The sequence below is a fragment of the Limanda limanda genome, chromosome 5 (genome assembly GCF_963576545.1).
Source record: "Limanda limanda chromosome 5, fLimLim1.1, whole genome shotgun sequence".
Classification (NCBI taxonomy): Eukaryota; Metazoa; Chordata; class Actinopteri; order Pleuronectiformes; family Pleuronectidae; genus Limanda; species Limanda limanda.
Window position 1 is genome coordinate 2,000,761 of NC_083640.1, and position 245,235 is coordinate 2,245,995.

Here is a 245,235-nt window from a genome sequence, read left to right on the forward strand (position 1 = left end):
TGGCTTTGCAGATCGAAATGGATCTAATGATTTTTTTTATATTGCTGTAAAAGCCACAGTTTTTTTTGGCCCTTGAAACAATCACATGTGGATTAATCATTTGCTGATTGGAGCTTCAACACTGTTTGCATAAATATTTGAACTAATTTCGACTGTGTGCATTTTTTAAGATCTGTGAGGGTTATGATGAAGGAGATACTGCACAGATAAATGTGTTTTTTGAGCTATGGAATAAAATTTTAATGTATCTATGTGTCGTTTGATGTTCATTTACAATCTTTTGAGGCCTGGCATGTCATTGATTAGCAACATTGATTTTTACGAATTATTATTTTTAGTGTACTGTCACATATAAAAACACTACCCTCTGTACCTTCTAGCCCTATTACTGATTTAGTATGCTTCAAATATTAATAATTGGTTTCACTTTTAATTATTTTATTTTATTTAAAATATCAGTCCTCATCATAAATATCAAATAATTGTTAATTTTCATAATTTTATCCCCCGGGACGAGGATCTGAACCACTGATACGACTGGAGGAGAAAGTCTCCCCAGTCGTATCAGTGGGTTCGTCCTCTGGGACCATGAACACCACAAACTGGGTCATTTATGTCTTTATGAGTCACCGTGGCAACAGGTGGAGATGACCAAAATATGTTGAATTTTGTTTTCTGTTTAAGTCCCACCCCTTGATCACAATATACAAACCTATTGAGATACACCACAGCCTGCACAGTGAACTATATGAAATACTGAATGAAATATGTTTGGTATTTTTGCAATGAATCAAACAGGAAGTAAGGAGCTCTGGGTTTGACAGTTGAGTCTCACACCAAAGACAAAATCAACCCACTCCGTCTCACATAGATGTTCCAAAGGCAACATGTCATATAAAAAACTGTTGACAGTGAAATGGACAGCTGCGTTTCTAAACCGTTGTTTATGTTATGCATCTGAACATATTTATGTTATTCATCTGAGCATAACACAAACACCTGTAGAGGAAGGAAACCAAGTTCTGCAACTGACGTCTTCAGTGGCTGGTGACTTCCTGCAGCCGTCTGATTCAAGATCGTTTATACTTACAAAACCTGGAACTTTGCCTTTTGATTTATTACAAAACATTTAATGAAACTAAAACGTTGTCAAAGGCCTGATACCACTAACGCTCGTTGGATAATATATTTTGATAACATGAATTTAAATCTGGATTTGTGATGTCAGCCCCTAAATGAACTGTATACATAAATACAATACGCCAACCCTCCAAACTGAAATCTTAATCTTAATTGTTGCTTAATTGTTGCTTGTAAAAATCCACTCAGTGACTTTGGCAGTTCAGGTTTTTATTTATTTACATTTTGTAAATAAACTTTACACAAGTATTTCAAAACTTTCCTAAAACACCTACCACCTACTGTAGATCAGCTGTGGATGTATTTCATTGCATGCATTCATTTATGAGAATAACTTTAAAATTAATTCAATCAAATAAAAAAAACAGCAACCCAAACAGTTGCTCACTTTGCCAGTTTGGTAGAAAGTTACATTGTTTTGATGTAAAATACGATACATCTGTCTTTGTGACTCAGAAAGTGCGTCTGTATTCACCCAGTAAACAATAAGGATATGAAGGTTATGTGTGTTTTATCTGAAGTCCAACAACAAAACGTTATTATTAGGAAATATTGTGCCTTTGATCTTTCTGTGTGAACTCTGAAATCTCATTAATTTGTTGATTGTGATGAACATGAAGTTCAAAATAACTCACTTCCTGTCACTGAATAGAAAACCAAGATGTAAAGATAAAGCGAATATTCCACCTGCTGCGGCACAAGAGCCCCCCCCGCCCCTCGAGACAGCAGCAGGCATGTGGGGGGGGGGAGGGGGGGAATTATGCTTCTTATAAATTAGACGCAGAACTGAGAGTTTCTCACAGCAAAGAAGAAGAAAGACAGAGATCATCATCATCATCCTCTTCATCATCATCATCATCATCATCTTCATCATGAAGACTCCTTGCTTCACCCTGGGTCTGCTGCTGCTGCTCACTGTCTGCTGCTGCGACGCCATGCGTGAGTGATTCTATCTGTTGCTCATTAACTTCAGAGTTTGCTCAGAGACGTGTTTGTACTGAAATCATCTGGTTTCTTTCCAACAGCTCAAGAAGTGCCTGACAGCGGAGGACCTTACACCTGCTGCCATTCGTTCTACGAAAAACCTTTACCATTAAGGTTTGTGACCAGTATAACTAAGACCGACCCCCGCTGTCCGGAGCAGGGATTCATGTGAGTCTGTCCGTCAAATCTTTTGCTGATGATGAGATGAATAGACAAATGGATATCCGAGTACATCTGAATAATAATCAAATGTTCCCTCTGTCATTTTTGCAGACTCCAAACAGTTAAGAATCAGATCTGCTTCAGCCAGACTTCCCCGTGGGCTCTGGACGTCTACAAAAGCATAAATACTTGAACTAATTTTCGACCGTGTGCATTTTTTAAGATCTGTGAGGTTTATGATGAAGGAGAAACTGCACAGATAAATGTGTTTTTTGAGCTGTGGAATAAAATTTGAACGGTTCTATGTGTCGTTTGACTTTATTTACAATCTTTTTAGGCCAGAAGATGTGTTATGGTTTCATGAGGCATCCATTTGTTATGGCACCTTTTACTACGCCCCAGCATTTTGAGCCATATAACCAAGATTATTCTAGATTTATGGAATGAACATGGCTCATAATGCCAGTGAAAAGTTAAAATCCACTAATCAAGGGCTAATACTTAAAAAGGTGATTCAATATTTTCAATACACTACATGGTAATGAGATTATTTTGGGGGGATTAACACAGCCTGGCATAAGTCATTGATTAGCAACATTGATTTTTACGAATTATAATTTTTTAGTGTACTTTCACATAAAAACCCTCTGTACCTTTGAGCCCTATAACTACTGCAATATGCTGGAAATATTAATAATTGGTTTCACTTTTAATAATGTTATTTTATTTACAATATCAGTCCTCATCATGAATATCAAATAATCGTTAATTTTCATTATTTTAACCATATAAAATTCCTGTTTGTTTAACAACCCCAGTTTTTCTATAATAAAAGATATTTGTCACGGATAAGTTACAAAATACATATTTTTTAGATTATCTCAGCCGTGGATATGTCAATACACACACACACACACACACACACACACACACACACACACACACACACACACACACACACACACACACACACACACACACACACACACACACACACACACACACACACACACACACACACACACACACACACACACAAACACACACACACACACACTGAAAGGTTACCATGCTGTATCATGCACAAAGATCAAAGCAAAATAAAGGTTTAAGTAATTATATTAAATCTTGTTTTTTAATGTACAAAGGCAGAGACTAACATCAAGAGTATTAAATGTATTCAAACCTTTGAGATTTCTTCCATAAGAATGTGAAGAATAAACTTCTCAGTTGCCGTAGTTACGGATCACAGCAGTTTTTCAACTCACAGTATTTTAATACATTTTTCATCCAAACTGAACACAGCCTGGAACGAGTGAATCTGGGCCGAAGGGAAAGTTTGATGATCACATTTATTTAAACCTTTTTAGAGAGTAAACAATTAAATGAATAATCAGAAACTAAGATTATTTAATACGCAGACGAGATAAGAAGGAACTGAACTGATCAGAATCACATGTTCCTCTCGTGAGTCCGTGTGTTTTTAACGTGCACAGTGAGCGTGGTCACGTGACCGACCACAGGAACGGCCTCTCAGCCTCTCAGCCCCCCCCGCTCCGAGCTGCAGGAAACCAAACCTCCGGCAGGAGACGGGTGAACCACACCGGCGCCGTGCGGCAGCAGCACGCTGAGCACAATGAGCCGAGTGTCCAGACTCCTGTGGACCAGAGGGAGGGTCTCCCTGTCGCTGGCGTCCACCGGGAGCCCTGTGGCGGTGGAGGGTTGTGACCTTTCACACGCGAGGATCTGAACCTCGCCCCTCCCCCGGATCGAGGATCCAGCAGCTTCACGCCTCAGATGGTGAAACTCACTTCCACGTTGGGTTGCAAAATTCCGGGAATATTAAAACTTGGAAACTTTCCATGGGAATTAACGGGAATTAACGGGAATTAACGGGAATTAACGGGAATTAACGGGAATATACGGTAATATACGGGAATTAACGGGTAAACTGGAAATGTTGTGGGTAATTTATACTAACTGTATTTACCTTGTCATATACAGACATAAATATAAACATTTTGTTGTGTCATAGGCTGATTTGAGCCCTGAGGAAACTTTGGGCACTTGACTATATGCTTCTGCATCGTTGTGTCATTCTTAACATAGGTCTTTGCACAGTATTTGCAAATGTACACAGCCTTTCCTTCTACATTGGATGGGGTGAAATGTCTCCACACATGAGAGAGTGCACGTGGCATTGTTCTGTAGAATAAGATGAGAAAAAAGTTTGTAAAAAAACACTAATGCAATGCCAGAGATATAAATAGTTAGCCAAACAATTGGAATAGTCTGTAAACATATTTTACAATTGATGGATAAATGAATGGAAATAGGCTAGATGAACAGATGAACAATCCTCAATCAGCATGCTGATATATTTTCCCCAGTAATATCATGGAAACTTACCTGACTAGTCCTGCACTCTACAGCAGGCCTCAATAGCCCTGCTGTAGAGTGAAGCATGCTGGGAGTTATCTGTGCATGTGATGGAAGAATGCTCAGTGGAGGGTTGAAACTCAACGTTCCATACATCTTTAAAATAGAGTTTTGAATGATGTTTTTATTGCTCAATGTTTAATCTGCTTTTTTTTTTTTTTTTTAAATTCCCAAAATTCCCGAGCTTAACTTCCCATGGAAAGTTTCCGGAAAGTTCCCGGAAATTTCCCGGAAACTTTCCACCCCTTTGCAACCCTACTTCCACGTAACCACGGCTCCTTCTCCACACGTCTCGGAGCGGCGTTCCCCTCGGTGTGTTGACTCTCAGTCAACACACCGGCGTCCGGACAGCTGGAGGTTTAGTTGCATGGCCGAGCAATAACACTCTGGCCTTTGGAAAAACAGCGTCCTCTAATTTGTGAAACGCATCACGCCGTGAAGAGCCGCCTCCATCGATTCCACTCGGATCAGGCTTTTCTTTCTGAGAACCGTTTACCGGACAATCCATTTCACCGCAATCTCACCTGGAGAGGCTTTCGTCTCGGGCCCATTCCAACATGTATTATTGGCATTATTATCATTTGATTGAATTTGGACTAAAGTCTTTTGCAGAAGGCGAGTATCAATCTGTGCCGGGTGTTGTTCATCTTTGTCCCGGTTATTGAAAATCCTGCTCCCCCGACACGTCCCCCCCCCCGCCTTTAGCTCTGGATCTTTTTCTTTCTGCCTCCAGTCTTTGATTTTCTCCTTTTGAAGGAATTCATATCAGAGTTAATGTTGGATCGATCCCAGACGTGTCCAACCGGATCCTTTTAGAAACAGGGAACACCCGTATCGCAAATCAGCAAAGTATTAAAACTGATGCTGAGAGGAAACTTCACTGCAGACGATGTGTTGTTATCCAGCTCTGATGTAACGGGTGAGTGTGGTTGTGTGTTTGTGTGTGTGTGTGAGCGTGGTTGTGTGTTTGTTCTGATTCTCTGGCAGCGATGAAGACAAGCTGTCGCCTCATTGTTCTGAACTCAGCAGAACATTTATTCACATGTCGAATCAACACTGAGAAGAAGTGAGGGCGAGTTTCACTGAACTCTGGATGAAGCTGTGGGAATTCACACAATAGGTTTCTGACTGTGTTCCAGAGGCTTTGTGTTGAGTTGTGTGTTCAATCGTGTAAAACTTTGTTGCTGTGTTCCGACATGAGCGGGGGAAGGAACATTTTCTGCAGGTTTGAAGAGCATAATTAATGATGTTTAAAATCTTTGTCAGGTAGGACAGTTATGAAGGAATAGAAGGGAGATATAATCTGTCCATTGTACATAGAAGAGAACAGATTGGAGATTGCTGTCGTTGGAGTCTGACCTTAGTTCTCAGGCTGTACTAATTTTTATGTATTATATATAACCAAATTTATAAAAGAATTCTAGTTTTATGGAATGAGTGTTTCAAACCATCTTGACCTTTCAGGACCGATGCTCACGGAGAGTCAAGAGTTTGGGACGTTTCTCCATCATCACATAAGTTTATGAAGTATTTGAAAAGTTAAAACCCACTAATCAAGGGTTAATACCTAAAAAGTTGATTCAATATTTTCAATACACTACATGGTAATGACATTATTTTTGGAGGTTTATTACAGCCTGGCATATGTCATTGATAAGCAACATTGATTTTTACAAATTATTATTTTTAGTGTACTGTCACATATAAAAACACTACCCTCTGTACCTTCGAGCCCTAAAACTGCTGCAGTATGCTACAAATATTAATAATTGGTTTCACTTTTAACAATTTTATTTTATTAACAATATCTGTCCTCAACATGAATATCAAATAATCGTTAATTTTCATTATTTTAACCCTATAAAATTCCAGTTTGTTTAATGACGTCCCCAGTTTTTCTATAAAAAAAGATATATGTCACGGATAAGTTACAAAAAACATATTTTTGAGGTTATCACAGCCTCAATACACACACACACACACACACACACACACACACACACACACACACACACACACACACACACACACACTGAACGCTTAGCATGCTGTAACTCATGTGCAAAAATGAAGGAAAGTTTTCTGCAAGTTTAAAGAGCATAATTAATGATATTTAAAAAAAATTTCAGGTACGACAGTTATGAAGGAATAGAAGGGAGATATATATTCTGTCTTTTTAAAAAAAAGGAATCTTCAACCGAGTCCACATGCACCTCCACAATCCCTCAAACAGCAGATTGCACCGAGCACCACACGTCGGACATTTATTTTGTAATATTTGGGCAACGGGTATTTTACAAGTGGCCTCTTGAGGCTCTGATCCATTTTGTCCAGGCCTCACCAGAAACAGAAGAGCTGCACTATCGCCTGAAGAGGCTCGTATCTGTATGTGTTCCCTCAAGGACGCTCTTCAGGCTGAAGGTCAACCTTCTGAAGGACACGTGTCCTCCAGGACGTCCAGAGGGAGGCGGAGTGAAGTGATGACTTCAGCTGGAGCAGAAACATCGTGAGCACCGGTGAAAGGTTTCATCTGCATATTCATCAACTGTCCTCAGTGTGAAAGCAGCTCGATTATGTACACACACACACACACACACACACACACACACACACACAGACACACACACACACACACACACACACACACACACAGAGCTGCTGAACAATCAGACGACAACGCAGGCACACAAAGGAACAGGAGAGAACACAGCGAGTGAATCAACAGTTCACGTCCTTCCTTTGTTTCAAATCCCTGTTCTGAGCCGACATGACACCATGATGATTTAACACACACACACACACACACACACACACACACACACACACAAACACACACACACAGTTTCCCACGCGCAGCTGCAACACACACATTGTGTGGTTCCGTTAAATCAGGTCCTGAACAACTGATCGCTTCGTGTTTCTCACACAATCAAATGTGGTTTGTTCTGAAAAGAAAGAGTGTATCTCTCACTTCACTTCTATAGATTCTATAGTTTTGCTCACTGTCATTATTTTATGCAGCATAAAAGAAAAGAGGAAAAAGCAACAGCAGCATCCTGAGTTTCTTTTTGTAACTGAGGAGGAAAGTGTTGTTGTTGATGAATTAATAACCTGATCTGACTGGTTATTAATATGAATAACTTTGTGTAGCACTAATCGAAACCAGGTTACAAAGAGATTCCCACATTCATCAGATCTCATGGTTTTCACTGTAAAGAGACATGAATGTTCAGGTCACATGACAAAGTACCTGGTTTCTCACCCTTATTTCTCTTTTTCTAATTTTTAACACAAATCTTTTCAAAACAGGTTTGAGGCATTTAAGGAGAAATTTTTCTCTATAGATCATTTCACATCTATAGATTCTATAGATATGAAATGAGAGGACTTTTTTTCTAATATGATGTTTCCTTCAGGCTTCATCCACAAACACATAAAGAAAAAAGTTCTACTTCATGTGAACATAAAGTATCAGTAGTACTTTTCAATATCTATACATAAAGTTTCCCTGACTCACGACTGTTTCAGTACGAGGATGAATAAAGTGAGACGCACCTTTCACTGAACTCATGATGAAACCTGAGAGTGGATTTTTATCTCCTGAAATTTTAAAGCATTTTTCCAGCATAAAAAATTCAAAAAGACTTCAGAGAGAAGTTCGAGTTTCTGCAGACGAATTTTTTTTTGTATTTCACATTTATTCAGAAATATGTATTCTTTGACACTGGCCACTGACTCATATATGATTGATTTTCAATAGAATTTGTGAAAAGAAAGGAAACCATAACGTCCTGCATCGTTACAACATGTCCTGAATGTTGATCCGAGGAAAGAAGAAGAAGAAGGAGAAGAAGGAAGTTAGAACCTGAGCTGAACTGCAGCTGGAACATGACTTTGCACTGAAAGCTGATGAAGTGAATCATGAGATATCAGAACTCAGCAGTTTTCCTTTTGCTTCTTGTTTCCTTGAGTGTGTCTCACGCATGTTGACGTCCAGACTCCAGGAGAGAGAATATAATAACACAGAATAAAGCTTTTCCCTCACATCTAGTTTTCTTTTAAACCCTTCTCTGCACTTCTCTGCAGTTTCGGCTTCAGACGCTGAATCTACACAGGTAGAAATCACTGTCACCGCCTGAAAAACTGTTTTCACAAACAAACTGAGGTGGAGCGAGTTTCCTCTTCAGTCCTCCAGCGAAGACGCTTCCTCGACTCCAACGTAGAAACTTAAAATAAGACGGCATCTTCTGGAACCATCGGAGCAGTGAGCGTGTTGTGGGAGGAATCTTTTAAACTGCATCACAGCTCAGGTTCCTTCACTCTGACTCACTGGCTTCTTGTGTTTCCAATCCAAAGACTGACAGTTTCATTATCTCCAGAATAACATTGTTGTTTGTATTCGCCAGGAAATTTGTTTTTAAAAAACCGACACAAGAAAAGCATGATTCTGAATATGACTTTTTGGAGCAGCTGCATCCGGGAGGAGAGGGCGAGGACTAGGGTTGCAAAATTCCGGGAATATTCAAAGTTGGAAACTTTCCATGGGAATTAACGGGAACAGACGGGAATAAACGGGAATAAACTGGAAATGTTGTGGGTAATTTATACTAACTGTATTTACCTTGTCATATACAGACATAAATATAAACATTTTGTTGTGTCATAGGCTGATTTGAGCCCTGAGGAAACTTTGGGCACTTGACTATATGCTTCTGCATCGTTGTGTCATTCTTAACATAGGTCTTTGCACAGTATTTGCAAATGTACACAGCCTTTCCTTCTACATTGGATGGGGTGAAATGTCTCCACACATGAGAGAGTGCACGTGGCATTGTTCTGTAGAATAAGATGAGAACAAAGTTTGTAAAAAAACACTAATGCAATGCCAGAGATATAAATAGTTAGCAGGCAGCAGGACTCAGTAGCCCTGCTGTAGAGTGAAGCATGCTGGGAGTTATCTGTGCATGTGATGGAAGAATGCACAGTGGAGGCTTGAAACTCAGCGTTCCATACATCTTTAAAATAGAGTTTTGAATGATGTTTTTATTGCACAGTGTTGTTTAATTTGCATAGTTTTTTTTTTTTCAAAATTCCCGAGCTTAACTTCCCATGGAAAGTTTCCAGAAAGTTTCCGGAAATTTACCGGAAACTTTCCGCCCCTTTGCGACCCTAGCGAGGACCGAGTGTGATTCAGCTCTCACTTGTTAATTGGCCTGGTTTTTTCCCCACATTTGCATTTCAAAGGTTCCCAGCAGCTCCTGATACCTGCTGGATAAGCTGTGGAATCACCTGGATTTCAGCCCATTACACCCGAGCACCACTCTCTCCAGCTTTGAAGTTCATATCTGGCTCTGGATTCCTATAATTACGTGGGATGCAAGGATGCATATAAACAACCTGTAGCAGCGTATCCTCATATATATCAATTGTTCTGTGGAACTGATTGTACTGCTGCCAGTTCTGTAATGCAGGAAAACAAACGCATTCTCCGAGACGTATGCTTTTCATTTCACCATATTTCCTTTTGACGTATTGAAGGTCGTCCACTGAGGAAACAGGATTTGCAGTCGGTGTGATTTCCCTCTGGTACGTGAGTCTGTGCGACAGCTAATGCAAACTGAACCCTACAGGAAAAGAACCTGTCTCTCCTTCTCAAGGTGAAAAACCCCCAATCAAGCAGTGAGACTATTTCTGTTCTCAGAGTCTGGTGAAGACTTTATCTCCACACACAAGTAACAAAGATTAATACATCGAATTCCTCTGAGCTCAATCGTCCAAAACCATTTCTTTTATATCATGATAAAAGCCACAGTCGCAGATACACTGTCCTGATGCCAGAAATACTGACTGTACTATCCAACGTGTATTAATCTGCTGCCAGACAAGTCTTTTTAAAAAAATGAAACTGCACAAACAGTATTTGTGAGCTGGTTTCTAACATTGACATCTTCAAAGAGCCGAGATCCACACAGAAGGCAGCAGAATCTTTTTTATTTCAATTATGAGCAACGTTCCAAATAGTTTCCTGTTCATTCTGCAGGATTTGGAGACAAGTGGAGTCTGATGATAATTTATCAGTGGAAATCCATTCAGATAATTAGTTGTGATAGCAAATCCCTGCCTCATTCATTGTAGTATTAATGTGTTTGAATAAGTCATTCAGATAATTAGTTGTTGTTGTTCTCTGTTAAGCTTTTAATTTTCAGAAATGAAATGTTTGAGGAGGAGACGTCTGGACCAGTCAGGTGATTTCATGACATCTGCAGTTTGAGTGAAAACAGTCCTTTATCATCTATTTGTTTCATAATTTATTAAATAGTTTGGCACATAAACACAATAACTGATATGTTGTCTCGTCCCTGAGGCCTCCAGCCGCTTCCTGCTCCTTCCTCTGCCTCATGTTCACCAGTCATCTGATCGGGGGGGCCTCTTCTCGACCACCACACAAGCCGAGACTTCAAATACACTTCTACAACAATCTATCATCTGGCGCCACACAGGTCTGAGTGGGTGTGTGTGTGTGTGTGTGGTACAGCACGATGCACACAACGTTTGTCTTATCGGCTTCACACTCGGGATCTGTATGGTGAACGTCCCCATCTCACAATCTGGCCTATCAGATTGGGAGATGCTAACGTTTGGTCCGCCCATTGTTTTGCATTGGCGTGTTTTCACGTCACGTGACTCCCGAGTTCCCGTCTACGGAAAGGAAAACATGGCGGACATTCCTTGTTTTTTCAGATAAAAATCTAATTTTGTAACTTAGTCTGGGCATAAAAATACATTCTGACACCATTTCTAGCGAGAAATGTGGTCTTTGCTTCCACAGTCTTCAGCCAGTTCGTGCTTATGATATATATTTTAATAGTTATCACGAATGTTTTTATCGTTGCTATGATGGTTGCTATGACGCTGCCATGCCACACCAAGTCGTAGCGTGCTGTTTAAATCACCGTCCCTGCGTGGTGTCGTTCAGTGATCGTGAATGTTATTCATGTTATATAATATTAATATTTGAGGCTAGATTACACCTCTAATGCGGAGGATCCTGCGAGTCTGTTCATACCGAGGCGGACACGTTTTTTTTGTAAACATCCGGTCCATTTAACACGAACCTGCGTCCTAAACACGGAGCATTTGGAAGACAACGATGTCATCTTCCTTCTGTCAGGTAAGTAGTTTATTGTTTTTAAAGATCGTTACGATCTAGGTTCACAGTCCGAGTGCTGAGACAGCGGATGCGGAGTCCGTCGATAAACACAATGGATGCTTGTGTTATCCACATGCTTCAGCCCACGGTAGCATGTGATTACCTGGGAGGTGAAAACATGGTTGTTGAAACCAGTTCAAGACGCTTATATCATCATTGAGGGACGCTACAATATAAATATAAACATGAATTTGATTTATGAATGCTTTAGATTAATAAGGAGTGTATTTCTCGACCATTACTCCACAATAACAGATCAATTTGGTTTAATGTATAGTATGCAATATGACAATAATGTTTTCATGTTATGGAGTTGCGATTCATTTTATAAATCAATTGCTATCTTCTGTTTTTTAATCAAGGAGGATCCAAGTGAAGCTACAGGAGTTTCATTAACGTCAATAACTTGGACCGAACAGTTTGTTTTGCTTGATGAAGAGGAGGAAGGGCAGCCTGGAGAGAAAGAGGAGCCGGGTTGAGGTCACTACTCTCATCCACGTACCACAAGGAAGATGAGGGAGAGAAATTATCCTACCATTAAAGAGGTACTTTTAAGTTACATACCAGAAACACCATTTTATATAATGTGCCAAATATAAATTTTTATTAAATCCCCAAAGTACGCTGGCTGAAATACAAGTTAATATCACACTGAAAGAGTTTTGATCAATCATGCTTCCCTGCTGTGATTGTTAAACTGGGAAAACAACTTTTTCCACAGGAAGGCAAGTAAATATAAGGAATGCATGTGCAAAGTTTTCCTCTGTTATGTATAATGATGACCCCCATCAGACATTATGTTAGCAATATTTACACCTTTTCATTTATACTGTTTATTTCTGTCTACATGTGTGAATTTGCCTTCATTAGTTTCAGAAAAGAGCGATGATGTATCGGTCAGTGGGCGGCAGCACGAGACTCCGCAAACTAGTCTGTAAGGAAAGTAGATGAAGGCATTGAGGTTGCGGTTTGCCATCATTATTATTTTGCTTAAGGGACTGAATATGTTTCATGCAGAAATATTAGCATTTCCCTTATATCTACCAAAACTGCTTGTTTCACAGACTGCAGTTTTGTTTTGATCCGATGTGGTGTGCAAATACCAACTGTATCTGCAATGGGTTGTTGGGCATTAATATTTGTAACTCTAATTTTGTTTTGACAGACTGTGCAAAGAATGTTGAGAACATCACCACTCTACAGGAATACACAGTCCAGTAATGTGTGTCAGAAGTTCAGTAGTGAACGACAGGTACTGTGGAAAAATGTGTGTCATTGTTGTACAATGTCCTTTGACTCTGTTTACACAAGGTCAACACAAAAAGGTTTGATTGTAAACTGATATTGGTATGAATTCATGTTATACTCCTCTTCACAAGAAACAAACAATTTACAAAAAAACGACACTAGAATTACCGCACTGCGTTGTATGACTCCGCTAACCAGTGCAGTGTCCGTCTACATATTTCTACATATTTTCTCTCATATAAATGTCACTGTAACCTCTCGACAACTGAAACCATAACATGAGGTCAGTGTGGCCTTGACCTTTTGACTTTAAGACAAATACACAGTTAGACAACTCGAAAACATGCAGTAATGCCTCCGGCGACTCGCTATTGCAGAGGCATTAAAATGTTAGTGTAGTAGACTGGATTTTATTGGTGTTACATTGGACATCTTGTATTGGTACACAAAAAATATATTTGGTTTCACATTTTAGATGGCATAAGCAGAGACATCAACTCAGGAAAAAGATTTCTGCAGAACAGAAAGCCTTGTATGTGTGTATATATACAAACAAACGCACTTTTAAAACGTTTTGTTTTTTATCATGTATTCTCAGGTAGTACTGACGCATTTACGGAGATGGGACATGAGGGCCTTGTCTGCGTGCTCAAGAGAAGATTCCACAGAGTTCAAGCTGAGCAGGCTGCAGCAGGTTTGGAGGAATCCTCCTCTGAAGAGGAAACATGGCGAGGTACTTCTCCACTGATGAAGAAATGTGAGCGCTGTGATTAAGTAAACTCTGCTGCCATGCTACTGTTGCTCCTGGGCCCTGCTATTAGCTTGGTGTTTGGTAGCTGTTAGCTTTAGCATATTTAGTTTTAGCGGCCTGTCTGACGTTTATGTTTTAAAAAAAAAAATCAGAGGGAACCATCTTCATAATTTAACATTATGGTTTGTTTGTGTCCTTCAGTTCTTCTCAAGAGAAGCTGCCTCAGCTCCACGGTCCCTCCTGCAGCCTCCACTCCTGATGCTAACCCCCGGTCTCCATCACACCATCCGGGCAAACCTGGAGTCACAGAACTTTGTCCAGAGCTGCTGTCTCCCTCTGAAACCCCCCCTCTCCAAAACACTATTTGTGTAGTTTTTAAAGTCTTTTTTGCATGAGAATTGTTGATCATATCATTTCCAGCAGATGCCTTAATGTAATGTTTGTGCACAATAAATGACATTGATCATAACATATTGGTATTTCCTTGCAGTCATACACCATGATATTGGCAGATAAGATGTTGATTACATTAAAGCAGTGAATGCTCTGCTTTAAGCAACATAAACACACAATGATCCAATGGATTTGAAGTAGAATGGGCACGTTACATTCTGTAGAGAGTACCTCAGTAACGGAAGTCAGAAAATTACTTTCTTTATCTGAGGTTCAGTCAGTTATAGTCACAGCAAAGCACACGGGTCTTGTTGTCTAAGTGGCAACCATATCATATTGTTTAAGATGTGTAACATCAAGCTTGTGTATCAGTGGTAAATACATCCAGTCATAAGTAAGTTCACCCTCTTGTTAACACTAAAAGTAGGTGACCCAGATGTTTCACAATGCAATCTGATAAGGTCGTATGAGAAACATTCTTAACATTAAAGAAATGAACACAGAGGATAGCAATAGATGTTTCACTTTAAATCAGTAGCTGGTAATCGGCAGACTGACTTATTCAAACACATTAATACTACAATGAATGAGGCAGGTGCTTCCTATCAGAAATCAACTATATCGTCACATTAGGTTTCTCTTGAGCTCATGGAAATGACCTTCACCTTCCACTTACTGTCACCTGAACCATACTGTTGTTTCTGTATCTACAGTGACTTAGGAAAACATATACTAGAGGGCAATGTATAAACAATAATACATCTTATTTATTTAGAGCTTTTCAAGAATTGCAAGTACTTCCCTGAGGGACAGCTAATACAAACAATATATATATCTTAAATCCATGAGATTGGACAGCCTCTCACTTGGATGTAAACCAATTTTAGAACACATTTGCTTATACTGGAGATCTTTTAAATTAATGTCCCAGAAATGATTACTGATAGCAAACCCCTGCCTCATTCATTGTAGTATTAATGTGTTTGAATAAGTCATTCAGATAATTAGTTGTTGTTGTTCTCTGTTGAGCTTTTAATTTTCAGAAATGAAATGTTTGAGGAGGAGACGTCTGGACCAGTCAGGTGATTTCATGACATCTGCAGTTTGAGTGAGAACAGTCCTTTATCATATATTTGTTTCATAATTTATTAAATAGTTTTGCACATAAACACAATAACTGATATGTTGTCTCTTCCCTGAGGCCTCCAGCCGCTTCCTGCTCCTTCCTCTGCCTCATGGTCACCGGTCATCTGATCGGGGGGGCCTCTTCTCGACCACCACACAAGCCGAGACTTCAAATACACTTCTACAATAATCTAGCATCTGGCGCCAGACAGGTCTGTGTGTGTGTGTGTGTCTGTGGTAAAGCACGATGCACACAACGTTCATCTTATCGGCTTCACACTCGGGATCTGTATGGTGAACATCCCGGGGGGTGCAGAGTGGAATTTGAGGTTACACAATACATTCAATATTAATACAAATTTAATAAACAGGCGACAAGGCTTTATATCGAGCTGAATTACACAGCTTTTATTTTGAAAAGTTGTGAACTCGGCTCTGACGATTGTGTGACCTCGAAAGACTCGACATGTGATGTATAAAAAACAATAGTAATTTATTAAATAATTCAAACCTATATATAAACCACACACGTGAACTTTGATAAAGAAAATTCAGTTTCATTGGATGATGATATAAAATCTCCAGTGCAGATGAACCAGGTAGGATGAACACAAAGCTTTATAAAAAGCTCTGAACACAAACTATGAGAAGTGACAGAATATTGAAGAAGAGTTTGAGGACGACTCACTAACGAGGAAGAATAATAATAATTATGATAATAATTCTGAAGTTTCGACACAAGACGAGAGAAACACAACATTCCACCGAGGTTTGAAATCAGGGACTGAACTCAGATTTATGATTCTCTGGTTTCACAATGAGATCGAGTCCCTGAGTCACGCAACACTTTGCAACGACTGGAAATAAAACCTCCTTCCGGTGTGTGTGTGTGTGTGTGTGTGTGTGTGTGTGTGTGTGTGTGTACTTTCACTGTGTGAGACTGAAAACATTTGTAAATCAACCAGCTCTCAGGAACTTGTGCTGAAGGGGTTTGAGTCGATCCGCTGCCTGGGGAAAGACTGCTGAACTCCTGATGTGACGCAGTGTCTGTGTTTGTGTGTCTGTGTGTGTGTAGGGGGGGGGGACTGGAGTCAGTGTGATTAGCATCCGATCTGCACAGTCATCTACAGACAAACACCCGGCACGTAAAAGAAAAAAAACTTCAGACTTCCTTATTGTCTTTTAGACAAATTCCAATGATTGCGTTGCATCGACCTTTAAATCACTTTCCCCAAACAATCAACACAACTTCTGTTTTGTCAAAAAGCAGAAAACTAATCTCCGGGGACCAGACATCCAGCAGCAGCAGAGAACTGCGACTAAATCAATGCTTTGATCCAATGCTTTAATAAAAATAAAAGTATTTGCAAAAAGGCCTTGAATAGTTTGATTTAAAGCTTTTGGTTTAAAAGCAGCAAACACAGATTATTTTCACATGCAGAGATGTAGATTCTCCTGTTTTTAGTCGTCTTGCAATTTCATAAAGAGGATTTTTTTTTAAACAATACACAACACTGATTATAGGATGTATGACACATTATATAAGATGAATCCGACGTTTGCAGCTCGTCTTTCAGTCTCAGTTTCTGTCTTTCAGCTCTTGATCGTCCTCGTCCATCAGTGAGAGAGGATCTGGAGCCTGGAGTGTTTCTGCCGTTAGAGTCTGGAGGTGCTGTGGATTTTATTTATTCACTTCATTTCCCATCAAAAGGAATAACAGTTTAACGTCAGTCTTTTAATATGATATCATATGTGTAGTTACCAATTATCTTTATTACTCTTGTATGTGGTTCTGTGCAGTCATTGCAAATTATGTTTTTTAACCAACTTTAAATTTAATTATTTATCATCTGGACACAAATGATTCAACCAGCGACGGTCGACTTTTCAGCCACTTCAATAAATATTTAAATCTCTGCATGTTTCCTGCTCCTGATCTTGAAAATTATATTTTATTCACATATTATTATCAAAACGGACAGAAGATCGATCAACTCAGAACTAAAAATAATTTGAAATAATTAAAAGAAACTTATTTTATACGATTAGAAGCAGGATATCACTAAAATGCTTTTGACTCAAATGTTAATATTATTTGGAGTGTTGAGATACAGTTGGAGAAAAGGTTTCACAACTCTACACACGCACACAGGGAGAAAGTAACACTTCAATATTGGCCCAATAGATTCACTGGATTTGTTGGAGGCAAATTTTATTATTAATTTAGTCCAACTACATTTCTGGAGGGAGAACGAGCGGAGCATCGAGTTGACGGTAACAAATGTGAACAGGAAGCAAAGACCACACATTTGAGAACCTGGAGTCTGAACCCACCTTGGGGGGTGTGGACGTGGGTGTGTGATGCAGGGGGGAGTGTGCGGTGAGCTGACCCCCCCCCCTCCCCCTCCCCCAGGCCTCTGCACAGCAACAGCAGCTCCGTCATGTTCGACACGAACGCCTCACAGAATGTCACACAACTCAAAAGTCCTCAGCTTCTCAATCCAAGTTGCGATGTGGCTTCTGGCTCGTTTCCCGTAATAGTTTCCCGTATAAAGACGTCAGAATCGTTCTTTTCTAATAATTATAATAGTATTAAAGAATAATACATTTTATATTATCTGCGCCTTTCACAGCACTCGGTCATCTGCAAGGCACAGATGGAAACAATGAAACTCTGAGTCATTGCACTCCATTAAAAGAAAGGTGATTGCATTGCTCCACAGGGAGACTGAAACTGCAGCCGCCCTGCTGGTCGTCCACAGGTAGTGATACAAGCCTTATATCTACAGTATATTTGTAAGTTAATTATCATTCACCCAACTACCGCAGAGTCATTCAAATTGTGTATTTAAATACCTTTCACAGTTGTGAATGTATGTAATAATGATAACCTGTCAAATATTAAACGCCTCCCTCTACTCTGCAGTCATTTATTCCTCGAGGTAAAAACCGAATCTATAGAAACCACAACGCAGGGACAACACTTCAGAGCAGTAGGAGACCTGGAGGTAAGTGCTAGCTAGGCATGTGTGTGTGTGTGTGTGTGTGTGTGTGTGTATTGACATATCCAAGACTGTGATAATCTCAAAAATATGTATTTTCGTAACTTATCCGTGACATATATCTTATTTTATAGAAAAACTGGGGGTGTCATTAAACAAACTGGAATTTTATAGGGTTAAAATAATGAAAATTAACGATTATTTGATATTTATTCCTTTATTACTGTCCTACCTGACAAAGATTTTAAATATGATTAATTATGCTCTTTAAACTTGCAGAAAACGTTCCTTCATTTTTGCACATGAGTTACAGCATGCTAAGCGTTCAGAGTGTGTGTGTGTGTGTGTGTGTGTGTGTGTGTGTGTGTGTGTGTGTGTGTGTGTGTGTGTGTGTGTGTGTGTGTGTGTGTGTGTGTGTGTGTGTGTGTATTGAGGCTGTGATAATCTCAAAAATATGTTTTTTGTAACTTATCCGTGACATATATCTTTTTTTATAGAAAAACTGGGGACGTCATTTAACAAACTGGAATTTTATAGGGTTAAAATAATGAAAATTAACGATTATTTGATATTCATGATGAGGACTGATATTTTAAATAAAATGAAATAATTAGAAGTGAAACCAATTTGTAATATTTGTAGCATACTTAATCAATAATAGGGCTCGAAGGTACAGAGGGTAGTGTTTTTATATGTGACAGTACACTAAAAATAATAATTCATAAAAATCAAAGTGTGTGTGTGTGTGTGTGTGTGTGTCTGTGTGTTGTTGTGTGTGTGGGTCGAGTGGAACGCCCTGTGATTGCCTCGTGTGCAGGGACGCCAGATGTTCCTCGGTCGCATGAAGAGACTGAGAAGACGGTGAAATGGAGTTTGTCTCCGTGGGCAAACATTAGGTTCTTGACTTTGTTTCCAGCGGCGACGAGCAGGAGGTCAACGAGCGGGGGGGAGGGGGAGGGACCACCGAGCTCTGGAAGGTTTCAGCAGACGAGGTGGCAGATAACCACGCTCATTACCCAGAGCTGGGGGGGGGGCATAATGAGCTATTGAGCAACTGTGCTGCAGAAATTGATCAGTCGGAATGACACGGAGCTCAGTGTGAGAGCAGAGCGGTGGAAGGTGGCGTTCCCTCACCCGTGACGCTGGGTGTCCTGTGGGGGGGGTGACAGGTGTAGCTGGGTGTCATCTGCTTAGCACTGATATGAGAACACGTGCAAGCAGAAACTTGGACCCCAGGAAGAAGGAGGCAGGGTCTATCACATTGAAGGAATGGCTGCTGAGACAGGATTCACATCTGGAACGCACTGTGTCGAACTCATAATGTGAAGAACAGATGTGACCAGATGTGGAGCTGCTCTTCAATCCAAACTGATTTGAATCCTAACCCTAACCCTAACCCTTCGCACAGCACGTGCCCATAACTCTGTTACTCTGTTACTGTATATATGTATATACTTTATTTTATTCTATTTTATTTTATTCTATTTCTTATATATTGTTGTTTTTTATATTGTTGTTTTATGTTCAAAAGTAGTGCACCAATGACACCAAGGCAATTTCCTGTATGTGCAAACATACCTGGCAAATAAAAGAATTCTGATTGTGAATTCTGATTCTGAGGGGATTCCTGTGAGCAGTTTGAAAGGTAGAGTTGTGAAACCTTTTCTCAAACTGTATCTCAAACACTCCAAATAATATTAACATTTACGTCAAAGCATTTGAGTGATATCCTGCTTCTAATCGTACAAAATAAGTTTCTTTAAATTATTTCAAATTATTTTTAGTTCTGAGTTGATTGATCTTCTGTCCGTTTTGATAATAACATGTTAATAATTTTCAAGATCAGGAGCAGGAAACATGCAGAGATTTAAATATTCATTCAAATGGCTGAAAAGTCTCCAGATGAATCATTTGTATCCAGATGATAAATAAATAGCTTAAAAAAACATCATCTCCAATGACTCCACAGAACCACACAAGAGTAATAAAGATAATTGGTAACTACACATATGATATTATATTAAAAGACAGGAGGAGGTGGTCTTTATGAAGTGAAAGGAGACAGGTCTGTTCTCGAGAGGTTTTCTGTGAGGTCGGACACAACAAGCTGGTTTTATTGCTGTTGCTCTTTTTGGAATGTGTAGCATTGGCCGTTCAGTTGAGCAGAGACATGAAACCCAAGCATCGGACGTGTCATCACATCGTTTCCCCTTTTCATAAATGATTAATCAATGAAGTGCAATGAATCCTGGGAGAGGTTGGGCCACACACAAGGAAGTTTAAAACAATAAAAACACCATAGAGAGAAAACGTCTGCAGCTCAAACTGTCCTTAAAGACCTTGGAGTCTCCAGGGAATATAAAAGTCCATTGATTCTAAAATGAACAACCTGTCAGCTGTGGAAAGAAGGAAACAGTGGATCAGACTCTGATAGGTCGAGTTCAAACTCTGTCTGAGAATAAACCCTGAAAAGACTCAGATTAATAAAAAGCTGCCAAACGATTTATTCAACAGGAAACAGGAAATATGATTCAACTGAATGATGAAGTCTCTAAATGTTAAGGAGACTTTGTTTCTATCGGGATGAAAAGACAGATTTATCTCCCGCTGTGATCAAAGGCAGTCCTCTAAAGGACGCGGCCCCTGGACGGAGACACACTCGTGGTCGGGTGGCGCCCGGGCATGGTCACATGTGACCTGAGGGGCGGAGCAATGTCACAGCACCGTTCCATGATTTGCCTTTTGAGCCTGGCCCTCAGCTGGAGGGTCTGAGTGAAGGAGCTGGTGAGTCAGGTGGTGTTTGACTCGCTGGTGCTCGGCTCCCGGTGAGAGACGACCATGGAAGCTGATTTGACCTTAACCGCGGGGGGGGGGGGGGGTCTCTGAGTGGGTCACAGAATCGGCCACAGATGGCGTCCACTTATTTCAGAAAGGAGACGACAGAGATATCATCTCAGAGGTCTGATGGACGAGGGAGAGGAATCAGAGACGCTTTGAAAACAGAAAATCATTTCTGTCTCTCAGCCCAGGAGAGGCCGAAGCAGTTTCAAAGAAAAATGGGAGCAAGCGATGACCCTTAATCATCTTCTCTCCCAGTAACGACCAGGATAAGATGGAGAAATATCTCAGAGAATAGATTTGGAGGAATGGCGGAATAAAATCATACAGAAATGTACAATACAGATACTTATATGGAGGAGAAAAGAGTGAAAATCTAGGAAAAAAACAACTCGAAAGCTCAAGAAATGATTAATTTGTAATCGAACTTGCTCGGCCGAAACAACCAGAAGCCCGGTGGTTCTTCCAGTGAGGATCTACATTTTGAATGAGGATCTACATTTTGAATGACCTGTAGGTGAAGATCGATCGACTCCCACATGGAGAGAAAGTTCATATTTGACCACACGAGGAAAGAAAAGGTCTCGAGGTCAGAAAACGATTTGTTGACTCTACTGAGATCTCAGCTTCCACGAGAACCTGCCACCTCCAGGTCCCGCCTCCATTTGGACGATTCTTAAATATGTCAAAACAAAAAGTTGTCTGTGCCGTGGGTTCGAGTCCCGTGGCTTCACCAAACCACCGCTGCTTTCTTTCCTTTTGCTCAAACCTCAGGAAGCTGCCGGGCTCAACACACTTCATCTGCTATAGTGTCAAATCACATCATGAATTATCTCAACAGAGGAAAAACCTCGGGATACAGCGACGAGCACGGGGCGACGGTGGAGAGGAGCAGCTCCCGGGGGGGTGTTGTGTTGTGTTGTGTTGTGTTGTGTTGTGTTGTGTTGTGTTGAAGCTGGTTTGGTTGTGTGTTCTCGCTGCTGCTGTCTGATGGTGTGAAGTTGGATTAAACCTGAATAAACCAAAAACAAACGCCTGCAGCTAAAGAACATCTCTCAACTCGAGACTCACGGAACCATCCGGCTTAAAAAGTCAAAATAGTAAATATTGAAATCTGAGTAAATCAGCAGAATGTGTTTTCCTGCCACTCGTACTTATGGCCGGTCTCCACTCTATGAATATTTCTCTCAATATGCGCCTGAGTTTTAATAAGAGCGAAACCGAGTGTGACCTCGATCCTCCAGAAATGCAACGAGGAAAATTGAATGTCAGTGACGGAAGATCCACATCTGAAATGTTTTTTATTTCGGAGACGTCCCGACTGCATCATCCAGGCGTCTGTCTGCAGGAGTGACATTTCATTTCCCGAGCAGCATCACAGGGTAAAAAAGGTTTTGTGGCCACAAGAGGAGAATCTGAATTTTCTCAGGAGACGAGAGGAGAGAAATGAGAGTTGATGTTCGTGACGCAAGCGTTTCTGTGTTTGTTGTTGATATTAAAAGTTTTCTTACTGCGACTTGTCTCTGGGCGCTGGACGCTGACTGGTGCTGAGGAAAGTTTCCTGTGGTTCAAGATGAGAATCACACATACACGCCCTGGATCAGGAGTTTTAATTGGAAAGTTAATGTGATATAACTTATTAAGCAAAGAGCATATTTGTTCGGTGACTCTCTGCTGCTCAGACGCTCCTGGTGGTCGTCAGGTCGTTTATTTGATCAAACAGAACACGAGGATTATAATACAGGAAATAATCAACGAGACAAATTGATGATTACAGGACTTCAGTTTGTAAAAGGTTATAATTGGACGTTGACAGTAGTGGTGGGGGAAAAATCGATTCTGTTCAGTATCGCGATATTTTAAAAGATATAAAAGAGATATATTAAAAGATACCTAGTGTGTATGCGGAAAGGATGTTCTCCACTGCAGGAGATATAGTAACGTTCCAGAGGAACTTTAACATCTGAGCATGTTGACCAAATGATTTTTCTGAACAAAAATGCCAATATTCCCAAATGAATTTAACATTTTGGGTCATGACCTTGCAGGTTTCAATTTGATTGAAGCTCTAGGTTCCTCTTATTCATATGATTGAGCTCAGTGTTCATGTGAGAGGTCTCCTATTCAGAAGATAATTACAAAGGTCCTGTGTCCTGAATGTTCAAGGACAAAGTTTTTGCACTTCAGTAAATGTGTAGAAGACAATGTTGTTCACAGAATTAAATGTGACATTTGAAGTGAGTTGAGCAGTCTTATTTTCCTCATTTTTTGTAATGCCTTTGAATAATATGGGGGACATGAACCGCAATAAATCGCAGAATCGAATCGCAATACTTGCAGTATCACAATATATCGCAGAATCGCAATACTATTGAATCGTGGCCCAAATATTGCAATACTTTTGAATCGTCACATTTTTGCCAATTCCCACCTCTAATTGACAGTGAGGGAAAGCTGAGAGAACAGAAACACATCGAGCAGCAGCCTTCCATCTTCACGTCTCAGATCTTTTGACACTTTTCAGACACTTTGCACTGAGCCGCCTTCGCTCTCACCAGGTAGAAATCACTGTGATTCTCCAGCTGCGGCGTAACGCCTGTCACCGGCCCCGGCACACAGCCTTCCTGTTACCATGGTGACCTTTATCAGCCATTGAATTGGAATGAAAAGGTTGTTGGTGTCTAGACCACGACCTCTGCTCGACACCCACATGCAGCTTAATGACCGGGGTGGTGACAGGTTTCACATCTAATGACTGACAAACTTAATCCTGAACATTTACTGCAGGAATTCAATTCATTTAAATAATCAAAATTTGCGTCCAGTTGTGTTTTTTCTCCACTTCAGCAGCCGGACACACAGGGGGCGCTGTTGCTCAGTAAAAGTAACACAGTGTTGCTTTAATGATCTCTTCAGATTCAGATTTGATCTTTTTAGAAGAAACTTACACACAATTCTATCGTGAATTCATCTGATCGGACGATTTAACTGAAAATAAGTGGACTTGTGTCTGATATTTTCTTTTTTCTTTTTGTCGTAAATCAAAGTGTTTGAACAAAACTCCAGCAGAGCTACGATTAATTGTATCAACAACGTCTTAAACATACAAAACAATCAACTACATTCATGCAAACACAGTGGAAAGTGGTTTGTTTGTCGGACATGTTTTCATGTTTCAAACGGTGGAATTAGTGGTATTGTACATGTGACGGATTCCTCAAGTGGTTTCTCACAATCCCACAGACAAAGGGCTGGAGACAGGAGGAGGCTGTGCAGCTCTGTGTGAGTCTGTGTGCGTCTTTGTGAGTCTGTGTGCGTCTGTCAGGTGGAGACTGTGCAGCTCTGAAGAATCAAGTGTTTTGTTTCCTCGAGCTAAATCTGAAATAAAGTCAAATCTCTTATTCTTCAATCATACCCTCAACAAGAAGCACTTCTTTCAGTCAGTTAACCCTTCGGAGTCCTGGGTATCTTACCACTGTTTCCTATCTTAACACAACGTTGGCGACACAACCAGACAATGAACGGGTTCGATTTCGGCCCTTCGCTGCGTGGCGTTCCTCTTTCCCTTTCACATCATCGACACGCAACGTGATTTCACTGCACGTCAACTACATTTCTAATCAAATCCACTGAGAAAAGAAACTCCACCTCTCTCAGTTCTGCACCGTTTCACTTTACCTGCTTCAAATCATGTTCATGTTTTCTACAAACACACGCTGATAAAGATCAAGCTCCTCTTCTGCACAGTGGCCGAGCTCCAGGAGAGGAATCAAACTCTTTCTGCTAAATACTTTAACAAGTGTACACGTGAGTCGACTCCTCGGGGAGTTTCCTCAGCTTCGGGGATCCACATGTCTATTAAAAAGTTTTGTCCGTCTCCCTTTGGGTCACCGGGACATTAACGATCCCAAACTCTCCTCAGGTGTGAAAGGACATAATCCTGATGGAGGCTGGAGGGAAACCTCCAACTGCGTCTGTTCCTCAATCGTCCCCAAAAGTTTCACTTCCAGATTCAAACGGCAGCAAATTCATTCAGAGGGAAAATGAGTCAACGAGACAGTTTGTCGAACAAATGATTATTGTTTTAGAAACTGAAAAAGTGTGACCGTATAAAAATGATTATCCTTCTTTCCAAACAGACTCAGCTAAGTTGTTTTTCCATCTAGGAATCAAATCGTGATATTCTGATTCATCCTCCGGCATCAGACTGAGGAGAAGCTTCTCTCCTCGAGCTGTGAGTTTCACACCTGCACAAACCAAACAGTGTTAACACAACTTCAGAGGCTGTGGACACACACAACACACATCCAGGACTGTGACTAACACACACACACAACCTGCACACACTCCATCCTCAGGGACGGAAATAACCACAACGTTCTCTCACCATTTTGCACTTTTTATAAATACGCCTTATTCAACTTCTGCATAGTTATTGGCTGCTGTTTTTATTGTTATGTGAATATATTCCTCAATATTTTTTACAATTTTAAATATATATAACATTATGTTTATTTCTGTATCTGTGCTCTTTTGCTTTCTGGTCGTCAAATGTCTTTTTCATTGTGTTTTATTGTTCAACTGTTTCCTTTTGTTTCAACGTGTAAATCCCCTTGTTACTGTGTTATTAAAGATTCTTTATTAATAAAGTCCAACAAAGGAACATTTGAATCTTTGAAACTTCTTGCTGCTCTTGTAAGGAGACACAAACATTGTCGACAGCACAGTGTGCAGAGACATACAACTTGCTCACACAAGGTTAATCATATTGATTTGGATATTGTCCTCATGAAATAAACGTTTTGGAAAACAAAATTTCCTTTATCAGTATATTTCCATTCGTATTCTCAGATTCCTGCGACTCAGACATTTCTCAGTGTTTTGATTCTGTTCCTTTGGGCAAGATTTCATTATTTAAAAACCTGTGGAGCAACAACACAGATTCCTGCAGCTCCAGCAGCTGTCGGATCCGAAACGAATAGAAACACATTTTCTGCAGGAGACTCTGAGCGCGGACCTCCCTCCATCTCTCACCCGATTCTGGTGGAATTATAATGTTTGAAAAAGTTTCTAGTTAGATGGTGCACGTGCTTGAAAAACAGAAGTTGTTGTTATCTGGAGCTTCAGTGGGGAACAGTTCTGCTTTGCAGCTCACAGAAGCTCAGAGGGGGAAACTTCCACCGGTCGTTGCCAAGCACAACCAACGCAAAACCTCCAATAACAATGGGAAACTGTGTTTGTTTGGTTTAATTGATCACGGCAGGAATTCTGTTATTTTGAACAAATTCTACCTTCATGAATGAAGCCAAACTTCTCCAGGACTTAATAACTGCTGTTGATTCCTGGAACGAGAAGAAAGTATAATTACTGTGTTTATGTAGACGACTGTGACTTTCCAATTTTTACTATGTTTTAATTAATTGGCTTTTTGTTACTTTTAATTATCAGATTTGATTTTAATTATACGTGCATTCTGTATTTTTACCAAACTTGTCTCTAGTTTCATTTATTTTACTTTCTCCGTTTCTTGTATTCAAGCATTTAGAGTCTATTTCTCTGATAAACTAACGTCCACCAGATCATTTTAATAATTTGATCCTTTCACCGTGTGGGACTGAGACAGACACAACATTCATACAATCACTTCCTCTTTAGCACGTTATCTTCAAAGCAAAAGCACAATGTCTGTGTTGGGGCTGCAGTGCTTTTTAATCAAGCTTTTACTTTGAAAAGTTTAGAACTTGGGTCTGAAGATTGTGTCGTTTCTTTAACAGATGTATGAATACATAATATCTAACTTCTATATAAACCACACAAGTGAACTGTAGTCAAGAAAATTCAGTTTTATTAGATGAAAAACATGGACTGTAGAATCTTCAGGCTTCCAGGGACTCGGACCTCAGCTCAGGCAAAAGGCTTCTCACACAAAAGGAAGTTTAAAAACATAAAAACACCATAGAGAGAAAAGTTGGCAGCTCAAACTGTCCTTAAAGACCTTGGAGTCTCCGGGGATGAATTAAAAAGTCCATTGATTCTAACATGAATAACCTTGTCAGCAGTGGGAAGAAGGAAACAGTGGATCAGACCTCGAAAAGGTCGAGTTCAAACTCTGTCTGAGAATAAACCCTGAAAAGACTCAGATTAATAAAAAGCTGCCAAACGATTTATTCAACAGGAAACAGGAAATATGATTCAACTGAATGATAAAGTCTCTAAATGTTAAGGGAAAGAAATCTTTGACACATTATATTCTAACCAAACTTTTGTTGCTTGATTCTGCGAGATGTGAATCTCCCTGGCTCCGAGTTTGAACTACAACTTTCACTATCTGGACTTTTTAGTTAATTTAGTTTCCACCTTTCTCCTCCATGGAATCAGTGTTTATCCTCCGAGCATTGAATTATGTATTAAAAGGTTGAGGGCTGCGGCTTATCCCATTCGGGAGTTTAAATGTTGATTTTCTTTCTTAAATAATTAAATGCAGGCCTTGGGCCGCGTTCCACTCGGTCTGCTTCCCCCCCCGCTGCAGCTCCCCTGTGGTCATGGTCAGTGTCTTCAGGTCTCAAACCACCGGGAAGCCTTCAGAATGAAAGAAAATGTTTGTTTATTCCAAACACTTATTATTTAATCGTTTGTTTTTTTGGATTAAACTTTTACTTAATTAGCCCCACTGGAAATGTTGGAAGGACAAATTAAAGTTTTAACAAGAGGACTCTGGGCGAGACGTCCAACCTGACAGCGACTTCGCTGAAGCAGCAGCAGCCAACTCGACGTGCAGCAAACTTCGTGTGTTAGCATCCAGCCTGCGGCCGTTTCATTATCAGCTCTCTGCACATTTGCCTCCTTCAAACCTGACACCTCCCGTCCACGAGTCTCAGAGCGAGTTGTGTAAACACGGTGACAGCTGCAGCAGCTTCCAGAGCTTTGTGCACAAACAGCATTCATCCAGAAATCTGCCCTGTGATTAAAACTCTTTTCCTTAGAGGCATCGCTTCAAATTCCACTGATCCAGGTCAGAGAGCGAGAACATGATCCATCAAAGTTTTATCTACTACAAATTAGGAACCTCCTCCGATTCACACGATAAACAAACAGTTTCTCATTTGCTGCAGATCCTACTTTGACTTAACGAATTCAGTTCCTGTTGTAAACGTGTGTGTTCTCTTATTATATTATAATATACAGTAAACGTGTGTGTTTGTGTAATGTTTTGTTTCTCTCGTCCTGTGTCGATACTTTACAATTTGTCCTCGTCATTAGTGAGTCATCCTCAAACTCTTCTACAATATTCTGTCACTTCTTATAGTTTATGTGCAGAGTGATGTTAGAAAACTTTGTGTTCATCCTACCTGGTTCATCTGCACTGGAGATATAATATATATATCTTATACTCAATGTTTATCATCGAATAAAACAGAATTTTCTTTATTACCGTTCACGTGTGTGGTTCATATATAAGTTAGAAAGATTCACTGAACTGTTAAACAATCAGAATCCGAAACAATCTTCAGACCCAAGCTCACAACTTTTCAAAATAAAAAATGTGTGATTCATCATATCGATATAAAACTATGTGGAAACAAAGTGAGTGTTGTGATTTTACTTTGAAGACAAATTGCCAGAGGCAGTGATTCTGTGAATGTTGTTGCCATGATGGAGATCTGCACCCGTCGCATAATAATAAATAAAATGAAAAGAATCAAATTATCTAAATGTTTGACCAGTTGCTGTCCTGTTTATTTCATTCTTAACTAATAACAAATCACACCAAACTCGATTCTCAGGCAATTTACAACAGAGTTTGAAGCCGATGAGATGGATGATGTTTATGATATGAGTTCCACAGACTGACAGAGAGACGTGTGTGTAATTAGCAGGTTGTTTAAATAATCTTCAGCTTGTTGTGATGATTGTCAGGATCACAAATACTGCAGAGAATCATTTCAAATTGGCTTTAATTGAATTTCTCGTTCTTAGCTTAATTGAGCTGGTAATTTCTCCGGTAATGAATCTGTGGAAACGGCAGTTGGATGTGATTGATTCAGCAGATTGAGATTCAGACTCAGATGTGTGTGTGTGTGTGTGTGTGTGTGTGTGTGTGTGTGTGCGTGTGTGTGTGTCAGAGGGAAGTGATCTCTCCTGCTCCGGGCTGGTTTGACTCGGACTCTGGTTCCATGGCCTCGATGCTCCATCATCTCAGACCTTCACATGATCAGCCTCCTTCATCTCTGACTCTTGACATTTCAGCGGCAGCAGCTGGAGGATATCCAGGGGTGAGAGAGAGAGAGAGAGAGAGAGAGGGAGAGAGAGAGGGGGTGTCTCTCATCCCTCCCCCTTCTCCCTCGACGTCACGCGTCCTTTACGCACGGATCCGCTGTGGATCGTCCACTTGCGCTCGGAGCGGCCGGCGGAGCGCGTCCTGTGCCACAAGGAGACAGACACACAACAGCAGGAGGACGGATACACAACGGATACACAACAGCAGGAGGACAGGGGGACACTCGAGAGGACGGACACACAACAGCAGCAGCAGGAGGACAGGGGGACACTCGAGCCTCTCCATCTCCCTCATGCTCCTGGTTCCTCCGCATGTCCCCCCCGGACAGAGTGGACTTTTTACTGGACCTGTCTGTCCCTCCCGTCGTCAGGCTGATCTGAAACACACCGAGGTAAGAGACAGATTCCACCGGGCTCATGTGATATGTGGGGGGTGCGGTGACATGTCCTCTGGATGGAGTTGGTGAAGTTGGAGTAGATGCGTCTGGAGCTCAGTGGCTGAACGAGGCGCAGCGGGGGGTCCGTGCGTTCCGGGGCGCAGGAGACACTCTGATAATAATCATAATTATAATATCGGATCCTGTATCGCGTTGGCATCTGATAATGGTTTTGGACCAGGACCGAGGTGGCAGCTGAAGATGGATCCTAACTGGAAGCAGTGGACAGTGACTGTGGACTATAGTGGATCTGGTCTTGATGCTGGACCATGATCTTGCTGCTGACCAGAGACTATGATGCAGCAGGACTGCTTGACATATAGTATTGAAGTTATCCTTCAAAAATGTTTCCCCTCATCAATGCTGCTAAAACCTTTCTCCTGATGATGTTCTCCTCTACACATCTGTGTCACTTGTGTCCGTCCTGGGAGACGGATCCTCACATGTGTCTCTCTGAGGTTTCTACGTGTCTTCACCTGTTAAAAGGGTTTTTAGTAGTTTGTCCTGACTCTTGTTGAGGGTTAAGAACAGAGGATGTCTCACCATGTTAAAGCCCTATGAGACAAACTGTGATTTGTGAATATGGGCTATACAAATAGAATTTGATTGATTGATTAATTGATTGATTGATTTGATGCGTCGTGTCCCGGACCACAGGGACCACCGGGACCACAGGGACCTCTTTGTCCGGCTCTGCTCAGCCATGCGTGCTCCTGAGCTCCGGGTCCATTTCCGACTGGACGCGCGCTTTGTATCATCAAAATGATCCGGGCACGAGAGTTCTCTGATCCACATCCACCCGGGTTAGCGTGTGTTCCGCTTTGGTTCAGCTGAATAGGAATCAGGGGCGAAGTGACTGTGAAGCTGGAGAGTCTCAGAGAGACGAGTCCAATAATGAGTGAGATTCTATTACACGTAATGTGATGTCCTGTGAAGTCCACCTCGGAGAAGCTGCTCCTCTGGAACATGGGAATCAGCTGCAGCTCTGCTTTATTTCTGATATGCACTGAAATGATTCTTAAAATTTTTGCACAAAATTCTGGGATTTTCCTGCTGTTCCTTCGCTTTAAAAAAGGAAATGGGTTAAAATACATTGTTCCTCAGTTCTTGAAGAAAGCAAATATTTGTGGTGACACTGAATTATTCTGAATTCAGGATGAAATGAAAATGATGCATTTAGCTCAGCCTCACTGAGCAGATGTGATCAATCACTTGTTACAGTGATTAATCAAATGTTCATTGTGAAGTAAAAAATGCTCCGATGTGAATATTTGCTTGTGTGCAGGATTTTTAATCTGTGAAGGACAGGGTTATTGATTAATGGGCTGAATGAGCAGTGAAGGCACCAGGTCGTGTTTCATCGTCTGCACAGTGTTCACTAGGATCCTGTCGTACGAAGTGAAACCAGTGAGTGTACTGGGAGAGAACGTGACGTGAGAAGAGTGAGGTTCACAGACAGAAATCCTCTGTCCTGCTGTCCTGGTGACTGGGTAATGAGCTCTGAATGATGAGGTTATAATTAGTTCAATTCCCTGCAGGCTTCCTTCAGCCCAGGTGAACGTTTATCATAAAAGATACATTTCAATCTGCAAATTCTAACATAAATAATGTCATATTTAAGCACGGTCCTATTATGCATGGTGACCTGAAGCATTATATATAAATATTACTGTAATCTGACATCCACATCACATCATCCTGCAGCTAATCCCTAATCCAGATCATATGTGGATCAATTCTCAGTGAAACCACATGTAGCAGAGGTCATGATGCAGATCTCCAGCATCATGAGATTAACGAGTCTCTGATAGAAACAGACCCACGTGTGTGAACCTCTACTGGAAACTAATGACTTTCATTAAATCTCCAGAATCACTGTGGATTTAACTGCACATTTGACCCAAATCACACAGAGACTGAGATTCTGTGAGAATCCAACACCATCATTATTCCTCTCTGGTTAAACAACGGCTCTACAGATTCCCTGCAGCCGGGGGTGAGAGGGGGGGGAGGGGGGCGGTCATATCTGCTGTGGACTGTGGAAGCATTTATGAATAAAAAATGAATGAGGAGAAGGAAGCAATTAAATGTCTTTACCATTCATGACGTATAATCAATGCAAAGACAGATTGTGCAGATTGTTCTCTCTGGTATTATTTCCGTTTAGTCTCATTCATGTAGAAACTAGTAGAAACTCAGTGAGACCCTGGATGACTTGCTAATCCCCCCCCCCCTCTCCAATCTGCTGCTGTTTACTGGGCTTCTTATAATCGTGGAAAGAGCAGCTGAATCCTCCAGAGAGACCGACGGCCGCAGCTCGGATTTAAAACCTCAGGAAACAACAAGAGTTTATGCTGTGAGGACTTTGAAGGAATTTAATAGAATGAATGATGTTTATTTATCTCATCGACTGGTTGTTGATTTGTTTGTTTGTGAGCAAAAACTACTTTACCAATTTCCATGGAACTTGGTGGTAGGATGTTGAAGGTGTCAGGGAAGAACTCTGTGGATTTTGGTTTGGATCAGGGGACGGATACAGGATGTTTTTAGCATTTTTAGAACATTGTGACGTTTCTCAATATTTTCTCAGAGAATGATTCAGGGATGTTGATAAAAAAAAGGAGGACTGATATTAGTTTGTGTGTAATTTGGTGCAGATTAAACAAAAAAATCTGGATTTGCTGAATTTAAATGTGGTTTCATGAGAGAAAGGGCGTCATGCATTCAGCCAAGTCTGGTTTTTGATTTGTTTGTTTGTGAGCAAAAACTACTGAACGAATTTCCATGGAACTTGGTGGTAGGATGTGGAAAGTATCAGGGAAGTTCTCTGTGGACATTTTCTCATAGAATAAATCAAGGATGTTGGAGGACTGACATTAGTTTGTGTGTAATTTGGTGCAGATTAAACAAAAAATCTGGATTTGATGAATTTAAATGTGGTTTCATGAGAGAAAGCTCCAGCCTTGGTGGAGGTTCTAGTTTTCTCAATGAGTTTGTGAGGTCTCTTTCAAATTGAGCTTTGACATTTCATCATTTAATTCTCAGAAGGTCAAATCTGAGTCATTGAGAAGGTTTTTGCAAAGTTTGAAGACATTTCTTTGAGGCGTTTCTCAGATATCACAAGAACTGGACCAACAGAAAACACACGACTCCTTTCACAGCTGCTGTCGGCTGTGAGGAATAAAACTGTGGCGTGAAGGAAAACTGCAGCTCCACCACGTCCTCGGGCAATGCACAAATCACACAAACCACATTTTGAGTCGACAGTGGTTTTATATTTTTCTGTCCGAGGTGATGGACGCTCCATCTCTCCATCAAACTCTGCACCTGTAGTTTCCTTCATCATATTTGTCTTCAGGCAATTCATTCAGAGGAAAGTAAGAAGCATTCGGACAATTAGTGATGAGGCAGTTCACCATGGACACTTTTACTCTCAGGCCTTTTTCTAATAAGTATCTTTGATCATATTAGATTTTATATGGAAGGATCCAGGGCCGGCCCTGCCAATGTTGGCGCCCTAGGCGAGATTTCAGAACGGCGCCCCCCCCCCCAACATACACACGCAAATTGTCATGCATCCCCAAGAACTTTTGGACTGTATACAGATGCACACACAGGCAGACAAAATTCTAAGCTATAAAAAATAATAAAAATATATGATAAAAATATAAAAAGTCTGAAATCAGCTGTACTGACAGCATATCATGTCATGTCGACAAAAATAAACATCAATGATGTCCGCAATCGGGGTGATTCTACCTCTATATTGTTCTCCCCCCACACACACACACAAGAGAGTATATGCTTGTGTGTTTCTGTCTGTTTAGACACAACTGACAAATGTGTGGATTTAGCAGTGTTTGGCAATTTACTGAAAATTAGTAATTAGTTACAGTTACTAGTCACTTCTTTTAAAAGTAATGGAATCACCTCACCAGTTACTGTATATCAAAAGTAATTAGTTACTAGGGAAAGTAACTTTTAAGTTACTTTTATGTCTGCTTTTTAAATCTAATGAATATGAACAGTAGGAACAGTCAAACACAATAAAGATATTTTTTAGACCTATTTATTGTAATCAACAGGGCAACAGGCCCATTTGTGGGTCATTTGGTGCCGGGCCGCACAGAAAGAATAAACATTTTACATGTTTTCTGTTTTTTATCTAATATCCGGTAATTTTTCAAAATAAAACCGTTTTATTTTGAAAAATTACCGGATCCTCTGCGTTATGACTCATCCTTTATGCATGTCAAGACGCTTGTCTCGGTCATGTCACTTTTTCGCTAAACTATATTGTATGTATATGTATGTGTATTCAATCATGTATTTAATATATCACTTATATCGTTTAAAATATATAAATTTTCAGTGTGTTTTCCGGCCCGATTTGCTCGCGGCGAGCGAAAAAAATAGAACAGACCCCGAAACCATCGCTGCAGATCGCGAGCCGGCCGCGGCGCTGCCCGCAGCTTCCCGGCACGGCGCTGCCGGTGCGAACAGCCCGATTATTTAACATGGGCGCGGAAAGTAGGCGGACAGCTTTCGTGGCGCTTCTATCTCCGGTGCGTCCCCGGGTTTAGAAGATGATGTTGTGATGTGAATGTTTTGGTTTATATTGCATGTGTCAAGTCATGATAAATCAGTCCCTTGTGCCGCCCTCTCGGCATTTTGCGCCCTAGGCAACCGCCTACTTCGCCTATGCCAGGAGCCGCCCCTGGAAGGATCAGAGACAAAGACAGTGATTAGAATCTGAAAGGGACTGAGGCTGAACTACCTGATAACGAGCAGCTTCATTTATTACTCACTATCCTCTGCTAGACCCTCAGAACACACCTACATCTCCTCATTCATGTTTTATTCACAGTTATTCATTATTAAGCTCATTCACAGAGAGAAAGCGCCTGTGGAGTCGAGGTTAGCAGCTTCAGAATGTTTCAGCCTCGGTGACTCGGAGCGATCGGAACTCAGGGATCGTTAAGGGAAGTCAATATCTCAAAGTGCAATCATCAGCAAATCACAGCTCGACATTAAAGCCACAACCTTCGTTTCTCTTCTGTCCTGAAGCAACGCTCGATATGATCAAACCCAGTTCCATAAGTGATGAGACATAATCAGCCCCAGTGAAAACACTTCAAACTGGTGACCTGGTCCCATTCCCTCCCAATCACCATGTAGAATCCCAGCTAGTGTTCGAGTGGAGCATCGAACAACAGATCATTATGTGAAATAACCAAGTCAAATGAAATTGAATTTACACAGATAAAGGATAAAGATAATCATTCATCATCAATAAATCAATACTGGTTATTATCTTTAAAGGAGCCTCGGGGGCCGGAGCCGATTCCAGCTGAGATCGGGAGAAAGACACAGAAAGAACGAATCGGGTTTCAAATCAGATTTTACTCGTACAGCTTATAAAATCTGTACAAGGTTAGAGATGCTCTGTTGTTAACCTTCGACAAGACTGAGGAAAAACTACAAGAATGAAAATAAAAACCCCACAGAATCCTGAGAGTGTGATAAGGGAGGGATCCTGAGGCGTCATTACAAACCACTTTACCACCGTGCCACCCAGGACACAGGACAGCCATAACCCAACCATCCAGCAAAAATAGTTTTAAAAGATCAGAACTCAAGCTGTGAAAACAAGTGTTGGTTCCAGCCCTCGTCGAAGTAAACATGAGGTTGTGGTGTCAGAGCGTCGGAATCAAAGAGGCAGGATATCTATCTACCCCCCCGCCCATCCCCCACCCCTCTGCATCATCGCTGAATAATGAAACAAAGTGAAATCAATCAGAGAAAGAGGCGGAGAGACGCTGGTTCCTCTTTGGACCGAGACGCACGGCAGCGTTGATCTTTTTCCAGCACGTTGTTGTCGACTCGTTCTTTTGTGATTTCACTTTGCTCTCGAGGGGAGAAACAGAACAACCTGGCTCGGCTGGTTTCCTCCTCCTCCTCCGTCTCCACTCGCACGTCTGCAGCGAGGAGCGGCGCTCGATGAAAGGCCTTTGAGGAACTTAAGAGAAACACTAGCTCAGGGTAGAAGTGGGTGAGTGGGGGGGGGGGGGGGGCGGAGCAGCAGTGACACTTCAGAGTCTTAATGAGATGCAGGGAAAAGCACAAATAGCACAGGATGGTGAGGAGAGATTTCTGCTGAACCGATATAGCACAAAGGTTGAAGCTTGTCCTCGTGTTTCTCTTCAGGTTAAGTCTTCGTGGACGTGCTCTCTTCTCTGTTAACTCTCCATCACGTCTCACGGCTCTTTACACATCGGAGAGAAGAAGATGTGGGATGTTAATCGATGTTTTGAATGAATCGCTCAGCGTTTGGCGTGCAGTTGTTAATGTTTTCATACATCCAGCACTCAGAGACCCATTAGTCTCCTTTTGACACCAGGTTGTTAAATTTACTACAACTGGACAGACACATAAATATCTGTCTCCTCACGCGTGATTTATTTTCATGGACAAAAAGGTTTTTCACAGATCTACGGTAAAACTTAACGGAAGCTTTTCTGATTCTGACTCTCTGTGATTTTGAGTGATCCTGTAACCAAACAGACACCGGGGGGATAACATAACCTCCTGCTGGGTGTAGAACTGCACTGAGGCCGACTCATTCCCACTCGAGAGCAGCGGACCAAGGTCATTATGATGAATTATGCACACCGGAGATATAAATGGAAACCATAAGACTACATCATGCATGTACCACAGTAGAAAAAAACCCACGTCAAGGTCTAACTCGAGCAAAAGGTCACTTGGCAACGTGTAGCAGGAAAAGCTCACTAGTGGCGTTGTAGCTCTAAAAGAACGAGAACGGAGCTGAAAAGAGTTCAAACATCCACCAAAGCCAAACAGCTCCTTGTAGCTACACACAGATATCATATAAGATATTTAAATTAAATCGGTTCAGTAGTTTTTGCGTAATCCTGCAAACAGTTGAAATCGTGCAATAAGAGGATATAATTCACATCTATGCACTAGAACAGAGGTCTTCAACAGGGGGTCCGCGACCCCTAGGGGGTCCGCGGAGGTACTGCAGGGGGGTCGCGAAATCTTTGGTTGATTACACAGTTTTTTAATTTTTTATAATTTTTTAATTTTTTATATATTTAAATGTCTTTCAATATACATTAACATGCATCCAACATATTGTGAGGCTGATTTGACCCTCTGCCTGACAACCTCCATCCATCCAAGATGAGATAAGTTGTGTGCTACCCATCAGGGTCCGACATCTCACTAATGTGGGAGTATGTGTGCCATCCACAGACAGCTTGAGGATTCACTGTCTCTTCTACATGTATGTTTAAAATAAAAACATGAATCTGTGTATTACTGTTATAGCTCAGTGTTGTATGCAAGATGTACAGTGGGTACAGAAAGTATTCAGACCCCTTTAAATATTTCACTCTTTGTTTCATTCCAGCAATTTGCAAAAATCAAAAAAGTTCATTTTATTCTCAGAAGCCCATTTTGACAGAAAAAAAACAGAAATGTAGAAATTTTTGTAAATTTATTAAAAAAGAAAAACTGAAATATCACATGGTCATAAGTATTCAGACCCTTTGGGTGCTTCTACTCAATACTGAGCTTTACACAGAGTTCAGGGTCCTGCTGACCTCGGTCCATGTGCACAATGAGTTTCTGTTCTGTGCCGTCACAGACAAAGTTCTGGTTCAACAAACCGTTCACTTTCTTCTCTGGGCCATTAAATACACACTAGAAAGAACTGAAAGTTCAATCCAACACTTTAAACTCTTCTCTATTCTGTGAAACTTTACTAGAAAGCAGACGATTCAACCTGAGGTCACCTCCTCCTCTTCTTTCATTCCTCAGGTTCAAAATGAACGAAGGACCCGAGACCAACTTGACTCGACTCTACGACAACTGGACATTTTACAACAGCTCGGTGGAGTCGGTGGTCCGCAGGAACAACATCACCTACGTTGGATTTTACCTGCACCAGCCGTCCATCGCTGCCATCTTCATCGTGTCCTACCTGCTCATCTTCCTCGTGTGCATGGTGGGGAACGGAGTGGTGTGCTTCATCGTGCTGAGGAGCAGGAACATGCGGACTGTCACCAACTTGTTCATTCTGAACCTGGCTGTGAGTGACCTGCTGGTGGGGATCTTCTGCATGCCCACCACTCTCCTGGACAACATCATTACAGGTGAGAAGCCGTCAATCAAGCTTTCAATGTGTGGGAGGACTGGGACTGGGACTGGGACTGGGACTGGGACTGGGACTGGGACTGGGACTGGGACTGGGACTGGGACTGGGACTGGGACTGGGACTGGGACTGGGACTGGGATTAGATGGGGAACTTGTAGGTGTGTGGTCGTTCAACACTGGACTGAAATATCTCAACAACTAGAGGATGAACCGCCAGGAAAACATGTGAATACTTCCTTCAAGTCAAGTTTAAGATATTATCTTATCTGAGGGGTTTTATCATAAACACAGGAGTAAAAACTTAAATACTGGACATGGACACAAACACAGCACAAGACAGGATCACTGGGTGAGGAGGAGTCGAGTTCAGTGTGCAAGAGAGACGCCTCATTTGTGCAAATTCAGCACATTAATTGTTATATACAGAGAAAGGAGAGTTGACATTCCTCTCAGTCCTGTATGAACTCTGGACACACACTGTACACAAAGAGGTCAGTCAAATATCACCTGCACCTTCCCAGATAAATCTCCGACTGAAATTCAACAAATATCACTTGAAAACACACAAAGTAAAACCTGTCTACCCATGTTGCATCTTTTGTTTAGTGCCACCAAGTCTCCTAACAAGAATCACAGTGTTTCCTGTAAACATCTCTAACTAGTCACTCAGCAGAGCTCAAAGTTCCCGTTAAATTCAATCAGGCCACCAAATTGCAGATAAAGATACAATTTCATTAATAAGCCTCAAGATCCGTATCCTATTCCCTTGGAAACGTCAGCAGCCAAACTCTAATGGGTTGTTTCTTGGCCCAGGTCCCATCGTTCCCACTGAGTTCAGTGGAAATCCGCTCAGTAATCCTGCTGATGAATAAACAAACCAACCGAGCAGCAAACATCAGCAGTGACTTAGAATTTAATTCACTAGAGACACAAATCAACCAATTAAAACTCAACTTGCCTGAAACAGCAGTTTGACAAGTAAAAGATCGATATCTCTCATTTTCTTTGGTAAATATGAAGAGATCTGCGAGATGTGATGATTTTAGTGTTAATCTCAAAGACGTCTATAATCTAATCCTGTGATATTCTATCTCCATATAACACTGACAGGATGGATTCATGCTGCAAACAGCAGAGGTTCTGCACAGTCACACATTACCTGAAGCAAAGTTATCTGTTATTGCAATCGTTGGCCAAAGGTAACACAACAAAGAAGTGTGTGTGTCAGGCAGTGGTGGAGGAAGTGCTGAAGTTTAATACTTAAGAAAAAGTACCCAGGAAAATATATACTTAAGTAAAAGTAAAAGTACTACATCAACAATCCTAGTTAAGTAAAAGTAAAAAGTACTTACTTTTAAATTTACTTTAAGTATTAAAAGTAAAAGTACTCACGCAATGGGTTGTCTCTCAATGTCTAGGCTGTGCCATTTTGATAAAGAATGCAGATATAGCTACTGGTCATACTCGTGCCTCTACAGATGTCACTACTAGTAATAATTATAAGCAACAACATTTGTTTATTGGAAAGGTTGGTGTACTTATTGTGCTGACCCTCTGTAATACTGTTCACACTCTTTCTTACAATTCTGCGGATGACAAGTTATCTACCAGGGTCGGGTCAGAAACACATTTTCCACTTGCTGTTTCCTGCTTGTTGAAGCTGAGCGTGTTCATATCAAGCTCCCGGTGGAACTCTGCTGCTGATCTGGATCCTGGGTCACTGGTCTATGCAGCGCTGCCCGTGTTCTTCAGTTCAAACTCAGTCTTCCTACGTGAACTCAGTCCAGATCACAACATGACCGATTGATTTCTCAACTCAAGCCTGTGGTGTCACAAGTGAGGAACGGCTCAGAGGCTCGATAGAGATTCATCAGAGAGGCGAGAGTCCTCCCACCATGCATGAAGACGACCGGGGCTTTTCACGCGTTGAGCTGATGGGACTTGACAGTTTCCTCTCGATGACACAAACATCACATGAGCGGATCTTAAGGCGAGTGATAGCGGCTGAGAGTGCACATCCTCCACGGAGGCTGCAGACGCTCGCTGCTTTGAAACCAGATATTATAATAATAATAATAACAAGAAGACAAAATTAGGGTCGTTCCGCATTTTCCTCTCGAAAATATATTCCTGAGGCTTTTCGAGACGTCTTTGATTTGGGTCGAGAGTCATAACGAAAACAAAGCCTGTAATCGTGCCTCGTAGTTAATAAGAATATCACTGGAACAACAATAATTTGCAGGGATTGAAAATGGTCTCATTCACCTCCAGGGATGATTTTAGATTGGTTACTAATACTCAATAGTTGATTGCACCAATTATCCATCTACTGCCTCGTCACATGAGCAGATTTTATCCGTTCTGAAACAGCTTAAGAAGAATTATTGTGTTTGTCAGGCACACGGCGCCTGAGGGAATCCGGCTGCCTTTTAAATCCCTGCAGAAATGATATTATTCATAATTAAAAACTAAAATGTGAAGCTTCTATGCCTCACAACTCACTGTGCCTCCTCGTGTGGAAGCGTTGGGTCTTTTTCAATCAATCACTCAATAAGGTTATATTTGTATAGATCTTAACATCCTCTGACCATTAATATGGTAATGAGCCCAGGTCCTGACCTACTCTATATGAAAAATGCCTTCAGATAATATTTATCGCTGTGTAAAAGCAAACTGACTGCACATGGAAGTTGTCAGAGAAAACCACAGGAGGTTTGAAAAAGCTTCACACAAGCAATCGTGTGAAGCGTCAGGGGTCAGAGGTCAGAGGTCAGAGGTCGACGAGGGTAGAAAACGTTTTCACAACAGGAACTAAACTAAAGTGTTTTATCAGAATAGGCTATGGCACGTATGGTGTTTCCTTCTGAAGCTTTCTACATTATGTGCTTCTGCAGTTTCAATACAGAACGGAGCAAATTAAGACAGTTTTCAAGAGACTAGCAGAGTAGTTCTATATGGTTTTAATACCTGTAAGTATTAAAACTATATTAGCTTTGACTATCTGCAGAGCCGGAGCCGTCCCACCACCCGTCAGCAGAGAGCTGAGAACTTCCTCTTGAGCACCGGGGTTGTTCCTCAGCACTAAAGACTTTATCACACAGACGTGTACATTTTTAATTAGTCTTGATCCGCTGTGAGATGTTGAATTATAGAGCTATAAGCTGCATGCTGGTTGCCAGTATCACGCTGTTTTAATTACTCTATCTCTTGTTTACCAAGCTCGACAGATAAGCTAATGAGAAACAGTTTATTTCGACAGTTCCACGGCTGCCAAGCAACAAGGGACCACATCGTTAATACCAACGCAAATCATTCAGATTAAAGTTTGTGTTTCCCTAATGCAAAACAACGGGAATGCTCTTAAAACAAATGAAAGGAAACGTTCAATTTGAAGATGAGCACAGGTTTCCAGATTCAAACTGGCTGGTGGCTGCTCACCTATAATCACAGGGTGTAAACCTACATACACATAAAGATCATGAGGTCGAGACCCAGCTGTCGACTCGACAGAAGCGTTGACCCCGTGAGGTGCAAGAGCACGAGCTTGTGTCGTGAGCAAAGTTGAAAATATCTGATTTTCAAACCAATATTTAAGTATTTGATCGAATAATGATGTGATATAATTCAGGTTTCAGCTCAAACAACTCACTCACATATGCAGCAGAGAACAGGCTTTTAGTTTCTCATCGGAGTTCAAGATTTAATGAAATCTGGCTCCTGTTTCATGCACTTATTCTAAGTTGCTAAGGACAAAAGCAATTCTCTTCATGCGGCAAATTGCATCTCATCACGTCACATTCATTTTGCAGAAGGGGAGGAAAGTAGGAAAAGTTTCTCTGTGCTCCCAAGAGAAGTTTTTCAGAGCATCACGATGTGAATCACATCTGCATAATGCAGCGGACACAAGTGTGATGTGGAAATTACATCCAGCACGCACCTCCCTCTGAGTCACGAACATTAGTAAAACCTACAATGTTCTGCTGCTGCAGAGACGATAACAGAGAGTTTAGTGAAGTCAACAAATACAAAAGGAATCTTCAGCACTGATGCAATCATTTTTAACCACGTGACGGCCTCTCCCTCGAGCCAGGGTTCAGTTTGACCTTTCTGTGCCACTGTGAAAACATGGAGGGAACAACATGACAGCACTGACATTCCACATCATGGGAATAAGACTACCCTGCCTCTGATTGGTTAACACTGATATTCTTCCCTAAGCCATCATCACAAAAGGTTCATTCCAGTTAATCTAATCTGATTATACCAGTCCCAGGTGAATATACACCAATGAAAACCTAAATCAGATTATTATATTGTATTTATGGCATTTGATGGACACTGGTGCTTTAACTGTGAGCGCCCAGCACCACAGCCACAGCAGCACTCTACTCTCTCTACTTGGAGCTGAGTAGAGAGACCGGTGATTGGATGCCAGTCAAAGGGACACGTGTTCATTACTGGTTTCCAGTGTCTGGAAGAAAAGGTGATTTAACTGAGGGTTATAATGCAGCAACGGTTCTCCATTGAAGAACACGTACAGTGCAGTGTAGCTGAACAATCAGCAATCAGTGAGATGATGGTGAAGTAGAGCAACCCGTGCTCAGCCATGGCTGCATCCCATTACCACCATCTCTGTTGGCTGGCAGGTTTGGTCAGAACACCCACTTACGTCTTTTTTCCTCCGATGGGAACAGACACAATAATCGGTTGCTCCCGGTTTAAATGACTCGCTTGTTATCAGCTCTGATCGGCAGTAATGGACATGGCGCCCGGCGGAGAGAGACAATCTCTGTCGGCAGCCACGAAGCTGATGCGACAGCTTCACCGGAGTCGAGACGCACATTTAACTGTCGGGCGTGAGTGTGTAAGAAGACATGACTGTTTGTGCACTTAGGAAAAGAGTTTAACAAGCAAGACAGCAAGACAGCGAGGTGACAGAGCTTCTCAGACCAGGGGAAAAAACAACAGAAAGGAAAACTCCTCTACTGGCAACGGGAAAATTAGTCCATCACCTTTTATTAGGGAGTTTTAAAACCTGCTCAGGTTGGTGTAGAGGAGGTTTAAGGGTCTTTGGTGGAGGTGTGCACTCTACTGAACTCTATTCTAGTGTCTTATTGTCCAGCGTGACGGAAGGAGTCGGCCTGATTCACTCGGATAGTCACCGCAGCCCCGAGCAACACAGATGGAGAAGATGGCAGCTCCGCTAATGACGGACAGCTCGTCCCCGATAATGAGAAACCCACATGCAGCTCTGAGTCGATGTGTCCGAGCGGCTGCGGAGACACGAGTCTCTCGTCTGTGTGGACGACCGGAATCGAACACGACCTCAGAGGAAGCCTTCATCTCCTCTCAGTCAACAAGGCTTTAGATGAGGGAGCTTTCCCTCATTATCGGGCGCTGGTAGTTTGTGATGCACCACAACAAGAGATGAAAGTGTCATCAAACCATTTTGTTTGCATCTGTTTAACATTGTTTACTATCGAGATAATGTCGCTAACAGCAGCTACACAACATCATTATTATCATTATTATAGTAATTAGTGTGGTCTGGCCCTTATGAAGATATTTCTCACGGTCCCTCTTCTCTTTTTGTTGGTTTCGGTTTTTAACAAAGCTGTTTTCTTTCCAACACCGATGCACATAAAGAAGAGAAGTGTCTACTTGACAGGAAATGAAATGTTAGAAGAGAAAGTTTGAATGAAAGGTTTTAAAACCTTTCATGTCACGTTCACGTTGCTTTTGTGAAGTGCATTCGTTATTTCCACTCATTAGAACCAAGATCACTGTTTTTTTTACAACCTTCACGAGGCTTCACTTGATGAATTCTTCCTTCTGAAGGTCACAGTTTCAACAGCTGAGTGAAATCAGGACAAAAAATCAATACCACACAGATCCCCTGAAGTCCCAAGAGAGGATATATCTTTTAATCCCTCAGATGAACACAGATTTGTTCCATAGTATTATTCTCACAATGTCTCAACATGAAATTCTTGTTGCTCTGGTAGCCAAATAAAGAAATACGCTCTATTCTTCACCTAAGAACAGAACAAATCGATTTACCTATCTACTTATTGTGGTTCATTTGCCTTTATTAGGAGGACAGTGCAAGTATGAAATAGGGAGAGTTGGGGGGGGGGGACAAACCAGCAAATGGCCCTATCTGTATATGAGCTTTTCTCAAGTCGATGAGTCAAAGCTCCGACATCGTGAACATGCGTCCGCTGGCTGGAAAAGAGCTTTTATGTGAAGTGCTTTTTTTTTTCATAAACCTTCATAAGCAGCAGCTGGGTCCAGGGACAGTGAATTCTTGTGGCGTCCTTCCGTCCTTGTTTCATGAAAGCCGTCTTTGGAATGTCTCTGTAACTCGGCGGCTGAGAAGTGATGAGTCATGTTCTGTGCTCTGGCGTTAGCTGTCCTTGCAACTTTGACATTTTCATTATAAAGACAAACCTTCATAGTTCCGAGTCACCTCATTGGCCCTTCGGATCGGCCCTTATAGAGACTTGTAGAACAGATGATGTCTGATCTGAGGCCAGTAGATGGAGACCAGATTATTAACTGAAAGGAAAATGTCTTCACATGCAGGAGCTCTGCACACATGCAAACTAGGTTTTAACTTCAATTAGTTTACTAGAAATTAATTTGAGGTAACCATCTTTCTTTTGTGTTGCTTCAGGTCATCGACCAAAATATTACATCACCACAAAATGGCAGAAACATGGAAAATGTTTACGCTTGACAGGATAAACAGTGTAGAGAACGGATGAATGGATTTTAACGTTAACAAAACTTGATGACGTAAAAGAATCCAGCAGAAAGAACTTGTTTCTGCTGGAGCGTCCCAGATGTTTAACTTATTACAGGGTTGTTTACCCCAGTTACTTTTATGACCTTTAAAAAGTCCGTTGTTCACACGCTGAGACAAACTCTGAGGGACAATTAAAACTCTCAGCTTGGAACTCCAGAGAGCTTCTCCCTGTCGATCAACCTTCACTCTAAAGGCTACGACAATTAAGCAGAAGTACAGATGGTGGAAGCCGGGGGTTCAGACCGACGACCGCCTGCAGACAGTGATTATTTCAACCATCCACAATGTGACACCTACGCTGTGAAGTGTGTTTGCTGCTGGCGCCCTGCAGCCATGATGAAGCTCTGCTAAAGAAGGATTATTCCCTTTTAAGACACTCGGATATGACACGATTGCAAATCCCCTTTGGCTGTGCCGCTGCACTGATCTGTCGCACGCAGAGATATCAAATCCATCTTGTTTATACTGTGTGTTTATCATGCTGTCTGTCTGTCTGAATTGTCTATGTCGTAAATCAGCTGAATGCTTCTCCCCTGTCCAACAGGATGGCCGTTCGGAAGCCTGGTCTGCAAGATGAGTGGCATGGTGCAGGGGATCTCCGTGTCAGCGTCTGTCTTCACCCTGGTGGCCATCGCTGTGGACAGGTACAGTGGCTGCATGTCACCATCACTGCTGCTTTACATGTAGGGTTGCAAAATTCCGGGAATATTCAAAGTTGGAAACTTTCCATGGGAATGAACGGGAATTCTACGGGAATATACGGGAATTAACAGGAATTAACGGGAATAAACTGGAAATGTTGTGGGTAACTTATACTAACTGTATTTACCTTGTCATATACAGACATAAATATAAACATTTTGTTTTGTCATAGGCTGATTTGAGCCCTGAGGAAACTTTGGGCACTTGACTATATGCTTCTGCATCGTTGTGTCATTCTTAACATAGGTCTTTGCACAGTATTTGCAAATGTACACAGCCTTTCCTTCTACATTGGATTGGGTGAAATGTCTCCACAAATGAGATAGTGCACGTGGCATTGTTCTGTAGAATAAGATGAGAAAGTTTGTAAAAAAACAGAGATATAAATAGTTCCAAACAATTGGAATCATCTGTAAAAATATTTTACTATTGATTTGCAACCCTAATTACATGTGTTATGTCCTTTTCCTTGAGCTGCACCTAAAAGAACATAAAAATCAATAGTTTTCTATTAGTTCATGTGATAAAAGGTTCAGTTTCTGCCCTTTGCTCAGAGCTCTCCTCCTTCAGCAGCTGTCAAGATCTAACAACCTTTGTTCGTATTAATAGAAATATGAAACTCATACCCTCGTCCTATGATGTTAATCGTCAGTGACCCGGGAGTGAACCCGTTTTCTGTCTGATCACCAGCCGGAGGCGACGCCACTCGTTTCAGATTTAGACGTCTGTGAGAAAAGTGCTTCTCCCTTGATTTATCACGAGTTTATGTCTCAATCTCTTGTTCCAAGATTTCTTCAATACAGCTGATTTAGGGTCGGATTTGGACATATTGAAATGATATTCAGCCAAGCCAGCGTCTCCTGACCTGAGCCTGACCGGGTTTTACTGCTTCATTTACACTACACGTTCTTGTAATAGGTGAAACATCAGGCTCCAGTCGGGTTCTGTGACAGAAAGCTCCTGCAAATACATCTGGCTTCAGAAAACCAAGATAAACTGGAGGCTTCAGAACAACACTTTGACTTGAATGAGTCCAATACAACTGTCCTGAAGTAAATCCTCTCTTAATGATGGTTCTGATGTTCACTTTCTGGGGTGCGATCACCTGTGAGATGGGCTGATGGGTTTAATTACACAAAGAGGAGTTTGTTATTCAGTCTCCCTTCTCTGGTGGAGGCCTGCGGAGGACAGGAGGGAGGACAGGAGGGGAGGAGATGAGGGTGGGACAGGAGGGAGGAAAGGAGGGGAGGACAGGAGGGAGGACAGGAGGCGAGGACAGGAGAGAAGGAGCAGCTCTTCAAGCAGTAAAACTGACAGAGCTGATATTTTATCAGCGGCCCTCGACGCTCGGTGACGTCACCGTTTGGAAATCACCGCAGGGCGTCTGTGACTCTGTGAAGGACGGATGGAGTTTGAGATGCTTTGACATCAGAAAGTCAGCTCACTGATCTACCAGCCTCTCGATGAGAATCAGTGTGGAATGGGAGAGGAGATGGAGAGCTCTGTGTCCCAGTGTGAGCCTGATGCTATCACAGCAGGATCCATTAGAACCAGTCAGAACGTGCTGGTGAGATTCAGGAGTAAATTATTTTCCTCTGCAGTGAAACTAAGTGAGAGTTTGAATCGACCTCCTGTTGTCTGAGCTGTGATGACGTCCGTTAGTTCTCTCCAGCGTTTCTGCTAATTTACATCACGCCACTTAGATGGAGATGGAGATCTGGAGTTTTCTCAGAGACGATAATCACATTTCAAAAAGATTTAGCTTGAATCCTCGAGGTGGATCCACTGGTTTTACTTCAGTGTTTCATAAAATGTCTGCCTCTCTATCATGTGTGGAATCACGTGCAGGTGAACACGCTCAAGTCTTACTCATGCACACAGTCTCCTTTACGCTAAATCAGAACAACAAGACCTATCTCTTCATCTGTTTATTAGGTTTAATCTCTTCATCTGTTTATTAGGTTTAATCTCTTCATCTGTTTATTAGGTTTAATCTCTTCATCTGTTTATATTGGAAAACAGAGAAAAAACAATATAGATGTTTTGGGGCTGATACTGATATTAGAAGGTATTTCATATTTGGTACTTGTATATAATAACTGGTACATGATTCCTAGGATGTTGGTGGAAAACCTTTACAACAAAGAAATGCCACTAAGATTTAACCATAAATATATAGAGCTTTAATTAAGAAAATAAAAGCAGCTTTGTGCACAGTTTGGTGTGAACTTTAAATCTTTTACAACTTACCATCCGTGGTCATTAATCACAATGAATGTAGCTGGTTTAATTGGCTCTATTGTACATGTTGCTCTGTACAGCTGAGAAAGAGCAATGTTCAGACACATAACACTTCAATGTCTCTTTATGGATTTGACCTTTTGTAAATTGCATTGACTCCAATTATATTATGTGCCATTTAAAATGAAACGTTCTAAATTAAATCAGGCTACATTCAAAACCCTCACTCCGTCTTTTTGGATCCTTCCCACAGGTTCAGATGCATCGTCTACCCGTTCAAGCAGAAGCTCACCATCCCCACGGCCACCTTGATCATCGTGGTCATCTGGGTTCTGGCCGTGTCCATCATGTGTCCGAGTGGCGTGATGCTCCAGGTGACCAGGGAGCAAACCATCCGGGTGCTGCTGGGCTACGACAACAAGACCAGTCCCTTCTACTGGTGCCGAGAGAACTGGCCCAACCAGGAGATGAGGAAGATCTACACCACCGTCCTGTTTGCAAACATCTACCTGGCTCCTCTCTCGCTCATCGTGATCATGTACGCCCGGATCGGCATCACGCTCTTCAAATCGGCGGTGACCTCGGAGGGGAAGCCGGGTCACAACAACCGCCACACCGTGTCCAAGAAGAAGCAGCGGGTGATCAAAATGCTTCTGATCGTGGCGTTGCTCTTCATCCTCTCCTGGCTGCCGCTGTGGACCCTCATGATGCTCAGCGACTACGCCAGCCTGACCGAGCAGCAGTACAGGATCATCAACATTTACGTTTACCCCTTCGCCCACTGGCTGGCCTTCTTCAACAGCAGCGTCAACCCCATCATCTACGGCTTCTTCAACGAGAACTTCCGCAGCGGGTTCCGAGCCGTGTTCAAGTTCAGCCTGTGCGCGGCGGACGGCCAGCTGAGGAAGACCTACTCGCACCGGCTGCAGGGGAACTCCGTGCTGCCGGCCAACCACGCACAGTCCTCCCTGGAGCCCATCTCCCTCAACAGCCTGGACAAGAGCACGTCCAGGCGGCTCAACCACATCAACGAGCAGGACCTGGTCATGGAGGATCTGGAGAAGGCGTCTTGCAGCAGCGGGGGGGTGACTGCTGTGTCCATTTGAACTAGACTGTCTTATAAGGTGAGAAGCAAAGTGAGTGGACTGCAGGTTTCCACTCGGAAGGTTTTTAGAAACACACGTTTACATGTGACTTGTGCAATGGCTGTTTTAATACTGTGGAGAAAAGCAGGAAGAACAGGAGAGAAAAAACACTCACGTCTAATTATTTGAACCGTTCTGCACCAGTTAGTGAATTAACACAGCAGTGTTTGTCCCTGAAAGACAGACAAAACGTTTATATCTGAAAGAAAACACTGTATGATTTTGTTTGAGGAACAAAATGTGCACAACTTTCAAAGCTCTGGTTGTTCAGAACACGATCGGTGAGACTGGTGGACACTTGAGAAGCTACTGTCGGGCTCTTTGAAAACTGTTTGTATAAATGTATAAAGACGCATCACACACACACACGTATTCACTGAGATGTTCACAGAGCAGTTTTCAAAAGTAAAGTAACTCCTGTAATATCTTCTATAGATTAATTTCCTTGTATATTCGCACAATTGATGGAACAATAAAAAAAAGAAGAACATATTTTTAAACAAGGCTAAAAGTCAAAAGGGCTCAAACATCAAATCACAGCAGGAAATTGAGGTGAAACAAACCTTCAGGTAACTTATATCAAGGCCGTTCAGAACAATCACTTCCATCTGAAACTTTATTTCAAGAGATAAAACTTTAGGAGGATGATGAACCAATCAAGTCTTTTGTTTTGGTTTCACATCTTTGTTGTTCTCCCTGATTCCAGAGGAGCAGCCTCCGAACACAATGGAGTCTGATTCTCTCACTGAACTCTGTTTCCTCTTCATTACTTCAGTTTGACCTTGGGTTTATGTTTACGGCTCCGTGGTTAACGGAGGGGATTCATTTGTTTTGATGATCAGTGAATAGAGACGAATCTGTCCAGAGATATGAGCAGTTAACTTCACATTTGTGATGTCGCTTGAAGAAATGAGAGTTATTAGCAGATATTTCTACGAGTTCTACGACAGCAAGGTGATATTTCGATAACAAGTAATACACAACTCAGATTCGCTCAACTGGGATTCAACCAATATCAGTCCTCTGCACTTCAAATGCAGGAAAACATCCTTTATTAAAATATTTGAGAATTGTTTTATCCCGTATCAAAACTTAATCCACAACAACCATTAAATGACTAAAATCCTTTGAGTGCTTTCAGCGTACTCTTGATTAAAAACCATGAAAACATTAGATTTAATTTCAAAACTGTTGCTTAGTAACCTAGAGTCAATTAGTTTTTCTCTGTCAGTTAAAATACTTGACTTTAAAGCTGCAGATACTTAATAATCAGCGCAGAAACCACATGGAGTTCTACTCATTAGGATGTTTTTGTCTTTTTGAATAGAGGGGAAGAGAGGAGACAGTGATTGAATGTGAATCTTTTTATCCAGGCTTTTATTCTGAAATCTGCCCTGTAAACCCGAGGTGTAACGACGCAGGAGTAAACTTTGTCTGTTGGTGAACATCTCATGAGCCTGCTGTGAATGTGCCACCTGCATCTCAGATGTTTGTGTTATCTTGTGTTTCTCTCTCTGAACCGTCGGGTGCAGTTGACCTCTGACCCCGGGTCTGTGATCGTCTGCTGTAAATATGTTACTACTGAGTCTCAAGCTGAGATTACAAGTGATGATGTGAATCTTTGTGTCTGTGTAACTATTTGGTAAATTCTGCCTTCTGTTGAAAAGAGTTTTACAAACTTTAAGTCTCTGCTGTTGGCGGCGTCTTGCTTTTTATTTTGTTTTTCTTCAAAAGGTGCACATGTTAAAAAACGTGTGTCGAAAAGACGCAAGAAAAAAGATCTGGAAACCTTTGGACTCTGGACCTGTGTTAGTGTTTGATTCATATTTAGGTTGATATCAATCTGCTCCGTGAGGAAAAGGCCTTATATTATGAAAATGAGTTTCACAGATTGAGGTCGTGAACACATTCAAAGTGACAGGAAGCCACAGGGTGATGACTTCAGTTGGAAGCTGATCAGAAAAGAGCAAACCGATCGGGGATTGCAAGAATATGAAAAATGTATATCAACACACAAACAGATTTGTGTCATATTTTGTTTTGTTAATTTATGATCAGATGTGTTTGCCAAACTGTGGGTGTGCTAAATAATTTGTCATGCATCATAAATAAGCCCCATACAATCCAGTTGGAAGTTGACTGCTGCCATATGTTTGATGTACGGTTATCACATATTAATCTCAGTTCCATTTTACCACAAGTCAGGATTCTTCACTTCGACACTGGGCCAAACTACCAAGCGTTTATTTTAAAAGTGGCGTTCTGGTAAAATAAAGGCAGTGAAGCCTTTTCTGCACCACTGGATATTTCTGAAACCAACAATTAAAAATATATCTCGATATCAAAAGAACGACAACAATATGTGAAACAGGCCAGAAGGTCGATCCCAGAACATCAGGGATGCTTCATGGAGCTCGAACCGAACCTGGAGAAACTGATATGTTCTCCTGGTAGGAACCGATCAGATGTTAGAGAAACCCAGTGAAGCGTTTGTGGTCCAGCAGCAGATTGTGTCTGTGTGAGTTGCTGAGAGAAGTTCTGCACTGAACTCACAGGCCAAGTCTGAGAAAACAACACAACCAGCAGATGTGTCCCGAGCAGGTTCATCACACAAGGTGTCTCCAGGTCAGTGGACACAGCTGCACCTGGTTTGTCAAATCACGTGGACTTAAAAACAATTTCCCCACTTTTCCAAATGGCCACTTCCTTTCCTGCTGAGGTCACGTTCTCTTAAACGAGTCACATGACAATAGTCTGAATTCAAAACCCCTCACGGATCACACACAATACGTTTCTATCCAGGGACCTCCAGGATGTTTAGAGTTTCCCCGACTCAGCACTTTACCCACAGCCTTGTTCTTTGTGCTCTGAACTCATTCTGCTATTCAACGCTTCTCCCGGAGACGAGGGGTCGCCCCCCCCCCCCCGATTGGAGTGCAGCTCTGTGACGTGTTAACACTTTCAGCAGCGACTCTGATTTGATCCCTTGATCTGCAGAGTTCACGTCCTCTGAATACCTCGGCTCACTCGGGCTCCGGGTGTTCGCGTCTATTATTCCGGGAGAATTTACCATCCTGTGAGTTTCTGGTTCACTGACCATCTGGAGACCTTGTTTTCATATCCAGTTATAATTGGATTTAATTCCCCTTCATGCCACCGAACACACCGGGTTCATCTGAGGGTTGTGACGTCAGGCTGCAGAGCTGTGGGCGGCGGCTTAGCGCTCGGGGTTTGATGGCATCTGAAATCTGCATCGCTTCTGAATATTATTTCTAATGATGGCACCAACAGGCTCCTGATGAGAAGACAATTAAATCCCCTGGATCTGGACTTTTGTCTGGATCTGCACCAAATTACACACAATTATAAAAATCACTCACACAGTAAATACGCCTCATATTTGGCATCAGTGGACATGAATTATGTAAATCTGTTGTGTAGCTTTTGTGTAATCCTGCAAACAAACAAACAACCAACTGGAGTAGATGGATTAATCTACCGGTGGCGTAAAAACATCTGGTTATTTTACCAACTTCCTCATTTCATCAAATATGTCAAACTGCCTCATTCAGTCTTTTAGTCTCAAAGCAACACAATGCAACTTTTACTGAGATTAAGTGGTTTTTATGTTGATGTGTTGACCTCCGACTGAACTGGAACACTACTGAACGCTGGAAATTACCCATGATCCTCTGCTTCCTGAACCAAACAACCAAACAAATCCACCAAACTCTGTTCAGAATTCTGCATATTTGAAAGTTTCCTGCTGAGTATTGGAGATAAAATCTGGTTTTTAATAACGTCTGAGTCTTTTGAACTGATCCAGAGTTCAGCTTCAGCTTCCGGCCTCGACGTTCAGGATGAGGAGCGGGAAAGAAAGAGGAAACATTCTTCACATTCACAGTCACTCAACCATCAAACTCTTTTTAATCAAGCTGCTGTTTCAGGTCAAAAAGTTGCATCGTGTTGCTTTAACGTCTAATCTCAAAGGTTCAGGTCTGAGCTCCTCTCCCGACATCAGCATTTCCTACAACACAACTTCTAAAGCAAAGAGTTATAAAAGTGACGATAAGCAAATGTTATTTTTCATGAGAAGCTTCACTCGTGTTCTCTCCGTTCTCCCACCGGACTCTCACCTCCTCACCAGAGACGTTTAGCACAAACCCGATGTTAGCTGTGACACTTTCAGTATTGAATGTAATGAATTTGTACTTTTTGTGCCTGTGGTGAAAAAACAAACACTTTTTGCTCATATATATATTTGATTTATTTTTGGAAGTATGACTGATGTGCTGTGAACTTTACTTTCCGGACCTGGAGACTCTCGGTACCTTTGTATCGTCTGCATGTGAATAGCTCGTGTACTCGCATGTCTGGTTGTGGTGTCTGCACCTATATGTTCTTAAATGATGTGAAATAACTATAAGTTCAAAGATTTTATTTGCTGGGACACAGATTACGATAGTTTTTTATGGAAAATAATGACGTTAGCGGTGTCCTATTTTAATTGTGAAGGGCTATTCATCACATTAAATATATTACCTCTGTGATTGTCTGCACAAAATACATCTGCAAAGGTTAATAGAAAAGGATCCGAGCTTCAACACAAGGCTCGTTGATGCCACTGCTCTGTGGCGTTACTGGTAGAAAGACTTTCCTGTGCACATGATGTCAAGTCATTCATCTGTACAGAAAGATGAGACTTTAATTAGATTTTAAAATGATGAAAGCTGAGCCTCCTTTTTATGAAATCATTTTTCAAAAAGCTTTTGCACCAAATCTCTGATACACTGTGGAAAACACATTTTGCCTGATGGAAATAATTGGTACATGAATTATAATATTATATTCACCTGATAGGGGCAACACATCTCATTGGAGAAAGCAGCCTTCTTTATAACGTATTCAATTTAATATAATATGTGAAATTATAATAACATTCATAATTTTTAAGGCCAAAAAACTTTGCAATACAAACAAGATTTAATAACGTTAATTAGCTGTTTTTCCCTTTTTACTCTGAACACAAGGCTCACAGCAGAACCCGGCTTTCATCTGTCAAAGGAATCGAACCAGTGATGTGTAACAACAGTTTGTCGACCCGGTGTTGTGTTGAAGCATTAAAGTGCGTCGACACACTCGCTCCACAAATTAATAAGTGGGCTGCGTTTGTCTCATAGGACTGTAAATAAAAGATGGAGGACGTGGTCGCTGCCGTCTCAGGCGATAGCGTCCCAATACACGAGCTTAACCAATGTGAACGTTTCACGATGTTTCATAATGATATCTGTGTTTCCGTCCGCTTTGACTTCTTAGTTTGTCCCGTCCACTAACATGGAGGAGGTGGGACTGTTTCCATTGAGGAGCTGCCACGTCGTCCATCTCGATTTACAGTCTATTTTTTTCTACACATTCAGAACGTGGCCTTGCTGTGTTTACTGACCTAAAATTAAAATTAAAAAACCATAAAAAAAAAAAGGTGCAGAGAACATTTGGAGGAAATCGTGACTTTATAACACGCAGCGACGTGTTTTTATTCACATGTAATAAAATAAAACTGAGTCGAGTGTTAGTGTGTTAGTGCTCTCGTTTATAATGGTGTTGCCATTTAGATTAATAATATAATTACTTACTCGTGGCCTTGTCAGATTAATGTTTCCTGGAAACTGATTTAAAACTTAAAGCTTAATATACCAATTTCTATTAAAAATATAAATAGGAAACTAACCACACACGAGTTTCTTCCACGGTCACAGTAATAATACTTTTAAAATCATGAACACTGGAATGTTAATGGAAGGATTAGAAAACAGCTTCGCATAAATGTTTTATTAAGAATAAAGGTCACCGCTCCGATAATCACAGTCCATCTTAATGTCAGTGAATAATTCACCTGGGTCACGTGGAGGCGGAATAAAACATAATGTGCCCGGAGGAAACGCATCCAAGACAAATCCTCTGTCGACCAAGTAGGAGGACGACCCTGGAAATGGAGAATCTATGAATAACTGGTGGATGAGCAACTCTATGAAAATGTATATTCTTCCTTGAAATGTCCTTCAGCTCTTTGTGACGTTCAAGACGACGACAGACGTGTTGTTCGGTGATGATGTGGAAGGTGACTCTTGTCGGGTCTGTGCACCGGCTCCATGCTGACGTGCGACTTCCTTTCCTAAAAGTTATTTCTCTGAAGAGCTGTGAACCACTGAACTCCAGCTTGTTTGTTTTAAACTAACACAGGGTTATTCTGAGCCACCTTTCTGAATATTTTACGGATGAGAAAAGATGCAAGTTTGTCATTTACCTCCACAGGGAGCAGAGGTAACAACGAGGCTGCATCGGATTCACCACCAGTCCAATAAAAAACATTTCAAACTCCAGTGTTCAACCATGCACTGGGAATAACCTTATCTTATTTACAGTAAATCGATTTTTTTCTTATCAAATCACAAACTGCCAAAACAGAACCAGAGGAGCAGGACAACCAAGAAATGTGTTCATTTTGTTTCATGGATTTACTGAGATTTACTCTGCAGGAGCAAAACTGCCCAAATCAACCAATCCAGCTACACGGCAATGAACAGGCTTACCTTCCTAATGTAAAATATATATAAATAAATGTAGAAATACAGAAGTGAATAAATAAAGGACAGAAATGTAGAAATACATAAATGTAGGAATAAAATAAAAGAATGAATGTAGAAATACATAAATATGTCGAAACCAGAGATAGAAGGCGACTCACAAAATAAAGTATCAATGCAAAGTTGTCAGCAATGCAATTAAAAGAAAAAAAAACAAAATCAAGAAAAGCCCTTTTATCACCATTCAAGTCTTTTATTCAGATATTTACTTATGGATTTCTGTATCCATTAATGTATTTTATTGAGTGGATGATGAAACACTTTGGCAGCTTCGGTCCTCGTCCTGCTCAGCCTGACCTGTAGGAATCTGTAGTTTCTGACTCCATGTTTCTGTTCTTTGACTTCCTAACTGCTTTATTCTCTGTTTAACTGCGAAAGCTCGACGCCTTGTGTGTGTCTGCTCCGTGAACATTCAGTGACCAGAGGAGAAGAGCCAGACTCTGCTCAGTGTCACATTGAACCAACTTGATTTGATTTGATTTGATTTGAACTCTGACCCTCACAGACCTGCATCAAGGTTCCTGGAGCATCCTCTGGTAAACCTGGAGGATTTGATGGTGCATGGTGCGGAGGTATCTGAATCTCACAGCAGCAAACCACTTGATTCTTTTACATAAAAAATTGCAAGTTAAAATAACAGCTGGATGTGTTAAAGCCGAATGCTTTCTCTGTGCCAGTTTGTTCGTGTGTATTTCTATGTTTCTGTTCCGAGGGGCCTTGGCGCCAGATTCCAAAAGAGGCTTTGTGGAAGTCTTTCATTCGTTCGGTGAACCACTCGTCCTCTGAGGCTGGAACATTTATTCATGAAGTCGCACAATTCTAATGTGAAATTCACTCTGGCACCGCTGGGCATTGTGGGTATTAAAGTCACGCTCTGGCACATCCATCTACCAGCTGCTCTCTGACTCACACTTCATATATTCAGCTGCCACTGGTTGAGTTTGTTTCTGTGGTGGAGCCGAGGCTGAGGATCTCCTGGTCACTGAGTGTACTCGTTCTGAAAAATACCTTTTGTTTGGATATTGTGCAGAAAACATCGAAAAGCTGTGGTTGTGTTTATGCTTTTTTGAAAACTGTCGAGCTCATTTCTGTCTGGATATTTCCATGTGCCCAAACTGTGAGGGGGGGTGCGTTTGTGTCATTGTGAACAGCAAAATGTCCGACTGGTCATTAATAAAGATATGAGTCTTAACTCATTAACAATAAAGTACAAAAATCTGTCTGTGGCCCAGTTATTGATTGAGAGAGAATGATTCCCCCAAAAAAACATAATCCACGAACAGGTTGAACTCGGTGAAAAGCAGTTTCACGATGAACCTTCGGCTGCTGATGAAATCTGCAGATGAATCTTCGTTAAGCTCTTAAGTCCTGGAGTGTTCCCAGCGTTCGGCTCGGGGGGGATTTACTGCAAACCTGCCAATCACCAAGAAGACTGTTCAGCCTGTGTACATGCATGGGGGGGTTCTTTTTTAAATTACAACATATATCTTTTAATGACATGACTTTCATATATTTTATTAATTACCAAATCTCTCTCACAGAACATCTAACGGCAACATGAGAGACAATGAGAGATGTGAAGGACCACGGTTGATCCAGGACCCCCCACTGCTCGGAACGCCTGTGAACCTGGGGTTAATTGCTCAATTTACATATAACAGTAAAGTTCTGTCGCCATCATTAATACTTGCGAATGTTTCAACCCAGAGTTGCAGTGAAATCAAAGCAGTTGTGAGCTCACGTGAGTCGTGTCGTGTTTGAAGCAGTTGACTGTGAAAAGCCTCCAGCTTGGTTTCAGCTTCTCTGTTAATGAAGTAAGAGCCGAGGTGTGGACAGCGTACTATATAGGTGCTATATAGGGACCCCCTACTATATATATTAGTTTAGTTTAAAAAATTGTGTTTTATATTAAACTGGGCCTAGTGCCATGTATACACATAGCTACCCTGTTATTGTGCATTCAATACTAAGCTATTCAAATAATACACAGGTTCATATATTCATGTTTTTATTATTGTGTGTTTCTGAATGAAAGATAACGTCTTCTGCTTCCATTTATCCGTTCGCTACAGTATGCTGGATTGATTTTAATGTGTATTTGAACACATTTAAATTTGTTGAAACCAAAATTTAAATTTTAAAAATATAAAAAGTAGGGCTGGGCAAGTTAACTCGTTTTAACTCAAGTGATGAGTTAACTCGATTAATTATTTTATCTCGCATTAACTCAGGTTTGATTATTTATTGTTTTATTGTGAAAGTCAGGCTTTTATTTTGTGAAAGTCTGTTGCTGACTGCTGCGGAACAGGAAAAAAGAAAATAATTGGCGGATAAACAACCATGGATAAGGGTACGGAGCTTTTACATGGCCATTTTCATTTTAAAGTCCTTCCAGACGGCAGAGTCGACTGAACCAAAGTAATTTGTAGCCACTGCCGAGGTGAATTTTCTTATCACCGGAGTTCTTCCAGTCTAAAATATCACCTGAATGCAAAACACACAGTTGATATCAGCAAATCATTCAACGAAACAGCGAGTGGAGCGAGGCTTCGGCAGACTACGTTAGACGCAGGGAGGAGGATACATGTTTCATAACGAAGAGGATAACATTAATGCCCTGGCAGTGGCATTGAGCTTTAACTTTGTATTTGCTTTGATAACATTGTTAAGTTGAGATTTACAATGAATATTTTATTTAACTGCTACTGTATTAAATGCTGATGTTAAAAGTGTTCGCACAACAAATGTTATGGCACTTTCGTTCATATGGCAGAACATTGAAAATAAAATTGCGCTATACACTACTTTTTAATTCATTATTGGATTTTGCGTATACAAATGCGATTAATCGTGATTAATCGGGGAAATCATGTGATTAATCGCGATTAAAACTTTTAATCGTTGCCCAGCCCTAATAAAAAGTTGGCTAATCAACCAAAGATTGGTCGCGGACCCCCTGTTGAAGACCTCTGGTATAGCCCATATTCACAAATAACAGTTTGTTTCACAGGGCTTTAACATGGTGTGACATCCTCTGTTCTTAACCATCAACAAGAGTCAGGACAAACTACTAAAAACCTTTTTAACAGGTAAAACTACGTAGAAACCTCATAGAGACACATGTGAGGATCCGTCTCCCAGGACGGACACAAGTGACAGAGATGTCAAGTGTAAGAAAACATCATCAGGATTAAAGTTTTTAGCAGCATTGATGAGGGTTAACATTTTGAAGGATAACTTCAATATTATATGTCAAGCAGTCCTGCTGCATCATAGTCTCTGGTCAGCAGCCAGCAAGATCAGGATCCATAATCAAGACCGGATCCACTATAGTCCACAGTCATTGTCCACTGGTGCCAGTTAGGATCCATCATCAGCTGCCACCTCAGTCCTGGTCCTGGTCCTGGTCCACCACCGTTACCTGATGCCAACGCGATAAAGGATCCGCCCACAAACTCAAACTCACATCAGCCTCATTTAACCAGAGCAGGATCAGCTCAGACGACCAGAGTTCCTCACAGAACTGGTTCCGTCTGTGGCTGGACCTCAGGTGCACGTCCATGCGCATCAGAATCTGAACGACAGGTCCACAGATGTGAGAGAACTGCTGAAACTACCCCCCCCCCCCCCGACGATACCACAAAACTTTAAAGTAGAAATCTCTTATTCTGTGAGTTTCTTTGGTTCGTTAGGAAACAGCTGATCCGTGACTGAAACCTTGATTTGAACTGAAATCGCTCGGAGACAAAACCTGAAAATGGAGTTGACAGAAAGTGTGAGATGTTGCACAGATCATGTGTGACGATGGGATGGGTTTAAATTACTGTTAAATTGAGTGAATACAAAGAGGATCCTATATCCTATGTGTCATATAACTGAACGATCCTCTGAGTCATGCTGTGATTCATTTCATTCATCAAGGTTTTTCTTTGTTAATTTCAATATTAATTATTCCCCATTAAGACCACTTACACAATCTCCCTGAGGACGTTTTCTTTTTAAACTGTGCTGAAAATTAAAGGTCGTACAGAAATGAGGGTTTTTGCATTTGTAAGCAGCAGTTTCCTTTTCTCCTCCAATAAAAGACGCTGTAATAAGGTTTTTAGGCGAAAACTGGTTTTGCATAAAAGACCATTTCAATGTAGACAGGAAGGATTCTGCAGAAATACCGAAATGTTTTGTTGTCAGAGAGAGTTTTATATAATATGATTAAGGTCATAGTGAGGAAGCTCAACCAGTGAGGTATGATGAAAATGTTCAAGAGCAGAGAGAAGAGAGAAGGCTTTATGTGATTTCAATACGTCTAATGTTTAAATCTGCAACTCATCATTTACCGGATTTCAACGACTGCATTTATGTTGCCAAAGAAGCTTTTGTCCACGTCGTGTGGGAAGCCGTGAAAACAGATTCCTAATTTCCACTTTATAATTTATTTACTTAAAGAAAAAGCATCTCTGCAACGTCTAAAAAAACCCAAAATGAATCCCAACGGTCAATAAAAGCTAACTGCAAAATAAGAAAACATGCTCACAGATAACGGAGCTTTAACACACTCATAGATTTCAGATTCTATCATTTTCAGGACCAGTGTGAGGCATTTAATGGATTATTATGTTTTCATTATGTTTTCATAAGTGGAAAAGCACCTGGGAATAGAATCATTGGCTTTTAGAGATGAGTAAATGGGCTGAGAGGACGAGTCCAGCTGGTTGCAATCTGCAGCCTGGCCCCTAGAGGCCACTACAACCTGCACACTGGTCACTTGATCCCATAAGAGGCATCAACTTCAGTGAACTAGTGTATCACTTAGCTCATTAATCAATACACTGTTTATATTAGACAATATGTGTTGTTAATAATCATGTGAACCTTCTCTGTCAGTCGTCAGTCCATTCCCACAGTCCAGAGCGATGCTAGCGGCTGTAGCGTGAAACGTCTTCATGCTAACGTGCTCAAAACGACGACGCTAACATGCTGATGCGAAACAGCTTTTTACCACATTATCGATCTTAATAAAGCATCAGTGTAATTAGACCGAAACACCCAATAGATCTGGTGCTAACGAGGATATCCTTCCACATGAGGAAGGAGCTGTTTGGTTATTTCAGTCTGGATCGAAGTCCCTGTTGCCATGGAGATATACATAGAGTAATTGACAACTCCAGCTTTTAAATGCGAGCGTTTTAAATCACGAGGTGCTGACATCAATCTGAGTTTGTGTATCGTAGAGAAAGATGCAGATATCTCACAGGTGCTCATCACCATTCGTCAGGAGCATCGAAGGGAAATCAATTTCAATCTGTCTCGGGTTAAACCGTCCGTAAGAGTTAGAGAAATGAACTGTGACGGTGAACTGTGCCGAGCGTTCACTGGTCTGGATTTTTGATCTCAAACTCTTGGAAGCTTTAAAGGAAATTAGGCTTTTTCAGCAAATCTTGCCTTTGGTGTGTTAGAGTTTTTTTGTAAATATATAATGTCTGCAAGTTTAAAAACTCCAAACTCTGCACAGGCGTGATGACATCATGATGCCCCACCCATAGCTACTGGTCTGACATTCACTCTGCAATATTCGTTTTGCATTGACACATAAAACCAGGTGTCATAGGTTTACATAAGTTATATTGTACACAAAAGTTTGGAGCGTGATGACAAGAATAAAAGCGATGAGGCAAACTACAGAGGAAAGGATGCTGCTCAAACCAAAGAAATAAATATCACAAAAAGAGAAGTTAACTAGGTTTAGAGGAACAAGAGGAATATATGATGTTGAATCCAGTGGTGGGAAGTAACGAAGTAGAAATACTTTGTTACTGTACTTAAGTAGATTTTTCACATATCTGTACTTTACTTGAGTATTTCTTTTCCTGACGACTTTTTACTTTTACTTGTTACATTTGAACAAAAATATGTGTACTTTCTACTTCTTACATTCTCAAACTGGCTCGTTACTTGAGCAGCGGAGGTTGGCGCTGCTCTCTCTCTCTCTCTCTCTCTCTCATCTAGGGTTAAAAATTTGTAAAATTATACATTATATACATTATATTCATAATGTTGTTATAATTTTTCAGTCAGTTGAGATAAATCTTGAGGAGAAACATGTTGGGTTGTTTTGTGTCTGTATAGGCCTACTATAAATAGCACTTTGCATTTTTAATTTTGGTACTTGTACTTTTACTTTTGATACTTAAGTATATTTCAACACCAGAAACTTTTGATACTTAAGTACTTTTAATATGAGCTACTTTAAGACTTTTACTCAAGTCATTTTCTGACGGGTGACTTTTACTTTTACCGAAGTCACTTTCAGGTCAGATATCTGTACTTTTACTCAAGTATGGCTTTCAAGTACTTTATACACCACTGGTTGAATCACACAGTGACACAGTGACACAGCAGAAACAGTCAGGATTTATCCTTTGATAATAAATGTCTAGACTCATTATCGTGACTCTGCCGCTCGCAGCCACTTCTCTTGGTTGTTTTTTAATTAGTTTAGTTTTGTGCTTTGTGTGACTTCCGGCCTGAATAGTCTAAATAACAACACTTTAATTAATATACTTGATGACAACTCCGGCAGCTAAACGCACAACGCGACTTTGCATTTTCAAAAGGCAGCACAGCAACAAATCTAAGCACCAGTTCTTAAGGCTGAAGTTGAAGAGGCTGCGAGTTCAGATGCAAGCTGAGGAGTGTGAAGGGAATTTTGTTTTGTTGGATCCACATCTCCTCTTCAGTCTCTCTTGTGACGAGACCGAGGCTCAGACGACCTTCACAGCCTCTGAGGTCACGGGTCACATGACAGCTTCAGAGGATGCATCTGCACGGAGCCTCACAAGACAACTGCCAGGAGATCTTTCAGACAGATTTGGCCAGTCAGCCGTTCTGGGGAGAGAAAGCTGCTGCCTCGAGCCGAGCAGGTTCCCGGGGGAGGGATGTCGGGACGGGGGGGGGGGGGGAAACCACCGACGCTGCACTGAGATGCCACAACACATGGAATCATGCACAACCACGGCACATCGAGCACAGAAATAATTATTTTACTCCGGCATCAGGGTTTCTGAAAGATTTTTTCTGCAGAAATAACAACAAGGAATTGATTTAAAAAAAACCTGAGCTGGGATAAGAAAGCAAAATATGTTCTTCTTTCTAAAGTTTGATTTAAGGCTTTTCACAACTCGGATCTAAACTGACAACTCTCACAATTACCTGCAAGAAATTCTGAGTAATTTTCCGCAAATTACAAAGTGGAGTTAAAAATAGTGTTTCCTGTTAACACCTTGTTTAAAAAATCTGACTGTTTGCAGCAGATACAAAACGGAGAGTGGAAAACTGACTTTGTCGGTCACACAAATGAATGCAAAGTAAGTATTGCAGGATAAAATTCCACTCTGAACTCCACTCGAAGCCAGGCTGTGATCTGCTTCACCACAGGAAACGTGATGTTTGATCGGCGAATCAAATCATCAGTGTGTGACCAGAGCGTTGATCCATTTCGCCGGCTCCTCATCCCTCTGAGCCTGTGAGGAGATAAACTGGGTTAGAGTTTGCTCTGGTTCCAAGAGGCTGGTTATAAGACCACTGGTTCCCTTCAGGCGCTCAGGAAGCATGAGTGTTAGCCGTGGAATCCCACCGACCTTCTGAAGACCACCCTGGAGCAGCAGGTTCACCATCATCCCACCTCAGAGACCAGGGGGCTTCCTCAGAGAGGAAAGGAGATTTCCAGTAAGAGGCTGCAACTCGTCCCTGGTCTGGTCTCGATACAGAAGCGCCACAGAAAGCTTCTTCACCATTTGCATAATATCCGAAAGTGGCTTTGACCTTTATTATTCAAATGTTAGCATTTACATTCAATAAATACTATAAACAGACTGTGACTATCTAGCAAAGGAAGGTTTAAATGTTTTGTTTTATAATTTGAAAATTACAATAGGAAGCTTTGCCTCCGCTGGACTGAAGGACCCTTCAACCCGGCTCCAGTCAGACGCAGGCAACGCACAGAGCAGCACAATTAAAGAGGAGCGCTGCCATGCTTCACGGGAAAATACTGAAATTAACATTTCATGGAAGTGGAAGAGCGCGCGTGTTTCCATTCTGCTGCATCTAATCGGTATAAACAGGTTCTAATGGGAATATATAAACTCTGCAGGAGAGGGACAAGGTATAATGTCTGGAATCAGGGCTGAGAAATATGACTTTAAATCAATATCACAATGTGTGAAATGATCAGTATCATGCGAGACACTGTTCACTGAACCCTGAAGCTCCATTTCTCTCAGCTGCCGTATCTGAGAAGCTGTGAACTCAATCAAGGGTTTAATCTGAACAATATGCTTCTATATATATATGAATATTAACGATCTCTATTCTAATAGATCAAATTACAGTTTGGTAGCTTCACAGGTTGTAAGTAAAATCGTTATTCTATCCATCACAGCACGGCTTACCTCTGGAGGGGTCCCCTGCCGATGGGTGGTCCTGCCATGATGCATTATGGGTCCAAACACATAAGCAAAACCAATTTTCACCTAATCTCTCACCTGTGAAGGACATGGACTCTCGGAGGGATTTATTGAGAACACAACACCGACACTGGGAAGGTCGTGTGTTCACTTTGAAACCGGCCTCGGCTCCTCAAGGAGACTTTATATAAAGACGGACGACGTGACAGCTCCTCACAAGTGATGATCGCCCCCTGTAGGCCATAAAACCCACATCATCCATGTTAGCAGATGGACCAAACCAAAAAGTCAAAGTACATTTTAAACAACTGTGCTCACAGATAGATTCTGTCGTTTTAGGTCGTTCTTATCTCACTGATTTTTGTTCAAGTGTTTCTGATCAGTTTGTTTTTAATTAGCTGAGTCTTCATAATTGACAGACAGGACTGACTCCTGATTGGTCGAGCATGTGAACCGGTGGGAACTCGCCAACGCAGCTTCACGATCACTGCTGCACAGACTCAGGCTCCGAATAGAGGGAGGTGAAGAAACATCCCTCATGGTTCCTCACAGGCAAAGACTCCACAAGCTGTGAACTCTCTGTGGAGATTCGGCTCCGTGTTGAATGTGGTTGCATCACGTCCTCTCTGCAGATGTGTCTTTCCTCACCTGAGAGACATTTCCACAGAACTGCTGCTCACTGGGTGTTTTTTTTGCATCATTCTGAATAAACCCTGACATCATCAGCAGCTTCAGATCAAGCAGGAGTTGTTTTTGCAGAGCGCTGCTGCCACACGGGCCGATGACTGGATAACTGCACCAATAAGCATCTGCTCAGGGGTTGATAATAAAGAGCTCGGTGAGTGCACATTAACAATTCACCTCGTTGATTGTCACAAGGAGCCGCACTGAACTGACTGTGAAAACCAATTTCACAGCAGAGAAATTAGATATTTTCCCCTCTTGTTATGTATTTCTTTCTTTTTATTGTATCCTCAGCGTGGTCTTTCCATTTTAGAGCAAGCGTTATTGATTAAACCTTCAGATTTTGTAATATTACTTTAACTCATAACCCATCGCCTGTCTGCACTCAGATCCCCCGACCAATAGAACGCCAGCGTAATGAGGACAAGTGAAATGGTCCCGCCCTCGTTCTGTGGACACTGTTCATTTAAAATACAGGAGAAACTGGGCTGCTCTCCTTGCAGGTGTTGTTTGTCGGGGAGCAGGTGTAATAATAAAGTTTATGGGTCGGTCACAAACATAAAAATAACCCACTCAGAACAAGGGCAGGACAATTTGGCTTGTCATCACTACACCTGGCTTTCTATTGGTCGAGGAATCCCAACAAACTTGATGCACATAAAAAAAAGCAGAATCTGAGAATTCAAGAGCTGAGGAGAAATCTGTGAACAGATGTTTGACGTAGAGAAGAGCTGAAGATCTGGGAATCAAAGCACAAGCAGAGTCTATGTGAGAGCAAGCACCGGGTTTGAGTGAAAGCATTAAAAGATCTGAACGTTTAAACCAGTAAATCCTGTAAAACCACTTCCTGAAATGAGGTGGAGACGGCAGTGAATTCAGCAGAGAAGAGAATTAGAGACGGTGAAACTACTTCAACCTTAAATAAGATTCATTCTTCAACCTAGAAACACACCAGGGGTTTCTACTCCTGCTGTGATGAGCTTATAATCTCAGCTCCGTCAGGATGATGTATCACACGACCACGTAGAAGCTGCAGTTAGAGGTAATTAGCTCCAGTTTGAACCAGATCTTCTCTTCACTGGAACCTGTGAAGCTCCAGAGCCGGTGACCTGTCGTCTTCTCTCCTTCGCTGCATAAATCTTCTCTCTCCTGTTTGTCAGATGTGTTTTTTTTATCCACTTTGTATTTCACATTTGTATTCATCCGCAGCCTCAGTCCCCCCTCCACGCATTATTGAATTCCGTGCTATGAGTGTGATGAATTATAAAAGGATTGCTCTCCTAATAGATGCCATTCTGAACGCTCCGATTTGCATCTACTTAGCAGTGACCTCCGGAAGAGCAAAACAACACGAGACCCACTTCCTGCAGAGTTTTACAACAAATGATGAAAGCTTGAGAGACGGAGCCGGAATAGACGACGTCCCGATCGCCCCGAGACATCAACTAACCTCATTCCTTAAAGTTGTTTTGCAATATTAATGTAATTTTTGTCGTGTTTCATGTTTCATTTCATAGTTCTGCATTAGCGACTGTGTTAAGGAAAATACAGTTTGTTAATGATCAGGCCTCTTCCAGGAGAAATACACAAACCAAACCTACACACTCACTGGAAGTTACACAACTAACCCTCCTATCCACAGGACTTCTATTGTGCAAACTTTTCATCAGATTTACTTTGTCTTCCTTCAGATTCAAGTCCTCTTGATTCACAAAGAGAGGCTGTAGAATGAAGGCATCAGAATGTTCTCAGAGCAGAGAAGAGATTTCACGAAAGACCATAAGGAAATTTAAATGAGGAAGCTACACACTTTGTGGGAAGAGACCTTTGACGACCGGAATCTGAAAAGTTCATCCTTCAGTCAGAGAAATGCTCTGAAGTCTACAGAACAAGAAGAGGACAGAAAAACAGTTTGGGCAATTTCGTACAATTTGGAAACGCCACTCACACAATTTGTTTGTTTTTCTCTATTCACCAAGTACATGATTATTCCATCCATCACATAATAACAAAACCCGAGAGTAAACCTCTTCTCCCACTCAATGTTTGTCGAGCAAACTCCTCAACGTGGATTAGTAGAAACAATATAACAGGATCCAGTTTTCACCTGTACAATGACATTTAAACAGGTTTGTAAACGAATGTGCCTCCAAAAATAAAATGACATAGATGCAAAATGAGTGGAAATTAAATGGAGCAATTAAGAAGAGCTTCAAATCCACTGCAGATGTGTCAAACTACATCGACTGACACCATCTATAACGTGAGAAATCTGCACCCAGCTTCACCACAGACCCAAGTCAGCAAGGCAGGTTTAGAGCAGACACTGAACTATAGTGTCTGGAATTCACCAAACCTCCAGAACCCACACAGACTCACGAGCATCAGTCCCGGTGACAGACGTCATCAGTCCCAGTGACAGACGTCATCGTGCAGGAGCAGAGTTACTTCTCCTCCTGGTGTCAGTGTCAACTCAGTGAGAACCACTGACAGTGAGTGCTCTAGTTCCAAATGACGTCTGAATACATTTCACACTGAATAAACCTTCAGTCACTGATGTTTCCCTCAAACTCAACCTACATTTATTCAAACCTCATGGAAGGATCTGTCTTTAGTCGACTTCTGGAGTTGCAGAGGAACCGGATCAGCTCAGAGGAGCGAACGTTCACCTGCAAACACACAACTAGTCAGTCTGAGAACACACATCACAACCTGTGGACGCACACGTGTCTGTACAAAGCTCCTGATGAGGGGAGACAAGCAGCCGGGCTAACGAGCTGCTAACGAGCCAGCGGGAGGAGGAGCATATTCCCTGAAGTGAGACACGATTCTTTCTTCTTCTTCTTCTTCTTCTGTCACCAGTTCTGTGTTCTGACACGTTCACGGGAATCGTTTTCTTTTCAAGGACAAGACAGGAAACAAGAACCAGAGGGAACGGTTTGTTGAAAGTTCAGAGAAGGTTCAATCGATCTGGATTAAGTTTCAGGAATAAAAGTCACAGAGTGAATAATGGGACGAGTCTGAACTTCGTTTGCTGTTGACTATTGAAAAGTAAAACCATCCTTTATCATCTTTTTGTTTTTACATTAAAACCTTTTGTAAAACCTTTTACTCGTTGAGTTTTATTTTGTTTTCCTGACGCTGTAAGCTGGAGACAGGTTATATAAACTACTACTACTAACTTATTTAATATGTCTCAATATACATACCTACTCAAATAAAATAAATATGAATACATTTACATATACATCATATAAAATCATAAACCATGAACCAGAATCTGAACTTACCAGTGATGAACCAGGGTCAGTGAAGGCATCTCCTCCATGTTGTGTGAATCAGGACATCTTATATTTCTATTTTCTTCTCTGGTTAACTTTTATTTTGTTGAAGGACTTTATATCCATGGCCTTGAAACTATTTAAGAAAATCTGTAAATATAGTTTTCTGATATATGTAAAGAAGTATAAAGTAGAACATCTCTCTCTCTCTCTTAAAGTTGTAAAAAGTCACATAAAGTACAAGTGAGTAAAACTGTCAACTCTCTCACTTGAACCTTCTAATCATGAAGTCAAGTAGAATTTGGGGGCAATTTTCTCAAGTATAATAAATCATACACTTCTTAATCCTTCCGCATTTATTTGACAGCTTCACTTACGAGTTACAGTTTCTCTGAGTCTCCTTCAATCAAACGATGAATTCATAAATAATAATAAGAGCTTTTCATCAGAGGAGTAGAGTTCGACTCTCGCTGCAGATCCTGGTTCCAACAGAAGAAGAACGTCTGCAGAACCGAGTTGTTTCCACAGCGAGTGATCGTCACAACACTCAGTGATCAGTGGCTCCCTGCAGCTGGTCTAATAAGGCAGATTGAAGAGGAGGGGGGGGGGGGGGGCGAGGCAGAATTAATCAACTCAGTGAATAAGCACCAGCTCCAGTGGTGTGGAGTCAGAGACACACACAGACTCCTCAGAACCACAGCTGGTCCTCCAGAACATAGACTGTGTCCTTCAGGCCCAAAGGAGCTGGGAATGGAACCAGAGAGGAATGGAACCAGAGAGGAATGGAACCAGAGAGGAATGGAACCAGAGAGGAATGGAACCAGAGAGGAATGGAACCAAGAGGAATGGAACCAGAGAGAAATGGAACCAGAGAGGAATGGAACCAGAAAGATGGAAACAGGTAGAAATGGAACCAGAGAGAAATGGAACCAGAGAGGAATGGAACCAGATTCCGTTCCAGGTTCCGTTCCAGAGACTGTGTCCTTCAGGCCCAAAGGAGCTGGGAATGGAACCAGAGAGAAATGGAACCAGAGAGGAATGGAACCAGAGAGAAATGGAACCAGAGAGAGATGGAACAAGAGAGAAATGGAACCAGAGAGGAATGAAACAAGAGAGGAACGGAACCAGAATGAAATGGAACCAGTCACACGTCCTGATTCACACAACATGGAGGAGATGCCTTCACTGACCCGGGTTCATCACTGGTAAGTTCAGCTTCTGGTTCATGGTTCATTATTATGATTTTATATGATGTATATGTACATTTATTAATATTTATTTTATTAGAGTAGGTATGTATATTGACAAATCTTAAATAAGTTAGAGACAGATGGAACCAGAGAGAAATGGAACCAGAGAGAAATGGAACCAGAGAGGAATGGAATCAGACAGAAATGGAACCAGAGAGAAATGGAACCAGAGAGAAATGGAACCAGAGAGGAATGAAACAAGAGAGGAATGGAATCAGACAGAAATGGAACCAGGGGGAAATGGAACCAGAGAGAATTTGAACCAGAGAGAAATGGAACCAGAGAGAAATGGAACCAGGGAGAAATGGAACAAGGGAGGAATGGAACCAGAGAGAATTTGAACCAGAGAGAAATGGAACCAGAGAGAGATGGAACCAGAGAGGAATGGAACCAGTAAGGAATGGAACCAGAGAGGAATGGAACCAGAGAGAGATGGAACCAGAGAGGAATGGAACCAGTGAGGAATGGAACCAGGGGGAATGGAACCAGAGAGGAATGGAACCAGAGAGGAATGGAACCAGAGAGAAATGGAACCAGAGAGAGATGGAACCAGAGAGGAATGGAACCAGAGAGGAATGGAACCAGAGAGGAATGGAACCAGAGAGAAATGGAACCAGAGAGAGATGGAACCAGAGAGGAATGGAACCAGTGAGGAATGGAACCAGAGAGAAATGGAACCAGAGAGAAATGGAACCAGAGAGAAATGGAACCAGGGGGAAATGGAACCAGAGAGAAATGGAACCAGGGGGAAATGGAACGAGAGAGAAATGGAACCAGAGACGAATGGAACCAGAGACGAATGGAACCAGAGAGAAATGGAACCAGAGAGAAATGGAACCAGAGAGAAATGGAACCAGAAAGAAATGGAACCAGAGAGAAATGGAACCAGAGAGAAATGGAACCAGAAAGAAATGGAACCAGAGAGGAATGGTTGTTTCCAAACAGGATAATGTTGATTGTGTTTCCAGGTGTAAAGAATCTTTTTCACATCTCTTTTATTTCCAACCAAACCAAGTCAGATTTGAACCAGGTCTTCAGAATCTCACCAAGTGATTTCTCTCTCTGTTGTTGAGGAGAAAAGACGGATTCATTCGGACGAGGCTCCTGGAGACGGTTTGTAGAAATAACGACGACCTGCAGAGAAACGACATCAAAACCCGACACTCTGTGCTGAATCACCTAAATCAAACAAAATCATGAACACATTTCTGAAAGAAAATGTTGATAATCGTCCCAGGTCTCACTGCGGTCATGGCTGTGTTCCCCACTTCCTGTGTCGGCCACTGAAGCCAGCGATAATCCAGTAGTTAAGCAATCATTTAAGATATGGTTACAATTCAGGAAACATTTTGGCTTGCAAGGTCCCTCTATTCATGCCCCAGTATCCCATAATCACAGTTTTAAACCATCCATTATGGACTCGGAAAAGGAATATCTCCCGTATTTTTAATGCAATGGACGCTGTCAGGGACCGAGCAGGAAAGACTAGAGAGCCACAGGGTTTCTTGAAAAAAAGGTTTGTTTTTTAATTTGTTTTTTCTTAACAAAGTGCCAAAAAGATAAATTTCACAAATCGTCAATTTCTTATACTAGCCTCCTGTAACTGCTGGAGACCAGGTAACAGCATCACAAAAAAGAAAGACCCCACTCAACTGAGATGGGGGAACATATATGGTGGCGGGTCAAGCCACTCAAAATCAAAGAGGGGGATAAACTTAAACATACTAACATTGAAAACAAACTACAGCCACAACATAACCCCCAGTACAAGACCATATAATATTAACTAAGGGAAATTAACTAAATATAAATATCAAACAATAATCAAGGATTTAACAACTACAAATCAAGATAATGAAATGATGTCCTTCCCCATGACAACACGACACATGGTGCAGTCCAATTAGTATGCAACCCCATTTAAGGTTGCCTGCTGCAGCTGGGCCTCCTTTCGCTGAATGGCCAGATGACTCCAGCCACAACCCCCAGGAACTGGTAACTCAAAGAAAATGTAATTAATTATCACAGAAAGAAAATATTTAATGAATAAAAGTATGTTGTATGAAATCAAAATGTGTCCAGTTATTTAATAAATGAAGGGTGGGTGCATGTGTAAAAAGAACTAAGCAAATTAGGAAGTTACCACCATGTTAGTGAGTCTCAGCATGTGTGGTTGCTGGTGCGGCCATCACAGACGCCATCACTTCAGTTTTCCCACAGCACACAAAACATCTGTGGGAGCAGGATTTGGGACTCAATTTTAAAGAAGATCGATGGGGCAGGATCCTTGAGCTGGTCCACAGCTCCTCCGTCTGTGCCCGACACGGGCTGATTCAATGTAAACTCTTACACAGGACTTACTACACCAATCATAGACTGTCTAAATTCTATCCCAATGTAGCTGACACCTGCAATAGATGCAGCCAGTCCCCTGCCGACCTCATACACATGTTTTGGTCATGTCCAAAACTTACTGTCTTCTGGTCCAAAATATTTGATACCCTTCAAATTGCTTACCATTTTGTGGCCGACCCCCATCCTCTCTCTGCCCTCTTTGGTATCCCACACAACAAAATCTTAACGGCTGAGGCACGACATTCTATGAGTCAAACCAGAGAAGACAAAGTAGAGGAGACAAAGTAGAGGAGACAGAGTAGAGGAGACAGAGTAGAGGAGACAAAGTAGAGGAGACAAAGTAGAAGAGACAAACCTAAGGAGAGAAAGTAGAGGAGACAGAGTAGAGGAGACAAAGCACTTATAACATAGGTGTGATCCAATCACATTGGTGCATGTGAAATTCTTGGGACCTGGCAGGCAGCATCTACACAGTAGACGGGTTTTACAAAAATTGAAAAATGAAATACCGTATAACATATAACATATAATGTAGAACATAGTAAAATTAAGCAGCAGTTTACAGGATGAAGGAGTGGGGTATATTAAAATAAATTATATGAATATATGTGAAGTAAGTACCTATTAAGTGTGACCTGTGATCTTGTGACCTGGCAGGCAATATCTACTTAGTAGACGGGCTTTACAAAATAAAAAAAGACATACCATATAACATTCCATGACCTTTTGCACTCTGTTGGCTAGGCGCTTAATTTTGCTGAACTGGAAGCACAACTTGCCCCCATCCTACACTCGATGGGTTAAGGAAGTTCTTCACAACTTAAGGTTGGAGAGATTGAGGTTCTCCCTCAAGGGCTCTCTGAGGAAATTTGACAAAATCTGGAACCCCTTGTTGTCCATTATAGACTCTTTAGATATTACACCTGAGGAGTCAGATATCTGAGCTCTGCTGACGTACCACTAAGAGTTACATTCTCAAATAATTAGTTTTTCTTAAATTTACTGGCTTTTTTTTTTCTTTTCTTTTCTCTTGTTTTGTTTTGTTTTGATTTGTTTTCTTTTTTTTTCTTTTTGTTTCTTTTTCTCTTTTTCTCTTTTTTCTTTTCCCTTCACCTAGAGACAGGCAGGGTTGGGTTCTCTAAAGGGAAGGGATGTGTGGGTGGGTGTGGGGGTGGGGGGTCACTGTAAATTGTAAAATTTGGAAAAATGTGAGCATTGTACAGTATCTCTTTAATGTCCTCATTTTGTATCAACGTTGCTCAATAAACATACTAGACAAAGCAGAGGAGACGAACCAGAGGAGACAGAGTAGAGGAGACAGAGTAGAGGAGACAAAGCAGAGGAGACAGAGTAGAGGAGACAAGAGGAGACAAAGTAGAGGAGATAAAGTAGAGGAGACAAACCAGAGGACACAACGTAGAGGAGACAAGAGGAGAAAAGAGGAGACAAGGAGAGGAGACAAAGTAGAGGAGACAAAGCAGAGGAGATGAAGCAGAGGAGACAGAGTCGAGGAGACGAAGCAGAGGAGACAGAGTAGAGGAGACGAAGTAGAGGAGACAAGAGGAGACAAAGCAGAGGAGACAGAATAGAGGAAACAAAGTAGAGGAGACAAAGTAGAGGAGACAAGAGGAGACAAAGTAGAGGGGACGAAGCAGAGGAGACAAAATAGAGGAAACAAAGTAGAGGAGACAAAGTAGAGGAGACAAGAGGAGACAAACCAGAGGAGACATAGTAGAGGAGACAACGTGGAGGAGACAACGTAGACGAGACAAGAGGAGACAAGAGGAGACAAGGAGAGGAGACAAACCAGAGGAGACAAAGTAGAGGAGACGAAGCAGAGGAGACAGAGTAGAGGAGACGAAGTAGAGGAGACAAGAGGAGACAAAGCAGAGGAGACAGAATAGAGGGTGGGGTTCTCTAAAGGGAAGGGATGTGTGGGTGGGTGTTGGGGTGGGGGGTCACTGTAAATTGTAAAATTTGGAAAAATGTGAGCATTGTACAGTATCTCTTTAATGTCCTCATTTTGTATCAACGTTGCTCAATAAACATACTATAAAAAAAAATGTTGATAAATTCAGTGATAAAATGGATTTTAGTTTTGTCTTTTCACTTCTCGTGCTCACGTTTCCCACAGAGCAGGAATGTGGACGCATCAGTCCTCGGTTCTCTTCTCACTGAACACTCATCACATTGAGTCACACAGTCTGAAAGTCAACAAACTGTGTGCGACCATTTCCTGAAACTTTCCCACACAGACAATTTAACAATCCTCACACAGTCAGTTGTGTTACTTTAACACACAACATCATGCAACACTGTGACGCCTGAGGAGAGACTGTCTCCACATTAGGATGATTCACAGAGCTGAGACTACAAAGACGTGCCGGGTGAATAAATCATATTAATAACAAATAATTAATGAGACACAACGTGTTTTTATGGCATCCGAGCGTTTTGCAATAAAACTAGTTTCACTTTGGAGGATTTGCTCCTGATTTAATTAGCTACTGTCAGAAACTCTTATCAACTTAATATTAAAGTTAGAATCTTCATGTTGTTTTTTGTCCCCGGTCAGTTTTTTTAAGGTCTTGAAATGTCCTTTAATTGTCTTTTAAGTGGAAGAGATTGGATGAAGTGAGGTGAAGATACTCTTCAGATGATTAACTCTGGTTGCTGATTGGTTGGCAGCAGTGGAGAATTGTTTACTTGTAACAGCTACACAAGGGTTTAAAGAGTCCTGATGCCGTTTGCTTTCAAATCCTGAAGATAAACTGTGGCTCCTGTGATTTAGTCGGATGTTCATCTGTGCATAATCCTCCTCCTGCTCCTGCTCGGCTCTGTCTCTCTGGAGGGAGGGAGGGAGGATGAGAGAGAATTGGCAGGTTATCCAGGCGCGGGGGGGGGGGGATTATTTAGTTTAAATAGGACAGCATCCACACTACATATCATCCACTAGAGTGAGTGTCTACAAACACAGTGAGATGTTTGAGACAATAGATCCAAACCAGCAACCCACAGAGGAACCAGAGCAGAGAATCCAGGTCACAGAGGATCTGAAGGAGCCGAGAGTCACAGAGGAGACAACGTAGAGGAGACAAGAGGAGACAGAGTAGAGGAGACAAAGCAGAGGAGACAGAGTAGAGGAGACAAAGTAGAGGAGACAAAGTAGAGGAGACAAAGCAGAGGAGACAGAGTAGAGGAGACAACGTAGAGGAGACAAGAGGAGACACAGTAGAGGAGACAAAGCAGAGGAGACAACGTAGAGGAGACAAGAGGAGACAAAGTAGAGGAGACAACGTAGAGGAGACAAGAGGAGACACAGTAGAGGAGACAAAGTAGAGGAGACAAAGCAGAGGAGACAAAGCAGAGGAGACAAAGCAGAGGAGACAAAGCAGAGGAGACGAAGCAGAGGAGACAAGAGGAGACACAGTAGAGGAGACAGAGTAGAGGAGACAACGTAGAGGAGACAAGAGGAGACACAGTAGAGGAGACAAAGTAGAGGAGACAAAGCAGAGGAGACAAGAGGAGACAAAGTAGAGGAGACAACGTAGAGGAGACAACGTAGAGGAGACAAGAGGAGACAAGAGGAGACAAGGAGAGGAGACAAACCAGAGGAGACAAGGTAGAGGAGACGAAGCAGAAGAGACAAACCAGAGGAGACGAAGCAGAGGAGACAGAGTAGAGGAGACGAAGTAGAGGAGACAAGAGGAGACAAAGCAGAGGAGACAGAATAGAGGAAACAAAGTAGAGGAGACAAAGTAGAGGAGACAACGTAGAGGAGACAAGAGGAGACAAGGAGAGGAGACAAACCAGAGGAGACAAAGTAGAGGAGACGAAGCAGAGGAGACAGAGTAGAGGAGACGAAGAAGAGGAGACATAGTAGAGGAGACAAAGCAGAGGAGACAACGTAGAGGAGACAAGAGGAGACACAGTAGAGGAGACAAAGTAGAGGAGACAAAGCAGAGGAGACAAAGCAGAGGAGACAAAGCAGAGGAAACAAAGTAGAGGAGACAAACCAGAGGAGACAGAGTAGAGGAGACAAACCAGAGGAGACACAGTAGAGGAGACAAAGTAGAGGAGACAAAGCAGAGGAGATAACGCAGAGGAGACAAAGTAGAGGAGACAAAGTAGAGGAGACAAAGCAGAGGAGACAAAGTAGAGGAGACAAAGCAGAGGAGACAAAGCAGAGGAGACAAAGTAGAGAAGACAAAGTAGAGAAGACATAGTAGAGGAGACAAAGCAGAGGAGACAAAGTAGAGGAGACAAAGTAGAGGAGACAAAGTAGAGGAGACAAAGTAGGTGAGACAAAGTAGGTGAGACAAAGTAGAGGAGACAGAGTAGAGGAGACAAAGTAGAGGAGACGAAGTACAGGAGACAAAGTAGAGGAGACAAAGTAGAGGAGACAAAGTAGAGGAGACAAAGTAGAGGAGACAAAGCAGAGAAGACAAAGTAGAGGAGACAAAGTAGAGGAGACAAAGTAGAGGAGACAAAGCAGAGGAGACAAAGCAGAGAAGACAAAGTAGAGGAGACAAAGCAGAGCAGCAGATTCAACACTTGCACGAGCGTTTGACTGAATCCACAGAACAAGAAGGCCGAGCAGGGACGGGAGTGAACCATAGACTGTATATATATATATATATATAAGGGAGGAAACGTGCTGGAGCAGGTGATTGGTCGATCTGAGGAGTAATTTGCAGCTCACACTCTGGTCCTCACTCATCCTCATCATGATTCCACCACAGTCACCGATTTCCCTTCCAGCTGAACGGAGGATATGACTTGTTATTGACCGGTGAGGTGCGTGCAGCTGCAGCCGGGCCGCGGTGAATTGTTGCTCCGCTGGGACGAGAGATTCAAACGGCTGCAGGGGAGATTCCTCTCTGTGAGACGGCTGGAAATGCAAAGTGGCTGCAAAGTGGTTTACTGAAGCCATCAGAGCCACGGTGGGACACACAGAAATTCATTTTCAGCTTCTATGAAATATCTTTTATTGGCATCCCGAACATGTCCTGTGGCGTGTGGGGAGGATCACAGATTGAATCCAGAGCTGGGAGACGATTCCTTTAGTGCGGCGAGGCAGAGAGAGCTGGAAACCTTTTAAAATGTTTTCTAAAGTTGAATGGTCAAAGTTCTGTGAATTTAAAAGAAGTTCAGGAGAGTAAACACATAAAAAAAAGAAAAACTGTCAATTTGTTTAGACGCAGTACAAACCTCCTGTCACTGCTCTTTCAGGAGACAAAGAAGAAACAAATAACCAGAGTTTCACCTCAGTTCAAACCATCGCATGTCGTCCCAGTCGATCATCAGGAACATCTGTGACGAACTGGTTCAGATGAACTCTCACAGTGGAAGACACCGTCCTGCAGAGGCTCACTGGGACTGAGTCCGTCCCTCAGCAGCCGGCCACTGGGACGGATTCCTGCTTCGGCTGAACAGGCGGCAAATTCTGTCAAAATAACCAGTCGATGATTCCACCCGACTGGAAACAGAGTCGCCACGTCGATGAAATATGAAATCAGCCATAAACGCTTTATTTTCTTTGTCAGGAGATGGCTCCTGTGTCGTGTTGCTGAATCCAGATCTTCATTTATGTATCAAATCAAATCAAATAAAATCAAAGTTTATTGTCCTTCTTCTCCTTAGCACTTATAACATAGGTGTGATCCAATCACATTGGTGCATGTGAAATTCTTGGGACCTGGTAGGCAGCATCTACAACGTATAACATAGTAAAATGAAGCAGCAGTTTACAGGATGAAGGAGTGGGAAATATTAAAATAAATAATATGAATATATGTGAAGTAAGTACCTATTAAGTGTGACCTGTGATCTTGTGACCTGGCAGGCAATATCTACTTAGTAGACGGGCTTTACAAAATAAAAAAAGACATACCATATAACATATAACATAAAACATATAACATAGCAAAATGAAGCAGCAGTTTACCGGGTGAAGGAGTCGGGGATATTAAATTAAAAAATATGAATATATATGTAGTAAGTACGCAGTGAGTGGGACCTGTCATCTTGTGACCTGGCAGGCAAGGGCTTTACAAAATAATTTAAAAAAATAACATACCATATAACATATAACCTTTAACATATAACATATAACATATAACATATAACATATAACATATAACATATAACATATAACATATAACATCTAACATATAACATATAACATATAACATATAACATATAACCTCTAACATATAACATATAACATATAACATATAACATATAACATATAACCTCTAACATATAACCTCTAACATATAACATATAACATATAACATATAACATATAACATATAACATATAACATATAACATATAACATATAACCTCTAACATATAACATATAACATATAACATATAACATATAACATATAACATATAACATATAACATATAACATATAACATATAACCTCTAACATATAACATATAACATATAACATAGAAAAATGAAGCAGCATTATTCATAAAAAGCTTTAATATGTATTTTGATCTGTTAGGTCAGGACAGGTCAAACGTTCAGGACAGAGTGGATCAGTGGTGAGTTCAGGGTCGAGTCCTGGATCTCCTCCCTGGTGGATGAACCCAGTAAACCTCCAGTTGAAGATGGGAAAGGTCTCAGAGTCCATCTGGCAAATAAACCCTCTTCTGAAAATCCTTCAGTCCCAGTCAGCAGGAACTCTCTGAGCAGTTCAACCCTGTGTTGCTGCCTGCTGTTGGATTTATAGTGTTTTATGCTGTAGCTTGTTTTTGTCATCTTCTCTTTTCATTGTGTATTTTCCATTCTTCCTCTTTACTCTACTGGTTGTTTGTCTCTGTGTGTCGGGCCCTGTGATATGAATGGATCATATTCTTTTAAAGTGTAATATTTAGAGTGGTGTATAAATATAAATTGGCTGAAACGAGAATCACTCAGGTAAAGAGGGAGCTCTTCAAACCGGCACTTGATGGGAGTAAATGTGTTTCTCTCTCGTCTCTGGACACAGAGTCGTTCTTCTTCCTCACCAGCTCTGTGATGGTTAATGACCCTGAACTCCAGCACCAGTAGATAAGTCAGGTGTGGTTCTGCAGCAGGTGGATGTTCACACTTATGTTCTGAGACCTGGGATCTATCGGTCCAGGAGGGTGAGAAACCTGTCAAGATGCCAGGAAAGTCAAACCTCAGCTCCCGTCACGTTTCTGCTGCTTCGCTGGAAGCTGCCACCCGAGTGCAGAGCAAGTCCACGGTTTGTCAGCTCGCAGGAGAAAAGCTCATCAGTCACAGCGGCTTGTGGCTCCGAGCGGCGTGAGCAGCACGATGAGACCGATCTGAACCGTGGCTCTGACGTCAAGCTGCTGCTCCTCGTGTTCGGCTCCTCAGGAACCACATGGAGCAGGAGGAGACATCGGGAAACAGGCTCAGTTTATCTCGGTCAAGCTGCCGTCAGATCAATTAACGTCCACGTGGCTCTAATGAGACTGGACCACGTCTGTCACTTCCTGGTTCGCTCACAGAGACTGTGTGGAGACTCCACTGTCTCCTGACATCTCCCAGAACGAGTCCGAGGCTCACAGGAGCTGAAGCCTGCAGCCGTGGGACTTTCTCCGAGACGTTCTAATGATCTGTGGAGAAGTTGCTGCTCTCGTCTCCTCGGTGAAGAGAAGCCGCGGGCGGGAATCAGAATCATTTCTGGAACAAAGTCGGCTTATGGCACAAATATTTGGGATTTTCTTTCCCTTCACAATCGTCTCCCGGAGGAAATCCATTCTCCATCTAATCCCATTGAACTGAGAGAAAAGAGACCGCAGCAATAAAAAGGAAGAATTAAATGTCAGTGGCACATAATCTGGATCCTTAGTGAGGTTAGAGAAGCAAAGCAGACTAATCCACTATGAACTATTGTTGTAGATTGATATAATATTTATGAACTGTCGTTAACACCACTGGGATTTTCTCAGTCACAGAATCCTGTGACAGACAGGAACATGCAGGGGTGGACTGGCCATCTGGCATACCGGGCATCGTCCCGGTGGGCCGTTGACCCAATGTGGGCCGGTCTGGTCCGCTATGTTGTTGTTTTTTTTTTTCTCTCTTCTTCCTCTCTAAATTCCCTCCAATTGGGCCGGCCAATTGGCTACAGAGGGCTAGCAGTGTGTTGCCAGCATCGACACATATTATTGGTCTATTGTTTGTCATTGTCAATCAATCATGGGCTGACAGGCTCAGAGAGCACCTGACAGTGCTGTCAATCACAACACAAACCAGGGGGGGGCGGGACCTCATGGCATTGGCGGGGGGAGTCGCGGGACGGGCTGCTGCTGAGACAGAAACTTAAAATGGATAATAAGAGTAAAAAACGCATCGGGAAAAAGCGCGAGAGGTTGGTCTATCCCTCCGCAGGTTCACCTTCAGAAATCTTGTTACGACTTTTACTTCCTCTAGAATAGGATAAGAGACAGTGTCTTATTTTGTGTGCCTAGATCTGGTTTCCCTTTGCTGAGTTATCATAAGGGGCATTGTGTATCACTCATGCTACTGATGAGAGGTCCATGTTTAGTGATATTTACAGAATGTTTTAGTGGTTATACTGCGGTTTATTAATGTTCTTGGGCAGACACAAGAGGCACTTGTTTATAGTTAATTCTTTGTTGTCTCTAGATGCACTGGTCCATTACTATTTGAACCTCAGCATCTAGGGTTCAAAATTGGTAAAATTATACATTATATGCATATTGTTGTTGTAATTTTTCAGTCAGTTGAGATAAATCTTGAGGAGAAACATTTTGGGTTGTTTTGTGTCTGTATAGGCCTACTATAAAAAGCACTTTGCATTTTTAATTTTAGTACTTGTACTTTTACTTTTGATACTTAAGTACATTTCAACACCAGATACTTTTGATACTTAAGTACATTTCAACACCAGATACTTTTGATACTTAAGTACTTTTAATATGAGCTACTTTAAGACTTTTACTCAAGTCACCCTGGGCCTGCCCTTTTGGGCTGGGCTTCAGCTGCAGATCTAAAGGCTGCTTCCAGGGGCATGGGGCCCTCAGCCTTTGTTTTCCTTTGCTTCTGCACCTTACAACATACATCACACCATATTTTCACACATCCAAACACTGTTAACACCACTGACGCGTAACATATTTTACACATCCCACTACATAGTTAGAGCTATCTTGATTTGGAGTTAAATAAATTTACTTTTGGCTTGAGAGGTTTGTGTGTGGCCTCCCTTCTTGTTGCCATCTTTGAGCTAGGTGGTAACAGTAGTATGCATGAGAGAAGACGCCGCGAGATTTATGGACTTCTATGTGGTGTCCGCTGATAATGTAGTGGGCTGGTCTGGACAGACAATGCCAGGGCTGAATTTTTGTCCCAGTCCACCCCTGGGAACATGTGATCAGTCTCCACATGTCAGAGTTTTGTTGATTTTCTCACTCGACCTGTGTTAACTTTGTGTTTGTTGTGAGACTTCATTGATGTTTGTCACTCATCAGTTTTTCTCGCCACTCGGTCGACTTTCCAACAGGAAGTGTTGTTGATGCTGTTTGTCCGAACTGTTCAAACGTTACTGAGGAAGAGATCTTCCTCTTCATCGTCACCATCTCCAGCCGACATTGAGGTATCACATCCGGCCCGGGTGTTCGATTCCCTCCCTGGTGTGTTGGACCTGAGCCTCATTATTGTTCCTGTTTCCAGTTTGTCTCGAACTCTTGTGACCAGCGTTCTTCCCTCGTGTTGTTTTTTTGTGGAAGAAGCTTCTCTTGACCTGAGGTTAAATCCCCCGTCAGGTTCCAACCCTCTGGCCCGGCGGCTCGATGCCGGACCACATCCGCACGCTTCTGTTTGACCTGTTAATGGCAGCGAGTGGATTAGAATTCAGAGTCAAATTCCATTTCTGGATGATTAAGAAAAAAATAAGAGACTTTATTGAAGTGATTAGTTTAAATGTTGCTACTATTTGAAGAGGCTGCAGAGATTCACTCCCACAAAAACCACTGAGTGTCTCATCAGGAAGAATCACTGACGTAACCTCGTGTCTCCGATTCCTCTCGTCATCCATCTGCCTCTCATTCATCCTGACGAGTACATGTTACTGTGTCTTATTGTGTTTCCTGTATTCTGATGTATATTTGTACAGGGGTTTAACTCGAGCTATAATTAGTCTCATTGTTGTGTGCGACTGTGTGAGCAGCTGCATTTTCATTCACTGCAGTTTCGATTGGAACAGGAAGAACAGCTTTGAATCCATAAAGCCTGTAAATAACACGTAATAATGTGCGTGTGATCCACAGAGAATCAAACCGTGCGTCACAGTCCAGATTTTAATAAACGTGACTGAAGGTTTTTAATCGAAGATGTGATTATTTCAGAAGAACCTCATTTATGCAATTATGTGTAATATCTCAGGTTTCATTATTGTAATTAAATAACTTACACTACAAACGTAAAACCCACCGTATGGATTATTATAAATCAATACGGCATCAAGACCGACGCAGCAGCTGTTAAATAGATCACACACGGCTTCCACTGTAATAACACGGTGCTAAAGTGGATTAGAGATAATATCTACAAAACTCGACTGTTACTCATTACAGCTAAAAGGTCAGTCCACTTAGATTCATAACAGATTTCACACACTCATAGATGCAAATACCTGAAATAAACCTGATTTTCTCACCGAGGAAATGAAGAAAATTCTCCTTGTTTTGGATTAAATATCATTTTTCCTCCTCCCACTCGGTTCCATGTAAACAACACATTTTTGTGTAATGAAAAACAAAACCCACAGACAAACAGACGGGGTGAAAACATAACCTCCTGGGTGGAGGTAATACTGAAAACAATTGTTCAGATGGTCTCTGTTTATTTTGTGGACTTTTTGTAATAACTTTCCTCCCAGATCAACATTTTAAAATTCGTTTATAACAACAACAAACAGGGTTCGACCCTCATTTCCTCTCCCTGAAGCTGTGATATGAGATATGAGATATGAGATATGAGATATGAGTGTTTCTTACAGACGGAGACACGTGAGGACAAGATGAGGGACGTCTTTTACCTCTCATGTGTCCCGGACGTCCTTCACTCAGCTGACGACCTCTGACCTGCTTCAGCTTCACAATAAAACAAAACCCTGTGTGTGAAGTACTTTCATTGTGAAGCTCCACACATGAATTCACTCAGCTCCTCCTCCTGCTCCGTCTCGTCACGACAGACTCGTGAACTCAGCCTGAAAACGACATAATTCATCCTTTATAAACACAAATGAGGTTTGTTTGTGCAATGAGCAGGAAACAGAGACATGCAAACACAAGTGGTCACTTCCAGGACATCCAGGACATCCAGGACACTTCCAGGACACTTCCAGGACATCCAGGACACTTCCAGGACACCACACATTGTGCATTGGCTTGGTTTGGTTTGATGTCCAATCAGCAGCGAAGTGTATAAATGGTTTTTAAAGTTCTCTACAGATGTGCTCCTCCAGTTTGGTGTGTGTGCAGCTGAAGATTTTGGAAGCAGCTGTTTCCTTTAAATATAAGGTGTTTAAACTTGTGTTTTTTCACTAAAATCACCAAATTTATTTCCGGTTCAACACAAATCTGTTGCAGACTTTATACACAAACACAAAAACCCGTCGACACAGCCTCACGTCTCCTTTGAGGCCTCAGCTCTGGGCCTCACAGACGCTGCAGATGAAATCAGAAACACAACTCTGGGTAGTTGATCATATCTTTTATTGCTATGTGCTCCCCATTACAACAAACAGTATCAGTAGTGTACACTTCGATCTACACAAATACATGGAAAAGCAGATAGAGCAGAGAGTGTGTGACGGTCAGGTCACATGGGTAGTACGGGGGGGGGGGTCGGGGGTCGGTACAGTACATGGAGGATCCTGTGCAGTAATATCTGTCTGAGGCTCAGGGATTGTCAACGAAACACCTAGGACGTGTAACAGGGGGGGGGGGATGTCCAACGGGTAGGAAAACTACACACAGCATCAAAAACAACGTTACTGCTTCTACACTAGTTATGTTTTACTGGTTATAATAAAGCACTGGTCTCAGTACGCGTTGGCTTCTTCCTACGAAACAGCTGCGAGAAAAAAAACAGCTTTCTGACAAAAACATCTCAACGTGGAGCTTGTAAATTTACATCTAAATTCTTTGCAGAAAAAAACAATGTCATCATCTAGTCTATCGCGTGTTTTTATTTAAAAAACAGAAATCCAGTTCAAATGAGAAAATGTGGATGAAAAACAAGTCGATCAGGTTTCAATGGTTTATCGGCTGCAGCTTATTGATCAGGTCCTCACATGCTGTCGGAACAAAGAAGGACCTTTTCACTTTCAATAAATATTCATGTACTCAATGCTATATACATGTACTATACATCGGCACACAGGAGTGAGTGTGAGTAGTTGCGAAACTATTTCTGAAAACACCAATCTGTGTTTTTTTTTGCTATTGCAGTCAGATGCATGGTGGTTGTGAGGAAATCCTTTAAATAAATAGCTTTTCTCTTCGGAACCTTTCACCATTAAAAAGCCATTCGGTAAATAACAACGTTCCACATACAGTAAAAAGTCTTGAAAGTCCAGCTTCTTGTTCCCGGAAAACACAAAACGTACAACAGAGCCTGGAACGGGCCCGAAGCTCCATTAAGCAGATTTTTGATCTATAAATTATATTTAAATAAGTGTGTGATGTGAAGATGTCTGAACCCGGAGTGAAACGTCCGCCTCTGCAGTTCCACACGGCGTCTAACATTAGAACATAGAGCAGGTAACCGGAGAAGATGGTGGAAAACATCAAGCAGCTGATGAGCCACAGATTTTTCCCGAGCAGCTGGTGGAGACCAACTCCGGAGCTAAAAGTGAAACAAGTATCTGACAGAGATGAGAAATAGTGGGAGGTGCTGTTTCCTCTGAGCAGGAAACAAGCAGATGCTTTCAGGTCTGTTTCCTTAGTGGTCAAAAATTGCTTAATGCAGCTTTATTGTGTGTTTGAATGTGTCGCTGTAGAAACTCCATCATTCCAGGGTATTTCAGGGATGTTTGTGTGTTTCCAGTTCATGTGAAAGAGAAGCACACGTTGGATGAATGGTAATTTCTCAGCTGAACAAGAGTCTACTGTAAGAAACATATAGCATTGAGAACAGTTCCCTACGTAGTTCCCTTCTTTAACTCGAAGCTCGATGCTTCTAAAAGGAAAAGTTCCCCTCGTGTTAATATTCTGAATGTGAAGCTACAATCTTTGGTGTTTTTACTCATAAGTAAAACAAGAGATATCAAACTTCCGTCCTCCAGCTGTTTCTTTATGCTGATCTCGTCTTTAGCTTCATATTTAGTTTGCACCCACGAGTGGATTCAATCTTCTGCTTTGACTCATCGTTAGTTATGGGAGAATATTTCCCAAAATGTTTTAAATATTCAGTCAAACAGCAGAATTGATTCATCCATCGTTTTGCTGCTGAAACATTCAGAGGAATTTCCGTTATTCTTGATTTTATTAAAACGGGTGTTTGAAAGTATCCTTAGCTTTTCTTTAAAATTTTATAATACTGATATTTTCATGTACAGTATTTACAGGAACCTTTATAAATACCCATTTCCATAACACATAAGGAGTGCCACTCAACAGACATCGCTGGATATAAAAACAACTATACAACTAAAGCCATCGTGCTCATGGTCTTCACTGGAGCATTCTGACTCTGGCTCTGGATGAGCAGCGACCACACGACTGCATTTGTATATTTTGGCAAGAAAATGGCTGTAACATTAAAGTGAAAAGGGATTTTCAGCTGTATCAGACGATTTGTTCTGTATCTCTGAAAAGAGGAATCTCACTGTGAGATCCACGAACAAGACGCAGAGGGATTCATTAGTTTAGACAAAGTGTGCAGGGTTATTAAAAACATCTAAATGTGGGATTTAGTTTAGGAAACTGGCCAATGTGAGAATTAATGTTGTGTTTGGATTCTTTTTTTACAAGAAGACAAAAAGACAACACTTCACACTCTGGTTCAAGACCAGAGATGAGGCCAATCAGAGAGGAGATGACAGTACAGGTGTCGTGAAGGAGATCTTCATCCCTCTTTGACTGGAATTAAGATTTTCATTATGATATAAACGTGTGAGGGAGTTTGTAGCAGATTCAGGCGTCTTTATGAATATTAAACTGTCCTTTGGTTCTTTTGTTTCCTCAGTTTTTCATTTGACACAGCGGAAAATCCCCGTCAGTCCTCGTGGCCCTTCACCTGAAAGGATCTGAACATCTAGCGTTGAGGTGAAGGGTCACACCAGCTTTGGGGTGGAGCCTGACGGAGCTCAGGAGTTCTGGGGCAGAAATGGAAAACGTGAACAAAGTGAACCAGCACTTTTCTCGGGGGTGTTTTTTTGGGCTGAAGCCTCAGGAAGGAGCCGGATGAGCTTCTGTGCATTAGGAGTCCTGAGGGGAAGCGTTCACTTTCATCTCTCCACCTCGGAGTACGCTGTCGGCCACCGGCGATCTGTGGAGCTGCTCGACCTCTGACCCTCGCCGGGATCTGCCGGGGGAGACGGCGCCATGGCGGGCAGCTTCCTGCCGGGGAGGGCCATGTGTCTCGGGGCCCGTCTGAGCGCCGCGGTGATCTTCGACGGGGGGGGTTTCCTGAGCGGAGCGGGGGTGCTGGTGTGTTTCCCGGCTGACGTGACGGATCCTTGTTTCCCGCCGCGGGTGGCGTTGGCTGCGACCGACGCTGTGAGCGTCTCCAGCAGCTGGGAGGCGGAGCCGAAGCGGACGTGCTCCTCCGTCTCGGCCGCCTCGGAGAACATGGTGAGGGAGCCGGTGCGCCGGCTGCAGGAGTCGCAGCACAGCTTGTTGTAGCCCGGGATCGAACAGTACCGGGCCAGGACCTCCATCTGGCAGAAGATGGATTTGTCCCCGTTACACGGCTCGTCTGAAAGGTGAAGAGCAAACAGGGTGAGAAGCTGCCGTGGACCTGGAAGGAGATCAGAGCAGATTTCACCCGGAGCTCATTCATCTGCTGCTGGACTCGTGTGAACCTGGTGAATTCACGTCGCTGCAGTCTGAGCCTCTCATGCAGGTCGGACTCCACAGTGAGAGTTTGTTCTCCTACAGCTGCTCTCACAACACTCTGATAATAAAATGTGTTCAGGCTGCTTCAGAATCTTAGAACAGCAGCTGCTGCTCTCCAACTGATTTTTTTTTTTTTTTTTTTTTTTGACCTTTATTTAACCAGGAAAGTCCCATTGAGATTAAAAACCTCTTTTTCGAGGGAGTCCTGGCCAAAAGGCAGCAACAAATAACATATGTACACTCACAATATTACACTCACAACATATAAACAGAAATTAAAATGATAAAAAACAGTTACAAATAAATTAAAATTCATAAAAAACATCTGCAAGTAAAAGAAGTGGTCTGAAATGATCTCATCGTAGATTTAAAAGCGTTCAAAGAAATCATTTCGGTTAATTTAAAATCTTTTTGCAGCCAGTTCCATGTGGTGGGAGCAGAGTGGACGAATGCCCTTTTTCCTGATTCAGTGCGGGCCAATGGAACTAACAAAAGCATCTGATTGTTTGAGCGCAGACTGTAAGAAGCAACACTTTTCTGTGTGATTAAATTACAAATATATGATGGCAGTAGCCCAAGCATGGCCTTATAAATAAAAGTGCACCAATGTCCCAGCCTCCTGGTGGACAAAGAGGGCCAACCCACTCGAGAATACAATTCACAGTGATGGGTCAGGGCTCTACAGTTAGTGATAAACCTCAGAGAAGCATGGTAAACAGCATCAATCTTATGCTTTCAACTCCATTGTAATGCTACAGATCTTTTGTTAGTAGACTGGGTCTGAAACTGTCAGACTTTAAAGGAGACATATTATGCCCATCTTACCACAGTTGATATGGTTCCTTGGGGTCTTAATGAAATGTCTGAAACATATTTTGGTCAAAATACCACAAGGATCATTTAAAACAGCAGCCTTTTTACCCTGTCTAAAACAGCCCTCCTCTGATTGACCTGTTTTGAGTTTTTGGGACGGTAGACAAGCCAGATACCCAAATTAACGTGTAGAAGCACTACAAAAGTGGAATTTTCATAAAATGCCTCCTTTAAATAATGAATACGACCTCACGTTGTGTCGCTTTAACGTCGTTAATAGTGTTTTCTGAGCAGGTTTGATTTGTTGTTTGAGCCCTCAGAGCCACCGTCCTTACACACGTCTTCAAAATGCCCTTTGAGGACATGGACTGGTCTCAGTGTGAAGACATCACGGCTGCAGAGTGTTTAACTGACGTCAACTGAAATAGACTCGGGAGCGATCAGGACAATTTCACAGCTCCTTTGATTTTCTGTTTTTAAAGAAGTGTGACGACAAACGAACTCGTCCTCACGTCTTCTCTCTCCTGCTGCCAAGCTTCAGATCGCACAGAATAATAAAACGCATCAGACTCAGGTTGGAAGGAAAGATGTAAACACTAAACAGTGACCACTGACACATGAGAGGCTCAGACTGGGAGCAGATCTGAATGTCTGGCTCGGTCTCAGAGGGACTGAGTCCAGCTTCACTCAGGCAGTGTTCCAACCCTCAGACACTTTGGTATCAAAGCCGTGGACATCAGAGAGAGACGTCTCCACGAGTCCAACCCGCTGCAGAGACAGTGTTCAGAACAAATCCCTTCAGAGATCTGCTGTTTGTCCTTTGAGGGAAACTTACGAACAAACATAAATTGATTTATTTCTCTTTGATAAGTTTCAAGGCTGATCCAAGACAACACTAATGCACTTCTGAGTGCCGTCCTTTTAGCACAAGTGCTTTTACTCTGGAGGAGAAAAGAAAGTGGAGAATGCTTTTCTCCTGACGTCCTCACCGTGACAGGCTCCGGGTCGGCAGGATCTCACGTTCTCAGGTTTCTCTCCGGTGCACTGGTCTCCGATCCGGCAGGTGACCAGACGCCGCTCCATCCCCTCGCCACAGGTCACGGAGCACTGAGGACGACAGGGGACAGACAGAGTCACTCAGGAGCAGATCATCAGGACACAGGGAGGACACAGAGGACATGATGCAGGCAGGACACATTGTCACTTTCTAACAATACGTCTGGAACTCTGGAGAAACTCTTTGTTTGCTGCATCTTGTCCAAACTTTTCTGGACATTATCCACATTCTGTCTTTCAGGCTTTTGGCCGAACTTCTCCCCAATTTTCAACCAATTATAATCAGAGTTTCTACTATAATAAAATCAACTTTTCACATGGATTTGTAAACTATATCCATCAGTTTTCGGACGTTTTTAATCAATAACGTCCACTTTGTGCTGAGCAGGTTTGTGGAAGAGAAAAAGTTTTTCCTTATTAACGGGACTTCTGTTTTTCTTTTGGGCACAAACATCTTCTAGTTCTTGTTTAATTGCATCTCTCCGTGACAGCAGCCTTTTCAAGTGTGAGCCTCTGATAACAGGTGCAGCAGGAATGTTTCTCTCCTCCAGACGTGATAGGACACTTTACACAAACTAGTCTGAAACAAGCTCCACCTGGCCTCATTTAGAAATAGAAAAAGATTAAATAAAACTTTGAACCATGGGTGTTTGGGATGTGCAAACCCTGCAGCAACAATCACAGGATGGATGCAGTCGAAGCAGCTAATAAGCAATTCATCTTAGCTGGAGCTGAGTGTTTTTAGAGTCTGTTCCCGGTGAATATGAATGTGGAGCGAAATCTCCTCTGAAAATCTGTTTCCTCCTTGAACCTGAATCCGAGCACAAGAGTTGAAATTAAATATGATATAATATATATTTGGGTACTGAACCTCCGACCAGGCGCCGCTCCTCCACTGCGCCGGACACGGGACCCGGTTGCACGGCCTCCGGCTCTCGGGCTTCTCTCCGCTGCAGTACTTGCTGTGCACCGAGCGGTTGGAGCTGTCGTGGAGCAGCTGGACGCAGCGCACCGTCCGGATCTGGAAACCCAGGCTGCTGCAGGTTTTGGTGCAATACTCCCAATCGTCTGAGATCCACCTGCAGAAACATGAGGAAGATCACTGAGGAGCCACAGGAAGTGATGCAGAGTATGAATATTGTTATTGAGACCATAGATTTATATATAAAGGCTAGATGTCTCGTCTGCGTTGCCGGCCAACGGAAACGAACGTTCGCACATGGCGGCCATCTTGCTAGGGGGCATCTCCCTCCATAGGTATAAACACTAGACGACTTGGCCGCGTTGCCGGCCAACGGAGCCGGACGTCACCACATGGCGGCCATCTTGCATCGGGAAGCTCGCTCACCCATAACATTTTGTTGGTAGTGGTAAATAACCATCCGATTTTTAAACGGTCTGGTTTGTTATAAATGTCAGAGATGTAGTTATGACACTGCATAAATTGTAAATTTTTTTTTAGAAAATAACATAATTATTCATAAGTATGCAGTGTCATATCTACATATCTGATGTTTATAACAAACCAAATTGTTTAAAAATCGGTTGAAAATTGAGCAAGTTATGGTTATTTACCACTACCAACACAATGTTATGGGTGAGAGAGCTGCCCGGAACCAAGATGGCCGCCATGTGCGGACGTTCGTCTCCGTTGGCCGGCAACGCAGACGAGACATCTAGTCTTTATATATAAATCTATGATTGAGACGAGTGGAAAGAGAGGAAATACTCGAGAAGAAAGAACCAACAAAACCAAAATGAAGGCTACAGGAAGTTTTTTAAAGATTTGACTTTCAAACAATCGCTCTTCTCTGGCTGACGTCATCTGTCGTGAACATTTGAAGAGACTGGTGTCGACCAATCAGAGTCCAGTATTGTGATGACGACAGGACGTGCGTATGTCAGACAAACTTCTTTAAACCCTAAATTACAAAGTGGAACCAAAACTAACAGATCAAATGAAAGTAGGGAACAAACAGCTGCTGAGTTCATCTCTTCAGTTCCAGTCTGTTCTTGTTTCTTGCTCCTGATGTTTTTCCTACATTCTGTTGCCTGAACTCTGAGTTTGGACTCTTCTTCATGCCCGTCCACCTGGGCTCCATCAGTCTGTTGGATTAACTTCTCCGTGTTCTGTATTCCAGGTTCTGTGGAACACGCCCCCAGCACCGAGGTCTAATCTCTGAAGTTGGCCGCTCGCCTCCTGCACATTTGAGATTTCTGAACTTCCCTCTCATCTTCGCTGGTTTTATATCCTCCACCGCTAATCAGCTTATATTCATCCATCTCCATTCCCCCCCCCCCCCCCCGCAGGCCTCTTCCTGTCATGACCCTGCACTCAGGCTCCATCACCTCCGCCCACACGCTGATCTCATCACAACTTCCTCTTCACACTCTCACCTTCCCACAGTTTGCAGGATCCCCGACAAGCAGCCGAGGTGTGACTCTCACTGTGTTTCTCTCCCGCGTGATCTCCTCTCTTTATTTAATCACTCGGTTGAATATCAAACCGATGAATCCCTGAACTCCCCCCCGACCTGCAGTGCAGACAGAACGTATTGATGAAACTGGACCTGTCCTCCGTGCAGGAGATTTCAGGCTTAACAGAGTAAAAACCCTCCCGTGTGTGAGCCTCTTGTTATCGACCTGCTCTCGGCCTCTGGAGCTTCGAGTCTCCTTCACAAGCTAATGAAGCGTAGCAGCAAGAATTAGAGACGAAGAGGAATCAGCTGCTGAGTTTGAGCTTTTTCTACGTTTGGTTTGACAGCTGCGTGTCCGAGGGGAAGCTGAAACCGAACAACACTCAACCAGAGCAGAAACAGGATTCAGCTGAATTCATGTCTGACAATAAGATGTGTGTCTTTGTTTTCTGATGCTAATATCAGAGCTCACACACTCTGCAGTGTAAGTAAATTGCCTCCTTAACAGTAGAGAGCTTGCTATTTATATCAAGATATCCTGTTTCCTGCTGCTTCAATCCTCCCACCACCCCCTTCAATTAATCCTTGAACACACACACGCACACACGCACACACATCATAGGCGTGTACAGATCCAGGCTGACGCTGATGTTGAGCTTTTGTTGATCACAAAGCAGATTTGGGGCCGCTAGCTGTTTGTCTGTTTTCCATTTGGACTCAACAGTGAAAAAGATGATCATCTACATTCTGCTCCTGCTGAGAGACGAGACTTCACCAGTTTGTCCTGATAGACTGAAGCTTAGTCCCAGTGGGAATCTGCTCAGAGCGCTGGCTCTACTCACTGCGGCTGGGTGCAGTCCTGCAGGTTACACATGCGGCGGATGGGCTTTGGCTTCTTGTTGGCGTCGCAGTATCCTCGATGGACCATCTTGGTGTCGCCCTTCTTTCGACAGCCGTACTTGGTGTACTGAAAGCCTGTGAGGGCCGGGGACACGTTTACATCAAACAATATAATACAATGATGAAAGAGACATTCAGCTAAATCAAGATCAAAAGCATCAGATTTGTAATATTTCGAGTTATTCTTTGATTATTGTTGATTCTAACTGTGGTGGAAACGAAATTGGCCACTTTTCAGACTTGTGTTTGTTCACATCAGAGAAGTTTGGATTGATTTGGTAATGAAAAAATAGTTTTAGTTTAAATATTTCTACTTCCTAGACTCCTGCCCAGAGTTCCCTGTGTGTGGTGATACCAACGTTTGAAAGAACATCATTTCAATCAAGATTCCTCAGTTCTGTTTTGTATTAATTCTGAAAAATGACTAAAATGAAAACTGCTGGATGTTTCTGTGACAGAATGTTTTCATCACCTTATTAAAAGTTACAGAAAATGCTTTATTGTCCTGCTGTGAGGGAAAGAATCATTTCACTGGACGTTGGACTCGTGGTTGAAGCTGCGTGAACGTTTCGTGCAACACATGGAAACATCATCCATCAAGAATCTGCAGCAGCCACTGAATTCAGTTTAATTAAAAGATAACACACGACTGTATCATTGTGTATTCACAACATGATCCCATTAACACAGCTCATTGAAAGGTAATTCATTTCCACACATCTGATTAAGCCCTGTGCAGGACCTCAATCCAGTTAAATGCACTGATAAAATAACAAAAACAAATGTAAGAATTATTCTATTTATAAAATGCAATACTATTTTATCTATATTGGTATTAATTAACCATATTTGCTTACTTCCATTAAATTTCCATTGGATATAAAAGGATTAGAGCTAAAGCGCAGGTAGCTTGCTTATCGCACATTAACCGAGTCCACGTTTTTATTTAAAGCTTTAAATCATCTACTGCTTGAAAAACACAAACTGGAATAAATGAATAATAAATGAATTTAAACGGGAAAAGTCTCAGCTTGAGGATGTTTGGCAATGGAATAAAAACAAGGACATTTGTACAACAGGAGGTTTAAAGTACAGATAAATGAATTTGGTGATGAAAAAATGAATTATTCCTTTCCACTGTCCCGATGCTAATGCGTCCATTACCTCCGGCGCAGGGCTTGGAGCACGGAGACCAGCTCTTCAGAGCCCACTCGTACGTCTCCTCCTGGATCACGTTGTTGGTGTTAACGGGAACCGAGTCCTCGTGGATGATGTACTTGTACATGAGCGTGGAGCGCGTTTCATTGTCCCTCGGTATTATCTGCAAACCACAGGAAGAAAGAGAGCAAATCAAATCCCACTCCCATTATAGCATCGAGCGACGTGGTTCTGTGAAAGGACTCAAAGTGCAAATTTGTGCAAATTAAAAGCACAGTGTTTAATTCCAAGAGGCAGCGCTGACAAACAGAGAGAATTTGTCACAAGGGATAAGACTGAAGGTGTCAACACAGAGACAACAAGTGGACAGAGGTAGAGAGGACATCAGGGACATTCTCTCCCTCGTCTCCTCTCTCTCTCTCTCTCTCTGAGACACAGCTGGAATATTTCTCAGGTATAAACTCGCTGGGTGGATTAGGGAATTCAATTTGAAACGGAAGCTGCAGGCGGAAAAAACAAGGGAACCACAAATAAAAGAAGCACCGGGAGAAGCTGTGGGTTTTATAGGTTTGGGGGATTAACGCGGGATTAGACAGACACAGATTACTTCAGTTGCATAACGGAATATTCCACATGTAAGAGGAGTAAACGTCTTAATGTTCGTTTCATTCCAATTCAAGATATCATTTCATGGCGTGTGAGATTATATAATAAGGAATCAGAAAGTCTCCTTTATGACTCAGCGGCCGGGGGAGTGAGTGAGTGACGGGAGCCGAAGGAACAAAGAGGAAAGTTGATGCCAAGCCGAGTGTGAATTCTGATCGTGATTCTACCAAGAAGATTAAAACGTCCCATTTAAGAGTTCTGTCTTCTGGAGCTCGATTATAACTCTGTGGTTCTCAAACTGCGAGAAAATCACGAGCAGCTTCTCTCCTGCTTCATCAGATTCTTTTATCCACTGGGGGGAGAAAGTGGAAATTAACTTCTGTCGGATCCCGAGTTCTCAACGCCGAGTCGGCAAAAGACTTCTGACCACACAAGCATTTCCCCTGTCAGAATATATTCCTCTTTCTTTTCTTCAAGTCAAACATGAAGTGCAATCTACTGAACAAACAGCAGAGCCGGAGCCGTGAGTCCCGGCAGGAACGAAACACAACAAACTGAGTGAAGCTCAACAACTCAGTGAGAGAAAGTGGATTTATAACAAAACACAGGAATGACAGAGCTTAAAAATGCGTCCTAATTAAAGCTTTAAGGTTATTTAAGTCTTTAAGTTGTTTATTTGGGTTGTCAGAAGACGTTTTATTTTACATTTCTATGATAAGAACTGCATATTTAGCATTTCCCTGGATATGAGAAAGAAAACAACAGAGACTCATATGACATTAGAAGAATCTAAGAGTTTCCCGGTTTCTGAAACTGATTTGATTTTCCTTTGCTCATAAGTTGATCACGAACGATGTGATGAATGTCAAACTCTGCATTTGTTCTTTGTCCTTGTGCCACTTTGACATTTATATTAATACAAATACTTTCATTACAGACGTCTGCTGCGAATTAAATTTAAGCAACTCTGGCACCAAGACGTCAGAAAGAGATTTTTGAACTTTTCCCATTTGAATAAAGGTCAAGTCAACACAAACACACTGATGTCTGCTCAGTTCTCAGTTCTTAATCAAACGTGAGGGAAGAAGCAGCAGATATGAAGAGTTACTTTAATATATTAATATAAAACTAACAACATCTTAGCTAAACATTTCTGCTTCACACTCCAGAGTCTGAAGAACTTGTGTGAACTTTTCCTACTCGTACGTTAAATGGAAAAAGTTCTGACCCTGGAGCTCCTGCCTCAATTTAATATCAACTGTAAGTCAAATAGAAAGTATCTATTTAAAGGAAAATTTAATAATCATTACAATATTAAATGTAGAGTTTGACGTTCTAGGGAATTAGCTCATTTTCCTTTAGTATAATAAATTACTGTACAAAGGGGGAACTGTTAGAAAATGATGCAACCAGCAGCTCAAACATTGTTCACAAAGAAAACTGTGAAATATAAATTTAATTTGTTCAATTAAAAGATAATTATAAGGTGTTATTTTCTCCCTGACTTATGCTCTGAACTCGATAAAAACAAGCCAATCATTGTAGAAAAACCTGGTTGGAATCAGTGATGCGGTTAAATTATTTTTAATTCAGATAATAAGTTAATGAATCTTTGTTTTTCAAGCAGAAAGTCTAAAATAAACACCTGTTCTCATTCGTATCTTTGATTCTGATCTTTGAACAAACACCTTAACAAGGAGTCAGGTCATTTACTTTGTATTATCAGATCTATTTTTAATTCTTCATTAAAGCCCTGGTATAAAAAGGTGTTTTTTTTAATTGCCTTCTGTTTTTTTATTTTAAAGAATAAAACATAATGAATGAATCAGTTTTATGAAGTTTGTTCTTCTCCTCCGTCTGAATCTGAGAACTCGTCCCAACGTCTGACTTCACTCACAGACGGACAGTTCACGGCTCGGAGCAGAGACAGAGTCTCGTCCGTCCTCATCAGGGACGAATCGCTCTGTAGCTCATTGAGCTGCACGAAGCACCACAGAGACATTAAGGTCTATTATTAACCCCCCCCCCCACCCCCAGGGTCTTAGATCCCGTCATGGAGTCAGTGAGGGACAACGTGACGAGACAATGACACAGACGAAATAACCCTGAGGCTGCCGGGGGGGGGGGGGAGGAGGGAGCAGAGGTTAGCTGAGATGCTAACATTGAAACGACTCTGAGGTCGACTCTCTCGGGTGTTAAGTCCCCGATGTTCACATATTCCCCCCCCGATTGATGAATATAAATATATAAATAAATTCTCTTCCTGTTCCTGACTCTTAATGATGTCATGTCTCGTCCGGGCATCGGACACAGATCTGTAATTAGATCTCCGAGTGAAGGAAGACGTGTTATCGACTGAGATCTGTTTCAGAAGCATGTGGCCGTTAAAGCTCCGCCCCCTCGCCACACTGATTGACACATCGTCCACCTCTCTCTCACTCTCACTCTCACTCTCTCTCTCTCTCTCTCTCTCTCTCTCTCTCTCTCTCTCTCTCTCTCTCTCTCTCTCTCTCTCTCTCTCTCATCAGGTAAACTTTTACTGATCCACGATAACAAATCAAGTGGGTTTACATGTGGTTTGACTCACAAAGTGTTCAAACAAGCATCATCCTGAAACAACACTGGCTGTGGTGTGTAGCAGGAGTTGTGTGTTGTGTGTTGTGTGTATTACCAGAACCACCACGGGGTCGTGCAGGGGTCCGTCGGTGTGCAGGGTCTCCACGTCCTCCTCGATGATGTAATGCCACTCCACCCCCAGGTCGATGAAGCTCCTGGACTTCACGTCCTCTCCCTTCCCGTTGAGGATGTAATGACCCGTCGCCTGGTTCTTCACGGCTGAAACCAGTCATTAGTTACGAGTGACACAAAGTGAGAATCTCCACAAATGACCAAAGTTCTGTTCTATTCACAGAGAGAAGAAACACTTTCTAAAGAGTGACTCACGGAAGATTCAAATTAAATCACGCTGCCAAACAAGTAATTCATTAACTTTCTCTTATGTTGTGTCTTCCAGCCGCTCGGAGGTGAGAGGCTCGGAGAAAAGAGCTGGAATGAAAATGTTCATCTTCAAGGGTCTTGTTGAGATTTGACTCAATCAAAATAAAATGGAAATTGAAAAACAAGAATGCATCTAATAGGGAAAATTAGTAGCAATTAAAAAGATGCTCTTTCATAACAACTCTTGTTCCCGTCTCACACACTGAGTCTGTGTTCTGCTGAGAAAGTGACGAATCACCGGCTTGTTATAAGACTGATGGGATTCAGGACTTTAGATTCTTATAGATTCTGATCTTAAATCAATGTTTTTTTCATGCTTGTGTGAGATTTGTGGTAACTTGTTGACCATTAAAACATAACATTTTCATTTTAAGATGTTCTGCTGCTGCTCAGTTGATTTATAAGTTAAAGTTTGAGAAACTGTGGATATAAATTTGCTTTGGAAATGAAATCACACAGATTTTTATTATTAATTTCTCTCTTTTGGTTCAACAGCTGCATCAAGGTCTCAGATGAAAAGGGACGATAGTCACCATGAATCTGGTCTCATCACTAGTGGAGACCTATCATCAGACAAACAGTGTTTTGTCCTTTGTCCTCTCGTTATTCAGGAACATGTCTCTCAGTTCGAGAGCAGGTGCGATTGATTTCAGGCTCAGATCCGGCAAAGCTTGCACTCGAGGAACTGCTTGAGCTCAGATCTGCTTCTGTCAACACTACACTTGACAAAGAGCAAAGACACACAGCGAGAGGAGCTGACACGCAGGGTTCTGAGTGGGAGCTTTATAAAGTCAGTCCTGCTCTCCAGCTTTAAAGACCACGCTCTTAAATAAACAGAGCCAGTAGATGAGATAATCTAATTAAGGAAAAAAGAGCCTTAAATTCCCTGAACACCTGAGCTCTGACTTTAGATTAACACTCAGACTCATGTCGGGTTTTAACCTCATGAATATATATAAGACAACAGAGTGTTTACTAAGCTGAAAACACTATGGAGAGAAATGCAGAACTAACAGCAGCAAACTAATAATGGAAACAGAAGTCAGAGAAATCCTCTTCACTTGGATCCATCAGCTACAAGCAGCACTGAACAACTGAAGCCACGAGTCAAAGCTACGAGTCAAAGCCACGAGTCAAAGCTACGAGTCAAAGCTAGGAGTCAAAGCTACGAGTCAAAGCTACAAGTCAAAGCTACGAGTCAAAGCTATGAGTCAAAGCCATGAGTCATAGCTACGAGTCAAAGCCACGAGTCAAAGCTATGAGTCAAAGCTACGAGTCAAAGCTATGAGTCAAAGCTACGAGTCAAAGCCACGAGTCAAAGCTATGAGTCAAAGCCACGAGTCAAAGCCATGAGTCAAAGCTACGAGTCAAAGCCACGAGTCAAAGCTATGAGTCAAAGCTACGAGTCAAAGCTACGAGTCAAAGCTATGAGTCAAAGCTATGAGTCAACGCCACGAGTCAAAGCTATGAGTCAAAGCTACGAGTCAAAGCCACGAGTCAAAGCTATGAGTCAAAGCTACGAGTCAAAGCTATGAGTCAAAGCTACGAGTCAAAGCTTCGAGTCAAAGCTACGAGTCAAAGATACGAGTCAAAGCTATGAGTCAAAGCCACGAGTCAAAGCTACGAGTCAAAGCTACGAGTCAAAGATACGAGTCAAAGCCATGAGTCAAAGCCACGAGTCAAAGCTACGAGTCAAAGCTACGAGTCAAAGATACGAGTCAAAGCTATGAGTCAAAGCTACGAGTCAAAGATACGAGTCAAAGCCATGAGTCAAAGCTACGAGTCAAAGCTACGAGTCAAAGATACGAGTCAAAGCCATGAGTCAAAGCCACGAGTCAAAGCTACGAGTCAAAGCTACGAGTCAAAGATACGAGTCAAAGCCATGAGTCAAAGCCACGAGTCAAAGCCACGAGTCAAAGCTATGAGTCAAAGCTACGAGTCAAAGCCCTTTGAAGTGTTTCTCGACCTTCCTGCAGGAGAGAGAGAGATCTGACTCGCTCTCACCTTCCTGCAGGAGAGAGAGAGATCTGACTCGCCCTCACCTTCCTGCAGGAGAGAGAGAGAGAGATCTGACTCGCTCTCCGGCTGCAGGCTGCGATCACAAGAAGAGAAATCACTTTTCCTAGGTGTGTTGAGGTTTTTGTGTGTTGAGGTTTGTGTGTGTGGAAGTTTTTGTGTTGGAAGCACAGAGCCACAGAAGAGTCACGACCCTTCACACTGACCCTCTCACTTCGCTCTACCCCCCCGGCCTCTGCAGCTGAATGGAAACTGCAGGCTCCTTCCCTCATGGAGGTTGGATCAGCACTAATGTTTTGCTAATGGAGACATAGCTGATTCCAGACCTGCACTGAAGTCTGCACTTTCCCCTGAGAGCTTATATGAGAATAAAGAAGTTAGAGTCAATTTATCTGGATATTTTCCAGAACTTTTCCGGGTCCAATCTCCTGCTGCTTCTTCTTTAGAGAAACACTAACTTCAGAAAATCACTCTGCTGAGTTCATGATGGTTTGCTTCGTTCTCTCCATGACAACAACAGTATTTTAATTTAGCTTTTCCTAAACAGAACCAAACCTGAACATCAGTGTTGACACATCAAAACTAATTAATTCCTCCACTGGGATTCTGTTTTTAGGTTTGTGCTGCACAGGCAAATTACTTCCTGAAAATATATGGTTTGTTGCTTTTTGCATTTTAACAGAGAAAATATATCAGTTTTAATTAAACAACATTAAATGTTTAAGGTTATTTGTATTAATATTCATTGATCACAGACACGGATCCAGTGTGGAATCTCAATTGATTCTCTCCGGCTAATTATAGTCGCTGGTGCTTTTCAGCTTCATCAGGACGAATCCCCCCCGCTGCTGACCTCTCTTCTGTAATCAGTGGAGGTCAACACCTCAGAACGAGGCTTTGAAACATCTCACTGAATGTTTGATTCATGCATCGTGTATAAAAATGGAATGGAGAGTGTCATTATAATTAGTCGGTGGATTAAGGAAGGCTGTCGCATATAGATCCATCTGCACCTCTTGTTCTTCTGCTATAGGAGGAAAGTGGCTCCCTGGTTTGATTGTGTTTCTTTCACCGATCACGAGACTCTCTAGTGGAACGAGTTCCAGGAAACAAACGATAAGAACCGTCTCATTAAAATGTCATTACAATGGTTAATTAACGACTTAGAAGATGCCTCAGAAACACTAAGAAGTACGTCGACTGTGATTCAAACTTTTCACGGTGAAAGTTTCTATTTTGTCGGTGGCTGACAGGCGTAAATTTGCATATTTTGTATATTATACAAATGTTCAATAATGAGCTTAGAATTAAAAAAGACAGAAATAAAGTGAATGTCTTACTTTGTCTAGAAAGAACAACTGAAATCTTTTCTGAGGTGAAAAAATGAACTGAAATCTTGAGGTCAGATGAAGCAACTCGGAGCTGAGATTGTATCATCATCACTTTATTGTAAAATCCTCTGAGCCTGGAACTCAGGTCCATCCCATCCTGAGACGCCTCTGATCCTCGGGAGGTTTCACACTGAACTACTGAGGATTTCACAGCAGCTAAGTGTATGAATGTTTTTCTACCATTTCTCTTTCTGATGAAAGAACTCCTCTCATGTTTTATATTTTCAAGTTCTTCACGTGATGCCTATGGCTTTGAAATAGTGTAACACTGATTATCTGCCCGTGTTGTGTTGGAGACTTTGGACTTTCAGCTTCTCTCGTCTCTTTTGCCCTAAAGGACCCGAGCATCAGATAAGAGACTAAAGAGTAAATGTTATTCGTGCTGAGCTCTTTGAACAACGTGCTGCCTCCGGCTGAGGAGATGGACGCTGACGTTTTTAAATTATCATCAGATTAACTGATGAGTTCTTTGTGTGTTTAACACAAACAGCACTGAGATCTAAATGAGGACTTCATCACGTTGTGTGGCGCCGTCTGGATCCATTACAAACCAGCTGAATAATCAAACTGAAGGATGGGTTGAATATAGTAATTGAATTAACTGCTTGAGTCATTTGCCAGTCGTCAAACATGGATGATGCTCAGATCGGAGCTTTGCTGCTTCTCCTCGTCAGAATATTATCTCTCGGGATCATATGAGCAATTTGAAGATATGAGGACACACGCTGGGATATTGTGAAGGTCATTTTTCACAGTTTATTTTATATTATCGACTTATGATTGACTTTATGTCAATTAAACTGACTCAAATAAACCCTGCTTGTGCTTCGGTGCAGGAGATCTGAGTACGAGCAGGTATATTTGAGTAAACATTATAAACTCTGAATGTAAAGTCAATAGATCCGGCTCTCGGGCTGTAAAGCTTCAGTTTAATCCCCCCCCGAGGAACAGCCTCATGAGTTCTGACAGACACACGCTGCTCCATCTGTTTTACATCAACCTAAACATGTTTTCAGATCTTTATTTAAACCTTTTCTCCTGTGACTCTGTGCTTCTGTGTTCTAAATTGTTCCGTGTTGGATATGAAGATACTTTTGTTTATTCCATGTTCCGTCTAAATGTGAAACTCACTTCACCTCATCACTGGTTAGATTGAACTGATGAATAATGAACGATCAGTGAAGATTCATCTCGTCAGCCTGGAAAGTGACATGGAATAAACTGTGTAAAGTTTGTTATTAATGAAGTGACACTACAGGTTAGGAGATATTTCCTGGAATCCTCTGGTGGAACCACATGTGTTGGTGTCGTGAAGTCACACTTACCAAGAAGCTGAGGGGAGGCCTCACTTTCTTGGATGATCACATGTCTAGCTCCAGGAGGAATGAGAAACATCTTAAGGTAGCCTTTGCCAAGTGTTGTAGCAGCAGCAGAAGCAGGGGGGATGGGGGGGGGGGGGGGGGGGTTAGAGAAGATAAGACAGAGACAGGTAAGTTCAGCAGGTACAGAAATACACAGTGTGTTTGCAGAGGTGGACATCACGCGTCTTTCAGAAGCTGCGTTCACTTTGCTCTACGGAGATGTGGGAAGGAGTTTGAGAGGAAGAGGAGAAAGTTCTTCTTCCTCTCTTCTTATTGAAACAGGCGTGAGAGGTTTGTTTGGATCCATCTGCCGTTCCCAGTGTTCGATGGGATGCAAACGTGACGAGAACCATTCAGCCGTGTTTCAACAGGTCAGGTTCGGCCTACAGGGGGCAGCAGAGGAACCTTCTGTCACGCATGTCCACCGCTCACAAACCTCCCGGGACTCACCCAGCACGTTCCTCGAGTCCTCGGTCTCATTTAAAAACACATTTCGAGCTCCTTTGGGCAAAGAGAAGGCTCCTCTGGTCTTCCCTTCAAAATAAAATCAATCAGTTAGTCTCACAGGAAGCAGTTTCTCTTTCTCCCTGCAGAACCGTCGCCTAAGATGGAGGCAAATCTCATCGAGGAGGAGGAGGAGGAGGAGGAGGAGGAGGAGGAGGAGGAGGAGGAGGAGGAGGAGGAGGAGGAGGAGGAAAACTGTTCTCTGCTGGTGGAGAGCTCTCGAATAATCACCGGGACTGAACTGCAGCCGTGCAAAATATGCCATTAGATTTGAGGGGCAGGTCTGACACTCTGGGACTCCTGACACTGATGCATAACGCCGCCGCCGCTAATGTGATGAATTCAACTAGCACGCTGTCAGAAGGTCGCGGCGAGGGGGCAGAGCGGCGAGCACCGCTGCCTCTACAGTTTATTATTACAGACGTCGGGCAATTTCAGAAACAACAGGCGCTGGAACAAAATATCGCAATTTTAGCTTTTTTTGAGGCCTGATAGAAATCACTGCTCTCAGCCTGGATGTGTGAACGGACCCTCGAGCAAAGGGGCTCGTTTGGGTTCGACCAATCAGCTTCTAGACGACCGACCACGCCCTAGATTGCCTCCGACAGTCTGCAGGGTTGTTTAACGTGACGCTCGGATCTGAACAGAGACTTGAGAGTTAGTTTGTTAGGCTGCTGAAGCTGGAGAGACACACACACACAGGACGTGACCTCACAATGAGACTCACTACAGCTGATTCAGACCTGAACACACACTTCATTAGTAACAAGGAGCAGAGGGAACGCTGGCGTGTCTCACTCAGGTCTCTACGGGTCTACTGCACTACAAGCTGCACACACAGGGAGGGATTCACTGGAGCTGGATACTTGCATATTGTGTTTTCCAGCAAAGGCGTTTCTGTTTGGGCTCTCTTGCTTAACTGTTTGCCTGTTAAAGAAAGGTGGGAGGTTAAAGGAGAGCGAGAGGAGGCGACCACAGTTTCAACAGAGAGAACGTCCTGAGATGAGTTGGATGAAGCAATCGCGTCGAAAGCTCTTGGAAATCACATCTTCATATTTCTCAGAAGCCCCTCGATCATTTCCCTCCTCGGTTGAAGATTGGATGATAAATGATTCATGATTCATAACAGATGAGGATTCGTTCAGGTCTGAGGAGGAATCAGGAAAAAACCTCCCAGAGAATGAGCGGCCACTCGTTAGTGAGGCCGTCCATGTTTAACTCCACCACTTAACTCAGACTCATTATGCTTCACACCGCACAGAGGAGGAGTTTCATACTGGATCAATTTATTTCAATTTTTTTAAAGTGCACGTGTGTGCGTGTGCATGTGCGAGATAACCTGAAGGACGAGGCTTTAATTAGAGAAGTTTGGATAAAGGGTTAGCAGCAGAAACAGGGAGAGAACCGATGATATTTGATTAAAACAACAAACCACATAAATAAATAAATGTTTATATCAATTATTTCTCTGCTCATGAGGAAAGTGATGAATCTAAATGAACTCCGGGTCCGTTTCCTCAGACTCGTTCATTATCTGAGATCCTGAGAGCGAACAGACTCAGATCGTCAGTTTCATTAACTCCTCCACGAGCTGATGCAAATTGGTGCCACACGCCAGTAGGGCTATTTTTATTAATTTAGAACAATAATAATAATATTCAGAACTATTATTACTTCTTAGTACTCAATACACCGCACCTGCAGGTATTTATGGCCACAGCTGCACATTTACTTCAATTAAATCTGCCGTCAACCTCTTTCCAATTTCAATTACAAATATGAAATTATGTCAAAAATCTGACAAAACCTCCATCACACTCTGAGTTCCTTTGGTCTGGAAACAACCAGCTGAAATAATAATTAATCACTAGACTTCAAAAACATGCAGTTTTCAAATGAAAAGCCGTATAGATGAAGCCTCGGGGCTTTACTTTGAGAAACTCCGTGCACGTTCAGAAGTGCACGGTGCCGATGAGTTCAACGCATTTAGTTCCACTTCTGCTAAATAAACAGAGGTAAGAACAGGTCGCTGTGCCAGACACATCAAGTGTTTATTCAAGGGAAGGTTTTATGTGAAAGAGGCAAGAAACTGAACTCTTGTTCCTTTTAAAATCCAGGTTAAAACATGGCAGCTTGTATTATAATGGAAGGTTCACCAGGTTAGAAGGAAGAACGCTCCTCTGCAGAGTGAAGTGCATTGGCAGTATGTGTGTGTGTGTGTGTGTGTGTGTGTGTGTGTGTGTGTGTGTGTGTGTGTCTGTGTGTGTGTGTGTGTGTTATGCATCTGATTCTAAAGAATGAATCATTTTAACTTCAGCTCTGAAAACCTAAAATGATATGAAACTGGCAAAAACTCACTAAGCTGCAGATGTAAGAGTGTGAGGAGCCTTTCTCTTGTTGGAGTTTTATATTTTATATTATAGTATAAGTACACAGTTCTGTACCAACTGCATCTTCACAAGATAGAAAGTCTCATATTTCCAGAATCAAGGATAAATCTTCGAGCTAAACTCAAAACCTGCTCAGAGGAAGTTTGCTGAGTGGAATGAGAGCCAGGACAAAACGGTATAAAGACAGGAAATCATCTGCAGCCTTGAGAAGCTTGAGTTCTGCAACTGCTGGTGCATTAATATTAATATTCACTCTTTATTCAGTTCTCTATTAAACCTAATCACAAAAAGCCATTGGCTGCATCCACCTCCTGTAGACAAATGATCAGCAGCATCTTTTCCCAGTGGTCAGGATTCCCTCTTGATGAATCACCGGCTGATGTTAAGTGGGTTAGCGTTCAGATAAATCAAATAAGAGCCAATAGAAAAGGCCACAATGAAATGTTAAAGTGTATTCTAAAGATCATGGGTTTTAAACATAAGCCACTTTGCTCTTTGAATCAGAGCTTTAAGGATCGAATGCTTTCATTAAGGTGAAGAACGGCACTTCACATTTCATTTCCTTCAAAAGAAAAACACGTATTTCAATGCAAGACATTCAACCCCAAGATATTTACAACACTTTTATCCACCTGAGATGAAAAGAAGCAGCAAGGTTACGTTTATTTATCAATCAGTCATAGAGGAGAGTTTGAAACATCAGTCACAGAAACATATAGATTCTTTCTAGATGAATTCTGTGAGTGGACGCTGTGGTCGTGGTGGATTCAGTGGATTCTTACCGGCTTTCTTGGGCGTCCTGGTGAAGGATCCTTTGACCGTGCGGCAGTGGGAGTTGTCTCCACCACAGACGCCACATTTGTCCTCGACCTTGATCGAGCCGATTTCTCGGTCGCAGCCGACTTTCTGCAGAACGGAGACAGAGAGAGAAGAGAGAGGACCTGAGTTTTCTGATGATTTGAGGAGAGTCAACCCGTCAGATACTTTTCACAGACGGATATATTTCAAAATAGAAGTGTTGAAATAAACGAGGGATGTAAACTATTGTTAATATTTAATCTCCAGAGCCCAGGATCCAGTCGCGGTGGAGAACCACACACACTTGGTTTTCTTCTCAGTGGTGATTCTGGAAACTTGGACACTCACAGAAACTCTTGAGGTCAAAAATAAAGGTTAACATTGGGTTTTGCTCACTTACCGAATCACTGCTTAAATGAAAGTAAATTTAGATTGTAAACCGGATTATCTTCTAGTGTGCGTCAGTAATTAAGAGCCATACAAATCATGTGACTGATTTGAGTGTGCTTGGACGTTTTTGGGGGATTCATTCCCTTTTTTAAGCAAAGGACGTGTTCCCTCTTTCCTCCTCTACAAATCTTTTGTATTTCATATATATTTAGAAGATAGATTTCACGCTGTGTTGCTCATGGTATCCAGAGTCCCGCCCGGAGCGGCTGCAGCGCGGCTGTGTGTTGCTGCTCCGACTCGGGGGGGGGGGGGAATGAGGACACGAAGTCAGAAACGTTTTAATGAAGCTGCTTTATGAGAATCCTGCTCCTCCTGAAACAGCAGTGGGCGACGCCGGGGATGTGATCCCGGCGTGTTCCGAGCCCGGTGCTGACCCAGCGGCTCAGAGACATCCCACCGTGTCATTTGATAACGTCCCTCAAAGCTTTTCACAATCTGAAACAGCCCGTGGACACTAACACGCATAATTAAAATCCAATGCAGCTGCTAATCTGCTGAGAGACGTGTAAAGCAAACACTCACCACACATTCTCCACGCACACAGATGCTGTAGGCGTCCTTGTAGGAGCAGCGTGTCCCATCATGCACCAGCTGCTTCATGTACGCCACGTCCGAGCTCTCCTTGGACTGACAGTACAGGTGGCAGCGCTTGTTGGCTGCAGGAGAGAACAGAGGATTGTTTTAATGGGTTCGGGCACCGACGTGGAACATGGACGAGAACAAGCAGGACCTGGGAGCTCTGCTGCTGCTGGAGGAGATGGAAACCAACACAACTTTCACACTGATGGACACACGAGGGCATGGCAAAGACAAGTCACCAAATGAGAGGAAAAGAAGTCAAAGCAGGAACCACACAGTTCATGCAGCTAAACTTTATCCACTCAAAGTGTTAATATGATAAAAATGAGTTTGTTCTCACTGTCGTTGACCCTCTGAACTTTAACTGTTAGAATTTAGAAGAGAAAGATCACAATAAATAACCTCTTTAATAAGTAATTTGTTCAATGACCCCTGAATAAAAACCTCATCAACTTTCTTCTGTACGTTGGAGCTTATTGTCAAATTGTCAGAGAGTCGGGGACGATGTAAACATCCTCTGCAGCCACAGAAGCTTCTCAGCAGAATCTCTGACTTCTATATCTTCACATGAGCGACTTTCAGAACCCAGACCAATTTAGCTGCAAGACGTGGCCAACAGCTCGGTGGAGCGAGGTCAGATAAAAGCAGCGTCTGATGGAGAGCGGAGCTGGAAATGGGATCCGGGCTCAGCGTCTGCACGGAACAGATCCGTCACCTCTTATCAAAAAGAGCTCGTTTATAGATTTAAACTCTTTAAACTGGAGCAGAGACGGTGAGAATCGGGCAAAAGGGAAATAATTCAAGAACCACAGACGGCAAAGAAAAACCAGACACACACTTGGAAATACCAATTGTGAAGAGAAGTCGGTGGAAAGTGTGAAAGTAGAAACACCCTGATCCTCTGTCATGGCTCTTGTTTGGCACAAAGGTGTAACAATCTGTTCAGTCTGTTTCTGTTTGTATTCACTTCCTGTTTTATTTTGTTGTGTCTTGTGTCTAGCTCTACTTCCTGTTGGTTTCCCACACACCTGTACCGTGTTTGTCATTAAGCATTCCCTATTTATACCCTGTGTGTCCCCTCATCCTCTGCCAGCTTGTCATTGTCTCCTTCGTGTGTGTAGATGCTCTCCAGAGATTACCTCCGTGTGTTTGTCTACCTGGATTAACGACATTGGATTTTCTGCCTTTTCCCTGAATGGACTTGTTAACCTCTGGACTGTTAAAGTAAAGTTTTATTTGTATACTTTTAGGGTTGCAAAATTCCGGGAAAATGCAAAGTTGGAAACTTTCCATGGGAATTAACGGGAATATACGGGAATAAACTGGAAATGTTGTGGGTAATTTATACTAACTGTATTTACCTTGTCATATACAGACATAAATATAAACATTTTGTTTTGTCATAAACTGATTTGAGCCCTGAGGAAACTTTGGGCACTTGACTATATGCTTCTGCCTCGTTGTGTCATTCTTAACATAGGTCTTTGCACAGTATTTGCAAATGTACACAGCCTTTCCTTCTACATTGGATGAGGTGAAATGTCTCAACACATGAGAGAGTGCACGTGGCATTGTTCTGTAGAATAAGATGAGAAAAAAGTTTGTAAAACAACACTAATGCAATGCCAGAGATATAAATAGTTAGCCAAACAATTGGAATCGTCTGTAAACATATTTTACAATTGATGGATAAATGAATGGAAATAGTCTAGATGAACAGATGAACAATCCTCAATCAGCATGCTAATATATTTTCCCAGTAATATCATGGAAACTTACCTGACTAGTCCTTCACTCTACAGCAGGCCTCAGTAGCCCTGCTGTAGAGTGAAGCATGCTGGGAGTTATCTGTGCATGTGATGGAAGAATGCACAGTGGAGGGTTGAAACTCAACATTCCATACATCTTTAAAATAGAGTTTTGAATGATGTTTTTTTGCTCAGCGTTTAATTTGAGTACTTTGTTTTTTTTCAAAATTCCCCAAATTCCCGAGCTTAACTTCCCATGGAAAGTTTCCGGAAAGTTTTGGGAAATTTCCCGGGAAACTTTCCGCCCCTTTGCAACCCCATATACTTTATTTTCTGTCTCCTGTGCTTCCTTTTGCAACTGAGTCCCAGCCTAGCACAGGACTGTCACATAAGGACAAGAAGCAGCCACAGGAAGTGAGGATCAGGATCAGGATCAGGATCTTACTGTCCGGGTGCTCGTAGGGAAGCCAGTGGTGTTTGGCGTTCTGGAACTCGAAGTGCGAGTTGCGGGTCTGGCACTGCTGAGCCCGGAAGTCCTCGAAGTGCTTGGGGCAGTCGTCGGTGTTGCACAGCTGATACTCGTAGTTCACCCCGGGACAGTCCTGGCCCCCGTTGGACGGCCTGGGGGGGGGGGGGGGTGGACAAGCGTCAGAGGAGCAGATCAGACAGAGAACGTTTCTATACAACCGAGGACAGAAACACACTTCAGGCCCGAGAGGCTCTCATGAAACCTGCTCCTGTCCCTTGAAGGTCGTCTCAACAGCGTAATAAGGATTCGTCATTAAACATGAATATCACCTGATTCCTCCAGCTCACATTCTTTTCTATCGTGTGTTCACGTTATTTATCTGAAGCCTCAAACCTTATGGATTCCAAGGAGCTTAATCAGATCAGATTCAACATGTTATCATGTAACCATGAGGGATGTGAGTCTCTCAGGGGTCGTACACCCGGAGGATTTACAAGGTCGCAAGTTCGCTGCAGGTTTGAAAGCAGCTACACAATGTATTCAGTGGAGGTTGGGTAATGTTAATACATATTAATATTATCTATATTGTATTAAATAAGGGTGAAGTGGCCTGACCTTGTGTGAGAACGAGCGGCGCATATAGAAGAGATACTGACACGGAGCTGAGACGTGGAGATCAGCGAGGTCACGGATCGGAGGAGAGTTAAGTGTCTGTGCTAAGAGTGGGATGTAACCATGACAACGCCTTTTGTTTCCCAGCGCTCTACGTTCTGATTGACATCCTGCTCTCACCAGCTGAGGAACAAAAGGGCATCAGTATCATGAGCTTTCTGAAAGCTTCACGGGAAATCAGGTTCCACCTTTTATACAAAGAGACACGAGAACTCCACAGTGTCTACACGTTAACGTTTACAGGTTTCTCTTCATTAAGTGGAGAATCAGCTGTGAAACATTATGTGACTCATGAGGAAGTCGTGTGAAGTCTGATCAACATGAGAGACGCCTCCGGGGTCTGGGGGGGTGGAGCTAGAGAGACGGGAGCTTCCAGCAGCTCAGAGGCCGCTCCTCTACCCTGCTCCTCTACTCCTCTACCCTGCTCCTCTACCCTGCTCCTCTGTCCTTCTCCTCTAGGCCGCTCCTCTACACCGCTCCTCTACTCCCCTACGCCCCTACGCCTCTATTGCTCCTCTACCGTGCTCCTCTACGCTCCTCTACGTCTCTACCCTGCTCCTCTACACTCCTCTACCCTGCTCCTCTATGCTCCTCTACGTCTCTACCCTGCTCCTCTACGCCGTTCTTCTACCCTTCTCCTCTAGGCCGCTCCTCTACCCTTCTCCTCTACGCTGATCCTCTACGCCGCTCCTCTACACTCCTCTACACTCCTCTACGCCACTCCTCTACGTTGCTCCTCTACACCGCTCCTCTAGCCTGCTCCTCTACACCGCTCCTCTACTCCCCTACGCCCCTACGCCTCTATTGCTCCTCTACCGTGCTCCTCTACGCTCCTCTACGTCTCTACCCTGCTCCTCTACACTCCTCTACCCTGCTCCTCTACACTCCTCTACCCTGCTCCTCTATGCTCCTCTACGTCTCTACCCTGCTCCTCTACGCCGTTCTTCTACCCTTCTCCTCTAGGCCGCTCCTCTACCCTTCTCCTCTACGCTGATCCTCTACGCCGCTCCTCTACACTCCTCTACACTCCTCTACACTCCTCTACGCCACTCCTCTACGTTGCTCCTCTACACCGCTCCTCTAGCCTGCTCCTCTACGCCTCTACCCTGCTTCTCTACACCGCTCCTCTACACCGCTCCTCTAGGTCGCTCCTCTACCCTTCTCCTCTACCTCGCTCCTCTACCCTGCTCCTCTACACCGTTCTTCTACCCTGCTCCTCTATGCTCCTCTACGTCTCTACCCTGCTCCTCTACTCCTCTACTCCTCTACGCCGCTCTGCTACGCTGCTCCTCTACACCGTTCTTCTACCCTGCTCCTCTATGCTCCTCTACGTCTCTACCCTGCTCCTCTACTCCTCTACTCCTCTACGCCGCTCTGCTACCCTGCTCCTCTACCCTGCTCCTCTACTCCTCTACGCCGCTCCAGGCTGCATCTGTCTCCCTCACATCTGCAGCCCGACTGCTGGCAGTGGATTCTGTGTCATGCAGGCGCCAGCGTTTTGAAGGAAGAAGAATGACTTTGTTTATCAGAACAACAACAACTTTCCCAGAGCGTTTCCTTCTCTCATCACAGCCTCTGATGGATTTCAAGTCTTCTGCAGGAATCATTCGAGGTTAGTAAAAGAAACACAACATTTACTCTACTCACGCTGGGTTGGTGCAGAGACGAGTCCGGAAGCGAACGCCGGTGCCGCAGGAGCGAGAGCAGGATCCGTGTTTGCTCCAGGCCGCCCAGCCTCCGTCCTGCTTGACCTGGTTTGGGTTCTTCCACATGCAGTGACCTTTGTAGCACCACTGCAGAGGAGCACAGGGTCGGAGAAGGAGGAGGAGGAGGAGGAGGAGGAGGAGGAGGAGGAGGAGACGTGAGCCAAACACAGAAGCCTCCTTTCTCCAGTGAGTGATAACACTGGGAAAAAATGTGAAGAGACTACATGGCCAAGAGAATGTGGAAAAGACCGTCTGTGAACTTCTGGTGAGACGGTTATTCAAGCTTCGGGCAACGAGCCTCATTTCCACTTAAGGGAATTTTAAATTTTACATGATACAATGTTATTTCAGACAATAAAGTGCTTCCAAGTTTGTGTCAACAGTTCGGGGAGGGCCCACTCCAGCTCCTTAAAGAAATCTCAGCTCCATCCAGCACCTCGGGGGTGAATCTGAAACACTGACCGAGAGCCAGAGCTTCTCACCCAGTGGCCGACATCACTGATGCATTGTGGGTCTGAACGGGATCCAGGCGAAAAGAAACCTTTCTCCTTCAGAGGAGGTTCTAAAGCAGCAGATTGAGGATCAACAATCTGTGGGTTAGGGTGATGCTGACTAATGAAACACTGGGTTATGTAATCTGATTTTCATCATTAATAACTAAAGATGATGGAGACTAAACCCAGGTGTTCACACTCTGGTGCATCTGGCTTCATGGATACATCTCTCTGCTCCTTGTTCCCTGCGGCTGTTGATTGTCGGGGGTGTCCACATACTTTTGTCCACGTAGCATCGAGTGTGTGTGTAACAGACAAACTCACTTTCCCGGGGTTGCACTCGGTCCCGTCGAGGGGGGGGCCCTTCTTGGTTTTGCAGAAGTACGGGTTGTCCGGGTGGCTGCACCACAGCTGCTTGCACGGGTCGAAGGTGCGGAACTGAAACACAGAAACAGAGGAAGATAGAGCAAAGTGAAGAGATGGACTCGGTTCTGAGAAAATATCTCGTAACACAACCTCAAGCAAACAGACTCAGATTTGTTTCGGTGCTTTAGGAAGAACTACAGCAGTGAAGTTTTACACTATGAATATATTATCTTTAGTGTTGTGGTTTACGAGAATTTAAATGAGACACATGATCGTTGTTTCACATTAATTCTGCAGACTGCGGCAGCCAGACACATTCTAGTGCTCAAGAGATCTTTAAGTGAATGTTTCTGTTGTTTCCTCTCTGAGCTGTTTCCTCGTGCTCGCTGTCGTCCACAAAGTCTTTACCATCCACGTGGACAGTGAATCAATCAGCAGGGACATGTATATAAACCCTGAAGTATTAAACTCTCTAAATGCAGAAGCTGCTGTGTTGTTGTTGGAAAACATGTTTGTTTATTACAATAACAACATATTCAGACCCATGAGATTCTTTCCATTAGAATCCAAAGAATGGCTCGAGCTGCCATAGTAACACTTAGTTTGTGCTCAACTCAACCAGGCTTCATTGTTAAAGACATGTTTTGTCCAGGTTGAACACAGCACGACACAACACAACACAACACAACACAACACAACACGACACACGATAGGAAAGAAAAACAAGAAAATGGAGTTTGATAGAAAGAAAAGAAAGAAAAGATGTTCTACACTCTGACAGATGCTCTACAGTCCCACTGCTCCACATCGCCCTGCTGATTAAAAATCACTGTTTACAAGTGTTTCGAGCTCCTCTATCAGATGAGTGGATTGAAAAGGTTTTACATTATTTGTAATAATTAAATAAATGCACGAATAAATAATTAAGACATAAATAAATGACATCATTAAATTTCGGTATTAAAAAAAGGTTATTTATGCATTTAGTTGTGCATTTCTACATTTATTTAATGATTAATACCTGCATTTATTTATTTATGACCTCATACTGATCGGAGGAGTTTGAGATAGGATTCTGAAATCTGCCTCTGAGCTTGATTTGCAAAGAGGTTTCGATGACTTCCAGGAGCCGCTCCTCTCGACTGGTGGAGAGGATGCTTCTCTCTCTTCCTCTCTGGCCGACGCTCTTCTGTCTGAACGTCTCTCACATCTGCAGCTAATTCACAACGCAGCTGTTTGTTCTTCTGACTGAAACCAAGAGGCAGCACTGAGGTATTTTCACTGTTTTAAGTGAAAATCAGCAAAAAAGAAATATTTCTAGGGCTGGGACACGATTAAAAGTTTTAATCGCGATTAATCGCATGATTTCCCCCGATTAATCACGATTAATCGCATTTGTATACGCAAAATCCAATAATGAATTAAAAAGTAGTGTATAGCGCAATTCTATTTTCAATGTTCTGCCATATGAACGAAAGTGCCATAACATTTGTTGTGCAAACACTTTTAACATCAGCATTTAATACAGTAGCAGTTAAATAAAATATTCATTGTAAATCTCAACTTAACAATGTTATCAAAGCAAATACAAAGTTAAAGCTCAATGCCACTGCCAGGGCATTAATGTTATCCTCTTCGTTATGAAACATGTATACTCCTCCCTGCGTCTAACGTAGTCTGCCGAAGCCTCGCACCACTCGCTGTTTCCTTGAGTGATTTGCTGATATCAACTGTGTGTTTTGCATTCAGGTGATATTTTAGACTGGAAGTGCTCCGGTGATAAGAAAATTCTCCTTGGCAGTGGCTACAAATAACTTTGGTTCTGTCGACTCCGCCGTCTGGAAGAACTTTAAAATGAAAATGGCCATGTAAAAGCTCCGTACCCTTATCCATGGTTGTTTATCCGCCAATTATTTTCTTTTTTCCTGTTCTGCAGCAGTCAGCAACAGACTTTCACAAAACAAAAGCCTGACTTTCACAATAAAACAATAAATAATCAAACCTGAGATAAAATAATTAATCGAGTTAACTCATCACTTGAGTTAACTCGATTAAAACCAGTTAACTTGCCCAGCCCTAAATATTTCACATGTGAATTTCTGCAGAAATCCTCCTCATAATCTCTAATATTCCTGGACTGTGTTTACATCCTGACCCTTCATCACTGTCTGGATACATTTGAGGTTTCTGGCCTTTGGACTGGAGGTGATTGATCAGATGAAGACAGACCTGCTGTTACTAACCTGTGGTTCCTTCTGTAAGAGCCACTGTTTACCTGAGCTGTGAAATATGAAACAACTAGCGCTGCTTCCTTTGTCCAATATTTATTTATTTTGAGTTGAGAGAAGTGAATCACTTCAGTATTTAGACCCTGCAGAGATTAATTAACTGTGTGAACACGTCTGCTGCAGCAGCCGAGTGTCCGATGTGTTTCGCTGCTCGGTCGAGTGGCTCCTTGTTCACCGAGGCACACGAGACACAATTAGACGGATTCAATAACATTTTCTCAAACAAACAAAAAGCACATCACACAAATGGTCCAATGACTCAAATCCAGAATTCACATTAATCCGAGTCAGCTCTGGGATCTGTGCTCGTTCAGCCTCCGTGTCCCGTCTGTTAACATGGAGACGGAGGAGTCAGGGTTTGAGTTTTACAAACAGCTTTTCATTCGTTGTTCATTCGCTGCCTGGAAGCAAAGCATCTATTAGACGTGCTTGTGTGTGTTTCTCAGCACGATTCAGCCCCCGGAGCCGGTTCTACGCTCGATGAATAAAAAAAAAACACCTCACACGCTGCAGCCCATTGAGAGGAATGGATTCTGGAGTGTTGTATTTAAATGGTGCTTCAGCTGCTCCTGAATACAAACCTGTCGTAGGTGTGCTTGTTCACATTCTGCTCTGAACTCCACGTGAACTCTCCTCCTGATCGATGTCAAACCTTCTGCTTCTGACTTGGTTCCTTCTCGTGAAGAGCTGATCCTTTTCCTTATGTTCAGAATGCATGTTGTGAGACAAGCAGGTCTACTGTGCCTGGAGGTCACAGACTGAACGTAGAGAGCCTTTGAGCTGGTCTCATGTTATCTACAGGAAGCTTTCTGATATCAGCATATTCATCTGTAGCTGGTTTTTAATCACACACATTAAACCAGCGCTGCACTCATCATGTTGTGTGCAGGGTCTGAATCTTCCTCTCTGAGAGGAACATTCTCCAGGAGCATCTACCGGAGCTCTGACCTTCCACCCGACACACTCAGCCGACTCACGTGATTGGACGCCGGCCTGCTCCCCCGCCTGACCTTCCTGGTAATTGGACCTGGACTCAGGTTGGTGGGAAACTAATGGAGTCTGATTCATTCTGTCATTTCATTCATTCAATCCCTGAAACATGATTTGTATTAAAGGACACGTCTGTCTCCAGAGCAGCTTTCATCTGAAAACCCAACACACACAAAGCGTTGAATAGGAACAAGGTTGAGGTTGTTCATCTTGTTTACGTGGATCCTCAACGCTGAACTCATCACACTACATTATGACTGAAGTCTGTGAGGATGGAAGTATTGAATTTGATGAACTGAGGAACATTAATAGACTGGTATCTGCGCTGTGACGACCTTTCAGACCGGATTGAGATGAATTTCTAATGGAAATGTGAAGCTATATCCTTTTTGCTTTGCTTTTTTGCTTTTAAGACTGAAAAATTGCAACCTTCACCAACTTTGTGTGGGCGCGTTGCTGCAGAGTGTCGGTGCACGTGTGTATTAAAGTGTCTCGTGTGTTGAGCAGATGGGATGTTTACAGCAGGAAGCTGGGGGGGGGGGGGGTTCTTAAATCAGTGCACTGCCTCCTGCCATTGGTTTAATTTGCCCACAACCAACAAATTCAAAGTGAGGCGTGTGATTCCCACTCGTGAAATGTGAACAGTCAGTTGGAGATGACGTCCGTGACACCGTGACTTCCTCTCTGATCTGCTGCTGCTCGTCTCTGACTCACAGCAAAGAGCAGAAACTGATATAAACATTATATAAAAGCAGACGTTTGAATTACTGACATCATGAATCTCTAAAAATGGAATCAAACAATGATTTCTGTCTTGCGGTAAACGCTCATTTGTGAACAGTAAAGTCCAGAGAAAGGTTGGACCCTAACCCTAACCCTAACCCTAAAAACGTGTGAAGGTGCTTGAAGTGTCATCGAGGTCTCACAGGAAGTTGCATCATACAAACAAGTGAGTCTCTAGTGGAGCTGAGACTAAAACACTGATTCTAAATCTGCCCTGTTCCACTCAATCTGCTCATCAATGGAGTTTAAATGTTCTTGTTTTGCTTTCAGATCTGAGACACTAATCCTCGGTTTAACCTGGAGCAGGAATCAATCAGTTATTGAATCAATCAGTTATTGTTTCAAGCTTCAGTTCTTAACAAAACTTTGGACTGAACACGTGAAGATCCCTCAGGATGAAGACGGCTGCTGAATATTTGATTTTTTAGCCACAAGGCAGAATAAAAGAATGATGAATTCTCTTGGAAATCGAAATCTTGATTTAGCCGCCTGATTAATGAGAGCTGAATATTCGCTCTCTTTGTTTTATGCTTCACTAACTCCTATAGGAGATATATATGTATACGTGGCTCCTAAGCTGTGATAAGCTGCAGTGTGTGAGCCCGTCTGTCAGCCGGGGGTCTGGTGCAGAGTGTGTGATATCAGAGTCGTTTCCCTGCAAACAGCTGCTGCTGCGTCAGGACACAAGTCCAATAAGAGCTGTGAGATCCCACCGTGAAACAGCAGGAGAAACCAAAGAAATGTGCTGAGAGACACAGAAGCTAATGCTGATTATTCTCCACGGGTTTTTAACTCTTAACAGAAAGAGTCTTCTGAAGCAAAGCTCTTATAAAATATTGGAAAAAGCAGCTTTGACTTCAGGATTTTTAATTATTCTTCCAACGTTAGAGATGCATCAGAATAAAGCGTCTGCTGGAGTTTGATAAAAATCCTGAGCTGCTGAAGAAAGGGAATAAAGTTTAAAATCTATTTATGTGTTTCATGAAAGATACAACAAGTCAAATCCAAACCCAGGAGTGATTTGAGAAAAAGAACGACAGACACCCGGACCTGATTCTCTCCTGAGGAGGACGGATCACCAGGGAAACACTGAAACTCAAAACGCCCTTAAAGAAAGTTCAACCTTGATTTAAAGTCAAGAGCTGAATCAGCAAGTGGAGATCTGAGTCAGAATCCCCCCCGAGGTCTGCGCTCGGCCCTTCACTGCTCACTCTGTCCACAAATGTCAATCCACTCCGGCCTCGTCCTCCGAGTGATTCAAACTCTTTTAAGTCACGATGTTCCCGAAGGAGCTGGAGCTGAGAGAGCAGGAGATTTGCTGCCGGACTCGACACCAGAATCACGATCATCTCATCGATTCCTCACACGAGCCTGTGATCTTCTCTGGCTTGTCTCTGTGCAGCTGCTACAATACAAATCAAAGACTTCCTACTTCTGCTCAATATTGAATCGACCATAAAATATTAAAACCTGTCACCAGTGACAAAAAGGGAAATGATGAAAATAGATCTTTTCCAGTTTTCCCCAGGATGAAAGAGACATTTTTAATTTCTATTATAAACATGTCTCTAATTGGCTTCTTCCTTTGATAGAACAGGGACAGTAGTCGTCTGCCAGCGGAGATAAAAGTGATCTGAGCAGAGAAGAAGAAGAAGAAGAAGAAGAAGAAGAAGAAGAAGAAGAAGAAGAAGAAGAAGAAGAAGAAGAAGAAGAAGAAGAAGAAGAAGAAGAAGAAGAAGAAGAAGAAGAAGAAGAAGAAGAAGAAGAAGAAGAAGAAGAATGTTAACGGGTGTGACCGTGTTTGAATCAAGCTCCTCCGATTCCGTATATGGTCATAAATAAACAAATAAATGCAGGTATTAATCATTAACTAAATGTAGAAATGCATAAAAAAATGGATAAATACCCTTATTTGTTACTGAAATGAAATGATTGTCATTTATTTATTTCTTAATTATTTATTCATGCATTTATTTAATTATTACTAATAATGTAAAACCTTTTCATTCCACTCGTCTGAGAGTGGAGCTGATCTGAGCAGAGAAGAAGAAGAAGAAGAAGAAGAAGAACAGTGGTGCAGATGACAGAATGTGTCACATGTTAACGGGTGTGAACGTGTTTGAATCAAGCTCCTCCGATTCCGTATGAGGTCATAAATAAATAAATGCAGGTATTAATCATTAAATAAATGTAGAAATGCATAAAAAAATGGATAAATACCCTTATTTGTTACCGAAATGAAATGATTGTCATTTACTTATTTCTTAATTATTTATTCATGCATTAATTTAATTATTACTAATAATGTAAAACCTTTTCATTCCACTCATCTGATAGTGGAGCTGGAAACACTTGTAAACTGTGATTTCGAACAGTCTGTCGATATATGATTCATTAACCAGAGGAGATTAAAGTGATCTGAGCAGAGAAGAAGAAGAAGAAGAAGAAGAAGAAGAAGAAGAAGAAGAAGAAGAAGAAGAAGAAGAAGAAGAAGAAGAAGAAGAAGAAGAAGAAGAAGAAGAAGAAGAAGAAGAAGAAGAAGAAGAAGAGTGGAGCAGATGACAGAATGTGTCACATGTTAACGGGTGTGACCGTGTTTGAATCAAGCTCCTCCGATTCCGTATGAGGTCATAAATAAATAAATGCAGGTATTAATCATTAAATAAATGTAGAAATGCATAAAAAAATGGATAAATACCCTTATTTGTTACCGAAATGAAATGATTGTCATTTACTTATTTCTTAATTATTTATTCATGCATTAATTTAATTATTACTAATAATGTAAAACCTTTTCATTCCACTCATCTGATAGTGGAGCTGGAAACACTTGTAAACTGTGATTTCGAACAGTCTGTTGATATATGATTCATTAACCAGAGGAGATAAAAGTGATCTGAGCAGAGAAGAAGAAGAAGAAGAAGAAGAAGAAGAAGAAGAAGAAGAAGAAGAAGAAGAAGAAGAAGAAGAAGAAGAAGAAGAAGAAGAAGAAGAAGAAGAAGAAGAAGAAGAAGAAGAAGAAGAACAGTGGTGCAGATGACAGAATGTGTCACATGTTTACGGGTGTGAACGTGTTTGAATCAAGCTCCTCCGATTCCGTATGAGGTCATAAATAAATAAATGCAGGTATTAATCATTAAATAAATGTAGAAATGCATAAAAAAATGGATAAACACCCTTATTTGTTACCGAAATGAAATGATTGTCATTTACTTATTTCTTAATTATTTATTCATGCATTAATTTAATTATTACTAATAATGTAAAACCTTTTCATTCCACTCATCTGAGAGTGGAGCTGATCTGAGCAGAGAAGAAGAAGAAGAAGAAGAGTGGTGCAGATGACAGAATGTGAGGCATGTTCACGGGTGTGACCGTGTTGGAAACACATCAGAAGTCTGTAGATATGATTCATAAACCATCTCCTGCACGTCTTCCTCCTCAAAGCTCAACAGAACTTTTCTGCTGAGCTCATCTCAAGCGCTCTCCGTCTTTAAAAAGCCTGAGGAACAGGAGTTCTCACGACCGACCCCCCCGGTGCAGCAACCCACTGCTCCACAGGGAAACCCCCGGGACTCACCGAGGTGCAGATCTTGTAGCCGACTCCGAAGTCAAAGCGACACTGCTCGTCCATGGAGTAGTTGATGCCGGGGAGCTCGGGCAGCTGGGGCCAGTCGTGTTTGAAGGGGTCGTCCAGGAGGCAGTCGTACGTGCTGACAGGAGAAGAGAAGGAAAGGTTTGTGCATCTTTCCAAAGAAACATCCATGTAACAGTCTAGCAATTTAGGTTGTATTTGTCAGGCCAAAAGAGTTTTTTGGTTATCTTGTAGATCTCTGTTTATGGTTGAGTGGTATTCATGTTTGCACTCTGTGTTTCTGTTTCCTGCTTTATTTTGTAGTCTCTGTTCCCTGTGTGTTGTTTCCGGCTTCAAGCCTCTGTGTTTCCCCTTGTCCTCTGTCGGATGGTTTGTTCTTCTACCCCCTGTCTTCCATGGTGCTGTCCAGATCTCCTGAGCTTCTTCACCTTTGAATCCGCGGGTAAGCCTTGTCGTTTTTTCCCCCTTTAGTTTTCATGTTTGTTTGTTAGTTAAAGAGCTTCTTTAATTAAAATACCTTTTATTTTAAAAAATCTCTGCATTTGGGTCCATCTCCCTCATCTAAACCGTAACAATCCAGGGACATGGATTTATGGATTTGGTGCGATACAAACACGAGATATGTTTAATATGAATAAACTTTGAGTAAAAAGGTTCTTGGAAGCTCGGCGGCTGGGACTCATCCTCGCGGGGTTTGGTTTTTAATAACGAATTTTTCATCACATTGTCAGTGGAGCTATTATGATTTAAATAAAAAAGACGTTGGCTGTGAAACATCTGTGAAATATCTGTTGAATTCATTCGTTTAAAAAAACGTCAGAAGCAGAGTCGACAGCAGCTGCTTTGTGTTGCTGCGCTAATTGAATATGTTCAGCAGAATTTACCATACAACCCATTACAGGTAATTCCTAATTAATCAAATTCAGGTTTTAACACGTTATTGTACGTTGTTGCAAATATTTTAAGTTCCCTCAAAACTCATCTCTACTGTTTATATTCAATCAGTGAAGTGGCATCACAGACTTAAAGTGAATGCACCTGAATTCATCAAATGACTTCAGCTGTAAGTAAGTGAGCAATCACTCAATTATATTTGATTATACATAACGATATCACTGCTCCAGCTGAGTTCTGCCCACGGCCTCCAGAGAGGAACCACGAGTTCCTCTGTTCAGCAGCAGTGATGCTCCATATGTCCTCTCCCTCTCTGAAGCCAATATTCAATTCACGTGCACGACCTCACGACATCATTGTGCAGCTACACTTTCCATACTCCATACTGAATATAGATTTTCCACTGATGGGATCCGCTGGCTTTGAGCTGCTCTGAAAGAACAACACAGTGAAATGTATGGACATTGATTCAAAGCTCTGTTCAGTCAGGAGCTCGGTTCCGCTCCACTGAACATCCTGTGTGTCAGGGATCGATCTGTGGGAGTCGAGTGAGAGAGTCGAGTGAGAGAGTGGAGTGAGAGAGTGGAGTGAGAGAGTGGAGTGAGAGAGTGGAGTGAGAGAGTGGAGTGAGAGAGTGGAGTGAGAGAGTGGAGTGAGAGAGTCGAGTTAGAGAGTCGAGTGAGAGAGTCGAGTGAGAGAGTCGAGTTAGAGAGTCGAGTGAGAGAGTGGAGTGAGAGAGTGGAGTGAGAGAGTGGAGTGAGAGAGTCGAGTTAGAGAGTCGAGTGAGAGAGTCGAGTGAGAGAGTCGAGTGAGAGAGTCGAGTGAGAGAGTCGAGTGAGAGAGTGGATGTGTGTGTGTGCATGAACTCACTGGATGTATCTCTTCAGCTCCTGCCCGCTGCACATGGACCAGTGGTATCGATGGAAGGCCGCCTGCACCAGTGGAGCCATCACGCTGCCCATGGTGGTCTCGTCCCCGCAGCGGTTCCCCTGGCCGTCGTGCTCCATGCCCAGCCTGCCCCCCCGAGGACAGAGGAGAAGAGCCTCAGTAAACATGACTGTGTTTAGAGTTCATGAAACAAAAGCTTCAATTCTCATCTCAGAAGACAGATGAGGTTACACTCAGTCAAACGATGTAAGATTCACATCCGGTTCAACTCCACAGCAAACTAAGAATATTACAGCAGCTAAATGTCACAGTTATTCTCTGCCCTCTTCTCTCGGTCCTATTGGCCTTCCTTTTTCCTGGCCATGACATTTCATTTTATTATATGAAAATATGACCTTCAAGTTATTCATTCAGAGCAAATTCCCCTTTTACCTTCGTCAATGAAACTTGGCGGGAAGATGGGACATTCAGACAAGAAGGAAAGGTTTTCAGGCGACTGGATTTGCATTTGTTTCTTATATCATATCTCATCCAAGAGGCCTGGTGGAAGGTTCCAGGTTCTAAAGCTCTGCAGGTCTGTTCCTGTATGTCTGGAGCCGTGTGGTTTAACAGAAACCCTGTGAGAACTGAGGAAGCCTCTTGGATGAGAAGCGGAGAAACAAAGCAAATCCAGTCTCCTGCCTGTGTACGTGTGCATCTCCTGAAGGAAACAACTCCTGGATATTGAGCTTTTCTCACTCAACAGATGAATGATTTCATGATCTGAATTGTTCTGTTGGTTTTGGTTATTATGAGGCTTGATTGGATTTACCGGGAGTGTTGGACGTTGGCGGAGATGTGGATCTAGTTTGTTTTCTGCCACTTGAGGATTTCAGTGAGATCGTTTATCTGTTCTGGCTTAAATGTAAGAATATTGAATTTAGGAACTGTAGTAGAAAATTAACTAAGCAAGGTTGAAAAAGTATTTTGTATTTGGAACAGTAAGTGTTTGAAGCTTCTCAACAGACTTTTATGACTTGTATTTACATACAACAGATGTTTGATGACTTGAGCTGTTTTCTGGTGGGAACTGTTCATGACGTCAATACAGTGAGACCTTTTGCGACTTAATTACCGATCAAAGGAAGGAGTGTATGTCCTCTTATCACCTTAGGAAACACATGTGAATCAGCTGTTGTGTTTAGATTCCTCTCCTTCCTCCACCTATGGGAACCTGTCTGGATTGGTTCAAAGAGACAGCCCTCAGCCCTCCTATATAAGACCCTTGTATTTGACTGTTCTTCATCTTCACTCTGAGACCCTTGCGGTTTCCCTGTGTTGATCCTTTCTGCAGAAAGCCCCTTATTAAATACACGTAGATAACTTTGTTGTTTCCAGCCTCTTGTATCTCCAGATTTCCATCACAGAACGTTTCAGGGGCCTCCAGGCAAAAATACATAACAGACATTTCTCTCTCCAATCGAACCTCAATAATTAGAAGGCTTTAGGCAGAAGGATGGTGGCATGGCGGCTTCGTTAGGGGGGTTGTTGTTGTTGTTGTTGTTGTTGACACCTGCAATCGGCCGATCTTTGCCAAACTGTGGTTATTAAAGTGAATCCACTGAGAATCCTCGTCTCTGTCTGATTTGAAACTCCAGCTGAACACACACGGCACCGGTTGAGCCTCATTCCAGAGTCTGAATGGATTTCAGCTCCGTCCTCAGGGGACGTCCTGTCTCAACCAAGACCCTGAATATCAATATGAGCCTTTTATTGGTGAATCATCTCCTGTCACCGCTGCCTCATGAGATGAAATCGCTGCTGCTGATCGGAGACGATCCACTGAAGCGAGAGAAGTCTATAAACACAGGGCCAGGGTTGAATACACATTTAGATCATTTCCAAACCAACTGGGCGGACACATCAGAATTCACTTAAACCCACGAAGACAGGTTCAGTTATGAAGGTTCCGTCAAACTAACCGATTCTTCCAGCTCGTTCCTTCCATCTGACATTTAAATCTCTAATGAACTGAAACCTAAACTCATATCATCACCTCCATGACGTAAGTGAAAACTTTCATTGCAGCTGCAGCGACCTTTTGTGAATCATTATCTTCATTTAAGCTTCATTTAATATTCATTTATCCAGGTCTTTTTGATTTGTTTGTAATTTGCAGCTTCAGGTATTCAACAGACCGGAGTTCATGGTGATTCATTACAGACCTGAGCCACCTAGTAATAATATGAAACATAATATATGTGAGTCGAGCAAACTTTTAAAAACTTTTTCTCTGTGAGGGTCACATGATAAACCTCCGACCCAGAGAGTGTCGGTGACTTCTCTTACAGGGTCGAGCAGATGATTATTAATGTGGCCTGATAGGGAGCAGAAAGTGAAATGATAAGATTTAGATTTCATGCAAATTTAATAACTCATTAATAACAAAAAACTTTCTGCAAAACCTCCGTAAAACATTTAAATAGTGGCAACTGAAAAGGACATCTGGCATTTTTGCATAATGAGGTCCAGGCCAGAAGGTTCTGCTCCTCAAGGCCAGTTGAAATCTAACAGAAGCACCGGGTGAAACACCGGGAGGAGCACCCGGAGGAGCACCGGGAGACGCACCGGGAGAAGCACCGGGAGGAGCAACGGGAGAAACACCGGGAGGAGCACCGGGAGGAGCACCGGGAAGAAGCACCGGGAGGAGCACCGGGAGAAACACCGGGAGGAGCACCGGGAGGAGCACCGGGAGGAGCACCCGGAGGAGCACCGGGAGACGCACCGGGAGGAGCACCGGGAGGAGCACCCGGAGGAGCACCGGGAGGAGCACCGGGAGACGCACCGGGAGGAGCACCGGGTGAAGCACCGGGTGAAGCACCCGAAGGAGCACCGGGAGGGGCACTGGGAGGAGCACCGGGAGGGGCACCGGGAGGAGCACCGGGAGGAGCACCGGGAGAAGCACCGGGAGGAGCACCGGGAAGAGCACCGGGAGGAGCATCGGGAGGAACAAGGGAGAAGCACCGGGAGAAACACCGGGAGAAGCACCGGGAGGAGCACCGGGAGGGGCACCGGGAGGAGCACCGGGAGGAGCACCGGGAGAAGCACCGGGAGGAGCACCGGGAAGAGCACCGGGAGGAGCATCGGGAGGAACAAGGGAGAAGCACCGGGAGGAGCACCGGGAGGAGCACCGGGAGGAGCACCTGGAGAAGCACCGGGAGGAGCACCGCGAGATGCACCGGGAGAAGCACCGGGAGGAGCACCGGGAGGAGCACCGGGAGGAGCACCGGGAGGAGCACCGGGAGGAGCACCGGGAGGAGCACCGGGAGGAGCACCGGGAAGAGCACCGGGAGGAGCACCTGGAGAAGCACCGGGAGGAGCACCGGGAGGAGCACCGGGAGGAGCACCGGGAGGAGCACCGGGAGGAGCACCGGGAGGAGCACCGGGAGAAACACTGGGAGGAGCACCTGGAGGAGCACCGGGAGGAGCACCGGGAGGAACAACGGGAGGAACAACGGGAGGAGCACCGGGAGGAGCACCGGGAGGAGCACCTGGAGGAGCACCGGGAGGAGCACCGGGAGGAGCACCTGGAGGAGCACCGGGAGGAGCACCGGGAGGAGCACCGGGAGGAGCACCTGGAGGAGCACCGGGAGGAGCACCGGGAGGAGCACCGGGAGGAACAACGGGAGGAACAACGGGAGGAGCACCGGGAGGAGCACCGGGAGAAGCACTGGTCCAAGTCCGACTCAGCAGAGAAAACTGTTCTCGAGCTTTGAGAAATTGAACCAGATATCATCGATCTTCTCTAACGTGTTCTACTGGAGGTTCTGAGCCTGTGAGTTCAGAGCAGAATAGGGAACCAGAGGAGAGAGAGAATCACATGAAACGAATGGATCACATTAGAATCGATGGTCGACGCCTCAAACTCTGAGTCACATGTCGTCCGTCACTGCAGCTGCGTGATCACGTCTGAATAGGATTGTGATTTAGACGAGCTGATGCTTTTCCCACGAGGAACAAAAAAGTGGGAAGAAGTCGAATTTGAAATCAACTGAGATGGCTCTGCTCCGGGAGGAGAGCACGACTCCCGGCAGCTGCCTCAAAGAGCGGCAGCGGCTCAGAGGCCGCGGCAGCGAGCAGCGGCCGGTGATGAGCTCAGAAGCTGAGCGATGGCGAGGAGGTGGGCGGGGGGGCGGTGAGCTGAGTTACAGCCGGAGCACGACGTGTTGACAGCTCAAGATTAAAGAGATGATTGGAAGTGGCCCTGCGTCTGTCAGCTGACGCACTGCATTGTGGGTAAGACCTCGACTTTGTGACCAAACTAAACGAACACTATGCTCAAGTTTTGGACAAGTCTCTGCAGCAGCACTATTAAAAATGTATAGGATAAGTCCTCCTACGTTCAGAATCATAAATGATAAAGCATGAAAGATAAATATTATAAAACTGTTTGGTCAGTAGACTTTGAAACATATTATTATATCCCATTAACTTGTGCTGATCATTGTTTGATGGAAAGTGAATGTGACACTGACTGACCAGTCCAAATAGAAAAACTGTTTATTATTGTTGTGTTGTTTGTGCACCAGTGTACAGGCTGTTGTGTTGTTCGTGCACCAGTGTACAGCCTGTTGTGTTGTTTGTGCACCAGTGTAGATGCTGATGTGTTGTTTGTGCACCAGTGTACAGCCTGTTGTGTTGTTTGTGCACCAGTGTAGAGGCTATTGTGTTGTTTGTGCACCAGTGTAGAGGCTATTGTGTTGTTTGTGCACCAGTGTATATGCTGTTGTGTTGTTCGTGCACCAGTGTAGATGCTGATGTGTTGTTTATGCACCAGTGTAGAGGCTATTGTGTTGTTCGTGCACCAGTGTATAGGCTGTTGTGTTGTTTGTCCACCAGTGCAGAGGCTGTTGTGTTGTTTGTGCACCAGTGTACATGCTTTTGTATTGTTTGTGCATCAGTGTACAGGCTGATGTGTTGTTTATGCACCAGTGTAGAGGCTATTGTGTTGTTTGTGCACCAGTGTACACGCTGTTGTGTTGGTTGTGCACCAGTGTATATGCTGTTGTGTTTTTTGTGCACCAGTGTACAGGCTGATGTGTTGTTTGTGCACCAGTGTAGAGGCTATTGTGTTGTTTGTGCACCAGTGTACTCGCTGATGTCCTTGCTCTGAATGTATATCTATAAATATAAATACTGGCTCCAGCAGATGAGGTGTTGATAACGTGCGTCACAGATGAAAAGTTCAGATTCAGTGATTTTCTTGAGGAAATGTTGAAGTGCGACAGCAGCTTTTCAGGCTTTTTTATTCACAAGTGCTTTTAGCCAAATGATTACATGTTTTGTCCGAACCTTGAATGTTCCTCTGTGAGTGAGAGGAGCTTTATAGAGATATGTCTGTCAGCAGGATGAGACAGAAAACTCTGACTTCACTGGTTTCCAGCAGCTGATCTGCTCACACTACACTTCCCCAGGTTTCCTAACACACACACCAGGACCTGAGACTTTCCTGTGACCAGTTCTTGGTTTTACTCCTGTCTGAGATTAAGAAGGTAAACGGAAGCTTCCACCGAACAAAGCAGAACAAGCTCACACATCAATTTGAAACAAGTCCAATAAGCTACCGATCAAAAGGCTTCAGAAAGGCAGCGCACGCCCGGCTGTCAGTTCGCCGTGTGGGTGAGTGCGTCTGACACAGCTTGTTCCTGAATTCCTTCTTTGTTGGTTTTCTTGCTGCATTTCTTCTGTGGCACCATGTTTCTTTTGTGCTCAAATAAATCAATATCCTCTTTCCGCTACAACAAAGACCCGGTGAGAAAGCTGCAGAGTCTCTGTTGGCTTTAATGCTCCACTCAGGCAGCATGATAATGTGTCTCAGTATCATCCGGATGGAAAAAGGAAGTTTTAAAGTACGACACCACAATCAATAAATATCTAAGCTTCCTCTGTCTGTGGTCACGTGATTCCTTTTGTTACCTGAGGAGGATGAGAGACTCTCTCTCTCTCCTCCTGACGAACACTGCACGCCATCTTTGACAAGACGTATTATATAAAAGTTCTTTATCTAGCCAACGGGTTCATTAGAAGCAAAGAGCGGCGGTGCACGCCCCTGGATGTGGGCGTCGCCCTGGGAGTCGGACCAGACAGGAGAGCCGATGCTTTTAGGATCCAACAGCCGGTTTGAAACAGATATCTCACTCATGGGCAAACAGATGTGCACCACAGCTGATTATGAATAACTTAACATGAGGAAGGTGTAAAGCATCGAGTCGGAGCTTTGAGAGCAGCGTGCACATTTCAGTTTGAGAGGAAGAGGGAGGTAACAAGTAGAAGCAGCCGCAGAGGACCAGCCAGAGAGGAATGGGTGGGTTAAGAGAACAGGCGCTGAGCTAGGATTTATAATTTCAAGAGGCAAAAAAGGTGGAAAGATGGCAAAGCATTTCCATATAGCAAGACACCGACTGTGCTGCTGCAGAGTGAAGGAAGCCCTGCTGGGGTTTAAGTGAAGGAACCTACAGACGAGCTGAAACCGACAAGGACTCAACAAACTAAAAACAAGATCTGTTTGCAGCTCAGATTCATTTATAAACTCCTGAGCCTCGTGTCGACCCTGTGGAGCCTCAGGGTCTCACAGACCTTCACAGGAGGCCGGACACATCTGCAATTCAAATGTTACATTTAACCTCCTTCAATTAATACAGATTTTTTCTTCTAATTGTTATTCTATTCTTATTCTAGCCTTTTGTCCATGAAGTTGTTAATTAGCTGAAAGGATTAAATGGAGTTTTCCAATCAGATCTTTTTGTCTCGACAGAGCAGCTTGTGTGTTGTGATTGGTCAGAAAGTGTCAGGTGACCCAGCTCTAATGTTCACCACAGCAACGCACCACACTCGACACACTGACAATTAACGAACTGACGCTGTGGTGGACGACAACACAGCAGGAAGTACATCACCCCCCCGTCGTGTGTGTTCCAGGACTCGCACGGACGCTCGGTCCTGTTTCGCATCCGTGGAATCGTTGCTTGATTGAATCGTTCTCACAGTATAGAATCCTCCACATGCTCCTGACACACAGACTCACACACCATGATGCTATCAGCCGGCTGACGCACACTGGAAGACGCCGGGTCGAGCTCGGACCCATCGGCCGTCTCGCTGGAACCATTCTCCATAATTGGCTCAACAGTCGTCACTCTGTAAATGTCCCGGCTCCACGGAGTCAAGATGCTGATCATGCAGAGCAATGTCCCCGGTTTCAATTATCGTTATCATTATTCTATTATTTTACCTTCCGTCCTCCTCATTAGGAGTTAAGTGACGGAGAGTGTGTGTCTGTGGAGCTGGTGTGTGCGTCTCTCCCTGGAAGCAGCTGTGTACACACACCCCGTTGGGTTTTATACTGTTTCCTTTCTAACGGCAGAGTCAGTGTCTCCCTGAGGACTCGTCTCTCTCGTCTCTCTCGTCTCTCTCGTCTCTCTCGTCTCTCTCGTCTCTCTCGTCTCTCTCGTCTCTCTCGTCTCTCTCGTCTCTCTGGTCTCCGGGCTCAGCTGCAGAGCATCAACCAGCAGGTCTCAGTCTGTGATGTCTCGCTCCGGGAGACTTTCAGCAGGATGGTGACCTGCTGTCTCTGTTTCCTCTACAACACACCAGCCTGCGTCCAAGTCATTTCCATTTCCGACAGAAATCAGCGACAGATAAAACAACAGGTTTCAGCTGAATTAGGAACATTTTAAACCCAGATTGACAAAACCTCACATGTGCCATCTGGTGTAGGGGTGTCACGATACCAACAATTCAGTAGTCGATGCCAAAACCAGTAAAATAACACAAATCTCGATGACCACTGTAAAAAAAAAAAAAGGATTTTCTAAGATTCCAAAAGTGCATTGTTTGGATGTTGTTAATGTCATATACGGTAGTTTAATGTGCTTGCGCATATACTGTGGGTTATACGGTAGTTGCGGACGCATGTGAGTGACGCATTGTTGTGAGACACGTTATGCATTAAAGCGAGCTTAGCATTGATTTACAGTTAATATGAATCAGAACTCACCTTGAATTCTTTAAACAAATCCGGATGATGGTCTTTCAGGTGCTTTGCTAAATTGGAAGTATGACCTCCCTTGTTCTGAAGACCACGCTAGCATCGTTAGCATAATGGCTTCTGCGGATTAATGATAACGCTACGGTCATCTGCCTCAAACGCAAAGTACTTCCTTACACGACTCTTTGTCCATTTTTTATCAACAAGTCGAGTTGGGGCCGCAGTTGCCGTCTTGGTTTTCTGAAAGTAAACATCGACTGGCGCAGCACCGATGCTAATGCTACGTTGCTAACAGCTGGCATCGGCGCTCACGGTGCTTTTAAAAAATGGGCATCGTCGGTGTTTTGTTATCTTAGTATCGAAAGGTATCGTAAGTATCTGTTCTCGTGACATCCCTGATCTGGTGTTGCATCATAAACCCAATTCTCTAACATCCTGGCATCAACCAGTTTAAAGACAGTTTCCCTCTGAACCGGTCGCTGTCGACAGTTGATAAAACTACAAACGTCCTGTTTGTGGTCCTCGAAGATTCAAATGATTTTCTCTCTGTTGTTCCCACTGAGCTTTTCTTTCAAAGGTTGAGTCTGTGGAATCAGAACACAGGAGATGTGATCGTTCTTTAGAGAGAGGAACGTTGTAAAGAAAAGCTGGAACAGCCTCCAGGTTCCTGCAGATTTCAGAGTTGAGTCACGTCTGAAATCTGAAATATTTCTCCAGCTCTCTCTAAAAGCCACTGATCACAAAGTACGAGATACTGAATGAATAGTTGTTCCCATATTGATCAGAAAGTGATCCCAAATTGCTTATATCGCCCCCTGGTGGCCGGCTGCCCTTTAGGTCACAAGCCCCGCCTCCTCTATTATGGTGAATGGAACTAAAAATTTGAAATACATGTTTCTAAGATGGTTCCTGTCATAATAAGATAAGATCAGAATCCTTAATAAGTCCCACAATGGGGAAACTATCAGTTTTAGCTCGTTCTTTTCTCCGAGTGTTGATGTTTCTCAACGTTTGGTTTGAATCTCGGATCCGATCATCGAGCGCCAGACGATGACTCAGCCTCTGAAGCTCAGACTCACATGTTGGAGCCTGTGGTGCAAACAGCAGATAACTGGGTCTAGACTGATTAGTTTCCCTTCATCTCACGAGCTGAATGTTTGTCTTTGCTCTCTCTGTCGGGTCGAAGGTCCAGACGACATGTGGGTGAATCCCTATCAACAGCTGTGTGATGAATGGATGTGGAGCCCTGAGGACACTCGGTGACGCTGGACTCGTCCGTCTCTACGTGTTCCTGATATCACCGGAGCTCATTGTGTGCAGTAGGCAGAGGGTTTCCCTGCTGTGTTTTCATGTGGACGCCCCGTGGTGACGGAGAAAGAGACACGATAACAAACAGTGGCCGACTCCTCGTGCTGCCGGACACGCGCTCAGCAAACAAACCATGAAATTCAATAAGGAGAAACACGCCGGCTGTCAGAGCGCTGGAGGCCGGCGTCCTCAAAGGTCCCGGGAGTCGCTTATCATCGAGATCACAGAGGAAACCAAGGCCCTGGAAGACGTTCACTAAACACGTGCAGCTGGGGTCTTAAGGACGAGGAGGAGGAGGAGGAGCACAGAGCAGGAGGAAGGAGGAAGGAGGAAGGAGGAAGGAGAGAAGGAGAGGAGCCTACACATGTCCCGTCTCGTGAGCCACGACGAAGGCGGAGGAGAAGCCGTCTTCGTGGTTGAGGGTGCAGCTCCGGACCGGGTGACACATCCCAGTGACCGGGGCGTAACCTGAGGGACACACAGAGGACGAGAAGGACGAAGGTTACTCCAGCTGCTGGAGGAGACGAGTGAGGATCAGCTCCTCTGAATTCAGAACAAGTGTTAACAGATTCTCACTGCTTCTCTCAGAACTTCTCTTATTTCGTTGTGTCTGAGTTCTTCTGCAGCTGCTTCTGGTTTTTACCTCCACACAACATTTCACTTCTGAGGACCTCGGCTCCTTTTGATGCATTAACCTGTTTTGTTGAAGTTTGCGTTCATGCATTATTCAGAGAAATGTGAAAACAAAAAATGAAATCAATGACTTTTATGCAAATGCAGTTTAAACAACTAACACATGGAAAAACAACTGAATATCTCTCATCTCTTAGTGTGAATTCTGCTTTTCTCTCAGCTGTGTTGTGTGTTTGAAAGCATCTGAACTCCTGAACATACGTCAAACCTAATGTCCCACATGTGCAGGTTTAAGCTTCTAACTATGCACTAAGGATCAAGACAAAGACAGAAGTTGTGTTTGTATTTGTTAATATTCAATATAAGCTAATTTTCTTTCTAATTGTGAGCATTATAAAAGAAGTGACTCATCATAAAAGATGTTTCTTTGTTTTGCTGATTACAACCTGGCCAACAATAAGATCCAGACATGTTCTTACAAAGATGCTGTTGATTCAAATTAGTAGAAAATTACAAAAACAATTACACTGTGAGCGTGATTGAATCAAACACGGAAAAATTACATTAGCTATAATTATGATGCATGTGTGGATGAGTTCTGCACGACAACAGGAAACTGATGAAGCTCGTTCCTCCGCCAACATCCCACACCTCCATTAATTCAATCAATTTCACACACACATACATAAATATCAGCTCCTTAAATACCTCTGATTAATTTCATAAAGATCCCCGAGGTATTTCCTGGGAAATTAGTAAATTATTAAACTGCTTCTTTCTTAATCAATGTGCCACAGTTTGTGTCATCGTGCTGAGAAATAAACCAACGATCCAACAAACATTCTCTCAAAGTCTTTTTTTAATTATCACCTTATTGATTATGACCTTTTGTCCAAAACCATCAATTATCCACTTATCCTTTGTTTGCAGGAAGCTGGAGCCATATCAGGTATTAATAGAATTCATATGGCCACCACCAGCTACTGCTGCTACATTGTTGTGTTGTTGTGTTGTTGTGTTGTTGTATCAGAGAGAACGGCAGCTACAGATTACAGACGAACCTCGACTCTGCAGCTCAATGAATAACGATGAAGCTCCACTGATATCGCAAAACTTTAAACCTCAAATGTTCATTGATGTTTATAAGAAGTAAACTATAACCTAAACTGAAAATAAGAGAATAAGAGAAATCTCGTATCATATTTTACTTATTTTCTCCCACAAATTTGGGAAACAAAGGAGCATAATATGATTTTGAAATGATAAAAAATTGAAATACTCATCCCCGACCCTGGAGCAGAAATGAACTAATGCTGAAGCTTAAGTAGAAACTCTAAATATTAAATGTTAAAACAAAAACTAAAAGCCTGAGATGACCCTGCTCAGGATCCAGGAGAGAAACTCCCACTCATCATCTGCTGAACTGGTACCAACAAGGAGGAATATAGGTTTTCTGATTCTCCCTGTGGAAACTGAAAGTTCAATCATAACTGTAAGTGTGTAGACATTCCAAGGCCGATTTCAACAACCTGTTTTTCGCTTTCTGTACAAAATAAGAACTTTATTTGTAAAGCACTTATCTACACGAGGTTACAAAGTGCTTCACACTGAAGTCCTTGGCAAAATGAAAACTCACAACACATTGTTGTGAAAGATGTTCTGTTAAAGTCAAGATCTTAAGTTTATAGAGAAACCAACAGTTCCCACCGTGAGCAGCACTTTGGAGAAAAGAACAGATGAAAACAGAACAGACAACAAGACAATGAGACGCAGAAGAAGCTTCAGCAACAAGCTGGAGGAAATGAGCTGATGTGCATCAATACAACTGAAAACAAAGCATCAATAAAGTGTTTCTAATATCTGAGAACCATTAAGAAGAGAGAAGTTAATGTGGTACTTGGTGTTTGGTACATTTTGGTCGATTTACTTGTTCTTGTACTTTTCACTGGCGTCTCAGAACTTCCTCCCTCGCTGCTAACGATGAGTCCAGAGAACAGAATGTCTGAAAAGTTTCATCCAGCTCGTAAAACTTCATAAAACTATTTGTCTCGTAATCATGAAGTTTTTGAGATCGCAAATAAAAACACATGCAGATCTGGGGAAGGAGAAATCGTATTGGATGTGAAAGAAAAAGCGAAGCCGGGTCAGTGGCAGTTGGAAAAAGGAAATGAGGCCGAGAGGAGAGATGAGCAACTCAGACACGAGGCTGATGAAGTATTATATTTTATCTTTAGTTCAATAAAAGTGTTGTTTCTTCAAAACAACAATAAATGACAGAATCCCTCCAGCGGCTTCATGAATCCTCGAGGTGAATACAGTCGGTAGATTCTCTTCTGTGTTTCTAAACCAACCTTTCTCTAAGATGAATGAGTCTGAGAGATCAGTCCATGTTTCTTTACATTTAATTTGGTGTGTTGAGTTTTTCCACAGACTGAGAGATGTCGAGCTGATCTCTGAGGCCACAAACATATTAAAGAAGATGGAGCGTGACTTGCTGACTTCAATGCTGCTTTCCCCTCTAACTTTATAATATTATATATTAAAATTAAATGTAGATAGCCTCTTATATATTTGAAGACCAATGTCGTCTGTATGAACATGAGAATGAAAAAACAAGGAAATGTTTTGGACAATCTGAAGTGGATCATAGCTGTAAATATTGAGGTGATATAATATGAAGTAATTGTTGATTTTCAATCATGAATACTGACGTCTGTAAATACACACTTAAATATATTTCCCATATTATAACACTCATTCTTGCCAGCAGTGCCTTTTGAGTACTTTATGCTTTATGTACTAATTTCCACACATTTCCAGCTATAACTCACCTAGAGTCAGACTCACAGCTGATGTGGAACCTTCAGTCTGAATTATATAAAGTTTCATTCATTCCCGTCACGTCAGTAGCTGCAGCTTCTGTTCTGGCCTCCAGTTATAATAACTCAGATTCCTCAGGTTGTCACAGAGCTGTGTGTGATTGTGTTTGATCGTCTGACGGATCCTGGACTGTCCAGAGATGTGTCCACACTCATCTCTGGTTTTAATGAGTCGGGGGAGTTTCCCTTTCGGCCCTGAAGGTCCAGCTGCCAATCACAGCTCGTCTCTGTAGACTGAGGACGGTACCTGACTTCTTTATCTCTGGATCTCTTATTATCTCCAGTTTTATATTGATTTCTCTCACCTTGTGCCCACTCGTCTCTTTGTCTGTCCCTGATGTGTCCATCTCCCTGCCTCCCTTGATGTGTCCCTGTGCGTCCACTCCTCTGTCTCCTGCTCAGTTTGCTCCTGCTGCTGTTTCCTCTTATTTCTCTGAGTATTTTTAGAGTTTGGATTTTCTCTCTGCACGTCCACCTGCCAGCTGGAGGATCCGTGCGCCTGTGTGATCACGTTAAATATTCATAACACCTCCAGGAGCCAGAAATGAGTGCATCCACTCCATTATGCACATAGAAGCTGATTTTGTTATTTAAAAAAGGAAAGCTGCTTTCCTATTGACAAAATTATCTTTATGTCATCAATTACAAAACGAGAGGCTTCTCCTTTGAGCGTTTAGTTCTCATCATCATGATCCGTTCAGCAGAGCCTCGTGGACAGAGCTCTGGGAGGAAGCTGCTGATGAAGCAGATGAGAGGAAGACATGTGGAGGCAGAGCTGTGAGGCTGCAGAGCAACAGGTCACCGAGTGGAGGTCGGCTGCCGGGGTCTCACTGTAACTCCCACCTGCAGCAGGTTGCTCAAAGAACTGGGAATCCACCAGCTGTGCCCACCCATTACAGAACCATGAGGGTCCTGCAGAGCACTGCAGCCAGCGGCTCTGGATCAGGAGAGAAGATCCCGACTGGGGCCCAAGAGGTTCCAGTTACACCTCAAGTTACACAACTGGAGATACTAACATCTACTGGGGGTCCCTTACACACTATGGTGGTCCATGACATTTACTGGTGGTCCTTAACATCTACTGGTGGTCCCTAACACCTGCTGGTGGTCCCTAACATCTACTGGTGGTCCCTAACACCCACTGGTGGTCCCTAACATCTACTTGTGGTCCCTAACACGTAATGGTGGTCCCTAAGATCTACTGGTCGTCCCTAACATCTACTAGTGGTCCCTAACAACCACTGGTGGTCCCTAACATCTACTGGTGGTCCCTAGCACCCGCTGGTGGTCCCTAACATCTACTAGTGGTCCCTAACATCTACTGGTGGTCCCCAACACCTGCTGGTGGTCCCTGACATCTACTAGTGGTCACTAACATCTACTGGTGGTCTCTAACAACCACTGGTGGTCCCTAACATCTACTGGTGGTCCCTAGCACCCGATGGTGGTCCCTAACATCTACTAGTGGTCCCTAACATCTACTGGTGGTCCCCAACACCTGCTGGTGGTCCCTAACATCTACTGGTGGTCCCTAACATCGACTGGTGGTCCCTAACATCTACTGGTGGTCCCTAACATCTACTGGTGGTCCCTAACATCTACTGGTGGTCCCTTACATCTACTGGTGGTCCCTAACATCTACTGGTGGTTCCTAACATCTACTGGTGGTCCCTAACATCTACTAGTGGTCCCTAACAACCACTGGTGGTCCCTAACATCTACTGGTGGTCCCTAACATCTACTGGTGGTTCCTAACATCTACTGGTGGTCCCTAACATCTACTAGTGGTCCCTAACAACCACTGGTGGTCCCTAACATCTACTAGTGGTCCCTAACAACCACTGGTGGTCCCTAACATCTACTGGTGGTCCCTAGCACCCGATGGTGGTCCCTAACATCTACTAGTGGTCCCTAACATCTACTGGTGGTCCCCAACACCTGCTGGTGGTCCCTAACATCTACTGGTGGTCCCTAACATCGACTGGTGGTCCCTAACATCTACTGGTGGTCCCTAACATCTACTGGTGGTCACTAACATCTACTGGTGGTCCCTAGCACCCGCTGGTGGTCCCTAACATCTACTGGTGGTCCCTAGCACCCGATGGTGGTCCCCAACACCTGCTGGTGGTCCCTAAGATCTACTGGTCGTCCCTAACATCTACTAGTGGTCCCTAACAACCACTGGTGGTCCCTAACATCTACTGGTGGTCCCTAGCACCCGCTGGTGGTCCCTAACATCTACTTGTGGTCCCTAACACCCACTGGTGGTCCCTAAGATCTACTGGTCGTCCCTAACATCTACTAGTGGTCCCTAACAACCACTGGTGGTCCCTAACATCTACTGGTGGTCCCTAGCACCCGCTGGTGGTCCCTAACATCTACTTGTGGTCCCTAACATCTACTGGTGGTCCCAAACACCTGCTTGTGGTCCCTGACATCTACTAGTGGTCACTAACATCTACTGGTGGTCTCTAACATCGACTGGTGGTCCCTAACATCTACTGGTGGTCCCTAACATCTACTGGTGGTTCCTAACATCTACTGGTGGTCCCTAACATCTACTGGTGGTTCCTAACATCTACTGGTGGTCCCTAACATCTACTAGTGGTCCCTAACAACCACTGGTGGTCCCTAACATCTACTGGTGGTCCCTAACATCTACTGGTGGTTCCTAACATCTACTGGTGGTCCCTAACATCTACTAGTGGTCCCTAACAACCACTGGTGGTCCCTAACATCTACTAGTGGTCCCTAACAACCACTGGTGGTCCCTAACATCTACTGGTGGTCCCTAGCACCCGATGGTGGTCCCTAACATCTACTAGTGGTCCCTAACATCTACTGGTGGTCCCCAACACCTGCTGGTGGTCCCTAACATCTACTGGTGGTCCCTAACATCGACTGGTGGTCCCTAACATCTACTGGTGGTCCCTAACATCTACTGGTGGTCACTAACATCTACTGGTGGTCCCTAGCACCCGCTGGTGGTCCCTAACATCTACTGGTCGTCCCTAGCACCCGATGGTGGTCCCCAACACCTGCTGGTGGTCCCTGACATCTACTGGTGGTCACTAACATCTACTGGTGGTCCCTAGCACCCGCTGGTGGTCCCTAACATCTACTGGTGGTCCCTAGCACCCACTGGTGGTCCCTAACATCGACTGGTGGTCCCAAACATCTACTGGTGGTTCCTAATATCTACTATTGGTCACTAACATCTACTGGTGGTCCCTAACATCTACTGGTGGTCCCTAACATCTACTGGTGATCCCTAAAATCTACTGGTGGTCCCTGACATCTTCTGGTGCTTAGCAACTTATCATCAAACATAGTAAACACTTCTTTTAGGTTTACCGAGGACTGAGTCCAGCGTGTGACGGACGGAGTCGTGTGGATGTTGATGATTTGCTTCTGTTCCCTGAAGGTATTAAAGGTTCAGTGTGTAGAACTTAGTGACATCTAGTGGTGAAGAGTCAGGTTGCAGCTGAACACCCCTCAGATCAGATAACAGATCCTTTTCACCTGAACTTTCCTCACTGCAGCTTTAAGAGAAGCAGGATCACAGCTTTGGGAATCAACCCGACGTGATGGAGCAGATTTAGTTTGTTTGTTGTCGTCTGATTGATTTAATTTGTTATTTCACAGAAACCAAAACCTGCATTTCCATCCCATCTTCACCATCCACCGTTTCTATCAATCGCTTATTGTCTGCTCACGGTTTATGAGGTGAACTCTGGTCAGTTTGTGTTTTTTCCCAGCCAATGAAAATGACTCAATTTCAAATCATGTCACACTCTAACATCAGACATAATGACATCGTGCCTACAGCGGTTATCAGGAATGTAACAGTGGTGAAGGGACGAGAGGGAGAAGTGGCTGAACGATGTTTTCCCCAGACAATCATAACATAATCCAGCCTTTCCCCCCCCCCGAGGCTCACATGGAACCATTAAGACCATCATGGCGTCCTGGTTGTAATGGTTTCAAAGAGAAGTGATGCTTCTGTGTGTGGGGACGGTCACGCTCCATTGATTTATAACTTGCTGCTCTGAAACTGAGGAAACACATCTGCTCTTATATCCTTAAAGAGAAACCTGGATTCTAGTGAATGTGTCAATAAATAAAACAAATCAATTCCACAAATCTCTTTCTGCTCATTGTTGGTAAAGAACATTTAGCAAACTGGGAATGGAAGCGTTTATCTGTTCTGCTGTTTCTTCTGCTCCACTTGGAAAAGAATGAAAGGAGCTTAATTATATTTGGCTTTTGTAGAGAAATGAAAACAATGAAGAGAAATCTCAAATTAAAAAATACAATGTTGAGATGTCTTTGTTTGTAAAAATCCAAGTCAGGTTTAAACAGACTGAGACAGTTTATTGTTTCTTGTTCCACAAAAAATGTTAATTTCTTGATGTTTAATATAAAAATCTCTCTGTAAGTCAGGAAATCCCAATAAATGATAAAAGCTTTCATAGTATTTGTTGAAGTAAATACATCCCTCAGCTGCTCACATCTTATTTTTCCAGTGAGTCATATATCAATATTGAAATAATCTGTTTTACAAAACATTTCATTGTCTTCTCTCCTCCCACATTAACTTCGCTCTGAGTCTCCAGCGCTGCCAAAAGGCTTTTTGCCTCCAATTAGACACATAAACGCTTTGAACTAAATCTTAACATATAGTTTACTTTGTTCAGAGCGTTAGTGCAGCGCGCCGGCAGCTCATATTTCTAATTAGCATCGAACAAATTGGTACGTCGAGTGTTAAACTGCTCATAACAAGCTACAATAATCATAATTGCATTTCATAAACACTAAACATAACTAATAATATGATAATTGTATTTATGGTGTGTATATAGCTAATTTATTGACAAAATACTACTTGACAAAAGCCATGAGAGGTGAGAAGCCTTTCAAATCACAACATGTGACTTTGTTCTCACACTGCATCCGAATGAGAGATGACAGGAAGCAGAACACGGGCTTCTGATGCTCTCATTAAAAATGTAAAGAGAAAGGAATCTTTGAAAATATAAGCTGCTTCTTCTTCTGCCCATTTATCACAGTTTCTGTGCTCGTGAAGGACTTAAAAACGAAAAGGACTGAAAACTCCCATAAACACGTTAAAGAGTAATTTAATTTAATTATAAGCTTAATTAACATCAGGACTCAACCCTTTAAAGGCCAAAATTCATTATTTTTCTTCATTATTATTTTACGTTCTGTCACGTTTTGAAAGGTGAAAATCTCTCAGTGGAACACAAACCGTCCCTTTGATTCAATCCAGCTTCACCAAACTACACACATTCAGAAATATAGATTACCTGAATATGCCTGTTTGTTTTCCATCAACATCAATGAAATATTCTCTGGGGAAAATGTTGAAAATGTTTATTGACGTCCTATCGCTCAATGTCAAAGAAAGTTAAAAGGATTTCCTGCGTCCACTTCCTGATTCAGACCCACAAGGGAATGCTTAGACAAAATAATCCAACATAAAAATGAAAAGGGGTCGAGGGATTAAAAACTAAAACCTCGGTTCTGGCATCAAAGAAACAAACTTACTGGGCTGTGACGGGGAAACTTTGGCTGCATGTCTCTAATCCAACAGGTGAAATGTTTTTAATGCAGCTCTGAACTCAATTTCACACGGGGAACAGACTTCACTTTCTATTCCCACAGAACATCCTGTTTTATAATAAATCCAGAAGTCAACAGATAATCTTCTCACTTTCATCAACGCTTCGATATTCCTGTGGAAACGCTCGTGAAACATCAGAGAAGCTTTTAGCATCGTGATCCTTCACGTACGATGCAGCGGAGACAATAAAGATAAAAGGTTTTTCTTTGTATGGAAAATATAATAAGCTGCTATCTTCACATACATTATGCAGACATGCACTTATTTCTAATTAGACGTGGAGGGTGAAGTGTCCGTGAAACACGTCAGCGTGTTGTTCAAAGGATCCCACACGGATCTCAGTGGGGGGGGGGGGCGACACTTCATCCACCGCGACCACACGGGGACGTCACGCTTTGAATTCAAATGAAAAACCGATTAATCAACTTCTCTTTGTTTTGTTGAACCCGGTGAAATATAAATATCCTCCTCAAATCTATTATTAAAGATATTCTGTTTGATGAATCCCAGTCAAACCCATTCCACTGTTTTACCTCCAGGCTGAAAAATATCAAGATCTGTGGCCTCGACCAGTCGTCATTACCAGTAGGTGAGAACTGAGGAGGCAACTGGGACTCGATCCCTCTTCCAACCACAAGGGGAGCTGGTGTGAAAACCATCTGAAAACCATCTGACCACAGTGGAGTAGCATCCTTTTACCCACTGTCCATCCCTTTACTGGCTATACTAGCCCCATGCACGGACGTAGCAAAACGAAGTATATTTTGTTGTTGTTTTATATATATATATATATTTTATTGTACTTTCCACTCCAGCAGCACAAGAACACTTCCCTACTGGACACTGACACAATCACATCATTGCATTCCATTCCTGTATCTGTAAATAGTTCTCCGTATGTGATTTATGTATGTATGTCAGTGAGGTGTTTAAGTATATAAGCTACTGGATGATCTAAATTTCCCTCGGGATTAATAAAGTATCTATCTATCTATCTATCTATCTATCTATCTATCTATCTATCTATCTATCTATCTATCTATCTATCTATCTATCTATCTATCTATCTATCTATCTATCTATCTATCTATCTATCTATCTATCTATCTATCTATCTATCTATCTATCTATCTATCTATCTATCTATCTATCTATCTATCTATCTATCTATCTATCTATCTCTCTCTCTCTCTATCTATCTATCTATCTATCTCTCTCTCTCTCTATCTATCTATCTATCTATCTATCTATCTATCTATCTATCTATCTATCTATCTATCTATCTATCTATCTATCTATCTATCTATCTATCTATCTATCTATCTATCTATCTATCTATCTATCTATCTATCTATCTATCTATCTATCTATCTCTCTCTCTCTCTCTATCTATATATCTCTCTCTATCTATCTCTCTATCTCTCTATCTCTCTATCTATCTATCTATCTATCTATCTATCTATCTATCTATCTATCTATCTATCTATCTATCTATCTATCTATCTATCTATCTATCTATCTATCTATCTATCTTATCAATCTATCTATCTATCTATCTATCTATCTATCTATCTATCTATCTATCTATCTATCTATCTATCTATCTATCTATCTATCTATCTATCTATCTATCTATCTATCTATCCATCCATCCATCCATCCATCCATCCATCCATCCATCCATCCATCCATCCATCCATCCATCCATCCATCCATCCATCCATCCATCTATCTATCTATCTATCTATCTATCTATCTATCTATCTATCTATCTATCTATCTATCTATCTATCTATCTATCTATCTATCTATCTATCTATCTATCTATCTAGATCTAGTTTTAGCCGAACCTGACCCTCAAACAGTCCTTGACAGAGTGGGGACATTGAGATCTGTCCTCACAACTTCACATCATCACAGTGATGGTTTGAGACAAATTGGACCTCACGACTATAGAGAGACAAGTACACACACACACAAGTTGTGAACAGAAAAGACGTATGTGTGTGTATGTGCATATAGAGCAGGGAGATCACACACACATTGTGTAGGAGGCCTCACTACCTTCACCAGCTGCTCTCTGTCTATCTGCTGTTTCCTGCTGAGCAAGCGTTTTATCTTTAAAAGCAACAGCCTGCTGCCTGACAGGGAAGTGAACCTGGATATTGAAGCTAAACACTGACTTGGAAAGTGCACAGACTTCTGTAAAGGTGTTAACTATCTGAAGACTCATTACTCCGAGTGGCTGCAAACATATCTGTATATTTAAATATCTAAAATATCTATATATGTAGTAGAGTCACTGGGAGATTCACATGTTCTGTGTCTGGAAGTTAACGGTATTTAAGTCCCACTCAGTTCTGGTTCAGCCGTTCCAGCTCCTTCTGATTCTCACGTTTCAGAAGATGTGCAGCGTATTTCCTGTGGTCCAGAGGAACGATGGAGGAATTACACACACGCTGCCCAATTAACTGTGGCCGCTGCTTTGGGAATAAACTGTCACGGTCTCACAGGAAGCTTGTTTATTAACGGAGCAAGTTTTTAATAACCTGTCATCTCAGGAGTTCAGAGGGAAAGCCGCCCGGAGTTCCAACGAAGTGGGAGTGAAATAAAATAATGAGCTGGTTGGACGAGTTCTGTGAGAAGCTGAGTCACAACACATAATGAATCCAGGGACTCCAGAGGAGGGACAGGGACCATATGTTACATGTTCCTCCATAGGCAGGATGATATTCATAACACATCTGCTGTCCACGGGGAAGTGGAGCGGCTCCTCCACTAATCAGAGAGCCGGGGGTTTGATTCCTGCCAATTGTCCCTGGGCCGAAATACTGGCTCCCAATGGCCCCTGATGATAACCAATGAATGAATGTGTCTGAATGGATGAATGAGACTTGTACTGTAAAGCTTTCAATCATGCATAAAAACCATAAAAACAGATATTCCATTGCTTTGATGATTAAATTGATAGTTGTGAATGAATTCAAGAAGTTGGACAGAATTCAGTGAGGTCAGCAGATTCTTCCATCTCGTGAGCGGATATAACTCGTCCCTGCTTATTGCACCTTATGAATTTTACTCCCTATTGTCTGGAGGAGAAGAAAGGAGAGAGCGGTTTGGATGAAGCCAACGCACACAATGCACACAAAAATGCACACAACGCTGGACTGTAAAGTGGAGAATAAACGCAGCTGCTGTTCAGAGGGAGGTGATAAAAAGACGTTAAGCAGCGCGAGATTCTAATAGTGCTGAGCTCAGGGAGTTAGTGGTTCTGCTCGGTTCCGTGGAGACAACAGGAAGTCGATATCTGGCAGACGGAGCAAACGGCCTCGAGACGCCAGGATTTCCACTCCTGATTCCACAAGAAGAGAAATGAATTTGGAATTTGCCAAACATGCAGCTCAGAGGAGCCGGAGGGGAGTTTCCCTCCGAGGAGCAGGCCGGTTATCTGCACTTGATATTGGTGATAAAGGGCTTTTTGATTTGTTCAGTGCTTTTAAACACACTTTACCTGAAGCTCTTCCTTCTGTATTACCCCCCCACAGGGGATGTTTGAGTCTGTCTGTGTGTTAGTTTGCAGCATTGAACAATAACTAGCGGAAGGATTGTGTGTTTTCATGTTCAACATTGTGAGATAAGACGTTTAATAACATTTATCACTCAAATCTAATCCGATCATCCTCGGGTCCAACAGACTACCACCTGCTGTAGCTCGACTCAGATCAGTAACAACTGCACATTCAGATCTGAACCACGCCAGTGAGTCATCATCGGGGGTCTTACCCTGCATCCCCGTGGGGCCGAAGCCCTGGCGGGTGAGGAAGATGGCGTGGTCGTGGTGCTCGGCGTGGTCGGCGTCGCCCTTCTGCTGCACGAAGGCCCAGCGGCACACGTTCTCCAGACTCCGGGACGGGTTCCCTCTCTCTATCAGGCTGATGGACTGACAGGCAAAGGACCACATTAGTATTCTGTCACATAGATTGATATTCATGACTTGTGATGATTAGAAGCTCATTTGTTTGGTTATAATAACTCAGATGAGTGGATGAGCTCAGGTGGAAGCTCCTTCCTGTGAAGCTGTTTCCATCTGACTCCTCTGGGATGTGATCAAACTCTCTCAGGAGTGAGAGGAAGCACGTGTCAGGCTCTCAGCTGCAATTAGTCTTCCTGCAGTCCTGAGTGCTGACGGGTTTCTGTCCTTTCCTACATTTAACAGACCCGACACCTGTTCACTCACCTTGGCGTAGCCCAGCATGATCATCCTCACCAGGACCACGTTGATGTGGACGCCCAGCGACTCGTCGTGGTAGATCTCGTTCACCTGAGGAGCAGAAGGAAGGAAGTGATGAGTCGGAGGCCACTCAGCAGTGTTTCTGTAAACGCTAGGTTGATCCCGTGGGTTCGGAGGTTTCTACTTCCCACTCATCAGCGAGAGAGAGAGCGAGAGCATCAAAACCTTTTCCTCCAGTCACTCCATGAATGGTTGTAATCACAGACCCGTGCAATCACTGGTTCCCTGCATTCCGAGAGCCGGTGGATACAGGAAGCTAATTACACGTGTTCCTGGGAGACACGGCTGCCGGAGCTAGATCCTCAATCAGCAGATAAATAATAGACTCTGCAGTTTGTGCTGTTCCAACTTTTCAGGATGAACAAAAAGTTATTTCAGGGTTGATTTGCACATCAGAGACTCGACATGTGAGAGCCACGGCGTCTGTGACGAACACGCTGTGGATACAACACGGTTGGATTTGCTTCACGGGGGTCGGATCAATTTTCGTGTATGTTGCAGGTGGAAGCGCCTCGGAGATAATAATGATCTGACTCTGTGAAGAAGAAACAGACGCATGCAACTGCAGAGAAGAAAGAAAGAAGCGTTTTGGTATTCAGGCCACCTGAGCTGCCTGCAGCTGTGGAGGAGATGTGAGGAGATCCAGGTGAGTCGGACCCGTGCAGGCCGCTCCACAGGGAGTCCTCCTGCAGCTTCAGAGCGGGGGGGAGGTGTCTCTACACCCAGGTTCCTTTTATCTGCCCCAGACCGTGGGTGTTGATAATCAGGCAGAGGGATCAAATTTCCCTTCATGGATCAGAATCATGTCCAAGCTGCTTTTGGGAAATATGATGGATTGTTGAAATGACTCCATGTGCGTGTTTCCTTATCGCACCTGAATATGTGAGTCTATCAGCCGGTCCATTCATTTCTATTCTTTAGGAAAATCCATCAGGAATTAAACCTTGGTATGAAATTAACATATATATAGATACAGACGTTTAGAATCATGCATTAACAGCACTACTATATATTATATTATATTATATTTCCGGTTGAAGAATTGAGTGATGATGAAGAGTTCAGTGCTCTATCTTAATAAACTTCACATTGTATGAGTTCATAGGTATTTGAATTTATTATAATAATTTAGTTTCATTTCAATTTAATGAATGTTATTTTATATATTTTTTTAAGTTTCATTGTAAAAACTGTTACTCTTGCTTTCTCTATATTTACTGTATGGACTCTGGGTTTATATTATATATACTAAACACTATAATCACATTACTAAGTATGTTGCAGTTATCATTCATGCCCATAGGTAGTTAAAGATTGCTGTCAAAGGGAGATCGCCACCTGGTGTTTGGTTGTAGTATATCACCCTATTACACCTGCTATCAACCTCGCCTCCTCCATGTTAGCAGATGGAACATCAACAAAGTGGAAAAGTCAAATTAAATTCTCTCGAAGACGGTTTCTGGTTTCTCTTATTTCTTTAATCTTTAATCGGATCTTGTTTTCGCTGTTTCCTGCTCGATGGGAAACGTCTCATCTCGTCTCTGGGATCTTTAAACGGAATCTGTCCTCCGCCGTGTGGGGTCAGTTATAGTCTAACGTTTGCTTTTGCCTCATCTGAGACGATCAATATCTGCATGTCCCTCTCCCTAAAATCACAAATACACAAGCAGATATTTGTTTCCCCTTTGTTTCTTGGATTCCCCCGGCTGTGTTCATCTTTGTGTACATTCAGTTAAACAGATAAGATGCAGTGAGTTGATGAGTGAGCTTTAGAGAAGCTGCTGTCGATCCTGTGGATCTGAGGACGCAGCCACAGCAGCTGTTCCCTCTGCTGCCTGTGCTGCTGTTCCCTCTGCTGCCTGTGCTGCTGCTGTTCCGCCTGCAGGACCCGAGCTCCCCCCCCCCCCCCCCCCGCCGCTGCAGAATCACACAAACATTTGAAAGAGCTATTGATCTCATCTCACTCTTGACAGGAAAGCTAATGAGCTCATTTCCCCAAATGCAAACTAACCCTTTGATAAAGCACCATGTGGACCCGCCCCCCCCCCTCTCCAGCCTGCAGTGGAGATCCATCACAACACAAGAGAGTAGTTGCTTGTTGTTAATGAGGTAATTAGCTCTGATTAGCAGATCCAACATGTGACAGACACATGTGTTTCTGTATCGACAGCTGACCTTTAACAGGCTCAGGTCCTCAGCTGCTGTTCTGACGCTCGCTGATCACCTGGACGCTGAGAACCAATCGGATCAGAGATCAGATCAACATCTGGTCCAGTTCTCTGACAACAGCTCATTAGCAACCAGGAGGAGGAGGAGTGAAGCTGCGTCACAGCGGCTCGTCCTCTGTGGTTCACTGATTCCTCACCGGGTTTATTCACCTGGTTGAACAGAATCAGTGAGGAGGGAGATATTCCAGCAGCATGTATTGACGAGCTGAACTGTCCTCAGAGCAACGTTTTCATACTGCATAACATTGCATATTGCAATATGACACTGTTCACTGTTTTGAACTCTGCATTTTGCATATCACTTTTTATATCTTTTATCTTTTATATTTTTTATTTAGTATTTTATATACTTGTATATAGATATGTTTATGTCTAAATAAATGTTACTTTGTATAAATATTAGTAAAAGTGAGTAAATAAGAAGTAAATAGAGAGTGAATATATATTGTTTTTTATTGTTTTTCTTATGTGTGGTGTATTTATTGTGCTTTTATGTTTCTATGTTCATTGTATGCACCAATAACCAGAGCAAATTTTAGGTAGGTGTAAACCTACTTAGCAATAAATACCTTCTGATTCTGATTCTGATTCTTATCGACTTTTCTTTATATCTTTTATCTTTGCCATATTTGTATATAGATATGTTTATGTCTAAATAAATGTTACTTTGTATAAATATTAGAAAAAGTGAGTAAATAAGAAGTAAATAGTGAGTAAATATGTATTGTTTTTTTATTGTTTTTCTTATGTGTGGTGTATTTATTGTGTTTTTATGTTTCTATGTTCATTGAGTGCACCAATAACCAGAGCAAATTCGAGGTAGGTGCAAACCTACTTGGCAATAAATACCTTCTGATTCTGATTCTGATTCTGAATCTGATTCTGATTCTGAATCTTACCGACTTTCCTCCTGTTGCTGTAGAGCAGGAGAAGCAGTGAAAGTCCAAACTGTTTCCCCCGGCGTCCGGTTGAACCCGTTACTCAGCTTCGAACTTTGTGAAGCAACAATTTGACGGAACACTACCCACAATGCAAATGGGCGTTTCATTTAAAATATAAAAAGATAAACGTCTCTGACACTGAACAGAATGACTCCATATGTTATCTTTCTCCCAGGTTGGGCATCCCAGGTTCTCTCATACTTTTACATCAGCACTCGATTCCTCTTAATGTGAGTTTTATTCATCCAGCTCACGTTCACTGGGTCCTAACTTCAAATGACCACAATACATCACTGAGAATCGACGGGGGGGGGGGGGGTCTGATGGGAGTGATGGGCCTGGTTGTTCGAGATCGATTCCTCCAACACAGCAGCTTCCACTGCGAATCCCCTCCCTTTGCATTAAAGTTTCAGAGTGAATAAACTTTAAAGATGATCTGAGGAATGTGCAGCAGCATGATTCAGCTGAGATGAAACCATCACAGCGTCTCTAAAGGTTTCAGAGGTTTTACGACTGTGATGAATGAAATTTAAGATCCATTTCAAGTTATCAGAGTTCTGGAATTATTTAAACGTTATCGTAGCTGAAGATAAAGTTCAGAAGGCGAGTAGAGAATAAATCCTGTTCGGTCCCAGAGACAAACCAAGTGAACTGAGATCAGGTGATCAGTTACAGCTCGGTCGTGTTTCTAACATCTCTGAAGAACACCTGCTCCATGGACCAGAGAAGCTTCCTGTGATCAGAGACACTAGCTCCTCCCTCACCGCTGTTTCCCAGCAACAGAGCTGAAACTGGACAGAATGAGAAGGTTCCAATCCTCCTGGTTTCTTTGTTTCTGAGGATTGTGTGTTTAATCCCTGTTCCTCTCTGCCAGCTCCTCTCATCAGTTCCAGTGTCTCTCCTCCTGATTCCTCCTGGTGTGTTTGATCTGTCCTCCTGACTCATCTGCATGTTCTGCTGTCCACACACTGCATAGATATGAATGCTATGAATGGATGTATTGCTTCGCCACTTGAATTCTGTTTTGAGCTGCAGGGATATTGTTTAGTAGCAGAAGAACGGACCTGGCATCTACGTGAGGAAAATCCAATCCAACAGTCCTGCATTAAATGTACCTCGGTAACAGTCATGTTTAATTGATGCTGCGACAGACTTTAATATAAAAACAGAATATTAAAAACACTTTGAATGTGATGCCTTGCAAATTTAAAATACAGCCTCCAGCGCTTCTCCAACTACAAACTAGATTCGAACTCAGCATATTTACATGTAAGTGTTGTTGCAATAGCTACATGTGACCAACAGAGGTCCATAAAAGTCATGCAATACTTCATGTCCCCAAAGTGGAGCGTCAAACTCTGGCAGCCCTTCAAGGCATCGCTGGATTTCACTGTTATTCTTTCATTTCATGTGTTTTTACTGGTTTCGGTCCAGTGGAGTTTCGTTTGGATCCTTTCAATCAAACTCTGACTTTTTTATCTTTTCTCTTCTGACTCTGAAGGAAACTTCTGGTCATCATCATCGCCGATGTGTCGTCTGTTGACTCACTGATTCCATCTCGACTTGTCAAACTGGACCAGGCCAGATATAACTTTTCATGAGGCAGCGTGTAATAGCTCCTGTCCAGCACTTCAATGACAGATGTGAAGCAAATATTGATCTCAGACATCCAGGGGGAAAACCAGGCGAAGGAATTCCATCAGCTGGCTTTTCATGTGCACACAAAGGCCTGAAGTGGATCCACCTGTGGCCGCCACAATCTGTATTCATGACTGCAGGAAGAAAGAGAAATGTGGCGTGAAACCTGAAAGGCTAAAAAACCTCCTCACTCAACGTCCACTTCTCTGAAAAGATCAAATCCAACCCCAGAAGAATGTGGAGATAAAGGTTCTGAAATCACATGTTCATATATCTAATAATAAACTTTAAGTCTCACTCATTTCTAATGTGAACGTCACAGAAACTAATTAACAAACTCATAACTTCATGGGATCGGAGACTTCAGGTGAAGGTGAAGATCAGACGGACAACAGCAGCAACGGAGACAAATGTCGTGATAAGTAGGAAAGTCTGTGCAGCTTCAATAATGACAGAGGAGGTGTGTGTGTGTGTGTGTGTGTGTTTGTGTGTGTGTGTGTGTGTGTGTGTGTGTCCTCACAGGATAAGCAGTAGATCATGGATTTTTCATTATGGAGCAGCTTAAATGAAAGCAGTTCATCTTTGGTCTAAGTGAAACGTTTGGTCGGCCATGAATCTGAATCCCAGCTCTCTCTCTCTCTCTCTCTCTCTCTCTCTCTCTCTCTCTCTCTCTCTCTCTCTCTCTCTCTCTCTCTCTCTCTCTCTCTCTCTCTCTCTCTCTCTCTCTCTCTCTCTCTCTCTCTCTCTCTCTCTCTCTCTCTCTCTCTCTCTCTCTCTCTCTCTCTCTCTCAACCTCGGCCAGTAGTTTGATCTGATGTCAAGTTTAGTTTGAAGTCAGATTCTCCTCATCCCAGTGACTAGAGACGAGAGGACAGAACTCTCAGAGCTTTTCCCCTTTTGAATGAAATTAGTTTTGTTAAAGATTTCAACGATTTCAAGCCCGAAGCGTTTAAACCTCCCGTCACTGTTCCTCATCTGAACACAGACGACAGTTAGAGCTATTCTAAGCAAACTGCTTCCATCCCCACAACACTAAAACCTTCAGTGTGTTTGTAGATGGAATCTGTCACCGCTCTATGACGATCCTCATTTCCCACACATCCTCATACAGAGGCGACAACACAATGCAGACAAAAGCTAAAGGACGGCAAAGAAAGAGCAGAGTCCAAATGATGTCGTCAGTGCCTCTGAAAGGATAATCCCCTCCATCAAATGTTTCTGGAGCAACACGTTCACAAGAAAACGCACAACAAGCCCTTTCTGTGCTCGACACACAAAGCAGGATGTGACACTCTCGATATCAACCTGACACACAATCAGCAGCAGAACAATCCTGTTCACGGCCGACTCGTCATCGCACAACAACACCTAACCTGCTTGTCAACGATTAGCTTTGTCTCTTTGGATTCAGACGCTCGTTCCCGAAGTGGCTGCGTGGTTTTTAGTGTCGTTTTTCTTCTGCCCAACGCCATCGGCAGCACAACACAAACACGGCTATCAGGATTAGCGTGCATTAGCATATGTGATACACTGTCATGTTCATCTCAGCCCGGCTCCTTCAGGGCGGCTCTGATCCTCAGCCTCCGCAGCCTCTCTGCAGGAAGCATGGAATCAGTGGTGCTTCTCCTTCTGGATCCAGATGTTTCACCAGGGCAACATCTCGGTCTGCAGCCGGCCGACGGTGGAGACCACGAGCCCGGCTTCTCTGTGTTCCCCTGATGAGAAACCCTTAGGTTCCTCTGAGGCTCCTGATGAGAAACCCTGTGGTTCCTCTGAGGCTCCTGATGAGAAACCAGTTGTTCCTCTGAGGCTCCTGATGAGAAACCCTGTGGTTCCTCTGAGGCTCCTGATGAGAAACCTTGGGGTTCCTCTCTGGTTCCTGATGAGAAACCTTGTTGTTCCTCTGAGGCTCCTGATGAGAAACCCTGTGGTTCCTCCGAGGCTCCTGATGAGAAACCCTGTGGTTCCTCTGAGGCTCCTGATGAGAAACCCTGTGGTTCCTCTGAGGCTCCTGATGAGAAACCCTGTGGTTCCTCTGAGGCTCCTGATGAGAAACCTTGTGGTTCCTCTCTGGTTCCTGATGAGAAACCTTGTGGTTCCTCTGAGGCTCCTGATGAGAAACCCTGTGGTTCCTCTGAGGCTCCTGATGAGAAACCTTGTGGTTCCTCTCTGGTTCCTGATGAGAAACCTTGTGGTTCCTCTCTGGTTCCTGATGAGAAACCCTGTGGTTCCTCTGAGACTCCTAATGAGAAACCCTGTGGTTCCTCTGAGGCTCCTAATGAGAAACCCTGTGGTTCCTCTGAGACTCCTGATGAGAAACCCTGTGGTTCCTCTGAGGCTCCTGATGAGAAACCTTGTGGTTCCTCTCTGGTTCCTGATGAGAAACCTTGTGGTTCCTCTCTGGTTCCTGATGAGAAACCCTGTGGTTCCTCTGAGGCTCCTGATGAGAAACCCTGTGGTTCCTCTGAGGCTCCAGATGAGAAACCCTGTGGTTCCTCTGAGGCTCCTGATGAGAAACCCTGTGGTTCCTCCGAGGCTCCTGATGAGAAACCCTGTGGTTCCTCCGAGGCTCCTGATGAGAAACCCTGTGGTTCCTCTGAGGCTCCTGATGAGAAACCCTGTGGTTCCTCTGAGGCTCCTGATAAGAAACCCTTTGGTTCCTCTGAGGCTCCTGATGAGAAACCCTGTGGTTCCTCTGAGGCTCCTGATGAGAAACCCTGTGGTTCCTCTGAGGCTCCTGATGAGAAACCCTGTGGTTCCTCTAAGGCTCCTGATGAGAAACCCTGTGGTTCCTCTCTGGCTTCTGATGAGAAACCCTGTGGTTCCTCTAAGGCTCCTGATGAGAAACCCTGTGGTTCCTCTGAGACTCCAGATGAGAAACCCTGTGGTTCCTCTGAGACTCCTGATGAGAAACCCTGTGGTTCCTCTCTGGTTCCTGACGAGAAACCTTGTGGTTCCTCTCTGGTTCCTGATGAGAAACCCTGTGGTTCCTCTGAGGCTCCTGATGAGAAACCCTGTGGTTCCTCTGAGGCTCCTGATGAGAAACCTTGTGGTTCCTCTCTGGTTCCTGATGAGAAACCATGTGGTTCCTCTGAGGCTCCTAATGAGAAACCATGTGGTTCCTCTGAGGCTCCTGATGAGAAACCCTGTGGTTCCTCTGAGGCTCCTGATGAGAAACCCTGTGGTTCCTCTGAGGCTCCAGATGAGAAACCCTGTGGTTCCTCTCTGGTTCCTGATGAGAAACCTTGTGGTTCCTCTGTGTTCCCCTGATGAGAAACCCTGTGGTTCCTCTGAGGCTCCAGATGAGAAACCCTGTGGTTCCTCTCTGGTTCCTGATGAGAAACCTTGTGGTTCCTCTGAGGCTCCAGATGAGAAACCCTGTGGTTCCTCTCTGGTTCCTGATGAGAAACCTTGTGGTTCCTCTGTGTTCCCCTGATGAGAAACCCTGTGGTTCCTCTGAGGCTCCTGATGAGAAACCCTGTGGTTCCTCTGTGTTCCCCTGATGAGAAACCAGTTGTTCCTCTGAGGCTCCTGATGAGAAACTCTGTGGTTCCTCTGAGGCTCCTGATGAGAAACCATGTGGTTCCTCTGAGGCTCCTGATGAGAAACCCTGTGGTTCCTCTGAGGCTCCTGATGAGAAACCCTGTGGTTCCTCTGAGGCTCCTGATGAGAAACCCTGTGGTTCCTCTGAGGCTCCTGATGAGAAACCAGTTGTTCCTCTGAGGCTCCTGATGAGAAACCCTGTGGTTCCTCTGAGGCTCCTGATGAGAAACCCTGTGGTTCCTCTCTGGTTCCTGATGAGAAACCCTGTGGTTCCTCTGAGGCTCCTGATGAGAAACCCTGTGGTTCCTCTGAGGCTCCTGATGAGAAACCCTGTGGTTCCTCTGAGGCTCCTGATGAGAAACCCTGTGGTTCCTCCGAGGCTCCTGATGAGAAACCTTGTGGTTCCTCTGAGGCTCCTGATGAGAAACCCTGTGGTTCCTCTGAGGCTCCTGATGAGAAACCAGTTGTTCCTCTGAGGCTCCTGATGAGAAACCCTGTGGTTCCTCTGAGGCTCCTGATGAGAAACCTTGTGGTTCCTCTGAGGCTCCTGATGAGAAACCATGTGGTTCCTCTGAGGCTCCTGATGAGAAACCCTGTGGTTCCTCTGAGGCCCCTGATGAGAAACCCTGTGGTTCCTCTGAGGCTCCTGATGAGAAACCCTGTGGTTCCTCTGAGGCTCCTGATGAGAAACCCTGTGGTTCCTCTGAGGCTCCTAATGAGAAACCCTGTGGTTCCTCTGAGTCTCCTGATGAGAAACCCTGTGGTTCCTCTCTGGTTCCTGATGAGAAACCTTGTGGTTCCTCTGAGGCTCCTGATGAGAAACCCTGTGGTTCCTCTCTGGTTCCTGATGAGAAACCTTGTGGTGCCTCTGAGGCTCCTGATGAGAAACCCTGTGGTTCCTCTGAGGCTCCTGATGAGAAACCCTGTGGTTCCTCTGAGACTCCTGATGAGAAACCCTGTGGTTCCTCTCTGGTTCCTGAGGCGACTGAGCTCGAGACCCCCTGCTGAGGTGAAGCCAACCCGAGCAGAAGAAGGTGATTCTGCAGGTTTCACCACTTTATGAGTGTGAGCAGATGTTATCATTCCTTCAGAGGCCACTTCTGGCTCCGTCCTCCCGGCGGCTGAGAACATGAGCAGTGAGACGATGAGGGGAACTCAGGTGTAAACGCTGCTGGCTCCTGGATGGAGATCACACTGACTAACGAGCAGAGCTGATCCTCCTCTTCATCGTTTCAGGCTCCGAGCTACAGAACTGATCCAGGTGCTGCTGGATCCTGATCTAGTCTCCTGGACAAAACCAGAGAGACAACTGGAGATTCCTTATTTCTGTTGCTCCTACACTTTAATATTAAGATGGATTTTTTTACAGCCACTTGTAAGACTCACAGTGGCAGAGAACATCTTGCTGACTGGACGTTCCTCCTCCTTCATCAATTAGTCCTTAACTTTTCATTTTAACGAGCTTCCCGTCAGTCTAAGGACCTTGTCTGCACTAATGTGGACATTCTTTTGAACCCATATTTCCCTGTTTATTTAGAATTTATGTAACAGATGCTTCTACCTAATTCCAGGGGAACTGGGATCCACTGTGAGGAATGCACCTGGTTGTTCAGCGCTCTTAGTTAAGTTTTTAAATTTCAGGGGAACGATGTTGAAGCAGATTACAGAAGAGTTTTTGTTTACAAAAACAATGATGAAGATAACAATGAAGAAAATTCAGGTGCAGACATTGTCCCTGATGAGCCACAGCCGGTGGGCAGACATGTTCGAGGAGGAGGAGGAGGAGGAAGAGGAAGAGGAGGAGAAGGAGGAGGAAGAAGTGGCAGGATATCTCTGGAACTTTAGAGGGATCTTAATGATTTACAGTGTGAGACAAATGTTGAAGCAGCCCATTAGTTGTGTACGTCTGTTTCTGCTCCAGAGGAAGAATATTTTCCTGGTTATTTTGACTTTATCTGACAGATGCTTCTATACCTCTTTAACTGAAATCCTTCCAGGAGAGATGGAATCCACTGTGGGGAATGCACCTGGTTGTTCAGCGCTCTTAGTTAAGTTTTTAAATTTCAGGGGAACAATGTTGAAGCAGATTACAGAAGAGTTTTGTTTACAAAAACAATGATGAAGATAACAATGAAGAAGATTCAGATTCAGACATTGTCCCTGATGAGCCACAGCCGGTGGGAGACATGTTCGAGGAGGAGGAGGAGGAAGAAGTGGGAGGATTAAGTTGAGTTTACTCTGGAACTTTAGAGGGAATTTAATGATTTACAGTGTGAGACAAATGTTGAAGCAGCCCATTAGTTGTGTAGTGTTTTGTGTGTCTGTTTCTGCTCCAGAGGAAGAGACAACGGGTTCAGTACAAGTTGCAGCTCTTTAGAAAACCCTCAGGTTTTTAAGGTGCCTGTTTTCAAACAAGTTTTTATTAGGCCCCTTAGGTCTTAATTAAAAAAAATAATAAAGATCTCACTTAAAATTTATTTGAGAGCATATCTGTGTCCAGACAGGAATGTGGCCATAAAGACAAAGATCTGTGGGACACTGGGCAGGACACTGTGGTCCGGGTCCAACTGCTCCGGGCTCCAGATCAATCCACAGAACTTTGTTTTACACAAACTCACAGAAAGCAAAGTTTTTTAAATGCTGCTTTTTGGACTTTGTTAAAATCTCTTTGTGTTTGTTTGTGGACGAAAGGAAACAAACTGAGGAAAAGGTAGAAATGTGAGGGTTGTGACTTACTATGTTCATGAGGGTGAGCAGGTAGTTCTGCACATGCTCCTTCCCGTGGAATCGAACCACCGAGTCGTCGACCCCCAGCAGGATTTCGATGTTGTAGTCGTCCTCTCCGGCGTCCCGGCGGCGGCGGCTGATGGTGGCGTTGACCTGCTGGGCCACAGAGTCCAGAGTCCCGGGGACATCCAGCTGTGGTTCTGAACAGAGATCATACAGATGTTTGTGTCAGAGTTTTCATTTCATACATTCCTACTCTGTTGCTGAAATTAGGAAACAACGTCTGAGGATTAACTTTAAGAGTTAAGCTCAACTTCAACAAATATTCTGCATAAAATAAAACAAAAGACTCATAAAGCTTCGGTTTGAGGAGCAACTCATGATCATCTGGGAATTACATCATCATGAACTCATTATGAAATGATAGTTCTGCCCGATTTGATACGCACAGTGTGAATCTGACTTCACATCCATTTGATCTGTAATCAGATTGGTTTGATATTATCTGATGTTCAGGGCGGAGTCAGGCTTCTGTTGACTGGAGTGATTCCAACACGATGAAGAAGGAAATGGAGGAGATGAAGGAGACGGAGGAGTGAGGAGATGAAGGAGATGAAGGAGATGAAGGAGATGAAGGAGATGAAGGAGATGGAGGAGATGAAGGAGATGAAGGAGTGAGGAGATGGAGAAGATGGAAGAGATGAAGGAGATGAAGGAGATGAAGGATTGAGGAGCAGCAGCAAGTGTGTGTTGTTCTGTTATGAATCAATCTAGTTTGAATAGATTTGAGTTTATTCAACAGTTTGTTACAAAAATCAAGCAAAGTGAAGATGACACGTTGGACTCAACTGTTAAAAGCATAATGTTCATTGATTATCAGCCAAAAAAAGTATTTATACACTGATTGTTGAATGTGAAAAGGATTTTTTATTGCAGCAAAACAAAACTTGAAGTTTGAGTTTCCATCCACTTGGTCATGTACCTACAAGTTTATATATTTTAAATGTTGTCAGTGATAAACATTGTCAGATTATTATTAGTCTTTCTATATAAATGACTCCAGCTGGAAATAAGCAAAACTTGAATCAAAAACAAAACTGTCATGAAAAGGATCCTTCACTCAGAACAGCACAGAGTGAATCTGAACCTGCAGCAGTTAACGTGCCTCGGAGGCAGTAACACAACCAGTGTGACGTGTGAACACACAACCTGCAGTAACACAACCAGTGTGACGTGTGAACAAACCACCTGCAGTAACACAACCAGTGTGACGTGTGAACAAACAACCTGCTGCAAAACACTCAGCTAATGACACTTCATGTTCACTTGCTGAACGAAGCCTCGGGCTGTGACGACTCTCGAGCTCATGAGTCGATGAAACGCTGAGGATCTCTTCACTGTGACAACAAGGAGAACGAGTGTGTGAGAGCGTTCAGGTCCTTCAGACTCTTCACTGTCATTCAGAGCCCCCCCCTCAAGAACTGGACCCACACAAATTGACTTTATGATCAGGATTAGGATTAGGATCGAGACCCCCACCTCAAGGATGTGTTAAATTAACACATATTATATTATATTATACTGCATTACATTGCATATTGCAATTTGACACTGTTCACTGTTTTGCATTTTGCATTTCACTTTTTACTTCACTTTTTATATCTTTTATCTTTTATATATTTTTATATAGATATGTTTATGTCTAAATAAATGTTACTTTGTATAAATATTAGAAAAAGTGAGTAAATAATAAGTAAATAGTGAGTAAATATATATTGTTTTTTATTGTTTTTCTCATGTGTGGTGTATTTATTGTGTTTTTATGTTTCTGTGTTCATTGTATGCACCAAAAACCAGAGCAAATTCCAGGTAAATTCTGATTCTGATTCTGATTCTGATTCTGATCCTGATTCTGATTCTGATCTTGATTCTGATTCTGACTCTGACTCTGATTCTGATTCTGATTCTGATTCTGATTCTGATTCTGATTCTGATCCTGATCCTGATTCTGATTCTGATTCTGATTCTGATGTCCCTTATTCCAGCTGAGCTCTGAGCGTCTCTGTCCAGCCTCCAGGAGACGACTGCTGAGATGAAAACCTTCATCTGGTCCCAGTGGTAATCCTCGACCAGCGAGTGGCCACAGAAATCCCTCCACACTCAACTGCAGATTTAATTTTCCACTATAATGACAGAATTAAAACGCTCGGGCAGCAGCAGCAGCAGCTTGGTCATTAAAGAGACGCAGGTTCAAACCCCAGCTGGGAGAGATGTGAATAAATGATCAGCGTGAGTCTGTGGCTGCTTGTGATTCTAACTCTGTTACGTTTGATTTGGTCTCAACTTCAACAGAGTTTGTTTTTGTTAGTTTTGTTCGTGCTTCACTTTAATCTCAGATCATCTTTAGATTGAGAGGAGATGAATCTGAACCCTGCGTGTTTATCGCAGGTGTTTAATCAGAGGAGGTTGTTTTCTGAGGCTTCATCGTTCAGAACCTTTACTCCAAAGTGTGTTCAACTCTTCGAAAGCAGAAACGCTGCCATTGGACTCGTTAACGTTTCCATCAGAACAATTTTCTCTAGATCGCCTGAATGTGAAAACCCTGCAATCATTTCTACAGCAAGCGAACAGCGACGTGACCCCTCTGAAGGTCATCGGACCCCCGGACGAGCCACAGCTGAATAACATCTCCCTCTCTGGCCTCCAGCTGTGCATGTGATGGTTCCCTGTGCACTTCCACACCAGCAGATCTTCATTCTGACCATAAGATTGATCATAAACTGGAGGTGAGGGAGGTCTTCTTCTGTGGTAATGTCCATAAACGTCCATAAACAGCGCCGGCGTTGGACAGAAGATTGGGTTCACGCAGGTTCACGCAGCCCATTTACAAACCAGCCAGGGCTCGGGACACAAAGGTCACAGCAGCCGGTGTATCAGAGGTTCTGGTCAGTCATCATCCTGCCGTGTTAGAGCATCTGGCAGCCGGGGGGGTCAAAACAAATCTCATCTCATCGGCTTCGGCTCAACCTGACGAACGTGTCGGAGCTCGGAACTGAGAGTGACCTTCACTGCTCTTCACTGCTGATGGAAATATAACCAGGGAGATGAATATGAGTATTTATTCATGACCTTCAATCTCATGTCGGGATATTAACACTTCAGAACCCTCAGAAGAAGACGGAGACGTTCAGGTTCCTCAGCTGGAGACGTCCTCACTCACATGTTCAAATGATCTGACCAGGACAGCTCTTGAGGATGAGAAGCTCACGTTACAGCCGAGGATCTCTTCACTGAGCAACAAGGACCACGAGTGTGTGAGGAGTCCCCCCCCCCCTCAGGAGCTGGACCCAAACAAAGTGACATTATGATCAGGAATCAGATTTATCTTTAGAGCAGCTTCCATCAGACCATGAAACTGCTTCTCTTATTATTCATGACCGTTCAGTCTCATGTTGGGATATTAACACTTCAGAACCTTCAGAAGAAGACGGAGACGTTCAGGAGCCTCAGCTGGAGACGTCCTCACTCACATGTTCAAATCATCTGACCATGGTTACAGGTGTCTTACAGTCATAATGACTCCAGTTTTTATATTGTGCCATACTGTTTCCTGTGAACACTTAATAAAGTAAAGGTGTCAGTGAAGGTATTGGGTTATGATCTATTTATTTCACCTTTTTAAAAACTTTGCAGTGTATAATGACTGAGTGTAAAAAGTTATATAGCGAGTCAAATTCTGTTCTATTCATAATAAAGTTAAACTCTTTAAAGTAACATTCATTTCATAATAAATTCTATTTGGAGTAAAATGATGTACCATTTATAATTTTGATTTCTGTATTGAGTAAAATTCAATTCTATACAGAGTAAAACTAGGGTAGAGTTGTTTTTATTTTATGCTAAATGGAGTGAATTATCATCATGTAGAGTACAATTATTGCACTGAATAGAGTAAATTTAACTCTGAAAGTTTAACTCTGTCATAAGAGTACATTTTACTCCATTTAGACTGGGACCAAATGTTGTCTTTTTATTCATTTTATTTTATTTTATTTATTTTATTTATTTTATTTATTTTATTTATTTTATTTATTTTATTTATTTTATTTATTTTATTTATTTTATTTATTTTATTTATTTTATTCAATTTGAGTAAAATTGACTGTGCAGGAAAGCTCATGACGATGAGAAGCCCACGTTACAGCTTGATCAGGAATCAGATTTATCTTTAAAGCAGCGTCCATCAATCCATGAAACTGCTTCTATTATTATTCATGACCGTTCAGTCTCATGTCGGGATATTAACACTTCAGAACCCTCAGAAGAAGATGGAGACGTTCAGGAGCCTCAGCTGGAGACGTCCTCACTCACATGTTCAAATCATCTGACCATGGTTACAGGTGTCTTACAGTCATAATGACTCCAGTTTTTATATTGTGCCATACTGTTTCCTGTGAACACTTAATAAAGTAAAGGTGTCAGTGAAGGTATTGGGTTCTGATCTATTTATTTCACCTTTTTAAAAACTTTGCAGTGTATAATGACTGTGTGTAAAAAGTTATATAGCGAGTCAAATTCTGTTCTATTCATAATTAAGTTAAACTCTTTAAAGTAACATTCATTTCATAATAAATTCTATTTGGAGTAAAATGATGTACCATTTATAATTTTGATTTCTGTATTGAGTAAAATTCAGTTCTATACAGAGTTAAACTATAGGGTAGAGTAGGGTTGTTTTTATTTTATGCTAAATGGAGTGAATTATCATCATGTAGAGTAAAATTCTTGCACTAAATAGAGTAAATTTAACTCTGAAAGTTTAACTGTCATAAGAGTAAATTTTACTGCATTTAGACTGGGACCAAATGTTGTCTTTTTATTTATTTATTTTATTTATTTTATTTATTTTATTTATTTTATTTATTTTATTTATTTTATTTATTTTATTTATTTTATTTATTTTATTTATTTTATTTATTTTATTTATTTTGAGTAAAATTTACTGTGCAGGAAAGATCATGACGATGAGAAGCTCACGTTACAGCTTGATCAGGAATCAGATTTATCTTTAAAGCAGCGTCCATCACACCATGAAACTGCTTCTCTTATTATTCATGATCGTTCAGTCTCATGTCGGGATATTAACACTTCAGAACCTTCAGAAGAAGATGGAGACGTTCAGGTTCCTCAGCTGGAGACGTCCTCACTCACATGTTCAAATCATCTGAATATTAAAAAAACAATCTCCCCAGTTCCTCAGAAGATATCTGCAATCCTAATAAATAATTTAATTCTAATTCTTGATATTTCATTACCCGGCCTGTTTAGATGTCTGGCACGAGGGTAGAAATCTCAGGCCCATAAATAACAGCAGGAGCCATTTTTCATAATTCCCAGGATGCTTCACTCCGCAGACAGCTCGCTGATTGAGTGCAGCCGGAGCTAAAGCAAATAGTGAGGAACGGCTTCCGCCTCGGCCGCGGCCCGTCTCTCCGACAGAGTTGGGATTGTGGAGCACATTCCTCTCCTCCGCCGCTCCCGTCATGACACAGGCATTCTTGTGCAGCGGGCCAGCTCCCCCCGCCCCCCCATCCCTCCCCTCCCTCCTCTAGAGTAAACAGGCTTTCTGAGGTCCCTACTTCAAACGCACACAGGACTTCCCCTCAGCAGCGCTCCTTAAGACCACTAGTGTGCTTCAGTCAGCGCCTGGTCCCCCGGGGGCCGCGGGGGGGGGGGGGGGGGGGGGCGGCCCGGCCAGCTCCTGCCCACACGTGGCACGGAAAGCAAGGTGGCAACGAGGCTAAAAATGGCACCGCGGCAGGCGACAGGCGGCTCGCCATCAGCCGGGAGTGGAAATCTACTGTGTCTGCTGCTGCTGAGGGCGTGAACATCCACACTGCAGCCGTCACACAGACTCACACGTTCCTGCAACGCCATCAACACCAGGAACACAGATACACTGCAAGAGTGACACGTTACTTATAGTAAAACCAAAGAGGGGATATTTGCATTTGCTTGCCTATTTTTCAAACGCACAAACAAGTGGGACAAAGCTTCTGCAGATGTTCTAAACGACAAATAAGAAAAAAGGCATTCAGCCCAACATGCATCCCGGGCATCACAGCAACATTAAGCAGCATTTCTGCATAAAATATGGTTCATAATCCTTTTTTCTGCCTCTGCTGTGTAGCGGGACGGCAGGATGAAACGATACGGAAACGCACATTAAGATTGAGGACGGGAATTTACATAAACTTCAGTGTGTGAGCTGAAAGTCATTTTGGCTCTCGGGCAAAAATTGGGAGCGAAAGCAACGTGGGAGCGAGTGAGGAGAAGCTTTAGAGTTCAAACGATAACAGTTCAGTTAAGTTGCTGCGAGTCGAGGTTGAAAGGAATCGTTTGAGACGAGAAATCCTCCGACGCTCACGTCTCTGTGTCGTGAACTGTAACATCAATCACTTCCTCCTCCAGCTTTCAGGCATTCTGCTGCAGCATCAGCAGGTGCTAATGGAGGTTTAGGCTTAGTGTGATCTCATGGACCGGGAAAAAGAGCAAAGGATCATGGGTAGAGAGCGTCCCTCTGAATGTGGAGGTTGAAAAGGAGGAAATCTGAAAAGGATTTCGCCAAACGAAGCAGGAAACGGGACGCCTCATCAAAACGTGACAGCCACAGAGAGTCATGATATCATTTGAGGTAAAAGAACAGACGTCACTGTGGTCGTCTGGTAAACACTCGCTTTCAAACGCTTCACTTGTTGTCAGCCGGCGGTTTGAGACCTCAGAGCCCAACTCACTTCCTACAGAAAGGATGAGTAATAACTATTCATGTTTTTGGTCTTTTTGTGCTTTAAAAAACTTTGAACTTTGTTGAACTTTCTTTATTTTCAGACACATTGTGGGTGGAGCCCAGGATCAGGAGGTTTCAGCTGTTATTAGATATTAATACACCAACGGATTAATCTTTATATCTCTGATTTAAGATTTCTTACAACATTTGGATGAATATCTGCAGACAAGTCGATGTTTAAGAAAATCAGTTCAGTGGTTTTTGTATAATCCTGCCGACAGTTTGTTGAATAAAATGTCAAACAGACAATGAATGTGTTATTAGAAGGGATGTGGATTAGATTAAACATGAGCTGTAGCTGCACAGAGATGAAAACTCATTTCAAAAAGTTACTGAACTGACGTGAACAGCAGAGGAAAGTGAAACTGCTGCAGACGCATCCTGGAGGAAGTTGTGATGCAAAGACCCGGAGGTGAAAGAGACGTGTGTCGCTGCAGTTTGGCTCATTTATCAAAATATAATTTCATATATTTAATGTAATTTCTGAGGTTCTGCGACTGCATCATCCACGGGAAGCATCTGGCACCGGCAGTATGAACGACATCTTCTGCTGACTCAGCTTGATTCTCTCCTTCTAATGGGTGGAAGCTGTTTGCTGATCGGGCGGTTTCCCTTTCTCTTCTCTTTCTCATCAGCTCCACTCGACCACAACAAACCAGAATGTGACCATTAGAGCTGCAGATCCTTCCTGGTTGACGACTTGTTTAGGTCCTGCAGCGTTTCTGTGTCACACAAACACAAAGTGAGCGTCTCCTCATTGTCTAGCTACGTGCTGTCGGTGTGATGGTCCGTGTTCCGAGGTGTAATGGACCTGCAGTGGATTTACCGCTGCCACTTTAATTGTCATGTGAGGGAATTGTCGACTCCCTGGGGCACATGGACCCAGCGTAATTACACAGGTTTTTATGATTGAGGTATTATTGCCTCAATACAAGAAAGAAAATCAGCGGTGACAGCAGCTGCAGCAGCAGGAATCACCACAACAGGAGGAAAGATGCTGGCACAGCCACGTCTCCTGGTGGATGCCCCATGCAGGTCTGTGGTTCGGAGCTGAAGGTTCGGCTTCACTGGTAATGGGCTCACGGGGAGATTGAGGCGTAGAGTCGAAGCCAACACTCCCGCCCCCCCACTGAGTCTTATATTAAAGCATCGCTAATGATTTCTAAGTCCCGGCCGCTTTGCCAAAGAAAACAAACTTCGGAGCGAAAGCGAAGGAGCACTAATGATAGAGACGTGTTATCATCAGTTCTTGTGTGAGAAGCGAGTGCAGGAGAACATCTGGGCCTGAGATGGATCTGAAGAACACGAGACTCTGAGAGACAACGTGGGGACAAAAGGGACGAGGTCCTGAGGGGACGTAAGCAACCAGCAGAAACATCCCAGGGACGTCCCGGAGCAAATGAGTGGGATTCCATCTTTAGTGTGGATACAGTTCCAAGTGTATAGTTGTATATTTTAACCTTGTTCCAGTTATTTCTCTCATGAAATACTATATCACTTCAGTATTTTAGTAAAATTAATAGTTGTAGCCTTGACAGCGATCTGTAGTTTCTCTAGTCCGTATCAGTTTATCTTTTATTTGAATTTCAAAGATGTTTCGATGCTTTAGATTCAAGATTCAATTCAAGATTCAAAACTCTATTGCCACACAACTCAGTTTGGAATTTGCCTCAGTGTAACCACAACAACACAACAACCACAACACAACAACATAACCACCTCATCAATAAAAACACAACATACATCCGTGGATCTAAAATACAGATTAAATACAGAATAAAAAGGGTCAGAGGCAGAAGAGACCCGGGGGCCCGAAGTCAAACTGAACCTCATGCAATCAGACATTCTTATCCTTTCATCTCATTATTGTCCAGAAACGTCCTTTATTCTTATTGATTTCATCACAAAACAAACAGGAACGGCCTCAAGTCCAATTCACAAACGCACACATACAAACACAAACAGAGACATGACGTTTGTGCTCATGAATAAAACATTAAAAATCTGCTCATTACAATAAAAAATGTCACTTTGAAGACATTTATCTAACCACCTGCTGGAGGATTTAACATCAGAGTCAATGTTTGTCATCAGAATCAAATCCATCTCTCCGCCCCCCCGGCGCTGCTCTATGATCCTGTTGCAATAAATCCCATGTTATATGAGCCTCTCCACAGGAGGTAATCCAGGCAGATAACATGAAAGACTCCACATCTCACTCCTCTCATCCAACATGTTTCACACTCAGCAAACACACGCTGGTGAGAAGATGATTGACAGTTTCACAACTTGCTCCTACACATGAAATCTGAATCCACGTGTGTGACGGAGAAACAATAAGATCATGAAAGCTTTCGGTCACAGCAGTGGTAACCATGACAACGTGAGTCCCTGGTTTCCTGTGGATCAAACCAGACATTTCATTAAAGTCAAAACGATGTAATAATTGCTGCTCAGTTGTGTTTGGAATCAAGAATCATATCTCAGGCTTGATATTGAAAATCTGAATCTCATATTTGCTGTAAACAGGGTCTGTTGTTGTTGTTGTGGCCTTCAGCTGAATCAGCTCCGTGGCTCATTACTGTCACGAGCACACAAACTGCTACCAAGACAAATTATGCTTATATTCAGGTTTGTGATTTTAATTACTGTAATTACTGTACAAGGTTTGCTCTGATTGGTCGATTGTGTCAGACCAGCCCAGTATGGGAGCTGCAGGATCAGTGTTTTTCGTTGGGAGAGGAACTTCCTTCACCACAGACCTTGTGCTTTTTGATTTTCATGAACTTTAACATTTCAACACTTTTTGCACCTTGATCACTTTTATCACTTTATTACGTTTACACTTTACTTTACAGAAACTTAACTTATGCTGCGTGCTGTACGTGAATCTGTATGTTTATTTATCTGTATGTTTATTTAGTATTAGCAAATGTCTTGTTGTCGTATCTGTTGTGCCTGTGCACTTTATACGTTTCACCTTGGGAAACGTTTTATCGATTTCTTTGTATGTCTGAACATGTAAAGTAAATTGACAATAAAGCTACTATTGAATTTTAAATAACCTTTATAAGTGACTAGAGCGAAGAAAGAGAACTGAAGCTTTGTGTGTCTCTTTTAAATAACACAGCAGTTGATTATGATATTGAGAAGGAAAGCTTTTCCATTGGCTGGGTCTCTGATGTGTCCCTCAAAGACACGAGGACATGAGGACTCTGATCAGGTCAAATATCAACGTGAGTCCCTCAGGTGCACAGTTACTGCAGCTGAGTTTGTTCCACATAGTGAGTTACTCTGTTATCATTCATCTGATCGAGGTGAGAGGAACGAGAGACAATAGTGGAAAACTTTCTGAGATTTAAATCTGATTCAAATCTTATCTCTTTACCTGGAGATCAGACTGAGAGGAAGGATTTTAATTTGATTTATTCAAGTTGTTCCTTTCAGAGGAAAAACTTGAAAACACACATTATCTCCAAGGTTCTCGACATCCTGAGGTTAGGACATTATAATATTACAGAGAAACATATTTAACACAGCGAGCAAGTACTTCCCAGCGAGAACAGACCAGAAATATCAACACATAGATTTAAAACTTATGCCACAAGATAATATAAAACTTATAATTAAGTATTGATTTTTCTGTACGTATGAGTAGAAGAGAATCTGAGTTTGTGAGAACTTCACAGATGTTTGATCTTCATATTTTAACTCAAGCTGTATCTTTCTCTTCTGGTCTTAAAGCTGACCCATGTGAGTAACTCTAACAAACATGAAACACAGGAGACGAATCAAGCTTCTGAACCTCGAGCGTTTCCTTTCACTCGAACCCGTCTCCACCCACAGAAACTCTGAGTGTGTCTCTGTTGCTGGCTTATCTGTTGTGGAGTCGTAGTAGTTGGTGAAACAGGATCTCCGGCGTGTGTGGGTGTGTGTTTGTGTGCGAGTGCGGAGGCCGAGCCCAGCGAGCCCCGGGGCAGACACACACCCGGCCTTGTTCGGGTCGCTCGGTTACAACATGCTGCAAAACTTAGGCTTCATTCATGAGAGGGTGCGAACGGCCTCGGGGAAGAAATGCTCACTGTATTTCCTTTCAGGGAGTTCAATATATTTTGGTGACCTGCATCCGTTACTTTTTTCTCTCTTTCTCTTAAAGTACAACCGGCCCAATGTCATCGCTGAAAGGTCAAGTGACAAACACTTTCCACTCTGGGCCCAACACAAATGATAAAATGCTGAAGTGAAATCCTGGGATGTGAATGGAACCTGGAGGAGGGTTTGGTCCCGGAGCAAATGAGTGGGATTCCATCTTTAGTGTTGATTCAGTTCCAAGTGTAGTTTACTATTTTAACCTTGTTTCAGTTCTTTCTCTCATGAAATACTTTATTAATTGAGTATTTGAGAAAAAATACTTGTAGCCTTGGCAGCCATCTGTAGTTTCTCTAGTCCGTATCAGTTTATCTTTTATCTTAATTTTAAAGTTGTTTCGATGCTTTAGATTCAAGATTCAATTCAAGATTCAAAACTCTATTGCCACACAACTCAGTTTGGAATTTGCCTCAATGTAACCACAACAGCACAACAATCACAACACAACAACATAACCCCCTCCCCATAAAAACACAACATACATCCGTGGATCTAAAATACAGATTAAATACAGAATAAAAATAGAGTAAAATCTAGTAAAAATAGAATAGGACGTCCGGTGTTTTAAAATACAAAACAAAGTAAAATTCAGTTTTGTAAAGTGCTGATGAAGGATCGAGGAGACGTTTAGTGATTAGAAGTTTAGCAGTAGGAGCTGCTGAGGAAACAGGAAGTCTTAGTTTTGATGGCCTTTTGAGTCTTTTCCCTGGGGGGGGGGGGGGTATCGTATATGTCAGAGTTTGATATCGATGTTTTTTTGAGGCGATGTAGACGATTCTGTTCAGCTGCTTTCTGAGTTGAGCTGTGGAGTCGATGAACCTCAGAGATACAGAGAAGGTGAGAGAACTTTCTATCGCAGCTTTCTGGACACGGCAAACGTTTTGAGTATCTGAGAGGACGTAGAACTGTCCAGTCGTTCTACCTCCACCAGCTCTTTAAGGCTCTTATATACTACTACGTGTCCGTTTCTCGGAGAGGTCTCAACGGGGGGCAAAGAGTCTTTTTGATTTTTACTTCTCCGACACAGTACGTATGAAAAAATTCATCGCCAAACCCATAGGTGGCGCAACGGAAGACGAACTCAGAGAAGCCTACCCCATTTGGGAAGAAGAAGTCCATGTGTCTCTGTTTACATGTTAGCTTGCGTCCCACACACTGAACCATGGCAACTAACAGAACTAAATAAAGTGCACACATGCCCTCAGTGCTCTAACGAGCCACCGTCAGCCGGACAACTCTGCTGGCTTAACACACACGTCACATTAATCGTAGAATCATAGTTGTGTTCGTGTTTGTTGCTACAAGTAAACAGGAAGTTGGAGGTCCGGAAATACGGTCAACCAATCACAGTCAAGAGCGGTCCGTGGGGTCTCCGAAATAAACACGTACAGTTAGAAAAATCAGACGTGTACGAAAACTTCTCCGAGGCGCTCGGAGAGGGCGTTCCACGACGGATAGGGCGGTCTTATCTGTCCGTAATAGAAAAAACGGAGAGGCATAAATTGGCCTTTAGTTTTGGAGACATGACCTAATCATCTGCTGATTCACGGTCGCACAAGATCCGCCCTGCAACTGCCAGCAAAGCTTTCATTTAAAGTTTAAAAATAAAGTACAAACATAGATAAATAAATACCATCTGATATCTTATCTGTAGCTTTGAACCAGATCTCACTGTTTCCATCTGGAGATGAATAACACCTGAGTGCATCTGCTGATAAAAACTTAAATGCCGTGAAGAGAGAAAAGATCCTCCGATTATTCAGTCCAACTGAAAGAAGCATCAAAGTCCTACAAAAGATTAAGATCTGTCAATTTACTGTAAGTAAAATATTTAGGGGAAATAACTTGGCAGGAAATAACAAGTGAGTAAGAAGTTAAAAAAGAGCAGTGAGCTACAAACTGAAACTAGTCACAAACATCTCAGAAATCAGAATCTGAGATTTCATTGATGCACGGATGTCATTTCTCGACTCACACATTGCGTTATCGAAGCTCTACCACAATGAAAAGACACTTTAATGAATCAAAGAGATGCAAACAACACACAACTCATTTGTTTTGTGTCACATGAACAGATGGAGTCATGCCTCTGCCTCCGTATCTGTGTGTTAATGACACAGAGGATGTAGAATCACAACAAGCAACAAGAATGTGAAGTATTTGGCAGTTCCCAGCAGAGAGAGTGAAAGGAAAGAAGAGAGAGAGATCCACACGAAACCCGTCCAGCTGCCGTCTGACTTCTGGAAAAGCAACCGTGTGATTCACAGCGAGTCAGAGGAGAACACACAATCGGGTGTTTTGGGTTCAAAATATTGCTCAACGATCCCGAGGCCTTTTCCATCCTGCCTCCAGATCCCTGGCTCGGGCCGGAGCGGCTAATTATCACCAGGTTTCAAATGGAAAGAACTCATCAGACGTAGTCGGGGCTCATACGACTGAAGACGTGAGGCAATGTGGAAAATATCTCCGCAATCTGCTGGTTCACGGTGCAGAGGGGGGGGGGGGGGGAGGAGGGAAGAGCCATCAGCCGGAGCAGGATCAGGATCAGCTTCTCTAAAGACAGATTCACTCTGGGAACCACGCTGCAGAGTTTCTTATCTCTGGATTTAACATGCATCCAAGGTGAAGGTTGAGGATTTGCAGGACACGTCATATCAATCACACACTCTCACACACACACGCACACACACACACACACACACACTCCAGAGGAGGGAGGGACACAACTCCTGTTTACATCACACCAGTGGAACAATCCTAAGTAACAACACCCGAACAAACACAAGAACCGCCAACGTTTCTAGATTACTGGAGGTAAATTGCTTTTCCTTATCAACACACACATCTCACTGACACACACACAATGTGTAATACATACACACCAGAGTCACATGCGGACAATAGCAATCAAAGAGTGATGAGTCTGTTTTAACCTTGTGATGCTTCATCATGTGGGAGGTGCCGAGGATTAATTTGCTCTTATCACGAGATATCAGTGCAAAAAGCTATATATATATATATATATATATATATATATATATATATATATATATATATATATTCTTCTTTTCAATTGCAGCATTGAGCTTTGTGCAGACACTGAAAAACCACTTTTGTGAGGTCTAGACAAAATGAGTTAGATCCCAGAATCATCCCACACGCTGCAGTGTTTTCTCTTTTGTCTGCAAAGTCAAGAAACCACAAAAGTCTCAAAGCACCGAGCTGTTGTTGTGGTGCATGAGTTCAAGGTTGAGTTTGAAGTTGTCGAGTCTCAAATTGATGGCAAATTACTGCTGCTGCAAACAACACAACAGGCCGAGGTCGACAACTGGTAAAGAGACAGAGTGAAGTTGTGTTAATGTCACCAGATGACTGCTCTTTGTGTGTCTGAGTCTCACTGTGAACTCTGCAGAAAAGCTTTTCACTCACAGGAAACTGAAGGGATTTCAGATGTCTCTGCAGCAGAAGGATCAACATGTGTGTGTGTGTTGCTGTTCACACAGTTTGATCCCACATCAGAACCATGATCACAACAAGACGGGAGGAGAAACTCAAACTGTGTCTCCAGATGTTCGGCCTCGTTAGCGACTGTTTGCTGGAGAATCTGTTAATTGGCGTCTCGGCAGCAGAAGGAAGCTTCTGGGTTCTGCGTGGGCTTTACTCCAGGTTCTCCAGGTTCCTCCCACAGAGCAGAAACACACGATGGAGCTCGGATGATTGAAGGCTGTTAATGGAGCCGACGGTGTGAATGTGGGAGTGAATGGTTGTTTGTCTCTGTGAGACGCTGGTGAACCTCTCACTCAGCGTCTGGATCCAGCTCCTGGCTCCTCAGGGAGAAGCTGGATGATGGATGGATGGAGATGTCTACAGGAACTATCTCCTAATGAATAATGCTGATCAGCCCCTGGTTAAAGATACCGAACATGCGCTGTAACCATTTAATAATCTCTTTATCGACCTGGACTTAAAACATGTTTGTGTAAGTTTCTACATTAAGTGCAAAGACAGGTTTGAGCAGCTGAAGGAGGTTTGTTCTCACAACCGGGTCCAGACGTTCTCCAGAGGTTTCAACACAGCAGGAGGTTCTTCTCTTTCCCAGGAGAAAGATCTGGAGCTTCGCACTCAAACGTTTGCTTTCATCTCTCACCAGAGTTCAGGAGATTCTCTAGAGTTCAGTGTGTGAAAGCAATTTGTAGAGACAGAGGAGGAGGAGGTGTCTCAGCAGATAAGTGGATCTGTGGCAGGATTGCTGGTGCATTAGTGGAAATGGGTTGTTTATAAGGCTGTTGGCTGTTTAACAAGCTGAAAACTACAGTGAAGCAAACACGAGGAGAGAACCGGAACCAGCTCATCAACTTATCAGCTGCAGTAAATGATCCGGAGTTGACTCATCACAGTTCTCAGAATCAGAGAGAATCGTCTCTTACAAGACACAAAACATTCTGCTCCTCTTCCTCCGAGGATCCAACTCCTGATGAAACCTGTCTGGCTCCTGATAGAAGCTTCCTCTGCTTCACCTGGAAACATGTTGTGAAACTGGATCCTCCTCTGACTCCAGCAGCTTCATGCAGACTTCAGGAAGCCTCTGTGGAGCTGCGGCTGATTTGGAAATCAAAGAAATCGTGAGTCTGGTGAGGAGACATGACTCAGCAGATCCTCTCACAACAGACTACAGTTTAAACGATTCATGAGTAACTCGAGTAGATCCACTTCTAAAGATCATTGATTTAAAGTCTCGGCCGTGAAGCTTCTTTTAATCCACACACAGCTGCTGAATGTGTGTAGACGAGCTGTTGTGTTGCTCAGTGGGAACTGTTTCACACGGACGACAATTACTGTCGCACAACGAGCGTGTTCAGAGGGAACCTGCTCAGATTCTTCCTCTTGGTTCGTGAATCACAAAGAACCGAGACGTTTAAAACTTAGCCCATGAGTTTCTTTACGGTGCTGCCTTCAGGTGCCGTCGGAAAACAGAACACTTCACAGAGCAGCAGCTGTGCACAGTTAGTTCAATTTACTGAAGCTGTTTACTGTTAATTCAAAATAATCATCCGTGTTGTGTTTAATTTACAGCGTTGTCTCTTCACAGCTTTTGGGGAAATCCCTGCAAACAAGTAATACATATTTATTTCTACGTTATAGTAAACACTGAAATTATAGTGTGTGTGTGTGTGAGGAGAAAGGGGGGGCTTCTACACAAACACACACACAAAAGTAGTTCTTATCCAATCACTCGATGGAATAATCAATAGAATACTCGATAACTATAATAATCGACAGCAGCCGCCCCACAACAGACTCTATTAGAGATTGAGACATAAACTCCTGAATGTTACTGACGTTATAAAGTGAGACCTCTATAGAAACAACCAGTGGAGTCGCCCCCTGCTGGTAGTTTGAGAGAAGACAGGTCTACAACCGTCTCCTGGTTTTGTCCGAGGTTTCTTCACGATACTGTTGACAAATATTCGCTCATGTTGGTATATTATATTTTAGCGAATAGATCTTTTGAACATGGTTATAAAACATGATGACATCTTAAAAGCGTCTCGACTCTTATGCTCGGACTCTTTGAACACTATTCCAGATGTTATTCCTCAGCTCTTTCCCCCAGATAATACTTTTTCTACCTGTTCAATGAAGGACCCCCTTGTGTGATGTCATGATATCTCTAGTTTTGGGGTCCCACTCCCCCCGTATAAAACTTCTTGCCCTGCAGGGACAAGGCAGATTTTCAATTTTCACAGTTTCTAGAGCTTGTTCTGACCTGTGAACTTCTTATAATAAACTCTGTTATATTGTAAGTTCTGGGTCCACAGTGTCCTCATTTCAACAACTTCAACAAGACTCTGCTGCTGGAAAGACACGACATCGGTAACTAACATGTTTCTATAGTATTGTAAGTATCTCAGCAGTACTGTGTCACGTGTTCGGCCTTATGTCGTGTTTTAGGTTTAAACTAAAAACTGAAATGAAGTGAAACAGTCCAGCTGCTCCTGAGATGAGAGCTTCAGGTGCACCTGGGAGTTTCCTGCTGTCAGAGAGATCAGCTTCCACCTGGTGCTCCACTACAGACGATCCTCATTTACCTTTCTGTCTCTTCCTCCCTCGAATGCTTCTCATTCCTGCCAGCTCACCAAATTCCTCCTCCTCCTCCTCCTCCTCCTCCTCCTCCTCCTCCTCCTCCTCCTCTTCCTCCTCCTCCTCCTCCTCCTCCTCCCACTCGGCTCAACACATCTGTGTGACAAATATAAATCACAGTTTTCCCTCCTCTGCAGCGAGGATCTCTTTCTCTCCATCTCTTCTCTATCCCCCCCGCCTCACTCCATTCACATTAGCATGTGAAAATGAAAGCTAATATCCAAGTGCTGCTCCGGGTGAATCCCCCCCCGACCCGGCACCGGGCCAGATCTCAGCAGATAAGATCTCCGGGCCACGCGGAGGAGTTCAGACATTTGCTCTCAGTGTAATTCTCATTTCCCTGATATCCTACACACCAATCTGTCAAAAGGACTGGCTGGGTGTGTGTGTGTGTGTGTGTGTGTGTGTGTGTGTGTGTGTGTGTGTGTGTGTGTGTGTGTGTTTGTGTGTGTGTGTGTGTGTAGTTATAAAGGCCAATTTGGCTCAATACATTTTGGCAGGTCCTCACTTTCTCAAATGGCTGTTTGAGGGTTATGACCTGGGTCTAGGGTTAGGATTAGGTATTCAGTGGTGATGGTTCAGGTTAAGGTTAAGGTAAGGGGCTATAGGCAATGCATTATGCCAATTAGTGTCCTCACAACTATAGTATATACTTCATTTTGTGGTGAGCGAGATCTATTCACACATTCACATCCAGGGGAATTGTCTCTTCCTTATGGAACAAAAAGCATAAAGTAAATCTCTACGTTTTAGGGTGAAGACACGTTTTCAAATCAGGTTAGTTTTAAGTTTAAGTAAAGGTTAGGATAAGGGTTATGTTATAGGCAAGTCTCTGGATTAGTGTAATAATTTCTCACGTAATATATATATATATATATATATTTTGCCCTAGTTTGTCCTGAATATTGTGTTGACAAAAGATGTATAAAACCAAAAGAAGAAGAAGCTATTTCCTTTATCATTTCACACAATGTAAGCTCTGCAATTACTGGAAGGAAGAGGTAAATAAACAGAGTGACACAGGTTATCTTCCAGTCCTCTCCCTCTGTGTGCATCTCCATTTGGATGCTTATAATAATAATAATCCTCTTTCACACCTGAGTTTTTCTCACACACACTGATCTGTGAACCCTGTCTCACACGCTGACGTCCGTGGAGGAGACGGAGGATTCCCAGGAGTGATGATGACACTCGGCAGAAACTCAGAAACCTGGATGGATTGAAAGTTTCCCTCGTTTCCTCGGTATACATTCTTAAATTCTTTCCGTGTGTGTGCAAGCACTCCGGAGAAATCGTCTCATCTGCCGAGCAAAGAGCAGAATGAGCAGCGGCAACAATGACCAGGCGGGCGTGTCCATTCATCACCAGAACAATCAGCCCGGCTGCCGTTGTGATTCCAGGCACGTTTTCCATTTGTTTGCACCGGAGTCGTTTTCGCTCCAGAAAAGCACTTTGTCCTCAGAGCTCATCCCGGCTCTTTGACTCTCAGACTCCTGAGAGTCAGCAGCTGAACCAGCAGCTCGGGGGGAAAGTCTTCACCGGGGGGGTCCAAACTTTTCAGGATAGATGAAGAACTGAGTTGGGAAGTTTGGGTTCGACTCACACAAGTTGCACAGAGAATTTGATGAGATTATTTTAGTTATCGAACAAAACCATACGACTCCGAGTTGGAGTCAAACTCAGAAATCTGTCTGAACTCAAACTCACGGGACAAAATGATTTTCGACGTCTTTACAACACTTCAACAATCTCTTAAAAGTGAATTCAGGTAAAAGTGCAAATAAGAATTAAGTGAACTCAACACATGCAGGACAAATAGTCTGACCAACGTAAACATGAAATATATATATCCATATTATATTATTTACTATATATATTTATATTTTTATCCTGCTCATAGTGTATTCATCGTCCTTATATCTTACAATTCCTGTTAATACTGTTATGTTCCATATATATTTCTACTGTACAGATCTTATTTATTGACATTTTCACTTTAATATGCACAATACTCTGCACTTTTACTGCCTTTTTTGCACTTCTGGTTAGACGCTAAACTGCATTTCGCTGTATATGTACTTGTACTGTGCAATGACAATAAAGTTGAATCTAATCTGATCTAATATCTGTAAAGAAACACAGTGATGAACTTAGACAAAGAGAAAGAAGAACAGGTTAAAGCTGAGGTTCAAAGTTCACCCTTGACCTTGAGAAAACTGTTTTATCAGAAGTTCAATGTCACAGAGAAGCTTTCAATCTGCTCCGGATCCAGAAAGAAACTTTCTAAGAAGCTCAACTTGTTGTCTTAACATTTCCAGACAGCTTGAGGAGGAAGTGCATTTCTCCAAAAGATAAGATGTGATGTTTGTCAACCGCTCTCACATGTTTGGAGGAAAGACGTTTGGCCTCTTCAGCTCTTTAGGTTTGATGGGAAACTGACTAAGTTTCCCATCAAGTTGCGAACATTCACAACGTTTCCAGTTCTCCGAAGATAGAAATCTCCTCCATGAATCCCAGTGTTGATCCAGCCCGGCTGCGTACAGACAGAATGTTCTGCGTGGTTATTAGCACCTTTCTGTGTGTAACTCCCCAGGCTCCTGTTTGCTTTCTCTGGCTTCTCCAATCACAGACATTTGTTTTGTAGGAAAGCAGAGAATGCTCGCGGCTGTTTGACTTGCCGGAGCGTCCGAGCCAATTGTTACAACTGAGAAATCAAGCAGAGAGCTGGTGAATTATTTATTGAAGATTCTTGTTTCATAAACATCAAGATAATCTTCTGTTGTAGGTGAAGCTGCCACAGGCACAGTTCCCACAGTCGAGTGGAGACGGCTCCCACACCTTCAGCTGGAAGTCGACTCCAGTCACACAGCAGATTGGGCTACTGCCACTATATCTCTCCTCTCTCATCAGCTGGAATTGTAATATCCACCCGCTCCCAGAGCTGGCTTTCATTATATCTGCCTCGTGTTAAGACTAACTTGGGGAAGACAGCTTTCTGTAATAAGGCACCCTACATTTGGAATGAGGTCCAAAATCTTTAAGGTTGTTCTCATTTGTTTCATTAAGGGAGTTCTCGAGTCTGGTCTCATGTACAGCTGACTTCTCCTGCAGTGATTGTAACGGCTAGTTGACTTGGCCATAGTATTTTATAATGACACATTTTTTTTATACCTTGTATTACTGTATATATATATATATATATATATGCATATTTATTTCATTCTTATTTATTCAATGTATTAACTCTTCAATGTATCAACTCTTCATTGTACCCTCGGCACCGTTGTAAATGAGGGTCTTATCCCTCAATGTGTTTTCCGAGGCTTAAATATATATTCAATCAGATAAACGCTCAGTGTGTGGACAGGTCCAACAGGAACTGGTTTTCTCTGGAAGAAGCTCACTGGTTCCACAGCTAAACTGAATCTATCTCCTCTCAGCGATGTGAGAGCACATCCTGCAGATTACAGGAGATCATGTTCTGGTCCAACAACCACAGCAAACTGTGTTTCCTGCAGATCTCACACTGTCTTCCTCTAGACTTTACTCTTGGAAGCAGACAACACACAGCGAGTTCCCAGTTCAATCTGCTGCAGGCCTGGGGGCAGGTGCTGACTGGAGCCCAAACAAACCACTCAGTAAACTGTGAGATCCACAACTGAGAGAGATACAGAGAGTCTGACGCCGGGAGCAGAAGCTTCTCCAGGAGGAGACGACTACACACAAACACAAAGTGGGATAACGATGCTGCTGCTGCTGCATCCTGGGAGGAGAGTGTGGATCCGTGCTGGAGGAGATCTGTGAAACCATTCAAATACTCTGATTCAAGTCAAGAGCTCTGAAACGTTAGAATTACAGACAGACATCTTGTTCCAGTGGATCCAGGGACTGCAAATCTAAAATGTTCCTCAGTAAACACAAGTCAAACCTCTTCTACAACAAGTTTACAGTTTAATGAGGAGCTGCATAGAGTCTGAATCCTCCCTGAAGGAGCAACAGGAGCAGATCACATCAATGATCTGTGAACAAAACAAGTCACAGCAGCGACTGGGATCAATCAAGGTCACTGAGGTCGAAGAGGCCTGAAGTTCTGCTGAAGACCACAGGAAGTTCACCGCAAACACAACCACCAATTAAACAAGGCCATCAACACAATCTAGAAAGTGGATTTCTACGTTTTCAGACATGTCCAAGGGAATAATTCAAGGAAAACACATATTTAATATATTCAAGTGACTGATATCGATGAGAGTTGCAGCTTGATTGAATCTCAGGGAACTTTCGAGCTTTGGTTTCTCGCTCCAGTAACATCTTAGAATCTGAATCTATGCACATACAATGAATTTTCTGTGGCATGTTTGTGCTTGAGCGTAAATATAAAGACCATAAATGACTCATAAACTGAAATATCCACAGTCTTTGTATAATTTAAATGTTAAAGTTCCTGTCACTGTGTTTCCTGAGCATCTTTGTTTCTACACACACGCTGCTCACAGTCCCACTCTGAGGTCACAACAGGAAACCAGAGGATGAGATTCACTGACTCATCTCACTCTTCAGTATCACTTTCGATATGAAAGGATGTTTTCTATCATTTCCCCATGAGATGAACACTTCTGCTCGTTCTCGTAAACAATCGATACCAAAGCTCTCGTCTGTTCAACACGTGTTTATCATTCAGCCGCTCCTGATGAGTCACTGAAGTGTTCGGTTATTTAAAGGGAGAAACACTAACTGCCTTTAAAAACAATTGGTTTATAGAAACTGCAGAAACCTCGTGACATGACATCAGTTTTTCGGACGATGACCTTCAAGCCAACACAATCAATATCACGATCCTCCAGTCTGTTGGTTCCAGGTATGAAATCCAATCAACACAGCAGAGCCAAGAATCAAACAGCAGTTTGGAACCGCTGAGAGAGAATTCAACATGTTGTTTTTATCTGGAGACGCTGGTCTGAGTCCCTGGGAAACACTGACCTCATGAAACAGAAAACAATTCAGGCTGAATTCTAACAAGATGAATAAAGACGATAATAAAGTTCATCTCCATCGTCTCTACAACTGCAACTGCTTCTGTTTATTACATGTGACACCTCACGTACATCACCATATAAACTACAACGTTCCAGGACAAGCTTCATCCCAGCCAAGTGGAGTGGAGCTGCTATGTGAAGACCTGGGTCTCGGTGGTTCGATTCCTTCACCTCCACCTCCTCTGTCCACCACCAGGAAGCACAAAGGACAAACTGTCCCTTTAACTTCAATCGAGCTCCACGAAATCGTTCACACTTTACAATTTTTAACAGAAAAGTATCAAACCCAGGAAATTTTGTTTTCTACTCCAAACCTGCTCCGTCTCCACATTCAATAAGATGCTTCATTTCTGCAGAGGAGCAGTAACTAGTGGAATTGATTTTCTAAAGGGAAGGTTGCAGCAGCAGCAGCAGCAGGACACAAATCATGTTGACTCCCTGTTGCCTTGATCTCATATTTCATCTCCGGCGTTAATAAGAGGAAGTGAACGTACAGTGAATTCACAGAAACTCATGAGGATGCTGCACGGCCCCTTGTGATCAATGCAATCAGCCCAGCTTCATGATAAATCCTGCTGGTGACACGTTGGGTTTATTCCTCCTGTTGCCCCCCCCTCCTCACCCCCCAGAGAGATGATCATCAACAGACAAACAGGACAATTAGGATTCAAGGGAGCGAAAGTGAAATATTCATTGGACAAATGAAGATTAAGTGTTAATTCAAAATAATCTAAATTATTCAAACTCGACTCATTATTAAAAAGTCATCGTGTTGGGAACCCGGGTCCGTGACTTCCTGTAATGTCACTTCTTACTGGGAATGATATTTCTCTTTTTCCTGATTGCTTTCTTACAGATATGCAGGAAATAAATGATGTGGGACCAAAACCTCAGTCACACTAAAGTGATAATACGTCTGTCATGGTATGATATATTAATATACTGGTGTGGAGTGGAAGTAAAACAATACGCTTCACTATCCTACTTTGATATGAAACTGCAGGATGAATAAAAAGCCAATTTAAATTCACATACTGCAAAAATGCTAATTCTTCTTTAGGATCCAGACAGTAAAACAAATAGAGAACAGTGAGGTCACAAAGCTCAACACTCACTTAAACTCACCCAAGCTGCACAGCCTCATAAATCTTCTAAATCCATGAATCATCCTCGGAGACGTGAATAATATCAGAAATCTCAGGAGGAACAACTTCAAATACAAAAGTGTTTAATCAAAATGCAAAACAATCATTAACAATAAAAGACTAAAGGTTGTCAGTCGCTGACAGGCTTAGTCTCCCACTGCCTGAGGTCATAAATCAAACCAATGTGGCTGTTTCCTGGGGACAATACCCATCAGCACAACATCAATTCATTTTTGATCTTGAAAAACTACCAATAGAAAAGAAGCGTTCATTCCTTTTCGCTCAGCGGCCGATGGAAGGAGCTGAGGAAGAGGTTTTCTGATAGTGAACAATCGCTTCCCAGCAACTCAATTACTGATTCTGCTGCTCCGTAGGTTTTCCTGCTGTGACTCCGGCTTCCTCCTCTGGCAGCTCGGGTTAATTAGAACCTCTCACTCGTCCGTGGGTGTGAATGTGAGCGGTTGTTTGTCACTTTACATTCAGGAGGTTCCTCCTTCTCTCACTTAATCTGGAATTGGCTCCAGAATTGGACAACGTGAGGACAATCGGTGAAGTAACTGGATGAGTGGATGATTCAAAGCAGAGCAACACAACTAACTCCTGTCAGACTTCAGATAACACCGGGTCGGTAAATATTCCCTGTGCTCGTTGTTTCATATTTATCTAACACTTATTAAATATTCAGAACCTGAGCGGTGTCGCTGCTGGTTGAAGTTCTGGAGCTGTTTTGTCACACGAGTCCAAACTTTTCCTCGTTCATGAAAACAGACGTATTAAATCGATCATGTGATGACAGCTGCTGACGCCATCTGACAAAAATCCAATCAGCATTTCCTTAAAACTGTCGGGTAAATAATAATAAAAGATCCCAATGAATAATCCCACAGCGGCTTGTCGGACCTGTGTGTCAGCGAGGAGAAAACTGAAAAGCAGTTTGTGTGATTGCCTGAAAATACTTTGCTCTGTGAAAATTGTTCCATTACAGCATCAGAGCAAATGTCTCCAGCGTCAGATGAGTTTCTGAAGAAAATGAAAAATGTCATGTTTGTCAGAAGCTGCAGAGAAAAGTGAAACGTTTTTCTCGCACATTGACAATAAAGGTATAACAGCTGTGTGTGGCCTTCAGATACAAGTGGTTATACTGAGTTTATATGAATATATATAGATGTATTAAATATGCTCTTATAGCTGATTAAATGTAATTAGTCACACGAAAGCTCAGAAGGTTTTTCCTGATGACACAGACGTGAGTCATGAGCGCAAATCTGCTTCACACTGAACGTGACACATTCAAACGATGAAGATTCCAAACTGGTATTTACAGAAAACAGTCACAGCTTTAAATATTAATAATTATAACGTTAATAATAGATGGGGTGTACTAATAGAAAACCACATAAGTAAATGCCCGATGCAACATTTACTGAACGTCATTCCCTGACTCTCTTTGCCACACTTCCTTTTCATCTTCACTGTAGTAGTAGTAGTATTATAAATCCATAGAAGGAGCAGATGATGCTCAATCTTCACAGAATTTGAATTAAATTCAAACCTGGTATTTACACCCAGGTGCTGCAGAGGCGACAGGAACTCTTCTTTCATGAGCAGCACGGCTCCATGGACTTTCTAGTTCCCATGACAGAGACGTGGATGCTTCACCACGTGAGGACAAAGGTCAGTTGAACTCCTTCACCACTTTTTGGAAACATGAGGACCCGACACTGTGAGTACGACAGCTCACAAGCTTCCATGGTCACAGATACGAGCTTCCAACCTGCTTCTCTCTCCTGCAGCGAGTCCTACCTTGCAGCTGGTAGTCCAGAGAGATGTCCGAGGGTCCCGGCATCACGGCCGATCTGCGGTAAACCACGTGGACCCGGCCTCGGTCCTCCAGCTCCTGGGTTCCTCTCTCCAGAGGCTCGATGAAGTACTCATCGGAGTCGGTGCGGATCATCCCGGCCTGCGACACCAGAGGAGGACAGATACATAATCACTAAGTGTTTTACATCAGGTTAAAAGATTGTTGAAAGGTACAGAAAGAAAGAGTAAAACCTCTGAACACAGATGAGGAAACAGACAGGTAAATGCATTGAATGGAAAAGGAGCAGCTAACTATTCATGGATCTCGGCGGGTTAGAGGAGAGCATCTAACAAATTGGGGTTTTCATCGTGGGCTCGAGGATCAGCCGGTGAGGAGAGAGAGGCCGAGCGGTCGTGGACGTCAGCGGCGTGATGAGTCTGAAGGTTAACGCCCGTGTATTAACACTGAAATCTGACTGGGATGAGATGTGATCCTGAGTCACACAGAAAAAAGGCAAAAGAATTCTTAATGTCACATCATTCGAGATCTATTCAACAGCAGATGATGCTGAAGGTCACAGATTCAGTGAGTCGTTGCAAAAGCGAATTTTCCGAGGACGTTTTCTCTTTGTCAGAATTAAATTGAAGCAGCTTCGTGTGAACTTCTGCAGAGTTCCAGTGACTTATGATTCATACTATAATGATATTTCGTACAAACTAAGATCTGATCCAACGTGATATTTGTTCTGTTGTTTCCTCTGACACTGATTTGTGTTTGGTTCTCTCGCTCTGATTCTTCACCTTTACCTCTGTGTGTGTTTTCAATCACCAGCTGTTGCTCAGGAAACTCTTTGTCATTAGCAGCACATTGGAAGGAGATTGCTCTGACACGCTCCCTGCCAGACTCAGATTTCCTGCAATATGAAGCCGGTCATGTCCGTGGGTGAGGTGTGTGTTTTGATGAAGCCTGATCAATCAAAGCACACAGCACCCGGTTGATGGAATCCCACTTTGCTGAAGCGTCTGCTGGTGTTTCCTGTGATTAGGGAGCAAGTGGCCCGTGCGGACGACTGAGACCTGCACAGGTTTGTTTAACGCTCTCAGGACACGAGTGGAGGAGGTAAATCTGGACAATCTGCTCGTCTGGGCGGCGCGACACTCGGTTCGATCCCCAGCAGCGTCCAGGCGGACCGGAGCTAATGGGTCTTTAACAATCAGGCCGGTCCATTAGAGAGCTGGTGCCTTGGCAGAGAGGAGCTGGGGAGAGAGAGACCGGCCTCTCACCGGCTCCAGAGGAATCTGTTCCTGCTCGTTTGGCCGCTCGCTCGCTGAGTCCAGCTCCTTGGCTCCTCGTCTCCTCGACTCCTCGACTCCTCATCTCCTCATCTCCTAGTCCCTCGCCCCGGCCTCCTCAGCTAACTCTCTGTTGCTCTGAGCACATATGGAGCCGTGCAACCAACACGCACACTGAACTCTTTCCCAACTCCCACAGTCCCCGACCAACCAAACTCCTCCCGTCCTGTTTACATGTCCAGCTGCCAACACTTCACTTTAAACTCTTATTTAAGTTTACATGTCATATTGAAATCCTGCTGCCATTAAAAAGCCACTGATCGATCAGTGTGTCACTGGAATAAGAGTCAAAGCCTCAGCTCAGAAAGATCTGCTTCACATTTCTCCCAGCTTCACGACCAGTTTACATCCAGTCCACTTGTTCTAACCAGGTTCTATTTAAAGTCAACGATCTACAGTGTGTGTACTTTCAAATTAATTCATGCATTTGAATAAATACACTTTACTGCGGTCTCCAATTCATATTCTTAAATACCACATGTAGAAGAAAGAAGCAATAAACCGTGGGACAGTTTGAGCAAAACACAAGTGACGATTTTCAATTTGCATTTAAATTGGAGGACCTCTCTCTCTCCCCTGTGCGTCGCCTATCGACAGCATCCGCCTCTTTCGCCTCAGAAGTAACATTTCTTCACAGTTGATATAGTTTCCCGACACGTAAATAAATTGAAAAATAGAACATGTCTGTACGGTGACGGCTTCAGTGACCGAGCACGTGTTGCTTCACTGATGGAATCACACCGACGCTCTAAATGAATGTCAGCAGGGAGGAGAGAGAGAATCTGAATAAGTGGAGATAAGAGTCTATCAGAGTACAGCGTGACGCTCCGAGTCGATGAATGTGACAGCGGGGGGGGTTATCTGACTACAAAGAGCCGAGGGGCAGGAGGAGAGATTGTTGACACGTCCTCCGTATCGAAGGGAACAGTGACGGAAAACCAGATTATACTGATTCGAATGGTTGGATGACTATTTCAGATCAATTACACAGTTTCCAGGAGACAGTGTTTGAGTTGTGAAACAGATCAACTGAACCAGTTGGAGCAGGGACCAGAACTTTACGTTTTGGTGATTTTTCCAATCGGGAAATTGTGATTTTCCGGTGATTTCTGAGAGAAACGTTCATGGCTCTTGATGAAGGATAATCAGAAGGATTGATATCTATGACTGTGTGTAGCTCAGTGTAGTTTCAGGGACTGTTGGGCCTCGGTGGAGGTTGGAGCTTCGGCTGAGTGACAGACGAGTTATAACTTTAACTTCCTGGCCATCGTGTTTCTCCTCCTCATCTTATCGTGGATCGTGTAATTTGTCTAAAACCTGCCGACGCAGCTCAGAGACAGATTTTTTAGATTTTCTATATGTCAGCATCTGTCGGAGCTCTGCTGCGGTTGTTTTTAATTTTAATTTCTAATCATCAATTCTTCACTGGCACCGGTATAAAAAGAGGAGCTCAGCAGATTACCCAGAGTGAATTATTCCTCCCGTTACACCCGTATAAGGACGTCCTGTCTCTGTCGCCCTCGGGAGAAGAGAGCGACACGTCCACAAGCAAAACCTGGAGGCAAACAGCGTTTTCAAATTAAACCCGAAATGAGAAGTGAACAACAGCCAGGATGTGAATCACTGATCCCGTGAGCGCAGGAGGAGAGAGAGAGAGGGAAGCTGAAAGCCTCAGACGTTAATGGACTCACAAGCCGGAGTTGTTAATCCTCCGGGAGGTCGTGCTTCAGTTAGGAAACGTTATTGTGAAACATCTCTTCTTGAATTAGAAAGAGCGGAGGTCTGACTCTGGTTGTAAATGAAGATGTGAGTCCGTTGAAGGGTCTTTCTGTGTCGTGCATGAATGTAGGAAATGAGATGGTGTCACTCAAAGCTGCTCAACACAAAGACCCTTCACTCGGTTTAGAATAAAGATCCTCCTCAATACCACAACTGACACTGTCATTGAATTTTTTTTAAAACAGGGCCAGCAGCGCATAACGAATCAATATGGTCGATATCAATGATTTCTAGAATCTCTTTCAAAGATAAGACTTGTTAATCCTGTAGAAAATATACAAAACCATCAAAGAATGTCAATAAAGCATCATCCAGCTAAAAACTAAAAACCTTTTGTTGCAATACAACGAAGGCGGCAACTAATTATTGATTAATAATCTAATACCGTTGATAGAAGGTCAGAAAATAGATCGTATACTTCCATAAACTTACACAATGGACAACAGGAGACATTTGATCCAATCATGACCAAATCAACTCACAATCCTTGAAAGAGTTTTTACTATATTTAGACGCACTTTCACAAACACACTCTCACAAGAGTTTCTTCTCGTACAACGATAACGATCAGAATCTAATTACCACAGCGAGAAAAACACACTTTTCATTTGTGTGCGTTTTACTTTAGCTGCAGAAATATGATTTGTGAGGTATTTTTAGCTCTTCGGTCCCTCGACTGTCTGGTGCTGCAGAACCTTCGCTGCTGTGAACAGAAGATCCAGGCCTCGGGGGGGTAAGTGATGAAGGTCTGCAGAAGGTTTCATTAGAGCCTGGACTCTGTGGGCAGGGGGGGGGAGCTGTACCGGACTGTCACCGTGACCTTAACGTCCGGATCTGTGTCGGGTCGCTGTGGCTTCCAGGAGAGGACAGAGGAATGTTTCTGCTGCACACGTCTCTGTGTTCGTTTGCTCTCTTTTCAAAATCTGATAAAGAATGTGTCTATTTCAATAATCAGACTCATACTGATCCAACAAAAGACTTTTGTCACCTTCATATTTCAATTTCGAATCACTCAGAGACGTGATATAAATCCAGCAGTGGTATTAAATGCTGTGAATCAGCGGTGAAGAGTTGGATCGTGAGTCGACTTTTCATCTCAGCGTTCTCGTCTGTGTGAGAAAATGAAGACGAGACAATTGATGAAGAGATAAAGAAATAAACTTCGGACTCAAGTCTTTTTCAGAAGTGAAATTCCTTCGCTCCCAGAGAACGGGTCTGGTAAACAGACGTGACGTGGACGGCTGCTGCGTGCGTCAGTGAAGCTCGATGATTGTTTTACCTGCAGTGGTTCAATGTATAATTATCTGTCACTAACAGAACTGAGAAGCTGAGGAGCTGAGGAGCTGAGGCCAGTTCAGGGCCGGACCGAGGCTTTACAGGGCCCTGGGCAGCTCTTACTCTGAGGGGCCCCTTAACCCGAACCCCTTTTATTGGTTTTATCAGTTGAAGCTGACGTGTGACGGCTGAAAAATACACAAAATAAACAAAAAGAACACAAAGATGTGATAAGAATCAACAACGGTGTCAGGTGATGTAAACACAATCAGGTGGAGCTAACAAGTCACTTCCTGTCTGCTCCACCTCTCGCCTGAAGAACTAACAATTTTTGAAACTAAACAATCTAGTAGCACTTAAATGGCTCTTACTTATAGCATTTTGTAGTTTAGCTTTATTTTTGGAGAAATTGTACTTTCTTGATTCTTGTTGTTCTTGGTTTGTTCCCTCGGGGTTGATGCACTTATTGTGAGTCGCTTTGGATAAAAGCGTCAGCTAAATGAAATGAAATGTAATGTAATGAAGAACGAGGAAGATTCGATGCTTCTGTGAAAGCGTCCGTGGAGAAAACCTCCTGCTGTGTTTTGCAGGTGAGAAAAGAGAAACTCTGGAGAAACTCCGGAGCCAAGTCTCCAGATTTCACCCGCAGGTCATATTCCTGAAAACAGCTCATCAGTCAGATCCACTCGGGACTGAAAGCTGCACCAGGACGCTGCCGGCGTTGAGGTAATAAAGTTTCACGGCGTTGATACAGTTCGTTAATCGTGTTTTCGTTCACACGTTTGAGAAGAAATCCCATGAAGTCTATTGTGCTCAAGGTCTCTTGGGGCCCCTCTAGTGGCCACAGGGGCTCTAAGCAGGGGACTCATCTGTTTATGCCTCGGGCATCAGAGGAATCATCCAAAATACAATAATGTAAATATAATGAACCTCCTCCTCATTAGTGGAGTTTTACAAATCAAGTGATCCAGCGATATTCAGAATGAGCAGGAGAAGAGTTAGTGAAAACACAAAAGAGCAGAATCTCTGTTAAAGTGTGAAGATCGTTCCTGTGCAGCTCTACCAGATTAATAACTATATTTTATTTATTTATTAAATGAGCGACTCCCTGCCACTCTGCGCCTGATGATGTTCTAAAGTCAAAATCTTAAAACTGGCAGCAGTGACTCCATCGTCTGGTTGTGATTCTCACAAAACTGTTTCTCAGGAACGTTTTAATGTTTTCACATCAATAACTGAGTAAAGTTTCCGCTCCATTAAACTATTGAACAGAGTAATTTCATCTATAGCACTTAATGGACTTCACGTGTGTTTCAACCCTTCAGAATCAATGCTCATCCTCGACCTGAGATCATCTGCAGCCGCTCGGCTCCACACGGCGTCCGGCCTCCTCGGCTGTGACCGCTCCCGTCTGTTATCTAATCGATGATGCAGGTCATTTGCTTCAATATGAGGAAAGGCAACGGCTGTAGAGAAACGTAGAGGTTGAGCTGTGGGGAATCTGAACTGCAGCGCGGGCATTGATTCCCGTTCAGTCGCTGATTGACCTCTCGATTCCGGCCTCTGGCGCAGCCCAGGGTGTCTGATGATGGACATCTGACACTTTCTGTGGAATAGAGCTGGAGGAGAACTACACAGCTGCAATAAGAACAATCTAATGCACCAAGCAGGTCAATATCGTTTAGACAATTCTAATGAAAGGAGTCGTGACTGTGCTTTTAAAGACATGTCATTTCCATCCAGTCAATCACGTGTCAGACATGTTTGGACTCCAGCAGAGCTGCCATGCAACATACTGTCTTGCTCAAGGGCGACCTGACCTGTGGACGTGAGGAGCTGGAAATCAAACCACCAACCCTCTGCACCCTCTACCTGCTGAGCACACGCTGATGTCAGCACGACCTACATGTAGTTTTTGTTTTAGAAGTTTCAGGGACTAATTGAGTAATTAGGTAATAAAGTCCCAAGTGCTGTTACAGCAGAGATAAAGTCACAAGTCGCTGCAAGGTCGTTAAAATCTGATTCACTGCACATTTAATTAAAACTGCCTCAAAAAGAAAACACACAAGATAAAGTTCCACCTCAAAGGGATTTGTGTTTCTATTGATTTAAGATATTAAAGTTCAGTTTCAGGTGAGCTGATGTTTGGGAGCAGAGCGTGCGTGTGATTATCTGATTCACAGAGAACTTCCCTCTAACCTTATTCAAGCTCCTAGAACACGTATGACCAACCAGGCGTCTCTTCCTCAGACGGAGAAACGTCTCCGGGGCCGAGCGAAGGTGAAAAGTCTCCAAGAAGATTATCTGGAGAGTGAAAACTGTGAAAACACTTCTGCTGAGTTTACGACGACAAGTTTGTTTGTCCGAGCCGACAATGGCAGGTGTCTGATCGAGAGGCTCGGCCGGTTTGTACCTGAACACAACCCTGGAAGAAGAGGGATCAAGAGTCCTGTGTTCCATCAGTTTAATATCCCCAACATCAGCCCCGGCCAAGCAGACAGCGCTCGTCTGCCAACCCAAACATATGGGATTCAGCTGAAGGGCTCCAGCTTTTCAAAAACAGTCTCTTTCAGTCCTCAACTTCTTAAGGAGGTCGGTATGAACGTGCTTTCGTTCAGAGAAAAAAAAAAAAAGGGGGTTGAGGTAAACTGCAGCGTTGAAAAAAAGCTCTGGATTGAGCCGGTACACTGCCACCTTTCACCCTCGGTGTTGTTCAAAGGTGTGTTTGCTTTCAGAAATGTGAGCAAACCTTCGTCATCATTACCTGACATTTTCATCCCCAGGTCTTTAAGGAACTTTTTAAGGGGAAAGAAACACACACGAGTTAATTCCTTGCGCTCTGCAGAGGAGGAGCCGAGAGGAGAAGTTCAGTGTCATTTAAGAGCCTTTAACTATAATAAATAGAAGATTTCAGGGTTAGAAAAGTGAATGTGATGATAAATCTCTCACCTCCAATGTTAAACCTCAGTGTATTTCCCTTTTCTACACTTTTCAACCTCAGATGTGTTAAAGCAGAGTTGGATTTGAGAGAATAAAGTGAGTGATTCTGGGGGGTTCTGTGGAGGGCAGAGGAAGGTGAGACTGGCTGCGAGTTCAGGAACAATTCCACAATTTATTTCGGGTCTGTCTTTTTGTGCAGCTTCACCGAACAGAGCAAACATTTACCGACGGCTTTGAGGAGGCGGCGAGGAGGAGGAGTCCGAGCTCCGCCTTAAAATAAAAACCTCACGCCGCTGAAAGACTCTCAATGTCCAGCTGAAAAATGTGGGCTCCTCTTGAGTTTATATAGGTCATGATTAAAAATGTTTAAACACATAAATATCAATAAAAAAGCTCCGGGGACTGAACGCTGCCCGGCTGAGGAGGGAAAACTTGGAAGGGTTCTGCACCTCAGACCAAACACCAACAGCTCGGGGGTCAAATCTCTGCAACAAGCCCTGGCCGAGTCAACAAGGAACATTAACAACTATGAGTGAATAAAACTCTTGTGCTCCGGACGAACCGGCTTCACTTTCTGTTCCTCATCGAAAAGGATATTTTCTTTGCTTGTTTTCTCGTCCGCTGCTGCAGCTCAGATACACGCTGCAACTTCCAGAATGCACTTTTCATATCTATTTATATTTGTCACTCCTCATGAAGCTCAGCATTGTGAACCGGTCCTTCACCGGAGGAGGAGGAGTCAGTGCTACACGCAGCTGTTTGGACCAGCAGAGCGTTTCTCAGTTCAAACGTCTGAAGCAGTGAGTTCTGCTGTTGAAGGATCATCTGACGGATGCTTCACCCATCAGGCCGGTTGTGTGTGTTTACACTCAGCAGCTCCACACAGACACACACACACACCACAGACACACAGCAGTGCCTCACCCGCTTGGCTGGCAGGGACGATTATGCAACGTGACACACATTAGGAGGTGGCCAAGTTCCTGCAGAGAGGTTCAAACCAGCCGTCAGACATCCAGTCGTCTGTGCTGCTCTCAGGTCAGCGCCGTGTCTGTCTGAATGCATCAGGCTGTCGGACGCTGGTCGGTGCATCTGCCAAAGCTCGCCGAGAAAAAAAAAGACACAACCTCAATCCTCCTCCTTCGTGCAACACGGAGTCCGAGGAGGTTTGTGTTCCAGCTGCTCGGCTGCATGGAAACAGACGAGTGAGGCCAGAGCTGCATTTCACGGCTGCTTGGATTCATTTCCACGCAGCTTAGTTTGTTTGTCGCACTGAGAGAAAAGCTGATACTTCGACACACACACACACACACACACACACACACACACACACACACACACACACACACACACACACACACGTGACACAGATCTCATGTCCCGTAATCAACAGGATTTGGAGAAAGCTTCAGATCTGGGCCACGTGGATAAAATGGCACCGAATCAAACATTTCTCTGTTGGAGCAGTGAAATCTCAATCTGTCCACAGAGACAATAACAGGAGGTGTGTCCACTCCTCATGTCCCTCGTCCACGTCACACATCAGGACAATCTACTACACAATACCTGTCGTGTCACAATTACACTATATTTCCTGTGAGTTGAAAACTATATATTCCTGCCCGTGTGTGTGTGACTGTGAAGCAAATCATACCCGACCTTTCCTTTCACTGCTTTTTCTGGTGCTTTGTAATTCCTCCTGAAGAGCTTCAGAAAGTTGTGGCTCATATTATTTTGAATAAATTACTGTATGAGAAGCTGGTGGCATGTCAGAGTGAATCTGGTCCTGGACATGTTTTGACAGCTTCTTGTCACCCAGAGCATGAAAATACAGTTTTCAGCAGCAGCAGCTCTGGAGGTCGGCTTCACGACACGTCTTTCAAAAATATGGGAAATGACTTTTTTTTTTTCCTTTAAGTATTAACAAGGAGCTTTCTCAACAGCGCTGTGCAGAAGCTTCAGGCAGATTTAGATTCCTCCTCATCAAACGAGGCCATAAGGAAGGCGTCTGATTGGTCCCAAACAATCTGCAGCAGGACACCATGCACACAGCGGAGGAGGAGATAAAGGAGTCCTGCAGCAAGGAGCCAGTGCACGAAGAGACAAAAGACACTGAGTCGGAGTTAAAATAAAGATTTGTCCAATTCAGAAAAGAGCTCGAGGCTCAAATAAGCCGGAAGGAAAGTGAATTAAAAGCCAAGAGGAAGGAATCAACAAACCAGCTGCGACCGATTGGAGGATATTGACCTGAGAGCCGCGGTGTGGTGATGGATTTACCGTCTGCAGGACAAACTTCATCGATGGACCAGCATCAATAAACAGCTTCCAGGTTTAAATGAGGAACTAAAAGTCCATCTTCTCCAATATGAGCTTATCATAGAGGAGAAGTGTCTGATCAGAGTCAATCAGGACAGAAGACTCATCCTGAGACCAGGAGGAGAACAAGCTGATTGGCTCATTCGACCTTCCATACATCAGTGAGCTGCACATCAGACTTCTATCAGCGTGTAATATGCACAGGTGAATATTAATAAAATAAAGAGCAGGCGACAGGAGCTCTGTCACAGCAGCGACGAGGTCAGATGATCCTTCCAGAGCAGAACTGTCAGAACCGACAGCTGATGGTCCTGTTCAGACTCCGACTCCTGGGACGAGCTTCACTGAACTCTGAATCAACTCTGAATCAACTCTGAATGAACGTGGTGCTGCTCCAGGCTCCTGACGAGTTCTTCTTCTCAACTAGCGCAGGTCACCTTCACAGAATCAGAAAGAAAGCAGCAACCAGCCCATTCCAAACAGGAAGATTCAGATATAAGAGACACAAGGTGACTGGCAAAAGGATAAAGTCTGTTTCTGTAATGTAAAGAAGCTCCAGAGTGCAAATCTATGAAGACTGACAGGAAATGTCCTCGGTGGCACCGGTGTGTCTCTGTCTGTTTCTTAATTTGATCGAGTTGTGTCGCTTCCTCATCTCTTCTCCTCTGGCTCCGCCTCCACTCACTCACACTCACATACAGATGATGAACGTGGAGGTAAAGGTCAAACAACTTCTGTTAACAGTGACAGAGAGTCCCTCTTATTCAGTGTTCTACTTGTGTGTTATGTTTGTGCAGCCAATGTAAAAGTTCACCTGGAGCAATGAGAAATGATTCCAGTGTCATTTTCTGAAGATTCATCAACATCCACTAAATAGCAGGAGAAGCAAGTGGCCAGGATTTAAAATTCCCTTATTGCTGAGATTAGGAATATCATAGTTGTAGAATTCACTCGTGTTTCACCGTGAGTCAAAGGAACAAATATAACCATTCACTGAGCTGGAGTTATGTAACCACCAATCAACGCTGCGGAGAAGATTTAATATCTCACAGCTCCGGCAGAGATTTGTCTCAACTGTGAGTTTATATCACAGAGCGTGACTGATTGTCGACGTTATCATTTGCACCAGATACACAATCAGTGTGTGGGCGGAGCTCTGAGACGCCAGGGGACGATGGAAGCACCCACACACTCGTCTCTGGCGTGAAGTGATCTGTCACGGCAGCGTCTCCCTGGTGTCTCCGCCCGGAGGAGCAGTGAGGAGAAGGATGGATGGTCCGCGGCCCAGTGGGAGGAGCTAACCTTTGAGGCGACCCAGGGAGGCGGAGACACTACCGAGATACGGGATGAAACTGCAAAACTGAGCAGATTGGTGGACGTGTATTTGTATTTATGGTTTTGTGTCATTTCACAAAGATCAAACTCCTGGACCACACTGGATATTTGATCTCAACATCACTGTGTGTAAATACAACTCACGTCAATCTGGCACATGGATTTATTCTGGTTAAATTATCCACTTTAACCAGAAACTAAATAAAGATGGACGTCTCCATCGCCCCCTGGTGGCTGGCTGCAATACAGGTCGTAAACACTGTCTCCTCTGTGTCCCCGGATGGACCGAACCACAAAGTCAAAGTACACATCTGATAAAATGCTCTTAAAGTAATATAAGGTTGTTTCTGTTCATGTCTCTGATCATTTAGGTTTTAATTAGTTATTTGAAGCTATAGAACTCAAATGTCATAACGGAAAACTGTGGTTCCAGATGTGCAAGATGGCAGCTTCGTATCTTGGATATTTTTGATATTAAGGATAGAGGGAGGAAGAGGAGGAAGAGGAGGAAGAGGAGGGAGAGGAGGGAGAGGAGGGAGAGGAGGGAGAGGAGGACGAGTCCATCTTTCTCTACGGCTGATGTTAACAGCAGCAGGAGGGAGTTCCTCCTCTAATGTCCTCAAACATCTGGACACAAAACAGACCGAGTCCAAAGCTGCAGCTCATCAGACATGAGAGGTTTCTCCTCTTCTTCATCCACGTGAACAAAGAGGAAGAAGACGGACGACCTGTCCTCCGTCCCTCCTGCTCGTCCCTCCTGCTCGTCCCTCCCGCTCGTCCCTCCTGCTCAGGACGGACCCCCTGTCCCTTTGAGGACGCCGTCCCTTCATTAAAAACCTCCGAACAGACCAGGTGTGTTTGAAGAATCCAACACTGTCATTACATCCTGAGGACTGCAGCAGATTCTTGGTGGAGCCCGTGTGTCCACAGACAGCGGAGAGGTTCATGGACAGGACAGGACATGAATATGAAAATATAATAAAAGTCTGTTTATAACTTATCTTAGATCAATTAATCTGTTATCTGCTAATCCGTTGATTGCTTTGTCCGTAAAAGACCAGAAATTAAATGAGAAATGTTCCGTCAGCATTTTCCAAAGCAGACGGCTGCATCTTCTCCTCTACTTCTCCTCCTCCTTCTCCTCTTCCTCTTCTTCTCCTCCTCCTCCCTATCTTCTTCTCCTCTTCTTCTTCTCCTCCTCCTCTTCTTCTTCACAGTATATTTGACTGTGGCGTCTGCTCTGACCCTGACAGATTCATTTCTGCTCCACACATTGAACAGACAGAAACCAGAGCTCAGCACTGGTTTCTATCACAGGAGCTTATCAAGACGTCCCTCCCAGTGGTCGTCCCTGTGACGTTCACTCCACATGAAGTCTGTCTCCCACACAGGCCACTGGGCCGGGCTCCACCCCCCCCCGCTGCTGAAGGATCTGCCTCCTCAGCAGCGTTCAGCAGGCGGCTGCAGGCTGAACGCCGCCTGCTCGCCTGCAGCCGGCTGCTGTAAAGACTTCCAGACAGCAGCCTGGCTGTAATTAAGAAACAGTAAAACACACACCTAGCGCGGGCGAGGGTGAGCACTGCAGATCAAAGACCTCTGGCCCCTCCACGACAGGCTGTTCCATCAGCCGCCGCCGCTGCTCTGCTGTGTGTTTGATGTGCACGCTCTCCACATTCAGGCCGACAACAACACAACAGATGATGATGTTCTGCACACAGAACCAAACTGCTGGGCTGCAGAGTGAAGTGTCATCAGCAAAGTATACTTCTGTAGTTCAGAGCAGGCTCATGACACTTTAGTTTTCAATCACTTGGTTGTTGTTTTGTAGTAAAAGCAGAATTTAGCTCCGTGTCAGTGTTCATCAGCAGAAACTGGATTTAATATTCATTTTTTAGGGCTTTTTTTTGTTGCATGAACAAAACATCCACTAACACATTCCTAAGATTTCCATAAAAGTCTTTAAGTCTTCAAGGAGATTCATTATAATGTGTGTTTTTAATAAAAGGCAAGTGAAATAAAACTCGACACTGAAAATGTAATTTCTGTTATTCAATTTTGTCTCATTACGTCTAAAACATGAAGCTTTCCTGAGCCACAGTGAAGAGGAAACTTAGGGAGAGAGTGATGAATTGATGAATGTTAATGTCTTGAATCTAGAACAGTATTGATTTTGTAGAGCTTACATTAAGTTAAATACCACTTGAGATGATGACAGGATGATAAATTACGGCTTATTATGGCAAAAGAGCACTGCCTAATACGAGTCAGGAATAGTAACTTCAAGACATTTTGTCTCAAAATGCCAGTTTTTAATCTTATTTCAAGTAGGTGGTGGACTTAAATCTAGAACAGTGTCACAATTATAAAACTAAAAATTAGTTAAATACGCTTGAAACAAGCAGGATGACAAAAAAAGATGCTACTTTTGAGGGGAAAATACTATTTTTGAGCATCACAAGCTTATTATGAGACACAAAACATCACAATACTAGTAAAATATAGCTAAAAATGAGTTTTCCCAGCTAATTTCAAGATCACTCTTATCTTGTAAGGCTTAAATATAAAGTCTTATTTCAAGAAATCTTACCAGCGAATTTTGACTTGTTCCATTGGCAGATTTTTTGGCTTATTACAAGCAAAAAATAACTTGAATTCATTTTTTTGGGCTTATTTTTTGGAGTGGCCTTTTTTGCAGTGTGAACTCCAGTGAGAAGCAAAAGTATTTTAAATTAAAAACCTTTCAAACTAAATCTCTTCTCAATAATGAATCTGACCCCTGATAGCTGAGCTGAGCAGCCCGGCTCAAATGATGCGTCCGCTGGGAGCAGCCAGTGACCAGTGACGCTCCTGGCATCTTCAAAGTGACATCCTGCCATAATAGTATTTACAAAGCAAAACTCTCACATCCTGTGCGCCCCCCCTTCCCCCCCCCCCCCCCCCGCCCCCCCCAGGCCCCGACTCTCCTGTGAGCTTCAACTATAAACGTCTCCGAGAGAAGAAAGACGGAATCTGTCCAAGTGACAAACGGCTTCCCGAAGGAAACGGACAAACCCTGAGAGGCCGAGGACAAACTCAAGAGCTCCGAAGCAGCAGCTGGGTTTGTGTGCTTCACGGACATCAGGATATTTTTAGATTACAGATTATATTTAGGATCCAGATTTTTGCAAATTGTTCCTACACTGTTGAAAAATCTCAGAAAATGGCATAAAATACATTTACTGAGATTCAGTAGTAAAGCTAAGTGTTATACTTTATATTTGCAAAGAAACAAAAACTCTTTCTTGATTCTTGTTGTTCTGGGTTTGTTCCCTCGGGGTTGAATGCACTTATTGTAAGTTGGATAAAAGCATCAGCTAAATGAAATGTAATGTAATGTAAAAACTATATCATATTAGCTTGGACTGTGTATAATTGATGTCTGTGAACTAAAGACTGAAGGACATGAACTTTCCTCGCTGATACAAAGAAAGAATAACTGACAGAAACATGAAAACCCTTCAGGTTTCCAGAGAGCAACTCACTTTTCTGGTTGATTGTCTCACTCATTAAATTAGCTATTGAATGAATTAACTATCCCAGGGCCACAACCATTCAAATCTACATATTCCACAGTTTAACATAAATCATATCTCCCACATGAAACCTGCCTGAGGAGAAGAAGCTCTACAGAACACTGAGATCATCTCTCATCACCAGAAGCCCTCCTCTTCATCGCTGTCTTCCTCGTGTGTGGCATCGAATCCTGAGATATTTTCTCCCTTTGGCTTCAGACACGTGTTGGAAACATCGTGAGCCCGCCCCCCCCGCTCCACTGAATGCTGTGGAGGAATCTCCTGCTGGGTTCTGCTGAGGCCTGGAGGCTCCCACTCCACATTCTCTTTTGAACAAATACTTCAAATATTAATACAGCTCTCGCTCTTTATTTATGTAAGAGAACCTGTCTTTTCTCATTAATGTTGTAGGTTTTGTCATTTTATTGATGTGCTCTGCTACTCGAGCGTCTCTCACACCTCTGTCCGTCCTGGGAGACGATCTTTATCCTGTTAAAAGGATTTTTGGTGGATTTTCCTGAGGATCCTTGTTCATCCTTATGAGACAAACTGATTTGTGTATTTAGTGACACAGATATAATTTGATCTATTGATTGATATACAGCCTCTCTGGAGAATATCCAGAGTTTCTCCAGGGTTCAGTGCAGGTCTGACAGCAGCTTCATACTTTATATATGAATATAAAAATCCTTCGACTGTCCGAACTGACAAACTGACAAACTGACAAACTGACAAAACTCAATTCAGACGAACCAGTGAGCCAGAAATAATTTGGAACCTGATTTCAAATTATCTCACTGGAATTTTCTGCCAAGAATTTGGCTGTTTACTTCTTTCTTTATTTTATTCAATTAATTCAAATGAATTAATCTGAATAAAATGTCACATTCTGCTGCTTGCAAACTGTCAACAGAAAATGAATCAGCAACTTTTTAAATGATGGATCAAACTTTCAATTAATTGATTAATACTAAATAAAAGGGACAAATGTTCTAGTGAGTGAATATATTTGAAGTTTGTTTCTGTCTGATTCCTTCAATCACACATATATATGTGTGTTCTTGCTTTTCTCCATATGTATTAATATTAATCTTCATCTACAAACACCTGTCGGCTTCCTTCTCCACCTCAACCAGTACGAACACGGGTCAGAACCAGACACTTCCAGTTTGAGCAACAGATCGGTGAAAGACTGTGTCACCGCCGGTGGGAGTCTCCCCCCCGACATGTGCTGCCTCGTGTTTTAATGTGGAGAGAGTAATGAGAACCCCTGCTGAGCACCTTTCAGCCATAGTACAGTGTAGACACACACACACACACACACACACACACACACACACACACACACACACACACACACACAGCAGGAGGATGGTTTCACAGGGATTTAAACTCTGTTCTGTGAGGCTCTTTCATTCACTGTCATCTGAACCACGGGTCGATCTGTCAGAGACCTGAGGGGCCCAGCAGGATACTGGTGCTACTGGTGCTGGAGCTACTGGTGCTGGAGCCAGGCTACTGGTGCTGGAGCTACTGGTGCTACTGGTGGAGCTACTGGTGCTACTGGTGCTACTGGTGGAGCTACTGGTGCTACTGGTGGAGCCAGACTACTGGTGCTACTGGTGGAGCAACTGGTGCTAGAGCCAGGCTACTTGTGCTACTGGTGCTACTGGTTGAGCCAGGCTACTGGTGCTACTGGTGCTACTGGTGGAGCCAGGCTACTGGTGGAGCCAGGCTACTGGTGCTACTGGTGGAGCTACTGGTGCTAGAGCCAGGCTACTGGTGCTACTGGTGCTACTGGTGGAGCCAGGCTACTGGTGCTACTGGTGCTACTGGTGCTACTGGTACTGGAGCCAGGCTACTGGTGCTACTGGTGCTACTGGTTGAGCCAGGCTACTGGTGCTACTGGTGCTACTGGTTGAGCCAGGCTACTGGTGCTACTGGTGCTACTGGTGGAGCCAGGCTACTGGTGCTACTGGTGGAGCTACTGGTGCTGGAGCCAGACTACTGGTGCTGGAGCTACTGGTGCTACTGATGCTGGAGCTGGAGCTACTGGTGCTAGAGCCAGGCTACTGGTGCTGCTGGTGCTACTGGTGCTGCTGGTGCTACTGGGGCTGCTGGTGCTACTGGTGCTGGAGCAACTGGTGCTACTGGTGGAGCCAGACTACTGGTGCTGGTGCTACTGGTGCTACTGGTGCTACTGGTGCTGCTGGTGCTACTGGTGCTGCTGGTGCTACTGGTGGAGCCAGACTACTGGTGCTGGAGATCCTGGTGCTACTGGTGCTACTGGTGCAGGAGCCAGGCTACTGGTGCTTGAGCCAGTCTACTGGTGCTGGAGCCAGGCTACTGGTGCTGGAGCCAGGCTACTGGTGCTGCTGGTGGAGCCAGGCTACTGGTGCTACTGGTGGAGCTACTGGTGCTACTGGTGCTGGAGCCAGGCTACTGGTGCTACTGGTGGAACCAGGCTACTGGTGGAGCCAGACTACTGGTGCTGCTGGTGGAGCCAGACTACTGGTGCAGGAGCTACTGGTGCTACTAGTGCTGCTGGTGCTGCTGGTGGAGCCAGACTGGTTCACATACACACAACCAGCACCGGTACGATCTGACACTCAGTAAATTCAGACCTGCAGACGAATCGTTACAAAGACAAGTCCCTTTCTGTTTTGAATCCCTATCGATCCTTTGCCCTGAGGGAACAGGAAACAGGAAACATGTGACCAGGTGCTGCCTGATGTCACTCACACACCTGCACTGTTCCTGTTGGCAGCCATGGTAACGGCTCTGTGAGGCTGTGGGTCACATGGATGCTCTTATAACATTAAAAACTAAACCCATCTCTGTTCAGACCAGTATCAGAGACCAGTCATGTACTGGGAGTAAAACCATTGAACGCCATTATATTATCATTGGTAAGTGTAGTTTAATAAGAAGCAACCGAGAGGCTGTGGGTCTGACTGCAGTCGTCACACTTTGAGTTTGAGAAGATGAGAGGAGACAACGGTTCTGGTCACAGATCTGATGAAGACTTTCCCCTGAAGCTCAGATCAAACTGTTTGATCAGTGAAAAGAGAGAAGACTTTCCCTGGATCGTTAGCAGCTCTCGTCCTTCAGGAGGAAACGAGTACTGCAGCTCCACAGCTCCTCTCAGCAGGCCGACCACACCTGGTTCCTCTTAGTGAGCAAAGAACACCAAAGCTGTATCTCAGCACCGCTCCACAGACTGTCCTTGTTAACAGGACGGTTTCCTCAGAAGAACTGTTTTCATGATGAAAAGATGGAGCAACAGCAGCTTGATCTCCTCAGCGTGTTGATGCCGATTCTCTATCAGTGAATCCAGAGTTACGGTAAATCCTGTGTTTTGCTTTTCAAACATCTGCAGAGGAACAGTTTGTTTGAAGAGCTTTGCTTTTGGCCGACGGAGATTCTGCTTGAGTGCATCGAGGTTTTCACTAATCTGAGAGACGTTGGCCCCGGGTCATTTCCCAATGGCCGTTCAAGTGTTTTACGAGGGGTGATGGGGAGGAGAGGACTTCAGACTGTTGTTGAGGCACAAAAGGAGACTCGTGTTTTATGTTGGGAAGAGAGTTGGGGGGGGGGGAACCGTTAGTGGGAGCCATGGCTGGCCACTCACCCGTGACAAACCTCGGTACAAAACCCCATTCCGCCTGCTCGCCGGAAGAATATGTCCAAGAACAAAGTGCTGACGTAAAGAAATGCTTAACTTTGGAGTTACAGACATCTCAAATTCCTGAGTGTCACTTGATAAGGTCATGGCTCTTCGGCAATGAAAAGACAGGGTTAGAATGGGGGGGTCGGGGGGGGGGCAGAGGAAGGAGCTTTATGGCTGAGGAGCACTTACCAGGCCGTCGCAGTTGTTAATGGCAACCGAGGCTCCGGGCACGTCGGAGATGTCTCCGATAAAGGTGCAGTCCGTCTTCAGCAGCTCCCGGCGCAGGATCCTCTCCTCTCCGGCGCCGGTGCCGTTCCCGTCACCGGCGCCGGCGCTGGTATTCCCGGCCGCCGGGGCGTTGTCGTGCCACTCCACCATCGCGCCGGGCGCCACCAGCCGGCTGTTGGGGCGCAGGCGCAGGTGGAACTCCTTCCCGAAGGCGGTGATGTTGAAGAAGAGTTCCTGGTCGGGTCCGGCGGCCGAGGGCAACGCGTCCCGCTTCACCCGCTGCTTGTGAGAGGCCGAGAGGAGGTGGGACAGGAAGTGCCCGTGGGAGTCGGTGCTGAAGGGAGTGACCAGGCCGTACTCCTTCAGGCGGCTCCTCAACTGGTCTGTGAAACACAACCAGGACACTGTCAACACAAACACAACCCCCCCAACAACTGCACAACTTGTTGCTTAGTAGAAATGTACAAGTGGTGTGAAGAAAATTAGATGTTGTGTAGTTTCTATCTGTAGTGGAATCCTACCGGGCTGCTCTTTAGCCGTTATTTAAATTGCTTGTTGTCTCAAAGCATCAGCAACAGAACGCTTGAAGTGACGAATGAATTGTATGAAATATTGATCGATTTCCCATCGTCTGAATTGTTCATTAGAAGCTGCTTCACCACTTCTCTCCTCCGGCCTCTTCCTCTGATCACTGATATTACCGTCATCAATCACCGCAGTTACCGAGCGAGCAGAAGAAACACCAGCGTTCCAGAGGTAAATACTTTGCTCGGTATTCTGGATATTAATCTTTATTAACTCTCGCAGGCCTTTGGCACAGTCGAGGTCAACTATTGGACGAGGGAAAGAGAATCTGTGGGCTCAGTTTTCAGGGAACTTTCCACCCGAGCTGTGTTTGCTTTCTGAGCTGCGGCTCATTGGGTCGGGGGGGGGGGGGGGATAATGCACCGTGAACATCAGAGCCGTGTAATTATCTGCTAGGTTTTGACTAGAAGATGTTCAAGCGTGTGTCAAAGCTGAAACTCAAATTACACGTCTCGGGAAATGACACGTTTGACAAATCATAGAGCACATGCTCCAGACATGTGATGTAAAAAAAACAAAACATGGATTTGACAGGTTTTTCAGGAGAAATGTGCAGATGTCTCAGACGATTCAGAGACAATATTAATATAATTATAGAGTTTGAGAGATGGAAGCAGATCGGAGCTCATCGGTCATAACGCAGCAGCCGCAGCCGCAGCCGCCTGCAGCACGCGTCTGCTCCAGGAAACACATCAACACTCAACACTTTACAGAGCAAATAGCTGAGTTACATCATGTTAACTCAACTCCCTCTGCACACGGGAAAGACACAGACCTAGCTGTTTGATACCGTCACCTGAAAAAGCTTGTGCAACATGTGATGCAACACTGAGCTTTTTGTGGGAAAGTTGGTGGGATAGATTTATAAGGAATGAAAAATATATATTTAGAGCCAAGGGTCAAGGAGAAGCCGAGAATCAGCTGAATTCATTAGTGAGGTTCAACCCTCAGGAGGCCCAGGGCTAATGAAATATCATTTCTGTACATTCACACCTCCAGTGTCCTGAAAACTCAAACGCAAAAAGGTATGCTTCCAGAATAAGGGTTAAACAACACGTTGATATATATTGTTTTATGGTTTAAAAAAGTGTTTTTAAGATCATATTATGCTCAATCTCTTGTTATTGACTGTTAACATCGCACACTGCTCTCAAACCCTGAGACTTTAAACACCACTAACCTCTTTAAACCATCTCTCTCAAAAAGTACGGAGAATATGGGAATATGAGATTTGGGATTTCAGATGTATCGCAAGCTTCTATCTGCAACTTATGACAAAATAAGCAAGAACTAAAGTTTGGCTTTGGAAAAACATCCCTCTACTTTTATTAATGTTCAAAACTTTCTAATTTAATGACATTTAAAAGAGGAAAAAGCTCTCAAATGCATTTAAATACAGTAATAATCTCTATTCTGTTTATAGGTTCAGATGTAGTTTATACCATTAAATACATCTCAACAGTTTAGTTTTTAAACTCTTTACACAGTTTCATGAGAGTATTAAGTTAAAGCTAAAGAAACTTCCTTCACATTAAAAGCATTCAACAGGCAAAATAAAAGACCTCTGTTATGTCCTGAAAATTCCAACACAAAAAGGTATGTCTCCACAATAAGGGTTAAACAACACGTTGATATATATTGTTTGGTCTAAAACCCTGAGACTGTAAACACCACTAACCTCTTTTACCACCTCTCTCAAAAAGTACAGAGAATATGGGAATATGAGATTTGGGATTTCAGATGTATCGCAAACTTCTATCTGCAACTTATGACAAAATAAGCAAGAACTAAAGTTTGGCTTTGGAAAAACATCCCTCTACTTTGATTAAAGTTCAAAACTTTCTAATTTAATGAAATTTAAAGGAGGAAACATCTCTCGAATGCATTTAAGTACAGTAATAATCTATATTCACTGCTTTTATAGGTTCAGATTTAGTTTATCTCATTAAATACATCTCAACAGTTTAGTTTTTAAACTCTTTACACGGTTTCATGAGAGTATTAAGTTAAAGCTAAAGAAACTTCCTTCACATTAAAAGCATTCAACAGGCAAAATAAAAGACCTCTGTTATGTCCTGAAAATTCCAACACAAAAAGGTATGTCTCCACAATAAGGGCACAACAACATGTTGATATATATTGTTTGGTCTAAAACCCTGAGACTCTAAACACCACTAACCTCTTTTACCACCTCTCTCAAAAAGTACGGAGAATATGGGAATATGAGATTTGGGTTTTCAAACATATCGCAAACTTCTATCTGCAACTTATGACAAAATAAGCAAGAACTAAAGTTTGGCTTTGGAAAAACATCCCTCTACTTTTATTAATGTTCAAAAGTTTCTAATTCAATGAAATTTAAAAGAGGAAAAAGCTCTCAAATGCATTTAAATACAGTAATAATCTCTAATCACTGCTTTTATAGGGTCAGATTTAGTTTATCTCATTAAATACACCTCAACAGTTTAGTTGTTAAACTCTTTACACGGTTTCATGAGAGTATTAAGTTAATGCTAAAGAAACTTCCTTCACATTAAAAGGATTCAACAGGCAAAATAAAAGACCTCTGTTATGTCCTGAAAATTCCAACACAAAAAGATATTGTCTCCACAATAAGGGCACAACAAAATGTTGATATATATTGTTTGGTCTAAAACCTTGAGACTCTAAACACCACTAATCTCTTTTACCACCTCTCTCAAAAAGTACGGAGAATATGGGAATATGAGATTTGGGTTTTCAAACATAACGCAAACTTCTATCTGCAACTTATGACAAAATAAGAAAGATCTAAAGTTTGGCTTTGAAAAACCATCCCTCTTCTTTTATTAATGTTCAAAACTTCCTAATTTAAGGAAATTTAAAGGAGGAAACATCTCTTGAATGCATTTAAATACAGTAATAATCTCTACTCACTGTTGTTAAACTCTTTACACGTTTCATAGTGTATTAAGTTAATGCTAAGGAAACCTCCTTCACATTAAAAGCATTCAACAGGCAAAATAAAAGACCTCTGTTATTGTCTTGCAGCCTCATTCATTTACAAACCTGAACCACGGATTGAAATCCTTTTATCTTGGTTAAATTAGAACCAGAGAATAACAGCGACTTCTCTCTGTGTCTCTGCCTGGAGCTCAGACACAGAGAGAAGTCCACACAGCACTTTCTAATCCAACCTTTTTAAATTATTCTTAAAAGTTATTAACTCCGAGGCCCAGTGGCAAGTCTTCATTGTCACCGAGAGAAAGAAAGAAAGCAACTGTTGCTGTGACTTCAGAGAAGAGACTTTACTGTGCCGGTCATTTCCTCAGTCTTTTCAACACGCCGTCTTTTGTCCAGGGGAGAAAAGACGAAGACACAGACTGTGGTTATTCTCTGTCTCTGTTGCTATGGTTACAGACGCCACGGACAAGACATCACATGGCGGAGGCTTCGCTCGCTGTTTGGAGAATTTAAGAAAATGTCATCTGAGACTAATTGAATCAAGCGTCTTCACCGCTTTTTAACACTTAACAGGAGTTATGAGAAGTTTTACCTTGATTAAAGTGTTAATGGATTTGCAATGAAAGGAACTGTGCATTTTGAATCTAATATAAAAGATTAAACTGTGTCTAAGATGCTGGTGAGCCTCTCATCTATTTTACATTCCCAGTTCTTTGTTGCAGCTTAAGTAAAAATCCCTCCAAGTGTGAAGCAGCGTCTACAGTTTATAAAAGTTTATTTGTTTGTTGGTGAACGAGAATTCTGCCAAATTTGGTGGAACTATTTATTTATCTGTATTATTCTTCACTATCCTGTCCCTTGTTGTTTCTTTGTCATGTTGTATAGTGACCTCACTGAGCAGGGTTAGCAGAGACAATTGACAAGCAAACAACAAATCAGAAACTTTCATTACTTGGAGGAGAAACTCGTCTCTCAGCCTCCGATGTGAAGCATTTCTCCTTCTGCAGGACTCTTGAGTGCAAAATGTCAGCTCTCTGTTTTCAGACCTTAATCGAAAAACCCAACAACCACTTCGGCTGAAGTAGAAATCCACACAACTGTGACACACACACACACAACTCTCCTCGGACACTATGAGTCACTGATGCATCAGTTCAACGTGCTGGGAACCACAGAGACTTCACCCAGACGTCACCTGACCTGCGAGGATGAAGGTGGGATGCAAACCTCTTCCTGTTTGCATCCCAGTCCACTTTCTCACCTCATACACATCTGGTCGATCAAATGGCCTTGATTGGTCGATTGTCTGACTTATTCCACTGCGTAAAAACGTGGTTTCAAAACCCAGACACATCAAACCTGATGATCTGAGGACAGAACGATCTCAGAGAGTAAATACAGAGCTTCAGATCTCAGAGCTGCTGCTGACTTCATCATAACAAACGTGTCAGTTGTTGTCTCGGGGACATGAGAGTGTCTCCAGAGGACAGAGCGCTGTGTGGAGACAGACGTCCAGAGGGACTCGATGGACAGGAGATGGTGAGACACCTCTCTCAGTGGGACGCTGGACACGTTGGTCCACTGGGAACCAACCTGCAGACAAACCCCCCGAGCAGCTGAGGGAGTTTTCTTAACTGTGTAAACTGGCGTCTCCTCTCAGATGTAATTGAGACGCAGGTTTATTTCATTATGGATCTAACACAGCTGGTGTTCTGGCTCCGGGGGGGGGCAACTCTCTGTGCAGGTATTAAACAACAGGTTGGGACCAGTCGGGGATTTAGTTTGTTCCCAAAGGAAATTTTAACACAAGCAGGCGAGAATACGTGAAAGACAACAATTCTCTCGTGGTGTTTTCAAACAGTTTAGTCGGGTTGAATCAGATTCTGATTCATTTTCTCACTTTGTGCAAATCCCTCGTGGAGAACACACAGAACCCCGACACAGACCCCTGAGATGATGCTCTTCTTGAGAGGAGGTGGTCCCAGTAGAAGCATGATTAAAATCTGGAGTGGTGTGGTTGTGGTGGGAACAGGATCCCAGTTCAATGTGACCTCTGGAGCTTAGAAACTGGTCAGTACAAGCTTCCTGAGAATTCTGCTTGCTTTTTGGGGAAATACCTCAAGTTTGCCAATTTGTCCACCGAGTCAGACCAGATGAAACTAACAACATCCTCCCAAAGTCACAGAAATCACTTCTTCTGACGGCTCCCACATCAGAAACACTGACTTTAACCCTGCAGAACAACACACTGGTGGAGGTGGCTTCTCTCCAGGGCTGATAGCAGCCGACAGGAGACCGGCCACAGGCTGCAGGAGACTGGACACTGCTCCCCGGCCGAGTGTCACCCTCCTGCCTGAAGGCCTGAGGAGCTGCAGATAACAGCGGATGTAAAAGGATCCTACGTGGACACTGCAGCAGCTCACTTACTCCTGAGACGCTCAATGGGGAACAGATGTGCAGGATTTAGAGGTGGAATTTTCTTTCCTGTCTAACAAAGCCCTTGAAGCAGTTTGCTCGTGTAATATTTGTGTGTGTGAGTCTGTGTGTGTGTGTCTCTCTCTGTGTGTGTGAGTGTGTGTGTGTCTGTGTGTGTGCAGGGGGGAGTGGTGGGCTCCTCTCACACTCTCTCCCCTCCCACTTGGATGTCAGTGTCCTCCTGATTTTCCAGGAGCAACGTTTTTCTCACAACTTGGAGATGTGATGGTAAAAAAAAAAAAAAAAACTCACCTTCTCGGTCAGCTTCACCAGCCTGTGGGGGGGGGGAAGGGGGGGGGGAGAAAGAGCCCGTTAGCTGGAACAGCCGGAATCACAGGGAGTGAGGCTTGAGGTGCAGAACAGCAGCAGATCACTTTACTTTACAAACTTTTAACAGAAATAATAACTCGTGTTACGTAACGAGCTGCGTTTGGACTAACGGGACAAAATAAAGTTTCTCTCTTGGAAGAAGTTGCTCTTTCTCTCTCTCTCACTCTCTCTCTCGCTCTCTCTCTCTCTCTCTCTCTCTCTCTCTCTCTCTCTGTCTCTCTCTCTCTCTCACCTTGACAGCTGAAGTCCGGGACAGTCCCAGCACGATCAGGAGGATAGCGAGGGACATCACGTGACCTAACGGGACAGACGAGGAGTCCCGACGTCACAGGTCAGAGGACAGAGGACAGAGGAGACAGAGGACAGAGGAGACAGAGGAGTGAGGGCTCATCCAGATCCTCACCCGGATGAGAAGTTGTCTGGTGTCAAGTTAGAAAAAGTTTCAAAAAGAAAGCTTGGTTTGAAGAGAAGCGCACTGGTGTCCCTCAGTGTTGTGTCCGCTGGGTCAGAAGGTTCCTGCTGCTGAGCTGTAGGACATCCCCTCCTCCTCTGGACACAGAGCTGCTCTGTGGAGCTCTTTGACTCCTCTGTCTCACACACGACAAGGCCAACCCTGTGTGACGTCAGCTGCCCTCTCCTGCCTCCTGCCTGGACACATGGTGGGACCGGGGAGGAGGAGGAGGAGGAGGAGGAGGAGGAGGAGGAGGAGGAGGAGGGTCCCAAATCCCTAACTTCATCCCCTCAGGAAGAGATGGTCTGCTCAGTTTATACATAACCACATATACTGTATAGTTACATTAATAATCATGTGTCCAGAACCTGGAGGAGGAGGAGGAGGAGGAAGAGGAAGAGGAAGAGGAAGAGGAAGAGGAAGAGGAAGAGGAAGAGGAGGAGGAGGAGGAGGAGGAGGAGGAGGAGGAGGAGGAGGAGGAGGAGGAGGATCCCAGACAGGCAGCTCAATATATCCATAACCACACATTATTATATCAAATACCTAATTGATATCATCAATTAGGTATTGAACACATGAAGGGACGATGGAGGAGGAGGAGGAGGAGGAGGAGGAGGAGGAGGAGGAGGAGGAGGAGGATGAAGAGGAGGAGGAGGAGGATCATACCCTCATTCCAGGACATGATGAGTAAGGCTGCTCAACATTGAATTGTAAATTTAATCATTTATCAATCACAGTAATACAATAATCCAATGTCCTGACATGGCTGTGATCACAACCAGTAACTACAACACATTTATAACAAACCACAATCCATGTCAGCTGACAGTTACACTTACAGATATAATTTATTTAATAAATGCTTCAATTTCTATTCATATGCAACAATAATAGATTAAACCCAAACAAACCCTCATACCTCTGTATCTATAAATTATAACCATGGTTGTGATTCACTGAAAAACATTTAAAATGTGTCTTTATTATGATGATGATCAGCTGAGTGAAAGTGTTCCAGATGTGGAACTTGTTCAATGTGCACTATAACCTCCATTAGCATAATTACAAGTAATTCAAAATAGTTATTCTCTCACATTTCTAAAACACGTGCAACAGAGAAGATGATTTAAAATATTTTTATTCCCAAAAATCTGCAGTAAGCTTGAGGCCGAGAGCTTCCTGTGAGATCAGGTTAGGGGGCGTCGTTGTCATTTGCAATAATATGAACTGCTCTCTCCTGATCTCCCACCTCATTACCGACAGCTCCTCTCTCTCTCTCTCTCTCTCTCTCTCTCTCTCTCTCTCTCTCTCTCTCTCTCTCTCTCTCTCTCTCTCTCTCTCTCTCTCTCGAAGCCATGACTCCAGAGTTAAGACGTGAACACCGGAGGAGGTGAGTGATGATAATACAGAGAAGGGAGAGAGAAGTCTGGAGGACTGCATGATGAACGTCTCCATCGAAGGTCAAAGTAGAATTCACTTTGTGAATCACAATGACGTTCATAAATATTGATATCATCACATGAAGCAGACATTAAACACCTCCAGCTGGTGAACTGTGATTCAGAAGGAGGAGAGAGATCAGGTTTGACTTCAGCTTCTACAGGAGAAGGAGTCAGATCACTAACTGAAAGGGCTGACACACACACACACACACACACACACACTCACACAAAACTTTAAACACTAATATAGATGCCTCCAGAAACTTTTTCTGAAAACTTAGAGATGTCGTCCTGAACATTAAATGAAGTTTCACTCCCTCTATCCCTTTTTCTCCCTCATGTTCCCTCATGTTCCCTCATGTTCCCTCATGTTCCCTCATGTTCCCTCATGTTCCTTCATGTTCCTTCATGTTCCTCCCTCGCTGCGAAACAGTTGGTTCTCCAGACATTTGCAGAAATGAAACACGCTAACACTCGCCCCCCTATTCATCGTCTCTAAGAACAAACACCTGTCACCTGCTCACCATCGGGCTGTTGGACCAATCACAGCTGGGCTATGATGCTAGTCATGTTAGCTAGCGGCCGTCTACGAGTGTGAGCCAAAAATACAAATGTATCAACCTATATACAGCCGTGGCCAAAAGTTTTGAGATTGACACAAATATACATTTTCACAAAGTCTGCTGCCTCAGTTTTTATAATGGCAATTTGCATATACTCCAGAATGTTATGACGAGTGATCAGATTATTTGCAATTAATTGCAAAGTCCTTCTTTGCCACGAAAATGAACTTAATCCCCCCAAAAACATTCCCACTGCATTTCAGCCCTGCCACAGAAGGACCAGCTGACATCATGTCAGTGATTCTCTTGTTAACACAGGGGAGAGAGTTGATGGGGACAAGTCTTGAGATGACTCTGTCATGCTGATTCAGACAGAACAGCAGACTGGAAGCTTTAAAAGGAGGGTGGTGCTTGAAATCATTATTCTTCCTCTGTTAAACATGGTTACCTGCAAGGAAACACCTGCAGAAGCATCCTGAGATCATTCATGTGTGGGGTTGCTTCTCAGCCAAGGGAGTAGGATAACTTACAATTTTGCCAAGGAACACAGCCATGAATAAAGGATGGTACCAAAACATCCTCTGAGAGCCACTTCTCCCAACCCTCCAAGAACAGTTTGGTGACGTACAATGCCTTTCCCAGCATGAAGGAGCACTGTGCCATCAAGCGAAAGTGATAACTAAGTGGCTCGGGGAACAAAACATTGAAATTTTTGGTCCATGGCTAGGAAACTCCCCAGACCTTAATCCCATTGAGAATTTGTGGTCAATCATCAAGAGGCAGGTGGACAAACAAAAACCCACAAAATCTGAAAAAGTCCAAGCATTGATTATGCAAGAATGAGCTGCCATCACTCAGGTTGTGGCCCAGAAGTTAATTGACAGCATACCAGGGGGAATTGCGGAGGTCTTGAAAAAGAAGGGTCAACACTGCAAATATTGACTCTTTGCATAAACTTAATGTAATTGTCAATAAAATCCTTTGACACTTATGAAATGCTTGTAATTATACTTCAGTATACCATAGTTACATCTGATAAAAAGATCTGAAAACACGGAAGCAAAACACTTTGTGAAAACCAATACTTGTGTCATTCTCTAAACTTTTGGCCACGGCTGTACGCTAAAAGGTTTAAAGTAACAAGTAACATTGTTCTTACTTAGCGAGTTTGACTTCTTTTGACTTCACCTTGAGCAAACCAGAGCTCCTGAGCCCAGAGCTTGTTCCTGGATGTCCAGGCAGGTTTGACCTTTAGCTCTTCTGTTGACTGCAGGTGTTGATGCTCCGATAAGAAGATAAACTTCTCCACCCACTGTCAGTAGCTCTGCAGCTTCCTCCCAGAGAGCTACAGCGGCGCTTGACCTCCTCCCTGCAGCCGTCTCTTTGATTCCTCTGCACTGAGAGACACGTCTAGTTGTACTTCTCTGACTTTGGTGTTTTTCAGCAGACGAGTTCCTTTGTTCGGAGCTCAGAGGCCTTGCTCAGAGGCACAGGCAGACATTACATTCAGAACATAAAAGGGATCAAACCGGTCTCACATCAGTTCTGAAGACAGAATATTTAGATGATGATCAGAGCACCTTTTTATTCACAGTCTTCATTCTACATTTTGAAGTAAATTAAAGCGATAAGACAAGCACGCACATGGGTACTGAAGAGTACAGATCACAAGCTATAAAGATCAAGGCAAGTTTAAATATATATATATATATATATATTTATACTTTTAAAGTCACCGGATTGTGATGCAGTACACACACTACACAACTTGCGTTTCTGTGATCCAGAGTCTTGCAGTCTTTATAATTTCATACAACGTGACAGAAGAAACCATCAACTGTTTTGTCTGGTGTCTGATTAGCTGCCACAGCTTCTTCTAGATCGTGGAAAAAATCGCATATTGGGCCACATGATACAAGATTAGGGTTGCAAAATTCCGGGAATATTCAAAGTTGGAAACTTTCCATGGGAATTAACGGGAATTAACAGGAGTACACGGGAATTAACAGGAATACACGGGAATAAACTGGAAATGTTGCGGGTAATTTATACTAACTGTATATATACTTTTAAAGTCACCGGATCGTGATGCAGTACACACACTACACAACTTGCGGTCCTGTGATCCAGAATCTTTCAGTCTTTATTATTTCATACAACGTGAAACCTTCTTCTCCAGGGGAAACCACCAACTGGTTTGTCTGGTCTTTTTTTTTTTTTTTAACAATATGTTTATTAGGTTTTTTCAGGTTATTAAGTACAAACAGACAAATACTAGGAGTAAGTGAGAAATTATGCCAAAATGAAAGGAAAAGAGAAAGAAAGAGAAAAGAGTCAATTGAAATAAAATAAAATAAAGGCATAAAAAAAACAGAAAAAAAAACAAAAAAAAAACCTAACAAACTCAAGGCAATGAAATGTATTGATGCATCACTAGTAAACAAAATACATAAAAATACAAAATACATCAAAAGAAGAGGTGAGTGGCCTTTTGTGAGTCTCACAGCTGCTCTAAATCTCCATCAAATTGAGCAAGGTGGTCTAAGAACGGCTGCCAGATCTTGTAGAATTGTTTAAGATTGTTTGTCAAACTGTATCGGATTTTCTCCATATGTAATAGAGAAGTAAGTTCTGATAGCCACGTCTTGAAGAGTCTGTTTGTCTGGTCTCTGATTAGCTGCCACAACTTCTTCTAGATATTTAGCCGGCAAGAAGTCGGGTCAGAGGAGGAAACGTGTCGGTGATTTGTAACTTCCTATAGAACGCAGACTAAACTCCAATCTGGGGAGGTGGTTGGCGAGTTCTATATTTGTCCAATGGAGGAAACATGGGCTAAAATCGCATATTGGGCCACATGGTACCAGAGATAGACCTTCAACATTGTTTTTGAACGATTCTGTTTGACTGTTTTGACACATGTCAAACTGAGCAGTGAAAACCCTCCTGATGAATTCATGCTTCAGCCCTGGATCTTCTCTCTGGTGTGTTCCATGGTCACGTCTCTGACAGGCGTCCTCATAGAGACGGAACTAACCCGAGACCATAACAAGCTGTGATTGGTCCGTCGGGGGGGGGGGGGGCAGCTTGTCTCATGCTCGTCTCCCAGGAGACAGACAAGCTGCCGGATCACTGCTGCCTCCGTCATTTAGATTTGACTCCTGGAAGATTTGACTTAACTCCGCACTTGAAAGAAAACCCCTTCAATTATAAAGTTTTGACCTTGTGAAATCCCAAAAGTGCTTTCATAGTTCACAGAGTTTGAAGGTTTCATCATCGAGCGTCTGCATCAAGCAGCGGAACACGTTATTAACGCAGATTTAAAAAGGAAATGTTATTTTAACAATGAGCAGAAAGACGACGTTTGCCCGACAGGATTCGAGGTCGGATTTTCGCTCATGTTCCCTCATGTTAGTCCCTCATGTTCCCTCATGTTCCCTCATGTTAGTCCCTCATGTTCCTTCATGTTAGTCCCTCATGTTCCTTTATGTTCCCTCATGTTAGTCCCTCATGTTCCTTTATGTTCCCTCATGTTAGTCCATCATGTTCCTTCATGTTCCCCCATGTTAGTCCCTCATGTTCCCTCATGTTTGTCCCTCATGTTCCCTCATGTTCCCTCATGTTAGTCCCTCATGTTCCTTCATGTTAGTCCCTCATGTTCCTTTATGTTCCCTCATGTTAGTCCCTCATGTTCCTTTATGTTCCCTCATGTTAGTCCTTCATGTTCCTTCATGTTCCTTCATGTTCCCTCATGTTCCTTCATGTTCCTTCATGTTAGTCCCTCACGCTCCCTCATGTTCCCTCATGTTCCCTCATGTTCCTTCATGTTCCTTCATGTTCCCTCATGTTCCCTCACGTTCCCTCATGTTCCTTCATGTTCCTTCATGTTCCCTCATGTTCCCTCACGTTCCCTCATGTTCCTTCATGTTCCTTCATGATCCCTCATGTTCCCTCATGATCCCTCATGTTCCCTCATGTTCCTTCATGTTCCTTCATGTTCCCTCATGTTCCCTCATGTTCCCTCACGTTCCCTCATGTTCCCTCATGTTCCCTCATGTTCCCTCATGTTCCTTCATGTTCCCTCATGTTCCTTCATGTTCCTTCATGTAAGTCCCTCATGTTCCTTCATGTTCCCTCATGTTCCCTCATGATCCCTCATGTTCCCTCATGTTCCTTCATGTTCCCTCATGTTCCCTCATGTTCCCTCATGTTCCTTCATGTTCCTTCATGTTCCCTCATGTTCCTTCATGTTCCCTCATGTTCCCTCATGTTCCCTCATGTTAGTCCCTCATGTTCCTTCATCAGTGTTGTGCATGAACGAACACAAAAGAACGTGTTCATTGAACACGTTCACTTTTGTGAGAACGATGAACTGAACGCAACCTAATGACAAATAATGATTTGAACGGTGAACACATTCATATTTTAGCGTACTCGCTTATAGATGACAGGAAACTTCTATCTTTATGTGTAACTGTATTAAAGTCCAACAAACCCCACCGTATTCTTCATTTCACTTCCTCATTCACCCTTGACGTCAAATCATCAGCCAATGAGAGCCCGCCATCTCACATACCCCCACAGCCATTGATCTAGAACTGTCACGTGCCCCACCCCTACCTGTTCACTGACCCTCAGGAAATCTCACAACTTATTGACATGGTGTAGTTAGCTGAACATAAGTCATAGAAAACACAGAGCAGTCAAACAGAACATTAACCTAACTAACAGTCCGTTACAATATTATCTGAGGTCTAGCTAAAACGTTACGGAATGTTTCCCATCTCCTGAGGAGAGACGCTGTCTAAATCGAATGTTTGCACCATGTCGTTGCTCAGTGCCCATAAAATGTCCGCGATGTAGCCTAACCTAAACCAACTAACTCTACTTCACACTACGTTACCCACGGTTCATCGCACACACACGTAGACCAAACAAGCAACGTATTCCAAGTCTTTTCTTCTCTGACCCTCTTGGAATGCGGCCACTTTATTTCTCGGATATACAGCAGGAGCAACACTCGCATCACCTCTAGGTGGTCCGTCACTTCTCGTTATACACACACTTTGAGCGTAATTTCCCACAATACCCAGGTGCACTACGTCACACACTACACACTGTCCTTAAAGGGGCGGGCCACACCTGCAACACAACAGCTCTCGGCCTCATATACGAATGGCAAGAGAAAGCAGAGACGCAGACTCAGCAACTACAGCCGATGCACCTTATTATTATCTGAGGGATTTTTACACACAGTCTGATAAAGATTCCGACAGTAAAGGCAAGGGGGAGCGATGGATACAGTTCTTTAAAAAACAAGTTAAGTCTTTCATTCTCACTTTCCACCTTAAAACTATGAAATGAACTGAACTATGAACTCGTTCAGAATTTAAATGGTGAACTATGAACGTGAACGATTCATGTTTACTTGTATGAACTGAACTTTGAACTAGTTGATGAGAGGTGTGAACTTGCACAACACTGTCCTTCATGTTCCCTCATGTTCCCTCATGTTCCCTCATATTCCCTCATGTTCCCTCATGTTAGTCCCTGGCTGTGAAACAGTCGGTTCCCCAGACATTTGCAGAAGCTAACACTCGACGTTATTCAACATCTCTAAAAACATAATTGAGGTCGGATTTTCAATTTTGCTGCATGAGACTTAATTAAAATCAGCTCTGTCATCATTTTAATATTCATGTGTAAGGTTCAGACAAGGTTCACATTAAAAAATAATGATTTACAAACAAGGCTCATCAATATAGATATACACGGCCACGTTTTATCAAAAGACAGAATATTTACCAGAGACTGGTCGACTTGTTGGTATCAGTGTTCGATTCCAAGCTCTAAATATTTAATAGCATTTGTGTTTCCGTTTTTTTTTTAAGTTATTCATAAATAAAGATTATATCAAGACCTCAATTATTTTTCCTTGTCAGGCGGGTTTGATAACATCTGACTAATCATAACCATTTGTTTCTGTTCAATCCTTCCACCGATGTATTGGTATCACAGATTTTTTAATTCCTAATATTTGCATCGGCTCCCAAAATCCATATCTGTTGTTTTCCAGTGACATTTTATCAACAAGCCCTTTATCTACACACTCACCTGTTCCTCACCCCCACCCCCCCTGTGTCTCCCACTGTGGGGGGGGGAGCTGTCAGAGTGATGGGAGTCAGTATCACACATGGACGACACATGATCATATATCACAGATTTTATTGGGCACAACAAAAGGGTCGTTACAGGTCTGTGTCCAGACATTCTCTTCACCTCCCTCCCTCCCTCCCTCCCTCCCTCCCTCCCTCCCTCCCTCCCTCCCTCCCTCCCTCCCTCCCTCCCTCCCTCCCTCCCTGATGACATGAGACCAGCTTCTCATTCAGCTGAAGGATCCATTAAATGACCCGATAACAGATGACAGACTGTTTGTTTGTGTTTGTGTCTGTGTCACCGCCTGTAGGTGGAGCTGCCTGCAGATAAGGAAACATGTGCCCCCCCCGATGGCTTCACCTCCGAGGGAGAGGAGGAGACAGGTGAGAAGAAGAAGGCAGGACGAGGGGACGGAGACGGAGGGTCCTGAAGACAGAAGGATCCTTCTGTCCGAGCTCCAAACTCATCTTTTCCTTTCTGATGCACGAGTGCTCGTCTTCCTCTCCACGGATCTGGAAGAGGAAGAGTGAACGGAGCCTCTGCCGCCAATTAGAGGAAAATTTCCACTTCGGCAAAACTTTTCAAAAGAAACTTTGCAAGTTGGGAAGTTTGAGCTTCACTGATTACAACGTTCTTCGGAGGTGCTTCCTCACAACATCCTCATGCTGACGTGAAGGACGCCAGGGAATATGTGGGCAGGGACGATTACTCTCTCTCTCTTTTCATATTCACACAGCCTCCTCAATGAGCTTCATCCACAATACCACATCACCATGGCAACGTGTACTCCTGTCAACAAGAGCCTGGACTTCAAGTTTGGAAACTAACTGGACGTTCTGCTCACTGGCTCTCGACCTGTGGACGTGACGGAGATAACGACTGATTCTAGAAACGCTCATTTGGACGGAGATCGTTTTTATATTCAAACTAAATCATACCAGTGTGGATGTAGAGATGAGCGATAATGACACAAGACACACGGAGCTTCTCTTTCCAGCTTCTCCTTCCTCTTCTCCATACTTATCACATCAAAGTTATTCTTATCTCATCAGTACATGTTACTAACTTGACCCCTTCCCCGGAGTTTCTGTACCTCATCGCCCACAGATCCAGGACCACAGCTGTGGCCACACCATGGATTATGATTGTGGATCGCGCATCAGAGGTCGCAATGGTGGATCCAGTTTGGTGGATTCTGTATCGTGCCAGCTGATCGTAGTGGTAATGGAGGATCCTGTATCACGTTGGCATCAGATAATGGTGGTGGACCAGGACCGAGGTGGCAGCTGATGATGGATCCCAACTGGTGCCAGTGGACAATGACTGTGGACTATAGTGGATCTGGTCTTGATGCTGGATCCTGATCCTGCTGCTGACCAGAGACTATGATGCAGCAGGACTGCTTCACTTATAGTATTGAAGTTATCCTTCAAAATGTTTACCCTCATCGATGCTGCTAAAACCTTTCTCCTGATGATGTTCTCCTCTACACATCTGTGTCACTTGTGTCCGTCCTGGGAGACGGATCCTCACATGTGTCTCTCTGAGGTTTCTACGTGTCTTCACCTGTAAAAAGGGTTTTTAGTAGTTTGTCCTGACTCTTGCTGAGGGTTAAGGACAGAGGATGTCTCACCATGTTAAAGCCCTATGAGACAAACTGTGATTTGTGAATATGGGCTATACAAATAAAATTTGATTGATTGATTGATAATGAAAACATGAGAGCAGCATGGGAGAGAAGCAGGAGTCTCGGTTTCCTGGTCTGTGAGTTTATCAACATCCTGTTCATCCCCGACCTGCCGCAGAGACACAGACCCTCAAACATCTGGAGACCCTCAAACATCTGCTCGCCCTCGCAGCCTCAGATCCAAGCAAACAAGATGCTGCTACAATCGGCCGTGTGAGCAGGAAATTAAAAACAGGCATGTGAAGCCCACAATGGGATATTTTTTATGCAGATAGAGTAATAAAACATTTCACTCGAGTGGTTACAGGGAAGGGTTTTATAGTTTCTCCTTCATGTAGGTCTTTGGGAAGAAGTGTTTCGAGGACATCGATGGAGAGAACAGATGTTCTTCTGCTTCCAGGTGTGGAAACATCTCACCAGTCGTCTGACACTCTAGAGAAAACACATTTGCGACTGGGACAAAACAAAATCACATTTAATCTTACAATGTTTACAAAACAGTGACAGAGGATTGCTGAGTCAGATGAAATCAGCAGAACACAAACTGCAGGTCACCTCTGGTTCTGCTGTTCTCATGAAACTCCTCCTACTCTGCTGAGCTTCACTCACACATTCATTAGTGAGAAGTAACTTTACACATGTGCTGCACATAAATACAATTTTAATGCAAATTTTACAAATCATGCAAATACATTTCAGGGGCAAACTTGTTTGTTTCTGTCAGCTGTAGGAAGTTATTTATATTGCAGATCCATATTTTAAATAAAAAGACATTAGAAAAACTTTTCAAATAATAAGATATGCACATTTGAGCTAATGACCCTCTGGAGAACCTGACCCTTCCATTGGACATCAGTGGAGAACCAGACTGTTATATTATATACTATATATACTGTACTATTTTTATATACTGTCTAACAATAACATTACCATCATATCATCAGTACTATTACCATCATCTTGCCACTGCACCTTATCTACCTATTTATCTTGTGTTTCTGTTTTTATTCTTTCTACCTCAATATTTTTTATTTTATTCTATTGTATTTTATATTATTCAAATATACCGGCTGCTATGACGACTTAATTTCCCTTCGGGGATGAATAAATTAATCTATCTATCTATCTATCTATCTATCTATCTATCTATCTATCTATCTATCTATCTATCTATCTATCTATCTATCTATCTATCTATCTATCTATCTATCTATCTATCTATCTATCTATCTATCTATCTATCTATCTATCTATCTATCTATCTATCTATCTATCTATCTATCTATCTATCTATCTATCTATCTATCTATCTATCTATCTATCTATCTATCTATCTATCTATCTATCTATCTATCTATCTATCTATCTATCTATCTATCTATCTATCTATCTATATACCTACCTACCTACCTACCTACCTACCTATCTATCTATCTATCTATCTATCTATCTATCTATCTATCTATCTATCTATCTATCTATCTATCTATCTATCTATCTATCTATCTATCTATCTATCTATCTATCTATCTATCTATCTATCTATCTATCTATCTATCTATCTATCTATCTATCTATCTATCTATCTATCTATCTATTTACCTACCTATCTATCTATCTATCTATCTATCTATCTATCTATCTATCTATCTATCTATCTATCTATCTATCTATCTATCTATCTATCTATCTATCTATCTATCTATCTATCTATCTATCTATCTATCTATCTATCTATCTATCTATCTATCTATCTATCTATCTATCTATCTATCTATCTATCTATCTATCTATCTATCTATCTATCTATCTATCTATCTATCTATCTATCTATCCATCTACCTACCTACCTACCTACCTACCTACCTACCTACCTACCTACCTACCTACCTACCTATCTATCTAATAATAGATAGGTAATTATCAAATTAACAGTTAAGAATATATTAACAAGTCATTGGAGCTGTTTTTTGTAGAGCACTGACTCTTATTTTTCAACAGTTTACTGATATTTCTTTTCATATGTATAGTATTGAAGATAGAAGACATTAATAAGATTCACCAATATTTCATTTACCGATCACTTGCTCTGTACACTCTGGCACTTGGTCAGAATATTTATATTATATATTTTTTAAACTGTGCAATTACATTTTATTTGACCATTTTGTATAAAGTTCTTACACGCTCACTATCTCTGTACGTTTATAGACCAAAAACTCTTTTTGCTTTATTACTATATTGCAAAAGAAGTTTGGTGCACTGACCTGACATCAAAACTTTTCCACATGTTTCTATTCTCTTTTTTTACATTTTTACATTACTTTACATTTTACTCTTATTAGTATTCTTATGGTTCGTTTTCTTCAACGGTTTAAAAACTTCTTCCGTCCCTGGTTACAGTAATGTTTTAAATGAGCCCACGAAGGGCTTCTCCAAAGACAATGAGCTCTTGTCTTTGCAGTTTTTTCTGTTGCACGAGCAAATCATATTTACAAAAAGCAAAAGAGAGAAACTGATATTTGTGGTGAAAACCCATCGTTTAAAAAATCCCTCAATGACAGCCTGCTCTGCCTGGAGCTCAGTGAGAGAAGATGAACATCTCTAACCCAATTACAAGACATAGGTATGTGCTCTCAAAGTTGGTTTCTCTAAAAACGACAACTACCCCCCCCCCCCCCCCGGAACAAAGCGGACCCCCACTCGCTTTACACCAGGGGGGCAAGCAGAGGCGTTTCAGAGGAGGCATCTGGGTTGTTTTCTTTTCTCTCTCTCTCACGCTTTGTCCCCGAGACACAAAACCGTCCCGAGACAATGACTCGTGACGTCTGACAGCGGAGTTATTCCAGAGACACAATGTGCATCTCGGTGGTGCACCCCCCGCCCCCCGCCCCCCCCCATGGGGGTCAGCGCTGGGTTTTGTCCCCCCAGCTGAGGGAAGGTAGGGCAATAAAATTCCTCTGTGCTAAAAGGAGACATTCCAGCAGAGGGAGGGGACGGCTGGGATTTGACATAATTTAAAACGTGGTTGTCATATTGTGAATGGGAGCCTCCACCCCCCCCCCCCCCCCCCCACTCCTAAGTGGAAACCATTTATTTGCTGTTGTGTTTCCTGCTGCTCTGACGTCAGCGCGGCCGCGGCTACACGGGTTCCACAGAGAAACGATTAGACGGAGGGCAGAGAGGTGACGCTGATGAGTTTCCATATGCATATGAATGGAGTGATACGAAATGTTAAATACAGATTAAATACGCTCATCTATTCCAGAGTGACAAGTCTGAGATGAGAGCTCCAATTATACTGTCAAAACTGGTCATGACAAATCAATACATCTACTAATCAGCCTATATGAAACAGTGTTATTTTACAGGATATAAATTATAGATTTATTTTCGTAATCCTAGTTTTATATTTATATATCTGTCTTTCTCCTAATCTTATTTCGCTTATGCTTTCTGTTCGATATTTACTCTATTTAATTCAAACCACAGATTCAGGTTGAGGTGAAGTGATAGAAAATCTGGAGAGATTATTCAATTCATTCAACATTTATAATCAGACATTTAATCAGTTTAGTTTCTGACCTCAAGGGAATTCTTGTTTTCCTCAGATTGTGTAAATGTGTTCAACAGTTAAAGTGTTTAATTGCCGTTTTAATTGTGAAGCCGTCATTAATCTGTTTGAATTGTCTGTTTACTGTCTGTCCTCCAGTGGACGCCTGTTACAAAAGAGAAGACATGATAATGGTATTTAAAAATGAGGATAATGTTCAGAGACGGTTTCTCCAGCAGGGCTTAACTGTGTGGGTGGAGCTGTTTCTCCCAATATGAGATGGAATAAAACAATATCCATTTAAGAACAGAAAAACATACTGTCACTTTATTCAAGAAACCAGATTCAGCCTGAAAAATCCTTCAATTTCTTTTCAATATTTTGTGTTTTACAGATCACTAATAGATGTTGACCTGTGTTGATTGCTTTTCAAAATGTATCTTCGGTCTCATTGCTGTTGTTCAAAGTCAGAAGCTCCAGAAAACCTCTGAATTGACCTTGTAATGACACTAGTAACTGAACTGGTGCAGGTCAAAAGGTCAAGAAAGAACAGGTTTAAGTCAAAATGTGAGAAACCTTGAAATACCTTTTTGCAACATGTTTATATTGAGATGATGTGATATGATAGACGGCTCAGGAACAAAGCTAAATGGACAAAATGGAACCTATAGTAATATGTTTATAGTTCAACTTTAACTTTCCTCTCTTTAAAAGTTCTAAAAGAAGTTTAAGAGTCGTAGGGTTTTGTTTCAGACGTGTGACGAACTCGTATCAGCTCGTTGTTACGAGACGGAGCTGGAAAGATTTTTCAATTTCTCAGTTGAGCGACTCTCGAGCCCTCAGCTCAGAATCCGGGGTCGTCCGGCCTCGACCTCAGAGACACAGGGTGAAGAGGACGGACGTTAAGAGAGGGAGCAGAGCCGCTGCTTCTTCTCTCATGGGCCCGGTCCAGGAGGAGGTTTGGGTTTCATCAGGATTCCTCCTGGGCTCCTTCCTCTGAGGGACTCTGGGCACGACTACACCCTGAGGTGGACTCAGAAATGGGATTATAATCCAGACTGACCTGGGATCCACTCAGGAGCTGGACAGCATCGCAAAGGACAGGGACAAAGGACAGGGACAAAGGACAGGGACGTTCTGAGCAGCCCGATTAGACCAGTGCCCCCCCCACCCGACTTCAGATAAGGAGAAGTGGGGGGGTGGATACTTGATGTGACAAAACAGAGAAAGCAAACTCTGTAGAAATACATCAAACAAACAAAGTGAAACACACTAAAACTGCCCAAACAATATACAGTGGTGGCCAAAATTATTAGAACACTAGGCATATTTAAGAGGTTTCAGTTGTTTTTTGTTGAATTGGCCATTAAAATACCCATTAAACAAATGAAATATCTACCAAGTCATCAATTATGCTCTATAAACCATAGAATAGAGCCATCATAAGGAGATTTAGGTCATTTTCCTTACAAAAAACAAGCTAGGCCTGTTTCACTGTCAATGTCACACAATCAGGTTCCTTCACAGAAGAAGCCAAATTACTTGTGTAATCATTGTCAGGTGTGATCGTGGTTAAATTGCTGGTGATGCAAGAGCCTATCCTGCTCATTTAGTACTGTATGTTACCTGAAAACCAACAAATATAACGTATATTCACCTTATTGATTCAGAGTTAATAATAATTAGAACCCTCCTGCTGCTTGATAGTGATTATGAAGAGTGATGAGTGAACACCACTTTCACAGAATGCATGTTGTCTCTTTGTTGATCTGAAGTTTTCACAAGTATAAATAATGTTTCCCTTCATTTATAATCCGTCTCGTTACCTGTGAAAGCAAAACTAATCTTGATCCGTTAATTCTCATCCTGTCACAACACTGAATGTTTAACGACACCACTTTATTTGACTGGTTCCTTTTGATACAATAAACCATCTTTTGTTTCTTTTGCTCTCATTACAAAGTTTCTGCAACTTGTGAAAACCGGTTTCCAGATTCTTAGCAGAAGATGTTTCACTACTTTAAGTTGCCAGGTTTTTTACCCGTTTAATGACGGACATGTTTCTCGGGACGTGGGCGTCCAACCCGTGGAGTCCTTCATTCCTCCACTCCCATCCATCTCTCTGCTGTTACCACGGAAACGGAACCAGCAGAGCCCCGGACAGTCTGTGAATTTCAACGAGCCTCAGCAGCAGAAAACCTGGTGACAGCTTCTCCTCGACAGCTGCTTCACAAAGACTCAACCAGCAGGAAATCACTCGTGTTACTGAGTTTAACTCTTTATCGATGCTCGTTGTTTTCAACTCGTCTCCAGGTCTGTACAACAGGAGAAAAGCTTCTGGTTCCAGTGAAGCTCGTGAGGCAGTAAACTGGGTGAGAGGTGTTTCCCTGGAGGAAGTGTTCTTCACATGGAAGAGTGACGTCAAAGATCCTCTGAACACAGACTTCAGGACTCGGGCCAGAGGGGCCGAGACTGACTGGAGCTCACATAGAGGGGTCCCGGGTCTGTGAGCCAATGGGAAGAGAGCAGTGTCCCCATGTGTGAGCTGCATCACTTCCTGTAGGGTCCACAAACTTTTAACAGCTAATTAAACTCATAAGACATAAAACAATACCAAACAAGTCAAAGAATATTAGAGTAAAATACTCAACTTCATCCTCTGTCAGTTCTAAAGACGTGTATCTAACATTAGTAGAGACAACGACTCACTCAGAATTAAAGGTATTTCTGGATAAATTAATGACATAAAAAGTTGCCATTTCAAACATGACAGAGAATCTGTGGTAGCTTCAGTTGTCATAAAAACTCAGAGGTTTTAAGTTTGTCCAGTTTGAGCTACTGTAAAAACATGGCTGCCTCCGTAGAGAGGAGCTGCTCCTGATGTAAATATAATGTATTTACAGTAAATATAAAGTATTTAAATATTAGGGGCCATTCTAGGGTAAAGAAAATAACAATTTCACAATTTTTATGAAATCACTATAGGGAAAACATCACAAGGATTATTTTATATTCAGTTTCTGCCAGTTTACCTGACTCGTACACACTGGACCTTTAAGAAGTTGAAGGATTAGTTTAAAGTTTTTTTATTTATTGTCACTTTTGAGGAATAGTACCATGATCACATGTCAATGAGTCAGACAGAACAATTAACTCCCTGTGGCAACACGGCTAATTGAACCACGTCATCATCACCAGCTCATTGGCTGAAGTTGGTATTTCCTGTAAGAGTCAGTTTGTGTTTCACCATCAGTGCACGAGTCACAAGATGAACATGAGATTAAATGCCTCAGTGACCACCTGCCACAGGAAGTTGTTCTCCACCTGCCACAGGAAGTTGTTCTCCACCTGCCACAGCGAAAACACAATGACGGGTTTAGAGGAAAAAGGATGAAGAAGCTGTTTTGATTTGCTTGTGTTGTTGGGAGGAGAAGATTCACAATTACAAAGAGAGCAGGAGTATATTCAAATGAGATAAAGTTGAACAGAGAAAACAGACATACTGTGCATACTAACAGGAGGGGGGGGGGGGCAGAGCAGTGAGCTGTGGAGAACAGAATGAAGAGTCGTCTCCACCTTGAAGCTGATGATGAGCTTTAGTAAACTAACCTGCTGCTGATGAGCTTTTTGTAAAGGAGGATTTTATGTCTGTTTCCTTTTTAACACTGTTCTGTTTACGTGATAAACAAAAACCCACAGGAGGAGTTTACTATGTTCATTTTAATTCCAGATCGTGATTGTGTTTCCTGCTCTTAACGACAGATTAAAGTCCAGGAGTTTTGTGTACCACCAGGAGGATCTCCCACTGATTCCAATGCATTTAATTAATGAAGAGATTCACTCACTCAAACACAATTTGTGATTAGGTTTTGCTATCGAAACATAATGGGGTGTGATGTGTAAACACACTTTGCAGGAGACAGAGTTGTTTAACTCACAGTTAGTCTCAGGAATCTCATCAAACTGTTCTCCAGCCGACAGACCCAGGGTACGCTTCCTGTTTAGCACCAAAGAATCGTGGAGTATTTAATAGCTAAAGAACCAAAAGACTGAATATTGTTGAATGCGTTTCTATAAACTCCTGCCCCCTGGTGGAATTCAAAATCCAACTATTCATTTGAACGTGAGGGACAAGTTCGTATTATGATGGTAACCACTTAAATTTAAAATATACAGTCTGAAAGTGCATCAGACCGTCTGAAGTAGTTTGTCTCCGGATCCACTAGAGGGCGATCACTCTCAGCTTGACCTATTGAATGCCCTCTGACCTATGAGCAAAAGCCTAACCCCTTGTTGACGAATGTCGCGAATCCGCCTCAAACCCCATTCCCACTAATGCCTGATGATGCAAATACTACACATTCCATGAAGGTATTGGACGCACTCTGCCGCCATCTAGTGGTCGGAGTGGAGAATACATACTAGCCCCTTGGTACTGTGCAGCAAAGTTATTTTGAGATATTAAGCTGTATTTGAAATACTGTGATGATGGAACAGCAATGATTTTACAGAAACATATGTTCTTATTCAATTTCAAGCAAAAGCAGCATCAATATAATAATCTACAAACCAGAGACTGAAAAAGTTAAATTACGTTTATGCCCCATTATGCCTAATGTCGCTAATTTGCCTCATACCTAAATTTTATATCTATTGTATATGCTATATTGAAATCAACAGTCTCCACTTGATTTAGCATCTGTATGACAGCCAAAAACACAAATAATATTTTTTAATAGAATTGGAAATTAATTCAGGCAATAAGGGGATAATGACGCTAGCAAGCAAAGCTATCCCGAGTGTACAATCATAACAACCCACCATCTGAGATTGTGGGCGTGTTTTGTGTTCTAAACCTTAGATGACAAGCTGAGATCAAAGCCGTTTGTCGTCTTTGTAGCGAGCAGCTGCCGTAGAAACTCTCCTTCCTGGTTTTACATCGTTAAACATTGATTTACTTTAGTTTGTCGCTGCCTCAGTGTGAAATAAACAGTTATGGAAAATAAGACGTAACTAAAAACCTTATTTAATTCTACGAAAGTTTAAAAACACTGCATCATTGGAGAAGTGTTCAACCTTTGTTTATTTCAGAATGTTCTTCTGTCATGAGTATGAGAAACTATTCAATAATTCATTAGCGAGTGAGTCTTTCTTGTAGTTTCTAGCTCTACATCAGAGACCCCCCCCCCCCCCCGCTGTCTGTGTCACACAACCTGCTGAAACAATGGGGAATAATGAGTGGAGCTGTTCACCCTCGCCCACCCCCGCCCGCCCCCCCGCCTCCTCCTGCTTTCATGAGTCTCACTTCAGCAGAAACGAGACCTAAACCGGGTCCAGATTGTGAAGGAGCTGGATCCATGGGCCCCCCCCCCCATACGGAGTCAGAACTGGGTGGTGTTGCCTTGTCTCCATGTTTCACACGTCACCTTGTAAACACCAGATGAAACAGACCCCCCCCCCCGAGCATTAGTCAGCTCCTGAAGCTGCTGCGTGGCCCATTTCCTCTGCTACTGTACAACACCTCCTCAAATAATGTGAACAAGGCAATTAAACTGGGATCTGCTTTCATCAAAAAGTCTTTGTAAGGCTTTGTGTGTGTGTGTGTGTGTGTGTGTGTGTGTGTGTGTGTGTGTGTGTGTGTGTGTGTGTGTGTGTGTGTAGTTGAGTAAGCATAATTTCAAGCTGCTCCTGCTGCACACGTGGACGGTGCCAACATCACAAACCCCCGACAGACCTGGTCTTTGTGTATTTATGGGAATAATGTGGTTGTCAACTAAAAAAGCTTGAATAGAAAAAACTTCATATCAATGTTGCTGAGTCAAAATAAACTGTTTTGCAGAACCCAATAAACTCTAAGTTTAATAAATATATCAGAATCAGAATCAGAAGGTATTTATTGCCAAGTAAGTTTACACCTACCTGGAATTTGCTCTGGTTATTGATGCATACAATGAACATAGAAACATAAAAACACAATAAATACACCATACATAAGAAAAACAATAAAAAATAATATATATTTATTCACTATTTACTTCTTATTTACTCACTTTTCCCAATATTTTTACAAATTAACATTTATTTAGACATAAACATATATATATAAAAATATATAAAAGATATAAAAAGTGAAGTAAAAAGCGAAATGCAAAATGCAAAACAGTGAACAGTGTCAAATTGCAAATTAATTGAATACAGGGACAGTTTTGGCCTGACGCTCAATATGAAACCATAATTTTGTACAATCTGCAGGTTAGAGTGAAAGAGTCGGAACTCAGTGAAACAGTCGGAGCACCAGGTTCATATAAAGCTGCTCATATCTATAATGACTCCATATGCTTCTATAGAGCTGAATTAAAGCATTATGATTCCTTATCAGGGACTATATGGAATAATGGGAACCAGTACATCACATTATGTTCCCTCATTATTTCTCCCTGTGCAGTAAAACCTCCCACACTGTTCACCATTAAGAAAATAAAAATCACCTGGAGCAGACGACCCACGGTTTCCCACAACTGCATATTTATCAATAACAATGCATATTTTAAACATACACCCCGGGCAGTGTATGTATATGCTCATGAATACATATCGTGTAATAAGGTCAGAATACATTATTCATTCTTTAACGAGCTGTGTCAATGCAAACACTGTTCCGGTGACGAACTGTGATACAGAACGGGAAGGACACACTGACAGCAGCGTGTGGATATAAAAGCTTTTATATTTGATTTTTAATTCATATCAGATCAGTGTTGGTGTCTAAGCTGCTTCTAATTCAGTCGAGTATATCTTAAGCAACCCGGCAGATAAACAAGCAAACAAACAGATAAATAACTACAATATTTGATACTGAAATACTAGTATTTTACTAGAATACTGGTATAAAACTATAGTTGTATAAACATGTGAGGAGCAGGTGTGTTTCCCTTGATAGATAGATAGATAGATAGATAGATAGATAGATAGATAGATAGATAGATAGATAGATAGATAGATAGATAGATAGATAGATAGATAGATAGATAGATAGATAGATAGATAGATAGATAGATAGATAGATAGATAGATAGATAGATAGATAGATTGATAGATAGATAGATAGATAGATAGATAGATAGATAGATAGATAGATGGATAGATGGATAGATAGATGGATAGATGGATAGATAGATAGATAGATAGATAGATAGATAGATAGATAGATAGATAGATAGATAGATAGATAGATAGATAGATAGATAGATAGATAGATAGATAGATAGATAGATAGATGATGGATAGATAGATAGATAGATAGATAGATAGATAGATAGATAGATAGATAGATAGATAGATAGATAGATAGATAGATAGATAGATAGATAGATAGATAGATAGATAGATGGATAGATGGATAGATGGATAGATAGATAGATAGATAGATAGATAGATAGATAGATAGATAGATAGATAGATAGATAGATAGATAGATAGATAGATAGATAGATAGATAGATAGATAGATAGATAGATGGATAGATGGATAGATGGATAGATAGATAGATAGATAGATAGATAGATAGATAGATAGATAGATAGATAGATAGATAGATAGATAGATAGATAGATAGATAGATAGATAGATAGATAGATAGATGGATAGATGGATAGATGGATAGATAGATAGATAGATAGATAGATAGATAGATAGATAGATAGATAGATAGATTGATAGATAGATAGATAGATAGATAGATAGATAGATAGATAGATAGATAGATAGATAGATAGATAGATAGATAGATAGATAGATAGATAGATAGATAGATAGATAGATAGATAGATAGATAGATAGATAGATAGATAGATAGATAGATAGATAGATAGATAGATAGATAGATAGATAGATAGATAGATAGATAGATAGATAGATAGATAGATAGATAGATAGATAGATAGATAGATAGATAGATAGATAGATAGATAGAGTACTTTATTCATCCCCGAAGGGAAATTAAGTCGTCATAGCAGCCGGTATATTTGAATACAATAAAATACAATACAATAGAATAAAATAAAAAATATTGAGGTAGAAAGAATAATAACAGAAACACAAGATAAATAGGTAGATAAGGTGCAGTGGCAAGATGATGGTAATAGTACTGATGATATGATGGTAATGTTATTGTTAGACAGTATATAAGAATAGTACAGTATATATAGTATATAACATAACACAATATATATTTACATATGATAGTAATTATACCAATGTAATAGCAGTATATAGTAATAATGGCAGCAACAGTATATATAATAATAATAGTAATATAATAATAATAATTATAACATGTACACATGTATAAATATGTGTATATAGACTTATATATACAAAGAATATACAAAGAGTATGATATAATATGATATGATATATAGTAGAGGTATAAATATAAGTATTTGTATTATACAATAGATAATATAATATACTATGAGTGTAAGAATCACATTAGTTTAGTTTTTATAAATCTTATCAAACTGATTCCAGAGCAGCCGACTCGACACACAACCTGACTCACAGTGTGTAGATGTGTGTGTGTGTCTGGGGCCGGGCCACGTGTGTGTGTGTGGTGGCGTTCTCCTCCCCTTCTGCTTCCAGCATGTTCCCATTTACTAAATCCCTTTTGCTACGGGACACGACAACAACGACAACAACGACGACAACGACGACAACGACGACAACAACCTCCGAGCTGCAGTCGACTCCCTCACTCGACACACTTCTTCTGTTGTTGTTGGTTAATCTTTCTGTGGAATTAGTCCTTTCCACGACAGGGATCTCCTCCCCGTGTGCTGATGTTCCACCAAAACAAGTTCCTCCTCCAACGCCATCGTGCAGCGGGCGCCGTCACCGGGCTTACTGTCACCAGAGAGGCCTGTGATTGGTTTAGGAAGTTCAAACAAACTAACACCATCAGAGATCCCTGACTGGAAAGCAAATCCTCCGAGTAAACCTTCCAACAGAAACTGTAGAGCAAGAGAAACGCTTCACATGGGTGATGAAGGTCATCAGAGCTCAGGAGAGACCAGAGGAGCCAGGAGACCAGGAAGTGGAGAAGCTGTGAAGATACAAGGTCAACTGGTGGAGATGCAGATCTTCTCCAGGGAATATTCACAGTCTTATAAACATGAGGGTGTCCATTGCATCCTCTCAGTGTCTCTGGTGTGGACAGAAATCATCTGAAGGACACTGAGACGCTGAGAAACAGGATTCTCTCCTCTGATGAACAGAGGAACCTTCATGTGTGGAAGAAACCAGACGTGAAGGTTTGGAACCAGTCGTTCTTCTGGAGGTTTCTCCATCTATCTCAGGATCTGTGGAGCTCGGTGACCTTCAGGCTCGAGGTCACCTCTCCTACCGCTACTGTGCACCAACATGTCTCTGAGCTGCATCAATAGACCACATCCTAAAAGCATCTGGATCGCCTCCTGGTGGCTGGCTGCGGTACAGGTCACAGGGACCTCGCTACCGTGGCCTCATCCGAGATGTCAGGGTTCATATCGAGTAGTTGGTGCATTTAAATGATATAAATGTAATATAATATAATACTGCAACACAGTGAAAAGAAGTTAATACTTTCTGAATTCGCTGTAGAACTTGTTTCTCAGCGTATTGAGCTTCTGTTTCTCTTCCAGCATGAAAAGCACCGCAGGTATTCAGAAAGAGCTTCAAGTGGCTCGTTACTGTTCAATCGTTTTTTCTTTTCACTGAAGTGTTTGACGTGTAATTCATGAGTTTTGAGGTCATGACAAAGCTTTTTAAATACAGTAAAGCAAACATTCATTGAAAGTATACTCACATTTAACATAGTGTCCTGGTTTGAATCCTAAAGTGTCAAAAACAAGACAAAGATCTTAATCTGTTAAAGACATTCACTCCTTGTGACGTCGACTTCTTCAATTAATGATATTTGGTTGTGTTTTATGTTTAAACATTTCTATTAAATACGTCTGTTGGGATGTGACATGCTGTGTTTTTAATCCACCTTTTCTATCACTTGTTCCACATGTAAACAAGACAAATCTCTGCCATGACAATAAAGCATTTTCTATCTGTAGTTCATTTCATCTCTGCAGTAAATACACAGGCAGCTTTACGGGTGCAACAATTAAATTGTTTAATTTGTGGTTTCATAGAACAGTTATTACATATAACTGAGGGGGAAATGTCCTGTCAAGCCTTCTGCTCTCAATAGAAACACATGGACAACAGGTCAGTTTAACATATAAAGGTATCATAACTGTATAAAAACAAATCCTGGACTTTGAGTAAAAGGTCTCGTCCCTGTTCTCAACCAAATCCCAAAGATTGTGCGGCTTAAATCAATAAAAACACACACATCTTCAGTTTCTTTTTGCCACATTTCCATGATGTGAAACAGCAGATGCCTGCAGGAGTTTTCCACATTCACACGCTCTCACATTCAGATTTCACAGCAGTGTTTTGTTTTCGCAAAGCAAGAAAAATGCTAATTGTGTTTGCAGAAAATGCTGAATGTTTTTTGTGACTTTAATTTGTACTGTATCTGCTTCTTGCAGAACAACAACAGGGCACGGATCAGCAGTTCCTCCTTCTGAGGCTCCGGAGCTGAACCTGCACATGGAACAGAGTCTCTGTGGGAATTCAGTCTGTGCAAAGCAATCCTCCAGTCGAGCATCTCTCTGCCTCTGATGAAGCTGGAGTTTGACAGTTCACGACAGCGACCACACACACGTCCTTCACTTCACTTCAATAAACATTATAATTCGTCCATTTCTTCTGAATGCTGCATGTTCTTTTATTGCTTTTCTTGAGCCTTGCAGTGACGCTGGCCTGTCAGCAGTGACAGACAGTTTCACAATAATAACAGTAATAGCAAGTTGTGCTTCTTTCACCCTGAATGTGAGTCATGCAGCAGAGAGAGAAGAGAGACGACAACACATGATCACACTCATCGGTGACGTCACAGAAACCAAAGTCCCCCAAATCTCTGGTTTTATCCAGAAGTCAGAAGAGGAGCAAGTGAATTCTCTCCGGCACCAGGTAAACACAATAAACCTCTTCAGCTCAGAAACCATCTGCTGGGACCAACAACTGCTAATTAAGTCGTTAGTTGGTGCCAACAATTCTGTGTGAAGGTGTAAATACAGCAGGTCTCGGGGGGGAAGTTCTCTCTCCAGTTCCTCTCCAGTTCTCCAGGGTTTTTCAAGCAAGGAAGTGTTTGTGTGTCAGCAGCAGGTGTGAGTTGAGGAAGAAGACAAGGAAACCGATCCCGTCTCTCATTTGCAGACATGATGCCAAACAACATCCTCTCACCACAGTGATAATTAGAGCATCTAATGGTTATAATGGATCTGCATCTGTGAGCCGACACCGAGGATCGAAGCTTCACGTCGTTTGTTTCCTTCAGAATCAACAGCGTTTATCTTGAGGGACACATTCCTCTTGTGTACGTCTCACTGATCCTGCAGCTGCTCCTCACTGAATCCGCCTGGAGACATAATAATGATCTCTCCTCTCATAGTCTCACATCGCTCTAACAACTGCAATTAAAATGTTTTATTAATTACTGCAATTATGAGAAAGAACATTTCGAATTACGTCCTGACTGCAATAACCTTTTGTGTCACAACAAGTAAGAATTTGACTTATCGTATTTAGCAGGGGACAAAATGATATCGATGACATAAGCATAGACACCGCTGCACCTCCAGTGGAGAGAAATACTGATTTGAAAGTTATCGTTGTAATCATCTAAAACCTTATTTCTGTTTTCCAATTTAACTGAACCTCAGTGTTGATTATGCAAACGACGTCCCATCCTTTCAGATGTGTGATTTCAGAATAATAGGTCTCATATCGGTTCTGCTGCCTGACACATGCTGTGATCAGATGAGATGAGATGAAATGTCATAATTCAGATAATTTTGTCACTGCTTTTGATCCATATTTTAAATGGACGACTGGATGGAACCAACACTTTACTGTGGGAACAGTGATACTTCAAATCCTTTTACTGCAGCGTGAATAACATTAACATAAATATACAGTGTCCCTAATCCTGAAGGGAACAAGAGACTCACAATATATTCCACCTACGTTGCTTTTATAGATATAAAATAAGTGATATTCATAATGCAACTGTAAAAGGAAGCTTCTCTTTGTATTTCTTTCTCCAGTATTTGGCCGATTCTCTTCTCCAGAGGATTCAGACAATAGCTGGAGAATAAACTCATATATTAAACCTAATAACCAGAGCCACATGCAATCATTTCCAGGGGGAACAATCAACTGTTATAAGCATATTTCTCTGATGACAAAGCTGCAGCAGCGACGTCCTGCTGAGACACAAGCTCGACCAATCACACGTCAGGGTTCACCAGGTTTTTATAGATTTAATAACTTAAGCCTACCAGAAAAATTTACATTTGAACACACATGTGACAAGTGTGATAAGAACAAGCTACAATAACAGAAACCAGAGAAATAATCATCCATGTCCAATTTGCTATCATGGAGGAGAAGGACTTTACTGCCGCCAGCCACCAGGGGGCGATGGTTGGGAGCTGTCATGTCTTTAGTGTAAAGAATCAACAGTTCACAGCCTCCTGCAGAATCTCAGACACGTGTGTTATTTTGCTTTGGAAACTTTTCTGCACTCTCGTTGATACAAATCACAAAATGCAGCTTCAAACATTTCTGTTCTGTTCGTGTTTTTAAGAAATATGATTTTAAGAGCTGCAGCAAAAAACCTCATTTGAATCCCATCAAGTCGACAAAATAGCTTTTTACATTCGCTCCCGTGTGTTTTCAGTTGAATCCTTTGAACGGTGACAAATGTCTTTTTGCCTTGAAAGAAAAACACGAAACCTGGATTGTGTGTTTTTTGGTTTTATTACAATTTGTTCAGAATCGATGTGACACGATGGAGGACGAGTCCTGAAGTTTAAAAACAGAAACAGACATGTTCTTCTTTTCAATATAGCAGCTTTAATAACATTCTACCTCCCGCTTGTTTGGATTGGATTTGAACTTTGACCCCCTGGTGCACACTTGTCCATCACACGCTGGTGATGAAGACGAGCAGCAGCTGATCTGGATGCAGCGATGAAGAGGATTTGTGAGAGGCAGCAGAGGAGCAGATGAAATAATAAGTGAGGAGAAGATGATCCTCAGAACTGTGGAGTTGGTTATTAAAGAGAGTGAGTGACACAACAAGGAAACGTATGGAGGAAGACGGGTTGTGTGTGTTTGTGTGTGTGTGTGTGTGGGGGGGGGGGGGGGAGCAAGGGTTTAAGTTCTGTGTGAAGCAGGAAAGTTAAGATGGAACCAGCAGCCTCTGTGTGTGATGACTCAGCAGAGGAAACAATGTGAAGTGTTGTGTTACACTGCTGTTGTGTTACTTTGATCGATCACGTCCAACAACTGGTCTTTATTCTGCCAAATTTAATCATTTGTTCTCTCGATATTGGAAATGTTTTTTGTTTTCTACCATGAAATTACTGCAATTTATTGTGAAATTATTTGGTCAACAATGATTCTTCAAACCCAGGAGCTGACAAATGGTTTTGTTTACCTCAGAATCTGATTCTATCTGTGTGTGTGTGTGGTGTGTGTGTGTGTGTGTGGACAAGTGTGTGTGTGGACAAGTGTGTGTGTGGTGGACAAGTGTGTGTGAAATCCAATTGACAAGTACACAGAGGGGGCAGGTGTTGTGCAGATGTCAGGTTGCCTACAGAGGACCATAAAATCTTTATGAATGTTATGATGGCCCACAATTGGCAACACCGAGATATCTCCAAATCTATGACAGATGGGTGTATTAGTGTATGTGTGTGTGTGTGTGTGTGTGTGTTGGAGAGAGGACAGATGCTCACAGCTCTACGATGAAGCAACAGTGAAAAACCCTCGTTACAGATCTGTTCTGTTGTGTTGTTTTGAGAAGAAGAAGATTTGGATCATTGTGAATCGGTGGCAGAACAAATTAAACTAAGACGGGGAAACAAAGTCGAGGGAAGTAATGGGAAAAAACAGCTGTGTTGTGAAATGTGTGAAAATTGTGTTATTGATAACAATCCGTTCGGATATGAAATTCACAAGCGTAGCAGATAATTGCCTCGTTGCTGCTTCAGAGAGGAATCTGCACGAGAAACTAATATCGAGTGGAATCCATGTTGTGCTGTTTGTCATGATGACAAATCATCTGAGGAGACGTTTGGATTCTGTGATCAGTTCTGACAAGTTCTGCATAATGTTTAATATTAAAATGTATTAAATTCACCTTGTTCGACCTCCTTTCTAAAATAGCTTCTGAAATTCAAAGTAGCCGAACAGAGCAGAAAGTTCAGAGAGAGTTTGATCCTCTGAGCGTTCAAGGTACTTTACAGTGGAATATTTTATGTTTAATACAATGTAAATTATAATCTAATTGTGTTAATTAGATCTGTGGATCTGATGGAGTTGTTCCCTCAATGAGATCTTCAGAGGTGACTTCTCTCACAGTCCTGAGGTGATGAAGCGATCACACACATAAGAAAATCATTGTTCATGGTTAAGCTATTAAGATTAAGATTAAAAATGCAAATCTAAATATTTAATATGCTAAATTTTGCTAAAACAGGAGAATGGATGTGACACTGACAAAACTTTATACGAAGTTAAGTTTAATCAGGTCAAGTAAAAATGTGTCCATGTCTTTAATTGGGTTTAAATTTAAAGGAGAAGTAAATGTAAAAATTCATGATTTTTCATGAGAAATCCAAATGATCAGATATTCAAACTGGATCGTTGTTCATTCTCTTTGCAAACGTGACCCTTCACAGACACAGACATGAGGAGCTCAGGTCCTTCATGCCAGACGATTAGATCCTCGTCCATAAACAAAACCACTCATCAACCACTCATCTAAAGCCACAAAATATGAATAACTTAATATCAGACTCTAAAGAAATGAAATCCAACAAAGTCAAAACCCAGTTAGAAGACGATCAACTTGCTTTGCTGAGAGTTTTTCATGTTTTCTCTCGCTGGGGAATCGGCTGACGAACAGAAACTTCACATCAAACTAAATATTCATCACAAGGCAGATGTAATGAAATATAGAGGGAATCAGACAGACTGTTCTGTCTATACACTGCGTTTATATCCTCCATGTTTATGTTTTTTGAAAGCTTACAGATATGGACGATATGGAGCAGTACCAGCAGCGATTGAAAATGAGATATTTCAGAAGGTATATTTTGAATTAGAGGAGGTCATTAGAGTGGAAATATGAACTCTCCACAAATATTAGCTGATATACTTCTGCAATCAGGACAAACGTCTTCTCTCCTTCTCTCTGTCAGATCTCGGCAGATGGATTCCTGTGACTACTTCCACAAATGGATCAGGTCTGAACTCTGAACTGTCTTCAGCTGCTGCTCTCGACTCTGGACGTCCTGCCGACAAACCCCCCCGACTGCTGAACCGAGACATGATGCAGCTGAAGCCTGACGCAATGATTACTTACAGGACGTCTGCAGGATTGCACAAAAACTACTGAGCTGATGCAAAGGACCAACCCCGGGACTGATGGAGCAGATTTGACTAAGAAGGCAGATTCAGTGTTTTGACTCATGTGTAGAACGATAATATCTGTTAATGAGTTTGGTGCAGGTGCAGAGAGGAATCAGGAGGAATCTGACCTCAGAAAACGTATATAGATAAGGTGATAATGTGATAATGTGACCAATCAGTAGTGGCTGAGGCTCTCTCTCTCTCTCTCTCTCTCTCTCTCTCTCTCTCTCTCTCTTTCTCTCTCACGATTATCAATTAATCAAATCATTTTATTTCTGTACATTATCATTTTCACTGAGTGAATACTTGAGGTTTGCATTTTCATGAGCGTCAGGATTTGTGCTTTAGAGATCTGACTCCACCAGTCAGTGGTGGAAAGTTACTGGGAACATTTTGAAAGATTTAGATTTTTAATTCTTAGTAAAAACAAGTAAAATCGTTTCATTTCAGTTCAATGCGGGAGAAACATTTCTCACATCAGTGATTTAAGGTGAGTTAAGGTTTGAGATGGTTCGGTCGGATCGGGTCATTCTGTGTGATACTAGACTCAGTTCTACACAGAGATCACAGCTCTATAGAAAATCAGCTGATGATTCATCACCTGGACCATGAAATCCTCCCGACAGCTGATGACTCATTTCAAACTAATCCTTCCTCACACGTCTCCTCCTTCAGTGAATCATCACTTCTCTTCACAGCATCACACGGACTCAGTGGGAATCAAACCTGCTCTTTGGGTCATTATCTGCAAATTGAAGTTTAATGGTGAACACAGATTCTGTTATACACACCAATACACACACTCTAATAAAACTACAGTCGCACTTACAGGCGCAGTGTAATAAGAAGATATTATTATTAAAGCCATGAATCACTCAGTTCTGTGACAGGAGGTCAAGCATCACTCATCACTCATTTCATCTCCAGGTCTGAAATGTGTTTGAACTTGCTCCTCCTCTGTGGCCGCTCTGTGAAAGTGAAATGAAAGGATGAGAAAGACCCATCAGCTCCGTGACATCAAAGCCCAGATGCTGCAGCTGCAGAGGAGGCGTGTTATCAGAGCGCCGGCGTGCTGAGCCAACACGCCGCCACCGGGCTCTGTTGACCGACCAGCACCTGCTGCTACCGACCGCTTCTAATCCTCCTTCACACGGGGAATTCCTCCTGAGCACATCACGCTCAAACCGTGGAGTCGAGAGATGACTCGAACGCTGGCCGCACGCCACACGCCACTCCTTCTTATCGGCCCTGGCTTTGAACCCAGTGCTCCCAGTAAGGTGAGACCTCCGCCACCGGGTCCTGAGGGACGCCGCTGCAGACGCACACACGGGACGAGGACATCAGGAACCTGGAGACAAGTCAAACTGTTCTCTCTTCATCACGAGGAGGAGGAAATGTTGACGCTCTGCTGTGGTCGATAAAACCTTGAAGAGGCAATAATTCATATTTCTATATATGATAGAAATTGTACTCACTACCATCAAAGATAAGTGGAATAGATAGCAACAGTCAGATGGATAGAAGATAGAAGAACTTAGAACTGAAATCGTAATGTTGAGGCCACTTGGAGAAAACACAGCTGCAGCTTGTGTTTAACATCGAGGCTCCATTCAGACAAACTCTCTCTTTTGGGTTTTGAATCAAGTCCAGTCAAAACCAAAAACTTTGCTAAGTTAGCACAATATGATCATAGCCAGTGGAAATGATGGTTAAAGCGATGAGAATTGGGGCTAAATTCCCAAAGTTGTTACCGTCCTCGCAGATTCAGACTTCATAGTTTCAGCTCGATGTTGATGTTGAAACACAACAAACCTGTTTCATGTACAGATATTAAACTCAAGCAAACGCCACAGCAGCAGAGGTGAGTTCCCTGGTCACAGGTTTACTTCATTGGGTTTTGAATCAAGTCCAGTCAAAAACCCCAAATAGTTAGCTAAGGTAGCACAGTATTATCCTACCCAGTGGAAATGATGGTTAAAGCGATGAAAATTGGGGCTAAATTCCTAAAGTTTTTACCGTCCTCGCAGATTCAGACTTCATAGTTTCAGCTCGATGTCGATGTCGAAACACAACAAACCTTTTCTTGGTAAAAACTTGTGTCATGTACAGATATGAAACTCAAGCAAACGCCACAGCAACACAGGTTTACTTCATTGGGTTTTGAATCAAGTCCAGTCAAAACCCCAAATAGTTAGTTAAGTAAGCATGTACAATATGATCATAACCAGTGGAAATGATGGTTAAAGCGATGAGAATTGGGTCTAAATTCCCAAAGTTTTTACTGTCCTCGCAGATTCAGACTTCATAATTTCAGCTCGATGTCGAAAAACACAACAAACCTTTTACCGGTAAAAACCTGTTTCATGTACAGATATTAAACTCAAGCAAACGCCACAGCAGCTGAGGTGAGTTCCCTGGTCACAGGTTTACTTCACTGGGTTTTGAATCAAGTCCAATAAAAACCCCAAATAGTTAGCTTAATTAGCAAAGTATTATCCTACCCAGTGGAAATGATGGTAAAATCGATGAGAATTGGGTCTAAATTCCTAAAGTTTTTACCGTCCACACAGATTCAGACTTCATAGTTTCAGCTCAATGTTGATGTTGAAACGCAACAAACCTTTTCTTGGAAAAACCTGTTTCATGTACAGATATGAAACTCAAGCAAACGCCACGGCAACACAGGTTTACTTCATTGGGTTTTGAATCAAGTCCAGTCAAAAACCCCAAATAGTTAGCTAAGTTAGCATGTACAATATGATCCTACCCAGTGGAAATGATGGTTAAAGCGATGAAAATTGGGGCTAAATTCCCAAAGTTTTTACCGTCCTCGCAGAATCAGACTTCATAGACTCAGCTCGATGTTGATGTTGAAACACAACAAACCTTTTCTTGGTAAAAATCTGTTTCATGTACAGATATGAAACTCAAGCAAACACCACAGCAGCAGAGGTGAGTTCCCTGGTCACAGGTTTACTTCATTGGATTTTGAATCAAGTCCAGTCAAAACCCCAACTAGTTAGCTAAGGTAGCACAGTATTATCCTACCCATTGGAAATTATGGTTAAAGCGATGAAAATTGGGTCTAAAGTCCTAAAGTTTTTACCGTCCACGCAGATTCAGACTTCATAGTTTCAGCTCGATGTCGATGTTGAAACACAACAAACCTTTTCTTGGTAAAAACCTGTTTCATGTACAGATATTAAACTCAAGCAAACGCCACAGCAGCAGAGGTGAGTTCCCTGGTCACACGTTTACTTCATTGAGTTTTGAATCAAGTCCAGTCAAAACCCCAACTAGTTAGTTAAGTTAGCATGTACAATATTATCCTAGCCAGTGGAAATGATGGTTAAAGGGACTCTCACCTTTGTTGCATTTGAGAATTACAGCACATTCAAATCATCCCGCCTTCCTCCAATGCCCCACCCCCTCGTTCCCATCCGCGGTGTTTTATTTAAGAAACTTTATTTACACAAGCAGACTTACAACCATCCCGGTGTTTTTATTTTTTTGAAGAAACTTTATTTACAAGCAGACTTACAACCTACTGCCTCCGCGCACGCACGTGAAGCAGACGGGCTTCCTGTCTGTTTCCATGCAGCAAACAGACAGGTCTGTCGGCCAATAAGGTCCTTCGGTCCGAAGAATTTTATTGGTTGAAGTTTTCACTAAATATTATGAGAGTGAAATAATTGTTTGTTTTTACTCCTGGTGGGTCTGTCTTGCATTTTAGAGTGTCATTACCTTATTAATACCAATTTAACCTTATCCACAAAAAGTGTAAAAATGCAACAAAGGTGAGAGTCCCTTTAAAGGGATATAAAATTGGGTCTAAATTCCCAAAATTGTTACCGTACAGATATTAAACTCAAGCAAGCAGCAGAGGTGAGTTCCCTCGTCACACGTTTACTTCATTGGGTTTTGAATCAAGTCCAGTCAAAACCAAAAACTTTGCTAAGTTAGCACAATATGATCATAACCAGTGGAAATGATGGTTAAATCGATGAAAATTGGGTCTAAATTCCCAAAGTTTTTACCGTCCACGCAGATTCAGACTTCATAGTTTCAGCTCAATGTCGATGTCGAAAAACACAACAAACCTTTTCTTGGTAAAAACCTGTTTCATGTACAGATATAAAACTCATGCAAACGCCACAGCAGCAGAGGTGAGTTCCCTGGTCACAGGTTTACTTCATTGGGTTTTGAATCAAGTCCAGTCAAAACCCCAAATAGTTAGTTAAGTTAGCTAAGTATTATCCTACCCAGTGGAAATGATGGTTAAAGGGACTCTCACCTTTGTTGCATTTTGACACTTTTTGTGGATAAGGTTAAATTGGTATTAATAAGGTAATGACACTCTAAAATGCAAGACAGACCCACCAGGAGATAGATAGAATCCTTTATTAGTCCCACAGTGGGGAAATTTGAGGGTTTTACATCAGCAGCGCAGGCACAGTGCAACAAGAACAAACGAAAGAGGAAAACAACAAAGTAAGAAACAAAAAACAACAATGAGCAAAAAGAAAAAGTAAACAGTCAAATAAGCAAATAAATAGTAAGTAGTAGAACAACTGACCAATACAATTAAATAATTAGATAATTAAATTAAATAATTAAATAAATTAAATTGCAAATATTGTGTTGTGTGTTAATGGGGTCACAGCTGGTTATACAGTCTGACAGCAGCGGGAAGGAAGGACCTGCGATACCTCTCCCTCACACACCAGGGGTGAATCAGCCGGTGGCTGAAGGAGCTGTTTAGAGCTGCCAGGGCGTCCCACATGGGGTGGGAGGAGTTGGCCATCAGGGAGGATAGCTTAGCAACTATCCTCCTGTCTCCTACCACCTCCACCGTATCCAGTGGACACCCCAGCACACTGCTGGCCTTTCTGATGAGTTTATTAAGTCTCTTCCCGTCTGCTGTCGAGATGCTGCTGCCCCAGCAGACCACTCCAAAGAAGATGGCTGATGCCACCACCGAGTCGAAGAAGGTCTTCAGGAGTGCTGCCTGCACCCCAAAAGACCTCAGACTCCTCAGCAGATAGAGTCTGCTCTGTCCCTTCTTGTAGATAGCCTGTGTGTGATCTGTCCAGTCTAGTTTATTGTTTAGGTGAAGACCCAGGTATTTATATGATCTCACAATGTCAATGTCCGTTCCCTGAATGTTCACTGGTGTCGGAGGAGAGTGTTTACTCCGGCGGAAGTCCACCACCAGCTCCTTGGTTTTTCCAGAGTTGATCTGGAGGAAGTTCCGCTGGCACCATGTAATGAAGTCCTGGTTCAGTTCTCTGTACTCCCTGTCATCACCGGCGGAAATGAGGCCGACGATTGCAGAGTCATCAGAGAATTTTTGCAGGTAGCAGTTTGTAGAGTTGTATGAGAAGTCCGATGTGTAGATGGTGAAGAGGACTGGAGCTAGAACGGTTCCTTGTGGGGCCCCTGTGCTGCAGGACACCAGGTCAGACTCACACCCCCGTATACGCACATACTGTGGACGGTTGGTGAGGTAGTCCAGGATCCATGCTGTGAGGTGGTGGTCCACTCCGGTCTGCTCCAGCTTGTCCCTCAGAAGTAGAGGCTGGATGCTGTTGAAGGCACTGGAAAAATCAAAGAACATGATCCTCACAGTGCTTCCAGCCTTTTCCAGGTGAGAAAGGCATCTGTGTAGCAGGTAGATGACAGCGTCGTCCACCCCGATGCCAGACTGGTAGGCGAACTGGAGCGGGTCCAAAGATGAGCTCACCAGGGGGCGTAGGTGTACAAGGACCAGCCTCTCTAGCGTCTTCATCAGGTGGGATGTTAACGCCACCGGTCTGAAGCTGCTGAAGTCTTTGGGTCGCGGGGTCTTTGGGACTGGTATCAAGCAGGACGTTTTCCACAGCTGTGGTACCCTCCCCAGACTCAAGCTCAGATTGAAGACGTGCCTCACTATCCCACACAGCTGGGCTGCGCTGGACCTGAGGAGCCTTGAGCTGATCCCGTCTGGACCTGGAGTAAAAACAAACAATTATTTCACTCTCATAATATTTAGTGAAAACTTCAACCAATAAAATTCTTCGGACCGAAGAGCCTTATTGGCCGACAGACCTGTCTGTTTGCTGCATGGACATGCAGGTTTTCCGTCTGCTTCTTGTGGCGCATTCGGGCCCGTCATCATATGTGAATGTAAATGTATATAACTTACCGACTCCATTGCTTTGGTAAACAAAAACTCACGTGCGTGCGCGGAGGCAGTGGGTTGTAAGTCTGCTTGTAAATAAAGTTTCTTCAAAAAAACACCGCGGATGGGAACGAGGGGGTGGGGCATTGGAGGAAGGCGGGATGATTTGAATGTGCTGTAATTCTCAAATGCAACAAAGGTAAGAGTCCCTTTAAAGGGATATAAAATTGGGTCTAAATTTCAAAAATTGTTACCGTACAGATATTAAACTCAAGCAAGCAGCAGAGGTGAGTTCCCGAATCACAGGTTTGCTTCATTATCTCTGTTGCGGCCAAATGTCGTCGCTTTCACAAACGATCACATCAGCGCCTCCACACACATGGTGACCTCGTCCCGTCACGTGAAGACGTCCACAGTCTCAGAGACGTGAGGGACGCTGAGGGACTCTGATGCTCCAGTGGAGTCCTGCGTGGTCGTCTGGTTAAACACCAGTTCTCTCTCTTTGTTGATTGTGAAGCCAGAGGAGACGACAGAGAAGTGGAGGTCGAGAGGTCAGAGGGGTCATCAGACCTCAGCCGTTTCAGATCCACTGACCTCCACTTGCTCTCAGTGATTGCTGCTTTATCTCTGGAGTTAGAACATTCGTGTGAAGGTGAAGTGGACGAGAAGCTCGTTGCTTCTTCATTCTCCCAAAACAACACTTTCATCTTCTTCTGTCTGAACCACTTGACCCCGAGGTGACCTCCACCGAGCTGCTTGTTTACTGTGGACTGAGGATTTGTACCAGGAGCAGGAGCCTCCTCAGTCCTCCTCACTCCTCCTCCTCACACACCTCCTCACTCACCTCCTCAATCACCTCCTCACACTCCTCCTCACCCACCTCCTCACTCACCTCCTCAATCCTCCTCACTCACCTCCTCACTCACCTTCACTCCTCCTCACCCACCTCCTCACTCCTCCTCACTCACCTCCTCAGTCCTCCTCACTCACCTCCTCACTCACCTCCTCACTCCTCCTCACTCACCTCCTCACTCACCTCCTCACTCACCTCCTCACACACCTCCTCACTCACCTCCTCTCTCCTCCTCACTCACCTCCTCACTCCTCCTCACTCCTCCTCACTCCTCCTCACTCACCTCCTCACTCATCTCCTCACTCACCTCCTCACACACCTCCTCACTCACCTCCTCTCTCCTCCTCACTCACCTCCTCACTCACCTCACTCATCTCCTCACTCATCTCCTCACTCACCTCCTCATCACCTCCTCACTCCTCCTCACCCACCTCCTCACTCCTCCTCACTCCTCCTCACTCACCTCCTCACTCACCTCCTCACTCACCTCCTCACTCACCTCCTCACTCGCCTCCTCACTCGCCTCCTCACTCCTCCTCACTCCTCCTCACACACCTCCTCACTCCTCCTCACTCACCTCCTCACTCACCTCCTCACTCCTCCTCACTCCTCCTCACTCCTCCTCACTCACCTCCTCACTCACCTCCTCACTCCTCCTCACTCACCTCCTCACTCTCCTCCTCACTCACTCACCTCACTCATCTCCTCACTCACCTCCTCACACCTCCTCACTCCTCCTCACTCACCTCCTCACTCCTCCTCACTCACCTCCTCACTCACCTCCTCACTCACCTCCTCACTCCTCCTCACTCCTCCTCACACACCTCCTCACTCCTCCTCACTCACCTCCTCACTCACCTCCTCACTCCTCCTCACTCCTCCTCACTCCTCCTCACTCACCTCCTCACTCACCTCCTCACTCCTCCTCACTCGCCTCCTCACTCCTCCTCACTCATCTCCTCACCCAACTCCTCACTCACCTCCTCACTCACCTCCTCACTCCTCCTCACTCCTCTTCACACTCCTCTTCACACTCCTCCTCACTCTCCTCCTCACTCACCTCCTCACTCCTCCTCACTCACCTCCTCACTCACCTCCTCACTCCTCCTCACTCGCCTCCTCACTCCTCCTCACTCATCTCCTCACCCAACTCCTCACTCACCTCCTCACTCACCTCCTCACTCCTCCTCACTCCTCTTCACACTCCTCTTCACACTCCTCTCACTCTCCTCCTCACTCACCTCCTCACTCCTCCTCACTCACCTCCTCACTCACCTCCTCACTCACCTTCACTCCTCCTCACTCACCTCCTCACTCTCCTCCTCACTCCTCCTCACTCCTCCTCACTCACCTCCTCACTCACCTCCTCACTCACCTCCTCACTCACCTCCTCACTCACCTCCTCACTCACCTCCTCACTCACCTCCTCACTCCTCCTCACTCCTCCTCACTCACCTCCTCACTCCTCCTCACTCACTCCTCACTCACCTCCTCACTCACCTCCTCACTCACCTCCTCACTCCTCCTCACTCCTCCTCACTCACCTCCTCACTCACCTCCTCACTCACCATCCTCACTCATCTCCTCACTCCTCCTCACTCACCTCCTCACTCACCTCCTCCCACCTCCTCACTCCTCCTCACTCCTCCTCACTCACCTCCTCACTCATCTCCTCCTCACTCACCTCCTCACTCACCTCCTCACTCACCTCCTCACTCCTCCTCACTCCTCCTCTCTCCTCCTCACTCACCTCCTCACTCAGCCCTCACTTCTCTCACTCACCTCCTCACTCACCTCCCACTCACCTCCTCACTCACCTCCTCTCTCACCTCCTCACTCCTCCTCTCTCTCCTCCTCACTCACCTCCTCACTCATCTCCTCACTCACCTCCTCACTCACCTCCTCACTCCTCCTCACTCACCTCCTCACTCATCTCCTCACTCACCTCCTCAGTCCTCACTCACCTCCTCACAAACCTCCTCACTTACCTCCTCACTCACCTCCTCACTCACCTCCTCACTCACCTCCTCACTCACCTCCTCACAAACCTCCTCACTCTCCTCCACTCACATCCCACTCATCTCCTCAATCACCTCCTCCATCTCCTCACTCACCTCTCCTTACCTCCTCACTCACTCCTCACTCACCTCCTCACTTCCTCCTCACTCACCTCCTCAGCCTCCTCACTCACCTCCTCTCTCCTTCCTCACTTACCTCCTCACTCACCTCCTCTCTCCTCCTCACTCACCTCCTCACTCACCTCCTCACTCACCCCTCACTCATCTCCTCACTCACCTCCTTCACTCCCCTCAACTCTCCTCCTCACTCACCTCCTCACTCGCCTCCTCACCCACCTCCTCACTCGCCTCCTCACTCCTCCTCACTACCTCCTCAACTCACATCCTCACTCACCTGCTCACAAACTCCTCACTTACCTCCTCACTCATCTCCTCACACACCTCCTCATCCTCCTCACTCACCCTCTCACTCACTCCTCACTCCTCCTCACTCCTCCTCACTCCTCCTCACTCACTCCTCACTCACCTCCTCACTCCTCCTCACTCACCTCCTCACTCTCTCCTCACTCACTCACCTCACTCATCTCCTCACTCACCTCCTCACACCTCCTCACTCCTCCTCACTCACCTCCTCACTCCTCCCACTCACCTCCTCACTCACCTCCTCACTCACCTCCTCACTCCTCCTCACTCTCCTCACACACCTCCTCACTCCTCCTCACCACCTCCTCACTCACCTCCTCACTCCTCCTCACTCCTCCTCACTCCTCCTCACTCACCTTCCTCACTCACCTCCTCACTCCTCCTCACTTCCCTCCTCACTCCTCTCCTCACCCACTCCTCACCACCCCTCACTCACCTCCCTCACTCCTCCTCACTCCTCTCACTCCTCTCAGCACTCCTCCTCACTCTCCTCCTCACGCACCTCCTCACTCCTACTCCCTCTCACCTCCTCACTCTCCTCCTCACCTCTCCTTCTCTCCTTCCTCACTCAACCTCCTCACTCTCCTCCTCACTCCTCCTCACCTCCTCCACCCACTCCTCACTCACCTCCTCACTCACCTCCTCACTCACCTCCTCACCACCTCCTCACCCACCTCCTCACTCCTCCTCACTCCCTCCTCACTCCACTCACTCACCTCACCACTCCTCACTCACCTCCTCACTCACCTCCTCACTCACCTCCTCACTCACCTCCTCACTCCTCCTCACTCACCTCCTCACTCACTCTCCTACTCACCTCCTCACTCACCTCCTCACTCCTCCTCACTCCTCCTCACTCACCTCCTCACTCCTCCCTCACTCACCTCCTCACTCACTCCCCACTCACCTCCTCACTCACCTCCTCATCCTCCTCACTCCTCACTCACCTCCTCACTCACCTCCTCACTCACCTCCTCACTCATCTCCTCACTCCTCCTCACTCACCTCCTCACTCACCTCCTCACCCACCTCCTCACTCCCTCCTCACTCCTCCTCACTCACCTCCTCACTCATCTCCTCCTCACTCACCTCCTCACTCACCTCCTCACTCACCTCCTCACTCCTCCTCACTCCTCCTTTCCTCCCTCACTCACCTCCTCACTCATCTCCTCACTCATATCCTCACTCACCTCCTCACTCACCTCCTCACTCACCTCCTCACTCACCTCCTCACTCACCTCCTCACTCCTCCCTCTCTCCTCCTCACTCACCTCCTCACTCATTCCTCACTCACCTCCTCACTCACCTCCTCACCTCCTCCTCACTCTCCTCCTCCACTCATCTCCTCACTCACCTCCTCACTCTCCTCACTCACCTCCTCACTCACCTCCTCACTCCCTCCTCGCAAACCTCCTCACT

The 245,235-nt window shown here is 43.1% G+C and overlaps 4 protein-coding genes and 1 long non-coding RNA gene across 5 annotated transcripts in view; 4 read left to right on the forward strand and 1 right to left on the reverse strand.

Moving 5' to 3' along the window:
* The window catches only part of LOC133002486 (C-C motif chemokine 8-like), a 759-nt gene extending 508 nt beyond the window's left edge, over positions 1-251 (forward strand). Inside the window, exon 3 of the mRNA XM_061072313.1 lies at positions 1-251. This exon is cut by the window's left edge and continues 150 nt beyond it. The gene's annotated coding sequence lies outside the window, so the exon portion shown is untranslated.
* A 1,751-nt stretch (positions 252-2,002) lies between these two features.
* LOC133001433 (C-C motif chemokine 3-like) lies at positions 2,003-2,479 on the forward strand. Its single transcript, XM_061071007.1, has 3 exons — positions 2,003-2,079; positions 2,166-2,292; positions 2,398-2,479. The coding sequence occupies exons 1-3, from the start codon at positions 2,013-2,015 to the stop codon at positions 2,477-2,479; spliced, it is 276 nt and encodes a 91-aa protein (XP_060926990.1). The 5' UTR covers positions 2,003-2,012.
* A 9,920-nt stretch (positions 2,480-12,399) lies between these two features.
* Positions 12,400-14,254, forward strand: LOC133002394 (uncharacterized). The gene is made up of 4 exons (XR_009678250.1): positions 12,400-12,480; positions 13,101-13,187; positions 13,782-13,940; positions 14,136-14,254. It is a non-coding gene; the product is annotated as an uncharacterized LOC133002394 (long non-coding RNA).
* A 23,592-nt stretch (positions 14,255-37,846) lies between these two features.
* Positions 37,847-49,045, forward strand: npffr2a (neuropeptide FF receptor 2a). Its single transcript, XM_061072045.1, has 3 exons — positions 37,847-38,186; positions 45,541-45,640; positions 48,193-49,045. Exons 1-3 carry the CDS (start codon positions 37,859-37,861, stop codon positions 49,043-49,045), a joined length of 1,281 nt encoding a protein of 426 aa, XP_060928028.1. The 5' UTR covers positions 37,847-37,858.
* Positions 49,046-83,652: 34,607 nt separating this feature from the next.
* adamts3 (ADAM metallopeptidase with thrombospondin type 1 motif, 3) lies at positions 83,653-205,472 on the reverse strand. Its single transcript, XM_061072216.1, has 22 exons — positions 205,170-205,472; positions 204,860-204,881; positions 198,566-198,987; positions 180,161-180,317; positions 155,049-155,239; positions 143,909-143,992; positions 143,455-143,611; positions 130,878-130,983; positions 121,164-121,307; positions 119,385-119,517; positions 111,702-111,815; positions 110,825-110,970; positions 108,482-108,657; positions 106,232-106,365; positions 105,244-105,367; positions 101,532-101,612; positions 96,474-96,637; positions 93,203-93,359; positions 91,981-92,113; positions 89,593-89,800; positions 88,655-88,772; positions 83,653-86,712 (listed from the first exon to the last, which is right to left on the reverse strand). The coding sequence occupies exons 1-22, from the start codon at positions 205,224-205,226 to the stop codon at positions 86,243-86,245; spliced, it is 3,498 nt and encodes a 1,165-aa protein (XP_060928199.1). The 5' UTR covers positions 205,227-205,472; the 3' UTR covers positions 83,653-86,242.
* Between the last annotated feature and the right edge of the window lie 39,763 nt (positions 205,473-245,235).

Bases quoted from the DNA above. Each gene is read 5' to 3' on its own strand.
- adamts3 (XM_061072216.1), bottom strand. From the start codon at position 205,226: ATGTCCCTCGCTATCCTCCTGATCGTGCTGGGACTGTCCCGGACTTCA. The intron at 130,984-143,454 runs GTAAGACCCCCG...TGTGTCCCTCAG, and splicing joins CGGCCCCACGGGGATGCAGG to GTTACGCCCCGGTCACTGGG. The intron at 88,773-89,592 runs GTTCAGTACCCA...TGTCGTCCTCAG, and splicing joins GGAGCGGCGCCTGGTCGGAG to TGCTCCGTGACCTGTGGCGA.
- npffr2a (XM_061072045.1), top strand. From the start codon at position 37,859: ATGAACGAAGGACCCGAGACCAACTTGACTCGACTCTACGACAACTGG. The intron at 38,187-45,540 runs GTGAGAAGCCGT...CCTGTCCAACAG, and splicing joins CCTGGACAACATCATTACAG to GATGGCCGTTCGGAAGCCTG. The intron at 45,641-48,192 runs GTACAGTGGCTG...TCCTTCCCACAG, and splicing joins GTGGCCATCGCTGTGGACAG to GTTCAGATGCATCGTCTACC.
- LOC133001433 (XM_061071007.1), top strand. From the start codon at position 2,013: ATGAAGACTCCTTGCTTCACCCTGGGTCTGCTGCTGCTGCTCACTGTC. The intron at 2,080-2,165 runs GTGAGTGATTCT...TCTTTCCAACAG, and splicing joins CTGCTGCTGCGACGCCATGC to CTCAAGAAGTGCCTGACAGC. The intron at 2,293-2,397 runs GTGAGTCTGTCC...TCATTTTTGCAG, and splicing joins TGTCCGGAGCAGGGATTCAT to ACTCCAAACAGTTAAGAATC.